The sequence below is a fragment of the Phyllostomus hastatus genome, unplaced genomic scaffold, assembly GCF_019186645.2.
Source record: "Phyllostomus hastatus isolate PE091 unplaced genomic scaffold, TTU_PhHast_1.1 phas_scaffold_39, whole genome shotgun sequence".
Taxonomy (NCBI): Eukaryota; Metazoa; Chordata; class Mammalia; order Chiroptera; family Phyllostomidae; genus Phyllostomus; species Phyllostomus hastatus.
In genome coordinates this window covers 26,950,469-27,170,153 of record NW_025334028.1, presented here as the reverse complement: position 1 = coordinate 27,170,153, position 219,685 = coordinate 26,950,469, and the positions used below count along the sequence as shown (strand labels likewise).

General features: G+C 37.4%; 1 protein-coding gene and 1 pseudogene across 2 annotated transcripts; both read right to left on the bottom strand.

Moving 5' to 3' along the window:
- Window positions 1-56,070: 56,070 nt before the first annotated feature.
- Window positions 56,071-182,374, bottom strand: TET2 (tet methylcytosine dioxygenase 2). 2 transcript variants are annotated; one of them, XM_045820029.1, is made up of 11 exons: window positions 182,097-182,374; window positions 146,339-146,484; window positions 105,079-108,539; window positions 103,362-103,452; window positions 101,935-102,028; window positions 101,128-101,336; window positions 78,408-78,558; window positions 76,458-76,547; window positions 67,180-67,317; window positions 62,896-63,250; window positions 56,071-60,973 (listed from the first exon to the last, which is right to left on the bottom strand). In XM_045820029.1, exons 3-11 carry the CDS (start codon window positions 108,491-108,493, stop codon window positions 59,352-59,354), a joined length of 6,165 nt encoding a protein of 2,054 aa, XP_045675985.1. In that variant the 5' UTR covers window positions 108,494-108,539; window positions 146,339-146,484; window positions 182,097-182,374; the 3' UTR covers window positions 56,071-59,351. The 2 variants fall into 2 exon arrangements, with proteins under 2 accessions (XP_045675985.1, XP_045675987.1); XM_045820031.1 differs by lacking the exons at window positions 56,071-60,973; window positions 62,896-63,250; window positions 67,180-67,317; ... (1 more) ...; window positions 78,408-78,558; window positions 103,362-103,452 and having other exon boundaries at window positions 101,133-101,336.
- On the bottom strand, window positions 65,536-66,672 carry LOC123806702 (annotated as a pseudogene).
- Window positions 182,375-219,685: the final 37,311 nt, after the last annotated feature.

Below are 219,685 nucleotides of genomic sequence, written 5' to 3'. Positions count from 1 at the left end.
GGGTTGAATAACAGAAATATCAGGGGAATTTGATAACATTAGTCTATAATACATCTCATCGTAATGACTTTAATTAGCCAACTCTTTGTGTAGACATGCTTTCTCATTAATGCTATTTTTAAATGCGTCCATCCAACAATTACTTATTGACTGTCTATATATACACTAGCCCTCACTTAACATCACCAATAGGTTCTGCAACTTCAAGTGAAATGCTGTATTGGGTTGATCAAAAAGTCTGTTTAGTTTTTTTCATAAAATAAAACACAGTTTTCATTTTCACCAATAACTATTGATTTGGACGTTTGAATATGTCAGCTACCTCTCACTTGGTAGAACATTGATTGTTCTTAGTTAATGTCTCAATTTGATCGCTATCGACTTCTACTGGTCTACCTGACTGGAGCATCATCCAGCAAGAAATCTCAGCACAAAACTTTGCAAACCACTTTTGACACATTCAGTCAGTCACAGCGCCTTCTCCAAAAATGGCACAAATAGTTTTTTTGCATTTTAGTTGTGTTTTTACATTTCTTGAAGTAATAATGCATAATATGCTAAAACTATTGCTTGGTCCATCTTTAGTGTTAAAATTACTACACAAAAAAATCAGTTTTGATGTTTTTTTTAAATGCACACTGATATGACAGCTGTCACAATACAGTCAAACAAAATGGTTTTGAGTGAAGTTAAAGATAGCTAAGTGCTACTAGAGCCATATTATGGAAAAAAACAAATGATATTTTTGGCCAACCCAAGATAATAAAACCAGTTTCACTACAGGCGAATAGGTTTATAATTTATATAAACCAGAGTTCCTGCAGCATCTCTTCAGTGCTGCAACAAAACAATGCTGAACGAAACATTAATGAGGACCTGCTGTATGTACCAGGTGTCATTCCAAGTGTTTAGGATACATCACTGCAAAACAAAAATCCCTCCCTCTATGGACCTTGCTTTTTGTGTGGTGAAGACAAATCATAAACATAACAAGTAATTTACGTGCAGTACATAGAAGAGAAAACAGGATAAGGGGGATCAACAATCCAGCTTGTGCTCAGGGGTAGGAGTGTGAGTTAAAGTCAAATTGACTAGGTCAGGGCAGGCCTAGCTGGGAAGATGACAGCAAGTAAAGGTTGAAGAGAAGCAGGAGTGGGCCCGGGTGGGTCTGGGAAAGAACTAAGGCAGGTGCAACTCCAAGGAGCAAAGGCCCTAAGGTGAAGTGTGACCCACTTGTTAGGGGAGGCCCCTGGCTAGAGGGAAAGGAGTGGGGTGAGGAGTGACAGACGGGATCCCAGAGGTGACATGGAGATCACATAAGGGCCTTGTAGGCCAGCCTAAGGACTTGAAGTCCTTTTATCCTGATAAGTGAGTCATCAGAGGGTCCTGAGCAGAAAAGTGGGTCATTCCATCTGTTTTGTTGAAAATAGTTCATGCTGCCTAGGCTGGGTGGCTCCGTTCGTTGGAGCATCCTCCCATACACAAGAAGGTTGTGAGTTCAATCCCCAGTCAGGACACATACAAGAGGCCAAGGATTGAAGTTTCTTACATTCTCATTCATTTTCTCTCCTCCACCCCTCCCGCTGCCCCCTCACCCTCCTCCTCGCTCTCTAAAATCAATTAACATATCCTCAGGTGAAGATTTAAAAAATAAAAATAGATTGTGCTGGAGTGGGGAGTGGGGGACTGTAAGTCAGGTGTGGAAACAGGAAAATTACTTATGAGGTTTCTACAATAATTCAATACATTTGATGTTTTTCTTTCTTTGAGGTAATTTTCTAAACATAAATTCCCTAAGGTGGAGTCAAAGAATAAGAACATTCTATGACCAAATACATTTTTATAAGGGTCATTCCAAGTTACATTGTCACCAGCAATAGGTAAGATTTATAGTTTCTTCTTTCCTACCCTTCCTGGGATAGGATATTTTATTGTTGTCACTGTTATTGTTATTAATAGGTTTCAATTTTCCCTACATATTTACTTACTGTCTTTTATGAGTGTTCTATTTATTTGCCTATTTTTCTACTACATTTTAATGTTTTTATTAATTTGCATTATGTCCTTAGTTTTAGGTGCAAAATTTGGATTCTTTTGCCCATATTCAAATAAAAAATTTAGACCTGGGCCTTGGAAATATTTATAGTAAGATAACTGGGAATTTGGGGTGAAATCTACAAACTTTCCTTTACACAGGATTAGCTACAGTAATATGTTACTGCTTCTTGTTCTCTGTTAAAAATTAGAAAAGGATAAATTTTTAATGCTAATACTCTAAATTTAAAATGGGTAAAATGCTAAAACCAGTACAGTTTTCAAAAAAATCATGGAAAAAATGTCAAACAACAACTTTCATCTAATTAAAGCAGCTGAAACTGTGGGCAGATGTGCATCTGTACTCCTCAACAAGGAGAATTTGGCAGTGGGCAGGGCAGGGCATTAGTGTCCTAAACCAAAGTTTCTCCCAGCTTGGGGAGTAGAACATGGATCCTCGGATTCAGACCAGAATACAGACAAAAAGAGCTGAGTGTACAGTGCAATGGGCTACTAGACTTGGCTGTTCCTTCCTGTCTGAACAAGCAGCAACACAGGCAAGGACAGAAGCCCAGGCCCTCTGCGTGCAGAAGATCCCTGCAAACTGCCTGTGGGTGGTGCAGACCGAAGTGGAACAGAACTCAGGCTGTTGACTCTAAAATCACCTGTTGCCCTTTTCACATGCTGCTTCTTGAGCTCTTTCTTATCCTCAAAGCTCATCTCAAGTGGTCCCTTTTCTGTGAAACCTTCCCCAGTCCTTCATGTTGAAATCAAGCATTTTCCTGTGTGAGAGAATAGCACTATTCGTTTTTAGCACTATTATAGTATTTAGGCCGTCCTGGCTTATATTCCTTTAGACTTGCTCAGTGTCTCTACTACTGGATTAGAAACTCACTGAGCTCAGTGACTGCGTCATGAAAATTTGGTATTGTTTTACACATTAACAATTTGTTGTATGAAATTGATACAACATCCTATGAGGAAGACAGATATTCTATTTTACTTAGTCTATTAAGTTTAAAGAGGTTGAGTAGAGTCCAGAAATCACAGACCTTCTCCATATGAAGTTCTATTACTGCCGTCAAATGAATGCACTTTGAGGGACATCACTCGAGTCTGTTCCAAAAGGCCAGGTAAGGTCTTTGAAATACAAGAATCTATTCCTTTTAGGGATCTCCAAAAGGGAGGAGGTTTAGTATCTAAACTGGATACTTTTTAATTTATTTTATTTTGTTTTTAATGTATTCTCAAAGAACTCAGATAAATATAAGAATTTTTTCTAAGTTGAATAAATTCTTGCCTCCTAAAAGTGTACTCATCATTGAGATTTTTCCTAAAGTCCTTTCTAAATTATCTTCTTTGCTATGGAGTTCCCAGATGAATAAACATTTGCCTAGTGAAAAAAATACTTCATTTGTTATGCATCCATACACCTAGAATTTTTTTTTGCCTTCTGAAACAATTAGTAATACCCAATCCCAAACGAATAAATGCTACCCAGAAAGTAAGATTCTCTGAAAAAGATCTTATTTATTACTAGTATTTGAGACATATTGAGAGTTCTGACACAGGAATCTTCTGATGCCCCAAGAGAAAAGTTTTACTTGTGGAAAAACAATACCTAATTATGAAAATACTAAGACCGATCAACACATGTTTACTGCTACTTTTTGGTGAAATAGGAGGCAAACATGAGCATGAAATACTTAAACATAAAAATAGGCTCAGGACTCAAAACTCAAAATTATTTTTTAAAAATGTATGTTGGTCTAATTTTCTTTTTCCACACATTTGCACAGTATGAGTGCCCGCCATGTGATTAATACTGTCCTATATTTAGGAAATGTATTCCTTGAAAACAGTGACAGCTGCAGTATTTAGATAATGGGTTTCTGTGTGGAAAAATGCATGTCACCCTGAGCTGTTTCTATAGTTTTTAAACATTTCATGTTGCAATGAGTCTTCTACACATACTCAGAAAATGAAGAGGATCCAATGAAATCTTACATTGTTGAGCTCTGAAAGAAATAGTCTTAGAGTACAAAGCTTCACATGTGATACCCATCAACATTATGTAGTTTTAGCTTAGTATTGATTTTTTTATGTCTTTCTAATTTTTTTTAATTGTACTCCCACCCCCTACCCACCCCACTCTTCTTTGGGAACCACCAGCTCATTCTCTGTGTCTGTGTATCTGTTTTTGTTTGATTTTGCTTAATCATTTACTTTGTTTTTTCAGATTCCATGTATTAGGGAAATCACATGGCAGTTGTCTTTGTCTGACTTAATACCCTCTAGATCCATCCATGTTGTCACAAATGGCAAGATGTTATTTTTTTATTGCTGAATAATATAATACCACATCTTATTCATCTATTGATGGACATGTAGGTTGCTTTCATATTTTGGCTATTGTAAATAATGCTGCAGTGAGCATGGGGTGCATATATCTTTTTGAGTAAGTGTTTTTGTTTTTTTCAGATAAATACCCAGAAGTGGAATTGCTGGATCAGATAGCAGCTCTATTTTTACTTTTTTGAGAGATATCCATACTGTTTGTCTGAGTGGCTGCACCAATATACACACCCACCAATATATTGCACAAGGGTTTTTCTCTTCCCCACACCCTCACCAACCCTTGCTGTTTGTTGAGAATTATTAATGATAGGCATTCTGGCAGGTGTGAGGTGATAGCTCATAGTTTTAATTTGCGTTTCCTTGATGATCTTGAACATCTTTTCTTATGTCTTTTGGCCATCTGTATATCCTATTTGGAGAAGTGTCTGTTAAAACTTATGAAAGCTATTAGTTTGTCTTCTATTACCAGAATAATTTATTTGACTTAATACTATATGTAGTGCTAATACAATGAGTATGAAACCTCAATGAGAACCTCAATTATATAACTCTTAAGACCTCACTCATTCCAAGGGGGTGTGTGTGTCCAGAGTTGTTTTTTACATGGATTTTGATGTAATTATTGATAATAATTTTCATGTTTGAAATTTGACCTCCCAAATTTGAAAGTAAAATAACATGTTTTGATTTCCATATTAGAAATATCATGAGAAGCACTGTGATAGACCTGAATAATCTTAAGAGAGTGGTAGAACAAATAAGAATAATATGTTTATACTGAGGTAAATTTAATCCATGTGAATCTAATATAAATAGTTCAGATAATAAACTCTCATGCAAAATAGCTTTAAAGGTCATCCGTCATACCTAAAACTCTCTAAACTACTGTACTTGTGGGAACCTTTTTTTTTCCACAAATACTAGTTTTTCCTTTTCTTCCCACAATATCAAATGTCTCTTCTTTAGTTTTTAAGAATAATTTAAAACTAAATTATTCATGAAAGTTTTAGATGTTCTTAGTAGGCTCTCTCTCAAACCATAATTTGATTTTCACCAATATCCACCTCAGCTTCTATTCTCCTGCCCCTCAGAACAAACACTATAAATGTAATTTATAGTAGTATTAGTACTATCTCCAGAATATGCTCACCTACTTACAAATAGATTTTATGTAATTTGGGAACTGCTGAAGACACAGTAGCACAGACTGTAGGTTGTTTTTCTGATTCTGAAGAAGGATTTAGAACGTGGAACATTTTGAACCGTGAAGGATCTCGCGCTAGAGATGGAGCAAGTGCACTCTAGAGAGGTGAATGCCTGACGCCACCAGCTAACAAACGACGAGGGGAGACTGACCTCAGACCAGGTCTTCTGAATCCAAGTCTGCTGTTTTGTTTCTGCTTTAAAAAAAAAATCATGCCTTTCCTTGTAGTTTGACACCTTAACGCAGAGAGGTGTTCATTTGCCCCTTTGTGGGGTATGCATTTAAAAATAACTGTGCTGTCATGACTGTGGGAATGAAGATGTGCATCATTTTGCCATTCTTTGCTGCACAGTTTCCCCAACTAACAGGTATTTAAAATGTCTGTGGTTTTAAAACAAGACAGTATTCTCTATATAGAGATTTCTTTTTTTTAAATAAGAACTTGTGCTCTAAAAACATTTGACTTTTACCACCACCCAACCTCATAATATCTCTTGTATATGTGACTATGAATTAACAATCACATGTAAGTGCAGGAGTACAATGTATGGCTTAACACTTTAAATCATAAAATAGTATTTGTGCTTGACTTACAGCGACTTTTTTGCAACACTACATTCCATTTTTGTGTATGATTCCAACAATAAGCCCTTTGCTTATGTCCAGCATGTTTCCAGTCAGCAGCTCCCAGTGTCCCTGCTGGGACCAGGAAGGCACTGGATGTGATCTGTGGCTGCCTTCCCCGACACTTACCAACAAGGAAAGCGTGGATCAATCTTAGGTTTTCCATGAAGTAGTACTTCGAGCACATGAGAGGAACATAAACCAACTGTGCTATTAAAAATACTGTCTTCATCTAGCATCTGTTTGGGGATGTTTTCCCATGGTATAAGACAAAAACTGCAACAAATCGGGTTTGCTCCTCCTTCATGCTCTTTTCCAATGTGCATTGAATGGAAGATTTAAGAGAGACAGAATTCCAGAGAAAACAGGTGGCATGGGAGCTGGAATTGACCTTGGCCAAATACTCGATGGCACGGTTCATCCTCTTTAACCAATTGTCTGTTCCACGAAAGCTTTCTGCAATTTATTATAAGGAACATATGTGAGAAATATTAAGAGTTGGCCTCAGGGTTGGACACTTGAGGGACTGTGACAAAGAACTACTTGCTGGTACCTACATGCACTAAAACAGTATACAAAATGCAATTTCAACTGAGGTTGGTACTTATTTCTTAGAGAGAGGAGGTACTATTTTTACAAGCAGATGGCACTTGGCTTCTTACCCTGATTCTGTCCCCTGAGAAGGATCATCTCAGTGACAATTATACTTGACTATTTTAACACGTACACCCATATGTATTGGTTTGAGGTGATGGGTGCCTCTTGGAGAGAAAAGAGAAAAAGAATGAGTCTTCATGTTCTCCACAAACAGAAGTTTGGCACTTGCTTTAGTAGCATGTAAACCACTGATGACAGGATCCGTGTAAAAATGTTGTTCCCAAGGCAGTAACTCAAAAAATAATCATCTTCCTATAACCTGTGAAAATAGCAGTAAAAGTTCACATATAAGGAAACACAATATCAGGTAGTGGGTGCCCCTTCTGCTCTTCCCTGTCACAGAGAACATGGTCATTAATGCCAAAGTTGTGACAACATCATAAGAAGAGGTTGATAATTTTAATTTCTTCACTACAACTGATAATCATCTACTGGCCTGATTTGCATTCACTTTGGCATTAATGTTGGAGCCATTTTAGATCATAAAGAGACTTTCCCTACTATTCTCATTATCTTCTAATGTGCTTTATTTTTACATTTTGAAGTTTAAATTATTATTGTGAAGTATTTTAGTAAAGGATATTATGTAAAGAAATTGGTGGTAGAAAGAACATTAACTGAGTGACCTTGGCAAGAAGTTACATTGAAAGTCACATGAGAAAATGACCATGAAGTGATCGTTAAATTGAGGTGTCCTGTAATTACATTGGGAATGTATGTGATCTCCCTTGCCACATACCATAACATGGAATGTTAGTGTGTTAAAGGAAAAACAGCCTCAGATTTGCATTTGTTTCTTTCTCTGTTCCTAACATAGTATACGGGAAGTTATTGACAAGAAACACTCTAAATATGAACAAAAATAGCCTATTGTGTACCTCACATAAAACTTAAACAGTTATTAAGAAAATTTCTTCCAAAAAATCAAATGCAAATGTTATATTAGTATGATAGGAGAAAATTTGATTTTTAGATATTAGTTATTTTATTAATCTATTTCTGCATAACAGACTATCACAAATTAAGCAGATTAACACATCATTTCTTAGTTTCTGTGGGTCAAGAATCTAGACTGGGCTTCACAGGGCCCTCTACTTAGGGTCATTCGAGGCTTCACTAGGGAGGGACTTGCTTCCAAGCGCGCATGGTTGTTAGAAGGGTTAACTTTTTTGCTGGCTGTTGGCTAGAGGCCACCTCCACCCTTCCCACCACGGGGGCCTCTCCAACATGGCAGCTTACTTCGCCAAAGTGTACAAGCCAAGAAGGAAATAAAGTCTTGCAGAAAGACAGCAGTCATGTGGGATAACACCATATCACCGTGGCATATCCTACTGCTTAGAAGCAAGTCACCAGGTTCAGCCTCTACTCAAGGGAAGGGATTAAACACAGGAGTTGGTGCAGGGAAGCAAGGATCATTGGACGCCATTTTATTTTTATTTATTTCTTTTTTAAGATTAAAAACCAAAATAATACCATTTATTTTTGTAAGTTTCGAAGACACACTCAAGTTCTGAAATCAAACAGGCTTGCCACTACTTAGTAGCTGCATGTGTTGGGCAAGTTAGTTAATATTTTTGAGCTTCTCTCTCCTTTATCTGTAAAATGACTTGTCAGTAGTATCTACTTCAATGGTCTGTTTTGAGAATCAACTACAGTAATGTATATACCATTTAGTGCCATACAGTAAATGTCCACTAAATGTTAACTATTACTGTTATACAAACTGCGAACATAGCAGAAAGAGATGAAACAGGCTGATTTAAGATTTTGGCCAAGGTTTCTGGGAGAATGCTGGCACCATTCATTCACAAAGAGTAAATGTGGGCAAGGGGGCGTATTGTTTAGGTGGGACATGATGAGGTCAGTTTCAGGCTTGTTACATTTGGGGTGGCAGCATGTGATCATATCCAGCAATTCTTTATACGCTCGGGTGGAAGTTTAAGTCTGGAGTTGATGATTAGAGATACCATGTTCCTGTGACCACTTACCCATAGTTGTTCAATCCCCGGTGAGCACCTGGCCCTTTTCCTCGACTGGACCTCCTAGTTAAAATTGATTTATTCAAGACCTAGACCTAAACCCAGGCAACCAAAATCCTTGGAGATCTGGAATTGAGACCAAGTCTCTACAGCCCAGTCTTCCTGCTCTCAGTAACAAAAGAGAAGTTAGATGGGCACACAGAAAAAGAAAACAAAAGATCCACTCATCTTACACTTTGCAACAGCATGGATGGACCTGGAGAACATTATGCTAAGTGAAATAAGCCAGTCAGAGAAAGACAAATGCCTTATGATTTCACTCATATGTGGAATCTAATGAACTAACTGAACTAACGAGGGAAATGGGGACAGATTCATAGATGGAGAACAGGCTGACGGCTAATGGGGGGGAGGTTCTTTAGGGGGTGGAGTGATTGAGCAAAAAGGAAAAAGGACTCATGGACATGAACAACAGTGTGGTGATTGCTGGGGGTGGGGATATAAGGGGACTAAATGGTAATGGAAAAAAATACAATTAAGATTAAAAAGAGAAAACAAAATAGATTAAAAGGCCATAATTTTACATCCCTGATCCCAGGTGTCCCTAAAGATCAGTTTCATTGTTGCCTTGAATCTTTAAAGTAAATATCTTTTCAACTCTCACACTGATTCAAGCAATGTTTTTATTACTTGCAACTCCCAACTAATACCCAAAAGCCACATGTAGGTGATAACTGCAGGTGTTAGGAGTGAATGAACCCTCTAAGCAAATGAAGAAACCATCAAAGGAACAGTGAATGTACAGTAGAAGGAATGAGAGCAAAACTAACCCAGTAATGTGGGTGACATGGAGGGACAGATGGACAGCTGTGTCAAATGTCACACCATGGTCAAGGAAAATGAGGTTGGAGGAAAGCTCCCTGCATGTAGTTTTTCATTTTAACTAGAGTATTTCATTAAAATTTCATTTTTTGGAGTTATCATTTGTAACATTACCACTCTCAACAGACTACCTATAATAAAATTTCTTAATTAAAAAATTTTAAGCCTGGCAAATAGTATTCCCTCCTTTGTATATCTTCTTAGCACTCATGTTGAATATGTCTGTTTTCATTTCCAATTGTTAGTTAAATAGGCTGCATGAAATCTACATTGATTAATGTCACGTTTACTTATTTGAGCTGAGTTTTCTAGTCTTGAGTTTAGGAACCAGCTCAGAAACAGCAGACAGTGGCACTGTGTCCAGTATAAGAGACAGGAGAAGAGGGGCATGCCAGGTTGCTTCAGGAAGATGAGAACAAGGGCTGCTCTGTGGGAAACAGCCACAGGGCAGGATGAAGTGTGACGCAGGAGAACAGAGCGGATCAGAGGCAGGTATCTCTGAGAATCAAGAATGATTCAGTACAGGTGAATTGAGTACACTGTATCTTTTGGCTACTGAGTAAAAAACTAGAAAATTGTTAACGCTTTAAACACTGAGAATTGACTTAAGATACCTCATACCTCTTATTTTTCCTTCTTTGGTTTTCCTTGTTATTGTGTGGTTCGTGTATTTGTGTTTCACAAGGAATGCACCAATTGCTTTTGAAATGTGTGTGTGTGTTAGGGTAAACGGGCAGTTTTAGCTAGACCAGATTCACACTTCTGTTGGCCTAAGTCACTGTGACTCTGTCACTAGCCAAAAGAGGCACACAAGTCTCCTAGAAGCACTGATGGAGGGAATAGACGAAAAAAATCAAAGATGTCTACTAACTACCTACCAAGGCATCTCAAGTCCCGCTGAGGCTCTGCTGCGGTGAGCAGGAAGAAAACACCATTCCAGATTTCTCTGTGACACATCTGGGACCTATCTGGGCAGAAGACAGAAGCACACAGCTTTAAGTCCTTGCAGAAAACACAAGTTTTGATCAGTGCTGTCTGTCACTACTGACCCATACTGCCCTCAGGACAAAAGGTATCATCTCCATGATCCCCAGCTTCTTTTTCTGCTGCTTTTAAAGTAAGTGTGAAGAAATATTCCAAAACCTCCTGCCTAGATTACTGGGTAGTAAATAATGTTACTCCCCACCAGGCCAATGAAAAACTGATAAAACCAGTTTGATTTTTGTTCACATGTGGCCAGTACTTGTCAGCACTCTGGGTAAGGGGGATGATGGTGAACTTTTCCCCTAAAAGACTAGTTAGTGACCAGATTTAGAACCCAGAACCATTTAAAGAAGTAACTGAAAGAGTTAAAAGTTTAACATCTGCTGTGGGTGGATGTGGCCGCTCAAGTGATAATTTAAAATATTAGCAGCACAGAAAAAGTGCTTCCTGAAAAGTTAGGTGAAGGAAAGCTAAATACAAAGCAGCATCTGTTATGATTAAAACTAGGCAAAAAAATGTGCATGTACATAAATAAAATGTAAAAGACCATGGGAAAACTAAAGAAGGTGATTTATTAGAGCCATAGGCATCCAGGTGATTTTTTAAAATTCTTGTTGCTGTTATAATGTTATGAGTGTAACAAATTTAAAGTAACCAAAATTGATGTATTTATAGTGAGTGATGGTTTTTTGGTTGAACTTCAATAAAAACATCTTAACCTAAACCATGCACATAATCACCAAATCAAAGAGTGGCCCGAGTCCAGGGTCTAGAGATCCAAGTGGTTCTATGGGGCGACAGAGTGGTGAGGCCTCACACCCCAGGACCAGCGCCAAGAGAGTGCAGGAAGGGCAACAGGATCACTCAAGCAAGCTGCTTTCTCTGCAGAGGGGGGATAATAGTTAAACTCTAAAGCTGGACTGTTCAGAAGTTATATGAGTAACTCCAGGTTCATGACTAGTTAGAAAGAGAGAAAATATATGTCAATTTCTTCTGGGAAATCATCCATGAAGATAAACAATAAGGATGGTCTAGTGATGATAAATTGTACATAGAAAACTGACCAGAAGAAAATGTAATTTTTCCTTGGGAGGAGATGGGTCTAACTTCCTGGAGATATACGTGTTCTGCAAAAGCAATTAGACTTGGCTCCTCGAAAGAAGGCCAACTCAGCTAGAAAGCAGGAAGTTTCACTTCCCTTGACTTAATGATGTGGATGAAAATATGGACACTATGCCTGTCTGTTTTCAATGAGCATTTGTTTTGCATGTTAAACTCGAAGAAGACACAGCAATAACTTCTACAAATCACAAAGGCTGTAGCTTAGTAGATTTAGATGTCTTTAGCAGTTTGCAATGTGTTGAAATTTTTTGATCTAAATTAATCTAGTGATGAAAGCACAGACCTTGGAGTCACACAAACTTGGGCTTGAATTCTACTTTTTACTGTCTGCATGACATTGAGCAATGCACTTAACTTCTGTGAGTCTGTTTCCTCATCAACAAAATGGGGATAAGAATACTCTTTTAGAGGCCAGTGTGTTGTACTGAGTATAATGTACTCAAAGTAATTTAAGAAGAAAAGAGAAATATTTAGAAAGAGACAGGATGCCTTATGAACTCCCTGAGGACAAGAAGTGTGGAATGCCTCTTAAGCAAGTGAATAGAGGAACTGAAATATAGTTGGGTACCAATGTGACTACTGGTTCAGTTCACCTCTCTTAAGGCCGAATGGTCTACGTACTATTCTTTACCCTTTCTGAAGACCTGCAAATGGATCCAACGTGGCTTCTCCATTAGAACATTTATTCTAATCTTCATCAGAGATCAACTTGGTTTCTCTATATCCAACTGCAAATTCCTATAAATTTAAGATTGATTAGAACAGTTTACCTGGTGTCAGGTGCCCATCTCTGGTTTAGTCAACAGTGACCTGGTGGGTCAGGCACTTCTGATAGGAATGTCATCCTTTCCTGAAATGTAATAAGGATGTGGGAGTAAAGAGCAAGTGATAACCATCTCTTTAACTGAAACTTGACTTCCCAGGGACAATATGAGGATCAAATTAGACAATGGCTGTGAAGTATCTAGAATAGCGCCTGACATGTACTCAATAAATGGAATCTAGGAAACAACACAGCCAATAGGCAAGGGCCATAGGCATCTCATTAGCTCAGTCTTTGAAATCATATTTTGCTGCACCTGTCATCAGGGGAGGAAGCTCACAAAAATATTAGTCATGTGATATCTATGACAGATTTCTTTCTTCACCAAAGTGGTCACTCTGAGAAAGAGCCACCTCAACGACTGATGTTTACTGGGACCATGTTCCTCCAATCTGGCGAATGCTCACACCACAATTCCAACCTTTGTGGTCAGTCTCATTTGAGCATCCCATATGCGTTTACTGACTCAAGGTACATAAGTAGATGACTATTGAGAAGCTACGTAGCAGAAAGACTGAATTATTCAGATACTTTCCTTGAGTTTATGTAAAAGACATGTGACTATTGACCGATTTTTTTCCTAAATTACTAAAAAAAATAAAAGCCCTGGCTGGTGTGGCTCAGTGTATCGAGCATGGGCCTGTGAACCAAAGGACTGCTGGTTCGATTCCCAGTCAGGGCACATGCCTGGGTTGCAGGCCACAGCCCCCAGCAACCACACATTGATGTTCCTCTCCCTCTCTTTCTCCCTCCCTTCCCCTCTCTAAAAGTAAATAAATAAAATATTTTAAAAATAATAAAAAATTGTTTTCTCCTCCTGCATTGATTTTGATGAGATGATAGAGTATCAGAGTCCAGACATTGGGCCCTAATGAATGCTCCTTGTTTAAACATTGAAGTAGTAATTACTTTTCTGAGGTACCTCTCCTCTGGCTATCAGAAAGTACCCCTGAAGCAGAAAGAAGCAGTCATTCCCCCAAATAGCCAAGCTCAGCCAAAACACAAGCTACTTCCCAACCTGATGTTTCATTCCTGCTTAAATCAGGTTGTCTATTTTTAGGATTCAATGAAACATTGAAAGAAACATAATGTTCCTTTAATGAAAGAAACATTATGGAATGGGTATGAGGGCACTTTTTCTTCTGCACCTGTAGCACTTGTGGGGTCTAGAGCTGCTGTTGTCCAGAAAGGAAAAAAAAATATCCAAACTCGAGTTCTATAATTGATATTGTATACCAGGTAAGTTTTTGAAAATTCAAAGCCCCAAACACACTGTATGGTTTCTCTTTGCAATGATTTGGATTTATTATTATACCAAATTAATGAAATGCCTTTACTTGCTGAACTGTCAGATTTTAAACAAAAAAAAAAGTATATAAATAAAGGCAGAACGTTAACTTCTCTTTGAAAGATTTTTTAATGATTTCATACTCATGGGAGACATTACCTAATACGTTTCCTTCTTTTCTTCCTGGCAGCTTTCCAGACTTTACCCTTCAGGGCTGAGTTCTACTCTTGCCTCAGGTCGATATTTATTTTAGAGGCAAAAGTACTGGTGCAGTTGTCATTGCGGGTGGCCAGTGCAGGAGATGCTTCACAGAAAATCATGACATACAAGTTATGAGAAGCAACATGCATTTTGTAGATGTCAGCAGATTGGCTATGGCAACTTCTGGTTTTAGGCTGGAGAATTTGGGGGAGAAGAAGTTCAGTCTTCCACCTAGCTTCGGTTAACAGCAGGAATGTATATTTGTCCTACCTGAGTCCAGCCACTGTGGGGCAGACTTTCTGAAATGGCCTCAGATGGCCTTGATAGGTGGACCTTGAGGGCCCTCCATGGCTGGGGAGTAAAAATAATATGGTTTATTCCCAGCCAGGGTACATGCCTGGGTTGCAGGCCATGACCCCCAGCAGCCGCACATTGATGTTTCTCTCTCTCTCTCTCTCTCTCTCTCTCTCTCTCTCTCCCTCCCTTCCGTCTCTAAAAATAAATAAATAAAATCTTTAAAAATAATAATACGGTTTGATGGTGGATGCACATGCTTAGCTGACACGTTGAAGATCACACATAGACATTGTGAAGGATATCAGAGCTGCCCTGGTTGTTCAATGGCTCCAGTTAGGCAGACATAGAGTGAAGGTACTAGCCCTTGACCCTGATGCTGCAGGAGCTTTGCATAAGTGACCAGCACCATCTCATCAACTCAAACTCTTCCTCTGAGCCTGACCTGTATATCCAGCTAGAAAATCCACAAGCATCAGCATGGCCAAATGTTAAACTCTTGGTTCTTTCTTCCAAAAGCACACATCTTGCTCTGGTGAGTGGGTTCCAGCCTCCATCCACTTGTCTAAGCCAGAAATCCAAGAGCAACTCTTAATTCTTCTTCCATTTGTCTCTGTATCCAGTTTCACTCAGTCATGTCAGTTCTGCCTCTTAGTAAATCTGTGCCTTTGTGGTTTGCACTATTCTTGGGCTACTCTTAAAGTGCTTCACTTAGAGTATTTTTCTCTTTCAGTTTAAGTGATGGTTAGTTTCCTAAAAATGGGGCATTTAAAAAATACAAAGAAATGGATTTTCCAAAAGAAAACAGCAGCATTTAAGGTATATATTTAAGTAGCAAAAAATAGAATAGCCATATTATAGTACCATGAATAGTAAAAAACGGTTTATAGAAAAATGAATATATAAAGTGTTTTTTCCTGAAAAAAATGTGTAATGACAGTGCCCAAAGAAGTCACTGATTTACAGCTCAGTCCTCCTCAAACTTTAATGTACTTACAGATCACCTGGTGATCTTGTTAAAATGTAGACTCTGGTTCAGTTGGTATGGGATGAGGCCTGAGACTGTATTTCTAGCAAGCTGTCAGGAGCTGCTGCTGCTGCTGGTGATTAGAAAACCACACCTTAAGCAGCAAGACCTTAGCCTTACATCTCTCAGTTACGTACAGTTATATCTCAAGGAATTCTTGTGCCCAAATTCTCTCTGTCTTACTGGGTGGGGTGGGGTTTCATAACTGGGACTTAATTACTGGCAGCATTTTTCTGATGTTTTTACTCTGGTGAGGCAGCACCTCAGGGAGATGACCTGTTCACATTTTTCATTGTAGGTGATAATATACACTAGAAAAAATAGGTGTATTTTTATATCAGAGGAACAAGTGTCAATTTGCACGAATCCCAGTGGGACTGAATGATACTTTACAGACATGGGAACTCTTCAAGGATTAAAAATTAAAACAAAATGTTCTAAGAGTACCCATATTTATAAGAGTCTGAACTTTAAAGCACTTCAACAATCACTGAGAAATGACTTTGCAAGATCCTTAGCCAGTCTCAGCACGAAAACTTCTGTGGCCAGCAAAGGACGCCAAAGGTGTTGCCAGGCCCCATACACCATGTTATCCTGGAAATGGCACACGGATGTCTTCCCTAAAACAGTAGTGAAATTTTTTGTCACTTTATTTAAAAAATATGAGATACTTTGAGTTGTAAAGTTTGATATATTCCTGAGACAAAAATTTTAAAGTTTTGTACACAAATAAGATCATGCTACCTGCATGTCTTCAACTCGCTCTATTTCCACTTAACAATGACGTTGGGCATCCTTATGTACTAGTATATATAGTTTTTGGCATATGCTTTTGATACCTGTGTAGCCCCCTTTTTTTGTGCATTTGTATCTATTCTAAGTGTATTTAAAATCCTTTTGGCCTGAGGTAGAAGGTTCGTATTCATTAACTGGAAAAAAAAAATAGTTACCTGATTTCAAATTATATTGCGTTGCTAACATTTTCTGAATGCTTCCTCTATACCAGATACTGTACCAATTGCTTTACAAACATAACTGCATCACATCCTGAGGCAAAATTTAAGGTGGGGTGTTGTACAGTGAAATGCAAAAATAAATCACCACGCCTAGCTCCCTCCAAAACCCATCCTGCCTTCACACTCAGCCTGGTGGTTCCTTACCTGGCCTAGCATTTGCAGTGACAAAGATAAAACTTTATATCTAATGAAATATGATTCTGTAAAGAACTGAATACTTACTATTCGTTGGTAATGGCAGAGATGACGAGAAAGAAAACAGCCTAAGAAAATCATTTGGTTGAAGAGTGCAGTGTCACATGTGTCAGCGGTTCAGACCAGCGCTGAAACCAGTTAGATCGTTGTGAAGGGGATTTTGATGGGCATTCCAGTTTGAGTGCAAAAACTGCTCCAACGGAAGAGAAAGATTTAATGAAAAATTAAGAGTTATTTAACTCGTGGTTTTTAGACAGACACAGGATAGGAATCTCTAAATGGAAATGAAAAGTTAGGTGGGAGAAAGCTAGGCACCTCTGTCAGAACGGCCATACTCATCAGATCGGGGACCGCAAGGACAAACCCCTTGTGAGCGGCGGCGACCTGCTGCACCAGGCCTTTTGAATTGGTCGTCTTCTCTCTGCCACTAACCTCATTCAAGCTTTTGGGATTTTTCAGCTGGACTAGTGCCGTAGACTCCCACCTGGTCTCACTATCTCCAATCTCGCTGCTCATCCTGCCCCAGCCCACTTTACAGTGATGGCAAATCCCCTTTGCAGAATGCAGATCTGAGTCTGTCATTGCTCTGCAAATCCTCAGCGATGGCATCAAGCACAGGGTGAGGCCCCAGCGTGCGCGTTCCCTGCAGCCTGGTGGCGTGAGCACAGGAACCCTGCCTTGCTTACCTCTCAGAGCCTAGCACACTTACAAAAGGTGTGGAATGAATGCCCCTTTATTTCTTCTGTGTCTCCTCTGTTACTACTGTACCTAGCATATATTTCAGGTGATGTGTTTTTTTAATCATATTGCAATTATTTATGTCCCTGTCTTCCCCAGCTTCACAGAGAAGGAGTTGACTATTGTACCCCAAGATAATTTTTTATTCATCTTTGTGGGGTAAGCATTCAGCATGGGTCCTGACAGGGCTCAGTAATTTTTTTTACATAATTTTCAGTATATGACTTATTATATTTATTTATTTATTTTCAGATAAATTACTTGAGGGGGATTCCTCATTCAAAAGGTATACGCAAAGTTTTGGTTCTTAATATATATTTTACCAGGTTGCTCTTAGGGTTTCATCAAATGCTCTTAACTGTTTCATTGCTATAGAAAGCCAATGGTATCATATGAATGCATTCAGGTTTACTACAACTTTACTTACCTTGATTTAATATTTACTATTATTTTTTAATGAATCCAGTGGGATTATGTGTGTAGCAGATGGTTTTAGATATATCTCTTCAGCTTTCCTACGCTGCTTACTTTGAAGAGAAGAAGGAAGAATATGGGGAAGTGCAGAGATGGGAACCCCTAGGTCCACTGGGATGGTGTCCAGTACCCTCTCCACTCCCCCGCCTCCACTGTGGTGACTTATTTTAACCGTTAACAGTCAAGCCCTACACATGCATAGAACAGGTCACTATTCCAAAAGGAGTTGAAGGTTTGAGATTAATTTAGAGAATAAGTTATTCTTTATTAAGATGAGTAAAAGAGGCAAAAATTCTTCTTGACTTTTCCAGATCTCATCAAGGAGTTGGCCAATGTTTTCTCATGTTCATGGATGATTTCTGACCTGAAGACCTTTTAGGTTGCTTAGCTGATATTTATTTAGTAATATTTTAGTCCTCGGGGTCTATTTTCCTCATTGTCCTGTGCTTCGTGAGCCATGTGGGGAAGGAAATGCATCTGAGTTACTTCATCACGCACACACTTAAAACGTAGTTTGTAAGTGATTGAGGTTTGAGTCTTTATGTGCAGAACCTGCAGTGGGGCCTCTTGCTGTTTATTTCTGTGTGCATCCTGTGATGGTAATAAAGCGGATAGGAGCTGGGTGGAAAGAGAGAAGCTCAGAGAAGGGGAAAAGGAAGCGCATGTGTCAGCTATTTCAGTTCTCATCATACTTTCTATTTGGATAGCACATCACATTTGGCTGCAGCTGAAAAGCAAAATCCTATATTTAATGAGCCAATAAAATGCCTGGAGCACCAGTGCGCTCGGGGAGGCTTGACTTTCCACTAAGCTAAAAGCCGATAATTGAGCCTGTGTGCCAGCTGAGACCTGGAGATTTCTACTGAAAGAGCTCTGGCTTGAACATTTTTTTCTTCCCCTCTCATATGCAGCCAGCTTCTGATGAGGACCCCAATCCTCCCGAGAATTAACTGCTATCACCTACATTATTTTGATTAACCTTAACTCTGAGATTCTCAATTTATTGACATGCCACATTAACGCAATACTCCTGTGTAAATGCCTGTGGGAGGAAATGATAAACCAGGTCTAATGCCAGGGGGATGAGGTTGAGGCTTTTTTTTTTTAAGCCTGAAATAGAATTGTAACTGTTTCTGCTTCAGAAACACACAAGGAGAAGAAAAGATTAGCAGGAAAGACAATTTTATGTATTTTTTTGCTAATTTCCCCTATAAAGTGACAAGTTTAGCTGCAAGTTTGCTTTAGTGGAGTATTTTCTTTAAAAAAAACATATTGAAAGGACCCCACTCCATCAGGTCTTTCAACAATTTCCCTAACATATCTGGCCCTTCATCTCCATAGTCTTCACTCTCCCTGAGAGCCGATTCTGCTGGCAGTTTGACACAAACACTTCTTTGAGCTTTTTGCACTGGTGGTGGAGAGTTGTTTGGACATTTTAGAAACTTAAACAATAACAAAAAAACAAAACAAAACATTACAGGCATACCTTGTTTTATGGTGCTTTGCTTTATTGCACTACACAGATGCTGCTTTTTTACAAATTAAAGGCAAGATCCACTACTAACAACAAGATTACAAGCTTTATTGCAGTGGTCTGGAACCAAACCTGCAGCATCGTCCAGGTGTGCCTGCACCGTTTCAGTCCATCCGGGCTGCTACAACAGAATACCTCCGACTGGGCGGCTTATAAACAAGACATTTATTTTAGAGTTCTGCAGCCTGGGAAGGTGGAGATCAAGGCACCAGCAGATTCGGTGTCTAATGAGAGCCCTATTCCTGGTTCATGGATGACTATCTTCTAAATGCCCTCACATTTGGGGTCTCTTTTATAGGACACTAATCCCATTGATGAGGCCTTCACACTCATGACCTAATCACTTCGTAAAGGCTCCGCCTCCTGCTTTCATCACGTCTGGGAGCAGCCTGGGGTCTGGCCACCTGCCACTGTGCACAAGCATAACATGAGGACTGGTGGAGGAGGGAAAAGGTCTTTATTAACAGGGTACCCAATGTGGGGGGGAGGGGGAGCAGGGTACCCTGCTCCAAGCCAACCCTTTCAGCAAAACACAGAAATTCCCTTGTTCCCAGAAAAACAGAAATCTAAACTCATGCCCAGAAGTTTCCTGTCATGCTTACTGGTCCTTTTGGAGTCCAAGGCGGCTACACAAATGGTTCTCCATCTCTCCAGTTTTCAGGCTGTCTCTCTCTGGGGTGCACATTTGTGGGTTCCAGCATCACCATTGATTCAAGCAGCTTCCTCTTTCTCCTGGAGTCTGGAGTGTGTTGCTAGGTTGCTCCAGCCAGTGGTGCAGGGGAAGCTCCATCTGTGGAGCTCTGGGGTCCAAGGTTATTCTCTCCATGGCCAGTGAGTGTTCCCTGCCTATGCCTCTCTGTGCCACCCTTAGCACAAGAGCAGGGGCACAGTCCCAGACCCCTGTGGTGGGAAGAGGCCCAGCCTGGGCCCATATCATGCAGTGCAGAGCAGCTGAATCTCAAGAGGCACACGGCAAGACTTGTCCCAGAGGGGACTCCACATCCGTGTGCTGGCTCCTGCCCATGTGAGGCAAACAGCCCCAAGTGGGCTGAATGTCTGTGGGTCCCATGATTGCTCCTGTGCCCCATTCCAATCGGGGGCAAGAGGCAAAGAAGAAAGGAAGCCCTTCTTCGTGCAATTGTTTTAAAGTCTTGGCCCACAAACCTCTGTGATGCAGAGCATCGGCTTTTCAATTAATGTGTGCTAACGTCTGTTATGTCTGTCAGCCCCCAAGTGCCTTTGCCTCTCTTCTGGCTGCCACTCCCTGGAAGGGGTCAGAGTCTTTAGCACAGGGCTGCCTCCTGCAGCACAGTTGGCTTTGTTTAGAGTTGCCTTAGGCAGCCTTCCCTGCGGCAGCCCCTCCCTTCTCCTGGAGGCCAGGCTCTCCAGCTGCCTTGGGGTTTCTCCCCTGCTCCCCAGCGATCTGGCCAGATTCACCCTGCTACAATCACATTGACCATTAGGGATTAATATAGTTTTCTTTTGGGGGGGCACAAACCTCCAATCTCTAGCAATTATGATAGATTAATTCAACTATATCTGTGGGCCTAGTCTCTAGTCATGATCACATTACTTTTAGATTGATTCAGAACCTGGATCCTCCAGTGTAAGATACGACAAAAGAAATCAATTATATGCCTGAAGTCCCCTGAGGTTTTGGCAGAGGTTTCAATGTGTATAAATTGAGATTCCAGGAAGCATTCTATAATTACTCATGTGTCAAGATTAATCTAGCTATGATTGCACACCTTCAAATTTTACAGACAATAGGCAAATTTAAGTGAAGATGGGTCATCACAATTTAGGTAAGTGCATTATTATATTTTAGGCTAGGGCAACTATGTCAATCTTTTGCCATTTCCTTTGCAGAGAGGTTTTATGTCACGTTATTCTTTCATTTAAAAATGTCTTTAGAGAATTGAATATAGTTACATAGGATAAAATGATTTCTTTAGCACGTTTTGGTAAGGAACTAATTCCCTTCTGGCCTACATTTGCAAACTTCATGTACACACAATCTGGCCAGTTGGGAAACCAACTGGAAGACTCATTTTCTAGAGCCAGCTTTTGGCTTGCCTCCTTCTCTTTCCCCTTGTACCCAATTTCTTCTGCGTCAATCCAATTTCATTTGAAAGTTGTAATTGAGACTTCAGAAGCAGTCAGAAAAAAATGAGGAAAAAATTTGCAAATCAAGGGGGCACCTGGGAAGTTTGTCTCAATTCCCCTAACTACCAACAGATAAAGGGGTTTCTAGTCTCCTGCATGGAGTACCTCGTGTGTCCTTACACATTATCCTCCCTGATTAAGGATTTTTCCCCTTAAACATGACTCTTTTCAAAAAGTTATATACAAAGAACTCTTTTGGTTAGGGAAACAAAAATTCCATTTGTATCCATTAAAACTTAAGTTGAGAACCGTCACCATTGAATAATACTGGCATCAATAAGATTGATATAATGTAAGTAACATAGTCATGTATTATTAAAAAAGAATTTGTTTAAGTAAGTTTCTTCCAGAAAATCACTTTAAAATTGAGAGCAGATGTTCTTGGCTTAACTTTAAGTTTTGAAATCAAACCTTATGTTTTAACCCTTCCACTGATTTCATTGTTCTCAAACCTTACTGTGCTTGAATTGCAATCAGTTGCAGGGCTTGTTAAACCACAGATTGCTGGACACCCCCGCCCTGACAGTCTTATAAATCTGGGATGGGGCCTGAGAATTTTAACTTCTAAAAGTTCCCAGGTGTCATAGGCAGAATTCTAAAGGTATGCCAGCAGGATTCCCATCCTCAGGTTATTCAGTCAAACACCAGTCTAAGAATTCAGGTTACTAATCAGCTGACTTGTAAAACAGGAGATGACCCTGGATTATTTCAGTGGGCCCAGTGCAGTCACTTAAGCCCTGCAAAGCAGGAGAGGTCAGAGAGAGTTGAACTTGGAGAAACATTCACTCCACCCTTGCTCGCTTTGAAGTTGGAGGTAAGGACTGCAATCCAAGGTTGTGTTTGGCCTCTGGAAACTGAGAACAGTCCCACATAATTCAAAGAAACAGGGCCCTCACTCCCCCAGGAAATGAATTCTGAAAACCTGAATGAGCTTGAAGGTGGATTCACTTTCAGAGCTTCTAGAAGGAAGTTCAGCCCTGATGGTACATTGATTCTGGCCTGTGAGACTCTCTAAGCTGAGAACAACTTGAGCCCCACTGTGCACAGCCAGCTGACCTCCAGAAACTGTGAGATGACACATTTGTGTCATTTTAATCATTAATTTTGTGGTGATTTGTTATAGCAGCAATAGCAAATTAATACACGATCATACTGATGCTGCTGGTCCCAAAACACAATTGGAGAATCACTGGCTCATCTCTTGTAAGTCTTCTGTTATTACTAATTTACAGACTTTTGGGAAATTCCTTTATCTTTGTTTCTCTTACTTAAGAAAATAGATACCAAGGTGAAGCTTACTACTTTTATTACTTAAAATAAAATAATGTATGTACACTGTTTAGAAGAGTGCTTAGGCCCTTGCTATGAAACTAACTTCTATTAGTAGATAGTACTTATTAAAGTGCTCAGTGACTGGCACCGTGCTAATCATTTACCATAATTTTTGCCTGGTTTATCCTTATGTTAACTCTGCGGGTTAGCTGCTATCATTGCTCCCATTTTATAGACGTGTAAACTGAGACTCAGAGCAAATGTGCCCAGAGTCAGAAGTCGGTAAAAAGCAGAGGTGAGGTGCGAACCTGGGCAGCATGACTCGAGGACCAAACTCTTAACTGCTGTGGCTCGGGTTATTCCACGTCTGATTCGGGGTTCCCATCTTGTTTGCCACTTGAGTGAAACATCCCAACATAGTTTTACAAAATAATAAAGCTTCAGCTATAAAATTTTGTCTTTACTAAAGGATGCTAACATAATAAAGGATATCTATTATTTACTTAGCTGGAATCTATTGAACACATGCTGCATGCCAGGCACTGTGCTGGAATCGAGCTCACAAATCCATGAGTGGTTCCTACCCCTGTTAAATTTATAATATTGAAATCAGCAGTCTTTAAAGTGCTTAGAGAAACACTGTAGTCGTTCCAAGTGAAATCAGCAATAGTGCAGTAATACTCTAATCACAATTTTTGGCATGATCCTTGTAATGCTAGCAATGCAAGTAGACACTCCAGATTTAGCAAATAAAAACATAGAACACCCAGTTGAATAACTGTGAATTTCATAAAAACAAAAATATTTTTAGTATTAATATATCTAAAATATTATGTAGGAAATACTTGTGTTATATGTTTAACTGAACACATAATTTTTGACCCCTTATTTTATCTGTCTGTTCTAAATGCTGCTAAATAGAAAAACTAAAGATTTATGACTGTTACTTATAAGTAATCAACTGAAAAACTAGTAATACTAATAAAAGATCAATTAAAAGGCTGGGTATAAAATATATAAAAATCAATGGCTTTTGCATATGCTAACCATAATTAGAAAATATAGAGGACAATAATACTTACTAAACTTATTTTAAAATTGAGATATAATTGACTTGACAGTGTATTAGTTTTAGGTGTACAAAATAATGATTTGACATATATAATGATATGATTACCACAATAACTTTAATAAACATCTATTATCGCAGTTACCATTTTTTCCTTGTGATGAGAACTGTTACTATCTATTCTCTTGGGAACTTTCAAATAGGCAATACAGTATTATTAGATATAGTCACCATGTGGCATACTATATGTCACTTTTAGTACTTACCTAGTACTTTTAATCTTATAATTGGAAGTTTGTACCTTTTGACTATCTTCACCCATCTCCCAACCCCCAGCCTCTGCCTCTGGCAGCTACCAATTCATTCTGTATTTGTGAGTTTGGTGTTTTTTTAGATTCCACATATAAGTGAAATCACACAATATTTGTCTGCCTTGTCTGACTTTTTTCACTTAGCATAATGTCTTCAAAATCCATCCGAGTTGTCACAAATGGCAGGATTCCTTTTTTTATGCCTGAATAGTATTCATATATACAGGTCTCTCTCTCTATATATAAATACACACACATATATATACACATAGCTGCTACATATATACATATATCACATACATATAGCTATCTAGTTACATATGTAAATAAAATGGTCTGTCTGGAAAAAGTCCAGCCATTGTTAATGTAACAAGAATGGTTTCCATGTAGCCTGGACTGGAATGCACACACGTGAAAAATGACCCTATGCACAATGACTTTCTTTGTCTCTTGTAACAGTTTGTCTTAAAGTCCATTTGGCTGATATAAGCATAGGTGTTGCTGCTTTCTTTTGACTTTTCATTTTCATGGAGTATCTTTTCCATATCTCCTCTTCCAGTCTGTGAGTGTCCTTAAAGCTAAGTTGAGTCTCTCATAGGCAGTGTGTAGTTGACTCTTGTTTTTTAATCCATTCAGCAATTCTAGGTTTTGATTGTAGAATCTAGTCAATTTACATTTAAAGTAATTATTAGTAGGAATGTGGTTATTGCCATTTTGTTCATTGTTTTCTGGCTGTCTTATAATACCTTTGTTACTTTCTTCTCTCCCTCTCTTTCTCTACCCCCTTCCCCTCTTTCTAAAAATAAATAAATAAATAAAAGCTCAAAAAGCATAGCAGCACCTTTGGTGCCATTATCCAATAGCCTCACTTTCTACAAGGTGACCTTTTACCTGGAATTTATTCTAAGGTGATTTTTGAAAAAGGGTGCAAACATACACACACATACACCTACAAGTATTTTCGTTGCTGCATTTTTTCAGAGTATCAGAAAAATTTGAAACAACACAAGTGTGTGATGATTTAAATGATAGTGTATCCATACAAGGGAACATTAGGAAACCATTAAAATGATCATATGTATTGACTTGAATTTAAACATTCTAAAACTTTTATGAGGGTTGTTATGGGCTGAGTTGTGACTTCCCAAAATTTGTATGTTGAAACCCCAACTCTCAATGTGCCTGTATTTGGAGATTGGACCTTTAAGGGGGTAGTTATGATTAAGTGAAATCATTAGAATGTGGCATTTTGTTATAGCAGCTTAAGCAGATCAACACTGGAGACCAGCAGCTAGCATAAATTATGAACTTATTTATATATAATTTTACAATTATGTTTTTACATAAAAAAGATGCCTATAAAGATGTTTGTCAATTATGCTAACACTGGTTATCTCTGGTAGATGTTGGGTGGCATTTCCTACTTATTCTATTCTACATTGCTTAACTTCCTGCAGTAAACATGTATTATCTTTTACATTAAAATAATACATTTTGCACTTTGGGGAGGAGTCCATTTTGAAGCTCACCTTGGCATAACTCCATTTTATTTAATTTTCTTTCTTGTCACATCCCAGACTCACATATGATTGTGGGTCACATGATTTTTCCCTTTCAAGGAATGATTTCACTCGTGAGTCAAGTATATCCTGAGATGAATAATCTTAGGTGTTACGGTAAGTGGCTCCTGATGAAAGAATGGTTGGAGACTTAGAAGACAGAACTAATACCACTTGTAATATATTAGATTTTGCTCTGAGTGTGAGCTTGAACAGGGTGAAAACTGCCCAGTAATTAGTTAGATAGGTGACCATCTTTTATTACAGTCTCTCTATTCCTCAATATAATGCTGACCTGTTGTTGATGGTTTCCTTTTACTGACAGTTTTGGTTTAGATATTATTGGTATGGTAAATATTTACAAGGCAGAGAGCAGAGATAATTTCTTTTTAATTTTACTTAATATTTTTGGGTACATATAAAAGCAAATGCACTCTCACTTAAGCTAAGGAAGGTTGTTAGTCAATATATAAAAGAAGCTCGTTTTCATGAGCTATGTCATTAGGAATTCTATGTATTCAAAGGAAATATTTTCCTTATGATTGGTGCTGCCCTAATTATAGCATTCTGACATTTGTATGTGATTTTAAAATATTAACTCCTTGTAATTCATTACATTTATTTTATAGTAGACCAGCAATGCATTGGTGGTCTGTTATTGATAAAGAAATAAATGTGTGACCCAGATGTCAGTTGCAGCTTCTGTTTCTTGAAGGTTCACGTGACTTTGGTTCAAATCCTCAATATCCCAGTTTTTACACATACAGAATTCTTCACAGAATTTTTGTGACTACCCACACTCATTTTCTACTGGTCACTCCTGCTCATCATCCATCCTAGCATATCCCTGACATTATAACCCAACCTACACCACGCAATATGAAGGATTTAGCCAGTTCACTTTATTTTCTATGAAAAAATCCAGTCATGATTCTGTGGATTAATGTCATTATTGAAGACTCGAAGGGCTGAAAGGAGCAATCACATTCCACTGTCCCCCACCAGTCTGCTTGTCTCATTCTAATGCTTGTGCCTTTGACGAAAGACCCTTCTCATGATTTGCAGATACCTGAAAATTGCAGTCTAGTTGTATCAGTTTGTATCAGTTTGACTCCTTTTGTGAGGAATGTTCTTTTCAGGTTATTTTGCCTACCTCTGACACCAGGAGAATATGCATGTTCCCATTTCACTGCACTGACACATGGAAATGGAACATTACAGACACTCATGCCACAACTCAGTGGGAGGGGTGATAGCCCCATGCAATAGACATTTACTAGGCTCCGGCCAACTACCTCAAATTGTGCTAAGCACTGATGATACAAAGATATAATAATGAAATGTTTTTAGAGCCTTTTCCATTAAAGAAAACTTACAAAGTTACAGAACTTTACAACTAGAAAGGCTCTTGGAAATCATCTGTTTGAACTCCATAATTACACAGATGAAAAACTGAAAGGATAAAATTGTTCAAGTGACAGTGGCAGAACTTGAACTGGTGCCTGTGTCTTCAATTTCTTTGTCTGGTTCTTTTTTCTGGACTTCTTGGAATACGGAGGAAGTTGATTGGGCGGGAATACACGTGTGAGCTGTGATGAAGGAACACCCAGGGGTGAGATGTAGGAGGTGCCCAGGAGCTTGGAAGAGATGGAACAAGCAGAGCCTCATGATGAGAGAAAGTGAAAGAGGATACGCCCAGCCACGAGGCGGAGGGGCTCGTCCAGGCAGGAGTAGCTCCCCCGCACACGGAGGTGTGATACGGAGCAAATGAACATAGGTGCGTGCACTGGTGGGTGGGAAAAGGAGAATAAAATGTAAAACCAGTACTTCCGGAAGCTTGATAACGTTTCATCTTGTTGTTTTCAAACTGACTGCCCCTAAAATTTCCTCTGATGTCACTTTTCTTAATATGGGCCATGAGAGTAAGAGCTGGTAAATTTTTGAGAAATCAGGCCATCTTTCTGGGATTCCCAAGGGTTGAGAAAATGAAGCGAGTATTGTGAAAGAAAAGAAACACTCTTCTTTTTCTCAAAGGATTTCTTGGAACCATTGGAGTAAACAAAATAGATCTGTATAGTAAAAATTAGTATGAGTGTTAACCAAAGGACCATAATCAATGATGCAATATATGATGCCCATGGTCTGCAGGCTACACAACGCCTGACTGCTTGAAAGTGGACACAGCGAGAGGGTGGAAATACCGCTGAAGACGTTGGTTCCCTGCTACATTCAACATAGGAGCAATCACTATGCTCAGGAATACTTTTCCTTTACCTCTCGTGTACAGTATTTTCATGCTCAATCGGTACACAGTTTGATCTAACATGTGAACTGGCAACCTGGGCCAGTTATAACCATATTTTTTAAGGCTTATTGCTTTTAAGAAATAAAAATACAGCGCTAGTGTAGAACATGAATATTTCAGAATAGAAAACAAAGTAGAGCCAGCCATGTGAGGCAGAAACCAGAACTGGGAAAGACGCAAGGTGCCTCCTGCCATTGAAGTCCGCTTGTCCTTTTCATTTCAGATTTCGAACCTTGCTTCCCAGACTCAAATGGCTTCATTGGCACAAAGCCCAGTACGGTGGCTTCAGCATATTCTACGTGATCCTTCTCATAATTCGTGCACATGTGATCATATTATTGATTCAGTTCTTGTGTCTCGGCTCAGGTTCTGGAAAGGAAACCCAGCTCACTGTGCTCGGCTTGCGTTGCGGCTCCCTCTGGAGAGGTGTCTGCCGTTGGTCTTCGATAGGCTGGGCTGTGGCTGGAGAGGAGGGACGGGGTGATGAAAGCCCCGTTCTCCACCAGGGGAATATGGTTGGCTGTTTCCAGAGGAAGTCCATATGCTTGGCTTTATGATCTAAATTATTTTTTCAAGTTAGTTTTAAGGAACAAATAAATCACACTTTCCAACTCATTAAGCATTTCCCAGTGGTGTCTTGGTCTGGGGTTAGGGTTTTCTTCATGAACACTTAAGAAATTCAGAATTAGTATTTGGTATCTCATTGGAGAAGGAGAGAAAAAGTTAAAAGCAGGAGAATGAGGGCTTTTGCTTGTCTCCTTAATTGTGAATGTCAGTAGCCGTAATTTTCTTTACGTTCCTGATTCTTTCAAAGGGCCTAAATTTAGAAGAAAATCAGAGTAGGTTTCTAAAGAAATATATATTTGACATGGTGGTACAACATGACTCCAAAAATAAAAGCCAATTTGAGAGATTAAGCAATATTGGACTGTAATGTGAGGATATGCTGATTGGGCAGTGGGATGGTGGGTTTTTTTTTTCATTCTTTTCTTTTTTCTTTTTTTTGTCTGTAAATTTTGATAAGTGGTGCAATCAATCAATTCCATTTGTCCTTTTGTGGAGACTTAAGACCCTAATGCATAGCACAATTCATAGCTCCTAGTAATGTCTGCAGGATTTAGTGGGTCATAATAATGCATTTATTGATTACATTATGAGAAATCAATTCAAAAGTCACCCAGACCTTTACTCCAGGATGCCTTCTGTACGTGCAATGGCAGGGTGGCTGTTCACTGCTGTGGCTAACAGTGACTACCATACGTGCCCAATTGCAGCCCTGCTGAGAGGATCTTCAGGGGAGTAATTTTGGAAGTAATTTTCCCTCATTGCCTTCATGTGGCCTCAGAGTGCAAAGCCTTGTGGTTCAGTTCTTTTCCTTTCCTGGGACAGCGAGAGCACTGATGGAGCTCTCTGTATTTTTGACTTCCCTGCCCACTGGATTGAGTCAGCGCTTCCCCGTTCCTTTAATGAAAGTCTTCCCCACAGATGCTGAGCAGCTGTCATTTTTTGAAGGTGCTCCAGGAAAGAGAAGCAGGGGCTAGAAATCCTCCATTTCCTTTGTTTGTAGCAGGCAGACTTGTTCATTGAAAACTAAACTTTCCCCTAGAAAGGAGGAGAGCAGGAAAATACTGGGTTAAGGGGGGAGCCAGAGAGGTGGAGGGGTGCAGTGGAGGAGCTTTGTCAGAAGCCCTCCTACGAAGGCTACGTCCTTATGGGCGTCTGGCTCCCTTGTGCTAGAACTGAAATGGTTGATAAAGTGCTTTGGACCGAATAGGTTTCTTAAAGTGAACATATCGGGCATATGTATCAAGGCTATTATAGAGAATTTAACCCATATGCCAAAAAAGAAAACAATATCTGACCAGATTCTAATGTGTCTTAACAATTGTATTTTTAAAAGATTTAATTTATTTATTTTTAGAGAGAGGAGAGGGAAGGAGAGAGAGAGGGAGAGAAATATCAATGTGTGGTTGCCTATCATGCGCCCTCTATTGGAGACCTGGCCTGCAACCCAGTCATATGCCCTGATTGGGAATTGAACTGGAAACACTTTGGTTCGCAGCCCAAGCCCAGTCCACTGAGCCATAGCAGCCAGGGCTTAACCATTGTATATTAACTTATTTTGATCTGCTAATATTCTTCTGGTGTCATTGTAGAGCTTCATGTTTAGAGAATGAGGTAGAAAGAGCATGGCTGTATGATCAAAGGGAACCATGTTATTCTTTCTATTAAAAAAAGATTTAATTCTCCCCCTGTTCCCTCAGTCTTCTCCCTTAGTCTGGGAGTGAATTGGGCTCAGGTGGGGATGATTGGAGATGCAGAGTCAGATATGGGCAGCTCAGAGTTCCAATGTCCTGAACTAGAGAGGACTGGCTGGTCCGTGACTTTGGAGATTTGATAGGCAAAATCTAATATAGGCATATCTCAGAGGGATTGTGGGTTTGCTTCCAGACTATTGCAGTTAAGCAAGTATTGCAATAAAGCGAGTCGTAATCTTTTTGCTGATGGAGAGTCTTGCCTTCAATCTGTTTTTGAAAAAATGCCTCTGTGAAGCACAATACAGTGAAGCACAATAAGTGAGGTATGCCTGTAGTGTACATGACTGGATTTCTATTACATTTTTTCCAGTTGTAACTAATCTTCTAGATTTTGAGTTTCCACAGGAAAAGAAATAGCCTCAATACCTAAGCCTCGACTGTGTTTATCCCACTGGAAAGGAATAGCTTAGGCTTTCCTGGTGATTGTGTCAGAGAATATGGGAATCATTCCTATAATGTGATCAATCAACGTGGAATTTGCATTAAAATAAACCACCATCCATGTAAGTTCCTTATAGTGGGAAAAAGGAACAGCTGCTGAGTGCAAGGTGGTATGCACAAGCAAGCTATGAGGAATTGTTGGTTTCTGTTGTCAAAAGCAAACTTTTCTGATCTCATTTTTCTTTTGTTGAAATATAGCAAAATATACAGTTTGGGGGAAAGACTGCTACCTTAAAAGTAGGAAAATATTTAAGCTACATTAACTCAACTCTGATGAGTTTTGGTGGTGACTGCGTACGATACTGTGAGTTTCGTATCTTCAGGAACAAATTGTCAATCTAAACTGTGGAAGACAAAATTGTCAGCTATGTTTCTGGATGAGCAAAATTATTGATTGCATCTCAAGAAGGTAATGTCCTTGGGAGTGAGAGAAAATTGTCAGATGCATATTTTCAAGACAGACTCATTGGCCATGTCAGTTAAATAACAGGTTACTATTATTTTACTGCTGAACTGTGAAATTTACCATTTTTATCCCCTTTACCATTTGAATTGACAGAGTGAACTCCACTCAAATTGTCATGTGCATTGGTACTTAGCAAGGACAGATGTGCCACATGTGTTTTTGTGTTATGACGGGAAAGATAGATACATATGGGAAACCAACCAGACAGCATAAGATAAAATGCTATGCATGTGTTCATGGAGAAAGAGCCATTCCAGATTCCTTGAGTGGTGCTTCAATCCAAAATAAAAGGCAGTTAGGTCAGCGGGAGGTGGGGCAAAGGCAGGGGGATAGGGGCAGTCATTACTAGAGCACTATATTTAATAACATGGCTGGTGACAGGTTTGTGCTGAGTCAGTAATTCCCTTCTGAGTCACATTGTTTGACTCCTGAGTGTGTTTGTGTGGGTGTGTATGTATGACAGAGAGAGAGACAGAGAGAAAGAGACACAGACAGACTGGCAAAACTCGTGACAGAGGAAGTTAGCCTTAAGAGTAAGGAGCAAATAGATAAGAACATCTTGTGCTCACCTATATAACAAGGGTTTTCAAATTCGTATCTGAGAAACTGGCCTGAATAACACTGCCGAAGTGAGGTGGATTCTCCATCAGTGAAAGGATTTGAATTCCCTTCCCAGTCACTACAGAGCTAACACTAGGGGCGTTTTTGAGACCAAGATGATATGCTGCAACTTCCAAGGAATCTCTGGGTTATCCCCAGAAATTTAGTTATATATTTGTGGGAGAAATCTTTTAAGATTCTCCCTGTTTTTAACTGGGTAAATTTCTATTCCATATGCCAGAATAGAAAGAAATAGAGAAAGCTTATAATATCTAAATTTAGTGATACATTCAAAAAGATCATAAATATAGTCAAGTTTCTAGACAAATTTATTTTGTAAAAATCTGTATCAAAGAAAGACACTCTGAAGAGTAGCAAAAACACAGTATCTGTGAAAAATATGTGAGCTGAAATACTTCCAATTTCAATATGTAAAATTTGATTTTGGCCCAGGCTTATCAGGAACCATAAACGGTGCTCTTAATAAGAAAAACAAGAACTCCAGGAAAGAGTCAGTCAAAGGTGTGAAAACTTCATGGTATGCAACTTTAAATATTTCAGATAATTTTATGAAAAAATACTTATTTGACAAATATATATAATGCTAAAGTAATATGACTGAGAAGGAAATATAACACTTAAATATGTATCCAGAATAATTCTACTAATGAGATTTTCAGTTTCAGATAATCCACATAGATTATTTTTTGCTTTAATATATACAGAAATATGTTATTTTTAGAAATAGCTTTATTTAATGTGGTAAAAAAATGACAAAATTTGCCATTTTAACTGTTGTCAATACAGTGGCATTAATTACGTTAACAATGTTATGTAACTGTAGCCACTATCTTTACACAGAATATTTTGACAGCTGAAACAGAAACTGTGCACCCAGAGCGAGAGCCCCCCTGCCCCTGGTCTCCCCCCTGGTCCCCTCTCATCTACTTTCTGTACATATCACTTTCTCTGTTCGTAGTTTTATGTAAGTGGAATCCTACAAGATTTGTCCTTTCATGTCTGGTTACTTTCACATGGCACAGTGTTTTAGAGGTTCATATAATACCTTGTCTCATATAAGGCTGAAGAATATTCCATTGTATGTATATGCCACATTTGTTTATCCATTCATCTTGTTTTTTTTAAATATTTATTTATTTTATTTTTAGAGAGGGAAGGGAGGAAGATAGAGATAGAGATAGATAGATAGATAGATAGAGAGAGAGAGAGAGAGAGAGATCAATGTGAGGTTGCTAGGGGTTATGTCCTGTAACCCAGGCATGTACCCTGGCTGGGAATAGAACCTGGGACACTTTGGTTCCCAGCCCGTGCTCAGTCCACTGAGCTACACCAGCCAGGGCTCATTCATATTGTTGATGGACAACTTTTGGCTACTGTAATGTCACGATGAATATGGGTGCCTTAATATTTAAGCTTCTATTTTCATTTCTTCTAGGTACATACCTAAGAGTAAAATTGCTAAGGCATATGATAATTCCATGAGGTTTTTTTTTAAGGTTTTACTTTTTTATTTATTTTTGACAGAGGGGAAGGGAGGGAAAAAGAGAGGGAGAGAAACATCCATGTGTAGTTGTGTCTCGTGTGCCCCCTACTGGGGACCTGGCCTGCAACCCAGGCATGTGCCCTGACTGGGAATCGAACCTCGAACCAGCAACGCTTTGGTTCACAAGCCAGCACTCTATCCACTGAGCCACACCAAATAGGGCATTCCATGTTTAGTTTTTCCAGGAACAGCCAAACTGTTTTCCATAGTGGCTGTGCCATTTTACATTCCTACCAGGAATGCATAAAGGTTTCAGTTCCTCCAAACCCCCACACTTACTATTTTTGTTTTCTAAATTTGTTTTTGTATTTTGATAGCCATCCTAATAGGTATGAAGTAAGATCTCATGGCAGTTTTGAGGGATGTTACTTAGCAAAAAGAATCTTGAATGAAACTCTTTTATCAGCTAACCAATATATTGAAATCAACTTGTCAGTCAAGATATCAATATGGGAGGGGCAAAAAGTAAAAGTGGGGGACTGAATGGCAATTGTTGTAGTCCAAGCAGTAGATGACGCTGTCCTGAGCATGGGTAATCGTAATGTGAAGGAAATAAAGAGATTTAAGAAGTAAATATCCAGAGATAGTTAGCAGGTAAAGTCAATGGACTTACAGACTGATTGATATGGGGGTAGGGAGAGGAGAGAGTTAAGCATACTGCTCACATCTGTGACTTGAGCTACATTTTGGGTGGTGAAGCCACTTTCTATGATGTAAACCCTAGGAGGAGAAAGAGCAGGTGTTGAGGTGAAGGTGGATAAAGATGATAAGCGGGACAGGTTGAATTTGAGATGTGCACAGAGCATTGGTATGGTGATGTTGACCCAGGGAGTGGGTGGAGCTGTGGGGTTGAAGCTCAGGAGAGAAACCTGGGCTGGTAATGGAAGGTTTGGAAGACCTTTGTTTTCTGTGTTCTTATTTTCATAACAAGATGATAAGCTTCTTGAGGGCACTTCAAATATTTCCTTGTATCTCTGTTTTTCAGCCATATAGCAAATTTTAATTGAGTGACTTCAATGCTTGAAACATTGTACTAGATTTTAGAAAAATTAAATAAAAGGTGAATATGGTCCAGTCTTGTCCTTAGGTAACTTACAACCTAGTAAGGACAAGTAACATTTTAAATATATAAGTAAATACAAAGATTGAGTGAGGTACTTAGAGGCATGGACAAATGTATCATTCATGCTGACTAAGGAGATATTAGAATGAATGATACACTTCAAAGGACTTCAGTACATCTCTGCTGATTGTATGATCTGATCCTGGTGGCTACATAATTTTGTAGGGTCCAGTGGAACATGGAAGTCTGGAGTCTTTGGTTCAAAAAGCAGGAAAAATTGCTCATTTATATGTACAGAGGAATGAATTGACAGTTGTTTGCTGTTTAATGCTGGTCTCAGCTCAGAAAAATTAAAATCTTGAATTATTAGTACGAATTTTACCATTTACATTGCAAAAAGTTAGTTTAAAATGCAAACATCACAGCATCTAATTCAATATGAAGAATCACTGAAATTATACAATTTGAACCTTGTGGCTCATCTCCTATCAGAGTGCCTAAAACTGTCTAGAACATGTAAGCACAACGAAGGAAGAGAGGATCCCCACTGGGCACGGGGATATTTGAGGGGGCAATTGCGGGTCCTCTCTAGCACGGAGGGCCACACGCTGCCACGTAGGCCAGCTCCACTTCCCTCTGAAAGCCAGACCATCTGTGCAGTGTGGTGACAGGGGCTGGGTCCGGGAAGTGAAGCCAGGAACAACTGCTTCCTAAGGACCTGCACCCCGACTGACAAAGCCTACGAGGACCCCCAAGGTTCTTTACGCCTCTGCACCTGAACAGGCTCCATATCAGGGATGAATGGGTGAGGGACTTCCCTGCTAAGATGCCCACTCCAGCTAGCTGTTCACATGACACGCCACGGTGCTGCCAGCCTGGGGTGGAACCAGCTGCCACCATGTCCTTCCCAGAGAGTCTGCCCGGCCCTTGCCTGACCTCAGCCCTCTGCCACAGCCTGCAGGAGATGGAGGCCAGCTGCAGTCTCAGGGCAGGGCAGGGAGGAGGCTGGTCAGGGCTAGTGCACCAGAATCATCCTTGGCAGGTGGTGTGAGGCAGCCTACAGGTTCCCAGTAAGTGTTCCATGGTCCCATGAGCCTTCATTTACATACACACACACACACACACACCCAAAATATTCAAAGTATTTTAAGAATTTCAAGAAAATGACAGCAACAGCACTAAACCCTAAGGATGGGGCCCTTTGAACATTGGGGCCCGTGTGACTGTACTGGTTGCATGCCCATGCAGCTGGCCCTAGATGCAATCGGCTCATCAGAAGGAGGAAACAGGTTGGTGGGTTTCTGGCTCTGTGCATGCCAGGCCCTGGACTCCATGCTCCTCTTTCAGAGAAGCAGGCACATGATCTCCCCCACCTTGGAAGTGAGCGTGAAGATACCATTTGGGAAAAGTCAAGTTAAAGTGGGAAGGGGTTACACCAAACTGAAAAGGAATGTCCCTTCCTGTGCCACCTGTCCTGCCCACTTACTGAGAGGACAGCTCTGGCAAAACCTGAGGCTGCGTGCGGAACACCCCAGAAGAACTGAACCTGCATATTGGAATTGTGTGTGTTCACACTCCCTGTCTCTTTTCCCCTTTACAACTTGTTTCTCTCTTGTGGGGGAAAAAATAGAGACAAACAAGAAATACACAAAATGTGAACATATTCAGTCTAGACTAAGCCTTTTATTTGGTTCTGATTGGTCTTTGGTGGGGTGTAATGCAGGGTAGGAGAAGGAAGCCAAAGGGGGCTTTATCTGGCCTTGGAAAAGAAACTTCTTGAACAAGAATTGCTTTACCTATGTGTTGCATTTCACATCATCATCTTGCTTAATTCTGGTAACTCTGCAAGACAGCCGTCATTATCCCTGTTTCTACAGCTGAGGACAATAAGCCTCAGAAAGGTTGAGTAATCTGTTCATGACCCAACATACAGAAGCAGAGTTTGAGCCCAGATCGAAAAGGAAAAGCTAATGTCTTTCTTTTGAGACTAGGTTCTTGTCCTCAGGCACAGACTAGTCTCTGCCCTGGGTCTCAAGAAGACCATACGTGACACATTTTTCAGGGGCCCTAATCAGTGCCAGAGAGATTGTTTCCCCAGCAACTTTTTACAAGCCCAGGCAGACTTTGAAAAATTTTCCAACAGAGTAGCAAGTGTGAGATATTGCTACAAGTATGAGAGAGAGGAAGAAGAATTGAGAATAGCTCCCTTTCCCCACTAGGAAGTCTTTAATGTCTTGTCTTTCTACTGGGGAAAGAAAGCCATTAATCTTCTCTCCTCCCCCACTTCTCCTCAGGCCCCTCACGAAGTCCGTTGCCATAATTGGTATGTTGCGTCCATGTATATAAGGGAGAAGAGAAAGCACGGGGATAACTTTTCCTGCCGAGCCCAGTTAACTTTCCTGTCTCTGCGATTTCCAGCATCGATGCTGTGCACACTGGACTGTGAGGTCAAGTTCTTTCGTATGTGGACTCGGTCTCTCTGAAGCTGAAGCAGAGGGACTGGGCCACTTGTGAGTCTTCACCTTCTGAGATGTCATCATTAAAAACTTGAGAAGAGCATCAACCCTGAGGAAATGCTTCTGAGTCTCTTCTGCCCTCCCTCAGCCTCACCCCCCCCCCCCCAACTCGCCCCCCTCCACTCTCTGACTCCATTTCCAGGACAGGTAGTGCTCTCTTGAGTCATTCTTTCTGTTTCCAGATGGCTCACATTAACATTGACTCAGAAGCGGAACAGCCTCTTTTCTCTGAAAAATCTCATGGTTAGATTTAGCGAGTGGTTTCTGGGTGTCTTTCTGTCCTTGGGTTGCAGAGTGTCAGCCTGTGCAGCCCTGGGGGTTTTCCCTCCTCAGTTCTCGTTATGAATGGTGACCCTGACAGTGAATGAGTCACCACTGTGTAACGGCCAAGGAGTAGGCGAGGCTCTGTGACGTCGGCTGCTGGCCTGTGCTTGCGCGGAACCAGGCACACGCCCACCCACTCCCACGCCCGTTTTGCTGCTGTCATTCCGAGCCGGAAGCCCCGAGTGGAGCAGGATCCCAGGTATTGTCACATCAGCTGTGCTGTAATGTTTTCCATTGACGCTCTTCAGAGGGAGAACTGTATGGCCCAGCTAGGGGGGTGCAACGTGTGCGTGCTGTATGCTCACCATCCTGAGCCACGTTGTTAAATCTGAGGTCGTTGTTGTCTTTTCCTTTCACTCGCCCTTTCTCACTGACACACACCGCTTTGCCAGGGAGCAAAGAAATAACGAGCAGTGCATCTTAGCCAGTTCCTTAACGGGGCCAGACACAATCCACAGGGCTCTGCTGACAGGCTCCAGCCGGCTCACAGACATGCGGTCCCCTGGGAGCTGGATTAAAACCTGGACAGCTGGGCAGAGGGCTGAGCTGCGGAGCTTCTGACTGTCCTGATTGGTCAGCCAAAGATCTTGATGCCCAGATAAAACATAATTCTTCACATCTGCCTTACTCTCTGCCAGGACCTAGAGGCACTTACCAGTTCTGTGATGCTGAGAAAATTATTTCAATTCTGAATCTCAGTTTTTTCAATGATAAAAACGGAGATAATAGCAGAACTTCTCTTAAATGGTGGTCAACGAGGACTGAGGATTAATCCATGTAAGGTACGTACATCAGTGCTTAGCCCACAGTAAAACTTTAAAAACATATTAATGATTATTAATATCCTTACTAAGCCCCCAGCTTGAGAACTTCCTTAGCTGCAAATATACATGGTTCAGCACAATAACACCCCCTTTTATTACAAAGTCTTTTATGACAAAATCATCAGCGTGTAATTCTGTAACATAACAATATCAGACTCAAGCACACCTATGACATTTTAGGTGAAATGTGAAAATTAAAACTATAAATAATTATACCCATATTGTTACCCTGCCAACCACATCCAAGTAGGCTTTATTTTGCCTGACCCCGTATAAGTGATATCACAGCCTACCTAGGAGATGAGAACATAGGTTTTTGATGGTTCTGCACCTTGACATGCAAATGCTATGACTGACGCCGAGTCATCCGATCCAGAAGCACCTGCGTACTCTTCAATACGGTGCTCTCTACTTGCAGTAATACCTAAAAGGAAACCTGTAGGGGCCGGAACAGAGTCATATTTATCCTATTTTCATACCTTTTTGTGGTTCTTCCATAAAGCCTGGCATATGGTAGATGTTCATTTGAACTGCTGTTGAGGGCCATGATGTTGAATGTTTACTGCAGAAATGCTCCTCCTGCCTGGCTGTGCAGAGGCGATTGCTCCACAGCACAGTGGAGGCTGGCTTTGGGCACTGGTGGCTCCACAGTTCCTGTCTACTCTTCTGTAAGTGTCCCAAAAACACAGGGATTTTTTTTTAACTGTTGTATTTTCAGTGTCTGGGACAGTGCCTGGCCCATGGTCGATGGTCAATAAATATCTAGTAAAGGTATATTAAAAGAAAAACATTGGAAGAATTTGGGAGATGATGTGTTTGGGAAAAGCACAAAGGGACTGACTTTAAGTCTGTGGTTGCATAACATTAAAATTTGCCATTTTAACAACTTTTAGGTGTATGGTTCGGGGGCATTAATTAAATTCACACTGTCATGTAACCTTCTCCACCATCCATCTCCAGAAATTTTTCACCTTCCCAAATTGAAATTGTGTGCCCTTCCAGACTAGCTCCCTGTTGCCCCTACTCCCAACCCTGGCAATGGCTGTCCTTCCTTTCTCTGTGAATCAGACTTCTCTGGGTGCCTCACATAGGTAAAATCATATGGTATTTGTTCTTTTGTGTCTGGCTTATTTCACTTAGCACAGTGTCCTCCAGGTTCATCTATGCTGTGGCATGAATCAGCATTTCATTCCTTTTTGTGGCTGAATAATATTCTATTGCATGTATATGTTCCATTTTGTCTATCCATTTTTTTAGTCAGTTGGCACTGCTGTAATAAATCACCACAGACTAGGGGGCTAAACAGTAAACATTTTTCTCATAATGGGATGAGTCTGTTGAGTCAAGTATCAAAGTGTCAGCAAATGGCCTTGGTCTCATTGTGTCCTCATTTAGTGGAGTGCAGAGAGAGGGGGAAAGCTTTGGGGTCTCTTCCAGTAAGGGCACTAATTTCACTCCTGAGGGCTCTACCATCCTGACCAAATCAGCTCCCATGGTCCATTTGGAGGCTAGGATGGCAACACATGAATTGGGTAGGCAATGCAAATATTCTATGTAGAATACTATTCATCTATCCAATACTATTCAATACTATTTGGCGGGAGTATTGATGGAAATTGATACTCTTTGAATGCCCTCTCCACTGAAGGTACTCTTAGGCACTATCCCAGATTACTGGATTTTGAAGCCATGACTGTAACTAGAGACTCTCATTAGAAGGCAAAGGAGAGAGCCTATGAAGAGCCATATTTGGAGTCGGGAGAAAGCCCTCCTAACCTCAGGTATGGGGATATCAGTGACGGCATTTCTTAGTCAACATGTGTTATTTATGGAATCCCAAGAGAGAAGTCATTGTCTTTACTTGATAAGGTTTAAAATACCTAACTGCTCTTGAAGAGTAGATAAGACAGTTAATCATGCCCATTTGCCTCATGAGGAAAGTGAAAATTCTCATGAGTTTTAGCCAAGACTATTCTTCTCATGGTACTATGCTGCCCCTCCTGCCCTCTCTGAATATGGAAGATTTATTTGTAGCTGAAAGCAGGATCTCTGTCTTGCTTGCTGATGCATCCCATGCATCTAGAATGGTGCCTGGAACATAATAGGTGTTCAATACATGTCTGTGGCATTAATGAATAAATGGGAGGATCTAGTTTTCTATAGTATATGAAAGGAACAATGAGGACTTTCTTATCTTTTTTAAAACGTTGGTGAATTTTATAATGAAGTGGAACATATATACAGAAAAGGGCGCCTGTCCTAAGTATATAGGTCTGTGGTTTTCTATGTGAACACATCCATGTGGCTGGCTCCCAGACACAGAAACACGTGACCCTCTGCCAGTCAATACCACCACCAACCCTCATCTTGTCTCTGAAGTGTAAAAACTACCCTGACTCCCTAACTACATGATTTGTCTTGCTTGTTTTTGAATTTTCTGTAGATTAAATAATGTAATAGGTATTCTTTTTTCTTCTGTGTTTTGCTCTTTTTTTGTTTTTGTTCAACATTTTGTGAGATTCCTCCATGTTGTTGAATGAAGGTGTCGTTGAACTTTGACCTTCTGAAACTTTAAAAACATTTAAATTGAAATTAACCAATGCCAGGGGAAATCCCTGATTTATAGGAGATTACCCATCAATAGCCACCATTTTTTAAGCACAGGGTGACAAACTCTATGTTGAGAAGTGATATTCATGAATGATCTTACTTAACCCTCTCAACTGTTTCCTGAGGTGTAGCTATTATTCTCCCTACTCTCTTGATAGAGAATCTTAAATACAGGGAAGTCAACTAGCTTGCTAGTAAAGTGAAACAATAACAAACAAACAAAAAACAACAGACTTGTAAATGATGAAACACTCTGTGGAACCCGGGCCCTGAGTCAACCATGCCCATGGTTTTGTTAACCGCTGCTCCCACTGGCCTCATTTGCTATCCCCAGATAGGACTTCTTTGAGAACCTGTTTTAAATGAATATGCATTTAGGTGAAACTAGGGGGGAAAATGGGGCTGGTACTAATTTGGAGATAGCTGTGTGTTAGCATCTGTACTGAATGACAGGACAGTTTCCCAGGGCCTCTTTGCTGACCCTTTGGGTCCTTTGCCCTCTGATCACCATGGCTGGCTCAGGGACCCAGAGCCCAGGAGAAGAGGAAGAGTGGTCCTGGCCCCCAGTCTGGGTATCACAGATTTGGGTCTCAGGATCAAGTCAAGAAGGACAATCCCCTGCCATGGCCATTCCTTCAGGCCCCAAAAGTCATGGGTCACAAACCAGCTGGAGAGGTCAGCCTCACGCCAGCTGTTCTCAATTTCTGGGTGGGAGGTGGTGACCTTGGTTGAATCAGCCCCAGTTGAGAACTGGATTCCTCTGTCAAGTGGTGAGCATCTGTGGAACGCTTCTCCAGAGGCAACTCTCAGCCCAGGATTTACTGTGTTTACTTCCCAGCTGTGTTTGAGACACCATTCAGAATGCTGCAAGATTTTCTCTTGTTGGATTTTGCCTCGGCCCACACTTGGCCTTCTCCATTTTTGTTGCCCTTAAAAACTGCAGGCTCGCATGACACTTGATTTTGCATTCTCTTGTAGGAGACATCAGTGTTTAAGGACAGACATCCATTTGGCACCACCAAAAGCCATCCTTACGTTATGTTGTCTCACCAACTGGCCTGTTCTTTGTGATGCAGGACACACCCTAATTTTCTATTCTCCTTGAACCTTCAACTTTTTATTAAAAAAGAAAAAGCCTTTTTTTTTTTTGCTGAGCTTACAGATTCGGCCACCATTTAACTATCAGTGTAGAGTTTTCACTTCCCGAGTTTGGGGGAAATGCACATCCTCTGTCTCTTCGCATCCTTTTCCCGAATTCTCTTATTTCAGGCCTTGACCTTTTGGGATGAGCTCTCTTGGTGTCATCAGCCTCCTTTGTCCATGTAATACTTTCTTTTATGTCTCTGTTGCTTTTAAAGGTATATAGTCTCTGTGCTCTTATGACTGTGGCCTTTGTTAATTTCTTCTGCGATCTAACTCTCTTTAAAAGGCACCTTTCTCCTGGCTCTCCCTTTCTTGTTCTATTTCCTCTCGCCTCTGAGAATGGTTTTAAGGTGGTAAGTACAAATTCCCACTCTCCACAGCCTCTCTGAATTGCCTAGGAGAGCCCAGCAGCTTATTTTGCAGCAGACTTTCTGTTGGCCACCCTCTCGAGCCTGGTGCACGCCCCCTCACTGACGCCTCTGTGAGGGAGATGCTGCTCTTGCCATTCAATCAAGATGAGGAACTTGTGCTAAAACACAAAGAGCCAGGAGCGAACTCAGGTTATTAAAGATGAAATTTTGTCTTTTTACCCCACTGCCTCCAAGCTTTTTTACCTTTGGTACTTATAAAAGAATGCTGTGGAGAGGAGAAGGATCTCGTCCTATAATTTGTGGAGGGAACTTCTTGAAATGGAGAGCCCTCAGGGCAGCGTTCCTCTCTTTGCCTAACCAAACTCCCATCCTTCATCGCCCAGCTCGGATCTCTCCTCTTCTGTGAGGCCTGGCCTGGGAACAGCCCTGCCCGGGCTCTGTTGTGCCTGTGAGCAACCCCAAGGCCTGTGTGATTGTGTATCTGGCACCTACTTATTCACACTTTCATTTCATTCTTTACACTGTGCACATCGCACCTTCCATCATCAGTGTCTTACGGGTGGCAGTACATTCATGTGCTTTATCTTCCAAACTGCCCTGAGCATAGTTTGCACCCTAAGAATATATTTTGGTGAACTGAGTAGACCACATCTCTGGATTATTAGGTAGGTTCTGGCTATTCTCTTTCATTTTGGATTTTTTTCTCTCTCTCTTTTTAATTTCTCAAGTCCAGATACACTCTCAAGTGTCTCTCCTTCCTTTCTACTCAAAAGCCCTGAGATGTTTCCAGGTTGCTTAAATGTTACCTTCCTAAGCTCCTGCTGCGTGTATCTCCCTCCCTTGAGCTCCCACATGTCTTAATAGCAACAGCCTTCATAGTGCTCCAAGCCTATGTAAACTTGCATTAATAGACATTCATAATAAATTATTTCAGGGAACAATTAGTTAATCTAATTTGAAGTCTTCTTACATTCCAGGCACTTGATTGGGTGGGGGGTCAGGAGTGGGAGTAAAACGAGGGCCCATAGGGACCCCAGTTGCTGTGTTCCAGGGTCTGAGCCAGCCATTGTAGCCTGGTGAGTGGGGCAGAGGGTGGACAGATCTGCTGGGAGAGGGGGGCACTAATCAACTGGAGCAGTTGAGGACTGTTCCAATGAAGAGTCCACTGTGGGAGAACTAAAACATGTTTAATATGACTAGAGTATAAAATGAACTGAAGATAGAGGCACAGGAGTGGCAAGAGATGTTATAATAGCAAGTAGCTGGGAATAGCCCAAATGTCCATCAGTAGAGAAGTGGATAAAAAAGCTGTGGTACATTTACACAACAGAATACTACTCAGCTGTAGAAAAAAGAAAAGAAAAGAAAAAAGAGAAGGGAAGGGAAGGGAAGGGAAGGGAAGGGAAGGGAAGGGAAGGGAAGGGAAGGGAAGGGAAGGGAAGGGAAGGGAAGGGAAGGGAAGGGAAGGGAAGGGAAGGGAAGGGAAGGGAAGGGAAGGGAAGGGAAGGGAAGGGAAGGGAAGGGAAGGGAAGGGAAATGTTATCTTTTGGTACAGCATGGATAGACCTGGAGAACATTATGCTAAGTGAAATAAGCCAGTCAGAGAAAGACAAATACCATATGATCTCACTCATATGTGGAATCTAATGAACAAAATACACTGACAAACAGAATAGAGACAGGCATGGGTACATGGAACAGACTGACAGCTGTCAGACAGGAGGGGGGAGGGGGAACTGGAACAAAGGAGGGGAAGGGAGCAGCCAAAGAACATGTATGCATAACCTGTAGACACAGATAACGGTGTGGTGCTGGCCTGAGGGAAAGGTCAGGGACTGGGTAGAGGTGAGCAAAAGGGGGAAACATGGGGACCTCTGTAATAACATCAACAATAAAAATAAAGAAAAAAAAAAGATGTGACAGAATCAAAAGCGATGACCCATCTTGTAGGACCCGGTGAGCCCTGCTTAGGAGGTTGGTGCCGACAGCAGTGAGGAGCCCCCGAAGGGAGCTGGTCAGGGGTGAGAGTCATTCTGAAATCCTGTCACCCTGACTTGGTGCTAAGGTCTTTGACAGCGGAAGCATGTGTGGCTTTTCGGTAACCCTATGGTGCTTTGCACATAATTGCTTACTATGTCAACAGTGACAAAATATAGGGCCAGAATTTTGGCTTTCCTCCTCTCCACCCATTGCCTGTAAGGAGGTGAGGGACAGTGGGCTCATGCTACATTTGAGAGCTCGCTCTGTGGGGAAATTGGGAAAATGTGGAGGTACTGGTCAAAGGGTGTAAACTTCCAGTTACAAGATTTAGAAGTTTGGGGATCTAATGTACAACATAGTTATTTTGTTTTGTTTTTGTTTTTATTTATTTAGGAAATCTTTATTGAGCACCTAGTTTAGGGATGTCAAACTCATTTTCACTGGGGTCCACATCAGCCTTGTGGTTGCTTTCAAAGGGCCGAATGTAATTTCAGCTCCTTAACAGTTAAGGAATAGTTACATTTATACAGCCCTAAAATTATTTCAGCCCTTTGAAGGCAACCTCGAGGCTGATGTGGTCCCTGGTGAAAATGAGTTTGCACCACTGACCTAATTAATGCTGGAAACTCTACTAATAGTGAATGAAAGCCCCGATGGTTACTGAGGAAGATAAATACACTTGGTTTTTAAAAAAATAATGTACAAAATAGTGATTTTGGCTAGTAATACTGTATCATATACTTGAATGTTGCTAAGAGAGAGGATTCTAAGGATTCTTACCACACATATTAAAATGGTAACTATATGCTAGCAGGTGTTATCTGATGCTATGCTAGCAATCATTTTGCAATATATAAATGTACCAAATCAACACATTATACTCCTTAAACATATAAAATGTTATGTGTCAATTATATCTTAATAAAAGTAGATTTAAAATTAAAATTTGGAAAACGCAAAGATGCAAACAAGGAAGCCAGATAGGAGGTTACTGTAACAGGCCAATTAAGACACCAGGATGATAGAGGTGACAAGACATGGTTGAACCAAGGAAGGGAGTGTGAAAGAAAGTCAGAATGATTTCAAAGTTTTTGATTTGAGCAATTAGAAGATTGCAATTGCTGTTTACTCAGGAGGAAAAAATGAAATTCAAATAGGAAGACTAAAAAGAAAAGGTTGGGGGTTAGGGAGGAAAGAGTTAGGAGTTTAGTTTCAGAGAGTTTGACTTTTTTAGATTCCACATAATAGTGTGAACGTAGAGTAGTTGTCTTTCTGTCTGACTTATTTCACTTTAGCATCAGGACCTCAAGTATCTTCTGAGTTGTTGCAGATGGAAGGGTTTCCTTCTTTTCTGTGATTCAATAATATTCATTGTATTTGGTCCTTATACATGGTTTCACTTTCCTTAGTTTCACTTACCTAGAGGAAACCATAATCTGAAAATACCAAGTGGAAAATTCTAGAAATACAAAAATTCATAAGTTTTAAATTGCCTGCCATGTTAAGTAGGGAGATGAACTTTCATTCTGTTTTTGCTCAGTCCTCTCTGGGATGTGCATTATCCCTTCGTCCAGAGTCTTACAGCGATCTGTCTGTTTTTATGCCAATACCATACTGTTTTGATTACTATAGCTTTGTTGTATATCTTAAAATCAATGTGTCCAACTTTGATCTTCTTTGTCAAGATTGTTTTGGCTCTTTAGGGTCTTTTGTGATTTTGTATGATTTCTTCTATATCTGAGAAAAATACCATTGGGATTTTAACAGAGTGCATTGAATTTGTAGAATGATTTTGGAAGTGTGGAAATTTTTACAATATTTTTTCAACCTATAGCATGTATATTTTTATTTATTTGTGTCTTCTTTAATTTTTTTCATCGATGTTTTATAGTTTTTAATGTACATGTCTTTTGCCTCCTTGGTTAAATTTATTCCCAGCTATTTTATCCTTCTTGATGCAATTGTAGGTGGGATTGTTTTTTTAATTTCTTTTTCTTAAATTTTATTATTGAGTACTTCAATGCAAATTATATTTCTATATTGATTTTTTGTATCTTTTAAAAATATTTTTATTTTTGTTTAAATATATTTTATTGACTATCCTATTACAGTTGTCCAATTTTTTTCTCCCCTTTATTCCCTTCTTCCCTGTAATGCCCTTTGCCACCATCATTCCCCCACCTGAGTTTATGTCCATGGGTCATACATATAAGTTCTTGGGCTTCTCCATTTCCCATACTATTCTTAACTTCCCCCTGTCTATTTTGTACCTACCATTTATGCTTCTTATTCCCTGTTCCTTTTCCCCCATCATCAGCCTGCCCTACTGATAACCCTCTATGTGATCTTCATTTCTGTGAATCTGTTCCTGTTCTAGTTGTTTGCTTATTTTTTTTTTTAGTTCATTTGTTGATAGTTGTGAGCTTGTCTTCATTTTACTGTTCGTATTTTTTATCATCTTCTTTTTCTTAGATAAGACCCTTTAACATTTCATATAATAAGGGCTTGGGGATAATAAATTCCTTTAACTTTACCTTATCTGGGAAGCACTTTACCTGCACTTCATTCTAAGTGATAGCTTTGCTGGATAGAGTAATCTTGGATGGAGGTCCTTGCCTTTCATCACTTTGAATACTTCTTTCTAGCTCTTTCTTGCCTGCAAGGTTTCTTTTGAGAAATCAGCTAATAGTCTTATGGGAACTCCTTTATAGGTAACTGTCTCCTTTACTCTTGCTGCTTTTAAGATTCTCTCCTAATCTTCAATTATGAGGTGCCTTGGTATGTTCCTCCTTGGGTCCAACTTTTTGGGGACTCTCTGAGCTTCCTGGACTTCCTGGAAGTCTATTTCCTTTGCCAGATTAGGGAAGTTTTCCTTCATTATGTTTTCAATCTTCTTGATTTCTTGCTCTTCCTCTTCTCCTACTGGCACTCCTATAATTTGGATGTTAGAACGTTTAAAGTTGTCCTGAGGTTCCTAAACCTCTCTGCATTTTTTTTTTAATTCTTGGTTTTTCATTCTGTTCTGGTTGAATGTTTATTTCTTCCTTCTGCTCCAAACCATTGATATGAGTCCCGGTTTCCTTCCCATCACTGTTGGTTCCCTGTACATTTTCCTTCATTTCACTTTCCATAGCCTTCACTTTGTCCCCTGTTTTGTGACCATAATCAACCAATTCTGTGAGCATCCTGATTAACCAGTGTTTTGAACTCTGCATCTGATAGGTTGGCTATCTCTTCATCACTTAGTTCTATTTTCTCTGGAGCTTTGATCTATTCTTTCATTTGGACCTTATTTATTTTTCTTGGCACATCTGTTACATAGTACATGGCAGAGCCTTAGGTATTTGCCAGGGCTGGGCAGCCCATGTAGCTGGGTTGTGGCTCTGTAAGTGAGGTTGGGTCAGAGAGGAAATAGTGCTGCTTGCTCTGCTCTCTGCTAGCTTTCAGTCACTTCCCCTGCTACCCACAGCAAATAGGACCCTTATGGTGCTGATTCCTGGGTGGGTGATCTTATGTACATTCTAGGACCCCATGGGTCTCTCTAATGAACTCTCCTGTGAAGCTGGGAGTTTCTCCTGCTGCTGCCTCAACCCCCACAGGTTTTTTTTTTGGTCAAAAGTTTTGAGGCTTTATTTCCCTGCACTGGAACCCTAGGTTTCATGGTCTGTCTTGCTCCCTGTTTGTTCCTCCCAGTTTATCTGCACACACATGTGGGACCACCTGCTCTACCAGCTGCCACCTTGCCCTGAGTCCTCTCTCCTCCATCTGCCTGTCTCTGCCCCTCCTACTTGTCTGGATGAATGTTTCTTCTTTAACTCCTTGGTTGTTGGACTTCCATACAGTTCCATTTTCTGGCAGTTTTGGTTGTTTTGAAATTTTTTGTTGTCCTTCTTTTGGTTGTGTGAGGAGGCAAAATATATCTACCTATGCCTCCATTTTGACTGGAAGTCCTGTATCTTTCAACTTTACTAAAGTTACTAGTTCCAAACTTTTTTTCATGTACTTTTGAGGGTTTTTACCTACAATATCATGATATCTGCAAACAGTGACTTTCACTTCTTTTTTTCCAACTTGAATGCCTTTTATTTATTTTTCTTCCCTAATTGTTCTGGCTAGGACTTACAATATTTTGTTGAATAAAAGTGGTGAGAATGGGTATCCTTGTCCTTTTCTTGATCTAGAGGAAGAACTTTGAGCTTTTACCCATTGAGTATGATGTTAGTTGTGAGCATGTCATACATGGTTTTTATTATGCTGAGGTACATCTCCTCCTTACCACTATGAGAGTTTTTACTACAAATGAATGTGGATTTTGTCAAATACTTTTTCTGTATCGATTGAGATTATATGATCTTTACCCTTCACTTTGTTAATGTTGTGTAACATGTTTTTGACTAGCAAATATTGAACCATGCTTGCATCCCTGGAATAAATCCCACTTGATCATGGTGGATGATCCTTTCATTGTACTGTTGGCTTCAGTTTGCTTATATTTGTTGAGGATTTTTGAAGGTTTGTTCAGCCAGTATACTGGACAGTGATTTTCTATTCTTCTAGTGTTCTTATCTTGTTTGGTATCAGGACAATGGTGGCCTTGTGAAATAAATTTGAGAGTGTTCTTTATTCTTTTTTTTGGAAGAGTTTGAGACTGTTGTTAATTATTTTTAAAATATTTGGTAGAATTTGCCAGTGAGGCTGTTTCATCGGGACTTTTGTTTGTTGGGAGGTTTTTGTCACTAATTTAATTTCCTTCTTTGTTATTGGTCTGTTAGGTTTTTCTGTTTATGAGTTAGTCTTGGTAGATTATGTGTTTCTAGGAATTCATCCATTTCTTTTAGATTACCCAGGTTTTGTGTGTGTGTGTGTGTGTATACTTGTTTTTTGCTAGTATCTCATGATACTCTGTATTTTTGTGGTATCAGTTGTAATGTCTTCTCTTTCATTTCTGATTTTGAATTGTCAGTTCTCTTTTTCTGAGCAATCTAGCTAACAGTTTGTTGACTTTATCTTTTCAAAAGCTAGCTTGATTCCACTGATCTTTTTATTGTTTTTCTGGTCTCAATTTTGTTTATTTTTGCTCTAATCTTTGTCATTGTCTTCCATCTGATAACTTTGCACATAGTTTGTTCTTCTTTTCTAGTTTCTTCAGATTTAAACTTAGATTGTTTCTTTGGGATCCTTCTATTGTCTTAATACATGCATTCATCTACAAACTGCCCTCTCAGAGCTGCTCTTGCAGTGTCCCATAGGTTTTGATATGTTAGTACCTCCACTTTTATTATGTTTCAAGATATTTCTTGATTTCCCTTTAGAGTTTTTTCTTCCAGTTTTTGGATGTTTAGGAGCATTTTGTTTAATATGCACCTATTTGTGTATTTTCCAGCCTTCCTCTTGTTACTGATTTCTAGTTTCATACCATTGTGTCTGGAACAAAATACTTATTATGATTTCAGTCTTCTCAACTGTGCTAAGGCTTATTTTGTGACCTGTCACATGATCTATCTTGAAGAAAGTTCAGTGTGCATTTGAATTCAATGTGTATTCTGTTGAGTCAATGTTCTGTATATGTCTGTTAGGTTTATTTGCTCTAACACTTGGTTCAAGTCTAACGTTTCCTTGTTGATTTCTTGTCTGGAGGAGTTATCTATTGTTGAAACTGGAGTGTTGAAGGCCCCTACTATTATTGTATGTTATCTCTTATTCCCTTACAGTATGTCAGTATTTGCTTAATATATTTAGATGCTCTGATGTTGGGTGCATATATATATATATACTTGTGATAGTTTTATCATTTCAATGAATTTATCCTTTTATTATTATATAATGTTTGTCCTTCATTCTGATTATCATTATTGGCTTCAAGTTTATTTTTTTCTGATATAAGAAGGTTACCTCTGCTCTCTTTTGGTTTCCACTAGCATGGACTACCCGCCCCCCTCTTTTTTTGAGTCTATGTGTATCCTTAAAGCTGAAGTGAGTCTCTTCAAGATAGCATATAGTTTGGTCTTTTTTTATTCCATTTAGTCACTTATTGGGAATTTAATTCATTAATATTTAAAGTAATTATTGATATGTGAAAATTTACTAATGCCATCTTATTTATTGTTTTCTGGCTGTTTTAAATTTTATTTTTCTTCCTTTCTTGTTGCCTTCTTTTGTAAATTAATTATTTTCCATAGTCAAATGCTCTGCTTCTTTTCTCTTTAGCTTTGTGTTAACTATGTGGATTTTAGTTTTGTAGTTACCATGAGATTCACATAAAATATATGTATGTACATATATTTATATGTTATAGTCTATTCTATGCTGATAACAGTTTAACTTTAATTGCATACAAAAACTATACTTTTATGTCTGTTTCGTAGGTCATCATTTACTATATTTTTATTGTGTGTTCATTAACAAACTATTGGAGCTATAGCTATTTTTATGCTTTTGTGCTTCCACCTTTATTGTAAAGTACTTAGTACATCACCGTATTACAATATTAATGTATTCTGAATTTTACTGTATGCTTACCTCTGTCAGTTATATATTTTTATATGTCTACATGTTATTAATTGGTATTCTTTTGTTTCAACTTGAAGAACTCAAGTTCTTATTCTTGTAAGTTTGGTTTAGTGGTGGTAAATGTCTTCAGTTTCTGTTTGTTAAGGAAAGTCTTTATTTTACTTTCAGTTCTGAAAACAACTTTACTAAGTAAAGTATTCTTGGTTGACAGTTCTTTTCTTTCAGCATTTTGAATTTATTATCCCATTCTCTCCTGGCCTGTAAGGTCACTGCTGAGAAATCCACTGAAAGTTATAGGCATTCCTTTGTATGAAAGAATGATTTTCCTGTTGCTTTTTTAAAACTTATCTCTTTGTCTTTGGTTTTAGACACCTTTATTATTATGCCTTAGAAAAGAATATTTTGAATCAAAATTTTGAAGTGACCTTTTAAAATGTTTTCCTAACATAGAATTATTCTTTTTTTTAAAAGATTTTATTTATTTATTTTTAGAGAAGGAAGGGAGGGGGAAAGAGAGAGAGAGAAACATCAATGTGTGGTTGCTGGGGGCCGAGGCCTGCAACCCAGGCATGTGCTCTGACTGGGAATCGAACCTGTGATGTTTTGGTTCGCAGCCCGCGCTCAATCCACCGAGCTACACCAGCCAGGACAAATTATTCTTTAAAACAAAAATCAGCTCATGTTTCTCTTTTTTTCTGAGAACCCTTTAACACCATAATCTTACTTAAAGACCAAAGGACTAAAATGCTCTGTAACTGGGCCCTTGGTCATTTGACCTTACCCTCTACCACTCTTCTCATCCCTCCTTCTGTCCACCCTCAGTCTTCCTGTGCTCATGTGCTTACTTCAATGCTTTTCACTTGAAGTTCCCCATTTAATATAGTCTTTCTCAAATATTCACATGGCTTGCTTCTTGATTGCTTTAAAATGTTAGCTTATCAGTGAGATTTCCTTGACAAACCTAAATTTTAAAAATCCTCCATCCCTCCCAACAGCCAGCAGTCCTTCCCCTGTACCCTGACTTACTTTTCCCCATGACGCTTATCTCCAGTTTTTCTTTATTCTGTGCCTATTTCTCCCAACTAGAATACAAATTCCGAGAGGATAGGGCCTTACTGTTTTTCTTTACATTGCTCTATGCCTAACTCCTAGAAATGTACCGGACGCCATTTTTAAGAGTGGGTGCTTAAACATATTTGTGAGTATATGACTGAAGGAAGGATCACATAAAACCAGGGTGTTAGTTAAGGTGTGCCATCCCTGAGGTCTCACTCAAATCTGCTTCTCCATGATTTTGCAGTTAGTAAGTACTGTCTCTTCTGCACTTATGACTTGAAAATGCACACAGAACCACTATGGTAAGAAAGAACAGCCTCAGCTGAATTAAGAAACATAATTATAATAGCTTTTTAAATAAATTCTTTCTATATGTTTCAAATAAACTCATTTCTTCTTTACAACAACCTTGTGAGACAGGTATTATTACTTGCATTTTTATGTGCAGTAACTGAGGAGAAGAAAGGATTAGTACTAGCCTAAGGTTACACAGCTACTAACTGGCAGACCAAAGACTTGAACAAAGAGCTATAGCTCTTCACTGTATACCACCTCCTATGGAATACAAAAATAAATTTTTTAAACTCAATGATACATAGCCTTAAAAACATAAGTAGTGTCTGCCTTCCATTGTAACATAGTCTGCCTTAAAGAATTTCATTATAATGCACGTGAAACATGGATATTATAAACATTTATTTCACAAAATAAACCTATTAATAGGTGACATTGTAAGTAATGGAAATAAAGATATAATTTCCTCAATCATCTATTTTTTTTTCTCTTTGGTTGATTTTTTTTCTGCTTTTAACTCTTAAATTGAGCTTTTCATTAGTCTTTGTGTTTTTGGTATGTTAGAAACTGCAACATCATTCCAACTACTGGAACTGTCACATAATGGCAAGGGGATTCTTAACGCATCTGAAAATCAGTCTGAGGATTCATGAAATTACAGGACAGGGGGTTATTCCCCTTTTTTGTCATCATCTTCTCTTTAGCTTTGAGGTCCTCATGACGCTTTAGGATCAGGAGCTTTGCAGTTACGTAAACCCATTCCATCATGTAAGGGCCTCAGGGGCCCTGCCCATGGGGAGAAGGCAGGGGGAGCTGCGGGAGTCGGCTAAACAGGCACCAAGGTATAGTCTGTGGAATGACCCTCCTAGCATGAAACACGGAGAGATGAAAACCTTTGTGAGCATAACAGTTTATTCTAGTCTGTGGTTAAAGTTTTACATTCCCATTAACCTTCAGCACATCCCTATTTTACTGAGTTCTACAGATGAGGTTTCATGGCACAGGACTAGCACACTGCAAGGCAGAATTAAATGCCAGGTACTTCCCATCACAGTGTTACTTGCACATCATCCTATTCCTCAGAGCTAAAACAAGAGCTGCCCATGAGAGGACTGAGGGCACCAAAAGCATACCAAGTTTCACGCAACGACACTCACATTTTTTTTTTTAAAGATTTTATTTATTTATTTTTAGAGAGGGAAGGGAGGGAGAGAGAGAGAGAGAGAGAGAGAGAGAGAGAGAAACACCAATGTGCGGTTGCTGGGGGTTATGGCCTGCAACCCAGGCATGTACCCTGGCTGGGAATCGAACCTGGGACACTTTGGTTCCCAGCCCGCACTCCATCCACTGAGCTACGCCAGCCAGGGCTTGACACTCACATTTCTATTCACACAACTATTCGCTGTAAGGAATAAAAGCAAGTGGTAGGTGATTATGCCTGTAAATCTTTAATTCTGTGAATTTCAATGGTCTGAATTCATTTTTGTGGGGGTAGGGAAGAAGTGGAGTATCTTTATGTAACTGCCATTTTACTCAACACCTAAGTAGAAATCTCATTTCAGTTTGAATTAAGAATTGATTAGAGGGTAAAATGTCAAACTGAGTACAGGAATTCCTTTTGAGACAGCATAAAAGAAATCTCCCAAAGAAAGCATATTTGTCAAATGTAGATGCAAGGAAAAGACTGGACCCTTTCAAGAATGAATGTTGGCTAGACAAGCACAAAGATTTGTGAGATATTGCCTGGTAAGAGAAGGAAATGTAGGCAGGTGGCCTTGAGTATATGGGAACAACAGTATCTTTGTTCTTTGAAACTGAAGAGTGCTGGTAAAACTGAAATAATCTATAATTGCAGTTACTTCTCATCTCGGTATCTTTTATGAAAGCTTTCTAACCCCTCTACCAGTGGGAGAGTGTGTTTCTGGGTGAGGTGGGGTGTGGCGCAGGCAGGGAGAAAGAGTCCCAACCCCTTATTGGTGAGCCAATAGCTGGAGTTAATGATCGAGAGTCTCCCTGCAGCAAGCACTCTCAATACTTTGGAAAAGAAAAGCTGCTTTCCCATCCTTCCTTTTCTGCTGGTGCTCACTCACCTCCCATGGCCTTTCAACCAACAAAACCAAGGTCTTTTCTCACTGAATCTAGTTCTCACACAGTGAGCAAGTACAAAGCAGTAGAACCAGGCAGGAAGTCAAAGCTAAGCTAGAATTACTCAAAACAGGAGGACTTTTATGATAAATCAACTGGTTTACCCTGTGACAGACTGAAGGAGCAGTGGCAGTGTGCGTGACAGGGCAACTGTGTGCCCACCTGCCTATGTGAAAAGGTTCATCCTTGGCAATTATTTGCAGAGAAGGCAAGGGGCCAGGAAAGCTTTGTGACTGCTGGCTCATCTGTCACTTTCAGCTGTGTCGACCATTCAAGTCCACCTGCAGGCTCAGAGCAGCAGGCCGGCCTGCACCTTCAGGTACAAGGCACTAGCATCACCTGCCTCAGCCAGTTGGGATGCGGATTGGGCCCTGGCAGGAGAAGCTCTTGAGCTTATGGAATCTTAAGTTCCCTTTACCCCAGGCATGGGAGACTAGCCAATGAGAAGAGTTGGAGGTTCCTAAAGTTCAGCCAGAGGATAGATGACGAAATGAGATTGGCAATGTTCCTAAAGGGCTGACATTTAAAAAGATAAATCATTAGATCACTGCTTTTAAGTGACAGTGCTGCTTCTTTTACTGTGCTGTCTTTGTGTAGAGTGCTGGAGGAATCACCCAGTGAAGCTCAAAGGTTACTAAGTGGCAATCATTTCCGGGGCTCAGGAATGACTATTTAAATCAAATTTGGCTCAGGATGAACAGACAGGGGACTATGGGAAAGGGATTCCCTTAATGTATGATGAAAATAATTTCTCTGTCAATCTGGCAAGGGGTGGGCGTTGGTTGGGAGGAGGGCTGAAAGACACGTAAGTACACCTAATTTCTGTGATTAATACCTTGTGTTACTAGGAAGTGTTTCAGCAGGAGTGCACTGGTGCTGTGTGAGGGGCAATTCACATTACAGAGAAGGGACAGAAAGGACGACAACCTAGCCTCTGGCTCCCTGAGGCCATGTGGGATGTATGAGGATGCACGTGCATGTCTACCTGGTGCCTCCCAGGCCACTTCTCCCCTCTCCTCTTCCCTAACATGACCTGCGTTTTGGATGAGTAGGAAGAAGAATTTTTCTTGAGAAGAGTGGACATGAAGAGGAAGATGTCAATCTAATATCATGCTGGTCTTAGACCAGAGCGATGTGAACTCAACTTCAGTGTATCTGCGGTCGGCAATGGCCCTCAGATAGTGCACACCAGAAGGGATGGCCAGTTTAAGGTCAGCAAAGGTACTTACTGCTCTGTTCCTGACTTACACAGGCTACACATGTAAGGTGAATAGAATAAACAGAAAACTGAGGGAAAAAAAGTTGAATATGTAGACTATTCAACCAGAAAAATATTTTGGCCATAATTATATGGATATTATCACTTTAGTTGTGGTTTAGCGTTAAGAATAACCATCTAAAAATATCTTTAATTATTTAATTAATTAATTAATTTATTTATTTTTATAGAGAAGGGAAGGGAGGGAGAAAGAGAGGGAGAGAAACATCGATGTGTGGTTGCCTCTTGCACATCCCCTACTGGGGACCTGGCCTGCAACCCAGGCATGCGCTCTGACTGGGAATTGAACAGATGACCCTTTGGTTCTCAGGCCAGCACTCAATCCACTGAGCCACACTAGCCGGGGCTAAAAATATCTTCAAAGAACAAATTCTTTTCATTTTCTTTGCTTCATCAAGATGGCAATAATTTTGGCAGTAAACAGAAACTTCAACAAGACAGTACTTAGAGTGCATTAAATAAATATAAATTTTATTAAAAACACTCACATAGCGTTATCAGGAATGATATAATAATAAACACTTTGAAATAACTTGCATTCATAACATTACAATACTTACAGTATTTATAACCATCCTCAGATTTTATAGACAAACCAACATCTCATGAAAATGAAATGAAACTAAGTTTTTAAAAAAGCATAGAAAAATGCACATAGAATTCATTATCTTAGTGTCAAACTGCAAAAGTTTCCTACACGAGTTGGCCACTAGCTTTAGAAGTGAACTGTACATCACTGTGCATCAATCAAGATGAAAAAATCATTCAAGTAAAGTTGACACCACTCAGAAGCATTTTCAAGTATGGCTACATAGTCAACCTGATATTCCTATATAAGCAAATTGGAGATCCGCTTTCCATTCATTCTGAGTCAGGTTTTATATTTACAATTGTAGATCTGATATTTACAATATGCCACTTAACTTCCTCTTCTCCCTACGTAACCTCTCCTCAGTCCCCCTAACTATACTTCTTGCTCTTGCTGGCCAGCAGTTTGACAAGTGACAGTGGATGACATAAAAAACAAATATTCATATAGGGATGGCTGATTCAAAACAAACACATGTGCATATAGTAACCAAATATTTGCTGTTAGAGATATGGTATATGCAAAATACTAAAATCACGTGGTTTAACATATGCAAAGCCAATATTTTTGAAATGATTGTAAATTGGTCACAGACAGGAACTACAGAAAGTTTTTAAAGAGATAGAAGCCATGTTATAAAGAAAGATTTGACCAATAAAACCCAAAGGCTTTATTTGATTGAGAAATTATTTGAAATATTAGTAAGCAAAAATGTACTTAGACCAGAATGTAATTTGTACAGTCGATGATAGCACACCACACCCCTATGTGTTCTCCCTTTTTGGGAAAGTCCTTATGGATCTGTACCTACCCTGATTACAGGGTCAAAGCATCTTTATTTAGAGAGTTGAAAGACTCTAGCCAGCAGCCACTTGCCAAACTCCTGCCTTACAATTGTCCCTTTATCAACTCAGTGCATTCTATTTTCATGTAATTTTTTTCTGCTTGAAACAATCAAAATATTCCCCCAAACTTTTAAAATGTTTTCCTTTATAATAAAAAGAGTCAACAGATTTATAAAATTAGATTTAGTTACATTAGGACATTTACAAGCAAAATAGGAGGGATTCAAAATAAAAAGGTTAAATCCCTGAAAAAGAATATATTTATTAACCTACAACAATTTTACATAAACACAGGTGACATGTTGGCAGAAGGAGAACATGAGCAGAAATATCCCTGATTTTTAGAACAAAAAGGTTGACGTTCAAGTTATACTTGCTAAGAAATCAAGTATTGAAAAAAAGGTATGCTTTTCAATAATAAAAAAGTAAGTCTTGGAAAAAAATGATGGTACACAATGCTATAAGCTTTCACTCTCAGTTCAATATCCTACTGCCAAACTAGTGTTGAGGTATATGACAAGTAGGAACATCACTCAAACCTTTAATGAATTCTTAGCTCACATTATAATATATTTGTAGCAGGCTGAGTAGCACCATCGTGATGTAAATTCTGCTTCAAATCCATATATATATATATCTATATGTATATATTTAATTTTTTACAGTACTAAAATACTAAAGCATTGTGTTAAAAAAGTTTTGTTTACAATTAATTTACTTACTATACATCTCTTTGACTTCTTTATACAAATTAATGATTTAAAACAACTACAGCAAACTAGCTGCCTGTTTTTTTTTTTCCTTTTAATTAACAGATTCACACGGAACTAACCCTGTTTATTCATCTTATGCAGGCATCAGTCTGCTCGGTCTTCCTGGTAAAGAGGACACTTAAGCTAAGAAATGACAACATCACAATGTACAATTATCAACAGAAAGGCAGACTGACATTCAGCTCGCTGAAGAGCACACAGATCCATAAAGTCGCTTTGCGTCATTGAACAGCTTGGTTGAGTCTGTGGCATGCAGTTAATTATTACTGCAGTTGACAGAAAATTCTTAAAACTCCATATTTGAGCAATGAACTTCTCATACAATTTTGTATAAAACTGTTACAGTATAGCATGTGAGATGAGCACCAGAAAACACGTTTAATAGACTAATGTACTCACTTACACCCAGTAAGCCCCCTTTTGGATGTAACCGGCTGTATGAAAAAAAAAAATGGACACATTGCTCATCAGCAGAGGCATGGATAAAAGCAAAAACATTTTAAAAACTTTCCTTTCCTTAAAAAAGATCAACTTTGCATTTTAAAAGGAAAGTAAACTTTTTCAAAAACGTCTCAGTACCTTAGCATTGTTCAAGTTGTCAAAGCTTAGGTAGGCAAAGTGCTTCTAAGACACCATTTAAAATATTTATACATATACATGTGTGTGCACATATACATATGTGTGTGTGTATATATGTACATATGTATGTTTATTGTCCTGCAAGGACTTCACTGGAACAAAATCCAGGGGCCTTTAAAATGTCCACATTTTAAAAACAGCTTGTGTAGGAATAGGTAATTATGATAAAAATTTGAGTGAAAAGGTACCCCTAATATTGAAGGGTATTGGAGTACACTGATAATAGCATCTGGATGATATAAAGGCATTAAATTTTTAAATGTTAAAGACACCATTTTCTTAGCACCATTTCTTAGAACATCCAAACAAATTCAGTGTTTTGCTGTCTATTCATTTGTTTCCTGGAACTATTCTGATAAATAAAAGTTAATATTAAGATTACAGTAAAAACTGCATGTTAAAAAGCCGTAATTCCAGTATTTCAGTACATCGTATGTTCAGCACCAGATGGTATTTGAGAGTCCTGCCACTGCACTGCTACAGTACTTGTTTGATCGGTGTCGTGACCACACAAACTGGGTATTATTAAAAGTGGTCACAGATGTGTAAAGTTGTAAGGGGGAAGAAAGTGACATTTACATGTCATCTTGTCCAACAATAGAACCAGTGTTTAAAAATGTAAATTGTGGACCACTTTCTTCCCCACCTTCTTTTTGCATAGAATGCTTTGGTCTTTTGCCCAGATGCCATCTGTGACCACTCAGGAGTCAGTGGAAATTAAGTGCTATGGTGAGATGACCTCTCTGTCTGCTGGTGAGCTGAGGTTCTTCCCACCACATTTGTCATCAATACTGTATCCTTTCCCCACTGCCCATGTCATGAGGACTACACTATGGACAGGCTGGCTGTGGTCTTGTCAAATGAGGTAACCGCGCACGGGCGGCATCATATGTATCTGTTGTAAGGCCCTGTGACCCGAGTGAAGGCGTATGGAGATGTAGTCACTGTGGAGTCTGTGGTCACGGACATGGTCCTTTCGGCAAGGGACTTGATGAAGCGCAGGTAAGTGGGCTCGGAAGGTTCGTGCGGCTCATGGGGCTCTCGTTTCACTTTCTTGCCATGAGTTTTCTGAGGCACATAGTCCGGGCCGTACTTTTCACACTCTTCTTCTTTCTCACGGGCTTTCTCGGCCATTTTGGCTTCCCAGAGCGCCAAGCCATGTTTCGGCTCATTCATGCTCTTGTGCTGGTAGAAGACCAGAGATATCCTGGTGGGGTGGTTCCTGTTGGGGTTCTTTAAAGGGGTCGTGGCATGAAGCTCACGCTTTGCACATTCGATGAGAATGGACCCGTGAGTTGGAGCCACAGCCACGCCCCCGATGTCCGGGTCCAGAAAGCTCTGCTCGCTGTCTGACCAGACCTCCTCGTTTTCCTCTGCGGCAGAAGGCTGCTTTTCCTGACTGCCCGCCTCGTGGAATTTGTACAAGCCTTCTTGGACAGAAGCAGTTCTGTTATGGTTAAGACCGGGAAGCATCCTAGATAAGCCATTGGCTGTGTGGGCAAGCACATCGTTCTCCTTGTTTTGGAGATGCAGGGCATGGAGAGAGCTGCCAAACATGCCCGGAGATGCACCGTAGTTATGCATGATGCGAGAAGATGGGTGATGTTCACCATTTTTATAGTCTATGTTTGGATTGCTCATATGGGGTGGTAATCTAGTGGCAGCTTCCATGAAGTGACCATCCATCTCCCGCGTGGAATAAGGAGGAAATGTCCCCACGTGGTGTATATTTGGCCTAATTGTACAACTGCTGAAGGTATCTCCCTGCATATTTTGGTTTCCATAACCTAAGTACTTAGAAGTAAAACTCTGGCTATTTCCAAACCTTGGCTGGTAAAGTGTATGTATGGATGGTAGATTTAGTTTAGAGAGAGGGTCGTGGTTTGGGTACCTATAGAGATCCATGGGCTGAGCCTGGGGAGAGTAAGAGCCCAGATACCGGGAGCAGTTGTCCACTGATACATTTCCATTGCACTGGTATGACGGATATTGGTTATTCTGATTTAAGAGCCCGGGGTAGGGGTTCATGGGGTTAGACGGATTCAAATATGATCCCGCAGTTTGGGATGAGGTGGAATAGAAGTTCATACAGTTGGTGCTTCCATATGTATCAGAAGTGTGTGAAGAGCTTGGATAAGGATTAACTGGATTGGGCCGTCTCATATATACATTGGTGGATCCAGAAGAAGAGTAAGAGTTGACAGCCTCTGACTGAGGGTTAATAGTCAAGGGGTGATGTGGCGGTGGTGGTGGTGGCGGCGGCGGTGGTGGTGGCGGCGGTGGTGGCTGGGGCGGTGGTGGCTGCTGGGCTTGCTGCACCTGCGGCTGAGGTTGTGGCTGAGGCTGCGGCTGAGGCTGCGACTGTGGCTGCAACTGTGGCAGTGGCTGCGGCTGTGGCTGTGGCTGTGGCTGTGGCGGCTGCTTTTGTAGCTGTGGAGATTGCTTCTGTAGTTGTTGGGGTTGAGGCTGGTGCTGCTGGTGCTGCTGGGGCTGCTGCATGACTGGTCCTGAAAGTCCCGAAAGTTTTGTGGACAGGATAAGAAAGGGCAGGGCAAGCATGCTCGATTATTATTTTATAAAAGCTAGTGAGGATGCTTTAATGTATGTAAGAACTACCACCAGGACTATGCAACACCCAACAAACAAAGGTAAGAGTGAAGTCAGGGTTCTGACCATTGTCTGGCATAGTTTTTTTTGTGTCTGGTATCAGAAATAAAATGGCAGTTCTCTTAACAGTACAATCTGGTAAGTGAAGATAAAGGTAATAAACATCCAAAAGCTGCTCCACTGAGGGCATCACATTCTCTGGCACGCTGTGCTCCAACCACGCCACACTCTCTGCATGGAGTGCCCTCCTCCCTCCAGCCCATCTCCCTGCCCTTCCTTGGCACAGTCTTCCCTACCTTAAGAAAGCCACTAGGACCTCCTCTTCCAGTGCTTTGCAGTACTCACTGCAAACACAGGTCCCATGAAGCACCAGTCACAATGGATTATAATTATGCATTTTTAGTCCCCTCTTTACCCTCCTGAAAAGGATTTCCTTGAGGGAAGGGACCATGCCTTATTTTACTTTATTTCTCCATTGCCTGACATGTAGTAAAACTGGTTAAATAGTTAAAATAAAGTAGTAGAAAATTTGTTATGAAAGATTCAGGAATGCTATGAGGAAAAGAATGACATTTACTTAAACACCGAAAGCATCTTCTATAATAGATGAACCCATTTCATTAGCATGCTTTTGAGAAAGGAAATTTACACAGTTGTAGATAAAACTTTAATGAAACTTTAAGCTCTGCAAGTGACACTTTAAAAAGTCATACTTCTTATGACCTCACTTAAGAAAGTAATCTGAGATAAGAACAAATGGTGTTTCAATGGCAGCCCTGACAACTGAAACAGTTATTACAGAAACCGGTTGGAAGGGACTAGAGACCAAGTTCTGTGTGCTTACACTTGACAGCCAACTTACAGGAGAGGTCAGGGGCTGAAGAGGCTTCACTTCTCTTAGTGTGAGTCAGCCAATCAACAAATATTTAGTAAGCATCTTTTGCATTTTATTCTAAATGTCTTCAAAATAAATCAGCAGGGAAATTTAAGTTTGTGATGCAATGATGGTTGGCTATAAACAAACTGTACACTAAACTTAAAAGATAGGTATTTCCTTTTGTTAATGGCCAGGCTAATACCATCTCTAAAATTTGGATTTTTTACACTATTAACTGCAGAGATAAAGCAAGGACCTTTGGCAAGAAAATATCAACTTAGTACTGATAAAACATGATCTATTGAGATGGGTAAAAACTTTATGAGACCTACATGTGGACCCACCTACTGAACCTTAGACTCAATGTGGCTAAGGAAGGGTATCTTATTTTCTTGCCACTACCCCCATTAACCTTGTTCCTAAACTTATTCAAATCACAGTACTATTTTAGTTATCTAGACTTAAAATTTTGGAGTCATCCTTAAATTTTTCTTTTCATTACAATGCGTCATCACCAGTGTATTGATACTCATTTTAGAAGAGTTCACTCCCATCATTTTTGGTACAGCTCATTGCTACCACTAAGATTTACAGTCTTGTTACCTCAGTCTTGGTTTATTGTATCCATCTCCAAACTATTTATTCCTTTATGTCTGAGGTGGCCTACCTGTCACTGTTAGATTCATACAACTTTCACTATATCACTTACCTATCAGAAAACTCTGCCATTTATTATAGAATAAAATCCAAAGTTTCCCCAACAAGCATGGGTTGATGGTGCAGTATCTCAGTACCATTCCCAAGAGCAAAGCTGGCCCTTGCTACTGTACAGATGATTCTGGTACAGAACCAGGACCGTGATTAAATGTAACCTTCCAAAATTGACAATATTCATTTTTAATATCATATAATACATATTTCTATAATGCTTCACATAAAAATTACCTGCCAACTGTTTAGCCTGGGTTGTATTTTCGGTCTGTTTTATCCGAGGTGGGACAGACTTGTCCTTTTCATTCTTATTTGCGCTGTTCTCCAGAGACAGAAGCTTTTCAGCCGCAGCTTTCTTGGCTTCTAGTTTCCTTTGTCGGCACGTCTTCACCGGCTCTGCTAACATCCTGACTTTGCGCCGAAAGGAACTCAGTACCTGAATAGCACCATTTCGTTTTTTCTCCTCCTGAGCTTCCACACTCCCGAACTCATCCACATCAGACACTTTGTAGAGCGGCAGAACGTGCAGCTGCTCATCCTCAGGGTTTCCTCCAATTTCTCGATTGTCTTCTCTAGTGAGGGTGCACACCTGGTGGGAAAATAAGACAGAGCATCCTCAGCTTCAGTCCAAAAGAAAAGTGTGCATGTGTATATGTGTGTCTTTCTTGCTTTCAGTATTTATATTTGTGGTGTTGGCCTACTGGACCAGAGCAGTGACCACAAACCCGTGTCTGTCTGTTATTATGAAGATCAGATCAAAACGGTACAAGGAGACAGACAACTTCACATCGACCTTTTGTGTTTGTGCCTATCAGGAACTATATCTCGGGTGATTCTGTTCTTCACATATATTTCTGACTCGAAGGGAAGAAGCAACAATCCTATGAAAATGAATCAGTCTCCCACTTTTCACACTTCAAAAATAGATGTGATAAATGTACAGCCTCTTCAGAAAAAGGCCAAAAGCTTGTTTTACCAAATGGCTTTCTCTGTTGTTGGTCATATTACATTTGCCTCATCTCACATTTTTGTGCACAAAGAAATTTCACATCTTTCCTCACACCTGACTCCTAACTCTCCTTCAGTGTGTCTGAGAAATTTTTACAAGATACCAAAGTGTAATCTAAAAGTAAAACTGAAGATTTGGTTGATACAGATCACATATAACTTAACACTGTTCCTACCTGCCTTTTCTCTCCTCTGAACTCTGTTAAACCTAACTCATTGTTTCTCTTCTCATTTCTTTTCTGAGACATCACCACAGACAAAGAGTACTCCAACAGGGGGGAAAAGGCTACTTTTGTTGACTTAATACTTTTTTCTTTTGGTACACACTATCCTTGTTTTACTGAAGCATTATTGTTTGGTTTTTAAATCCTAGCTTTTAGTATTCAGTGTTTTTTGATGAGTGGAGACAATGTAACCATGATTATTTAAAACCCAAGGAAATATAAAATCATTGGAAAATACTCTTGAAAGAATGTGATCGTTACTAGAGCAGACTTATTTTTATTAAAAAAGGTTATCATGAGATTGCATTAAAACGAGTCTGCCACTTCCACACAATAAAGCCTTCCAAACCCATGTCTCTGGATACTCGTCCCCTTCCCCACAGACGTTTGTCCCTGCTCAGTTCCTATCTAGTGTGTCTTTCCAATTCACTGCACAGAGCCTGTGACCTGGCAGAGGCGAAGTTCCCTTCATTCGAAACACATTCCTCATCCTCTGCTGGAATGGAATGCCTTGTCTTCAGGACCTACTACAGCTCCAGCTATCAGTTTTTCTTCTCTCCCCAGAAACTAGCATAGCCCCCGAGTACTGAGCAGGTGCTCAGTACACGATTAGTGGTGACTTTAGGTACTGCAGATGAGCCCAATCCTTGCTCTCCTGGATCAGACCTCTGCAGAGGAGGGCCCGTGGCTCAGTGGCTCATCTACATCACTGCCTGTTCTTATAGGACCAGAGAACGAAGAATGCTTTTTGCATTTTTAAAGGATTTTTACATTACAAAGCTCCAAAGAATGTGCCCTATATAAACCATACGTAGTCTATAAAGCCTAAAATATTTACTGTCTTGACTTTAGTAGAAAAGTTTTCCAACCCCTGCTCTAGACCAGTGATTTTCAACCTTTTTCATCTCATGGCACGTATAAACTAATTACTAAGATTTTGTAGCACTCCAAAATGTTTTATATTTTTTGCCAATCTGACAGAAAAAAAATAGCTATAATTTGATTCACTGACACCAGATGGCTGGTGTTGTGTTGGCTGTTGTCATTTTTAATTTGACAATCTAAAGAAAAAGAGTTTCATGCCCCTGAGTAAATAGTCAGTCAGGTATTACATTTAAAAAATTATTTTTTCCATGGACATGAGCTTTATTTGGGGACTGTTGGAGAAGAGAGGGAGGAGCTAAGACTTGTGGATATATGGGGTGAGGGGCTCAACTTGCTTTTTAATGCAGTGCATGCTGCCTGGAAGTTAGGGGGAGTGAGAACAGCTATGGGAGTGAGAGGAGAGGAAAAGGGAAGGTCATGGGAGGAAGCCAGGACCACAAGAGGACTGGGGGTGGGGAGGGACGGCATCTTTCATATACTGAGACTCAGCCAAGGTCACTCCTTAATGCCAGCTTCCCCAGCCTGCCTGCTGCATCCCAGCTCCTGGCCCACATGCTGCCCTACTTCCTGTGGAGAGGAAGGGGATGAAGGTGTGGGAATGGTGGCACACTCTGTCTCCGGGTCTCTTGCCCAGGAGAATTGGTCACTCAGTCTGCCCTGAAGTCCCAGCCAGAGTCCAGTGGTCAGGAAGCCAGGGCGCAGGCAGGGAACAATTGTGCCCTTCCCCACCTCCTCACATGAGGATGCACCAAGAGGTTCAATCCCTGTGTATCTTGTCTTTGTTCCTGTTTCCCCAGTCTGGCCAGCCTGACAGCTGAGTGGATCACTGCAGTCCCCAGATCAGTACAGTGCAGTTTCCTATGAACCAGGAAGGCCACTGTGGCCTTGTGGAAGACATCCCTGATGCTGCACTTATAGGACACAGCCCCCACCTGCTGGGCCAGCACGGTGCCCTGCTCATGTGTAACAAGGAGAAGCCACTGCTTGGAGAGCCCCCTCAGTACAATCAGGTCGGTCCGCATGTCCAGTTTATAGCCAACCAGCACAACCTTGGCCTTGGAGAAAACTCGAGTCTCTCCATGCTACTTCTTGAGGACCCTGACCAGAGTTTCTGGTTGGCTAATGTGGAAGACAAGCACCGTATGTGAATCAGGACAGGCCAGGAGCCGGATGTTATCATAGTAAGGGGAACCGGAAGTGTCCCATGTGTTGAGCTCAATGCAGTGCTGGTGTCTCAAAGCTTGGGGTGTAGTTCTCCAATATGCTGGGGGCATAACTCCTGGGTTCGGCTTCCTGGGCAACACCTGCAGCAGTGCTGTCTCATCTTGCCTCATTCCGTGTCCCCTGCCAGCATAATCTTGCAGGATCCACTCTACCCTCCATGGTCCGGGCTATGCACCACCCCCGTCCCTGGCCTCACTGTGATACCAGCATTTGGCAGGTGCCCCAAGCTCCCACCCAGGAGCCCTGGCACCCACTGCTCCTCCCTCAGTCCCTTAAAAATCCTTGCAGTACACTGATTGAAAATCAGTGCTCTAGACCATTAAATCAATTCTTTTTCTGCTTCTCAACAAAAACTGCACCAGCTTCCTCAAGTTACTTTCCACTATTGCCTACTACCTCCATGAATTTTTTTCTACCTTAGAATATAAATTTAGCACCTGTCTTCTGGTTTTCATTTCAAGTCTCAGTGGTCATTGTTCTGAACTATATAACTGTATCCATGGTGATGATTCATTCAACAGTTGATTAGTGTATAGTTTCTTCACCAGAACTGTCTCATTCTTTGTCTCCACTCTGGATCTTCTCTCTACAGGCAAGGCCCCACCCTGGACTTTGTCAGTATACAATGTTGCCTTACCCTAAGTCTGTATCCATTTTCTCCCCATGGCATAGCCTCCAATTATGAGGTCCAATGTGTTTCACCCATTGGAATAGGTAGTTCTCATGGGCTGTTTTTCACTTTGAATTTCCTACGGTAGTTACCGTGGCAATGATGATGCATTTTTCATTTGTACTTCTCTGCAAGGTGAACTGGTACCTTGGTTTGTTGCTGGCTTTCTGCTTAACTGATTATAACCTACCAGATATCTGACACTTAATTTTTAAAGATTTTTTGGCAGTCAACTGTAGCTGGCAATGCATAGTCACCGGTTTAGATTAGCACCAAGAATTTCCATGATTTTCATCTGCTTGTCAACACAGTTTTCCACCAGTGTGCCAATCTGCTATGAGAGTACAAGTTATGCCAAACAATTATGCAATAGCAGGTCATTCATGAAAACACTGCTACGCAGGGTGACACTTGCAGAGGACATGCCACTCTACCCAAACACTGGGGACTTTCTGCCCTCTGCTCATCCACAGGGCACGCTGCTGGCCTGTCCTCAGCCCCACTTACCAACGTGCTGCCGTTCTGCATGTTGTGCAGGTCTCTGTGGGCATGAGCACAGAAGTCCAAACACGCAGTGACCCCTGAGAATGGGCGGCCTTCCTTCAGACCCAGGCGGCACTCTGGTGCTCTGTGTTCATATTCAATCTGAAAAACAGAAGTGAGCATGTGAGTGGGGAGGCACTCAGGCATACAATTACAAAAAGGTACAAGACCTGTGCACTAAATAGGCCAACAAAGACACATTGATATTAAGAATTTTTAGAAGTGTTGCATACTTTATACCCCCAAAACACAATAGAAGGACACAAAATAAAGCAAAAACCTTGACATTGTAAAGTTGTTTGACAGGGTTACTGAGGTTTAACTGACAAACATTAAACAGGATACATTTAAAGTGTAATGTTTGATAAGTTCTGACAGATGTGCATGTGAAACCATTGCCACAATCAAAATAATGCACATATCTGTTCCTCCCAAAAGTTTCCTCATACCCCTTTGTAATTCATGTCTCCTCTTTGTTCCCAGGCAACTACTGATCTACTTTCTGTCACTATTGATTAGTTTGCATTTTCTAGAACTTTATATAAATAGATCCATTTTGAGTTAATTTTATATACAGTATAAGGTTAAGAGTCAGTGGTAATTTAATCCCATGTGGCTATCCAGCTGTTCAAACACCAGGGAATAAGAAGATTATTTCTTTCCCACTGAATTGTTTTTGTTGATAATTGGCCATACATGTTGGGTCTGTTTCTAGACTCTGACCTTTTGGCATATAATGGCGTGTGTGCATGCACCTATATCAACTGTCTTGATTACTAATAAATGTAGAATTCTAGTAAATCTTGAAATCAGAGTGTAAATCTTCAAGTTCTATTCTTTTTTAAAATGGATTAGTCAGAGAATATATATGCATAACCCACAGACACAGACAACAGTGCAGTGATGGCCAGAGGGACGGAGGAGTGCAGGCTGGGGGGAGGCGGGCAATGGCAGGGAGGGGGTGGTAATAGGAACATCTGTAATAGTGTTAACAATAAAAATGAAGTAAACAAGTAAAAATGTAGGTTTTTTTTAAGTAAATCTTGAAATCAGAGTATAAGTCTTCAGATTCTGGTCTTCTTTTAAAAATTTATTCGACCATTCCATGTCCTTTGCATTTCTCTCTAAATATTTTAGAATCACCTTGTCAATATCTCAAAACACCTGGTGAGATTTTGCTATGTTCATGTATTGAAACACTGATTAATCTGGGGACAACTGACGTCTTCACAACACTGTCTTTGTGATCATAAACATGGCCTGTCTCTCCAGTTACTCAGGTCTTCTGGAATTCCTCTTAGCAGTGTTTCGTGGTCTCAGTGTGCAGGTCTCACACTCCTTTGGAAGAGGTATGCCTAGGAATTTCATGTTTTTGATACTATTTTAATTGCTATTGGTTTTCACTTCAATTCTTAATGGTTTATTGCTTGTATTAGAAATACAATTGTTTGTGTTTTGCAACTTTGCTAATCCATTTATGAGCTCTAGGAGTTTGGGTTTTTTTTTTTTTTTGGTAGATTCTTTGGGACTTTCTATGTAGACAAGCTACTGTCTGCAAATAAGAACAGTTGTATTTCTTCCTATCCAATCTGCATTATTTTTTCCACTGTCTAAAATTTTTAGTTAGATGTTAAATAGAAGTGGTAAGAATGAAAAATAAAATACTTATAAGGATTCCTGTAAAGATTTCTATCTTACAGGTAATAAGCTTTGTCTACCATTAAATATGATGTTAGCTTTAGGTTTTTGAACTATGCCTTTTATTTGGCTGAGAAAGTTCCCTTCTATGGATGATGCTAAATGTTGTCAAATGTTCCTTATTTTTCTATCTATTGAGACAGTCATATTTTTTCCAATTACATTTATTAATATGGTGAATCACACTGACTGATTTTAATGTTAAGTGAATTAATAAGATAAACTCCATTTGGGTATGATGTACTATTCCTTTACACATTGTCAAATCTAATTTCCTGTAATTTAGTTAAGAATTTTCACATTAGTATTTATGAGGAACATTTGACTATAGTTTTCTTTTTCTTTAATGCTTTTGTCTGATTCTAGTATCAGAATATTTCCAGCCTCACAGAGTGAGTTGGGAAGTGTTTACTCCTTTTCTATTTTCTAGAAGCACTTCCATTGAATTGTTACTATTTATTCCTTAAATAATTGATCAAATTTGGAAGGAAAGTCACCTGGACCTGGAGTTTTCAAAAAGTTTTTAACTACAAATTGAATTTCTTAATTTAATTTAATGAATAGTCTTAATTGACTAAGACTATTCATGAAATCTAGTTTTTCATTAGTAAGCTTTGATAATTTATGTTTTCAAGGACTTTGCCAATTTCACCTAAGTTACTGAAACTATTGGCATAATGTTTAATAACATGTCTTTATTATTCTTTTAATTGCTATAGGATCTGTAGTGATGTGTTATTTCTAATTCTTGATATTGGCAATTTCTACCTTCCCTTTTTTTAACTGATTGAATTGACTTAAAGGACCAACTTTTGGTTTTCCTGATTTATTCTCTTGTTCTCTATATTTTATTTAATTTCTGTTCTTCGGTTTTTCCTTCCTTTTGCTTTTTAGGACAAAATTGCTCTGTTTCTTAGGGTAAAACATAGTTAATTTAAAACATCATATTTTTCTAATACAAGTGTTTGGTGCTATAAATGTCTGTCTAAGCAAGGATTTATAGCTGCATTCCACAAATTTCAATGCCATGTTTTAAGTTTCATTTACCTTGAAATACTTTCTAATTTTCTTTATAATCCGTTCTTCAATCCATATGTCATTTAGAAATGTATTGCTCCATTTATGGATGTTTAGGGATTTTTAGTTATCTTTCTAGTACAGTTTTTAATTTAATTTAATTGGTTTAATTTAGTGGGTGCTTACTTTAAGGTTTACAGTGTACTCTTTAACGTACTATAGTTTACATTGTAACATTTTACCACTTTATATATAATATAAGAACCTTATATAAGAACTATATCCTCTTATTTGCAGTTTGCTATCCACGGTTTCAGTTACCTATGGTCAACCATGGTCTGAAATATTAAGTGGAAAATTCCAGAAATAACCCATTTATAAGTTTTAAATTGTACACCACTCTGAGTAGTGTGATGAAATGTGACACCAACCTGCTCAGTCCCACCTGAGTCATGAATCACCCTTTGTCCAGCATCTCCATCTGTATGTGCCGCCCTACCCACCTGTTAGTGACTTGGAGTCATCTTGCTGGCAGATGCACTGTTGTGGTGTCCCAGTGCTTGTGCATGAGTAGTGATGCTGGTAATTCAGATATGCTAAACAGAAGCCATAAACGGCTCCCTTTAAGTGACAAGTGAGTACAGTAAAATAAGATATCTTGAAAGACTGACAGGCTGACAGTGATCAGAAGGAAGAGGTGAGGGGATAAAGAGAGAAAAGGGTGAAGGGTTTATAGGAACAATTATAAAGGACATATGGACAACAACAAAGGGGGGTGGAAATGGGGGAGGGCTGGGATGGGGGGGTAGGGTGAGGGGAAAAGGCAGAAAACTACTTGAAAAACAATAAAAAAGAAAAAAAATAATAAAAAATAAAAAGTATTTTTATTATAATTTTATAATTGTTTTATTTTATTATTAGTTATTGTTACTCTCCTGTGTCTACTTTATAAATTAAATTTCATCATAGGTATGTTTGTGTAGGGAAAAACCATGGCATATATAGGGTTTGGTACTATCCACAGTTTCAGGCATCTGCTGGAGTTATCAGGATGGATTGCCTGTAGAGGAGGTGGGGTGGGAAGGTGGTGGGGGGTGTGAGGAACTACTGTAGTTCCATTCCCAGGCCTCTGTGCTACTTCTGTATGTTACAAACCTTAAAGTACATTGTTAATATAATTTTAATTGATAATTTTTAATTATCAATGTATCTTTTAAAGAAAATTTTAAAATAAGAAAAATCTTTTTACTCACATACATACAATTTGTGGTATTTTTCATTCCTTTTTGTCAATCCATATTTCTATCTGGTATCATTTTCTTTTTACCAGAGGGCTTCCTTTAACATTTTGAAGTGTTTTCAGCTATTGGTAAATTATTTCAGTTTTTATCTGAAAAAAATCTTTACTTTGCCCTTACTTTTAAGAGTTGTTTTCACTTATTTTCTAAGTTGACAGTTTTTTCTTTCAGTACTTTAAATATATTTCTCCTCTATCTTCTTTTATTCATTTTTTTCTGACATGAAGTCTCTGTGTTTATTATTATTTTCCTCATTAGATGTAGTATGTCTTTTTTTCTCCATCTGCTTTTCACATTTTTCTCTTCATCACCGACTTTAAGCAAATTGATTTTCATGTAACTCCTATGTCGTGTACCTCATGCATTTTTTCCACCTCTTTTGGGACTTGCTGAGCTTATGGAATCAATGGTCTTATAGTTTTGAACAAAACTGAAAAAAATTAGCTATTATTTCTTTAATTATTTTTCTGTACCTACCGCCTCCCAGGATTACATATATATTAGTATAGTAATTAGTTTAATAAGTAATAGGTCATTGATCTATATGATTTTTTTCAGTTTCATTTTTTCTCTTCATTTCATACTGGAATTTTTCTATTACTGTGTATTCTAGTCCACTAATCTGCTATTGATTCTATCTAGTGTATTTTTCTTAATATAGACATCATATATTTTTTATTTCCAGAAGTTTAATGTGGGTCTTTTTGATATCTTCTTAGCTTTCTTTATCATGCTCATACTCTCCTCTGTTGTCTTAAAGAAACAGACTAAATATATGATTGTCATTTTAATGTTCTTCTGTACATATTTTTATCATGTCATTTCTGTAACTATTTCTATTGATTGCTTTCCCTCCATCCTCATTATGCGTCATATTTTCTTGTTCCTTTTTATAATGAGGAATTTTTAATAGCATGCTAGATATTATAAAGTTTACCTGTTTAGAGATTTTTTAAGCCTTTCTTTTGGAATGCTGTTATGTTAATTGGAATCAGTTTGATGCCTTCAAGTCTTGATTTTAAACATCTTTATGTGGGAGCAGAATAGCCTACTCTACTTCTATTTCCAAGGTCATAAGATTCTGAATATGCTATTTTCCATTTTGTATGTTAATAGGCCTTTTCCTTTTGAATGTTATTTAAAAAATTCCCAGGTCCTGTAAGAAACCAAAGGATTGTTCTGTCTGCTCCTTTTGAGGGTTCTTTCTATAGCCTCAGTATTCTCTTCACATGCATGCACTGTTCGGTATTCAGCTGAAGACTCAGGCAGAACTATGTACAGGTATTGAGGGCTCTTCTCAATGATGTCCTCTCTCCCCCGGTACTCTGAGTTGTGTGTGCTGTGACCTTACTTCCCCAAATCCTGAGCTTTGTCTCCTTAATGCATAGAAAACTCTGGGGTCTGTTTAGGACCCTTCTCCTGGCCCTGCAGCCTAATGTGCTCTTCAGGAAATAAGGCAATCATAGATTCACTTTTTAATTTCCCCTTTTTTCCTGGCATTACTATCTTATGCTTTTTATTCTCCTACGTATAAAAAATTGTTTCATATATATATATGTGTGTGTGTATGTATATATTTATATATTTTTTCTTTTTACTTTGTAAAAACACAACCAGTCTTTGTAAATTCATCATGACTAGATGCTGAATTCAGAGCATGATGTTTTTGATGGCTTGAATATTTGCTACTGGGTTAATATAACATATTTGTGTATTGAAACTCATGACTGTGGCCAAAGGAAAGTGAAGGTGTTTACCACTTTATATCATAGTTGTGTGGTTTGTGACTATTTAGTCCATGTTGTGGTATGGTCAGCATCATGCTGTTCCTTGAATAAAAATGTACAGAAAATCTAGTTGGTTATCAGACAGACTTATGTCATCTCGTAAGAAATACTGTGCTGGGGGTTTGTGCATGAATTACTGAAAATTCATCTCTAAGTCTGGAAGACAATTCCAAGTGTATGGCTTTCTGATGATGTAAGATTTACTATTCAATATGGTAGCCACCAGGTAAATGTGGCTATTTAAATTTAATTAAATAAATTTGATTAAAATAAAAATAAAAATTCATTAACCCCTTTGCACTAGCTACATATTAAGCATTCAATAACCACAAGAAGCTGGCAGCTATTGAATTGAATAGTGTAGACAGAATATTTCCATTTCCATAGCAAGTTTTCTTGGACAGCTCTGGTCTAAAATGTTATTTCTACATATGAAAGCATATGATTTTGAGATTTGAACCTGCTATTTCAGGCCTCAAGTTTAATGTTACAAAAATCATAGAAGAGACTGAGAAATGTAAGTCTACTGGGTAGGTAAAACGAAATATTATTTAAATTGAGAGTAACCCCATGGAGTTCACAGAAGAAATGCTCTGAAGACCCAATAAAGTTTAACTTTAGTGATAAGATTTTAACAATGAAAACAGGGAATGAGACAAGGAAGCACATTAAGATATGAGAAATAAAGGTAACATATTCTGTTGGGGGAAGCAAGCAAAGATCAAATGGTAGGTTTTGACAGTATCCATAACCTCAAAACATCTTCCCATTTCCTATGTGGAAAGATCACATGGCTATTTTTAAAAACTCTTTAAACCATGTTAACACATATAGATGAACATTACCAATAGTCCCTACCATGCAATATAAAAAACAACTTATCCATTCATAGCCATTAATTGATTTAATTTAGAGAGATATTGCATCTACTTTTTATGTATGAATGTATGTAGTATTTAAATTTTATTTTATTGTGGTAAAAACACAACATGAGATCTACCCTTCCACCAAAATTTTCAGTGTACAGTGCATTATTGTTGACTATAGGTATGAATGTTGTACAGCAGATCTCTACAGCTTATTCATTTTGCTTAACTGAAACTTTAGGCCCATTGCTTAATACATCTATGCACTTATTAATATATAAATATTTAAAAACATCTCATGAGTTACATATAATCTCATATATAATCCTGTTATAGCTTAAAATTTTTGAGTACCTTCATATTTTATGTACTCAAGGTTCAGGAAATACATAAAATACTCCAAATAAAATGTAACAGGGTAGAATATAAATGCTTAGAAAATCAAGTGAATCTTATTCTACAGTGAAAATCAAAGGAGTAAACATTAATGCTTTGTTCATCTGTCCCTCTTCCCAGCTAAAATCATTTGATTAATAGCACCTATAAAAAATTCATTTAACAGAAAGCAGTCAAACTTGAAATTTAGCAGCATAGACAATTCATTGTCTTCTTTTCATGCTGATTTATTGTGTTTCTCATCCAGAATTATTTTTCAACAGCACCAAAGCATCATTGACTAAATTAGGTAAGGTGGTAAAATAATAACTTTAATACCACTATTAAAAATAGCATTTAAAATAATTTTCATAGACATTTGTATACATTTCTAAAATCCTAAATTGTGACATAAAACAACTTATAAACAGACCACCATTATTAAATTTGCTTCCTTTGCTCCCACTAAAAACAAAAGAGTTGAGGTTTAGGAAACGTGTTAAGGTCCACACTGGAAACCAGTAGCTAAAATCATTCATTAGAATTGGTCTGTCTGCTATTAAACTAATATAATCCCATTAGCCTTCAAAGTTAGGTAAGTGTTTGCCAATGTATTGCTGCCCTTCACACTTCCCGGTATCCCTTTCTGCTATGTACTCTGCTCCATGCCTTCTCATCACCTTCAGCTTTCCTCCATCTGTCAGTCTGCCTCTTGCCCTTAAATCTTTAACTTCTCCCAGTCATTGCTCTTACCCCTAGCACTTTCTTTACTGGCTTCTCTTCCTGCACTCGCTCATAAAATGTTGATGTGCTCCAGAATCCTACCTTACCATTAGCCCCCTCTCCTCTCTATAATCTCCACTCTGAAAAATAGGCATTCACACCTATGTATTCAACTTCAGCTACTTCCTACATTTTTCGTAACTTCCAAATCTACAGTGCTAGCCAGGGTTCTCCTTCGGATTTTCCAGTAATCATCCCAGAAATATACAAAGCCTAGCATCTCCAAAATAAAATTTATCCTCTTCCCTTTCTCTCCCCCAAATGTAATTACTTTTCTTCCCTGATTCCTGATAATAGTTAACAGAACTACCTGTTCAAGTCAGATTCTTTTTGGCTCATCCTCAAATACAATTAGTCACTAAATTTTATAAGTTCCACCTCAAATGTTTCACATCTTTATTTCCTTTAATATATCATTGCTGTTTCTTTTGCCCAATGATGGCAATAGCTTACTTCTTTTACTATTTAGTCTTACTCTAATCTAAATTATGTTTCATTTATTTGGGTGGTTGAGTGACTTTTCTAAAATTAAATCACTTCACCCTCCCCAACCCCAACACACACTTAACATGCCCAAATGTTAACTTCCTTACTTACGTGATGAAATTCAAATATCTTTTTGTGGCCTGCAAGGATTTGTGACCTTACACCTGTACTCTGCTTTTAGGGAGAACCTTTTTGTGTCTTCAGAAATGGGTGCATACTTCCATCTCAGCTGCTACTGTGTTACTCTGTAATGGCTATTTCACATATCTATATCTCTTCTAGGGAAAACAATACCTTAAAGACAGAAAAACTACATGCTCATGTTCACAGTGACTAAACAGTGTCTGGTTTATAACAGGTTTTCATTTAATGCTTTTTTTGTTGATATTATTGAAACAGAAAAGACATATTTTTTGCCACTTCCCTGAGCATTTCTGAACAAGGATTTTAGAAAACCTAGCTTTCTAAATAGGTACATTGTAGAATATACTTATAAAATAGAAATTTTTTTTTGCTTGGTTCATGAAACCAAGGCCAAAATAAGGAGGATCTAGCAGAATCTGGCATATGTGGGCACTTACAAAATAGTATATCCACAGCTTTATGTGAAGACAGTTAGGAAGTGGTTAGAGCCTATAGTTTGGATCATATAATTTTAATCACCAAAAACTTCTTACAGAGACAAAATTATTCATATGAGAACAAGATTAGTAGATATTGTGATCCTCAGAAACTCATATTTACTGATTAAAAGACCAAAATAGTGCCATTTTTGTCTAGCGGAAACAGAACATTGCAGCAACTTTAACAATTAGAAAAATAATTAGAAAAATAAAGAAAAATCAGTTCCTCAAAAATACTTTTAGCAATAGGTAGGTAGGTCATCAATAATAAGTAAATGGTTCAAGTTATTGTCAATTATTTATACTTACCTGATTATTATATGCATCGGGTGCAAGTTTCTTGTACGTCGGTGCCATGAGAGTGGAAAGGTTTTGTAAATGAGACTCCAGTTTTTCTTCCTGTATAAAATGAGTAATTCTACATTAAATTCTATATCCATTTTCTCTGTATACAAGAGAGAATATCAGTTAGATTACCCCTTATATCTTAGATCCAAATTACTACATACTGTTCTCCTTACTAAATAACTAAAGGACTTTAACATGGCTATTTTTAGATGAGAGTACGGGCCACACATTATCTAGTTTTGTACATACTATTAAATATCTAGTTCTTCAGCATTTTCATAAGATTAATTAACTTTCCACTTTGCCTGCATTTTATAAACAGAAGCCCAGGCTAGCAGTAGGGTTGGGAGCATGAGAGTACATGGTCTGAAAGAGGCCACATCTCTACTCCCTCTCCAATTAGCTGCCAAGGATGATGAGCTATTAAAAGGATTTGTTTGGTTTAATTTACCTGTTTCTAATCTATATACTTTGATATGTCTATTAAGACAGCATTTCAAAATTTGTAATGATATTTTCATATAACTCAAAATTACTAGGTGCTTCAAATGTGAATAAAACTTTCAGAACTAGAATGTGGTTTTTCTGAAGAACTTTATAAGGTTTACTTGAAAGGAGAAATGTTCAGTTATATCCCCCACAAAGAACAGTTTTCAAAGTCATATGTTTTTTTAAGACTTAAGGTGATAATACTCAGTTGCTCTATTCATACTTAGAAGTTCTCATTTCATATTGATGTTTCTCTAAAAATTCTGGGAGATGTAACTACCAGGCAGAAATGTATTTATTCACATTTTGAGAAGGTGAGGAGGCTTCTGGGAAGTGCTCTCCTGCCTCACTAAGGGAGGAGGTTGCTAGCCATTTCCTGGATTTGGTTCACATGGACCCTGGCTGGAGCAATGAACATTTATGAGATCAGGTTGAACTGGCTCTCCAGTGTGGGAAATTCAAGTGGCTGACAGCATGCGAAATTCCCACTCTTCATTAGGCTTATGAAATATTGGATTTTTCTTATGAAAAGAAGACATCTAGCACATTTAAATTATTTGTTTATTAAAAATATGATCCTATGAAAATATTATGTCATAATTTCAAGAGTTTTGCACTTCTTACTATCATAGTCATAAATAAAAAAGTTAACAAATTTTTCATTTAGGACATGTCAATATTATAGTATCCATAGTATAACTATCTTTCAATTGCATTTAAAATTTGAAAGATAATTATAAGGTGCACAGAATAACTAAAAATTTGGTCATATCTAAATGATAAATACACTTAGGTTTTCCGATTATTCAATTAGCATACTCTAGAATGCATGCTACCCAAATGTTGTTAAATTTGATACAAACCTGAAAGTTATATTTTGGGAAATATATATTGTTGAGAAAAAACAAAAACCAGTGACTTCAATAAGAAATCAGTGTTCACTTATTTCAATTGTACTTTTATATTAAAATCTAAATATGTTTTAGGTACTTAAATGCATTCATTATAGTAGCTAAATGGCCATATTTCATGGTGTGAAAATGTAACTAGAAATGGTCTTTTCTGAATGTGGCAGTTTTATTCAGATTCAAAAGACGATAGTTTTAACACTGAAATGTTAATGTTTAGTTTTAATACTGAACTGGTAGCTATTCAAAGTCTAGAATTAATGTAAAAGATAGAGAATAAATATAAAAGGCAATAGGTATGAAGTGTTTATGTTGCTCAAGTTTTGTTACTTTGGTATAACACAGTTATTGCGCTAACTTAATAAATTATAATGTGTTTACAGTTTACAAAAATTTTGTTGATTCATCTCTGAGATGAAATTCTTTGTTAGAGTTTAATGGAGTGTGTCATATTGTTCATCTGTGCTCATCAATTCTCCATGAAAAATAAAGGTATTTCAGGAAGTAAACAAACCTCTTTTGGGTCATCCCCAAGCAGCTTAAATTTTCTTGGTATCTTGCTTCTGGCAAACTTACATCCATTGTAGTACATGCTCCATGAACAACCAAAAGAAAAGGAGGCACCACAGGTCTCTGGGTCCAGCCCTTGACAGGCACAGGTTCTCCTGAGAAATCAAAGGATCAAGTTCATGGCTATGGATAGCATTGTCTAGGCTGCCAATCTCAAATTCTGGATATCTGCACACAAATATGAGTGCAAGTTAGTTTTTGAACAACATCTAATCTAATTCTATATTAAGCTGTGACACCCATATCAGAAAAAAAAAACTATTTCAGTTGACTTTAAACATAAACAAACTTTTTATTGCAGTATAATACACACACAGAAAACCACACATCATTTTATAGCTTGCAAATGCTCACAAATGAAATACTCAAGACAGTAGCATCCAAATGAAGAAATAAAACATATTCTTGTACCCCATAATCTCCTTTTAGTTGTTCCTCCCAGGCATTGTTCCACTAGCAATAACTTCTATCAGAAGAGATTAGCTTTGCTTATTTTTATTATATATAAATGTTACATATATATCTATATAACATATATACAAACACATAGTTTTGCCTGTTTTATAATGTATATTGGATATTATATACCTACTGTACATAGTGTATCTACATATACACACATATGTGTGATACAGTTTTGCCTCAGTATAAAATACGATATTAAAATATTGGTATTAAATATATTGTATACAGAGTATAAAATAGGCAAAACTATACCTATACACACGCACACATGGAATTATATAGTATAAGCTGATTTGTGTTTTGCTCTTGTTCATTATGTTCAGAATAAACACCCATGTTAATGCATGTGTTGTGCTTTATTCACGTGTTTATTTGTTGGGCTGTTTTTCATCCTATGCTACAAATTAACTCTTCTACTATTCATGGACATTTTAGTGCTTTCTAGTTTTTGGCTAAAACACACTAATGTGCCTTCACAGCCCAAGTTAAGTATATCCTAAGAGCAATAAACAATAAGCTAAGAAGCCAAAAAACATGATGAAACAACCTCCAAGGAAAACTATATTCACTAGGTATGCTTTCAGCTTCACTGAGGAATAACTGGCAAACAAAACTGTAAGGTATCTGAAGAGTACAATGTGATGGTTTGATATGTATGCATTGTGAAAGGTTTCCTCTACAGAGTTCATTCACACATCCATCACCTTGCATATTCATCTTTTTTTTTTTTTGGTGTGGAACAAATATTTAAGTTCTACTTTCTTAGAAAATTTTAAATATATAATATAGTATTATTAACTCTAGTCACCATGTCACACACTAGATCCTCAGACATCATTCATTTTATAACTGAAATTTTGTATCTTTTTAAAAATTCATCCCATTTCCCCTGCTCCCAAGCCTCTTATAAACATTTTTTGGCGCTGCTTCTATGAATGTGACTTTCTTTTGCATTTGTTTTTCATTCCATGTATAAGTGATTCTATGCAGTATTCGTGTGGCTTATTTCACTTAGCATAATGCCCTCCAGGTTTCCATGTTGTCACAAATGTCAGGATTTCCTTCTAAAGCCTAAATAGGTATTCCTGTGTGCACGTTGTATGCCCAAGACACATCTTCTATACCCACTATCTGTTGTGGACACTCAGGTTGTGTCCACACCTTGGTTACTGTGAATAATGCTCTAATAAACACTGAAGTACAGATAGCTCTTTGAGATAATAATTTCATATTCTTTGGATATGTTGCCAGAAGTGGTATTCCTGGATCATATGGTAGTTCTGTTTTTAAGTTTTTGAGGAATCTCTATAAGGTTTTCCATGGTGGCTGTACCAGTTTGTTTCCAACAACAGTGTATACTGTTCCCTTCTCTGCATATCCTTGCCAGCATTTGTTCTATCTTGTTTTTTTGATAATAGCACCCTAACAAGTGTGAAGTGGTATCTCACTGTGGTTCTGATTGACATTTCCCTGATGATTAGTGATGAGAAACAACTTTTATGCACCTGTTGGCCACTTGTATGTCTTTTATATAAAAATGTCTATTCAGGTCATTTGCCCAAATTATGTTGTTCCCTCCCTCCCTCCCTCCCTCCCTATTGAGTTCTGTGAGTTCCTTTTATATTTTAGATACTAACCTCTTACTGGAAATGTGGTTTGCAAATACTTTCTACGATTCCATAGGATGCCTTTCATTTTGTTGATGATTTCCCCACTGTGCAAAAGCTTTTTAATTTGATGTGGTCACACTTAATTTATTTTGCTTTTGTCACCTTAGCTTTTGGTGTCAAATCCAAAAATCACCGTCAAGTGCAATGTCAAGAAGTTTACCCCTGAAGGGGTTAAAATCAGGCCTCCCCAAATGAGCCACTTTGGCATGTGAATTATTTTGAAAGGCAACAGAGATCCTGTGGACTCACAAGAAACTTTTACCTCTCCTTTAAATAATTTACTTTAGGGGACTTGCCTATAACAAGAGTTATCAGCAGAAATAATTTTTATCCGACTTATCTACAGGGCAAGGCAAACTCCTAAATACTGAACATGTGCTCTTCCTAGCATCCATCCTGCAAATTACCTTCCTCCCTTCTGAAGACCCAGGGTGCCCTAACTCAGAATATTATATATATGTCATTTTCCCTTTCTGTCTCTGAACCTCTCATGTATATGAGGTCTCTGACTCTCTCATATATGTGGTTTTCCCATATATATACATGTAATTAAACTTGCTTATTTTCTCTTGTTAATCTGTCTCATGTTGGTTTAATTATTAGACCAGCTGTAAGAACCAAAAGAGTAAAGTTTCTTCTCCATACCTCCTATGCTTTTTTCTGAGTTTTATAGTTTCAGATCATATGTTTAAGATTATAATCCATTTTGAGTTGATTTTTGTGCATGGTATAAGAGAGGAGTTCAGTTTCATTCTCTCACATGTGATAATCAGTTTTCCCATCATCATTTACTTATTTACTTTTTTAAATTGTTGTTCAAGTACAGTTGTCTCCCCATCATCATTTATTGAAGAGAGTACTCTTCTCCCATTGTATAGCCTTGGCTCCTTTGTCAAAATTAATTGAGCATATTTGCATGGGTTTATTTCTGGGCTCTGTATTCTGTTCATCAATCTAGGTGTCTGTTTTGATGCTGGCACCATACTGTTTTGATTGCTAGAGCCTTTTAATATACTTTAAATTCAAGAAATATGATGACTTCAGCTTCATTCTTCATCTCAAGATTGCTTTGAATATTGGGAACTGTTTATTGGCTCTATACAAATTTAAGGATTTTTTTTCCTATTACTGTAAAAAAATCACCATTGAAATTTTGACAGGGATTTCACTGAATCTGAATATTTTTAAAAAATAGTACAGGTGCTACAAACAATATTATTTTTCCAATCCATTGGCTAAGAATATATTTCCATTTATTTGTGTCTTTTTCTATATCTTTTCATCAATATCTTATGGTTTTCAGTATACAGATCTTTCTCTTCCTTGGTTAAATTTATTCCTAGGTATTTTATTCTTCTTTGTGCCATCATGAATGGGATTGCTTTCTTAAATATTCTTTCAGTTAGTTCATTGTTAGTATACAGAAATACAATGGATTTTTATATATCGATGTTGCATCTTGATATTTTACTAAATTTATTATAAGAGTTTCTGGTATAATTTTAAGAGTTTTCTACACATGGTATTTTTCTACATATATGTTATCTGCCAATACTGATGAATTTACTTCTTTCTTTCTAATTTGGATGTCTCTTATTTCCTTTCTTGCTTGACTTCTTTCACTAGGATTATCAGTAGTATATTAAATAAAAATTGTGAAAGTGGGCATTTTTGTCTTATTCCTTATCTCAGGGGAAAAGCTTTTGGCTTTTGAGCACTGAGTATGATGTTAGCTGTGACCTTTCACATACGATTTTGATTATGTTGAGATACATTCCTTTTCATCAGTTTGTTGAGTTTTTACCTTAAAGGGATGTTGAACTTTGTTAAATGCTTTTCCTGTGCCTCCTTAGATAATCATTTGATTTTTATCCTTCATTTTGTTAATGTAGAGTATTGCATTAATTGATTGGGTATGGTGAACCATTCTTACACCCTTGGAATACAGCCCCTTTGATCATGGTGTATGATCCTTTGAATGTACTATACCAGTTGGTTTGCTAATATTTTGTTGAGGAATTTTACATTTTATGTCCATCAGGGATATTGACTGGTAGTTTTCTTTTCTTATAGGGTCTACTGTTTTGGTATCAGAGTAATAATGGCCTTGTAAAATAAATTTGGAAGTGATCCCTTTCAATTTTTTGGAAGACATTGAGGTGAATTCAAACTCAGATAAAATGAAGATGCCTTACTAGTGAGGTCTTCTACAGAATTACCAAATAAGTAAAATGATGACACTTCCCTGGGAATGGGGCTTTGGGTGATATCCAATCTAATACTCCTACATCCAGGGGTTGCCAGGACAATTTTCACCATAATAAGGCCTCTTGGTTCCTGGGGCTGTTGTGGAGTTCAGGGTACAATGGGAATAAGGCAAGCTGAAACACTGCAAAAATTCTTCTCACCAAAATCCCATTGCTTTTCTTGAATAAATGTTCCTGGAAAGATGTAGGGCTTTAGTAAATTCATAGATTTCTCAGAAGCTGATTCTGATAATATTTACCAGTATTATTATTGCTTTTATGGTAGAAAGAATTTTCAAGGATTCTTATTCTGCCATCTTTGCTGACATCTATAAAATTATAATTTCTAATTGTAACATTTCTTTTGCATTATTTAGCTTAAATTCTTTAAATACACTTTTTTTATCAGCTATTTGGTCACCATGAAATATATTTGTAAACAAATGACAGAATAAATTCATGGTAAGTTGTGAAATTTTTGAACAGTAATTTAGTGCCTTGGTAATCATCCAAAATGATCAATTAGTTTGTTCTTTGTTTTAGTATCATTATTAACTCATGGATTTTAACCTATGTTCAGTAACAAGATCTCCTCATGTCACAATATAGAGAAGCGATTTCCAAATAATATCATTACTACTAATAAACTACTGATGTGCAATGAGGTCAGAAGAACAATAACTCAATTGAAAATTTCACTAAAAGGGTTCCACAGTAGATTACATCAAGGAAAAAAAGATCAATGAAATCAAAGGCAGGGAAGAGAGCAGTGGAATTCATCCAATTAGAGTAGCAAAAATTGAAAAGGAGGAATAGAAGTAAAGGCAGCTTAAGGATTTATAGAATATCATTAGGACCAATATATACATTATAGGGGTCCTAGGGGAGAAGAGATCACTTTCAAATTTATTTTACAAGGCTATTATTACCCTGATACTAAAACAACTGACACTACAAGAAAAGAAAATTACTAGTCGATATCCCTGATGAACATACAATGTAAAATTCTTCAAAAAATATTAGCAAACCAAGTTTTGTAGTACAAAGGATTATACACCATGATCAAGGGGGCTATATCCTATGGATGTAAGACAGGTTTACCATACCCAATGTATGCAATGCTCCATATTAATAAAATGAAAGCACTGGGATAGCATATTAAAGTGCTGTTAAGAAAAAGATAGTCAACTATGAAATTCCGTATCTAGCAAAATTATCCTTCAATAATGAATAATAAATTAAGACATTCCCCTGGCTGGCGTAGCTCAGTGGATTAAGCTCGGGCTGGGAACCACAGTGTCCTAGGTTCGATTCCCAGCCAGGGTACATGCCTGGGTTGCAGGCCATAACCCCCAGCAACCGCACATTGAAGATTCTCTGTCTCTCTCTCTCTCTATCTCCCTCCCTTCCCTCTCTAAAAATAAATAAATCTTTTAAAAAAAAAGACATTCCCTGATAAATAATCTGAGAGCATCTATTGCCATTAGGACAGCTCTAAAAGAACTATTAAATGGAGTCCTTCACTTTAAAAGGAAAGGACAGTAACTAGAGTGTACATGAAAACCTAAAGAGAACCAGTAAAAGTTAGTACTTAGGTAAATAGAAAAGATATTATATATATATATATATTTTTTGTTTTAAACATTTTTCTCCTATCTGATTTAAAGGGAACTGTATAAAGCAATAATTACAAATGTATGTTAATAGGTTACAATGTATAAAGTATAACTTGTACCAGTGTATAAAAAAGGAGTATAAAGAAAAAGGAGGGAATAGAGAGCTACATAGAAACAAAGCTTCTATACACTACTGTAATTAAACTGGTACTTCTCCAATTATGTTGTTATAATTTAAGATGTTAAAGTCTCCAGGGTGCAGCCAAAAAAAAATGTAACTTCAAATGATATAATAAAAGAAATGATGAGGGAGTTATAATGGTACACTAGAAAATACCAATTGAATACAAAATAAGGTAGTAATCAAAGAACTGAGAAACAAAAAACAAAGACATACAGAAGTCAAGAGTAAATTGGCAGACATAAATCCAAGTTCATCAGAAATTAGATTTGATGTATATGGATTAAATAATACAATTAAAGGGCAAAGACAGAAAAAAAATGGATTAGAAACACAATCCAGCTGCCTCCAAGAGACCCATCTTATTAAAAGGTATACACCGACTAAAAGTAAAAGGTTTGAAAAAGATATTTCACACAAATAGAAAAGAAAAAAAAAGCTGAGATAGCAGTACTTATATTAAAAAAACAGACTTTACAACCAAGGCTATACAGTAAGAGACAAAGAAGGACACTACACAATGATAAAGGGAACAATCCAAGCAGAGGATATAACCCTAGTAAACATTTATGCACCCAATATAGGAGTACCTAAACAGTAAAGCAAATCTTGGTGGACATAAAAGGAGAGATCAACAGAAATAGTTGCAGTCGGGGATTTTAATACCCCATTGCCTTCAATGGATGGATCTTCCAGGCAGGAAATCAGCAAGGACATAGTGGCCTTAAATGACACACTAGATCAAATGGATTTCATTGATATCTTCAGAGCATTTCACACTAAAGAATGTAAATACTTTTAAAGTGCACATGGAACATTTTTAAGGACAGACCACATGCTGGGACACAAAACAAGTATCAGTAAATTTAAGATGACTGAAATCATATAGAGCATCTTTTATAGCCACAATGCTATGAAACTAGAAATCAATCACAAGAAGAAAACTGAAAAACACACAAGAACATGAAAGCTAAATAGTAGGTTATTAAACAACAAATGGGCCAACAACAAGATCAAAGAAGAAATCAAAAGATACCCTGAAACAAGTAAAAAGGAGGACACAAAAATCCAAAATCTCTGGGACACTCGGAAGGCAATCCTAAGAAGGAAATTCATAGCAGTACGTGCCTATCTCAAAAAATAAGAAAAGGCTCAAATAATCAATCTAACTTCATACTTAAAGGAACTTGAAAAAGAACAACAAACAAAGCCCAAAGTCAGTAGAAGGGAGGAAATAATAAAAATCAGAGCAGAAATAAATGAAATAGAGTCTAAAATAGTGATATAAAAGATCAATGAATCCAAGAGTTGGTCCTTTGTAAACATAAACAAGATTGACAGACCTTTAACCACACTCATCAAGAAAAAAAGAGAGAGGACCCAAATAAATAAAATCGGAAATGAAAGAGGAGAAATAACAACTGACACCAAAGAAATACAAAGGATTGTAAAAAAAAAACATGAACAATTACATGACAACAAAATGGACAACTTGGACAAAATGGATAAATTCCTAGAAACATACAATCTTACAAAAATAAATCAGGAAGAATCAGAGAATCCGAATAGACAGATTACACCTAATGAAACTGAAGCAGTGGTCAAAAAACTTCCAACAAACAAATGCCATGGACCAGATATTTCCACAGGTAAATTTTACCAAGGATTCTGGGAAGAACCAACAGCTCTCCTTTTCAAACTATTTCATAAAATTCAAGGGGAGGGAAGGCTCCCAAACTCATTTTATGAGGTCAGAATTATCCTAATTTCAAAACCAGATAAAGACACTACAAAAAAGAAAATTATAGGCCAGTATCATTGATGAACATAGATGCTAAAATCCTCAACAAAATATTAGCAAATCAAATACAGCAATGTGTCAAAAAGACCACATACCATGATCAAGTGGGATTTATTCCAGGAATGCAAGGTTGGTATAACATTTGCAAATCAATAAATGTGATATACCACATAAACAAAATGAAGAACAAAAACCACATGATCATATCAACAGATGCAGAAAAAGCTTTTGATAAAATCCAGTGCCCATTTATGATCAAAACTCTTAGCAAAGTGGGAATAGAGGGAACATTCTTCAACATAGTAGAGGCCATACATGACAAACGCATTGCCAGGATCGTACTCATGGACAAAAACTACAAGCGTTCCCCTTAAGATCAGAAACAAGACAGGGATGTCTGCTTTTACCTCTCTTACTCAACATTGTACTGGAAGTCCTAGCCACAGCAATCAGAAAAGAAGAAGAAATAAAAGTCATCCAAATTTGAAAGGAAGAAGTAAAACTGTCTTTATTTGCAGATGATATGATACTGTACATAGAGAACCCCAAAGATTCCACCAAAAACTACTAGAATTCATAAAGGAATTTAGTGAAGTAGCAGGATACACAAATTAATATCCAGAATCAGCTGCATTTTTATATGCCAATAACAAACCAAGAGAAAGGGAAATTAAGAAAACAATCCCATTCACAATTGCTTCAAAAAGAATGAAATACCTAGGAATAAACCTAACCAAGGACATAAAAGACCTGTACGTAGAGAATTGTAAGACCCTGAACAAAGAAATTGAAGAAACAAATAAATGGAAGTACTTACCATTTTCATGGATAGGGAAAAATTAACATCATTAAAATGTCCATACTACCCAAAGCAATCATTAGATTCAATGTAATTCCTATCAAGATTCCAATGATGTATTTCACAGAACTAAAATAAATATTTCAAAAATTTATATGGAACCAGAAAAGGCCCTGCATGGCAACAGCAATCCTGAGAAAGAAGCACAAAGTTGGAGGAATCACGCTACCTAATATCATACTACGCTACAAGACCATAGAAATCAAAAAAGCCTGGGACTGGTGTGAAAACAGGCACATAGATCAATGTAACAGAGTAGAGAACCCAGTAATAAACCCACACCCTTATAGTCAATTAACATTCAACAGAGGAAGCAAACATACACAATGGGCTAAAGACAGTTTATGCAATAAAGAGTGTTGGAAAAACTGGACAGATACATGCAGAAAAATGAAACTAAACTGACCACCTTCATATACCACACACAAGAATAAATTCAAAATGGATCAAAGACTTAAATGTTAGACCCGAAATCATAAAAATCCAAGAAGAAAATGTAGGCAGCAAAATCTCGGACATTGCTTTAGAAATTTTTTATCGACTATATTCCCCAGGCAAAGAAAACAAAAGAAAAAATAAACAAATAGAACTACATCAAATTAAAAGTTTTTGCATAGCAAAGGAAAACAACAACAAAATAAAAAGACACACCTTAAAATGGGAGAACGTATTTGCTGAATACATCTGATAAGGAGTTAATATCCAAAATTTATTAAGACCTTACAAACTCAACACCAAACAATCCAATTTAAAAATGGGCAAAGGACCTGAACAGGTACTTCTCCAAAGAGGAGATACAGATGGTTAATATACATATGAAAAGATGCTTAACATCACTAATCGTCAGAGAAATGCAAATTAAAACCACAATGAGATATCATCTGACACCTGTCAGAATGCACAGCATCAATAAATCAACACACAAGCGCTAGCAAGTATGTGGAGAGAGGGGAACCCTATTGCACTGTTGGTAGAAATACAGACTGGTGCAGCCACTATGGAAAGCAATGTGGAGATACCTTAAAAAAATTGAAAATGTACCTGCCTTTTGACCCAGTGATCCCACTTCTGGGAATGTATTGGAAGGAACCCAAAACACTAATTAGGAAGAACATAAACACCCCTATGTTCATTGCAGTGTTACTTAAAATTGCTGAGATATGGAAGCAGCCCAAATGTCTGTCCATCATCAATAGATGAGTGGATAAAACAACTATGGGGCATTTTACACAATGGAGTTCTACTTGGCCATAAAAAAGGAGAAAACTAGACTTAAGATGGCGGCTTTACTTTAGGCAGCGTTTTTCTCGGCTTCTGTGAAAGGGGGGAAATTCACGGATCGGTGGAGAGACAGAGCAAGTGGGCTGGGTTGCTGAATCACTTTTGAAAGCAGGACATCAGAAATTATTGCACTCACTGGAAAACCAGACGGTAAGCAGTCTGATACAGGACAAAAGGGGCCCGGGGATCAGCGCAGGGTCTGGGGGAGTGTAGACCCCAGGCCTGCCAGTGCTCCGGCTCTGCCACAGAGCTTCCGGGAGAAAGGGAAGCTGCTGCTCCCTCCCTCCCCCAAATACGGGGGTGAGAAACTCCAGGGGAGAACCGGTGGCTAGAAGGAACAGATTGGCCAGCTGGACTGAGAAAAAATCGCACAGGGAATTGTGAACAGCGGCCCAGAGACCTAGGAGAAGTGAGAGTTTCTAGCCAACAGGACCAGGGGCATCCCTAGCCCGGCGGAAGTGCAGATCAGTGGAGAGCACAAGCCGGCCGCGCTCGGCTCGCGCCCCATAGGGAGGCCGGAATCGCGCGCTGCGATCCCAGAATCTCGAGCTGCGCTACCGGGACAGACGTGGTGCTGGGTTAGTAACTGCAGTGGTGGCTCTGAGATTTCCAGCCAGCCTGACCGGGGGAGCCAGGAAAGGCGCCAACATCCAGTCGGAGCACGGGACGGCGAGAACACGGAGCTGGAAACGGCCGGGCTCGCGCACTGTAGTCGGAAAGACTGACTCTTGTGCGCCAGTGTGTAGGGGCGCATAAGGTACCTGGCGGACTTGCTGAGATCGGGTGGTGAGAGAGAGAAGCATTTCAAAGGCCCCTCAGCCAGCAGAAGCCAGCAAGAGCAGAAAAACTGGTCTGGCCAGTTAGAAACCAACAAGAGGTTTTTCTGTTTGTTTGTTTGTTTGGTGGGTTGGTTCGTATTTGTGTGTGTGTGTGTGTGTGTGTTTTGTTTTGGGTTTTTTTGTTGTTGGTTTTGTTTGGTTTCTCTGGCTGTGGTTGGTTGATTGACTTTATCTTGTTTTTACGTGACTTTTTTTTCAATTCTTATTATTTTTTATCTTGCAATCCCTTATATTCCTCTTCCTTTCAACCTAATATTATTCTTTCCACTCCAAATTTATCTCTCCTGCACTACATCTTCTGCTTTTCTTTCCTTTCCTTTTTTTTTAATCTTGCAAATTAATGTAAATTTGTATTATCTTTTTCTCACTTTTCCGACTTTTTATTTTAATAGTATTTTGGTATTCTTTTTCTTTCTGTATAGTCTTCTTTGCTTGGCTGGTTATACTATCATTTGATAGGTTCCCCCTGGTATCTCAGTTACAAGGTGTTGATAAGTTACTATCCTTCATCTGTGTTCCATTAACACACCCCTCAAGGTTCTATACCCTTTATTCTTGTTATCTAGACCTCATCGATTCTGCCAAAAGACTGTCACTTTACTATTACTGCTAGTAAGACCTAGTCTATACAATTGTTAATGCTTCTCAATGCCCCTACCTGATCTCAGCCCACTTTGCAATTTTCTGAACTATACTACTGTGGGGGATGTCTCTATTTTTGAACTCACTACTCCTATATATTAATCTTTAGTCCAACCCGACCTTAGAAGCTGACCTCCCACAGCTTCACAGCTTTCTAGATCCAACTAACAATCCTCTCGGCCCTAATAAGAGTCTTACCTTCTTTCCATCCTTTCTAAAACGTGGATAGTGGGGTGGAGGATCACGGTTAACACTATAAGGAGCCAAAGGATAACACATCTCTTCTCTACTGGCTGCTAAGTAAATATCATAGTATACTGTCTTGCTGTTTTAAACCATTTTGCCTTACTCCTCCAACTGATCCCAAAAAAAGAGTAGGGGGAAGCTGTGAACACCAGGATACACGAAGGAGATTGCACTGCTGAAACACACAAATATTCTACCAAAGAAGTTCACACCATAAGTACAGGGAATCAGAACAGTACAAATTAACAATCAAGAAGAAAAAAGAAGAAACCCATGAACAATGAGAAAACAAAGAAACAACCCCCAATTGAAGGGAAACGAGGAAGCCTCAGGAAAAATGCTAAATGAAATAGAGGCAACTCAACTATCAGATAGTGAGTTCAAAACAATGATTACCAGGAAGTTCAATGAACTCACAATGAGCTTTCAGAAATTAGAGGGAAACTACATCAATCTCACTGCAAACTATATAAACATGAAAAAGGAAATAGAAACTCTCAATAAAGGTCAAGAGGAAATGAAGAATACAATTTCTGAACTGAAGAACACAGTGGAAGGAATGAAAAGCAGAATTGATGAAGCAGAAGATCAGATTAGTGAGCTGGAGGACAAAGTAGAAAACAGCATCCAGAAAGAGCAAGAAAAGGAAAAGAGGCTCAGAAAGAATGAAGAGGGATTAAGAGAAATGCAAGACAATATGAAACGTAATAACATCCATATAATAGGGATACCAGAAGGAGAAGAAGAAGAGCAAGGGATCGAAAACCTAGTTGAACAAGTAATGAAGGAGAACTTCCCTAATTTGATGAGAGAAAAAAGTCACACAAATCCAGGAAACACAGAGAGTCCCAATCAAGAGGAACCCAAAGAGACCCACCCCTAGGCACATCATAATTAAAATGACAAAATTTCAAGACAAAGAGAGAATCTTAAAGGCAGCAAGGGAGAAGAAGGAAGTAACATACAAGGGAGCCCTAATAAGGCTGACAGCAGACTTCTCAATGGAAACACTTCAAGCCAGAAGAGAATGGCAAGAAATACTCCAGGTAATGAGAACTAGAGGTCTGCAACCAAGGCTACTATATCCAGCAAGGCTCTCAATCAAGATAGAAGGCCAAATAAGAAGCTTCCCAGACAAAAGAAGTCTAAAAGAATACACCTCGATCAAACCAGCCCTGCAAGAGATTCTAAAAGGACTGATTTAAGGAGGAGGAGAGAAGAAAGAGAGAGAGAGAGAGAGAGAGAGAGGAACACACGTACATAAAAGACAATGAATAAGTACCTATCAATAATAACCTTAAACGTAAACGGATTAAATGCTCCAATCAAAAGACATAGAATAGCTGATTGGATAAGAAAAAATGACCCACATATCTGCTGTCTACAAGAGACCCACCTCAGGATAAAAAGACCTACACAGGCTGAAAGTGAAGGGCTGGAAACAAATCTTCCAAGCAAATGGACAGGAAAAAAAAGCCGGGGTAGCAATACTCATACCAGACAAAATAGACTTCCAAAGAAGGTCCATAAAGAGAGATCCAGAAGGTCACTTCATAATTCTCAAGGGAAGAATCCATCAAGAAGACATAAATATTGTAAATATATATGCACCTAATATTGGAGCACCGAAATACATAAAGAAAATCTTAGAGGACTTCAAGAAAGATATGGACAGCAACACAATTATAGTGGGAGATTTTAACACCCCACTATCAAAAATGGACAGATCTTCTAAACAAAATATCAACAAAGATATTGTGGCATTGAACAATACCCTTGATGAAATGGACTTTACTGATATATACAGGACCCTCCATCCAAAAGAAGCTAAATTTAAATATACATTTTTTTCAAATGTACACGGAACATTCTCAAAGACAGACCACATGATAGGACACAAAGCAAGCCTCAAGAATTTCAAGAAAATTGAAATCATACCAAGCATTTTCTCAGACCACAAGGGACTGAAGCTAGAAACCAACCCCAAGGAAAAAAAACCAAAAACACTCAAAATCATGGCGATTAAATAGCATGCTATTAAACAATGAATGGGTCAAGAATGATATTAGGGAAGAAATCAAAAGGTTTCTGGAAACGAAAACGAACTCACAACAACCCAAAACTTATGGGACACAGCCAAGGCAGTCCTGAGAGGGAAGTTCATAGTGATACAGGCCCACCTAAAAAGGTTAGAAACATTCCAAACAAACAACCTAACCCTACGTCTACAAGAACTCGAGGAACAACAACAAAGGCAGCCCAGAGCAAGCAGAAGGAAGGAAATAACCAAGATCAGAGCAGAATTAAATGACATAGAGACTAAAAGCACAATTCTAAGGATCAGTGAATCCAAGAGCTGCTTCTTTGAAAAGATAAACAAAATTGACAAGCCTTTAAGCAGACTCATCAAGAAAAAAAGAGAGAAGACCCAAATAAACACAATCAGAAATGAAAGAGGAGAGATTACAACAGATACCACAGAAATACAAAGGATTGTAAGAAATTACTACAAAGAGCTGTATGCCAAGAAATTTGAAAACCTAGGTGAAATGGACAACTTTCTAGAAAAAATATAATCTTCCAAAACTCAATGAAAAAGAAGCAGAAAGTCTGAACAGAGCAATAACAACAAAAGAAATTGAAGCAGTAATCAAAAAACTCCCAACACACAAAAGCCCGGGACCTGATGGTTTCACAGGAGAATTCTACAAAGCATTTAAGGAAGAGCTAACCCCCATCCTTCACAGACTATTCCAAAAAATCCAAAAAGATGGGAGTCTCCCAAACTCTTTTTATGAGGCCAACATCATCCTAATTCCAAAACCAAATAAAGACACAACAAAGAAAGAAAACTTCAGGCCAATATCACTGATGAACATTGACGCTAAAATCCTCAACAAAATACTGGCAAACCGCATCCAACAATACATTAAAAAGATCATACACCATGACCAAGTGGGATTCATTCCAGGGATGCAAGGATGGTTCAATATTCGCAAGTCAGTAAATGTAATACATCACATAAACAAAAGCAAAGACAAAAACCACATGATCATATCAATTGATGCAGAAAAAGCATTTGATAAGGTACAGCACCCATTCATGATAAAAACACTCAGCAAAGTGGGAATAGAGGGAGCATTCCTCAACATAATATAGGCCATATATGAGAGACCTTCAGCCAACATAATTCTCAATGGACAAAAATTAAAACCTTTTCCATTAAGATCAGAAACAAGACAAGGCTGTTCACTTTCACCACTTCTATTCAATATAGTACTGGAAGTTTTAGCCACAGCAATCAGACAAGAAAAAGAAATAAAAGGCATTCAGATCGGAAAGGAGGAAACAAAACTGTCACTGTTTGCAGATGACATGATAGTATACATAGAAAATCCTATAGACTCTACCAAAAAACTGCTTGACCTAATAAATGAATTTGGCAAAACAGCGGGATACAAAGTCAATATCCAGAAATCAAAGGCATTTCTATACACCAACAATGAAACAGCAGAAGCAGAGATCAAGGAAAAAATCCCATTTGAAATAGCAAAAAGAAAAATAAAATACCTAGGAATAAACCTAACCAAAGAAGTAAAAGACCTGTATTCAGAAAACTACACAACACTGAAGAAAGAAATCAAGGAAGACACAAACAAATGGAAACATATACCATGTTCATGGATTGGAAGAATTAATATCTTCAAAATGTCCATACTACCCAAAGCAATTTACACATTCAATGCAATTCCTATTAAAGTACCAATGGCATACTTCACAGACATAGAACAAACACTCCAAAAATTTATATGGAATTATAAACGAACCCTGAATAGCTGCTGCAATTTTGAGAAAGAAGAGTAAAGTAGGAGGGATCACAATACCCGACACTAAACTATACTACAAGGCTACTGTAATCAAAACAGCCTGGTACTGGCATAAAAACAGGCACATAGACCAATGGAACAGAACAGAGAGCCCAGAAATAAGCCCAAGTCTCTATGGTCAATTAATATTTGACAAAGGAGGCAGCAACCTAAAATGGAATAAAAATAGCCTCTTCAACAAATGGTGTTGGGAGAACTGGACAGCCACGTGCAAAAAAAATGAAACTTGAGCACCAACTTACACCACATACAAAAAATAAATTCAAGGTGGATAAAAGACTTAAATATAAAATGTGACACCATTAAAGTCCTAGAGGAGAACATAGGTAGGAAAATCTCAGATATTTCACGAAGAAACTTTTTTACTGACGTGTCCCCTAGAGCAAGGGACATAAAGGAAAGAATAAACAAATGGGACCTCATCAAAATTAAAAGCTTCTGCACAGCTAAAGAAAACAGTACCAAAATTAAAAGAGAACCAACTGTATGGGAAAACATATTTGCCAATGATACCTCAGACAAGGGTTTAATCTCCAAAATATATAGAGAACTTACACGACTGCACTCTAAGAAGACAAGGAATCCAATTAAAAAAGTGGGCAAAGGATTTGAACAGACACTTCTCCAAGGAGGACATACAGAAAATCCAAAGACACATGAAACGATGTTCAATATCGCTAGCTATCAGAGAGATGCAAATTAAAACCACAATGAGATACCACTTCACACTAGACAGAATGGCCATCATAAACAAAGCAACAAACAACAAGTGTTGGAGAGGTTGTGGAGAAAAGGGGACCCTAGTGCACTGCTGGTGGGACTGCAGACTGGTACAACCACTATGGAAAGCAGTATGGAACTTCCTCAGAAAACTAAAAATGGATCTGCCTTTTGACCCTGCAGTTCCACTGCTGGGACTCTATCCTAAGAATACTAAAACACCAATTCAAAAGAACCTATGCATCCCAATGTTCATAGCAGCACAATTTACAATAGCTAGATGCTGGAAGCAACTAAGATGCCCATCAGTAAATGAATGGATCCAAAAACTATGGTACATTTACACCATGGAATTCTATGCAGCAGAAAGAAAGAAGGAGCTCCTACCCTTTGCAACAGCATGGATGGAGCTGGAAAACATTATGCTAAGCGAAACAAGCCAGGCAGTGAAAGACAAATACCATATGATCTCACCTTTAACAGGAACCTAAATAACAAAACAAAGAAACAAGCCAAATATAACCAAAGACACTGAAATAGAGGACAGGCTGATGGTGACCGGAGGGGAGAGAAGAGGGAATTTAAGGGGTCAGTGGGAAGGGTTCACAGGAACAAACTTAAAGGGCACATGGTCATAGACTAAGGGGAGGGTGGTAATGGGAGGGAAGTGGGGAGGGTGGGAGGGGGGACTGGATTGGGAGTAAAAAGGAGAAAACTGTATTTGAACAATGATTAAAATAAAATAAAAAAAAAGGAGAAAACTTTGCCCTTGCAACAATATGGATGGGCATGGAGGACATTATGCTAAGTGAAATAAGCCAGTCAGAGAAAGACAAATACCATATTATTTCACTCATATCTGGAATCTAATGAACAAACTAAACTAACAAGCAAAATAGAGACAGACTCACAGATAGCAGATGGGGGGTTTGGAGGGTGGAGGGACTGAGCAAAAGGAAAAAGGACTCATGGACATGGACAACAGTATGGTGATTGCTGGGATGAGGGGTGTATCAGGGGTTGAGTGGTAATGGGAAAAAACAATAAAATATAGATTAAATTTTAAAAAGCACAATCCAATTATATGTTGCCTATAAAAGACATGCTTTTAGTTTTCAGCAAATAGGCTGAAAATAGAACGATGGAAGAGGATAGTATGCAAATAGTGATCAAAAGCTAAATGAAATGGCTGCACTAACATCAAAATAAAATTTAAGACAATATTTTTGTCTTACTAAGTAATAAGTATGACAAAGAAGTACATTCTATAATAATAATAATAAAGGGGACAATTCATTAAGTAGATGTAAAATATATATAAACCTAAGAAGAGAGCACCAAAATATATGAAGTAAAAAATAAAAGAATTAAAGGATAAAATAGATAATTTAATACTACACTTTTAATCATGGATAGAACAACTACACAGAAAATCAAGGAGAAAATAAAGAGAAGAAAAAACATTATAAATCAACTAAAGGCAGCAGACATCTACTTTAGAGAGCATGGCAACAAACAGAATACTCCTTATTCTCAAGTGCTCATGAAGCATTGTCCAGAATAGATTATGTCAGATTATAAGACAAGTCTAATTAATTTAATATAATCAATATAATACAAAGTATAATCTCTTATCAATGGAATGAAATTATGAATGAATAAGAAGCAGAGTTGGGTAATTAATAAATATGTAGAAATAAAACAATATGGTCCTAAATAATCAGTGAGTCGAAGATAAAATAATAAGGTAAATTAGAAAATACTTTGTAAAAAAAATGAAAATATAAAGTCAGTATACTGAAACTTTATGTGATGCAGCTAAAGCAGGCTTAGAGAGAAGTTTATAGTTTAAAATGCCTATGGTAAAAAATGAAAAATTTCTCAAATCTATAAACTAATCTTCTACCTTGAAAAACTAGACACAGAAGAGCAAACTAAATCCAAAGCAAGAAGAATGAAGAAAATACTAAAAATTTGAGTAGAAATGAACAAAATAGAGAATAAGCTACAGGGAAAATCAAAGAAATCACAAGTTGTTTGAAAAAAAACAACAAAATTGACAAAACTAGCTAGAATGACCAATAAACAAGAGAGGAGACCAAATAATTAAAACAACAGTGAGAAAGGACATTGTTACTAATCTTATTAAAAACATTATAAGTGAATACTATACCAATAATATACCAACAAATTAGATAACCTACATGAAATGGACAAATTTCTACAAAGTTGTAAAGTACTGAAAGCGACTCAAGATGAAATAGGTAAACTGAATAGACTTAGAACAAATGAAAAATTGAATTAGTAATCAAATGGTTAAAGAAATAGCCTCAGTCCTTTACAAATTCTTCCAAAAAATAAAAGAGGGAACAATTCTCAATGCACTCTATGGAGCCAGCATTCTGGCAATACCAACATTAAAAGCTATCACAAGAATATATGGACCAGTATCCCTTATCAAGAAAGAGATAAAAATCCTCAATAAAATACTAGCAAACAGAACCCAGCAACATATAAAACATTATACATTATTCATTATCCCATAAATGCAATGTTTCTCCACTGCACAAAAATCAATACAATGTACCACTTTAACAAAATAAAGAGTAAGAACAACATGATTATCTTATCAGATACAGAAAAAACACTTGAGAAAGTCTAACACCCATTAATGATAAAAATATTCAACAAACTAGGAACAAAAAGATACTTCTTCCACCTGATAAAGAGCATCTACTAAAACAAAAAGGGAGTAATGAGATAGCTGGATAGCCAATGCAAAAGAATGAATTTGGACTCTTACATAATAAAATAAAATTAACTCAACAGTGACCAAAGACTTACATATAAGAACGAAAACTAAAATACTTGGAAGAAAACACTGATGTAAATCTTTAAGACCTTGGGCTAGGCAATAGTTTCTCAGATGTGCACTAAAAGTACAAAAAATTAATTCAAAAATAGATGAATTTGATGTAATTAACATTAAAAGTCTTTGTGCTTCAAGGAAACAACCTACAGAATAAGAGAAAATGTCTGTAAACCATATATCTGATAAAGTTCCAAAATTATAACTCCTACAATTCAGAAAATAATTTAAAAATGAGCAAAGATTTAAGTAGGCATTTCTCAAAAAAAAAAAAAAAAGATTCCACAATGGCTAAAAGCACATGAAATAATGCCTGACATTATTAGTCATGAGGAAACATACATCCAATCCTTGAGATACAGTCCATACTCACTGGGAGGGCTGTAATAAAAAAAGGCAGACAATAACGGGTTTGGTGAGGGTGTGGAGACATTGGAACTTCCATATGTTGCTAGTTGGAATACAAAATGGTGCAGCTGCTTTAGAGAACAGTTTTTCCCCCCTCAAAAAGTTAAACATTATAACTACCATATGACCAACAATGTCACTTTTAAGTCTATACTCATGAGGACTGAAAATATGTGTCTATAAAAAAACTTATACACAGCCCTGGCTGGTGTGGCTCAGTGGATTGAGTGCTGGCCTGTGAACCAAAGGGTCACCAGTTCTATTCCCAGTCAGGACACATGCCTGGGTTGCAGGCCACGTGCGCAGTAGGGGGCACACCAGAGGCAACCACACATTGATGTTTCTCTCCCTCTCTTTCTCCCTCCCTTCCCCTCTCTAAAAATAAATAAATACAGCCTTTAAAAAATTCTAATAGCCTTTAAAAAAAGTGCTGGTGGGAGAAATATATGAAACAGTATTGATAAAATGTTGATAAATATGAAGCTAAGTAATAGGCCCACAGAGATTATACTACATACCTCCATTTAATGAACATTTGAACACTTGTATAAAATACAGCGTCTTTAAAAGTTTAACATCACCCAGAGTGGCAGAAGGCATTTCTGGCTTTGCCTTTCTTATAATGAAAGATACACTCCCACAACGCTTAACTTGCCAAAAAATTATTGGTTAGGCTTAGTCATAAAATGGAACTATCAAAGGGAAATCTTTAAAGGAGAAACAGCTGGTTTGGCTCAAAGGAAATGTGAAAATCCGTTTTTGACCATCCCCCTGAAAGCTGCTCTCAGAGTTCTTTCCTGGACTTACAGTGGGTGGTTCTGGTGCATGTGGGCACTGGGACTTTAAGAACTCAGTGATGAGTCTCACACAGCCTTGTACATTAAACTGAGTCAGCAGCTCCAGTTTGATATTGTCTTATATTCTTGGTAAAAAGTCATAATTGTAACTTCTGTCAGACATAAAATGTATTTTATGGGGTAGAAGGAACTTCAAACTTATATCAAGTAAAGACTGTTGCCACTGGTGAAGTGTCTCTTTTAACCATGTTTCTCAGGTACATTTTTTGAAGAATTGCTGTTTGGAGAATAGCCCAGAATTAAAGTTTCATCTAAGTAATTACACATCTTCACCTTGAAATTCTAGACAGAGATAAGCAAAAGTTACAGACTGGCCTTTTAAAAGTCTTAATATTTGAAGTACGTCTTTTCATTATAATTTTTTAGACCCTGGCTCAATTATCGTTCTGGTTTCCATATGCAAAATAGCACACTTTAGGAGAGTTCTTACATAGAATTTCCTTCTATGTGTCAGATTCCATTCCAGGCAATGACGTTTATAGGAATTAAAGAAAAGCCTTAAGAGGAAAAATACCAGAGATAAAATAATAATGAAAATTAAATCAATTATGAAGAATATGAAATGTAGTTTGCATAAAACTTTAAGAAATTTAGATACAACAACTGTCATTTTTCACAAGTTCTTCAGTGCTGTAGAAGTTTAAGCCCTCATGTCTAAGAGGAAAAGTCTGCTTTAAAAATGTAAGGCAGTGTTATTGAATTCCTGAGGAAAATGCTATCACCAATAATTAACTCAAGATGTCTCAGCTTTCATTTTCTTTTTGATTCAAAGCACCTAACTACATTTTCAAATAAGAAATAAGGACAGTTTCCCCTGAAGAGTATTTTGCACCTAAAGCAGTTCATCACAAGCCTGAGTTGTATTATGAATCAGCAACTTCTGCTTCCCTTCTTATCATTCCTAAAATGAAAGCATGGCAGTGAGGGACCCACCATGACGCTTTTGGATTATAACTTCTATAGAAAGCCACATAACAATTTCTTGTAGAAAAAGTAACTTTATGAAACAGATTATTTATAGTTGATTTGCAGTCCTTCATGTCCCAGAGAGAGGACCTATTTTATGATAAAGTTAGTAACAGGCCACCCGTTAGAGCAACAGCAAAAGAACCAATCTGGTTAGCAACAGGGTTGCTGTAGTGAGCAGCATTGCATTTCCATGGGCTCGGAAAACTATTGTGCAACTTGGTGTATACAGAGCAAAGGAGACTAAAGAAAGAAGTACAAAATTAAAACTATTTTAGAACCAATTGTGAGTAAAAATGAGTACTGTTAGATTTCAGTGAATTATCCTATAATCTTTGAATGTTAATACAGGAATAGCATAGTAGAGGAATAATACAAAACGGAGCTTTCTTCAAGTGATGATTTAAACTTCCTCCAAGTGGAGAGGTTAAAAACAAACAACAAACAGAAACATACTAATACTTGGATGCACAAATATATTTAACTACAAAACCCTGCTCTTCTATTCCAAATATTTACATTCCTGAAAAATGCATATCCATAGCCACTAAATTCTCGATTATTTAGTTACAGTAAAAATGGAAGCAATTTTGGTTATTCTGTGGAAATAATGAACTAAACTAAATGGAAGTCAAAATTTGTTTCTCTACAACTTCTAGAGACCTCATATTTTGTTTGCTACATATACAGTTACGGTTCTTGACCTGGGTGTCCTACAATTTCTTACCAAACTTACTTTCTGTTTCAAATTCTGCCACTTAGTAGGGCTGTCAATACTTAACTAATGTGATGGCCAGGCACACAAAACAGTTGTAACTTGTAGAAAGTGGACACACAAGTATTTTCCAGTTTATGGTCTGATTGAGTTCAGGTAGGTAACAGACACTCAGGCCAGTCCGTCCTAACTAATGGCTGTTGTCTGAAGGTACGAAACGTGAATGAAATCATCTCGAGCTGTCCATGTGAGCGAGCACAACCTCCCACTGCATGACTGTGAAGCAGCATCACGATCCCCATTTTATCAATGTAAAAATGTAGGTTCTCTTCCCTCCAACCAACCATCAGGCTTTCCTACCAGTGGAAGGAGAGGAGAGGCCCTGGCTTCACTTACTCTTCATTCAGGGCACACCGACGGTTGGTGAGCGCGCCGTATTTCCTCAGCGTCTCGGTGAGTTCCGAGTAGAGTTTGTCAGCCAGAGACAGGGGTATTCCTTCCCACACCAGGATGAGAATCACAATCACTGCAGCCTCACAGGTGTGTCCGGCTCGCTCCCGCACCAAGCACAGTAGCTTCTCCTCACTGCAGCTTCTGCGCACCACCTGTGCGGGTCACCATTCCACCCCAACACCCCACCCCAACCAAAACAAAACAAGGGTCACTTGCAGCAGATGTCAGCACTGACTTACGTATGCATATTTTCTCACGTCTGGGACACAGGGCAACATTTCCCCTGCCTGCAACTTGTTTTTGCTGCCCATATACAAAGTGAGGGTTTCCCCTGGGGTCAGAACTGCTCAATGGTTAGTGTACTAACTAAACATTGGTGAATAGCACAGCATGTTGTGTTGGCAACCCTAGAATAGCTAAGCCAGAGCTAGTCGGAAGACATGCAGATCTTTTTCATGAAGTTCAAAGTTTTCATAAATGCAATATAAAGATTAACTGAAGATATGTACTTAAAGGAACAATTATACTTGTAGCAGGTACTTGAATGGACCTCCTCCTCACCATTCAATTCTTTCAATTAAATATGGCTAATACATAATTATAGAGATAACACATGATAAAATAAATATAAGCAATATTCTCTTTAACTGTCTTAGATGACTCTAACCTGGGTAACTCAATTCTTAGGATTAGATAAATGAATCAAAATGCTAAGATTGAAGACCAAAAGCCTCGCCAAGTCACACTTACCCATTTGGCAATAGGACATCCCTGAGAACTTTTGCCTTCTTTACCAGTATAGATGACTCTTTCAATCCTAATAGCTTTACCCTTCTGTCCAAACCTTAAAGAAATCCACAGAAACACACACACATAAAATTAGCAAATGAATCTAAGAGGCGTCCAGAATACTGAACATTTGAGCATAATCTTATTCTATTACCACATCCTGAGAAATAAATGGTTTACTTTATTTAAAAAAAGAAACAGGTCTAAGCCAAGCAAACTGGACAACAGACGTTAAGCCTTGTTTTTCTTCAGTATCAAAATACACGGGTAATTGTAATGAACTATTTTGAAATTATATGTTGGGTGAAAATAATGGGAAAGCTTAGTTTTACACATAATTTCACAAAACACAAGACTTTTTTGAAGTTTGCTAAATTCAGTCTTCTAAGATACATCCTATTTGGTTTTTGCTCTTTACTAAATTTAGCTATTTTAAAATTTAGGGAATCATAATAGATTTTAGTTAAAACTTTTTCTCAAAGAATCTCTCACATTTTTAAGAAGGAAGTTGGCAAATATCTAGTATCCAGCAATTCTGGAATAGACTATATTTTCCCTTATGATCAAGGTACTACTTACTACTTGTTAATAAAAAAAGTGCTAAATGATTATTTAGTGAATTTCTACACACAAATTTAGAAATAAATCATCTGGAAATGGGGCAAAAATAATGTGGAATATATCCTTGGTGCCCAGAATGTCTTCTACCCCTTAAAGAAAAGACACCCTAGCATAGTAACAGCTCAAGAGCTGTGGATTCCTATACAAAAGTCTCTCTGCATTGATTATCTTGCTCTTAAGAGTCTTCTACACACAGGAGTAACTGTGTAGATTCAGGTAAATACTTGCATACCTGTGACTGACAGTAAAAAAAGAAAATGCAGCTATAAATAGAATGTCTCTATTTCTACTCAGTCTATCACACATGCCCTTTGCTCACACTAAGGGACAACTTCCTTAGAGATAACTACATCTTTACAGCTCTAGGTGAATTGAACTCAATGGTTCCTATCTTACACCACACCTCCCCCTTGTTTTCTTTGACACTTTATCACCAACAGGAGAGCCAGAGTGGGCTTCCCTCCACAGCCTGTGCCAGCACCCTTGTGCCTGGCAGGCAGGCCGGCTGGGCCTCGCTCATGCCGGGGTTTTCTGGCACCCATGTGAAGTGGGCAGCCTGTGCCAGCTTGCAGGCTATTAGTCCTGTCAAATATTGTGACTCTCTGGTGAATAGCACAGCATGTTGTGTTGGCAACCCTGGAATAGCTAAGGCTACTAATAATCACTCAATTTACAGTTGTTTACTGCTTTTTCTGTGAAAGCTGGAAAAATTCTGACATATACAAAAGGATAAACGTTAATCTGCCCTGTGCCTTTGTGTTAATTACCTTTCTTCCATGATTTCTCTAATAGCTGCCACATTAGGACCTGCTCCTAGATGGGTATAAAAAGGACCTTCATCTTTTTCAATAATTTGCTCTGTTGAGATAATAGAAGATTATTATTTTAGACCTCAATTATACTAAATATAAAGGCTACATCCACAAAACTTATCCCCCAACTGCACATTAAGGGCCTTAAATGTGACTTTACACATTTTTTTCTTTTGGATGAGTAAATTGATGGAATAATCTATTAGAAAATGTGCAAAATAATTAAGTATAGGTACATGTTGGCTGTTGGATAAAAATATATTAAATTACATTTCAGATATGGGATAAGAAATTATTTTATACCAAACATGTGGAACTAAACAAAGAAAACAGTGTGGGAATTATAGTATATTATATGTAATATCAACTACAATTCAATTTTTTAAATTGAAACAGTTTTTTACAGCTAACTAAAATACTGCCTGCTACCTAAATGTTAGATGATTAAAACTGAAATTTCCTGTCTCATCCCGCCCCCAGGAGATTGCTCAGTTTATTGTGAAGACACCTTTTTCTCCTCTTGTCTCCCCACAGCATTACACTGTTCTTTCTGAAAGTAAGAGCACTGAATCCAGACCCATATTTGTATGTACTTTAGAACAATTTACAAAGAGAAAGTATACTGGAGAAAGGGTCAGGTAAAAGGAAGAGGTTCCTGCAAACTACGAAAAGATGAAAGGGGGAGAGGGTCAGAGTGACGGGAGAAGGGAGTGAAGGCGAATATAACTTACCTAATATTATCTATGACGCGCGGCACTCTAGCCCCGTGAGCCAACAACCTAATACCACAAACAAAGGGCCAGTAGGCATCCTCCCTGCATTCATCTATAAAATGAGGGGTGTCCCATTGTAAGAGGAATAACATGGGGTGTGTGGGCCATTAGCCACATTAGTTTAACATTTGTTTTTTCAAATGTCTTCTAGTGCATCTAAGCTGAGTAGCTATAATTAAGATTTCCACGTATATATGTATAAAATCTCCATTCATCTGCAAACTTTCCCTACACTAACAGACTTGTCACATATCTTGAATTTTAACAAAAATGTGTTTGTTTCAAAAAATTACATATTTTCTATCAAAAGATAAAACTTTAAAGAGAAAACAGAATCAAAATGAATATAAATCACACAATATTTCAAGTGTATAAATGGAGAAAGGGCAACTTCATGAATATTCAGAATTTCAGCACTACAATTTCTCCCAAATCACAAAGACTGGAGATAATTTCTCCCTTATGTAGAAATTAACCTTGTAAAACTATTAATACATTCAACCTTGAATTAAAAACTATGAAAAGCTTCTACATTAGTTTACATATGGCAGTTACTTCTCTCATTTTAATAGATGTTTCTACTGCCTGGCTGTCTCTCCAGAAGGTGATATATAGAGTTAAAAGTTGATTAATATAAAACAAATACCTTTGTATTTTAAAGGGTTTGAATACAAGGAAAAATGAGCATGCACAATTGTTTTAAAATTTTAGAAAAACTGAATGTAAGTGAAGTTCTTTCTTGCACAGCACAGGCATTTGTAATTTCAAGAAATGTAAGCTTCAGATTTTTATGAGCCTTTACAAATTGCTGCCAGACTAAAAAAAAAGACCCATCTCTAAAGATAAATTTGCTAATTCTGGATAAACACCAGGTGTCTCAGGACATTTTTGGCACTTACCTACACATCTGCATGATGGGAAATCATATTGAGTCTTGACAGGTGTATCCAATAAATTTTTTATAGGAGTATCTAGTAATTTGGAAGGTGACTCTAAAAAATTATTGAGAACAGAACCAGCTGTTCTTTTGGTTGGTGTCTTTTCTGAAGAAGGAGTTGCCCGCTGCTCTGCAGCTGGGGTGTGGCTATCGAGGTCTGCAGCAGTGGTCTGTCTAGTTAAAACCGTGACTGGCCCTGACATTTCAACTTTTATTTGCTTCTGTGATTTGAGAGTAAGAGCCTTATGGTCAAATAATGATTTGACCTGAAACTGCTTCAGATGTTGCTCCATGGTCTCAAGAATGCTCCTTTGCTGCACATTATCGCAGCTCGGAGGTAGAATCTCTGGCTTACTTATCTTTTTCCATGTTTTGTTTTCTGGCGGTGCTGACTTGGGGTGCATACAGGCATGGGGCCTGGATCCCGGTTCAACTTTAATTGGCCTGTGTGCCTGATTATGACAAGACTCAGTTTGGGATTGCTGGGCTTGCTGCTGTTCTTGCCTCTGTAAGAGGTGCCACCTTAGAGCAGCGTGCTTTTGAATGTCCTTTTGGGGAGGGGTCTGAATGTGACTTCCTCTTTGGTCAGGCACCGGGAAAACATTCGGTTGGTTGTGCATCAGGTACCTTTGCTGAGCAATCTGTGCAGCTTGTTGACCAGACATGTCTTGGTTTTTATTTCTGTATCCCTGTAGAACTGAAGCTTGTTGAGGCTTCTGTTCCTGTTCTTGAAAGCACCTGTGAAGAGCATCTTGCTTCAGGGTCACATTATTTGGAAAAAATTGCATATGATGCAAGTTTGGGGTCTTGTTTCCTGCAAAAAGTTCAGAATTTCTAGTCTGTTCTGTATTCTGTGAACCTAAGTGAGTACTGTTTGAACAAGAAATCTGTACTTTGCTTGCATTTGATTTCAAGATCTGACCATAGGGGGAGTTTCTACCATTCATGTTCTGTATGTGCTCCAACCCCATTTGAATATCATGAGTCTGAAACTCACTTGATTCTGGATACTGATTTTCACCATGAAAGCGTTCTTCCACTTTAATCTGGCTAAAGATTGATCCTTCTCTTTGCCGATCACTGTTGCCTTGGGGATGGGAAAAAGTATGGGGCATTTGTTCTTTATTCTTCATGTGTAATTTTTGCTGCTGCTGCTGCTGCTGGATTTGAGGGAGACGTGAATTTTGGGATGCTTGTGTTTGTGCTGCCTGCTTATGAGGTTTATGTTGCAAAAGGTGTGGATTTGAGAATGGCTCAGTCTCTGAAGCCTGTTGATTCAAGTGCTGCTTTAATGACGAGGGCAGGAGTTTCTCAGTTTGGGAATCTGGTCTTTGTTGAAAATGAAATCTAGGGGTGCACAGTGACTGCATGTGAGTTTCAGGTGAAGGGTTTGTCTTGGAGAAGTGCACCTGGAGTGAGGGTTTTTGGAATTGGAGATGCTGGTCCACCATACCTTGAGACTGCCCTTGATTCATCTCAACGTGGTACCTTTGTGGCCTCTGCTCTGGCTGCATCATTTTCTGGATGTAAGCTTGCCCTGGGAGCCCCCCAGGCACGTTGGAACTTCCAGTGTATTGTTTGGAGGTCATTTGATTGGAGGAGTTGGACTGATACTGAAGAATTGACCGCAGTGATGCTTTATTATATTTTAGATGGGATTCTGCTTGATGGAAGTGAGGGGCCTTCAATTCAATCCATCCTGGTTTCAGGTAGGGCTGTGTTGGGAGCACAAGGTCTTGTGTTTGTTCCTTGTCTTGGCCCTTTAGACTCTCTTGCTCTTTGTGTCCCATCAACTGCTGGCAGTGGTCCTGTAGAACTCCACTGTGACCAAGAAACAGTGGGTTAGGCTTGAGATGTTCTGATATATGCCTTGTTTTCTCAGAACACAGTGGAACAGTTGTTGTCCCTGGAGTCCGTATGTCATCCTTGTTAACACAACTATTCTGAACCCTTTCTGGAAGTGTCAGAGAGGGGTTGGACACATGTGTAGATGGATTAGGACTCTGTGGTGGTGGTGCCTTGGGTTGACCCTCTATTTTCACTTCCCTTAAAAGAGCTGTACTACTTTGGTTGGGGTAGTGATGGTGTTCTTCCAAAACACCATCATTCAGAGTGCTTTTTCCTTCTGAAGGAAGCTGAGGAACCTCTGGGAGAGGAGGTGGTGGAGAAAGAAGCAATTGTGATGGTGGTGGTGTTACAGCGGCAGGAAAGGAATCCTTAGTGAACACTGAGGTTTGCTTGTAGTAAGCACCATTCATTTCATTTTGCTTGAAATACCGTTCAGAGCTGCCACCAAGAGCCTGCAAATTGCTGATGGAACCTGAACAGAATTCTTCACCAGATACTAGCTTTGTGGTTCCTTGGATATTACTGTTTTCTGCAGGAGATGGGCTTATCTCAAAAACTGATTTTTGTTGTTCTGGTTTCTGAAAGGAACAGGTACCTAGCATTGCAGCTGGTTTGCTGACATTATCAGTGTCACAGGCCTCAGTCACCACTGCAGCTGGCTCTGGAGGCAGCTCAGAGTTCGAGGTCTGTGGCAAATTGATCTGCCCTGAGGTATGCAATGGGTGAGTGATCTCACAGGACAACTCATTAGTAGCCTGACTGTTAATGGCATGTATGTGAGATGTGGTTTTCTGCACCGCAATGGAAACACAACCTGGATAATATTGAAACAGTGTCTGTTCCAGGAGTTCACCATGTGCGTTTTCCATGGAAGAGGCAGAAACTGTAGCACCATTAGGCATTAGCACTGACTTGTTTTCAAGAAGTAATACAATATTCTTGTCATGGTAGTTAGCATTTTTCCCCTCCTGCTCATTCAGAATCTGATGCTCTGGATTTTCAGACCCACTAGAGTTATGTGTTGAAAAACTTGTGAAATCTTTAACTGCATTTTCTGGGGCCACAGAGCTCACAGATTCTCTCTTATCATTCACATCGGAGACATCTGGTTGACTGCTGCCTTTGTCTTGATTTCTTTCTTGGCTTTCCCCGAAGTTCTTTCGTTCTCCATTGGCCTTTTGGTCTTGTTTCAATTTCTTGTTCTGATGGAGCCCAGAGAGAGAAGGTTCACTAACTGTGCGCTTTATTCCTCCATTTTGCAAACACTTGGAATACCCTCTGCCTTCTTGTATAAAGTCTGGACTCACACGGCTATTCTGGCGTCCCTTCATGTGGGGTATTCCATAGTAACTTTTGAAAGACTGCCACTTGGTGTCTCCATTTACTTCTGGATATGGCCTCTCTGTTAAAGGGCTTCCATTCTGGAGCTTTACAGCCAGAGGTTCTGGCTGGCAAATGGGAGAAGGAGATGGTGTCAGGAATGGACTTAGTCTGTTGCCCTCCACATGGTTGGTTCTATCCTGTTCCATCAGGCTTGCTTCGGGGCCATCCACAAGGCTGCCCTCCAAGTGAATTCTAAAGAGCATGGAAACAAAAGTTAAAGTTCATTAATACACATCTAACACTAATAATGCCTCTTAGACAATAATCATGTCATTAATAATATTGGAATTCCTAGACATAGCAAATTGTGATACTCATCTTCATGTTTCAGAGTGAGAACTGGTAGTGACTCAAGAAATGATTATTCTTGTCTTCTCAGCAAATGTGAAATATTTATGGTCACAGAGAACAAGGATGATCAAAATCACCAGCTAATGTGGGAAGTTCACACTGCATTAGTAAACAACATTCTTCCTTCCCAAATAATTCTTTATGTCAAAAGTACTAAGAATGACATAGAAAGACGACTTCCTTTCTGTCCTCTAGCACCTTACATAGCCAGTCACTTGCTACATGGCCAATTTCATTTCCTATGTATTTTTTGAAGTTTCATCACTGCCACTTGGTAGCCAGATTTACATTATCTTGCATCATTATCAATTGCAGTAGCTTTTTAAAGAGTTTCCCCCTAGCCCAGCCTGTCCTCTCCCCAGTTCCCAAGGATCCTTCAATTTGTTACCAAAGGGAAAGTTCTAAAATGTGAATATGATGTCATACCCCTTCTAACACACTTTACTGGCTTTATATTGTCTGCACTAGTAGTTCTCCAACTCTTTTACCCAAACACACCTGAAGGATAAGGTACATTCCCTTTAGTGTTAATGTCCAAAGTGATAGGCCAGTGATGAGAAGTGAAGCTTATAAAATGCCCTTTCTAGGTGAATCTATATGTTCTTCTCCAGGGCCTGGTCATCCACTTCTACTGAGAATCCTAATATAAATGGTTTTCACAGGCAGAATTCTACTGTTCTCTCCTCCGACTTCCTCTCACAGTTTAGACTATGACTACAAGAACAGCTTATTAATATACACAGTAAGCTGTTTCAGACCTCTGTGATGGTTGTCTTGCCTGCCCAGAATGCCTTCTTAGTCCCTTTATCTGCCCAGTGAACCACCTCTATGCATCCCTCTAAAACTGTCTCAGACATCACATCCCCTGGGCTTCCTCCTTTGATTTTCCAAGAGAATTAATCATTCCCATTTCTATGCTGTTTCTGTATCTTTTATATGGTCTACTACTAAACATATCATACTCAATTATACTTTATTTACTCCCTTTCTGGACTATAAACTTAAGAATATTCTACTCTGTTCATGTTTGTCTTTAGGATAACGTAAGCATCCAGTCAGATTCACTACATTGATATAAATGTGCTCATCTTATGATCATTTCTTCATTCATTCATTTATTCAAACATTTTTGAGACCAATATTGATGGAGACTTCAAATGCCAAATGATAGAAAAAGCAGAAAGAAATGGGCACCTAAAAACACAAATGACCCATTAGTGAATGCTGCCCCATTCATAATATGGACATGCTTTATTTTCTCACAGTTTTTCCCAATACGTTTATTTTAAGAATGTAAATAGAAAAAAAAACAAGACTACTTTGCCTTTGGGCTATTAAAGAAGTTCTATTAATGTACCCATTGCTTACCAACCAAGATAAAACAGAGGAAAAAATAAGGTATTAACACTGGAAAGCAACACTAAAGTTATCATTATTTGCAGATAATAAGATTGCACACTGATCAACCATGAGAATTAACTACAAAACTGTTAGAACTGATGAGAATTCAGTAAAGTAGCTGAAGGAAAAAAAATCAATAGTCTTAGTGTATAAAAGCAACAACCAGCCAGAAACTTTAATGGAAAAAAAATGCAGTGAAAAAAATTATAAAACACTGAATACCCTTAAAAAGAAATATAGAATACCTATTTGAATATAAGTTTAAAACAAGTAGAAAGGTATATGTTCTTTTATAGTTGTCAATTTAATCTCTTCATTTAATGCACTCTCAGTAAAAATGCTGGCAGACTGCTTTGAGGAATTAAAGACGGTGACTCTAAAGTTCATGGGGAGAAACAAATTGGGTGGCCAGGAATAACCTGAAAAAGAATCATAATGGGGCCCGCACAGGGCAGTAGCCAATTTAAAAGAAACTTAAAAGAAACTAGTGCTAGCATACTTCAAACAGTTTGTACTTGTGCACTGACAGGTAAGAGAGTGTTAATAAGACTGACAGAATTGAACAGAATGTCCAGAAATAGATACAAACAGAAATATGGGTTGAGGTAATGATGACACTTCAAATAAATGTGATATTGAAACAATTGGATAGTTTTCTGGAAAAAACAACCCAATAAAGTTGAATTTATCACTTACATCCCATACCAAAGTAAATTCTAGATGGTTTTAAAACTTGAATATGAAAAACACCTCCCCTGCCCAATTAATAGTACTCCAAGAAACATTAAAAAAATAACCTAATGACTGGCTAAGTCCTTTGAGGCACAAACCTCAAAGACAGAAAACAGTAGAAAGTTCAGTAAAATTTATGCATGCAAAAAGTAACCCATAAGTAAAGCTAAAAGTCGCATAAAACTTTTCTTAATATATAAAACTCATACAAATTGACAAGGAAAAATCTAGTCATCCAATAAAAAAATGAGCAAAGACATGAACAGTTTACAGAAATGAGATGCAAATAGCTCTTAAACATTAAAAAAATATACCCAGTATCACTCATAAAAATGCAAATTAAAACTGCAACAAGATACCATTTTTCTCAAATTGGCAAAGATCTAAGCTTGACAATACACAATGTTGGCCAGCACACAGGGAAACATATTCCCTTACCCATGGTTTCTGGGAGTCAAAATTAATACTAATATCAGAAAGGGCAATTCAACAGTATCTACAGAATTTCAAAGAAACTTTTAAAAAGTTATTTATTTTTACTAAATTTACAGGGGTGACATTGGTTAATAGGATCATATAGATTTCATGTGTACCTATGTATGATACATGACCTGTATATTGCATTGTGTGTCCATCACCCAAAATCAAATCATCCTCTGTCACCAAATATTTAGCTCCCTTACCACATGAGCCTCACCCCACCACCCTCATCCCTCTGGTAACCACTATACCGTTGTCTGTGTCTATGAGTTTCAGTTTTATATCCCACACATGTGTGAAACCATATGGTTCTTAGCTTTTCCTGACTAAGCTTATTTTGCTTAGTATAATATTCTCAAGGTACATCCATGTTGTAGCAAACAGCAGTATTTCATCTTTTCTTACAGCTGAGTAGTATTCCATTGTATGTATGTGCCACATCTTCTTTATCCAGTCCTCTGTCAAAGGACACTTAGATTGTCTCTATGTCTTGGCCATCATGAATAATGCTGCAATGAACACAGGGGTGCCTATATTTTTGCAAACAAATGTTTCTGAATAGAGACACTTTTTGACACTTTAGCTTTAATGACTTATCTAACAAGTATGCTCATATATGTGTTAAATGATGTATGCACAATCTTTTTCAATAGCAAAAAGAAATAATCTATGCTTTTAGATAGAAGTATTTCCAAGTAATTAAATGAAATGAAGCAAGCTGCAGAACAGTATAAGAATGCCACACCGGTACATTTACAAAAATAAACATAAAGTCAGTCCTGGGAGAATATACAGCAAGCTGGTAACAACGCTTTGCCTCCAAGAAAAGGACTGGGGAGGCTGGAGAGGAGCACTTGGAGGGAGCCTGCTCTGAACTGCTTGTTGTTTCTGTACCTTTAACGTATGTATATTAATTTGTAAATAAGACAAATTAAAAAGTCACAATTCCTATGGAAAAAAAGAAAGAAACAGAGCCAAGTGATGTATTTATTTCTGTGAGAACTCCTTGCTTCCAAATATTAATATTAAGAGATGGGCCGGATATGCACAGCTACCAGTCACACTGGCTGGTGGGCCCTTGACATGTGGTAAGTGCACCCAGAGATGTGTGGCAGGTGTGAATGCACGCTGGGGTTTAGAGACCTTAGTGAGGGCAAAAAAAGAAAAGAAAACTCAATTTTAAAAACGATTACATGTTGAAATACAGTATACTTTTTGAATTTATTATTGCATATCATTGAAGTAATTTAATATGGTTTTTTTTTTTACTTGTTTTTATGTGAGTACTGAATAACTTAACATTCCATACTGTGGCTTATGTTGTAGTTGATTGGACATCTCTAAGCTAGACTAACACTTTTAATCATCAATAACTCTTAAAAATTCTAGGTTCTACAATCATAAAAATTAATTTGTAGGCTTTGATGTAAGACGATTCTCCAAAATCAAAAATTAAGCATAGAAATAAGCCTAGATTATATCAATTAGATTTCCAAATACTACAGCAAAAAGTTTTCTTTTGGCAACTGTAAAATCAATTCACAAACATACCAATCAACACATATTTAATATGTACACACCTGTACATTTATGTCATATATTATATAAAATGTGCATGCTCTGTATACAATGCATAATGTCCTACTGAATTTCCTAGATATGAAGCATCTTCAGCACTTTTACTCCTTTATGATCCACCCCACAGGACTTGGACATCCTTGAAACTGTCAGAGGCGCAGTTATAATAGGTGGAGTTTGCGGATCTTTTATGGGCATAATAATAGCTCCTAAGAAGAAATGAAAGCAACTTAAAATGAAATTTGTTTTACTATGGAGTTTTAAATGCAATGCCCATGTTCAAACACTAATTTACATCAATCATCAGAACTGTTCTGTCTGTGACAGCAATTCCTTTACTGAGGACAACTATGAGATCTGGAAAGTTAAATGTTTAATTTTTTTCAGGGAAAGCAGGAAAATTCTCTATCTTTCCATTTTAGGATGAGAATGATTTGTTATTTGAGGAATACCTGTTATTAACCTATGGATCTGATTCTGAAAATTTAAACCAATAAAGTGTCATCTTAGAGGGAGAAAAAAATCTTTCTTTGACTTTAATATGTCCTAAACCGCACTTTATGTGTATATATCCCAGAGTATTACATGGTCCAGTGACCCATTCACACAGCATTCTTTCAATCACCTAGTCCTTTCATGCTGACATTGGCAAGCATTATTTTTAATAAAAAAGAGAAATGAGACCTGTTCATTTTGTTCCTCATAGAAATACTGAGAAAGCTTTCATGCTATAATTTTTACAGTGTTATTTATACCTAGTTTTTTCAAGCTTACATAAAAGTCAATGATTTGTGTGTAAGACAAAAAAAAAAATCTTCCAAGACAATTCTTATAGATATCCACCTGCAAATCACTGAAATAGAGTTGATAGGTTATTTGTACAAATTTAGGGAAAAAAGAAAATTTTCCCAAATTTAAACTGCTTTTCAAATGGATGTGATTTTTGCTATAAAGATATATTTGCGTAACATTGTTTTTGCTTCTCAGAGACCAAGAACTAAGATAGAGAGTTGTTATTCATTCACATCTGCTCTTATAAAGTGACTGGTATCAGAAATAATTTGAATTCTCGTAATTTATTTTTTTCAGATTGATATTAAATACACTTTATTTTTTCTATACCAGGGAATGTTTAGTATAATTTATAGTACCAATCCAGATACTATTCCCTTATGCAACTGAATATTCAGTTGCTTGGACGTTTGTATATGATAATTTATGCCAAATAAAAATGTAAGTATAAAAATCAGGAGAAAGAATTTTCATTTTAGAATGATATTCAGTTTTATAATAGGGACAATGATTCACCTAAGAAGACATTAGTTAATCAAAATTAAGGCACTAATTTTTTCTTAAAAGTGTTACAAAGTCGATATGCAAAAACCTAAGCAGAAGAGTCTTTGGCAAACCTGAGTGACTGGTTGTTTCCCAGGGATGTTTTCTCATGGTGTCAATATAACTTCATGGTATAGCCTTAAGTTACATTTTCAAAATGAACAATGGAGTAAAGACAGTTTTAGAAAAATTGGACAGGTACATGCAAGAAAAAGAAACTAGATCACTAACTTACATAATACATAAGAATACAGTCAAAATTGATAAAAAAACTTAAATGTAAGTCATGAAACCATAGAAGTCCTAGAAGAAAACAAAGGAAGTAAAATCTCAGGCATTTCTCATAGCAATGTTTTTGCCAATATGTCTTTGAGGGCAAGGGAAACAAAGGAAAAAATAAACAGGACTACATCAAACTAAAAAGCTTCTTCACAGCAAAAGAAACCTTCAACAAAATGAAAAAGGAACCCACTGTATGAGAGAACATATTCACCAATGATAGATTTGGAAAGGAATTAATTTCCAAAATATATAAAGAACTTATATATATAACTCAACACCAGGAAGACAAAAAATCCAATTTAACAATAGGCAAAAGACCTGAATAGACACTTCTCCAAAGAGGATGTGAAAAATGTTCAATGTCACTAATCATCAGAGGGATATAAATTAAAACCACAATGAGATATCACCTCACACCTACCAGAATTTCTATCATCAATAAATCAGCACCTGCCAGAATTGCTATGATCAATAAATCAACAAACAAGTGCTGGCGAGAATGTGGAGAAGGGAGAACCCTTTTGCACTGTTGGTGGGAATGCAGATTGGTGCAGCCACTGTGGAAAGCAGTATGGAGTTATCTCAAAAAACTAAAAATGGAACTGCCCTTTGACCTAGCGATTCCACTCCTGTGAATATATTGTAATAATCCAGAACACCAATTCGAAAGAATATATGCACCCCTATGCTCATTACAGCATTATTTACAATAGCCAAGATCTGGAAACAGCCCAAGTGCCCATCAATAGATGAGTGGATAAAAAAACTGTGATACATTTACAAAATGAAGTACTACAGGGCTGTAAAAAAATAAGGAAATCTTACCTTTTGTGACAGCATGGATAGACCTAGAGATTATTATGCTAGTGAAATTAGACTGTCAGAAAAAGACAAATACTAAATGATCTCATTTATATGTGGAATCTAATTTTAAAAAACCTGAAAAGCAAAATGGAAACAGAGGCATGGACACATGGAACAGACTGACAGATGTCAAAGGGGGGTGGGGAGAGGGGAATGGCTGAGAGAAGATGAAGGGATTAGCCAAAGAACATACATGCATAACCCGCAGACACAGACAACAGTGTGGTGATGGCCAGAGGGAAGGAGGAGCAGGGGGTGGATGGAAATGGGCTAAGGCAGGAGCAGGGATGGGGGTATGGGGACATCTGTAATAGTGTCAACAATAACATTTTTTAAAAAAAATAAATAGCAAGTGTTAACATATTTCTTAAGTGATGCTCTTAAGGGACATGGCTGATACCAAACTAATCAACTTCCAGTCACAAATTCCTGAAACCTTCACAATCTGCTCTTGCAAAGTGCTGTGAGCTGGTTCTGAGCACACTACTGTTAGAACTACCAAAATATTGATCATACTATTTTTCTTTTTTGCCAAGAAAATGAAAGTTTCCTAGGATCAAGTGCATGCCACATTATTTCGGTAGTTTTCCTGACGATTTCCTGAACAGTACTGGACAAGGAGCTCTTGCTCATAGAATTACTAAATAGTATTTTAAACTTCTGGAAGAATAAGAAATTTTAAAATAACATATTCAAAATAAGTGATAATATGTGATGATGATGTACCTAGCAATGTATAAAATATTCATAGTATAATAAAATATCTAGTTCCATTCTCTCATTTTATAGATGTAAACACCAAGCAATTTGCTCAAGGTTAGGCAACAAAATAATTACTCTCACAGGGGCTAGACTGGTAATTTCATAGACGCACTTCCTGCCACATCATATTTTTAAAAAGGTACAATTCAGGGATTTGGTTTTATTTTGTTAATAAGTCAAACTTAGCCAACATTTGAGTTTTCTCAGGCTTAGGATGGAAAAATAAAATATTCTGGTTACATGTTTGTGGGCCTGTAATAATCATTATGTTTAAGGGTATTCGGCATGTTATTTCATCAAGGTATCATTTCTTTGTGTGCACTAGGATTAAAAAGAAAATGTTACATGTAGTAAATGGAATTTGACATAGCCACAAAGTTACTCTGATCCCTTCATTGCCCCTTTTCTAGAGTACTCTTTAATGAAAACTGGGTTGCTTATGATTTTTCTCTAAAATATTTGGGGACAACTTATAAATCTCTATGGATAATGTCATTGAGAGAGTTGGAGCTCAATGTGCATTAGTTCATTTGTGAAGTTCATAGTCGTAGCTCATCAGTCAAGCTTGCACTAGCTGAATCCCCACTGCCTGCAAGTGCTATGCAGTGCAGCACACACAGAGACAGAGAGGTCTGCACCACCCTTGACTGTGAATACAGGAAGGTTGTGGCTGTTCCAGTGCCACTGGAGCAGAGGAAAGGGGAAAAGCACTTCCAGGTGTCAGGTCTGCATGCCATCAACCCAAATCTCTCTCTCGTGAAATTCATTCCTTACATGACCCACTAAGTTAAAGTTAGTTTTAAAAGGATGACAATGAACGTACATCAAACATATCCATCAACGTCACTGAGGCAGAAGAACTAGTGCCCTGAGTCAAATGTGTATCAGTTGTTACCTAGTCCAGAGCAGACTATGTAAAAAACTCCTTGCGGTACATTTTAAAAACTAAGACTATTCAACAAATGACAATTATTGAACTCTTAACCTAGGAAAAGTTATGGCATATGTTTATATGCTTTACTGTAACAGTCATCACTGCTAACCAAAATGTAGTAAGTAGCTTATTGTTGTATACACACAATAATATTGTATACATACACACATAGGGTTTTTGATTAAATGGTACAACATAAGGTTTCTTAATAGGTTTATCAAAAAGGCAACAAAGTGACAAACTTTAAGAATGAAAAAATAACAGCAAATTCTAAAACCAGCTTCAGCTTTTTTTAAAGCCTAAAGAGGCAGTTTTAGAAATAATTTACCTAATGACACATGTTAATTAAATCACAATTTAAAATATCATAATTTAGATCCTACTAAGTAATATTATTCATGTTTATCCTTTTATTCTAATATTTCCATAAACTATGGCCTTCTAAGGAACCCAACCCAAAAGAGTAATTCTGTCAGCTATAAATACCACAATATTTTGGAAATTCCAAAGGTCAAATTATAACCAGGTAATATAATATAAATAGAATTGTGTGCAATAATATATTATGGTCACTCCATGATTTCAGTTAATGCTCCAGAATAATTTTTCATAAGGCATGAGAAAGAGAGACTGAGGCAGAGATTGAAAACTTTAAATATGCCAAGCATGTCAACCTTCATCCTCCATGTCAGAGGAATGCTTTTATGAAGCATGTTTACCTAAGTGGAAAATACTGGCCTTTTAATGTTTATGTTTCCTAAGACCAAAGCAGGTTTTAGCCATTGCAGTTTTCCTTTGGTATTTGATTTTGCTCCTTTCCCCACCTCTCTGACAGTAATATATTATGAATTCAAGTCACATCGGCAGCATCTGTGAAACAATTACTGCATCTAGGACTGACTCTGCAGTCTAATCCATCATAATTATGACAGGCCTCTTTGAAGATGCTATGATGCATGACTTAAAAATAGCACATTAGTGTGCAAATGGATCAGCATCTCATTTCACCAATATGCATTTAGGGCTGTAATTTAGCTTAGAACCATTTGAATCTTTGAATCGCTCAAGAATAGAGATTGTATCTTTCTCCACATAAAGCTGTAGATGATGCTCAAAATTTGTGAAGAGGGCTTTTGTTTGGGGTTTTTTTTGATTTTGTTGGTGGTGTGTCTTTCACTGCTATAAGCGAAAAAAATACACATCATTTAAATCTCATGTCAGCTTTTTTTCAAGGAGACAAAAGTCAATTTACAGATCTGTATAGTTGACATACCATAAAGCAGTACATTTTTTCCTGTAAAACCCTTTGACTTCATGTTCTAATATTAGAAGCACATAAAATAGTCTGCCATCATCAATTGAACTCTGTTTATTGATACATGCAAATTATCGAGGGGATTCTTAAGACTAATGATTTGTAGGGAATGTATCTCCTAAAACCACGTGTTCCAGCATCAACCTTAGGAAATTACTGTGTAAGTCTCTCATCCCCACTGACAGGTATTGCCCCATCAGTAATTTGGGCATTAGGAATTAACTTGTTTTTGGCATGGAAAATGTTAAATAAAGATGATATTTGACAACACGTCCTACAAAGATGGCACTATTCTCTAAAACTATTTTAGATTCTTCCTGCCAAAATGCAGCACAATTTGTCAATTATACATTTATTTCAAAATATGTACAGCACAGTGGGCTTGAGCATGGTCATCTAAATGTCTCTAAGAGAGTGCTGTTCTGAAATGTTGGTTTCCATTTCTATCTTCTGCAGCTGTCAAATTCCCTGTACTTAGTTTGACTTTCTTTCTTAATTAATATATAATATTACTATGGTTGTTAAGTCCCACTCTGGTGGCAAGCAAACTTTTTTATAGGATATTATATATAAAAATTAAAAACATCTTTATTAACAAAGCTAAATTTTTAGAGGAAAAAATAATCAACCCAAAACACATATTTTCAACCGCAAAATTAATGTATCTGAGCTACATGGTAAATATGAAATATAATGCTTCATATATGTATTAAGTATGCAAAATATGAGGTGAATAAATTTTTTTGTGTCAAAACTGACTTTTATGTTTCTCATCTGATAAGAAATTTCAATCTCAACATTAAAAATTCTGTGAAGATGGATTTTACATCTCTGGAAAAAAGAGCCAGTGAACACACAACCACATCAGAGTCTCAGAGGAAGTTCTTGCACTTCCAGAAACGTGTTGGCAGAACAGGCATCTGCACACACACCCCACGCACGTGCACTGTGAGTGCCGTGGTGTCGCTGAAGGTGCCTGGGGTGCCTGGTCAGGGTTTTCATCATCCTCACTGTTTAATTCCAACATGTGATGTTTTGAAATTTGTTCTTATCTTAAAACAACAGTGTAGACAAGATTTAATAATGTATAGATTATTTGAGGGAGGAGAGTCAGGAGGAATGTCACTGGAGTTTAGAGATGATGCTACCACAGAATCTGAGTTTAAGATGTGCAGACGACTGACCATTTAGAAGTAAATCTGCTTTCAGTTTACAGCTCTGGTCAACCAGTTTCCCAGCAGATAAGATGGGCAAGATTTTTTTTTATCAGTTCTCAATTATCCATGTATCTGTTAAGCCTGGGATTGTTTTTCAAATTTGGGCTTGTTCCTGGTCTCTCTAATTTCATTGAACTAATATGTGTCAAGGGAAAAGATCATCAAACATAATTAGAGATGTGATTTCACACAAACAGTATTTGTTTATCATGAATTGTAAAAATTATCTGAATATTTTTTCAGTTTCAGTCTACTCCATCATTACAATGGCTAAGTGTGAGCTGGTTGGTCTTACTAGATATCCTCTGAGTCTAGGACATAGGGGACACTATCAAAAGTCTGACATTATCAATTTTCTTAAATGTACTGCAGCAACTATAGTTATTCAGTCTTGATCTCACTGATACCCTACCCAGAATCTGTCCAGTGGGCAAGCAGATGGCAGCAGAAAGGTGGACTCTTTGCAGGCAACAGGAAACAACTCCCCATGGCAGGGAGCTATGCAGTAAGAGCCCCCACAGGCCCCTCTGCATAGTCCACATGTGCCAAGGGAGAGCTAGTGTTTGGTTGCCTGCCCCACAAAGGGCACTGGACGGCTAGCAATGTCAGCTATGGAAACAGAAACACCCAAAATCCTATAGCCTCGCTTAGGAGAATATGGGGCCTTAATAAGCTTTGTCAGTCTTCCTCAGACCTGCCCAATCTCCTAGTGTCTGTTGTTTAAAAGAAAGGGGTAAGGTGAGGGGAGATATTCAGAGTGAAACTCTCCTGCTCTCAAAGCCAAGTGTTGCAGCCAGAGTTAAGCCTGTGCTGGGGGAAGGAGAAGAGTATTGAATCAGGCTTGACTTGGAAGTTTTAAGATAAATAGAACTGAGTTTCAAAAACTGGAATTAAATAATTCTAATAACCAGATGATGCTGTAAAAATTATGAAATCTAGTCAAGAAGACATCATAGGGACAGTGGCTGGAGAAAGATACCACAGTATATTCAAGGGGCAATTATAGGAAAAGATGTTTTTATTTTTATATTTTGAGGTATAATTTTTCCAACAAATTCAATACAATGGTTTCTTGTAATATAGAAGAACTTCACGGAATTTATGATGGGGTTTATAATCATTCAATGTTTTTATATAATGACAGTGGTAGTCATAAAAATAATCTGTCAATGTATTTATTCTTTTATTCAACAAATAGCATTGAATATAGCCCATGTGCTAGGCACTGTTATAGCAACAGCGTTATACCACTGGACAAAAGACACAAACACCCCTGCCCTCTTGGACTGACATGTTAGTTGGGAGAAAAACAATAAGCATCACAAGGAGTAAATTGTATGGTATAGTAAGAAGATGTTGAGTGCTAAGGGAAATATGAAAAAATAACAGGACAGATAATCGGGGATCACAAGCACCAGGAAGAAGCTGCAGGCTGCAGTGTTAAGTACTGTAATCAGAGGAAGTCTCACTGAGATAGTGGGATCTGAACAAAGTCTTAGAGCCAAATTATATGATAAATATCTAGTTCACCAAGATGATCTTAATTGATCAACATGTTACTTTTATTTTATTGGATACATTGTTCCATATCTTCAGCCCTAAAATCAAGAATGGAAAAAGAAATAAAACTATCAAGATGTAGAAACTATACTAGTGTCAACTAAATTGTTACAGCTCCAAGAGCCCCTAAAGTATTAATGTGAAAAAAACTAATAAAATACCTACCATTTTACCTAAAAAATCTGTACCAGAGATCTTTGCAAAACAGGCATTTTGGCAGGTACGCACTGTACTGTATTCACGAAATCTGTTCCTTATCAAAGTATTCTGTTCTTTACCACTGTCTCAAAAATACCATCTGTGTTTCTTCCGTACAACCTTGAATAGCTCTGCCTTCATTCCGATCACATTCTAATATACTACAGTTACTATGATAACCTAGTCACTTTCTTCTTCCTATTTTGGAACAATTAGTGATTACTGTGTTTCAGTTCATTGTATGGTGCTACAAAGTTATTCTTGAGGGTAAAAGAAATATTTCACTTAGAGATGGAGATGTCATTAAACTAGTCACCCACCAAAGGGCTAACAACAGTTAAAGGTACTTTAATATGTATCAGTCCTAAGGAAAACTGCCAACATTATTTCATAATAGAAAGTAAATAATTTTAGTCCATCCAGAAGAAAAAAATAAAAGCATTTCTCTAGTGGGTAAAACATTAGGAAAATAAGAAACATCGATTACAGAGATGTTTTAAAGGCACTTCACATAACCACAAATTCATCAGAAACATGTTCTCCCATACATTATGAAGATTACTGTCATCTTTATGATCTGTGTTCTGTTAAAACAACTGATAAACACTTCAGATCATCCAAAATTATACAGCATATTTTAAACAGCATCAAAAGGAAAATAGAAAAACTATATATTTTTTTTGCACAGAAAACATTCTTTTTCTGGGAATACAATTTATGGGATCCAGAAGTAATTTCAAATATAGTCTTTATCTTTACAGACTTTTAAGTATTTAATTGGTAGGATAAGACATATACGTATGAGAACAGTTATTCAGAACAAGAAACTTAGTTTCTAGTTCTCAACAGAATAATATCTGAGCAAGTCACAACCTCCACAAGTCACAATTTAAAAAAATAAAAGGTTGTTTAATTCACATGAGGGAGATGAAAAATAATACATCTAAGGTCTTTATGAGTTCTAAAATGCTACAACTCTCTAAATTGGCAATGAAAAATATCTACTGGGATGTCACTGAAATGTCATCAGAGACTACTTTTGGTCTGGGGGGGTGTAATTTTCACCTCATTTACATATAAGTAATCAGAAGCTAAAAGAGTAAAGTAGCTTGGCATAGCTGACCCGAGGCAGAGGTAGATGTGAAGTGCGGGCCTGTGCAGTCTCTGAGTCAGAGTGTGAATAGACTGGGGCTGCTGCGCCCAAAGCGGAGAAGTAGATCCTCATCAACACTGTCCTGGGAAGGGAAACACTGGACTGGCCAATGTGGATACATTTATTAGGCAAGCAAATTCTTCCATGTGAAATGGATGACAGAGAAGCTTCCTTCACTGAGGTCTAGATAACAAAATGTTACTTAAGACTCTCTGCCTCCAAGAAACATGGTGTATGTACCCTTAATGCAAGTTCTTTGGACAATGGACATACGTTACATTTTGATCACTGGATCTGTGAGTTTCTGATTATGACTTTGTAAATTATATATCTGTTTCAACAGTAACCTCTTAAAAATTTTAATTAAAACATCGGTTTTTGAGGGAAAGATAAAGTTGGGTTTCTGGTTTTTTAAGTTAAGGAGCAGATCCTGGGCAGTGGTGTCTACCCAAAGTGATATCTTTTTTATATCTCTAGCAAGTTTCTTTCTAAGTGCATTGCTAATCATCTCAAGATGAATATGCATGCACAGCTGTGTGCATGCAAACACACATCCGCACTATTGGACTGGTTACATCATATGGGATCTTTGAAACACTGGTTCTATGAGATATTAACACATTTCTTTAAAAGGGGTCAGGCTGAGGGAGAATAAGTAATGAAAACTGGGTTAAAAACCAACTTAAAACTTTTTTCAGTGAAAGGCCTCAAAGCAAATAAGATGATGAAGGGATCTCTAAAAAGTCGCTGCGATATGTGGTGTTTCACACGTGTAGCCTGGGTACAGACACGTTGTTTACAGAGTATCCTGCACAACCAAACATCCCATGGAATAGCACACACAGGAAAACCCCAAGTCAGATGTGCCCCATATGATAATTTTATGAAGTTTTAATACATATATGGATCTTGATGCATTAATGAGAACTTGTGGACTAGGAGAATATAAATTCATTTCACAACCAATAAATTAGGTATAAAGAGCTCTGTGTTCATCTTCAAGAGCCAAGGACATGTATATATGCAAGTCTTGCTTTACCTTCAAATTAAACATGTAAACACTGAAATGTTTTCTTTGTCTTATTTCTTCCAGTTATGTAACTGTTCTGATTATTCAAACTCTACCTTAGAAAATGCTCTTGCCTTTAGCTCAAAATCTCCTCTGTTCTGGTGAAAATATTCAGAAACAGGGAATAAATTTCAAACTGAAATAAAAGTTTTGAGACAGTAACTCATAACTCTGTAAATAATAGTAATGTTTTTCTCAATAACTTTAAAAGTCACAGTCATTTAATTAATGCTCAAAGTGATTTTCATCATACATACATCCAATAAGACCACAAATAATATAATTTTGCTCAATGTCTTTCATTATAACCTAGATGAGATGCTATAGGAACTTAATTTTTGTTTACACTAACTGGCCTATGGTAAAATTAGTTTCTTTATATGTCTTTTCATTTAAAGTTGCAGAACCTAGCCCTGGCTGGTGTAGCTCAATGGACTGAGTGCGGGCCTCTGAATCAAATGGTCACTGGTTCAATTCCCAGTCAGGGCACATGCCTGGGTTGCAGGCCAGATCCCCAGGGGGGGTACATGAGAGGCAACCACACATTGATGTTTCTCTCTTCTTTCCTTCCCCTCTCTGTAAAAATAAATAAAATATTTAAATAAAAAAAACTGTTTAAAAGTTGCAGAATCTATTTTCAACATTAAGTAAGAGCTTACTGTATTTTGAGAGACAAATACTGAGTTTTATTTATTTTTAATATATTTTTATTGAATTTATTTGGGTTCCATTGGTTAATAAAAGTATATAAGTATCAAGTAGACAGTTCTACAATATATCACCTATGTATTGTTTTGAGTGTTCACTGCCCAAAGTCTAGTCTCCTTCTATCACCATTTATCCCCCTTTATGCTCTGCTACCTTCTCCCACCCCCTTCCCTCTGATAATCACCATCCTATGATTTTTTTTTGCTTAATTCCTTCACCTATTCACCCAACCCCCAACAGCCTTCCCTATGCATATTTAGTTTTAAAATTAAATCTTATAAACTATCCTTTGAGATCTCTGCATTTCTACTTGCCACATCAACAAATCCATTCCTAATTGTCCAATACCAGATTATGTAAAAATGCTATAGAAGCAGGAGGATTGGCATAAGGTAATTTTTTATATATTAAATGATAGAAATAAAATCAGATTAGGATTGAGGAACTATAGTAATATAAGAATCCAATTAAGGATAATATTAAATAAAATAGGAATAAAAACCTTAGTTTTTTATAATTATTTTCTAAATATCAAAAATGCTATTATGTTCATATATCAAAAGTCTCATTGGCTTTGAAGTGAACAATTAAAGTTTTGATAACATGACCACCAAAATCCCTGTTCACTTCTAAATTCTTCCAAATATGCCACGTATTAGATAGAACAGAGTCTTCAGCACTAGTGCAGAATGTATTATAAAACAACCCTGAAGCATAATTCTATTTGTTAATTTTTTAAAAAAGATTTTTTATTTATTTTTAGAGAGTGGAGAAGGGAGGGAGAAAGAGAGAGAGAGAAATATCAATGTGTGGTTACCTCTCACACGCCCCCCACTGAACACCTGGCCTGCAACCCAGGCATGTGCCCTAACTGGGAATTGAACCAGTGACCCTTTGGTTCACAGCCTGTGCTCAATCCACTGAGTTATACCAGCCAGGGCCCCTGAACCATAATTTTAAAAATAAAACAAGACACATGTGAAAATTCAGATTTTCAGCAGAAATTTTATTTACATTAAATTATCCTGTGTAACTCTGTACTTTCCCCAAATTCACAGAAAATCATTAATTTTTTAATAGGCCGTTTAAGTTATATCTTTAAAGTTACGAGAAAAGTGTGCTCTCAGGGTGTAATCTGGGTGATTTTCCTTTAATGTAGCATTGTGCTAATGTATATTTTCACAAGGCATTCTGGGAAGAACAAGAAGAAGAAAAAAATTCTTTTTAAAAAAGGACTGTAACTCACTAAATCTAAACATTGAGAAAAAACTAAAAGTATACTTCCACATGTCTGCATCAAAAATATCATTTGAATTCAAAATAAGACCTAATTACCTGCAAAATAATTTGCATATAACCACTGTGTTATTTAGATATCACAAATTCACATGTCACAGCAAATGGTGCATTTAAAATTAATTTGGACACTGAAATTCCCTCCCCTCTGTCCTCTGGTCATTGTCGGCAGGAACAAGTATAAAGGATACATGGACAATAACAAGGTGGGTGGTGGAAATGGGAGAGAGGTCAGGAGGGCTGGGAGGGTTGGCTGGGATGGGGGTAAAAGGCAGAAAACTGTACTTGAACAACAATTAAAGTAAAATTAAAAAAAATTAATTTGGCCAATGGTTTGCCAACACAAATAGCTATATATCTGTTTTCATGACTTTTTATCTGTAAAAGATGAATTAGCTCTTTGAAAATAGTTTCAAAGTTATAGAACAGTGGGTGATCCAAGTTTATGGCATTTTTCATAAACAATATAATTTTCTAGATTAAAAAATCTAATAGAAAATGACACAAATTTTCTGCTTAAATTTATCACATAAATTTTCTTATGTCAAATCATTACTTTTAACTCTGGCCAGGTGGCCCAGTTGGTTGGAGCATCATCCTGTACACCAAAAGTTTGTGAGTAGGATCCCTGGTCAGGGTACATCACTAGGTTGTGGGTTCAATCCCCAGTCCGGACCCAGACAAAATGCAACCAATGAATGCATCTCTCTCACACTGATGTCTCTGTGTCTGTCTCTTTCTTTCTGTCTCTCTTCAATCAGTAACTATATTCTCAGGTGAAGATTAAAGCAAGTCATTACTTTTACAGTTCAATTGTATTTGAATATAGTATATAAAATATAAATCTGAAACAATGTACACTAAAATGTCACTAACCTCCTAAAAATAGCTTCCCCTTGTTTCCTTCTCTTTTGCATCTTGCAGTAGGTATAAGAACTCTGATTTTAATTTCCACCTTGCAAATGTGGCATCATAAGTCCACCAGTTAAAAGAGGCACTAAATTAGGATGAAGAAAAATAACCTCTCAGATGAACTCTTAAAGGTTCCTGAGCTGTAGTAACCAGAAGCACCAACATTTCCTTGAAAGGTCTTTGTTAAAACTCAGAACAGTTATTTCCTCTGAACTCCCCTCCCTCTCCCCTCTTTCAAAGAACTACAGTGAAATAAACACAACTGAACATTAACTTGTTTTAGTCTTTGGCTTTAAAAATATTAATTTTTATTCCATTTGTCATCTTCCATCTTGCCCAGAAGTTCTAAATAAATTCCAAGCCCACTAACTCCAATATTCACAGTGTAGAAGTGTTTTACACTGCCTTCCAAACCCACAGTTAGCAATAAGGGCCATAAAATACTCTAAAGCTAAATTAATTTTATTTGAGAAAAGAACAAAGGGTAGAAGAAAATGGTGGTTAGTGTCCTAATGGGAAAATTGCATTAAGCACATATGAAGAAACTGAACTCTGAATTGTCAGATATTTTGATTGGAAGGTATTGACTTGCAGTTGCAATATTCCTCAGGCCACCCATTTAGGATAGTTCATAAAAATTCAACACTGCTCTGCTGAAAGAGGTTATGGGTTAGAATCCCAGAACGGAGTTGGCATTCTGCCCCCCTGTCAGTTTCCTACAATTCAAGGTGAACTCTTTCCCACATTTAAATATTCTCTTAATGGCAACGTGCAGCATAAAGAGATGGTGAAATCCCTGGAGGCACACATGCACACACACACACATGCACATGGATACAACTGGCTGATCTCACCTTAACTGCAGTTAATGCGTGGAGGTGATGTTTAAAATGGCATTATTGAAGCAATGCTGGGAAATGTATTTCTTTCTGTTTCTCTATCTGAATTACTTTAGAAACTCTCAATCTTTCCTCAGAACCCACTTTGGCACTTCTAACTTTGGAAGACAGCCACAGACCCACAATTCCTATAAAGATTTACAGTACTCCGTAACTAGTTTAAGTTTTACATAGTTGAAATTATAATGTGCTGAGTAAGAATTCAGGCTTTTTGGTAATAAATATAACTCAAATGTCACAAAGTTTTAAAGGCCCTTTCATTGATTTTTTGAACATATATGTCATGCTCTGGCAATTGATCATATTACTATAAACACTGAAATACCCATTCCTTTCTATTTATTTTTTTAAATTTTATTTATTTTATTTTTAGAGAGGAAAGGGAGGGAGAAAGGGAGAGAGAGAGAAACATCAATGTGTGGTTGCTGGGGGTCATGGCCTGCAACCCAGGCATGTACCCTGACTGGGAATCGAACCTGCGACACTTTGGTTTGCAGCCTGAGCTCAATCCACTGAGCTACGCCAGCCAGGGCTCTATTTAATTTTTATTATTTATTTATTTATTTATTTAGTTTTAGACAGAGGGGAAAGGAGAGAGGAAGAGGAGAGAAACACCAATGTCTGGTTGCCTCCTGCACGGGGGCCCAACCTGGTCCACAACTCAGGCATGTGCCCTGACTGGGAATCGAACTGGTGACTCTTTGTTCTCAGGCTGGTGCTCAATCCACTGAGCCACACGAGCCAGGGCTAATAACACTAATTCTATTTCTAATGTATTTAGGCTGAAAAAAATGCACTAAAAATATAGAGAGCCTTCACAATTCTGACTTCTAAACTTATGACTATCCTGACTTTGATTTAGTGTGCACAAATGAGTAATTTTACTCTAGTTTAAAATATAAATGTGCAAACTAAACTCAAAGCAGAAGGAAGGAAATAATAAACATTAGAGCAGAAATAAATGAAACAGAGAACCAGAAAATAATAGAAAAGATGAACAGAACTAAGAGTTGGTTTGTTGAAAAGATAAACAAAATTGACAAACTTTTAGTTAGACTGACAGAAAAGAAGAGAAAGGACTCAAATCAATAAAAATATAAATGAAAGAGGAGATATTACAACTGATACCACAGAAATATAAAGGATCATCAGAGACTACTATGACCAACTATACACAAACAGACTGAACACCATAGACGAAATGGATAATTCTTAGAAACATAAAGGCTACCAGACTAAATCATGAAGAAATAGAAAATCTGAATAGAGCCATAACGAGTAAAGAGATTGAATTAGTAATCAAAAACTTTCCAACAAAGAAAGGCCCAAATGGCTTCACTGGTGTATTTTACTAAGTATGTAAAGAATTAACACCAGTCCTCAAACTCTTCCAAAAATTCAAGAGGAGGAAATACTCCCAAACTCATTTTATGAGGCCAGCATTACCATTATACCAAAGTCAGATAAGGACACCACAAGAAAAAAACAACAACTATAGGTCAATATCCTTAACAAATATAGATGCCAACTGTCACAACAAAATACTGACAAACTGAATCCAGCAGCACATTGAAAGGATCATACTGCATAATCAAGTGAGATTCATCTCTGGGATGCTGGACTGGTTCAACATATATAAGTCAATAAATGAGATGTGTCACATTAATAGAAGACACATAAAAATCCTATGATCATCTCAATAGATGCAGAAAAAGCATTTGACAAAATTCAATATCCACTCATGATTAAAAAAATAACTCTCAACAAAGCAGGTAAATATGGAATGTACTTCAACATAATAAAGATCATATATAGCAAGTTCACAGCTGATATCATATAATCAGGGATGTCAAATTCATTTTCATCAGGGGCCACATCAGCCTCGAGGTTGCCTTCAAAGGGCTGAATGTAATTTTAGGACTGTGTAAATGTAACTACTCCTTGCCCCCGCAAGGAGCTCAGCACAGCCACCAGGTAGAAACAAGGTGCTGGGCCAGATAAAACAAGGTGGAGGGCTGAATTTGGTCCACAGAACTTGGTTTGCCACCTTTGATATAAGTGGTGAAAGGTTGAAACTTTCCCTTTAACATAAGAATAAGATGAGGGTACACACGCTCACCACTCCTATGCAACATAGTACTGGAAGTCCTAGCCAAAGCAATCAGTCAAGAAAAAAGAAATAAAAGGAATCAAAATCAAAAAGGAATAAATAAAGTTATCTTTATTTGCAATGATATAGTTTATGTATACAAAATCCTAAAGACTCCATCATGAAAATGTTAGATCCAATCAACACATACAGTCGTTTCAGGATGAAAAGTTAACAAATAAATATCAGTAGTGTTTCATAAATTAGCTAAGAAAATAATTAAAGAAAATTATTCCATTTACAAGAGCATGAAGAAAAATAAAATACTTAGGAATAAATTTAACCAAGAAGGTGAAAGATCTCTACATTGAAAACTATAAACCATTGATGAAAGAAATCAAAGAAGGAAAAAATAAGTGGAAAGCTATCCTATGTTCATGGACTAGAAGAATTAATATTGTGAAAATACCCACACAACCCAAAGCCATCTGCAAATTCAATGCAATTACTATCAAGCTTCCAATGAAATTTTTTACAAAAGAAAAAATACTAAAATTTATATGGAACCACAAAAGACCCTGAATAGCAAAAGAAATCCTGAGACAAAAGAACAAAGCAGGAGGCATTACACTTCCTGATTTCAAGCAATATTATAAAGCAACAGTAATCAAAACTATGGTGCTGGCACAGAAGTAGACACATAAACCAATGAAACAGAATCAAGAGCCCAGAAATAAAGTGATGAATATACAGCCAACTAATATTTGACAAGGGAGCCAAGAATACTCAATGGAGAAAATATATTTTCTTCAATAAACAGTACTGGGAAAATTGGATAGTCATACGCAAAAAATGAGAGGAGATGCCTTACCTTACACCATTCAAAAAATTAACTCAAAATAGATTTCTACTTCCAGTCCCCAGCAGAGTTCCCAATTTAAATTTGCAACTGTCCCCCAGTCATCTGTTTATCTAAAACTGAATTCTTTATCTTTGATTTCAAACTTGTCCTCCCTTGCCTATTCTCTATTGGAGTGAGGAGTAATATAATCTATCCAGTTACTTAAGAAGAAATCTTGGATGTTTTATTCCTTCTTCCCTCTTATAAACATCCCATCAAATATCAGGTATTTTTAGTTCTACCTTCTATTGTCTCTGGAATCCATAAGTTGTCTACATCCTTGCTTTTAGTACCATAGTTCTTGCTGCCACTATCTAGGTCCAGGATTACTACAACAATCCATTAAATGGACCTCTTGCCCCTAGTCTTGTTCATCTTTTAACTCCTCTCTATACTCAAGTCCACTGGTGAACACCATTACTTCCCTACTTACTTTCCACCCTTCAGTAGATCCTCTTAGCCTCCCATACCCCTTAATATGACCCTAAGACCTTCTCTCTAACCTTTTATCTCATGTCTATTTGCCCCGACCACTTACTGATACATTTATAATTTATAGTTTCTTTAACACACCACATTCTCTCTTACTTCTGTGCCTTTGCAATGTGGTTTCTCTCATTGTGATAAATCTTAACTATCTCTTTCTTCTTCACTATTCCCATTCTGGAAAAAATTAACTTACTTATTCCACTCAGGTTTTAGTACACATAATACTTCCTCTAGAAAACCTTGAATGAAGTCATTAAAGAGGGTGTTACGTGCTCTCTAAGATGTTCCAAGAACACCTTCTGGACTTCCTCACCTTATAGCATTTACACTATGAGCTATCTGCCTATACCCTAATCTGCACCCTCCACCAGGCTTAAAGTTCTTGCCCAGTCAGAGGTGTGCCTATTGGTTTCATAGTTATAAACATAATATCAAACTCAATACCTGGCAGAAAGTATTTGGTGAATAAATGATTATGTGTATACATATATTCTCTCTTCTATTGGTTTACAGAAATCTTAAGATCCATATTTGGCCCTGGCTGGCATAGCTCAGTGGATTGAGCGCGGGCTGTGAACCAAAGTGTCGCAGGTTTGATTCTCAGTCAGGGTACATGCCTGGATTGCAGGCCATGACCCCCAGCAACCGCACATTGATGTTTCTCTCTCTCTTTCTCCCTCCCTCCCTTCCCTCTCTATAAATAAATAAAAATCTTAAATAAATAAATAAATAAAATGGGAAATTAAAAAAGATCCACATTTGGCAATTCTGCCTTTTAACACAGATCTTTATTTTAGTGATTAAGTGCATTAAAAATTGAAACAAAAATTCTATGAGGAGTAAAGGTACATACTATCAGGTATAGCTAATACATAGGAAAAAATAACTATTTAAAACAAATAACACCTAGTCATTGAATTAGCAATTAAGAAAAATAAAATTTAAAGTCTCCTCCCATACAAGTTTATTTTCAACCCACGTCCCAATACACAAAAAAATAAATCCACAAAAAACTACTTTGACTACAATATAAATGACTCAGTTCTTTTTAAAGCACATTGTCTAAATGTACAAAGACTTTACAAAGGAATTTGGAGCCCTAAATTCTGCTAGTGATTTCCTTTGTTATCATTAACAAGGTCTGTCCTTTGACTCAGTTACTTCTGAACTACGTACAGGCAAATCCACATCTTACCTACCTCCCCTCTTCAACTTAATGGCTAGCATGGGTATGTAGCAAGTCCTCAAAAATTTTCTGTCGACTGAATACAAATAGGATAGGTGTGATTATTCTTGATAGGCTTCACTGTAAACAAACAAACCTAAAATGTCAGCAAAACACCTAAACTAAGTATTTTATGTCAACCATAGGGGGATATTTTTAGCATTGGCGTTCCCAGATAAACAGAAATAAATTCTGAGTTTTCCGTTTTTGTTTAAAATTGTTATTTCAGTGTTGGCTACAAGATTCAGATTTCTGAATTTTCTTAAAGACATCTACTAAAAATAAAATATCTTCATGGTGAGAGGATAAAATCACATACTTAATTGTATGAAGAAGCATACACAAAAAAAGAAAGAAACCTGCTGTCAGATATCTGTTCTATTCCCCTCGTGACAAACCAACCTGACACATGTACTATCTGAAGTAAAAGAAAGTTGTTGGAGGCACATCATGTTAGCCAGGGACCTCAATCAATGGGCACTGAGTATTTAGACCTCTAACTCTGGAAGTCAGTGCAGCTGACTATTTGATGTAAAGATGCAAAGTCAGTGGGTCCTGACTTTGCATCTCAATCAGAGTAACAGAAATTTCAAATTTCCTACAAGATAAGGTTGAAGAGTTATTTTGGCCCAGAAATCTGTTATTGCACTTTACTCATCCTAGAACAAATTCAACCTTCAAATACTGTTAATCAAATGTAAACCTCAAATTATATTGTCATAAATTCAATCACCCCGGTTGAGTAACTCACAACTGGAATGAACACCAAAGGTGAATGTATAAATGATATTCACGTAGACATTCATTCCAGTGTATTCAGTTTGGCTGGATGCAGTCTTCACTCATACATATACACCATGCATGAGGCATCTATTTGTGTTTCTGCTATGCTCACTGTATTTATTAAATTCCAAACTTAATTAAACTGGCATGCGTTTTAATCATTTTCCAGCAGATGTTGAAATTTAATAGCTCTGTCCCTTTATTCCTGTTTATTTCTAAAACACTTATCACTATTTGAATTTGAGATTACATTTGCTGACAGTTTAATTCTTTGGTGGAAGGAGACTGGTTTTAATTGGTACCAAGTTTCCTGCTGTTTCCTCTTTGTTATGGCAGGTCACCATGTCAAAAAAACAGGAAGACATCAAAGAATAGAATTAATACTAAATTAATCCCAAACTCTGAGATTAATTGGAAACACTATCTTCTCACCACTGTGCCTTTATGCACTCCTATTTTACTCTTCTTTATCCTATAAGCTAGTAAACAAAATTGGACACCCTCAGCAACTTTTCTATGATTAGAAAAGATTTAAGAAATGTAAAAGGGTTAAGTGGTAAAATAAAGATGCCCTAATTAGGTTTTTAAACTTGTTGCACACAAAAATAAATTATCTCTCTATGTCACTTACACTTCAGTTAATGGCAAGAAACATAATTAGATGATAAAAGTAAATGAGAAAACTAGAGTTTACCAGTTGGAAAGCTGCTTCTACTGCAAACTACAAATGTAATGAGGAGGAATATGTTGGAAAATCCTGCTTGGTGCTGGGCAGTTGGATTGTTTACAAATCAAAAAATTGATGTTTTCAGTTTTTGTAGAAATTTGTTCTATCTGTTTCCTCCAAAATAAAAGAATGTTTGAAACTCTTCTGATACATCCAAAGAGTGAGTTTTATTTATTCTGCTAATACCTATCTGTAGAACAAAGGTATTTATCATGATTTCTACAACTGAAAAGGTTGTGTTAAGAGCCCAGCTCTTTCCTTCCTCTGAAAACACAGAAGTTGCCAGAGTTGCCATCATGCCCAATCATTTAAATTCCTTCTCATGTTCCCTGAATACAGACACTAAAACTGAAGTCATGGTCAAAGCCAAGTGAACATGCTTACCACTTGTCTCTTCAAACTTCCTCCTCCTTCCTCCCGCAGCATACCAGAGGAGCTATGCAATGCAAGATCTTGCTTAAAATCTGTTGGTTATTCTGGATAAACTTCAAATCACAAATCCAGTTTTCTGCACTACAGCTTCAGTCTTTACTCTCCTTTTAAGGAGAATTTCCATGCTTAATGTTTCTGTGCTTGTGTTAAAGCAATCTCTTGTGCAATTAAGTTTATCATCCTCACTGGACACTCATAATATAGTAGTTTTTGCTTTATCTTATACATTTACAGCATTAGTTCCTTAACTTTGAGATCCTGCTGAGAATTTTATGAAGTCACCTGGTCCCCTCTTCCTCATGAAATTTGTGTAAAATTTCCAGTGGGCTTACGGAGCCCCCCAAAATTAATGCTTAGAATCTTTTTTAAAAGATTTTATTTATTTATTTTTAGAGAGGGAAGGGAGGGAAATAGAGAGAAAGAGAGAAACATCAATGTGCGGTTGCTGGGGGTCATGACCTGCAACCCAGGCATGTGCCCTGACTGGGAATCGAACCTGTGACACTTTGGTTGGCATCCCGAGCTCAATCCACTGAACTACGCCAGCCAGGAATGCTTAGAATCTTTATCAGCTAAAGACTTTGGCTCTTCAATTTCATTTGAAAATTTCACCTTGATTTGCAAATGTAAAAAAAAATTACTCCAAAACCTTTCATAAGATTTGGCTTATTTCTGTCTTTGTGAGACTGCTTGACAATTTATTCTCTCTTCTTAAAAGTTCTCTATTTTGAATTTCTTTGAATGTAGCATCCAATATTAAATCCATTCAAGGAGCTAATTTTTATCATGTTCATGAACAAAATTAGCCTGGAGGACTTATAGAAAAGTGGTAACGTAAGAGCAGACATCCAAGCCCTCTTTCCAGTAAATAATTGGAATAATTTTTTAAAATTAGAAAATATCTTGTATCAGTACCAAAATGCCAGGGAACAGTGCCACCCAAGAGGCAGAAAGCTTGAGGAATTTCTGGATAACATGTAGATGAATCCAAGTTAAGGGACATCACTACAAGTCTAGCCACAACCCCTATTCCTAAGTCAGTTGTGGAAAGCTGCAGAAAATTTAAAAAAAACAATGTGACTGCCTAGTGCTCCTTATTTCAGGCATGGGCTGGGGTAGACATGGCTAACAGAATAGGGAGGGACTTTACAATAGAAGCTCTTCACCCCTGTCCCATAGCTGAGAGGAAGCCAGAAACCCAACAGTGCTGTGGGTTCTCTCTGAGCTACGTACTCTTTTGCCCAGTTTACCCTGACAAAGGAAAACTGTCTTCCCAAACCAAAAGATGCCCACCTAATACAGAATAGCTAAAGCTAAATGGGACCTGGCTGGCGTAGCTCAGTGGATTGAGCTCAGGCTGCGAACCAAAGTGTCGCAGGTTCGATTCCCAGTCAGGGTACCTGCCTGGGTTGCAGGCCATGACCCCCAGCAACCGCACATTGATGTTTCTCTCTATCTCCCGCTCTTCCCTCTCTAAAAAATAAATAAATAAAATCTTAAAAAAAAAAAAGAAGCTAAATGGGAGGGAGCCTTTAGAGAAAAGGGCATTTTTTTTTCTGCTTAACCATGAGGTAGCCAAGGGAAGCAGTGTTGGGAAAATAAAATATGCATGAACTCTCTTAAATGAACACCCAGAGGTGGCAGGACACTTTGTTAACCGGGCTTCCCATTTATAGTGGGCTCACCTCGACAAGAATGCTCGATTTCCTCACCTGGTTGGGCTCACTGTGGGAGGGGGCCCCAAGGGGACTGAGGTCTTCCCCGCTAAGGGGGCAAAAGCACCAAAACAAAAAATCAGACAAAATCAAATTATAGACCTAGACTAAAGGCTTCAATATGTGAAAGAGATGGTGGTAGATGGGGGGAATGCCATTGCAGGGATCTGAGCTCTGAAGCAATATTTTCAATAAACAGGAAAAAACTTATAGTGGTAATGTTCCAAAAGTACCATGAAAGGAATGTTTTGAACAATCTAAGACGATTCTATCACACTCTTATGGTAGCAGGTAAGTCAGCCCTCCTTAAAGGATGTGTGAGTAGGGGACAAAAACAGAATGACACCGATGGGTGGGGACAGCACAACTCCAACTCAAAGAGAGAAGTAAACAGTCAACTGTAGAAGAGAAGCGTGCCTTCAGAAATGATTTACTAATTTACTGACTGTTCTGGAAATAAATCTTAGGCCTCTTGTGCTTTGTCCTGCCAAAGAAAGTTTTCACAGGTACTCTTGGAAACAATGGATGAATGATTAAATTAGAAAACAGACTGCAATTAAGAAGGAAGTTAAGAACAGAGGTAACAATTTCATAGGGAAATATAAAACAGAGTTAAAAGAAGCAACCCTGCCCCTGCCACACAGAGAATTAACACTAAAATAATAAAATTACAAGCAAAGAATAAGCTGAGGAAAGATTTCTTTCTTTATTTTTCTAAATAACTTTTTGCTCAAAGAGGAAATAAAAACTTTAAAAGAAAGAATTTCTGACAAATGATAATGATAATGATAACAGCACATCTCAAAATGCATGGGCTGTAGCCAAATTATAATCAGAGGCTTCAAATCCTTTTAATGACAACATAAAACAGAATAAAAATAAATGACATAAGCATTCTAACCCAATAATTTAGGAAAACAAAACAAAATAAACTTAAAGGGAAAAGTAATAAATAATATAATAATTAACAATAAAAATGTGTAGTAGGCTTAGTAAATGAATCTAGGAATAGATATTTGAAAAGGAATAATACAAGGCCAAAAAAAATCAGTAAGTCAATTTTAAAAAACAAACAAAAAAACCCCCCACATAAATTAGTGTAGACAGAGGTGCTACATCTATAGAGACTATTAAAAGAATGATGAAATGTTATATACTTAATAAATTAGAAAACAAAGATAAACTGAATAGGGTTACAGAGAAATACTGCTAAAATTTGCTCAAAAGTATAAAAGGCCTAAATAAATTTATACTTCTGGAATACAATCTTTAAACTTTTCAAATTATTATACTGCAATTAGACCAGAGTTCAATGTTCCCACAGACATATTCTTACAATTTTCCAATAAGCATGTCACTCATGTTATTTAAACTTTACAAAGTACAGGAATGACTAAAGTTCCTCCATTAGGAAATTATTCTGCGTAACTGAGAGCATGCTTTTCCCTATTGACAGCACACCTGGTATTATGTGCTACCTACATCTGTAGCCCTGTATTCATTTGAATAATGAATGCTTAGTAGGTACTAAAGATTCAAGATGTTTGTTCAGGAGGAAGAGAGATACTTAAAATATCATAAGGAAACAATGTAATTAGCTTTCTAATAATTATTATAATATGTTTTAGAAACAGAAAAGAAGCTAAATTTTCCTCAAGGAATTGGGCATGACTTTACAAAGGTTGTGTATTTCTTATTAAATGAAAACTTCAATTTTGCCATCATAGTAATTTAAATTGATAAAATTTCTAAGAATTGACTCACTTTGAGAATGTAGAACATAAAAGAAGGAACTTAAACACAAATTATGCAAAGAAAACTATATCTTACCTTTAAAAAGTATGAAACTGAATGGAAAGATCTTTTTATTGTATTCTTTTCTATTACTGTTTATCCCCCTTATACTCCACTCCCCTCTGCAATCACCACACTGTTGTCCATGCCCATGAGTCCTTCCTTTTTGCTCACTACCTCCACCTCCATAGCTGTCAACCTGCTGAACTATCTGGTTATATATTTACATACTTTCAATAAATGTATAACAAAAGACTATATATTTTTGTCCTAAGTGCAATACATTATAAAATGCCCAAGTATTCAACTCATTCAACTCTATTCTGCATTTTATGTGGGGAGTTTATTTACCTTCCTCTAAAACTATGTTTTTCCCCTTTTTTAAGTACTTTTATTGATTATGCTACTATAGTTTTCCCAATTCCCCCCCCCGCCCCCGCCCCGCCCTGCCCCCATCAACCCTCCAGCATCCCCACCCTTAGTTCCCTGTCCATGGGCTGGACATATAAATTCTTTGATACTCTGCTTCCTATACCATTTTTTATCTCTCCCCATCTATTTTATGCCTACTAATTATGCTTCTTCTTCCTTGTACCTTCCTCCCTCATTCCTCCCTTCCCCCTCCCCACTAAAATCCCTCTGTGTGATGTCCATTTCTCTGATTCTGTTCCTGTTCTAGCTGTTTGCTTAGTTTTTGTTTTCATTGTCTGTCTTTTCTTTTAGGCTCATTGGTTGATAGTTATGAGTTTGTTGTCATTTTACTGTTCATATTTTTTATCTTCTTTTTCTTAGATAACTTCCTTTAACATTTTATAAAATAAGGGTTTGGTGATGATTAACCCCTTTAACTTGACCTTATCTGGGAAGCACTTTATCTGCCCTTCCATTCTAAATGAAAGCTTTGCTAGATAGAGTAATCTGGGATATAGGTCCTTGTCTTTCATGACTTGGAATACTTCTTTCCAACCCCTTCCTGACTGCTAGGTTTGTTTTGAGAAATCAGGTGACAGTCTTATGGGAACTCCTTTGTAGGTAACTGTCTCCTTACCCCTTGCTTCTTTTAGGATTTTCTCTTTATCTTTAATCTTGGGTAACTTAAAGATGATGTGGACCTCTTTGGGTCCAACTTCTTTGGGACTCTCTGGGATCCCTGGACTTCCTAGAAGTCTATTTCCTTTGCCAGATTGGGGAAGTTTTCCTTCATTATTTGTTCAAATAAGTTTTTAATTTCTTGCTGTTGTTCTTCTCCTTCTGGCACCCCTATGATTTGGATATTGGAATGTTTCAGGTTGTCCCAGAGGTAAGACTCTCTTCACTGTTTTGAATTTTTGTTTCTTCATTCTGCTCCAATTGGATGTTTATTTTTTCCTTTTGTTCCAAATTGTTGCCTTGAGTCCTGGTTTCCTTCCTGTCACTGTTGATTCCCTGAATATTTTGCTTCATTTTATTTTGGGCATGTTTCATTTGTGTTTTCATTTTTTGACCAAGCTCAATCAGATCTGTGAGCATTTTGATTACCAGGGCTTTTAATTCACCATCAGATCAGTTGGCTATCTCTTCAGCTCTTAGCTCTCTTTCTGAGGTTTTGCACTGTTCTTTCATTTTGACCATATTTATTTGCCCCAGGCCCCTGATAAGTTGTAAGGAAGTAGGGCCTTAGGTATTCACCCAGGCAAGGCAACCCTCCTTGCAGTGCTGCCTGTCGGGGAAGGGCCAGAGAGGGAGCAATGCCGCTCACCTGCACATCTCTAGCACTTTTCAGTAAACTCTCATGTAAGACTGGGAGTATCTCCCACCGGGGCAACCACTGTAGTCCACAGCCACCTCTGAGTCTCAGTTTCCCTTTAAGTCAGCCCCGCCCAAACAGCCCACCACTTCAGTACAGCCAGCCCCGGGTGCCCAGTGCGTGGAGTTGCAGCAGTTTTTCTGAGTCAGCCTGTGCTGTCTGCCACCTTACTGGTCTGGTTGTTCTGGTTGATTTTTTCTTTAATTCCTTGGTTGTTGGGAGTTCCACGCAGCTTGATTTTTTGGTGCTTCTGGTTGTTTATTGATTTTAGATTGGTTGTTATCCTCCTTTTGGTTGTTAAAGGAAGTGAAGAGTTTCTACCTACACCTCCATCTTGGTCAGGACTAAAAGCTATGGGTTTTAATACTCACTTTACTGGTTTGGTGAGGGAACCTGGAGCTCTGCAAGCTAGCATGCATTCTCAGCTATGTCCTTATAATATCATAAAGCACCTGGCTAAACATATTGTCTCTCACAAGACCTATATTCTTAAGTAAACTGGCCACTTTCCTCCTTTTACTTGAGAGTAAAAATCAGAACAAAAAGAACTGCTGAAAGTTGCATGCTTGTTATGCAAAAGGTTGATTAGTAAATTTTTTAAAAACGTGTTCTTTTTCAATAAATAGTTTAGAAAATCATCATCAACTAAACTTTCTGGAAATTTCAAATCATTTATTGAATTCATAACTCATTAAACAAGGTCTGAAGTGTGTTTATTCATCAAAATTGTCATCCAATAGATATCAAATACCTATGACAGCTTTCAAATTTCTTTTTCTACAGTAAAACATTTATGTTCACCCATAACACTGGAATTAGAATGCTAAATATATCCCTAAAGTCTCTGAAATAGTCAACACAAGCACAAATCTCAACTATAATAAATTTAATTTGGGAAGGGTACTTTAGGGAAAAAGAAAACAGTATCAAATAGTACTTAAAAATATTGTAACAACAACTGAGCATCTCTGAGGTTCAAGCTCTGAAATATTGTAACTTTGTATATCAGATTACCATGTGGAGACACTTGATGTTCCAACTATCCCCCCACTCCCCGTCTCCCCAACTTAATGGGCAGGTGCTGTATTAATTTTAAGAAGGGACCAGAGGGAACAAAGAAAAATAGAAGATAAAAAGATGACAAAGTGAATTCATTCTTTTGAAGAGTGTGTTTAAGTGTCTACTTCATAACCTAACATTGTGCACAGTGTTAGGCAGAGGAAGACACAGCCTTTGTCCTACAGATGTCTGAGTTTGTAGAGAAAGCAGGAGCACACGACTACAATGAGTGTGATGCTGAGAAACAATGGTGTCACAAATATGAGGCTTCACTGATGAGAAACCTGAGCTGGGTCTTTAAGGAAAAAGGGCAGCTAACCAGGGGAGGAATGACAAATGCAAAGGCCTAGGATGAGTGAAGTAAATTCTGTTCAAGACCTAGAGTTAGGAATAATTATATCCTATAATCTGAGGAACAATATAATGCCAAGGCGGTTGAGGAATAACCAGGAGCCAGGTGAGAATATCAAGCACAAAATTTGATCTACATCCTATGGGCCAGTGGTGCTTTAAACTGAGTCCTTTTTATACCATAGGTTCACAGAACTGTTCAGGGCCACACTGGCTGAAGACAGGTAAGGAGGTTGTCTAAGCACCCCCACATTGCATTGACCATCTCTACAATGACTACAGAAAAAATTCTAATTGAAATTTAATTCATTTTAATTGAAAAAATTCTGTGGGGTAGAGAGAAGGCATGTCTACCACTTTAACAAAGTTTGACAGTGGGTATCCATCAAAGGGTATTTAAGAAGTAGTGTGCATGGTTAGATTTGTATTAAGAATGAGCACACTGGAACACATTCAAATGAGCATTAGAAAAAAGGAAAAACAGAAGCAGAGAGAACAGTAAGGACCTCATTAATCCATGGAAAAAAGGAAATTCCAAAAAGTAGTATGAAGGATTATTGTGTGGATATGCTGGATTTGTGAGTATGGGTGGGAAAGAAAGGTAGAAGTTCTTGCCAAGTTCAACATTCTCAACAAAGAAAGAAACAAGCTGGCTTGGAGGACTTAAGGAAGGATGTTGTGTGCATGTGTGTGCACAGGTGTATACATGGAAGGACATTCAAGATCTTGAGAAAATGGTCAAGGTTTTTTTTTAAGTCCCTATAAGACCCCCTCTAAGATTCAAGAACTGTATGTGCCTTGGTTTGAGAATTACAAAATTGTGATACACACATACAATATTAGCTGTATAATCACAGATTCTCCCAGAAACCCATTACTTGTTCTTCTAATTTTCCCAGATTAAAAAAAAAGCCAAAATAGCACACTATTTTCACATTTTTAGGAAAAGATTAGGTCAGAGTTAACATCTGTCAAGATGGATAAACTTTTCTAGTACCTTCATTTACATTAAAACTTTCTTTCAGAATACAAAGTCTATTCACCCAGACTCTCATTTCTGTTTAAAATATCCTATGAGATCAGTGGAGGCAACTGATACTTCACCTTCTGATGGGGAAACTGAAACACAAGAACGGTAAAAATAACTTCCATAGGGTGTATTCTTTTAGCAAGGCTTACTTGTTCGAAACTCAAAGTACATGTCACATGCAGACAGGCATCAGTACCAAAAATGCTATAGAGCTATTTTTGAATTTAAGGATTGTCAGAGTTCTCAGGAGAATCCCATGAGAGTGTCAACAGTCATCTGAAATTCAGTCTCTTGGGACATTAAGACTATGAAACCAGTTTGGGACTGAAAATATACATAAGACAGCACATGTAATGGAGGTTTTGTTTTCACACGGTTGAGTCATGGCTGGTGCCATAATGTGGCAAATGAAATGGAGAGAGCGAGTACATGTATAAAACTTGTAAATAGAAAAATAAATATTTTCTATTTTAAATACACCTCTTCTTACTTGCTAGATAATTATAATTTATTAAAAATAAGAAGACATTAACAAACCAATGGGCCACACAATAGTTTGAAGAGTTCAGTTTAAATAGCACTGCATTAGATGATTTTTGTTTCAAGTCCTATGACTGAAAAGATAAATTTGATAAGGCTTGTTAGAACAATGACCACTGATCTCAGTTTATAAGATTGATCTTTAAGAAAGCAACATTCGATGTCTTAATTTTAAAGTCTAGGTAGTGACAATAAATTTGAGATAGCAGAAACCACTTTTCTTCTGAAAGATAAGCATTAAAAAAGTACAATGATAGAAATACTTATTCCACCTCAAAGTACTACAGAGAAAGAAAGATGGCTTATTTTAAATCAGGAAACATCAACAAAGACTAGATTGGAGACTCTAGGCACATGTAGTAATGACCCTCTTCTCCTCCTACCAATGCTTCTTTGACCCCGTCTACATAAGTTAGATCTGTTTCATAAAAGAGGGTAAAAAATGTCCCCATTAATTACAAGAACAGCTAAACACAGTGCTAATGGGCATTTCCAAACCTTCTGACTCTCTTCTCCACAAGCAAGCTCGCAAAATACAAATCACTAACACTTTTTACAGCCAGCATGGAGAGTGTGGGGAGGAGGCTCTCAAAGTGGAAACCTGAGGCCCGTGAGGGTTTTGCATTAGCTCATGAGGTGACCTCAGTCATGTCATGTTCCACCTCTGGGCACCCTGACTTCCCTATTTCTTTTAGCGCCAACACTTCACTGGTCATTTTAAAACTTGAAGAGAAACTCTGACTCCTCCTGTATCTCCCGTATGCAAAACATCGATAAAATCCTAATGATTTTTCCTTAAAAGATATCAAATCTATCTTCCTCTTTCAGTCTCATTTTTTATTATAATAATCCTCCTAAATCACAACCTAACCATTTCCCCCATCTCCCTGCTCTTCCAAACTTGACAAAATAATATTGTTAAAGACTTGAAATACCTTGTTACTTACTGCTTCAATTGTTCCTCAATATTTGTTAGACAGCAAGTGATAATCTTAGGTCTGGCCTCAGGATTTTATAAAATTTGTCTTCACCTGCTTTGCCATCTTCTCTTCCACTCACTATTTACCCACTCTGCACAAGATTGCATGCCTCTGCCTAACCCCCTGCCCTAAGCCCAGCAGACCCCTGCCCTCAAAGCCAACATCCTTATTTCACTTCACCTCAGGGTCTCCTCCACCTGCCTCTACTGGCATATAGTGTGTGTGTTGTTTGAAAAAATAACTTGAATTAGAACTTTTTCCTTGGAGTTTCTTTTTGAGCATCACTGAGATACAAATGACAAATTGTAAGATCAGTGTATATAAGGGACAATAATTTGATATATACATTGTAAAAAAACATCCCCCATGAAGTTAATTAATGCATTCATCATTTCACATATTTAAACTTTTTTTTTTTGGTGAGAACATTTAAGTTCTACTCTCTTAGCAAATTCCAATTATACAATACAGTGTTATAATCACATCCTCAGACTTTATTCATCTTATGACTGAAAGTTTGCACCCTTTTACCAATTACTCACATTCTTTTTATCCTTCAAGATCTAGGCCACAACCTGCCATGTATTTTTGTGGTCTCCTCTAATTGTTGTAGTCTACACGAACTGTGCTATTCCTTGAACTTCCAAAGCTCTTATCTGTATCACTTGGGTATATGGATACATGGTTACTGGTGGAATATGATTAAGTTGCATAAGATGCTCTGATTTTCTTTGACTCATCTGGAAAACTGTTTACTGTTCTAAGGCTTTGTGGCTTTTCTCTTTTACCTGGAATACTCTTTACCATGTAACTTTATGGTTATGTTTCTATTTCTTTTTCACATTTCTACTCAAAAAAATATCATGAGGTCTTTCTTGACTACTTCATCTTTAATCACTACCTCAATATGCCCCCAATTGCTTTTTTCTACTTTAAATTTTTATACTTAGAACTTCTTGATATTTAACATACTATACATTTTTATTTATTTATCTTGTTTTTGTCTGTCTCCTGCTCTAGAGTCTAAGCTAAACAATGAAAAGAAAACATTTATATATTTTGCTCATTAATGCATTCTAGTTCCTAAAGAGTGTCTGGTATTTGTTAAATTACTCAAGAAATACTTTTTAGCTAAATTCACTATTAAAAAAATGAAAGCAGCATTAATAATAGTAATAACAAAGGCTAGTATAAAATTGAGAACTTACTATGTGCCAGGCCCTGTACATATCATGCACATAATATTGTATGATCTCATTACATTAACTGTCACCTATTTGCTAAGTAAAACAAGGCTTAAAGAGGTTAAATAATTTTCCAAAGAACATATAGCTAATAAATGTTACTAAAATATAAGCTCTAGGCTTATTTGCTACTGAAAATAAGTCTTAGACTGAGCTTATCCAACTACAAGAAAGTAAATGCAAACTAAGATATTTTTTGCACATAAGGGTTGCTTGTAAAATCTTATTTTCTTTTTTAACATACAGATAATACTTTAATTTCCTGATCTCATTTCTTGTTGGTAATTTATCTTACACTTTTCTGTAAACTTCTGCACTTTCCTACTTACCCACCCTCATCTCCAAGAAGAGAAAATCTTAGCACTTTACTAAAGAGATAAAAGTTTCACTTTAAAAATTTCTTTCAGTTCTTAAGGTCAAGTACAGAGCGAGCAGTCACAGTCCTCACAGTGAGAGGCAAAGCATCCTCTAAGGGAGGAGGGGAAAAGCAAAGAATGCTTTATTCATAATTACCTAAGATTTTCCAGCATGAGAGGGGAAAGAGGAAGTCTATTTTCAGTGACAATGATTACTCTAAAAACATTAGCATGCAAGGGGAAAATTTTCATTCTGAGAGTTACTACAGTGCTGAGTTCTCTTTCCCTTACTTAAAATTCCCAGGGCAGAGAGGTAATCTAGGCAGAGGCACTTGCCCTGTGTCTCGAAAATGGCAACATCCAGGAATCATGGGAGTTTAACTGGGGACACCCTGGAAAGGATTTCTCAGCACCAGGTCCATCTCTGAAAAGTATCAAGTGGCAGAGTGCATACTTACATCCTCAGAAATCTGGAGTGAGGGCATGGATTATAGCTACCTGGGCTTTCTGGGAAACCAAAGCTGAATTACCTGCTAACGCAGTTACAGAAGGAAAAAAAAAAAGCATCATTCTACCTTTTCTCTATCTAACCTCCATTTTCTCGCCTACAAGATCCTCATAATTTTAACTGGATTATAGCAAAGACAAAGCTACATATAGTAGAATTCATTCTACTGTCCATCTTAAATATTTTGGAATAAAAGTACACCCATTACCTATTTTTACTCATCCACATAAGTGATACTGATCTGATAAATAACCCTTATTTAGGACCTTCATTAGCAGGTCAGTGGCATTCAGAACAAAATTGATCTCTATTAAGATCAACTATAAGAACATGATGTAAAAAGTATTTTGTGTCTCTCTGTGTGAGTCTTCTATGTTTTTTTAAATCATGTTAAAAAGATCATGTGAAATATGACATTATTTTTCCTAAGTTCTGTCACTTTATACTTTAGTTCTTCACCAGTTCTCTGGAGCCACACTTCCATGAAGCCCAGCTGCCTGGGCTCAGCTGGTGCTCACTTTTCAGTCCAGCAAATGACCACAAATATCATTTTTTGGTCCTTAACAGATTGAGACAAAGTGGCCACAGTGATGTAAAAATGGATGGGAGAAATACGGGGGCAAGCAGTTATAGATATCACATTTCTCCACGCTTATTGTTATATTTGAATGGTTGTTATCATTTTAAAAGTCACAGACATTGAGAATCTGATGAAAGTCTTTTCTCCAGAAAAATAAAGTATATACACAAAACTCAGCACATGACTTTGGGGAATTCATAGATTTTAACATCTAAGCCATGTGTCTAGATCATAGATAATAAAGGTCATTGAGAGAGTACAGAGTACTTAGAGTTCAGCTTGGAAAAGACGTTTACCACTAAATTGGGGATAAACTTCTCACACACCAAGCACAAAGACTGTCCCCACTGTCTTACCAGCAGCTCTGTCTCTCACTGCTCCTCCTGGATCATGGCCTGTTGGCTGCTGCTGAGCCCATCTCCTGCTTCCAAGCGTGGTAACTCAACAGGAACAAGGGCAAGTAAACAATCTTAAGAGGGTCTGCTACTGAATGTTGGCCAGCCTGGGAAAGACACAGAGTGAATATTTTTAAGTTAGCAAAAAGAAACAAGGCATGCACATCTGGTATGAAAGCTATTACATAGAGTTTAAAAGGTTTAAGATGCCCATAATTGGATATTTCCACTTCACCGTTAGCTGTTAAAAAAAATTAGGGTTGGAGGATCTTTCTCGAAGCGGTGAAACTCCCAAATATACCACAATAACATTGTCTAATATTTGTAAAGCCCTTTGCAAGGCCCAAAGCAACCTCTGCCTACTCCTTACATCTTGATTGTGACAATCAGTCAGGCCTGGGACCCACTGGCTCAGAGTCCTTCATCCGTTTAATCACATGGCTCTCAGCCTTGGTTGCAATGGTATCACATGCATGTGAAGCTGAGGCCTCTTCTCAGAGATTGTTATTTGTTGGACTAAAATGAAGCTTTATTCCCCAGGTTATTCTAAGGTGTAGTCAGGATTGAAAATCATTAGTTTAAACCCCTGTACTTGCTGAGATGTAGCACTAACTTAACCAGTAAATAGCAAATGTTTATTCAGAATATTATATCAAGGCAATGTTCTAAGTGAATGGAGAAGGTAAAGCATCATAACATGTGACCCCTTCAATTTAGCTAGACAGACTGGACATGTACTTTGAAAATATCACCTACTAAAGTACATAACCAAATATATATAACCAAAATGCACTGGTCAGAGATGTAGTAAAAATCTTGTAGTTAAAATATCTACCTGCTACAAAAAGTGGAGATTATCATCCATAAAATAAAGGAGGAAATTGAATGCATGGTTTCAGAAAGTCTTCCGAATTCTAAGGGCAGGGTGAAATTCAGAGAAAGACAGAGAGGAACAGGAAGAGAACTCTTTTTGGTCAGAAAGCTGTAAGAATATGTACAGAACATTGAGGGAGAATAAAAAGCCCATTCTGACTAATGGATTTCTATAAGGGGATATTAGAAGAATTTGGACAGGCAGATTTGAGTCAGGACATAAAGAATATTGGTAAAATGGCTACGGAAGTTGGGCCATTTCTCCAAATATCTGAAAATAGTATCTGGAATAATACTGGAAGCTGCTGAAAGCTGGTGCCCCAGGGGTCTTAGTAAATTTACTGAGTTCTTAGTAAATGTTAGACAAAGTGCTGGATGTATTACATGTGTTACCTCATTTAACACAAACAGCTGGTGAGGCAGTTATTATTGTCCCTATTGTACTGAGAAGAGAGGCCACTTAATGTTCTCAAAGTCACAAAGCTAGAAATAATAAGCTGAGATTGGAGCATACTGTTCCTTTAGAAATAAGGCATCATGTAGGTTTTTAACAATTGAGATATAATTCACATATCATAAAATGCATCCCTTTAAAATATACAATTCAGTATTTTTAATATAGTCAACAAGTTGTGCCATTATTGCCACTATCTAAAATCCAGAACAATTTGATCACTCCTCAGATAAATCCAGTACCCATTTGGAGTCAGTTCTCATTCATCCCTCCTCTAGTTAATTGAATTTCTCTCTCTATGGATTTGCCTATTTTGGATATTTCAAATAAATACAATGCCATAAAATTTGCCTCTCTGTGTCTGGTTTCTTTTACTTAGCATAACGTTTCCAAGGTTCATCTACATGTTAGTGGGTTTACTACTTCCTTTCTTTTTATCGGTGAGTAACATTCCACTGTATAGGTGTATCACATTGTATTATTCATTATGGACATTTGAGGTATTTCTACTTGTTCCTATTATACGTAATGCTGCTATGAACATTTATTTACATACAAGTATTTTTTTATTGTGGTAAAATGTATGTAATATAAATCGTCTTAACCTTATTTTAAGTGTACAGTTCTATGGCATCCATCTATGACAAGTTATTCATCACCCATCTCAAGAACTTCTTCATCTTCTCAAACTGAAACTCTGTACCCATTAAACACTAACTTCCCATTTCCCCTCCCCAAAGCTCCTGACAGACACGATTATACTTTTTGTCTCTATGAGTTTGATTATTCTATATACCTCGTATAAGCAGACTCATACAATATTTGTCCTTTTGTGACTAGCTACTTCATTTAGCACATGTCTTTAATACTCTTCCATGTTGTAGCATGTCATAATTTCCTTCCTTTTACTTGTATTAGCATTTATTTTATGCTGAATTTACTCCTGCAGCATAACTGTTTGTTTCTTCAGTTTCTTCTGGGATATTATTTTCTTCTGTGCAACCTCTCCTTCCAGTTCAGAAACAATCTGCTCTCTTTCAGTAGGATTATGTCAGTGTGGCAGGGAGAGCCCGTGTAGAGGTTAATCTGCCCACGAGCTCTGTAAGTGCTGTGCCGCATCTTGGGAGCTTTGTTCACCTGGATGTGCTCAATAACCAGAGAATTTATATCTGAACCTTTAAGTTCAGCATTACTTTCTGCATTTTTAAGCATGTGCAACAAAAATTCAGCAATCTTTTTAGGCCACCAACTCTGTGTCCAGCCCCACAGTTTGGCCTGGGGACACCTACCAACTCCACCACTCTAAGGACAGAATGGCACACACTGCTTTTGTAAAGTGACATCCTGAAGATACTGGTGGCTTTTCAAGTATGCATGACTTTGATGACCTGGGCAGTTGCATGCATATTCTGAAAGTGAACATGATGATTTGAATCTCTTGATTTGCATGACTTTGTGGGATTTTCTTGGTCAACCATTATAAGAAGTCACCTCTGGACACTTGTGGGAAGAGCTCCTTCCTTTTTTAAGGCTGAACAGTATTCCATTATACATTACATTTTGTTTATCCATTCATTTGTTGATGGACACTTGGGTTACTTCCACCTTTAAGTTACTGTGAGCTTATAATACCACTTTAAACATGAGCGTTCATAATTACTCTATGCTTTGTGTGGACACATGTTTTTAATTTTCTTGGGAATAGGAGTCTTAGTAGAATTGCTGAGAAATATGGTAATTCTGTTTAACTTTTGAGAAACTGTCAGACTGTTTTTGCAAAGTGGCTGTACTATTTTACATTTCTATCAGCAACAGATTAGTGTTTCAATTCTCCCATATCCTCACCAACAGTTGTTATTGTCTGTCTTTTTTATTATAACCATCCTAGTGGGTGTGAAGTAGAAGATTTAGTGTTAACATAATATAAGCAAGATATTAACTTCCTGTATTGGTTCAGATATAAACTGGTAAGAGAATGAGAAGGCTCCAGAGGAAATGAAACACAATGATCAAGTGGAAAAATACTACTGATTGAGAAATGAGTGGACTTTAGTAACATTCTAGATGTAGAAAGAAAAAAAGATTCAATTAGAGTAATAAAGTTTTGAGTTTGCTATCTTGAAAGAATGATGGTATTAATCAGAGAAATGGAAAATTCTAGAAAGGAATCTGAAATGAAAAAATAAATTCCTGACATGATATATTTGAGGAAGCTATATAATCTAAGTAAATATAATAATTATCAGTCAGGTGAAGTTCAGGAGGTCGGGGTTGGAGACAATGAAATATGTACTTGCTTTTAGAAAGGATTAAAGCAGCATTGGTACCACTAGAAAAGAGTCATTGTCTGTACTTGCTTAGATTCCTAAGGCTGGGTTTAGAAGCTTATGGACCAAACATTCAGGAAGGTGAAGCAACAGAACTACATACTTGCCTTCCTATTTTCTGTTTAAAACTGTAGAACAAAACTTAAACATTAAAAATTACATATTCTTTACCCTCAGAGTTTTATTGGAACGTTAGCTGTCTTTTGAATTGGTGTTAGGCTTCCACCTATACATTGGGGCCTTCAGGACAGCAGTACCCTTGGTACCCTTGGTCAGGATGGTGTGAACAGCTTAGTGGGATGGCCCTCCGAAGGCTGGCACAGGATTGGGAGTCCTAGGGGAAGGAGTGTCACTACAAGCAGCTATCTGGTTGGCTGGGAACCAAGCTGGCAAACTATCAAGGAGAAATGTGAAGTTCCAGTTTTCTATGCCTCAAACAACCCCGTTGTAAAAAGAGGCCATCTGAATAAATAGAATGTACACCTGTAAGAGACCACAGGTCTCTTGTTAGAACACAGTTCCTCAATGGTCACAATCCTGGCTTTGTTCAGTTTTGGAATGTCTCCAATATGATAATATTCAGAAATCAATACTGTGATGACTTGTGAGCTTGAGTACCTGTTTTGAAAGAGAAGTTCAGTGAGACTATTTAGGGTGCCTATGGTGAATATTCTCAAAGAAGCTGTAGAATATTGACAGTTAGCTTATGCATTGAGTTTTCCCTCTGACCTGGAAAACTGAGATTATAAGAAAAAAAACACTTAGAATGCAAACCAGAATAAACATGGAGGGTAACTGTTGCTGAAGACAAACTAAGATAAGAGGGGGAGAGGGAGGGGGCGGGGAGGGGAAGGGGGAGAGAGACAGACAGACAGATCGATCTAAGAATGAAAGCCTGTAAGTTCATTTGAAATCTTCAATGCTCTTACTCCCACACACATATCCACATTTTTAATTAAATGAAATAAACCTCGCAGTCAAAGTTGCAATCTTACTAAGGCTATGCGGTTTCAAGACAGATTTTTCTTTGTTCTCCTAAATTGAAACCTATTCTGGTATATTTTATCTTCATCAACTCTTCACTGTGTTTTAGAAGGTAATATGTACTTTCTACAATATTTTTCAGAATGTAGATGAAAAACTAAACATAGCTAAGACTTATTGAACATCCTAGTCATTTAAGCCTCACAACACTACCAGCCATGTCCCTCAGTGCACACTCTGTGGGTGGCAGGCCTCTCAGCTTCCACTGGCTGAGATTCAATAAAGAAAACATTTTATTTTGGTTACAGGTAAGTTATTCTATATTTCAAACCCTAGAATAGATACTTTCTCTCAAAAAGTAAACACAACTTTTCTTTGCAAACCAGTCATCCCACCTATCTAGGTGTATGTATCCATATGAGCTATATATACATCATGTATAGAAATCTTTCTTCAGGGCCTTCAATATATTGTCTGTTCAACAGATGAATCCATCAGTGATCAAAAGTCATTAAATGCCTCCGTTACAAACAGGGGACTGTTATCTTGCTAGATAGAACCCTTCCTTTCCCCTGTCTCTTCAAGCTTCAAAACTATAGGTGTTTCCTCCTGTTGTGATGCTGCCTCCGCTGCTCCCCAGCTGAGTGTGATCCTCCTCCAGGACCAAATGGGGTCAGACTAGAGACCACCGAACAGCAGGTTACTGACCTCGGCAGTATATGCCCATAAATGGTTTTCCTCCTCTTTCTCCTTCTCTCTCCTTGTGCATGTGCTCTCTCCTCTCTCTCTCACACACACAACCCCCACACATATACCCACACCCTCTTTCTGCTGGTAAATGACCCCAACCAACTGAATGGTGCTGCAGGAAAGAGCTGTTTCAGAATGTCAGCTACTTGGCAGCAATGGCTGCTCTATTAATGTTTTTTAAAAAATCACTACAGTAGTCAAAACTCTAAGAAGAAAACTAAAGGAAGTCCTTTTGCATATTTACTCCCTGTACTTTCTAACGCATTTTTCCTTGGTGACCTCAAGGGAAAAAAATTCAGTAAGTGTTTACAGAACAAATTCCACTAAGAAAAAAACAAATACACACAAAACAAGATTCTTTCTAATCAACAGCCCTTATAGAACTATAATTGCCAATGAAAGATGAAATATTAGGCAGCAGTTATAAAATGTTTGGCATAGTGTTTTTGTTGCATAAAGAAATTGTTTAAGAATCAAACATAGAAATGGAGGAGTACAGGTATGAATTCACTTGGCATTGCTTGTAGATTATAGATCAACGTCTATACCTTCCAGAAACTAACAAAAAAGGGGGAGGGGCATAGGAAATAAATATTTTTAAAAACCAAGATGGAAAACCCATATTAGAAGAAAATGTTGAGTAAAAATCACACAGAATAAGCATATATAAATACTTTTATGTACAACACAAACATCCTTATGACACTCGTACACTTGCTAATACATGACCTCTTTGGTCAGAGACAGGGCAATTACAAACCAGTTGAGATGTGCCCTCAACTGGTTTTTTTTTTCCAGAGTTTTAACTCTGAAAAGCCAATATAGGATATGGTTTATTTTTTATCCACTAAAATAGGAAACATAATACTCTAAAACAGAACTGGCATCCCTAATGTTCAAGGATTTGTGGGATCCCCTCTAGAAATTGCATGTAGTGAAGGAGAAGAAAAGGGTAAAAGAGAAAAAGAGGTAAGGAAAAGTGTGTGCATACTTTTCTGATTTTAATGGTTCATCTGCCATTTCCTTTTTTTCCACACAAGGAACTTCAGGGACTGGTGATTATATGATACACTGTAGGGCAATAATTCTACTTGGAACTAAGTTTTGAGATGAATCTCAGAAGCAACTTCTGTCCCATAACTCTAAGAAACCCTTAAGCAAACTAAGGAAGTAGGCAGGTAGAAGAGATATCCAAAATGTAAGTCCATCTCAGGCCCTACTGTTGACACTGTTACTCCATAACTTCATGGCTCTTAGACATGAGGACTGCAGATGCCTATAAAATGTTGAATTGCAGTATCTCTGTTCCAGACAAGGTTCAGTGCTTTATGAGCCTATGACTCAGAGATCTAATTTGATGCAGACAGAAAAAAATACATATATAAGAAAAAGAGGTATTGCACAAATGAATAAAATATAAAAACATGAGCAAAGTTATATTGAAAGAATTATCCCAATTTAAATTTCACTTAAATACTATTAAAAGTTTATAATGAATAATCCTTAAATTGTGATATATAACCATAACTGATAGTCATAATGCTAATTATTGATTCCCAAGAAATTTTTACAATGTATATTCTATTCCTTTAGATACGGTAATTTCATAAGTGATGTAATGGAATTTTCAGAGTAATGAGGTTGCTACCATGGCTCATTAGACTGAAAGGCTAATTATACCCATTCATAACAGGAATACATTGAGGATTGATAACTTGGCAGACTGTAAGTGCATTTCAAAAAACTGCTTCAAACTATAATATTACCTAGATATTTAAAAAATGAATTTATTTTCCCTATTCTTCAGGAAAATTACTAGGTATATAGTAACCCCACCTTGCCATTTCTATAAGACAGACAGGAAATAAAAGAATACATTTTTAAATTTATTAATTATGATATAAACCATTCAATAGCCCAGATAATATCTTCATGCAAGAGTGCTTTAAATCATATGAGGTATGTGAGTGAAGGTTTAAAGCTATTACATTAATAACATCAATACAAACATCAAAGGATCAATGAGAAAAATTCTGAGGCTTGATGAGATAGCAAATAGTATGTAAAATGAAATTTTATACTACATATAAGGCTGCCAATATTTGAGTTATTGCTATTTTTAAAAAGCAACATTATTTCAAATATAATACTGTGTACATTTTGCATTCTAAAAATTTAAACAAATCAAATCTTATTACCAATAAAAAGGCAAAGGAGAAAGAAAAACTCCAGAAATTTCCCAAAGATTCTAATTTTATCTTGTTCCTTAAAATGGAACATCATACTGAAAAGATTTCAAAACATACAGAAAAACTCCAGTGTTATGATTACCTGGATTGTTAAAAATAAACTATGCATTTTGCAAAATTGAGTCATTGAAATACTTCTATCATTCTAAAGTATTCTTAAAAACAATTTAGTAAACGTCAAGTTAAGACAAATGATGATCCTCTTTCATCCACAAAAACAGGATGTGATAATCAAAATATGAGTGATAATCAGGAGTGATAATAAAAATATTAACAGCTAGCATGTGAAAACATGGGTTACAGTGCTGCAGGCAGGTCCGAGAGGTCACCTCCAGGCTACATTATCATAGTTGGTGGATCATGGGGAGGGTCAGGGAGTCAGGAGGAGTGAGCCATGGTGGCTTAGGACAGCAGAATTCTCCAGCTGCCTCGGCAATGTTTCAGTAGCCATCAGGATAGCCACACTCACGTCCACCTGCTGCGTATCAGTTCTGGCTGTTTACATGACTCTTACAAGGGATAAAAAAAGGCATTAAGTAAATGTTAACATTTTTTGCAAATCCACCACTTCTTACTGGAGAAAATGTAGCTATTAACTTTGGCAATGGCTAGGAAACATCATGGGTAAATCTGATGGAAGGAATGAAAATTAAAGATGAAAGTTTTTTTTTATTTTTCAAGATTAACTATGAAAATTATATAAAATATTATTTTATGATAACATTTAAATTATTAAAATATAAAACTATGAAGTTAAACCTTCAAGTAATGACCACAATGGTAGAATTGAAATATATTTCTCCCTAAATAAAGACATTTAGTATAAAAAGCTGTAAATGCAATCATACTTAAGACAAAGAGTCATATAAATGAGAAATCCAAATAGATATTTTAATAACAAAACTTTGACACAATTATTCTTTCATAAAATTATCATTTTCATATTAAAGTGGATTTTCACATAGTAATTTCCTGGGTATGCTGTACAACTATTGCTACTTAGAAGATAAATGATTCCTTATTAACAAGCATATCATAATAATAAAGAAATGGAAGCATAATTTAAAAATATTTGATGCCATGTTAGAGCTGTAGGAGGTGGTGTGTATAGAAGCATGCTTTTGAAAAATGTTTTAAATCATTTTTTAACTACAGCTTCTAGGTAAACTATACAAATCTAAAGGGGACAGGAATTTGTTGTTGTCCTCTTGTTGAAAGGGATTAAAGTCACCTAGCAATCTCTGTGTTGTAGAAACCAAAATAAGAGTTGGTTGTCTACTACCAGTTCCTCTAATCAGAAGAGTACAAGCAAGTAGAGAAGCACTATTAGTCCAGTGGTGCTTTGACACACAGTTTTCATGATATGACAAAGTAAAAATCATCAAGAAATTTCCCAGGAAAAAGAAAGCCTCTAAAAGCATATTAATTGTAACCACAATGAGAGTTTACAGATCGCTCAGAGACACATGCACACTCCAAAAATGCAAATAACAAAAGACTCAACCAAAGAGCAAATACATTACAGCTTAGAGAGGGGGGCTGGAAACAAAAACTTTCTAAAGGTCTTTAAAATATTCTAGGTAAAAATATGAATGAGAATAATAATAATAATAATAATAATGTGTAGAACCGGAGACTATTTTTGGACTTACTTTTATAGAGACAAACAAGAAATTGAAATTTGAGTTATAAAGAATAATAAAAGGATAATACCAATTAGAATGTGAAATAGAGTTTGTGATAGTGGTAGATAATAAAGAATATATTTCAGAAAGCTTTATTTTGTATCATAATATTTCAGAGTGCAAGAAATAATCTCTGAAATAAACATAACTTTGCTCCCTAGTAAAACCCACTATATGTCTTAAAACAAAAGAACTCAATAATTATAGTACATGTGTGCTATATGTACTATGTGCTCACATATGCAAATATGAGAGCAGAAAAGAACAGGAATGTGAGAATTTGTTTTCCTCTACGTATTAATGACAGGGGTCTCAGAATGTGGGTCAGTATTTTTAGATAGTGAAAGAATAAATTCACCATCTTCAAATCTTCATTGAGCAAAGTGGAGTTTGGAAATAAAGGAGCCACTGACTCTGCCTTTAGAAAATGATGTCTAGGAAAAGCCCTTTATGTTAACTTGGGTTCACAGGCAATGAAAAACAATATTAAACATCTTGATTCTTCACTGACCCTGAGTGGATGAGAAACTAAATGAAAACTAGAGTGTCTACTCCTTATAGTTGGGAATGTGAAAGTGTCATTTCTAAGAAGATCAACTGTCAGCTGACTGAAAAACATACTTGCTCTAACCTCCAAGAATGAACCAAAAAAAACAGAGAATGGAAACAAACAAATGAACACCATTAGTAGATGCATTATTATTTTAGCTCAGTGGCCATTAAAAGCCAGATATTTTGCATGTTAGAAAAATCTCTTTCCTTTTGAGAAAAATGAATAAAACTAAAGAACCCAATAATTAGGCAAACTTAATTGGGTCCCACAAGAAATGCAGCTGCTTTAGAGAAACTTACTGTATGTAGACAGTCGTATAGTTTGAGGTCAGGCCTCCCCCCACAAATGCCTGCCAGATCAGTGCACAGAGGTCATCTCCAGGGCCACGAAGGAGGTCATGCTTTATCAGAGAGCACATCAGAGGTGGCATAAATCATCTAAGTGTAATGGCTAACTAAAAATAAGTTTCTACTACAAGTTGGCATTTTGTAAATGAAGATAATATATATCCTTCATTTTCTGAGCAGTGATGAGGGGGGAAATACATAAAACCAAGCAAGACTTTTCATCTTCAACACTGTAGGAAAAGGCACAGGCCTGTAGGTACAAGAATTTGGCTTATAGCTTTTGAGGTACCACGGGCACTGGCTCCCTTCTGCATGTGCCCCATCCCTTCCTCCACCAGCCTTTCTATGAATGACTGGTGCTAACTGTTCACTGCAAATAAAGTTGTGGGTCAATTATAGGTTATTTCCTTAACCTCAAGTTGGAAAATGAGTGACCAAAGAGGATTTGAATTGAAACATTACGGCCACCCATAAGGAAGAGAAGACATTCTTTTATTGTCTTGCTTATCATATTTCTCCCATTGTGTTTTTCCTGTTGTCTTATTTTTTCAATTAATGAACATTATTTTTACAAACAGATGTAGGTTCACTGTACAACTTAGCAAAGTATAGAGAGTGGTCATGTACTTCTGCCCACACATATGCACACCTTCTGCATTATCAACATCCCTGACCAGTGGAGCATTTGTTACAGCCAATGAACCTTCATGGATAAATCATTATCACCCAAAGTTTGTACATTCTATGAGTTTTCTTTAGCTTTGACATGTAAAATGACATGTACCCACCACTGTTGTATATTATAGAATAGTTTCACTGCCCTAAAAATCCTCTGTACTCTGCCTATTCAGTCCTTCCTAACCTTTAATCCCCGGAAACCACTAATCTTGTTACTATCTTCACAGTTTCACCTTTTCCAGAATGTCATGCAATTGGAATGAAGCTGTATGTAGCTTTTGCAGAATGGCTTACTTCACATAGTAATATCCATTTAAGGTTCCTCCATGTATTCTCATGTCTTGGTAGCTTATTTCTTTGTAGTGGTGAATAATACTGCATTGTCTGAATATCACAATTTATTTACTCATTCACCTACTGAAGGTCATCTTGGTTGCTACCAAGTTTTAGCAATTATGAAGGAAGTTGCTATACACATTGGTGTGCCTTTCTGTGTAGATATTCCTTGTCAACTCTTTTGTGTAACTACCAAGGAGCAAAATTGCTGGACTGCATAGTTAGAGTAAGTTTAGTTTTGTAAGAAACTGCCAAACTTTCTTCCAAAGTGGCTGTATCATTTTCCATCCCAACCAACAATGAATGAAGAGTTTCTGTTGCTCCACATCCTCACTAGCATTTGATATTGTTAGTGTTTTGGATTTTGACCATTCTAGTAGGTGCATACTGCAAACTCATTGTTATTTCAATTTGTGATTCATTAATGACATATGATGTTGAATATCTTTTCAAATGCTTAGTTTTCATCTGTACATTGTCTTTGGTGAGAAGTCTATTCATGTCTTTTGCCCGTTTTTAAAATCAGGTTGTTCATTTTTTATTGCTTTAACAGTTAAATGAGTTCTTTGTATATTATGAATAAAAGCCTTCATTATATCTGTCTTTTGCAAATATTTTCTTCCAGTTTGTAGCTTGCATTCTCATCTTGTTGACATTGACTTTAGCAGAGAAGTTTTTCATTTTAATGAACTCCAGCTTACATTACCACTTTCATGGATCATGTCTCTGGTGTTTCATCTAAAGAGTCATTGCCATACTGAAGGTCTTCTAGGTTTTCTCCTGTGTTATCTTCTAGGAGTCTCATAGTTTTGCATTTTACATTTAAGTTCATGGTCCATTTTGTATTTTTGTGGAGAATGAAAGATCTGCGTCTAGATCCACTTTGTTGCATGTGATGACCAGTTTTTTTAGCTCCATTTGTTGAAAAGATTTTGTTCCTAGTCCACGTTTGTCAAACAAAGATTGGTCAACTATATTTATGTGGGTCTACTTCTGGGCTCTCTATTCTGTTGCACTGATTTATTTCCCTACCCTTTCACTAATACCATACTGTATTGATTGTTGTAGCTTTATAGTAAGACTTCAAGGCAGGTTGTGTCAGTCCACCTTCTTCTCCTTCAATATTGTGTTTGAGTATTGGGTCTTCTGCTTCTCTACTTAAAACTTAGAATCCATGTATTGATACTTACAAAATAACTTGCTTGGATTTTGACTGAAATTGTGTTGGACCTATAAATCAAGCTGGGAAGAAGCGACATCTTAACAATATTAAGACCTCCTATCCATGAACATGGACTATCACTCCATCAGTTTAGTTCTTTTCAGTAGCTTTCACCAGCGTTTTGTATTTTCCTCAATGATCTTATACATACATTTTTAGATATACACCTAAATATCTCATTTTGGGGATACTAATATAAATGGTAATGTGTTTTCAATTTCAAATTCCACTAGTTCATTGCTGGTTCATAGGAAAGTAATTGACTTTTATATATTAACCTTGTACTCTGCAAGTTTCTATAATTGCTTCTTAGTTGCTGGAGTATTTTTGTTGACTATTTCATATTTTCTACATAGAATATCATGTCATCTGGGACAAAGAGTTTTATTTCTTCCTTCCCAATCTTTTATTTCCTCTTCTTGTCTTATTGCATTAGCTAGGACTTCCAGTACTATGCTGAAAAGCCATAGTGAGCGGGGATGTCCCTGTCTTGTTCCCAGTCTTACTGGAAACACTTTGAGTTTCTTATCATTAAATGTGATGGTAGCTGTAAGTTTTAAAAAATAGATGTTCTTTACCAAGTTGAGGAAGTTCCCCCTCTATCCCTAGTTTGCTGAGCTTTTATTTTATATATTGTTACATTTTGTTAAGTGTTTTTTCTGCATCTATCCTTCTTTAGCCTGTTTAATGTAATCAATTAATTGATTTTTTAAAAAAATTTAAATTTATTGTTGTTCAGTTACAGTTGTCCTGCTTTTTTCCCCATTGCTCACCCCTGCCCCATTCCCCACCTTTTGAATGTTGAAACAGCATTGCATAACTGGCATAAATCCTATTTGTCATAGTATATAATTCTTTTTCTATATTGTAGTATTTTATTGGCTAATATTTTGTTGAAGATCTTATATTTATGTTCATGAAAAATATTAATCTACAGTTTTCTTGTAATGCCTTTGTATAGCTTTGGTATTGGGTAATGGCCTCAAAGTTAGGAAGTATTCTTTCTGCTTCTATTCTCTGAAAGAGATTGTTTTAAATTAGAATATTAAGTGCAAGTTTATAGTAACTTTCTCAATGTGTATGTTGAGAAAGGCTTACATTTTTTTTTATCTTTAGACTTCAGTTTTATTTTAAGAGATCATGTTCATTTTCTTCTGTAATAAACTTAAAAGATATCCATCCACCCATTTGGTCAGATTTATTTATTCTTTAGCAATGGAAGCATTAAATGATGGCAGTGTTTAGGCTCAATCTTTAAAAACAATATATTCATTATACTTGGAATTGTTTAGCTTTCTCATGGGAAAAGACACCCAAACACAAACCTTTATACTATTCCCTAGTATTTCTGTAGCACAATTTTATTAAAAATTTTAGCTGATAATTGAACAATTTATATGTTGTAGGCAGGGGAGTATCAAGAATGATTAGTGGCCAGTCTGGTAAGTCAAGAGCTATGACTAAGACCTATGGTCTTTTCAAGTCATTGCTAGTTATTATTAAGTATATACTCTATTTTTATAGGCATCAGTAATGTGTTTATGTTTCCATGCATCTACCTTCAGTCAGTATTTTGTGAAATGAAGTCCTGAAGAAGTCTCAAGGTTTTCCTAACCAGTTTTAACCTCTGTTCAATTATAATTCTGTTTATATGCATCAGTTTGTTTAGAGAAGGTCTCCTAAGAATATCAGTCTGACTTCAAGAACATCTTAATTTATCACGTAATTGATGTCTGAATAAATGGACCTTTGCATTAACTGAGTAATAGAGAAAATATGCCAGCAAATTTCTTTGAATTTCCTAGTCTCATCAACTTTTGCATTCTTGTAGCAAATCTGTCATTTTCAAAACTATACTTTATTTCCTTTACCTACTAAACATAACTCATTATTTTAACTTTTTCAGTAGATTGAATTTTTCTTAAAAGATTAATCCAGAAAATTATCACTTTAGCAAATTGTACACAGTAAATAGCAACTTTATGTACATTTCCTCTAGGAATTAAAAACATGTAAACTTTCATTCTTTGTATTGGCATGCAGGAGTGAACTACCTCTTAAAAAACAAAATCTATATTATTAAGAGGATCTGAGAAGCAGGTTCTTTTTTTTTCTTCACATCATCTATTCTCTGAAGTGGTACTTAACGTTTGGCTCATGAAACAACAAGTGTTGGTGAGGATGTGGGGAAAAGGGGACCTCTGTGTACTGCTGGTGGAATTGTAAATTGGTACAGCCACTGTGGAAAACACTATGGAGCTTCCTCAAAAAATTAAAAATAAAATTATCACGTATGATCCAGCAATTTAATCTCTGTGTATTTATCCAAAGAAATCTGAAACACTAATTTGAAAGGACACAGGTATCCCTATGTTCACTGCAGCTTAATTTACAATAGTCAAGATGTGGAAGCAAGCTAAGTGTCCATCAGTAGGTAAATGGATAAAGAAGATGTGGTACATATATACAATGAGTTATTACTGAAGCATACAAAAATGAAATCTTGCCATTTGTGACAACATGGATGGTCCTAGAGGGTATTATGCTAAATGAAATAAATCAGAACAAGACAAATACCATATAATTTCACTTATTTGTGAAATCTAAAAAACAAAATAAATGAATAAACAAACTCATAGATACAGAGAGGAAACTGATAGTCAGAGGGGAAGACAGGTTGGGGGAGGGTGAAAAAGGATGCTTCTTCATCCCTGTGAAGTACAAACTGGAAATTACAACACAGTCACTGGGGCGTAAAGTACAGTCAGTATTATTTGAAAACTATGTGTGGTGTCAGGGGGTTACCAGATTTACCAGGGGATCAATTTATATGTTATTTAAGTATTTACCTACTATGCTGTATAGCTGAAACTGATATAATATTGTATGTCAACAGTTATTGAAAATTTTAATTAAAAAAATTAAAAAATTTTAAATTGGTTTGGTTTATAGAAAAAAGACCAAAGGAATTTCTCTCTTTGCACTGTCAGAGAAGCAATATAATTGTATAACAAGATAGTAGTAGCAGAGTCAACTTAGAAAAAAATCTATTAATTGCCCCATCAAGTACATTACCAAATATCTATCATCTATTAGAACACTTTTAATGAATACTTTTTCCTCACCAAAAGATTCCCTTTTTAAGTTAGGAGAAGAGTTAGTATGTTTCACCTCTTAAGGCCACTAATATTCTCACATTATGAGAAATACTGCAGAAAGTGTAAAGATAATCTATAAGAAACCCTGAATTAAAGCGTCATAGTTCTGAAGTGTTTATACAGGCATTTGAATGTAATACTATTTTTTTTTTACCTTGGAAGGAAATAAAAAGGTCACTTACCAAATGCAATGAAACAAATATTTACTTAACATTTGTACTATGCTGTACTTGAAGTTCAGTGAAATTTAAGAAATGTTATTTTGCCTAAGTCCTTCATTTAATGGATGAAGAAATCCATAGTAAGCATCCTGCCCAGCATCAATCATATCACAAGTCAAAGATTTCATTTAAAGACAAGAATTTCTTTTTGCAGTACCAAATGTGTGCTAATATGTTGGTCTGTCTGAGAAGTGCATGCTATGGACATGTGAAGGAGATAAGCCTTGGACGAAGATCAGAAAACAGACTCCAAAACAGGTAAAGACAAGCATGTGATGATAAATAATGCAATCTGGAGGAAAGATCTAGACTATTTCTATAGGTCTATTATCCGGTGTACATGCTGCAGCCTTACTTTTTAAAGATCCCAGGGACCACATTGTAGTTTCCACTCTAAATGGGCACATATAACTACTACTGGCAGCAAGGACAAACATTCTTTATCAAGAAGCAGTTGCAGCTCGAGAGTTGCACCTTGGTAGTGCCAGCATAGTTTAAGAATTTCAGAGGAAACCTCCATAAGTTCTGAGTTTATCTGAAGATTTTTTTGACTTTTGATTTTTAAAAAATTCTCATCTTTCTGCCACTTTTAAAAAAATAGAAAACCAATGAAGGACTCTGGTTTGCCACCCCCCCAATCTGGTTATGTAGTTATGTATTATTATGTCAGTACCATGTATTACAATGCCTAAATCAGTTCTCTGAATTTAGAAAATTCCTGTACTTGGAAAGAAGGAAAAAATAATCTATCTATTTGTACTTCATTTCACTAGCATCAAGTAAATACCATTTTGGATTTTCTATGCTACTAAATTTTTGGAATGAGAATTCTCTATAGTATCTGGTTACATCCAACCAATACCAATTGTAGACTTCCAGTGTCCCAGGCACTGTGCTAGATACTGGAGATAACACTCTAAACAAAAGAGAAATAGAGCTCCCAGCATGGAGCTTACCAATCAAACTCAAAGTCTGCTGGATTTTGAGCCTTTAAGAATATAAACAATAATAACAGTAAGAAAAATACATTCAAAACAAATAAAGAAGGCATTTCAAAGCCAGTAGATACTTACATAGCAAGAGTTATTACCTATAACTATTTTTTCACTATGAAATAAATGCCAAGGATATTCAGGCTCAGAACTAAGGAACTAGTGAATGATGTCTCATCATGACAGTAAACAGTAGGACAGATTGGGAATGGTGTTCCTTCTCCTAGCCTAGAAAGAAGCTGGTAGCCATACAACTGAATGAAAGAAAGCAAAATGAAGAACATAGGCAGTACTCATCTGCCTTAACTCCAAAAACCTATTTGTAAATCACTGTCTAAAAGTAGTAGTAGTTTTGCAAATCATGTTTACATTCTGAAGTAGCCACAAAGGTCCTTTGAACACACAATGTAACTAAACTATTATCCAATTATAATAACATCAGAAAGAGTATCACTGACAATATGTATAACATTTTAGCTACAAATGTTCCTGGGCTCCAGAAGCTCCCAGGATACTGTCTCAGCTATTGCATGGATATGAAAGTCCAACTTCACCTATGATGTGAGCTCAATGAATATTTTATCTGTATTTAATTTCAGATAGGGAGAAATAAGGAGAGGAAATACAACACTGGTAGCCTTAAAGAGAAAAGCAGTAAAGATAAAATGATATCACTGCCATTTACTTTTTATTTTTTACCATTTTCATTTACTCATACATTCAACAAATATTTATCGAGTGCATACCATGTGCAGCCACTGCCCTGTGTGCTGAGGCTGTATGCCAGTGACCCACAGGACACCCCTGTCCTCTGAGAACTCAGAGAACTAATGGGGGATCAGACAATAAAAGAATTTTTTAAAAAGCACAAAAAAACAAATACTGTGCCAAGTGATAATAAACTTCATAAGAAGTAATAAACCTTATGAAAGAAAAAACAATAAATCTGATAAAGAGTGACCATTCTGTTAGATTGAACAACCAGTCAGGTAATGTGTTCTTGAAAATGTAACTCTAAAGGAGAGATCAGAAGGAAGGGAAGAAGCAAGGCTCACTGCTGAATGCCTGAAGCAAAAGTGTTCCAGGGAGAGGAGCAGCAAGTGAGAAAAGCAGGAGGAAACTGCACTTGTCTCCAGATTGTAAAGGATTGTTCAATGCTGGAACGGATGCATTGGAAAAGATCTGTGCCTAGACACATATGGACTTAGATTTACCTGAGCTTTTTATTTTTGAGTGGAATTAGAGCTGAATAAAGATCTTAATAAACATTTAAATAAGAAAAAAGTTATCTAAAAAAATAAATCAAATTTGTATCAGATATCTCCTAAACAAACTGGGCAAAAGACAAGAATGTACCAATGTCTCCAGGTTCTGAGGGACAGTTACTTTGTACCAAGATCATATACATAATTACTTATCAATTAACTCTGAGAAATAATTTAAGGCATTCTGGAAATGCAAGGACTCAGTTTGCCTCCTACACAATGTTTCTGGGCAGGGAGAAACTGAGAATGTATACCAGTAAAAATAAATAAAAAGAATCAAATGCACAGAAAGTCATGGGACTAAAGTAATAGTGGACTTAACCAGGAGAATAATGAAAAGAAACTCTAATTCAGTATAGAAAAATCAGAGAGCACAGAGAATAATGATTTTAAGAAGAAAGTATTTCATTTACCAATATCATAATTAAGAAATTGGAAAAAATCATTGCAATATGATAAAAACATATGTTCCTTTTATCATTAAGAACAAAGGAGATTAGAATTTTCAAGAAAAATTAAAAGCTCATAAGGAAATTTAAGTCCAAAAGTGAAAGAAACTAAAATAGAACATGAATTTGAGGAGCTAAAAAAACTGAAGAAAATGGAATACCTTTTAACTTGAAGCTTAAAATATTACCTACCTTTGGAACCAACCAAGTTTTAGTGCGATGGAATCATTTTTTCCTTCTCTACATGTTCAAACATACCACGTGATATTACAGTGATCTCTATTTAATCACATCATTTTAAATGCTGGGGTTTTTTTTGATTAGCATGAAGCAACAAACAAAGCACAGGAGAAATAGCTACAGATGTAGAATAAAATATAAATATTATAAACCTAAAAAAAGAAAATAATGGTATAGAATCCAGAAGTAGTAATCAGAAGGCAGAGGAAGAAAAGTAGATAGAAATGAGGAATACTAACTTTTACAGCTTCCATGATGGGAAGTCAGAAGGCTACAGTCTAACATTAGTAATTTAAAAAATTAAATGTGCTACCACAGGAGAAAATAAAGGCATACTTCTGACTGTATGATTTAAAATTGTTTGGTTTTGCTGTTACCATATACTTGTAATGTTTGAAAAGTCACTGTAGAAAATAACCAATCAATCACACACCCCAGTTTTGTACTTATTTCCCAGAAATGACAGTTCAGCCTTAGAATGGTACTCAAGAGAATTTCTAAACTACACAAGACAACCAGTGTGTCAGGAAGTACGTGTGGTATGTGTGGTGAGGGTCTGCTGTGCGCTTGGTTACACACTAAGTATTGTGGGGGATTCAACAACACATGAAATGTGATCTTGGCTCTCATCAAAATTTCAGTCTTGATGAAAGAAGACAGTTGCTGACACATAAATAGTGAATACATTTTAAACTGTTAACAAATTAGGAGACACTCCAAAACATCTTTCACATGGGCCCCAAATCCCAGGATACCACTATGTAAAGAATTTTCATTCCCATGGGAAGCTCCTGGGAGCACAGAAGGACTATAGTCTGTCTTTAAGCAAGGTATGCCAAAGTAGCTGCTTCTGTCCCTAAAATGGGATATGAAACACTTAAGAAATAGTAATATCTATAATCCTTAGTAGTTTTTAAATTGTGCATGCTATTATTTTATATTTCTATGAACAAGCCTGCATCTTTTCACTTAGGTTACCTAATAAAGACAATAAACAATGACTGCGAACAGATGAAACTACAGGCTTACAGTTTCTATCTTGATTGAAACAATAAAAGGAATGGAAATAATCTTGACTCTCTTCCCTCTAGGGGCATTCTTCAGAGACCATGCTCTCAGACTTGTGTAATTTTTGTCAGGCTCCAAAGTTGGGAAAGCTATGTCAACTCTAGTACCTAGGGCCATTCAGGCATTTGAGGAATCAAACCTTTGATCAAAGGGCTGGAAGCATCCTGAGAAACTCCTCTCTTGACCAGTGTGGGCATCCTACAATTTCCATCTTGTTTGATTTTTAAAAAATTATAGTACTAATTCTTTCCTATGAGTCTATATACTCCCCAAGAATAAGGATGGTGGCTCTCTTCTTTCCTCATAAATTGATGCTCAACATATGCTTAAGGAATGAACAAATATTTATTCAATCACTGCAATTTTACCAAGATGTTAGATGTTTAATTTATATGAACTCATCTGACTGTCTCAACAACACATGAGATATGTTTTACTAGCTGTTCCAATTTTATAGATGCAGAACCAAATTCTGAGATGTTAAAGCTACTATGTTGAGTAAAGATACACACAGCTTATAAGAAGAAAATTTGGGGTTTAAAACTAGATCTTCTAGCTGTCTAGGAGTTGATTTTGATCCTCTAGAAATAAGGAGGCAACATAGATTCCTGTGGGGGGAGGAAATACAGTAAAAAGCAGAAATAACTGAAAAGAGGATGAAAAAAGGTCATACAGGTGAGTACACTAAGGAGGAAGAAATTACAGCCCCAATAGAATGAAGTGAAAAAAAGAATGAATGAGGGAAGTAGAAATGGAAAGGGGCCGGGAAAGTTAACGCAGTAAAATATTTATAGAGTTTAGTAATAAATTTGCAAGAAGGGAGATGGCAAAAATAATTCAAAATGAATAGGAAAGTTATTTACTCCTGTCTTAGTTTCTTCCTCAGTACTATGGGAATACTAACAGCACCAACAAAAATAAAGGTGATGTGAGAATTAATATGATAATCTCTGGAAAGTACATGGCACTTAGCACAATGTAAAAACATATGCAATATTGACTGTTATTAGAATAAGTATCCTATTATACCTTGAGACATCTCCTTCTCAAGCCTCCATTTTTCTTATATGTAAATACAACAGATAAGTTAGAGAGTCTCTGAAGTCCTTTTCAGCCATTAACAACCCATGATTTTATTTTTGAAAATGTACTACATTTTTGCAAATCTGATGAATGATGTATTAAAATATTAAAAGGTGGTGGAAATCCAGGTAGCAATTAATATTTTATAAGTAGTTGGGAACATCTCTAATTTGCATAGCAAATCTAAAATACAAAAGCAAATTCAAACACAAACATACAGACACACAGAATTAAACATGCAGTCTAAAAAAAAAACCCTGCTAAAAGTTCAAAGGAAGATGAATGAAAGTTTCAGATAATTTGCAACAAGTACACAAGGGAACTTGAACATATATGTATTGAAAACACTTTATAGTCTCCACATGTGTGTGCATGTGTATATATATACATATATATATATATATATATATACATATATATATATATGTTTTAATGTTTTCCCCTTACTGTTTTAGGCACTTTTCCATGTTAAACACAGTTGCTGGTATAGTTGAATGAATACCACCATTTTATTATTATATATTTTCCAAAATTATCACCTACTTGTTTTTTCCCTTTCTCATGATTCTACCAAATAAGAAGGGGTTCCCCTCCCCCATGTTGTTGTAGCTATAGGCTGTTAAACAGATTGTAATGTTAAGCAAAGTAGTTCTATACAAACATTCAGTGATTGTGCATATCATTTCTATATGCAGTAGGAATGACATACTTTCAAAAACAAAACAAATAATGGGTGAGAAACAATTTTAAAACAAGAGAAAATGGTAGTTCTAACTCCAATTATCTGTTTTCATGCAGGTATGTGGTAACATTATTAGGGATGGTTAAGTTGCCATAACTTCTAAAAGAGCCTGAGTCAGCTTGGTTATGAAAGAGAGTGATACTCTTGAGAGCTTCATCACCTCCAGTCCTTGGATTCTAAAGCACTTACTCACTTGTCCCAGTTAAATGCTATTTTAAGTTCAAAGTAGAAAGCTTCTTTCGGGTGGTAATGATAGTTTAAAATAAACAATGTGGGGTGTTTGGGGAAAGCCTCCTTTAAACATGTACCATATTTCCCCCTTACATCCCCAGTCAAGTTTTACTACCATCAGTGCTTCCTTATTCTATATCAGTCAGTATCCATGATCCAGTTCATTAAACAACTTATGAGTTACAGACCACTCTTTCCCCCCACCCCCCATTTTTACATCACTGGTGTTCAGAATTCTGGAACAGTGTGTATAAACAGTAAACTGTGCTTGACCACATGGGAAGGCATAAGGGTGACCTGGAACTCCCGTGCAAGAGGGAATAATACCCTAGTGCCAATCTTGGCAGCACCAAGCCAGCTATTTGTTCTTATGTGTGAGCTCCTATTTGATTCTTCAGCTATTTCCTAAAAGAACCATATATATAAATGCAATGTATACAAAAGATCCAGAGGTTTTTGTACAATATCATAATATTTTTAAAATGCATGACGTCAGTACTTTTTTCATTTTATATTTATGGAGATTTTAATGATGATCTGTTTAATTAACCATTTCTACCAAGGGGACTTAACTCATGTACCAAAAGTCCAAAACACAGTGTATGCTCATGAGTAATTGCAAAGGGATAAACAGCCTAAAATTCTCGTATTGTTTCTTTGTTTATATTTCACTCTCAATCTACACTTTTGATATTTTATAATAGAATCACCACTGTCTCGTTTTTATGAAGATAGTTCATCCATTAATTTTTATTGCTTGCTTGCTAATTCAAGTGAAACTATACTCAAATGAAAGTTATGTTTAATCCATTTCTTTTTTAATTTAATCTTTATTTCATTTTTGTCCCATTACCATTTAGTCCCCTTATACCCTCCTGTCCCCAGAAATCACTGCACTGTCCCATTTCCTAGCAGAAATGCATTAATAGCCTTTATCAAATTATGACTACTTTCAGTATATAACCACACATGATTTACTATCCAATAAAGGTATAAGAAGAAGAGAAAAATATAATGTTCCAATATAGAATAAGATGGTTCTTGTGAAAGCCTAAGAGTACTCAGAGTGGTACTGCTCTTAGTAGGAAAGTATACTCACAAGTAATTTCACACAAACTTTGACTATTTGGGCCTAGGGTGATTAAGATAAATATGTCATCTTCAGACCAAAGCAAGGAAATGCAAGCAAATAAAACAGGCAAATAAAAAGAATATTTTTAAGCCTATAATCTATTTCTACCATATCTTAATTCAATGTTTTAGTATCTTATAGTATCTCACTTATAGTATCTTATAAGTGATAAACACTAAATAAGTTTCAACTTTACAACTCCAGAAGAAACTTTTACTCAGCAACAGAGATGAGATTTCATTGTGTTAGTTAAGTGAGTGACTCTCTTCGTAATTTCTTCCAAATGAGAACAAACTTAGATGTAAAAGAGCAAAATTTATTTAAATAAATTTAATAATTAAAATCGATTTCTAAGCTTTATATTTAAATAATAGATTTGGACAGATAATCTCTAAGTTGTTCCATATCTACATTTCTGACAGCTCCGGAGGGGAAGGAGGGTGGAGGGATCAAGCAAAAAAAGAAAAAAAAGCAGAGAAAGAACTCCTGACACAGACAACAGTAGGTGATTGTGGCGGGAAGGGAGTGGATGGAGGAGGAAGAGGGCATAGGGGAGATAAATGGCAGTGGATCAAATACAATGAAATTTTTAAAATAGAAAAGCAAAACAAAAAAACACACAAATTTGGTGCTTAGTTTATCTCTTGGAAAAAGAACTTTTATTTTTAAAAGTTTAACACATATATTTCCTTTATGGTATCACTTTTCAAAGATTCTGATCTTTTCTCTTTTTAGAAAGGTGGTATTTTATACACATATTTTCTTTTCTATGAAAGCAGAGTTCACATCTGATCTTAGCTAAAAGGCCGAGAAGTGATGAAAGCAGAGTTCAAATAAACCAACTATTTAATTAACTACAAGTTTATTTTTCAATGATCCTATTTCAATTCTTTATGAGGCAAGAAGGGTTCTATTTTTGGATAATCTATTATAATACCCATCTAAAATGCAATATGAAAAGAACTCAAAATTTACTCATATTTTAAATATTCCAACCAGTCATCTCACAATTTACAATGAAAAGCACCAGGAAACATAAAACAGATACATGGAATTAGACATTTAAATTCTTGCTGCTTTATTTTTTAACTCAAACTTTATTGATGACTATACATGAAAAATTCTTCATTTATATCAATCTGGGAAATCAATCTGGGAAAAGGAAAACAATTCCCTAAGCATAGAGAGCAGAAAAAAAATTAACCCCAAGTCTTGATGAGAAATTAAAAATGGAGGAGGGCTGAGGGAGGTGTGGTGACTGGGAATGGAAGGAGGACAAGGCAGGGAAAGGAGGCTGCAGGCTGGGAAGCAAAGGGTGATCAAATAATCGTTTTCTTGAGTGTTCTGTGGTCTGAGTGTCTAGCTCAGCAAGTCAGATTATGAATTCTCTTGCATCTCTAGGTGCTTACAGATGGGGAAATACACTTTTAAAAAAGGCGTTTGTAAGATTGGGCAGCCGGTATGTGCACTTCAGTCATAGTGGCACTGTAATTACAACCAGACCCAAGGCACAATCTGCGCACACTTTCCAAAATCACAAAAAAGTTTGGCATAGCTGGCTGCAGGAGTTAAAAAAAGATCAATCCTATATTAAGGCACAGCCTTTGAGGTTTTGGTAGAAAAATGCTCATTGAGTGGGTGAATCCTGACCTAGACACCTTGATCTTTGGTTCATGACCCTGTCAGAGCCAGACAAGGGCTCGCGGACTGTGAATTAAACTGTTTGATTTCTCCGCCCACAGACACACAAAGCCCTGTACGCGCTCAGCTGTTACATAAGAGTCTCTGGAATCCCAGGATGGTGTTTGTAAATAGCGCTGCCATGCTCAGGGCACCCACGTGTCAAATGTTGATGTGACCGCGTGTAATCGGAAGGCGAGAAAGTATCAGCGAGCTCCAAAGGGAAACCTTCCATTTCTTTGGCCCCCAAAAGGAACAGACATGTGTTAAGAAGTTATTCTAAGGGTGATTTACTTATTTTTCTTTTTTTCTTTCCTCCCCTCTTCTACTTGCCCCCCCCCCAAAAAAAAATTAGTGGGAGGAAGAACTGGATAAAGTAATTTATCTCCATTGTGTTTCTTTCCTTATTTAAGTAGTTCCCAACCTAAGGAAAGCATCCAAATTAACTTCTCTCCCTAATTAAATTTAGGGTAAATTTTTGTAATCTCATCAATGCATGCTGAATGAACTTTGTACCTCCTCTCATCCCAAGACTTCTTGTTTTCATTTGCTCATTTACTTCAGTGTAGACTGAAACATGATGAGAGAAGGGATTACATACCACTAGAGACACACTAAGTAAGCAAACTTTGCAAAGTGACAACTGACAGCCAAATACAATTACAATGTGACCTTTTCAGTAGTAAATATAGAATGGTTTTGTTTAGGTGAAAAGAAACAAAATTTAGTATTTTACCTGTCTTTTTATTTAAAATTTCACTCTACATTTATTTTATATTTTATAGTGAGTTTGTGAACAGTAAATAGACTCATTCCTTAAGGAGGCTGAATTCTTACCAATAACAGAGAATACTAACATGTGAATAACTAAGGTTTCCTTTCTTATAAATATGAAAAATTTCCCATAACCTTCAGAATTATTTAAAGCATGACAAATTATAACAATGCAAAAAAAAGTTAAAGAAAAATTGTCAACAGTGAATTAAACTTGTGTTTCTAAAAATACTCTGAATGAAACAATATCTCAAGCCTGGGTTTTAAGTAATTTTTAAAAATCCCTTGTCCAGTATATTTCATATGCTTATTAAAATTGTTTTAAAATTATATATTTATCTATAAAAATGTCTATAAAACTTCTTACTTAAAATAAGAATCACACTGAAGAGTAAATATGTTAAATTTCAAAGTATTGAAAATTCAGTTACCAAAGTTAATAACCAAAGGTCCTTTCCAATTTTGATTTTCAGGAGAAACATATAATCAAGTCATAGCCATTAAAGGTAAGTCATTAGAAAAATGCCTACCAGCTTTGTTTTCTGACAATATGTTTTTCCCCAAGCAACAATGTGGGAGACATTCCAAAATTAAACACAACTTTCTCATAATGTCAATTATAGATATTATACCTTCTTAAGAGGAAACGTAACCATTTAGGTGGCTGGATTTGTATAAAGATGGGTTAAATCTAGAGTACAAAGTTTAAAATATGTGATTTCTTGCTAAAATGTACCTGCTTCTCTTTTAACTAAGACAAATTAATTTACACAGTATTTTTAGTTTGGAAGATGTGTTCTTCTCTCATATTTGAAAAGTATTCATTTATGGTATTTGTCCTTTTACCAGTTATGTTTGGTACATTAAAATATGAATGTAACTGAATTACTGTTTTAATAAATAAATTCATTTCTCAAGATGTCCACTCTATGAACTATATTAGACACTTTATTTGCAGAAATAATTTCTTGTTCTGTTATGAAGTATGCAGTAAAACAAACAAAAAGCTAATAATTATCCAAACTAATTAGAGAGTATCTAAAAGCAATCCTTTTAATGCAAAAATCATGAAAGGTTATAGAAGAGCTGAGTGAGTTTTATAGCCAATGGCAAATATAGAAATTTTGTGACTTCAAAGTAAGAGACTTCAAACAAAAATGGAAAAAGTGCTGAAAGAACAAACAGATTTAAAAAATAAATTAATAGGAACAAGACAGTATATTAGGAATGGAATCTGGGTGTGCTATCATTGTATTATTTTCAGGTTCTGGTGCTTTCCTTTGGAAGCAGCACAACTAATAATTAAGGTAATTTTAATGGGTGTCCTGGTTTCTTAGTGCAGACAGGGAAGAAAAACATGAGGAATAACTCAGAGACAAACCATGTTATCTGCTCTGGGTTTCACTATCATTATTTAAGTCTGGTTTCTTCAGTATTACAAGACAAAAATATACTCATTTGAGGAAACTATAATAAAAATTCATAGTGATAGTTGGGTGAATAGTTCTCATTAAAGTATAATCTGGATACAGAAACTAGATTTGATATTCTGTTAAGAAAATAAGTGACTTGATAAGGCAGGTTATAGCAATAGCTCATGAGGCATGACAATAGTAATTAAAATTATCATTACTTTGCAGCATCCCCAGAACAAACTATGAAATTCTCTAAATAACATAAGCAGCAAATAAAAAATATCAACACTATCTATGGCATACAAAGCTAAATACACAAACAACAAATCAAAAGATCCTGGTGTCTAATCTAATTTGTTTGAAAGGATTATAATTTATAGAAATGCATTGGAAGAGCAAAGATAGAGTACTACATTCAAACCCAGTAAACACCTTATTTGATATTATGGAGATACTTGTATAAAAATCTGTTGTCAACCAAGGTTGTTCACCAAGTGTTAAGGGAAACAAAAAAGGGTAAATGCAAGTAAGCTATTCATTTCTCCCATAAGGAGGACCAGACCTATATTGTACCTATGGCTCTCAATAATAATCAGTATGTCAGCTTCTTGATGGGTTACAGGGCTGTCCAACCTTTTGGCATCCCTGGGCCACACTGGAAGAGAAGAATTGTCTTGGGCCACACATTAAGTACACAAAAACTAGTGAAACCCGATGAGCCATAAAAAAAAAGGCTTTAAGTAAATTTACAGTTTTGTGTTGGGCTGCATTCCTAGCCATCCTGGGCTGCATGCAGCCTATGGCCCCGGGTTAGACACCCCTGAAAGGTTCAAACATGAGTGTCTAACTTATGTCTGTCACAAATATGCAACAAACCTACAATTAAGTGCCATGATCATATTCCTAAAAAGTCAAATTCTGTCATTTCCACAGCTCTTCCTTGAAAAAGTAATGATCAAAGCAATTACATGAAGCCAAGACATGTTCTCATTGAGTAGCGTAACATGTATACTGCTATTAAAGCCGAATGCTTCCATATCATTGAATCTCTCCCACCCCAGTTATCAGTCATGGTCCCAAGCTATGGGATCCAATTGGCAGCCACCCAAAATTGTCATCAGAATAAGAAAGGAGATAAGCATTGCTCAACAAGAAGAATGTCTGGTATCTAGAATTACATAAAGTTAGAAATTCAAATAAACCGACCCCAAGCAATTTACCCTGTGTGTCCGAAACTGTAACTCCTAATTTCATAGGGACTAGCCCTAAATATTGGTACTCATTTGATCATGAATAAGTTTGTAAAAATTCTGTTGGTGTTTGTAAAAACTGTAGCCATGTCTAGCAAAACAGAGAGAGCCATCAACAATTCTGATCCTAACTTCTCACTTTGTCCGGGCATCACAAATACTGTTGCAGAGCGAGTTCTTTCTTAACCCGATTTCACATCTGTAATGCACTACAGTATCAGTGCACAGAAACAGACTTCTTTGCTTAAGCCCAATGAAATGTTTTATCATTTTAATTTTACAAGTGACAGATGATAATAAGTGAAGACATAAACAGTTAAAATCAAAATTTGGTAGGCTACCCTGTGTATCCTCCAGTGCCCTTCTGTTTACATACAGACAAGAAATGTTAATGCAGAAAATAAAATCATCTAGGATTTGTCCTTGTTTCTAGATTCAACTACATACCTGGCAACAGTTTAATGAAAAAAAAATGGTAACTTTTATATGCATTCCTTTTAACACTTGAGTAACATCTTCTGAATTAATTGGAGAATGGCTAAGTAATCAAATACATTTGAGAAAGTTTCTTGCAAGTATACATTAAATTCTGTTCACAAAGTCACCAAACCTATCACCTGTCAAATGAATTATCTCAGAGAATTCCTAAAGGCTCTTTTTCTTCACTAGTTGCAATGGTAAACTTCTGTGCCATTAAGTCTCCTTCTCCTCTATGTGAGAAATGCAACTATACAGAACTCACTGGCATCACATTTCTACAAAAATACAATGACATGCAAACAGTACCTACATTTCTTTGCATGAGACATGAGATACTTTCTGAAGGCCACGTATATTGTCAATGGTATGTGTTTTTTTAACAATTTCATTGACATCATTAGCATAAAATAGAATTTACTCTTTAAAGTATATAATTCAGTGTTTTTTAGAATTCTGCAGTCATTACTACTTACTTACAGAACATTTCACCACCCCTAAAAGAAATGCCATATTGACTAGTGGCCAGAGACCCTTCCCCTATCCCAAGCCCCTAGCAATGACAAATCTACCTTTGGTCTCTTTAAATTTGCCTATTTTGGACATTTCATATCAGTGGAATCATACTCTATGTGGCATTTTCTTACTTCTTTCAAGGTTCACCTATGTTGTAGCATGTATCAATAATCCATTCATTTTCATTACTGAATAATATTCCTTTGTATGAATATAACACAGCTTATGTATTTATGAGTTGATGGGCATTTGGGTCATTCCAATTTTTGATGATTATTAATGCTGTTATGAATATTCAAATGCAATTCTATGCAGTTTCTACATAGACAACTGTATGCATTTTAAGTCTTGTTTTATGAGTTCCCTTATGTAGCTGACATATAGCTACACTTTTATTAGTAGTAGTAATGTGGTGGTGCAGTACAGTGGCTAAAAGACTGAGATCTCTAGATAAGCTGCCTAAATTCAAACCTCAGCTAAGCCATGTCCTGGCTGCATGAACCTGGGCAGGTTTTGAACTCACTATGCTTCAATTTTCTCAGCTGAGATAGGGATAATAATAATACCTCTCTCTAGGCTTGTGGTGAGAATTAAATGACATAACTTATAATATCATAAATCATTAACACAATTTAAAATATTTTGAACACAAAGGCATTTTATGCAAAAAACATTTAAGCAAACAAACACATATTCTGAGGCACATTTTGATAAGGCATGGTGGCACAATCACATGATTGATAAAGTAGAACTATGTTGAACTTTTTTGTTTTCAGGAAAAAGTTTTAAAATATCTGATCATGTGATAAAATAGTACAGAATTAGTAAACATATACACATTTGACAAGTACAGGTCAAACTGGGGAAACCTGAATAAGATGGGAAGACTAAATCAATGTCAGCATCTTGGTTGTGATATTACACTACAGTTTTGCAAAATGTTACCACTAGGAGAAATCAGAATGTTGTGCATGCCCAGTTAGTATTATTTTATACAATTCCATATGAACCTACAAGTATCTCAATAAAAAAGCTGAAGAATATGTAATCTCAGTATGAATTTACTAAAAGTCATTAAACTATCTGCCAACAATGGATGACTTTTTTTTAATTCTCACCCAAGAATGTTTATTGATTTTAGACAGAGACAAAGAGGGGAGGGGAGGGAGAGAGAAAGAGAGGAAGAGAAACATTGATATGAGAGAGAAACATCAGTATATTGCCTCCTGTACATGCCCCAGCCAGGGACTGGACCCATAACCTAGGTATGTACCCTGACTGGGAATCAACCCCATAACCATTTGGTGTGTGGGAGGATGCTCCAATCCACTGAGCCACCTGGCTAGAACTACAATGGATGACTTTGATGAGCTAATCACACTAGGCTTTAGAAGGTACATTTAAGGAAAAGCACCATCATTACCATCATCACCACTGTCACCAAGACTTTTTATGTTAATTGTCTCTTAAGACTGGGAATATAGTACACATTTTCTAATTAAATAATATTATTTTTGTCCTATGTTACTTATTAAATATTTTTCCAGTTTTCATTGAGATGAAATTGACAATAAACATTGTGTAAATTTAAGGTATACAATGTAATGATTTGATACATGTATATATATTGGGAAATGATTACCACAATAAAGTTATTAAATAAATCTATCACTTCACATAGTTATAATTTTTGTGTGTATGTGTCTGGTGAGAACATTTAAAATCTACTCTTAGCAAGTTTTAAGTACATAATACTGTATTATTAAGTACATTGACCATGGTGTACATTACATCCCAGAACTTACTCATCTTACAGATGAAAGCTGGTACCCTTTGACCACATTTACTCCACCCCCACTCCCCACTCATTCATTAAATCTTGACTGAGTAGGAAAGCACCAGGTTGTATTAGGGAATAAAAAGACACAGGAATCAGAGTTAAAACTCTATCAATACACATAATCTAATTTAAAAGAAACTCTTACAGTATTTTCAGTGAAGCAATCGGTCCATTTTATGTCCTGCCAAGAGTGTCCAACCTGCAGCCTGCAGGCTGCATGCAGCCCAGAATGACTATGAATGTGGCCCAGCACAAAATCATAAATTTCCTTAAAACATAATGGGATTGTTTTTGTGATTATGTGTTGAAATGCATTTAATGTGTGGCCAAAGACAACTCTTCTTCCAGTGTGGCCCAGAGGTGCCAAAAGATAGGACACCCTTGTAAACTCTATTTCAAAAACACTTCACCCTAATTTATTCATCTTTTAATTTAATTCCCTGATTATTTGGAGATTGATTTCAAATCAGTTTGAGTAACAACACTTACTAAGCATAAAATAGTGAGTTCTAAATTCTTAAGACTACAGATAGGTTGGCATTACCACTGAATTTATTTTTAAATAAAATATTGAAAATCCACCTACTATCTATCTCTACCTCTTGAAGCCTAGCAGCTTTAACTGCATTTCATGACAAGTGGAGAAAGCATAAATCAAAACTGATGGAATTTTCTATTTTGGAATACACAACCATAATTTATTTTATTTAGAAAAGATTATATATCCATCATCAGTGTTTTCCTGCAATGTACAATGGAGGATCAGAATAATGCTGGAAAAAGTGGATAGACAAAATGATTTTGGGGTTGCAGTCACAATGTTTCAAGTGCTCACTTTATCCTCTCCCCTTCTGGAACTCTTCTCTCCTACTGTATACCAAGCCAGCAGATGCACTCGATAACATCCTAAAATAATGTCATGGTATTCACTGAGCTTTTGCAGTGAGTCAAAATAGAAACTGGAGATCTAGACCACGTAAAGACTGTATATTTGGCAAAATCATTTGTGGTTGTGTTCTTCAACGCAGTTTCCAAGATAACCACCAGCTCTACTTGGCAACCCGAGGCTCCCACAGTTAAGGCTCCACTTGTAAAGTTGGCTTGTGAGATATTTCCCTGCTGCTGGCTTTGGTGCCATTACTACTCTTAAGAACTACTATGCAATGGTGGAATAATAGTTGAGAAAAATGTTATTTTGGTGAACCAACCCTGTCCTCTGGTCTAGAGTTTTAACCTGTCCTCACAACAGGAAACATCTATAGTAAAACACTCAATAGGGTTTATAAAACAAAGAAAACTCCCTCTAGTAATTTGAGATGCTAGGTAAGACTATTAAATTCTATTAGCAGCAACAGTTGAACTTGGAGTAGAAGCAATTAGAGCATAAAAAAGCAGAACTAATATTTCTAAGTATTAGACAGTCTAAAATGTCAAATATCCATAGTTTTTGAAGATATTTTATTTCAAGGTAATTTCATAAGAACTCACAAGATTTACTTAATTTGGATTTGGGGCAGGAAGCAAAAGAGAGTTTCTGCCTAGGTGTGTCTGCGAATGAATCATAAGAAGGGCTTTTTAATGAGGTCAGCAAGTAAGGAAATACATTTCAATGGTGACATTTGGCTCACAACATCGTGTATGGGTGGAGCTTTGGAGAGACTGATAGAGAAATTCTAACTTCAGCAAGTGAAACCAAAAGATTAACTACAGTTTTTATTACCTAATACAAGTCCAGTGCCCAAATGGGACTCTAAAAGTCTGTCCTAACAAGTCCTCTGCAGGTGCACTACACTTGTTCTGGAAGTGCTGTTGACCTGCCAGAGTCTGGGCCCATGTGCCTCTGCACCAGAAGCACACCACTCCCTCTGGGCCCTGGCATGGACCAGCACAGTGCCCCATCTAATGAAGGCACTGAGAAAAGAAGAGTTTAGTAAGTGTGTGAATTTAAACAAAGCAAGAGACTTCCCTCATTCTGAGTTAATTCCTCATTAACCATTAGCTCAATAAGAAAATAAGTGAAGCAATATTGTAGTTTAAGAAAAAATACCTTGTGGTTTCTGCTATCAGTCTCCTAAAATTTAATTACCCCAGACAGTTCTTCCATGAAATTTTTGGATCATCCAGACAGTCCTAACCTTCACAAATATGGTAAATGAAGAGCTGATGTTATGTTTTTTTATTATAAACTATTTATTTCATACCAACTCAAGTAATTTGCTTTTTTTTTCTAATAAAAGAAATAGTGGTACTTTGTTCAGATTGGTGAATAATATGTTCATCTCTTTGTAATCATTGAAGCTCTCATAAAACATTAGCGGCTATTTTCATTATGCAAATATGATGCATAAAACAACAACAGAGTCTAAATTTGATCATAGAAAAGAACAAGCCTTCATAGTCACAATCAAAATTATTAACCAATGTAGATAGTTTTATTTATCAATGTGAGTAGAAAATACTATATCTAATTATTATTTGAATAACTTGAAGACAAGTATATACCACATTTAAAAAGTTCCCCAAAAGTAGTTAGATTCAACTGTTGTTAGCAAAGGAAATTATTTTTAATTTTGAATTGCTAAAATAATTAACCATAGTTTTCTCATCAACTAGTAAGCATTTATGCTAAATTCCTGTGTTTTTTCTTCAATGTTTTATGAGAAATAACCAAGTGAGCTGTTTCTATTTTACAGAGATGAGTAATACTTCTCCCTTCTCCCTGTTCATGTGAAATAACCTCTAGAATCAATGATTAAAGTAAACTTAACGGCTTTTTGAGAGATCAAAATAGAAAGAGTTACAAAGTGAAATACTGAGGACAGATGGTTTCAAAAATCTTATTTATGGAGTAATGTCTATTACTGTGTTTGTTTTTTTCTTGTCCTGTTTTTAATCATATATATGTCTTACTAACTTAAGTTTGACTTTCCAATCATTCACTAACACTTCTTTGCTTAATAACATTAAAAAATAAATATCTACTGTGTTGAAATTTATATTCTATTTCAAATCTATTATGAAACACATATGTAAACATATAAAAGAATATAACTCCCCTCCAGTATTTCAACTTCCCATTAAAGTGCAAAATAATTATTTCATTAGCAAGGCAACAATATTCACAACCTTCAACCACACAAAATCCATATCTTTTCCTTGAACATCTCAACTTCCCCCCTAAGATACAACCTTACTCTTACAATAGATCATTTGTTGGTGATCATTTTGGGGTTTGGAGTTGCCATTATTAACCCTGATTGGAGAGGGAAAATTACAATATCTAATATGAGATTTGAGATTTTAAATTCATATATGTATCCAACTTCCTAGACAAGCAAATATAAACATATTTCACCAAATTGTAAGCAAGTAACTGGAAAATAACCCTTCTTTCAGTTCCTAAACACTAGATGAACGAGGGGGAAATCACTCAGTGCAGCTAAAAGTATGTCACGAAGGCAGTGGCCAGCAAATGAGGTATTTCACAGCAGACCTTCTCGGGAGTCTACCCAGGCCACACTTTATTTTGCCATAGGTAGAAAACTCTCCATAGAAACTCTGTTAGCTTAATAACACCACACAAGCAGCCTCAGTGAAAAGATTCAGAAGGATTCGAGAGTGTGTGTGTGTGTGTGTGTGTGTGTGTGTGTGTGCAGGAGGAGGAGAAAGGCGGAGGAAAAGGAGAGACAGAGAACGGCAGAGATAAAAGAACCCAGAAAAGAGCGCAGCCAAGAGAGAACGAGAAATTTGGCCGGGACTGTTAAAAATCTGCCTCTCCACTTCTCCGTCTCTTCGCTGGGATTGGGTTTCATTTCTCTGGGCGCCCCTGACCTTGCAGTCTTCCAACTCTGCGCGCTCCCCCTCCCGCCGCCCCCTCCCCGGGCCTGCGCCCGCCTTTGTGTCTGCCTGTCACTTACCGGGAGCCCCACGGAGCGGACTCGGGAGCAGCACAAAGCCCGGACAGAGATTTGCCCACAGATTCTCTCACACACGCTCCGCAGGCTGCAGGGCACGGCCCGTCCAGGAGCTGATGTGCCTTGAGAAAGTGGGTCCTGCTCTCGTGCGGGGGGACTGGACAAACTATTCTTTCCTCTCCCATTCGGCGCCGCGCACAAAACGCGCGGACTTGGGGGAAAACAAAACCCCCTCGGTGCTCTCCGGTTTCACTCCCCGTGACACTCGCTCGCACGCCCCCCGAGAAGAGGACACGGGGGCGGGGAGGCGAGTGCACTCTCAGACCCCGAGCGACAGCAGATAAAAGGGGCGAAAAGCCCGGCGGCGTTCTGTCCGGGGCGGGCGAGGGCGGGCCCGGGGCTCGCGGGACCCCCACGGAGGAAGGGGTTGGGGGGGGCCGGAGGGGAACGCAGAGACCCCCAGACCCGAACTATTTGGGAAGGAAAGCAAAGAAAAACCACTTTCCTGGGGATAAAGGCCGGGAAACCGACCGGTCGGAGTGACAAAGGTAACTTTTCCGGGTTCGGCGCGGACGAGCCGGAGCAGGAGAGGGGAGCGAACGCAGAACCATAGGTTTAAAGGGGGGGGGGGGGGAATTAAAACTATATTTGTCAGCCATGTTGAAGAGGCTCCAGTAATTTGTGAAGCTTCCCTCTTCCCTCTCGGCATTTGCGGGTGACACTGCAGGGCTCGCTCCCCCGCCCCTGGAAGCCCGAGAGAACGCGACGGGGAGAGGACAGGGGGAGTTCCGCGGGGAAGGAGACGCGCTCTGACCTCGTTCTCGTCCCGCAGCCTTGCAGCAATGCAGCAGTCGCAGTCGTGTCTCCTTTCTAACAAATCCTAAAGGGCAGCCATCTTGCTTCCTTCTGCTTCTCTACGAAAGCAGCCTACCCTCCGCATCAATATTCATAAGGCAGTTTGACGTCTGTTCTCATCACTCGGCGGGGCCGGCGTCTCGGGGCGGCCGCGCCGAGGGGGCGGACGTGACTCGCATGCCAGCCGGGCCTGGGCGCGCGGCGCTCGCGGAGGCGGCTGTCGCCCGAGCTCTCCTCCTCCTCCTCCTCCTCCTCCTCCTCCTCCTCCTCCTCCTCCGTGCCTCGCCAACGCCGCCGCCCGGCCTCCTCCTCCTCCTCCTACTCCTCCTCCGTCCGGATTCCGCCTCCTCCGCCGGGCCTCCGTCGCCGCCCTGGGGCCCTCTGCCCCCGCTCCCGGGGAGTCACCCCCCAGCCGGGGCGCCCTGCACCAGGGCCACGGAGCTCGGGTGCCGGACACCGGGGCGCGCGCGGTCCTGGCCCGGTTGCCCTCGCGCGACGCGGCCAGCGGAGCGGGGTTGGGGCGGGGAGGGGGGCAGCGGTGCGCCCGCCTGTACGCGGGGCGAGGGCGGGCGCGGGGGAAGATCCAGCCCCCCCCCGGCGCCTCGGCTAGACCCGGGGCTCCCTGGGACCCTCGGACACGTCTCCACCCCGGGTGAGGGCGCGGGGCAGGCGCGCAGGGTCGGGTGGCGGCGGGGGGGGGGGGTGTCGTGGGTGCCTGGCACAAGGATGCCAGACCCCAGTTAACCTTTTAAACTTTTTGTTGGTACCTCACTCCACTACCCCTTTAATGGTATCTGAACTCCCCTCTCCCGCTCGCGCCCACCTCTGTCCGGTGTCCTTACCCTATCCCTTTCGCCCTCCTCCGTCGTGACATCCTGGCACACACTCGGCACGCACCCACCTCATCCCGCAAAAGCCCGCACCTCCGTCCCACGGTAGCTTCTCAGTCCAGCGCCTCTCCCGGGTTTTGGCATCCTCTTGACACCGTCACTTGAATCTTGCAGAGCAGAAGCACTTCCCAGGTTCTTCGAGGGCATGCCCTACGTGCACTAAGGGCCTGCCCTTTCAAAGAGTCTGACACTTTAGGAAACTGACCGAGTCCCGCTACTCCCCGGCCCAGCCCACCTTCTGTTTACTTTGCCACGTGGGCTGGGAAGGAGAGGGATTCTCGCAGATCCAAGAGGAATTTCTCAGTGACTACTTCTCGCTAGATTCGGCGGTGAGAAATAAGCCTGTACCTTAAATGCGTAGGTTTTCTCCCGTAAGAGCCTCTATTGTAATTTTTTCCCCCACTCGTATAGTTAAGTAACGAAGAAATCGACCCATAAGGGCAAAATTCCGAATGACTGACGCTCGATTTTCCCTGACGTCCCGGACTCGGACTTGATGACTACGCTTGTTTATTAACAATTTTTCTTTTCCGTTGCTGAATAGTTTTAATTCTCTGTACAATGCTCCTTTTCCTAATCATAACTATTTATTTAAAAATGAGGTGAAGAACAAAGCCCATGAGAATCATGATATCGAATAGTAGTTTCTGAGATCCGTCTTTTTTGTTTAAGCTGTCGCGTTACTGACATTCAAGTTTTAAATACATATTTTGCGCACACCTTTTATAGCATCGCTGCATTGTGATCCTTTTACGCCAACACGAGTTTTTTTGTGTATCCCAGTCTTTAGTGTCTGTAATGTCTTTACAGGTAAAGTCGTTCGTTAATTTTATGAAATCGGAATATTTCCTCTTTGAAAGTTTGAGAAGGGAACTCTTTGTATGTGTCACATTGTTACTGAGATGAATGTTTAAAGTGTATTTTAATGAAACATTGTTTATTACATTTTGAAACAAAGTTGACTCAGATTTCTGATTTTGCATAGGCTCAGAAAAACCATTTATTTTCCGTAAGCATTTCATTCTGTGAAGATGAATTTCCGTCTTTTCTGACTGTGCACTAGTGTGTCATCAAAGTCTAGGCAATTGCTCCTGGACTTGAAGTTGCTGGAAAAGTTCCTTGGATGTGTTTTTTAAGTCTCGAAAGTAAAGTTTTCCAAAAACTGTGGCGTACATTTATGTAGTGCTCAGGAAAGCAGAATTGTTAAGAGCTTGGGTTTGCGGTGTCCAACAGACCTAAGTGAATCTTGACTACCCTTTACTAAATGCATGACCTTGACCATGGTCTCCTTAACTCTGTGTATCAGTTTTCTCATATGCTACACACCCTCTAAAACAACAGGGTTGTTGTGAGGATCAGATAAGACACTAGCTAAGTGCCCAGGTAGTTATTCCAACTACCAATCACAAACCATCTACTTCTAGGACTGTTTCTTGATTGACTAGAACTATATAATGTCTTCTTACATTGAAAAACATGTGGCAAGTATTGTATTCACAGGTATCTCATGAACATCTGCACATTTCCTTAGTGACTTACATGATAATTGGAAAAATGATCTTTAAGGTCACTTCCTTCTCATTTGATCTTTTAAATCTTTCACCCGCTGTATGGTAACAGGTGGTTCTTATCTATCTGGAATCATACTTGGCTTGCAGTTGGTTTTGCAACAGGCCCTAAACCTTTTCTCACCAGCTACTTTCTCTGCATCCCCATGCCACCCTTAAACACATGGTGTTTTTTTCTTTTTTTAATTGAAAAGAAAATACATTACTCTTTTTGGCTACTGTGACTTTTTAATAGCAAAAAGGAAGTAAAATTCTGAGGATCCCGAAGTGTAAAATCATGAGATTTTTGTATCGTTGATTAAAAAAAAAACCCCTCATAGCTCTATTTCTGGGAAAGTAAAGATATAGTGCACATAATCAGTTATTTACTGGATATTAATGCACATTTGTATGGTTAACTCAGAGCCAGCTTTTATTAATTGTGTGCTTTCTTGAGATTCCTTTTATAAGTGTAGATGATCTATTTTTAAAAGTAATGTGCTGTTTTAACAAGTCAATTGTTATCAAATTCCTTCCCATTTCTTCCCTCAGACTAGAAATAGTAGCACTGCTTCCAGACAGAGAAATCATTGCTTCTTTAATGAAGAAAAAAGAAACAAGTTCCAGGACCTGCTAGTATGTGCTAGAAAATTGCCTTGATTGGCCTGAGCATCTGCTGTCTAACTCAGTTGCTCAGTCTCCCAGCCTCTTAGGGTGGAGGCAGCTTCCTGTCTGCTCTGTCCATTCAAGAGCTGACAACAGCAGCTTGCTTGACAATGCAAATTTCTTATACTAACAAAAACAAATAATAATAGGTGATTCTTAATTCCTCCTCACTTGCAGAATAGGAAAATTTCTTTAAGGAGCTGATTTTCCTCTTTAACAAAGAGAAATAGTTGTTATACATACTGCTTTGAAAGAATTACAGTGGTTTAACAAAAGCATTAAATCATTGCCTGTTGTTTCCCATTTATGAAAACATATTTCTGAAGTATGACATGATGAAGATTCTCTGCATGCTTAAAAAACCATTGACCTTCAAACAGCACAGCAGTCATTTCTGCAAAGGTGCTCTCTTGTTTCCTTTTGTCCAGTGACATTACTGCATGCCATACAAAAGTACATATTTAACATAGGTAGAATGCTAATTTTTTTAAAAAAAATCTCTGATGAAACATTTAGATGTAAAATTTTAACCTATTGATATAAATTAGTATTAATAAAACCATTGTTATCTGAAGCCAAGAGTCATAATATGACGACGGTCTTAATAGATTCTCTTTTATTAATATGATTTCTACTTACTTTTTCTATGATTTTTTTCATATTGTTAAATTTCTCATTCTATAATTTGGAAATTTTAAAGAAATAGATACAGCTCTGGCTGATGTGGTTCAGTGTATTGAGCACTGGCCTGCAAACCAAAGGGTCACTGGTTCAATTCCCAGTCAGGGTACATGCCTGGCTTTCGGGCCAGGTTCCCAGTAGGGGGCACATGAGAGGCAACTACACATTGATGTTTTTCTGTCTCTCCCCCCTTTCCCCTCTGTCTAAAAATGAATAAATACAATCTTAAAAAAGAAGAAATAGATACAAATGATATAATCCTAACTTATTTAAATCTGCCACTATCAATTATGTGTACTGATTTAATAGGGACAAAATACAATATCAGGTGAGGATCAAATGTTTAATCCTGTTAAAAATATTGCCAAAAGCATTATAAAAAGAATATTAGGATCATTTAAGGGACAAATGACATGGAAATGCCTCCAGGAATATTGTAAACATGTTGCTATTATCAATCTTTTTTCTTCTCACAAATTCTGACTTCACAATCCAATAACTACTCTTCTTATTCTCATCCAAATTTGGTAACTCACTTAATATCCCACTTTCTTTTGAGAGAATAATTTTTCAACTTTAATGATGAACTTCAATAAAGAATAAGTTTTAACTATTAGTGGTTACCTCAGTGCCATTTTATATTTATTTAGGGTTTTACAGTTTTTAAAACATTTTTATACACTATTATGTTTTCATGGTAAAGTGTACAGTATATGTTTAATATTCAATATCATGTGAATTTTCAAGATGGCATTTAATTCCCATCTTGTAAATATGGAAAGTGAGATTCAATGACCTTCTCAAGGTCATGTGGCCTGTGAATGGAGGCACACCTTTCAGGCCCAAGTTCTGTAAGTTCAAGATCAGGCCTTTTCATTATAACAGAACTATCCTCATGTTTTTTCCTGCTCATCTTCCTCTAAATTTTTCTATTGTTAGTATGGACAGATATAGGAATCTTCCCTTAAAAACTCCAAATAATTATCTATTATTCTTTGTTACAAAAACAACCTAAAAACACACACACACCCAACAACTCAGCTTTTACATTTCCTTATTCTTAGTACTTAAGCTGATCTAATACTAGTCATTAAATACTGGCTATGCTCCAAAGCATTGGGATAATTGTTTTACATGTTTTTTCCTTGAATGTAGTGCTTTTTACACCTAAATCAGGTAGGTAATATCTTGTTGAAAATTAAGGGTTGAGTAACTTGGTTGAAAATAAAGAGTTTGAACCAAGGACTAAATCTAGGTTTGTCTGACTTTAAAGCTCCTGTCCTTTGCAAGCTACACTGTGCTACCTCCCTCTTTTAGCAGATATCTTTATCTCTGTGGAGGCCATGATAAGTTTTGCACACATTACTATTATTTTTAAAGCAATAACGTCAGTGTTCCCCAACTCTTCCTCATATAAAACAAAAACCAAACAACCCTCTTCTGTCTAAATATCTATTTGGTTTTTCTTATCACCTGCTTTCTACCCATATTTTTTGTTTTGTTTTCCATATTATGGTAAAAGGCTGGTATGCAGGAACTATTGGGAACAATGATTACAGTCGTGTAATAAACAAGGGATAGCACTCCTCTGCCTACCCCTGCCCCCACTGCTCTACCTCACCAACATACTGTTTATGAAGATAAGTTCTGCCATCTGTTTTCAGTGTGGGTGTGGTGAAAGGGAACATCCTTGATCTGCTCAGGACTTCCTCCAATGACTTAGGGTTCATTCCTGCCAAAGGAGGAAACCGGCAGGTGGAATGAGCGCCACCTACTGAAAGCGTTAATAGCACATGGATCTTTGGGGATAAAATCCTCAGAATGGGATAGCAGGTAATCTTTCCATTGGAAAAACAAATCAGAAACACCTGTGGAGCTTTTGAAACTTGTACACAGCTAGATTCCAATCCTCTGCTCCTTCCAGACTCTTGGAGACTCGGATTAATGAGCTCTGGGATGGGGCAGGAGTCACAATATTTTTCAAAAGATTCAGGGCCAATCAGATGTAAACATCTGCTTAAAAATCGTTGGTATAGCTTAATGTGTACAAATACAATGAAAACAAATAATTTTTATACTTAAGAGCACACAAAGCTGTCATTCATGGGGCAAATGTGTATCCTTGTGGTCTGGGGGAGCCTCACACCTTTACAGAGCGCTGGCAGAGCTGTCTGTGACTCCCTTTCTGTCTTTCAGGTCAATTAAATCCATTTAAGTTATTTTGTGATGGGTAAAAAAATATTTTGGAGAAGGGATAATTAACTGACAAAGAATTACCAGATGAACAGTGGTGAAAGGAAAGATTAGGGGCAACACAAGTGACAGGATTGATACCCCAATGCACTGGGGGAGAAAGAAGTATTAGAAGTTGCACAAGTTCAATTTGTGAAGAATATTTTGGGATTTTTGTTCCCAAGGGAAAGTTCTATCAGTTGAGTTTTGTCACATTTTTCTAAAATTGTTAAAACCATTCTTTAGACAATTAGACAAATTGGTTCTGTTATTGTCCCCACCCCCACCCCAAATGATGATCATGCAATGGCATGTGAGTATATTTATAGCATCGTGTTAAATATTAATGCAAGAGCTATACACAATAAACCAATTTTAGACCCCCCACAAGTTAAATCAATTCATTTCTTATAAATAGTCTGTATGGAAAAGAAACAAAAATTTATAAGGTCATAGGGTAGTTATTATTTGCCCTCCAGAGTTCTTCACTTATTTTAAAGTATGTTTTCATACTGTCTAGATGTTTGTGAGAAAAACTAAAGGACCTGACTCAGTGCCAACCCAGAGTCTGTGGGAGCACGAGAGGCCAAGTAGTTTCCTGCAAAGCTTGGCACTACCAACCTCTGTTTAACTTGTTTTATTTTATATCTTAAAGAGCACAATATTATTACTATTTGCCAGAAAACCTCCTTGATCTGTCAATAATTGGGGGTGCCTCTACGTTGAACATATGTGATTGCCAAACAATTATTCTGCATTTCACAAAGACTTTTATCCTCAAGAGAATAAATTATATCTAAACAATGACCATAAAATAGAGGTTTCTGGAAGAAAGGTTGGAATAGAAGGTAAAAAGAAATATATAAATACATACACATATTAAATAAGAACATCCAAATCATATCCTAAGGGAGAATTTTGTTGGGGACCACCAACTTTTATTGCTTTGAAATCTTATGATATCTTGATCTTAGTTAGACTGGCTAGGGAGAGCTACAGAAGGAAGAAATATTGGCAAATGGTGTGTTTAGCTTAGCATGGTGGGGGAGGGGTGGGTTGTCAGGTGGGTGTGAGCCTAGTGATGATACTAATATATTTTAATGAAGGAAACTTTCCAGAATCTCCTTGAATCATAAAGCATCAATAGCCACTGTTTTCTACTGAACAAGAACTAAAAGAGTCTCTCTCTAAATTTAAAACCCAGGAAAGGATAAAATCATAATTTTGATGGATGAGGACTACTGTGAAAAGTTAAGATATTAAAAAATTTAGAAAGAGAAACTCAGTCTAATATAAATAAATAACACAGTCCAGAATTGTAGTCTAGACTCTGCTACTGAAAACTTGCCAAAAATAATAACTTTAATACACATTATCTCATTTAGTATATACAATAATCTTGAAAATAGTAAGGCAGTTATGACCCAATGTATTTTTATTTTTAAACATGAGAGAACATGTGTTTAACACATGAGGGAACATGTCAGAGAGATTAAGTAACTTGCCCAGGGTCACACAGCAGGTGATCCATTCTCAGATTTAAGCCTTCCTCAATATTCTTTCCACAGACTGAAACTAAAGGGAAACAAATAAACCAATTTCAATTCCTTCCTGGAGGCAGAAAAGAAGTTCTAATCAACTTGTGACATTGTATCTTTCGCTGATCACATTTTCACTTCTTGCCTGTGCTGACATAGAGGAGAATGCTGCAGTAACAGAAACATTTAGGAAAAGTGTGTTTAAGATATTCTTTTTTTATTGTTTAAGGCCATTCATCCACTGTGGTAGGAATTCTGTTCACTCCAAATGTGAAGTGAAAATTAATCTATTCCCTAAAAAATTCTTAGGGAAAGAATGACGAGTTACTCAGAGTCCTGCAATAAAATACTGACTTTTTTCTTGATTTCTCTCCTCTCAAATCATAGAAAAAGGTGTGTGTGTGTGTGCGCGCGTGCGCGCATGTGTGTGTATTTAAAGAAGCAAACTCATTGGACAAGAAGACAGACTTGAATTTTGACAGAAAATAATTTTTAAAAATATCTAGTTAATTGAAATAATTTTTATTTTATTGAGTAGGGCTGGAGAGAGTGAGGTTTGAGAGATTTAAGTCAGATTTCCACACTCACAAATTTTCTAATGAAACCAAAACTTAGAATGAAACTATGCATAAATATGGAATAAGTAAAATATTTTGCCCTAAACTACTTCAACGAAAAGACAAATCTAAGGGCACATGCCTGGGTTGCAGGCCATGACCCCCAGCAACCGCACATTGATGTTTCTCTCTCTCTCTCTTTCTCCCTCCCTTCCCTCTCTAGAAATAAATAAATAAAATCTTTTTAAAAAAAGAAAAGACAAGCTTCATACAGTTTTAGCAAATAACAATGCTTTCCAACAAGACTGCTTGTCAAGCAATAATACTTTATCATATATCTTTAGAAAGAAAGCTAAATAGAATAAATTTATCATACAGTTGTTAATTCTTGGTGATGATAATTGTTTTACTTTGTAGCTTGCATTTTTACTTTTAAACTTTTAGAGACTTCATGCATCAGCCTATGTGGGGGGTGTGGATATTGATCGTAATGCATAAAATTCAAGAGCATAATGTAGGTGACAAGAGAAAGAATAGTAGGCCCCACCCTTTAATTGGGACTTTTTGAATTGCTTTGTTTCTAAAAAGGCTGTACTATAAATTCAGAGGTTCACAAGAAGCTAACCAAAGGATCTGAGATAAATGAAAACTTAGTCACAACACCTTCTCAGAAATGTTTTCAAAGAACTATAACTTAAAAAAATTGTCAGTCTTACTTTCCATTGCATAAATGGTTGTTCAAGTCTGAATTTCTAATTTATAATACTTTATGGTAGTGCCTGTGAAACACAAATGTGTCCCTTATGATTCAGTGCTCACATTCTTGAAAGGCATTTGAATCACTGCATAACCAAAAACAAACCAAGTCAGCCTGTGTCACCATGACGGTCTGCTGAGGAAACCCTCAGAACACGGGGGGATCAGGGCCAGATGGAAATCTGTCATAGAACATCCCTCAGAGAGTTATAATAATGACATGTCTGTTTATTCTTGTTTCACATCAGTGGTGGCAGTTCCTGTGCTCTGCTTTCTCATCCTTATGCTATGTCAACATTAAACTTATGACGGATCATTGCTTTATTCTCACTTCAATAAACTGATTTATTCTCTTATTAAGTGATATAGTAGTGAACAAGATGTATCACCTGCCCTCACAGAGCTTATAGTCAGGTAGGAAATAGACACACAATTGGGCAATTATAAATAATTGTAGGATACATGAAGAAAAGTATGTCACATGCAATAGTAAGGGTACTGAGCTCATATTTGCAGCTTTGGAGAAAACTTCTCGTGAAAGTAACAGTTACGCTGCAATATAAAGGATGAATAAGAAGCATTTAGGCCAAGTAGAAAGTTGAAGCATACTTGGTGAAGATAAAAGAGTACATGAAGACTGGGGCACTACAGTGCATGGGATGCTTGAAGAAATAAAAGACATTCCAAATGAGTTGGATAAAAAATCAAGAGGGAACTTCCAGCCAAGATGGAAGCATAGGTAGATATGCTTTGCATCCTCACACAACCAAAAGAAGGACAGAAACCAATTTAAAAAGAAAAAAAAAACAACCAGAACCACCAGAAAATCAAACTGATTGGAAGTCTGACAACCAAGGAGTTGAAGAAGAAATATTTATCAAGACCAGTAGGAGGGGCAGAGATGGGCAGCTGGGCAGGCAGAGAGGCCTCACTGCAAGGCAGCAGACTAGGTGGGTGAACTGCAGGCTGGTGGATGGGGGTTCCCACATTTGTGTGCGGATAAGCTAGGAGGAAAAAATGGGTTGTGAGATAGACTGCACAACCCAGGGTTCTGATATGGGAAACTAAAGTCTCAAAACCTCTGACTGAAAAAACCTGTGGGGGTTGCAGCAGTGGGAGAAACAGCCAGCTTCACAGGTGAGTTCATTGGAGAGACCCACAGGATCCTAGAATATACAGAAACCCACCCACCTGGGAATCAGCACCAGAAGGGCCCAATTTGCTTGTAGATAGTGGGGGAAGTGACTGAAAGGGGAGAGCCAAATAACTATTGTTTTTCCTTTTTTGACCCCTCCCCCACATACAGTGCCACAATGCAACAGAGTGGGTTCCCCTGCCCTGGTGAATACTTAAGGCTCTGCCCCTTAGAACCTTACAGGTGCACAGAGACAAAGAAATACGGTCCAAATGAAAGAAGAGATCAAAACTGCAGAAAAAGAACTAGGCAATGAAGAGATAGCCAATCTATCTGATGCAGAGTTCAAAACACTGATGATCAGGATGCTCACAGAAATGATTGAGTATGGATGCAAAAGAGGAAGATGTGAAGACTACGCAAAGTGAAATAAAGAAAAATATACAGGGAAGCAACAGTGAAGGGAGGGAAACCAGGAATCAAATCAATGATTTGGAATAGAAGGAAGAAATAAACATTCAATTGGAACAGAATGAAGAAACAAGAATTCAAAAAAATGAGGAGAGGCTTAGGAACTTCCAGGACAACTTTAAATGTTCCAACATCCAAATCATGGGGGAGCCAGAAGGAGAAAAGGAAGAGCAAGAAACTAAAAATTTATTTGAAAAAATAATGAAGGAGAACTTCCCTACTCTGGCAAAGGAAGTAGACTTCTAGGAAGTCCAGGAAGCTCAGAAAATCCCAAAGAAATTGGATCCAAAGAGGAACACACCAAGACACCCCATAATTACATTACCCAAGATTAAAGATAGGGAAAGAATCTTAAAAGCAGCAAGAGAAAAGGAGACAGTTACCTACAAAGGTGTTCCCATAGGACTATCAACTGATTTCTCAAAAGAAACCATCCAGGCAAGAAGGGACTGGAAAAAATTATTCAAAGTCATGAAAGGCAAGGGCCTACATCCAAGATTGCTCTATCCAGCAAAGCTATCATTTAGAACGGAAGGGAAGATAAAGTGCTTCCTAGATAAGGTCAAATTAAAGGAGTTCACCATCACCAAGCCCTTGTTATATGAAATGTTAAAGGAACTTATCTAAGAAAAAGAAGATCAAAACTAGGGACAGTAAAATGGCAATAAACTCACAACTATTAACAACTGAACCTAAAAAACCAAAAACAAACTAAGCAAACAAGTAGAACAGGAACAGAATCAAGGAAACGGAGATCACATAGAGTGTTATCAGTGGCGAGGGAGTCGGGGGAGGATAGAGGAAAAGGTGCTGGGAATAAGAATCATTAATGGTAAGTACAAAGCAGACAGGGGAAGCTTAAAAATAGTACAGGAAATGGAGAAGCCAAAGAACTTATATGTAGGACCCATGGACATGAACTAAGGGGAGGAATGCAGGTGGGAGGGAAGGTGCAGGGTAGAAGGGGATAAATGGGAGGGAAAAAATGGCACAATTATAATAGTATAATCAATAAAATACACTTAAAAATAAAATGTGTGTCTGTTCAAGAATGAAAATGTCAAGAACAAGAGTGTGAACACTCAGGCTGCAGCAGGATGCAGCATTCAGATCTTGAGAGTAAGTGTAAATCATGGTGAAAGGTTTGCATTGTTACTTAAATGCAATGGGACACTATAATGGGTTTTGAATGAGAAGGAAATGATCAGATTTGGACTTCGGAAATATCTCTGTAGTTGTAATAGTGAAAATGGATTGAGAGAACACAATGGCAGAGGCTAGGACACCAGTGAGGAGATGGGGCAAGTTGCTTAAGAAAAAAACTGGAGTGTCTGGGTTAGCAACGAAGCCACAGGAAGAAGAGGATGGAAAGGTAGACAAATTCACAGAGGTGGAAGTGGGGCATAGCCTTTACTTTGAAGCAAGAGTGGGGCAGGCATAGGGCTTTGGGATGCCACCCAAGTCTGTGGCTTGACCAATGAGATGGTTGATGGTGACTTTCACTGGAGATGGAAATAACAGCAAAAGAAGAAGCCCTGGAAATATGATTTGGGAGTTGTGGGAGAAAAAAAAAGAATCAGTAATGAGAAAGTTTAGTTGGAGGCACCAGAGGGTCATCCATGTGGAGGTGAGTAGCAAGCAGCTGGATATCTGAGCTTAAAACCTAGAAAAGAGATTTAGAATGGATTATGAAAGTGTGAATCATCTGCATCAAGATGGCAGCTGGGAAAGATCACCCTGGGCTCTGAGCCCTGAGTGAGAAGAAAAATGGAGCCCCAGGAGAGAGACAGAGGAATACCACCCTTGAGGTCTGAGAACTAGCAGAGCAGCCCCCAAAGGAGGAAGCTTGAGGCGTGTGGTGCTGTGGGAGGCCACTGAGGACGAGCTTCATGAAGGAGGTCTGACCTGGTCAGTAGGACCACATACTATGGAGGTGTCCCCGGAGACATGTAGTGAGAAGTGTCCCTTGGATCTCCCTTCCAGTGGTGCATTCACCACAATCCTTGGCAAAGCGAGCTTCAGTACAAGAGGAGTGGTGACAGGCCGGATCACCTGAGGTTGAAGAATAAACAGGGAATGGGGGTGTGGAAACAGGGAGTGCAGAGGACTATTTAAAGAAGGTTAGCTAAAGAGAGGATGAAGAAGAAAACAAAGTAGCTACAGCGGGATGTGGAATGGTGGACATAATTTTTTAAGATGGGAGATACTTGAGCTTGTTTACTAATGGGAGACTGCAAACTGAGATGGGTGGCTAAAGACACAGAAAACAGAAGAAATTTTATGGAACAAGGTCCCTGAAAGGTGGGATCTTTTAAAAGATTACTCTGCTGACAAGCTGGCATAGAAGATAGGACTTATAAAGGAGCATGGCCAATTGTTCAATGTAAATGTATTTTTCCACTTTTTATGGCTCGGGTAGGGTACAGTTCATAGTGAGTGACACAGGCTAAAAGAAGTCATTTCATTGTGTCCCTTCCTCCATCTTTCCCTCTCTAGTGGGCCCTGTGGACTTTCTTCACAAGTTTTATCATTGCTTTGGGGAGAGAAAAATGGAGTCTGTGAAATGTATTATGAATTAAAAGTTGATGGTTTGGACGAGGCTGAGGTAATGTCTGTAATATAATATACAATTCTAGAAGTCAGAGCTTCCTTTACAACACAAGGGTGTATTATAAAACACCACAAGTGATAAATAAAATAAAGGTTTTCTACGGTGGCAGAGGCTCTCCATTTGGGTGCTGTGCAGTGATGGCTATAGTTTCTAATCCATGCTTCTTACTCCAGTGGCAGCTCTGTGAACCAAGAATAGATATAAGAATACACACCAACTATTGATTGCCTCCTGAGTGCTGGACGCAAAGTACATATTATTTTTATATTCTTACAAGAATCCTGTAAGTTAGATATTATGATTTTCAATTTACAGATCAGGAAAGGCTCAGAGAGAATGAATTTCTACAAAGAGCCAGTAACTGGCTAAACTAACATTAGAACTCTGGTTTGTCCATTTCAGAGTATGAACACTGTGCATTGAGCAACATGATGTATCTTTCAGAAACACCTAATTTAAAATTAATTCTACTCTACCCTGGCTGGTGTAGCTCAGTGGATTGAGTGCTGGCCTGTGAACTGAAAAGTTGCCAGTTTGATTCTTAGTCAGGATACATACCTGGGTTGCAGGCCAGGTCTCCAAGTGGGGGCATACAAGAGGCAACTGATGGACATTTCTCTCCCTCTCTTGTTCCCTCCCTTCCCCTTTCTATAAAAACTTAAAAAACTAAAATAAAGTAATACCACAGACTGAGTGGCTTAAACAGAAAAAATTATTGAAAAAATAATAAAAACATAAAATTAATTTTATTCCACATTTTCCTCATAGTCACATGTTATTATGCAACTGAAATATCTTCTCTTTAAGACAACAGTAAATGCAACATAGGGAAAAATTGGTGTAAAAGGAGAGAGTGTTGGAGGAAAACCAGATCCAGAAATACAAAGATTAATTGGAGGAGAAAAAAATACCTCCAGCTCCACATATTCCTACGGCTTGCCCATTTGTTCAAGCTGTTCATTTAATAAATGCTATTTTTAAATTTACAGATGGATTTTTTTTATTAAGATAGAGCTAAAAGTAATCACATAATTAAGTACTCAATTGCAATTATGACAAGCACTAGAAAGGAGAAGTTTGGAGACTGGGGACGGAAGACAATAAAAGGAAAGATAAAACTCAGTTTAGAAGTCAACTTAAGCCTTTTTTATGAAAAGCCTTTGGAAAATGAGTAGAAATGAATCGATCTCCTGGGGCATGAGGAGCAGTCTTGTTTCGGGCAGAGGGCAATGCAGCAAAGGGAAGGTCCAGAAGCAGAGAGAGAAGTGGCACAAGGCCCGTGTGGCTGGAGGATGACATCAGATGAGGCTGGTGAGGTGAGCAGGGGCCAGAACATACAGGGCCTTCTAGGTCACATTAAGTGTGGCATCACTTTTTGTCATTGTCTATTGATTTCACTTGCTCAGAATTCATTTTCCCTTTTGTTAGGTAGTAACACAATGGTTTATCCTTGGGGAGGCTCAGAGAGATCTGTCTAGTCTACCTTCAGCTTATGGGAGGACACATGTTAAATCTTGTCCAGTCAGAGAATAACCTCCGCCTCTCAATACAGGAATAATTAAGCAGAAACATACAGCCCAAGTCAGGCCAATCAGAACCAATAAGACCAACTTTCAGCCTTTTGCAGGTGATGCTAGGGAAAAGTATTTTCTTTCCACTGGGATTGTGGGTACTATGGGATGTAAACCTAAACCTTTGGGAACCACAAGGGAAAAGCTCACTTTTTTTCAAAGGAAATGTTTCTCCTGCAGTGTAGCCAGCATGGAGAGAAGAGAAGTGGACAAATGAAGAGGGAGTCCAGTTGACGTCATTGAACACATCTGTTCCATAGCTTTTCAGTTTTGTGAACCAGTAAATTCGTCTTATCAAGGCAAGCCTGTTTAAGATATATTTTAGCCATTTACATCTGGAAGGGCTTTGAATTACTTTTTTAAAAATACGGTACAAGTATGGAAATTACAGACGTTAAACTGTGGAATTAGTTGAATATAGGTAGGAAAGAGGCAATGAGGACCCCTCTTTTTTTAGCTGAGAAAGTTACACATCATTTGGTTAACTTGCTATTTGTAGTATCTCGGACCAGAGCATGGGCCTACTGACACAGGACATTAGAGGATACATTTGGGAAAACAAATCGGCAATGTGTCGGTTCCCTCTTGTGAGGTTTGATGAAGAACTTTATGAAAGAGACAAGCTGTAGTTAAAGCTGGTTTGTCAAAAGCAGTGAAAATACTCAGAATAACCCTTATCTAGACATTCCAAACAGCTGAGAGTCAGAAGCATTTTGCCTCTTTGGAGTTTGAAAACTCAGGCCTCTGCTCCAATCTAAATTCTGTGCTAGCAAACATGGGGAGGGTAGAATGAAATTGGAAAATAAGATTGAAATCAGGTGCACTACTCATCCCTGTTGACAGAACACCAAGGTCAAAACCCTCTGGCATCTAGACTCAAGGATTAGGCATCAACACTAACTCTGGCTTTTGTTGCTAACTCACTGAGTTTACTGGAAACAAATAGATTGTAGAGTTTACTAAGCTTTTAAGGAACTTGGGTTTCCAGAGAGACTCAAATACCCATAACCTCAGGGCTGTGATTGCTCAACCCCCAAGGCAATCCTCAGTCAGGATCCTAAAGCCACACTAACCGAAACAGCACTATTAGTGGGGTATGATAATTAGAAAGTAAATACTCCCCAGGGCCTTTCTAAGCTGGGGTCCTACAGGACAAACTACAAGGGAAATCATTCCAGAAGACTCTTGGAAGAGCAGACAGCAGGGCTTCCCAAGAACTTCACTCTGAAGCCAAGACAAGGTACCCCTCTGCTCCTGTTCAGCAGGATAATGTCTATGCAGATAGTATATTGCATATCACCCGCTTCCCATTTCCCCTTTTTAAGTAGAAGTTTTTATGGTAGTTATTTTTTCACCTCCTCATAAATGTATATATTATGCTTCTTGGGAACAGTTAAATGTATCATTTTTTTTTCAGTCAACTTCTGAACCATGAGGAAGGCACATTAACAAGTGTTCTGAACAAACTTGTTCTGACAAGTGAGTCTGAACTCACAGTAGATGCAGTAACTGGATAAAACTTGAGTGGTGCTGGTACATATGTTTTTGATTCCATATGATGGTATTGCTTAATGTAACCTGGGGAATTTTGAATTTTTAGGTATAAAAAAGATATGTGGATGTTGTGCAGGCAAACAGTGAACTGTAATAAACGTGTGTGTTTTGACCTACCCAGAGTCCATTTTTCCTGGGTTCGCTCCCTGATTTTCTTAGTGGAACTCCACTTTTCTCCACCCCCGCCCCGCCACACCCCACTTTTATTAGAGGTGATTAAGTACATCTGATTTCACTTTCAGCTTCAGAAGGTCGACATCCACACAGACCTGAACAATTAGGACATGGCCATTCCCTGGTTTTAGCTATTGATTCTGGACATCCTCAGCTACATGTCCATGTTATGGCTAGTTAAATCAAAAGCAATGAGGTAGTTCTGGGACTGAGGAAGAGGCATTTTATTTCTGTCGGGATTGCTGCAAATATAGAATAGAGGCCTGGAGTTTCTAGCATAGATGAAGTGCCCACCTGACAATAGAACTGAAATAGGTGACATGAGAGTAGAGCCATTATAGAGAGTAAGATTCAGTCTTGGTGATAGGGTTTGAACCACTTCATGTAGCTGAACCTAAAGATAATCAGTCTTGGAAGATAATCAGTCTTGGAAATATTTCATTATGTGAGTCAATACTCCCTCCATTTTGCTCCTGTATTTATTTGAGAGGGATGATCTTATTTATGTTGAATTTATTTCCTTCCCAGTTGAGAGTCTTCAACCCAAGAGCAATGGGAAGTCAGGAAATGGATTTAATCAGGGGGAGATATGATCAGATTTGAGAATTTTGAAGATTCTTCAAACTTCTTGATTTCTTCTTGAACACCACTGAAACCTCTCCCATTTCATTCCCAAGATGTAATATGGAAGAGTCAGTCAGGTGACTTGTACCCAGTGTTTGTAGTGAGACCGAATGTAACTGTGGTTAGGGGTCGTCCCCGGGAACAGGGAGGTGAATATTGTATATACATCATTTTATTTACTTTTTTAATGTCTAAACAAAGTTAGAGTCCCCTTTACTTTGCAAATTTTATCCATGTGTATATTTATACATTTGCCAAGCCAGTGAGCATTTCAAAGAAATGACTAAATTTCTGGCTCATTGTCTAGCTGTGGATTGAAAATTTGAGAAGACAGTTGGTAGAATTACTTTTTCATTTCCAAGACAGGAATATATTAAGTATTTTTTAATGAAAAGATGGAAGAAAATAGGCCCAGCAATTGCTATAACTGTCTATGTTAAGATTAAAAATAATTTATTAGCATTAGCATTGTGTAATATGTACACATATTAATTAAGATTAAAAAGAACTGTTGTGAATTTTCTAATGATGTTAGAAGTATTCTGGCTGTGTTCTGATATACTGTATAAGCTGAGCTGCTTTATGTTACTTTTAAAATTTTAGCCAGTGGGTAAAAGTAAAGTATACAACCGTTGATCACATTTTGAAGGAATTTTATTGCCCTTCACTTTACCTCTTTCCCCCACTGTGGGTGGGGTTGTGGACATGATGCTATGAGCCAGTGCTGACCATGGGCCATACCAATGAGGCTAACACTTTAGAGGAGACAGAACAACAAGGTAGAGGTAACTTGAATCCTTAAATAATCTCCTGGATTGGAGCCACAGTACCTACCTTGTACCACACATGAGATATAAATAAACTCTGTATTATCTAAAGCATTGTATGAGTATTTTGGTAGCTCTTTTTTACAACAGCTTAGCATGTTACCTAACTACATATCCATCAAATACAATGGATTATTATTTCCAAATAATCAGCCTGGTGCACGTGTGTGTGTATGTGTGTGTGCGTGCGCACATGTGTGGCAGATTAGGTCATCAAAAACTAAATGAAATCTAATTTTTAGTCTTATAATATGGAGGGAGAGCCCTTTATGGCAATGGTTTTCAGATGTTAGGATGCATCAGAATTTTCTGGGTAGTGTATTCAAAAAGACAATTTAATTCTATCTAGGTATATATAGAACTTGAAACATTTAATTCTGTGTGTTCTAAAAATGCTTGAATTATGCCAAAATTTATAAAAAATGATGAAATTACAGGGAGTGGCTGAGAATCTGTAATTTGTATCAGAAAGATATAAAACAAGAGAAAGAATTTTGGCTTCAACATTCAGTTGCATGTGAAAGAAATAGAAGTTCTAAACTTCAAAGTAAAAAAACATCCATTTAAAGATAGAATTGTAATTTTAGTGTTTGTTTCTTGGGTGTTTCCATTACTTTCTGAAGCAGTGAGAGGTAAGAAAACAGATATGAAAAAGGAAAGGAAATACTAAACTTGACCTCTCAGTTCAAATCCTCACATCTACAGATTTCAGAAAGAATTTTATCTGATAATGCCTTCGAGGAAAACAAGAGCCAGCCAACCTGGGGGGTGGGGAAGAAACCCTAAGCTGTACACATTTAAATTCCTTCCTTCATTTTTGTTTTGAATTATGTGCCTTCTACCTCTAATATATATTTGCTGTGAAGAAAAGGTGTCCTGTTTTTCAGCTGAAGACTTATTCCATTTTCTCAGAATGTGAGTAAAATATAAAATGAGGAAAATTAACACCAATTTTCCTTCAAGGTAGCTATGTTTCATGGCAGAAAGCAGGTGACTCATCTAGGCCTGAGCTGCCACAGAGAAGTATATTCCAGAAAAGCAGCTTTAAATGCTTCTCTCACTCAAAGGAGGAAAGAAGTTGGGCTTCATGTCTATTCAAATAAAAAAATAGAGAGGTGAAACTTTTCACGCACTGATTTTTTTTCAGTGGATTTTTTATATAGTTAAATGGTTTGCTTTAATGAAGATTTTACAATGCTCTCCCCTGATGCTTTCATTCAGAGGAAAGAATGCATTTTTTCTCATTAGCACTGAGTATAAACCAGTCTCCCCAAGAGACTCAGGAATTATTTTGTAGAAACAGATATTAGAACCTGAAATTTTATTTGGTATAAATTGAAAAAATTATCTACCAATTAACAATATAAAATTTCTCAACAACCTGTTCTGTATCTGGAGTTGGGTAAAATACTACTATTTATTTTCTATTTCACAGAGAAAGTTAAAAATTCAGTATTTATGCCAAGATACTCACAGTTTCATACTACTTTGAGGAATAATCATGTGACACAATGCCAATAATAGATTATGTTTCTTATTGAAGACTTTCAGGAAACATAATTTTGAGAAAAGTGAGCCAGGTTTTTAGTGGTTATTAGTGTGATTTTAAAAGAAATGCTATTGATATAATGTTTTACTTTCAAAGTAAGTAGCATATTTTTACATTAAATGTTGCCACCACATTACTACCTTCTAGTTGTGAGATCAAATTATCATTACAAAAATTTTAAAAGCTTAGGGGGTATAATGTCTTCCTTGGCTTCCTGTTGTAGTATTCCTGTGTCAAGGCACTAACCTATACATATATTATGGCCTGTTACTTACCTTTAATCCCAAAATTCTTCTGAGTCTTAAGATTTCCTTCTTTACAAGAATTATTTCCCTCTATAATTCTCCACATATTTTACTGAGGAAGAGTAACCTAAAATTTTAGATTACCGAATTTTGTAAGTGAAATTTTGCCCAATGATTGTCTGAAGGATATTTGCACAAACAGTGTTGAGGCTATCTTGGGTAATCATTGGACCTATTCCCAGAAGAGAAAATACTCTTCTGAGACTATTTATTCAACAAGTTCATCTCTTACTATTTAAATGAATGCTGTTTTGATCAGAAGCATGAAACCCAATTTACCAATTGCCAGTGTGTTATTCAAAACCAGGCTTCTGAGGCCAATTCTGAGTAGCGAGGTTTGGGGTAGCACTCCTGTGGTTTTACAAGTGATTGCCCTTAAAATATGAGTTTCTTCCATTGAATCCACATATATTTCAATGAGGGCACAGTTAAAGAGTGACCTTCCCACTCCCCATTCTATTTTAACCAATATCTAAGTGTAAGTTTAGCCACAAAATTAGCTGCACACATAATGTCCTGGTGCTGCCAGCTGTTTCCAAACATAGAGGGCATTGGCTGCCATCTGTGCGACCAACAGAGTTTAGCTTTTAAAACTGATTTTGTATTTTTGTTTTCACTATGCCTCCTGAAATCTCATTCAAATACGTTCTGCAACAGTGTGTTTACTACCATGTTGTTCTCTGTACAATAACACTTTACTTTTTAGAGGAGAGGAGAACATGTTTTCCTCACATTAGATTAAGGTCAATCACTGAAGACTAAGTACTTGCCATTTCAGCATAGATTGTTTCATCTGCCCCATGAACAATTTCTTTGGCCAAGAACATCTACAAAAACAAACATTTCATTGAAATGTCTAAATTTCTCTGGAGAAGAATACATAATTTTCTCAGAATTTTCTCTGTTTCATAAAAACTTAAAATTATGATCACAGTTTGTGATAAAAGAGACATCCACTTCAATAGGTCCAAAAGGGTATTCACAAATTCCCCAAAAAGCTCATGTGAGAGATTACGCTACAGTAGGATAAACTTCGTTTCTTTCATAAAGGGGCACAGAGTAAGTTTTCTTATTAAAAATTTGTGCCAAAGATTGTTTTCTTCAAATCTGTATATTCTGTACAAGTAAAACAAGATATTTATGTATAATTTCCTTCTTGAAACTTGTTAACGGTCTTCAATCAAGATAAACATTAGAAATCAATAATATAAAGCTAATCAAGTTAACATCTGTATTACATAAGTGGATCATTTTATTGATCCTCACATTGTTCTGAAAAAGGTTATTTTAATCCATAAAATGTAAGACCTGCCAGGACTTCCAAAATTTTTATTCTTGCTAGAATACTGTGGACAGAAGTCTTGGAACATGGGAAAATGTTGACATTTAAAGTTTTAAGATTTTTTCAACTTTAAAACAACAATTGTTCTGTCATGCTATTCTTTTTTATTGAACAATCATTATTGAACACAGAAGGTATACTCCCATCAGGCACCTTTATAATTACTTTAAGCAATTTTTAGATTCCAATGAATTCTTCTGCTTATTAGTGCACTTCTTAGATATACCACCTTATCATTTGATAAGTAGATATTCAGAATTGATGATTCCAAAAATAATACTTCCAGAATATGATCTTTAAACCTTTTAGAAGAATCCCAGTGAAAAAGCTGTGAGTCAGAAAGGGTCCCAAGCAGGAAACAGAGGGCATACTCAAATAAGGGTAATTTGAGGAGTGTTTAATAAAGAAATATTATAGATGTTTGGAAGAGGTCTCTGGAAATCACAAAGAACACTATTATCATCCCTGAGATTAAAGGACCAACATGAGAGAATGGTTACCAGAACCAGAGGGGAGCAATGCATAGAATCGGCCACCTTGAGAGGAGTTATAACGGTAGGGTAAAGGATAAAGCAAGTTTGAGGTGACTCCACAGAGAAGGAGTCAGGAAGTAAATATCCCAACATTGACTCTTTGCCCTCTGTGTTCCAGCCAGGCCTTCCAGCCGGCTAAAGTGCACTTTTACATGTGGTAGCCTAAGTCACATGTGGCTACTGAACACTTGAAATGTGGTTGTAAGTGTAAAACGCACAACAAATTATGCAACTTTAGTATGAAAAATAGGAAGCATAATATTTTAATGTACTATTGAAGGCACATATTAGATATTAACACATATTATTAATTATATATTTATCAATATATGTAACTGTTATATATAATATATAAGATATATTGTTAAATCTAATTCCCCTTTTTCTTCTTAATTTTTAAAATGTGCTACTAGAAAATTAAAAATGTTGATATAATTATTAAAATTTAAAAACATTTTTATAATATTTTATTCTATATGTCATTTCTCTTGGAAAACACTGAGAGAAACCCACCAGAACTTAGAGGATATAGAATTCTCTTGATGCAGTTAATTAAGGCCAGCCTTCTATGGGAGAAAGTGGGATAGAGAAGGAAGGCATGTGGACTTGGAGGAGCCAACAGAGATGTCTGGTTTAGGCTATTAATAAAGAAAGTTAACATTTAAAAAATTACCCTGAGTGGGTTTTTTGCTGGTGGTTTCTATTTTTGGCCTTTGGAATTACTTGTGAACAAACTTGCTAGGTCATTTGGACTTGCTAGGACAATGAAGACTGGCATTTTCTAACAACAGCATTGGGGTGAACCAAATCACCAGATGAGTTGTTTAGAATTGTGAGTATTTATGCAGGTTCTGTCTTGCTAAACCCTAACTATAAATTGAAATCTACATTATGGAAGTATCTTCTGGTCTTTACAGGACAGCACAGCAGTCCTGACAAGTACACACCATAATTAAAATGGTTTTTCAGGATGGTGTTTTTGACAAAAACACTTGATACAAACTTTAATTAAATTTTTTTATGAAAATCATTTGACAAAAGTATTTGATAAACAAGATCTTGTTGAAAAAAACTTCATTTAATTTTAGACATGTATCTATTTATTAAACAAACTTTAAGTCTGAGCAACTTTTATGTTTGCCCATCGAGCTCATAGTCTAATATTAGGAGAGAGATATTTAGCAAGTAAGCAAGCAAATAAATAACATTAATTCCATAAAGTCTCCTACATTATGAAGGAAGGAAAACTGGCTGTATATAAACAATGACTGCAGTGTGATATTTTTAGACTATGTTTTAGATTAGGATGGTGAATTAGTTTATTTGTTGTTGTTGTGTAACAAGTTGCCAAAAACTTAGCAGTGTGAACATCACCAGTTGATTATCTTACTGCTGCATGGGGTCTGAAGTCTGGCACTCGGGGCTTTGGTTCTCTCTTTAGGGACTCAAGGCTAAAATCAAGTTGTTGGCTGTGATTCATTGTTACCTGAAGGTTCTGTGAGAAAATATGTTTCTGTCAAAGAAAAAAAAACATCCAAACCTACAGAGAAATTTTATGAGTTTATTTCAGCCAAAAAAACAGGACATGCCTAGAAGCAAGATCTCAAAGACTAAGAAAATGCTCCAGGGACTGGCAGTTTTGCAGTTCTTTTTATACATTTAGAGTCAAAGGAGAAAAGCTTAAGGAAGGTTATAGAAATCCATTGGTGATAGATTAAGAAGGTGGAGAAAGCAAAGTGGGGAAATGGCTAGGATTGGATAAACAGCAAAATGGAGAGGCACATACTCCTTTTACATTGGCGGGTATGGGCCAGATACTATTTAATATTCACAGTAATAGAAATGATAGGAGGGCAGCAAGACAACAATGAGTTTAGTGGTGTCATGCTCTGGTGCCTGTGGTTATGCCTTCAATGGGCCTAGAAAAGAAAATTACTCTGACATTTCAAAGGCATGTTTTCCTCGATGCATAAGAGCAGTAGACAAGGCTCCCTTAAGGTAAAGACTGACCTTTGCTAAGGAAGCAATAGACTTGAGACGTGACTACCCACCATGACCTGCCCAGTTAGGAATTTACAATTAGATCACCCTGTGCGGTTCTGTTCAGTCACTGAGCCTGTCCGGACTCTGCTGTGTGGCCCACTTCTCATTCACACTTCCAAACTCATGGCTGCTATTAGCAGAATTCAGTTCCTTGAAGTTGTAGGACTGAGGTCCTTGTTTCCTTACAGGCTGTCAGCTGGGGCTACTCTCACCTCAGGCAGTTTGGCCCACGTTCTCTGACTCGCTCCACCTTTGGGTCAGCAACAGGATAATGTGCAATCCTTCTCATGCTTTGAATCTCGGATTTCTGCTGTCAGCCGGAGAAAATTATCTGCTTTTAAAAGGCTCATATGATTAGGTCAGATAGACCCTGTTAATGTCCCTGTTTTAAAGTCAACAGATTTGGGACTTTGATTCTATCTCCAAAGTCCCTTTACAGCAGGAGCTTTTAGCGTTTGATTAAACAGCTGGAGGAAGGCACACATGTACACCAGGGCAGGGCACACTGAGAGGTTATCTTAGAGTTCTGTCTACCATAGATGGTCAGGAAGGAAAAGCCTCTCTGGGAACTAAGGCCTGAATGATGAGAAAGAGCCAGCCATAAATAGATCTGGGAGAAAGCATCATAGCCAGAGAGAATAGCAAGAGCCAAAACCCGGAGGCCAGGAAGAGATTTACTTGTTCAAAAAACCAAAAGAGGCCAAAAGGGTCAGGGATTAAGAAGTACAAATTGGTAGTTACAGAATAGCCATGGGGATGTAAAGTACAGTACAAGGCATATAGTCAGTAATATTGTAATAACTCTGTATAGTGTCAGATGGGTACTGGATTTATTGGGATGATTCCTTCATAAGTTATATAAATATCTTATCATGGGTTTGTACACTTGAGACTAGTGTAATATTGTATATCAACTATAATTGAAAAATTAAAAAGTATATTAAAAATAAAAACAGAGAAAGGCCAGTAGGATTAGCTTGCTGGGTAGGAAAGCATATAGAAATGAGGTCAGAAAAGTAAACAGACTTGAGACCAAGAGAAAGAATTTAGAATTCATTATAATTGCAATGAAAATCTTCTATTGAAAGGTTCAAGAGAATGAGAGACATTTTCATGTGACTAAATATTTCTCCTGTAGTACCCTCACCAAGATATACACTTGCCCACATTCTGGGATATGCATTTTTTTCCTGGTGTTCCCATCCTTTTTTCTGGTGATTTATCATACAGAAATCAGATTCTTGTGTCCTTGTCTTAAGTGAAAGACATATTGAAATCAATTTCATTAAATTTGTCTTTATAATTTTGAGTGCTATGACACATGGCTGATTATAGTTTTATAAAGTGGATAAAAATAAATAAGTATTGTAGAGAAAACATGAAAAGTTAAAGTTCTTTATTTTCTAATTTTATAGTCCTCAATTAAAATGAATTTAGTTCAATTAATACTAGACAAATTGTTCTTTAAAATCTTTCATATTTTATAAGCTTAAGTGAACAAATGAAATTTTATCTTTGTGAGAAATGCATATGTTTTATCTAGATTTTGAAAGTCACTGATGCATGAGGCCACTTTATTTGACTTTTGGATAATCACTTGGGTAATTTTTTCTTTCTTTCCTGCACTCAGCATGTTGAATCATCTGCATAGTATAGAAAGAGCCCTGATATTTGAAATGATGTACATTTCAAATTGGAAATTCCTCAAAAAATTATAAAGGAAATACACCATTTCAAAACTCTGAAATCCCTGGAAGCATACAGACCATCAAATTCTAGAAGTCAATAAAGGCTGCATACACATGTCTATTGTGTGAATGCTGATTTTAAGTACTTGGTTTATCGGAGAGGCATAGAAGGTTCCTTTAGGGTCTTATGTTTCCTATGCTTCCCCACATTTCTACTCTCGTCCTCTATTTCTAGGCTCCAACCTCATGTTTACATTCCTCATGTATTTTCTCATTCCATCTTCCTCTTCATTTATTGTCACATGGTTTTAATCACTATGTTATCCTCTTTGTACCATCTTTTAAGTGATCCCCATCTAGAAAAAAAAACTTGTCTTTTATCGACATTCTACCACTAAAGCCAAGCTCTCGACAAAACTGGGAGAAATTATCCTCACAGTCCTTTGAGTCCTTGTTGACTCATTTTAGCTCCTCTATCAAATATCTGTAGATCTCAGGCCTCTTTCTTTTCCAGCATTAAAGCTCAGATTAAGCTAAATCATATTGGAAACTTCTCATATGTATTAAAGTTTAAACAATCAATGAATAGTTTCACATATGCAGGGAATGTCTGTATTTTTCAAAGGACTAAGAATGTAATCATGAAATGTTCAGAACAATGAGGTTAGGTGCCAGTCGTGCCCACTGTCCCTAGGAACTGCCCTGCCCGGGAAAGGAGCACCGGGTTCTTCAGGATTCTCTGTGCAGAGTCAGATACTAATCTGAGCAGAGTGGGCACTTGACTAATTAAGGCCCACCCATAAAAATACCAATAACCTATAAGGCTGATTGGTACAAAAGGTTCTGCCCAAGGTGGTGAGATACTTCAGTAAGCCAATTAGCCTAGCTCCTTCCAGAGTTTTATCTGGAGATTTCAAGAAAAATTTCTCAATAAAAGTGCAAAAGCAGAAGGAGCAGGTCAGCCATGAAAAACAAAGCTAGAAAAAGACCACAAGGGAATGAAAGAGAAAATGATTGGTCTCTAAGTATCTTGGTATCTATTGCTATATAACAAATTATACTGAAACTTAGTGCTCTCAATAACAATTTTATTTTCTTATGATTCTGTGGGTCAGAAATTAAGACAGAGTTTGCTTGGGTAATTTTTTCTGCTCTACCAGGACTTAGCTGTCCCATTCTTTCATTTGTATTCACCTGGTGGTTGAACAGAGCTGGAAGTTCCAAGCAAGTCTTACTAACATATGGCATTTCGGTACTCCTCTATGTGAACTCATTCCCTCCACATGGTTAGCTTGAAGTTCTGCAGCATGGTGGTCTCTCAGTGTTGTACTTCTCACGTGGTGACTAGCTTGTAAAAGGAAACATTTCAACAGGGGCAAAGCAGAGTATACAGATCTCTGAACACAGAGCCATGAAAGTAATATAGTCATTTTTGTTACATTCTGTTTGTCAAGTATGTGATAGGCTCAGTCTGAGTTCAAGGGGAGGGGAAATAGACTTCACCTCTTTGTGAGAGAAGTGTGGCATGAGTTTGATGATATCTTAAGTCACCATATGAGGTTTTTCTTAGAGCCATATGGCTCCCAGTTCTGAGTCTTTGTACTATGCAAATGGAAGTTCCCAATCGACAGAGTTTGGTGGTGTTTGTGAGACTGGGGTGTTGTTTAATGCCACTTAAGTCATGATTTGCTGATATTCACTGTATACTTATTAGTAATGTTTTGCTTAGATGATGTCCTATATATAATATCTCTTTAGTCTACAGTTATAAAGAAGGACTTGAGCTTTTTTTAAGTTCTGCTAGCAATTATTTTCTATGGAATTCCATTTAAATCTGCTAAAAAGTCTTAAGTTAATAGAATAATTGAAATATAAAACTAAAAAAAATACAAAACAGATCTTTATAAATGGTTTCCTTACAAATACTTACAGAGGATAAAAAACTACATCTGGCCTGATATATGAGGTGTGATGGGACTGAATATGTGTTGAAGAGCAGATATGACAAGGATTAGACATTTATTTGATTGTGCCCCATTAATCAAGTGACTGTACATGTAATACATATGAGTAAATTCTTTACTGATCCATCTTAAATGACAATGGCTTTTCAAGTAAAGGCTGTTTTGACAGTTCACGGGCCAGAGAAATATTCAGAATGCATATAGCATAAAGCAAGTCTCAGGCAATAACCAGAGTAGGGGTGAGTGGGAAGGGGACAAGAGGCACATGGAGTGGCCCAAATGGAATGACTTAAGGTGAAAGAGATGCTCCTGTTAATTTGTAGGAAATAAAACCCAAGGTACTTGAAGATAAGAGAAAAGTCACATTAAGGCTAGAAGACCTCTGTCTTGGCTTTATTGATTCATTTATTTGTTTGTTTGTTTGTTTATGTAAATAACTCCAAGGCAGGTTAAGAAACTTACCCAAACTTCAATGAGTACTTGGGTACAACCATTTGACTTCATGTAAGTACCACACCATACATGCAAGTAATATTTTGGACCTTCCAAAACTCACCTCTGGTTTTGTCACTATTTATAAGACCTACTTCCCTATGGTTGCTTTTAAGGCACACTTTGTTAATTTTAAAGCTATTTCACTTGTTTTGTGTCAGGTTTTATCAAATTTTAATCAAGATTATGACTTCTTAGGTCTGAGACTTTGTAGTTCACACAAGCTACTAGGTGGTGTTGATGATGCTTGTCTGTGGACCACACTTCGAATAGCAAAGAATTAGGTTATTAAGGCATCACACTGTGTCCCTACAATACCAGTGGGAATCAACTGGCAATTAATACTAGGTATAAATGCCAAATGAATTCTACTTTCCCAGGACAGCCAAAGACTTATTCATGTATTCAAGAAATACTTATCAAGAGCTTACAATATGTGAGGCATTGTTCTAGAAAAAGAAAAGATGACATTTTTTACTGTCATTTCTGCTATTATAATAAAATAAATCACCAAATTTGTGCTTACTCTGAAATCACTTTTGATATGCCCAAGCATCTTGCTTCCTAAGTCATGTAGGTATGACTTTTACTATGAATAGACTCTTTTACTGTGTCAATATATTGATCAAGTTCTCAGGATTTAGAAATATTTTTGGAGACTATGTTCAGTTAAATGTTGCTCCAAAATAAAATGTTTTGCCAATTAAGTGAAAAACATGTTGTACTTTTAGTCCACAGAGAAAACACAGCTTATATTGCATGGTACTTGAACTTGTTCAATGTACATGGAATGCTTTGTGCGACACATGTGGTCTTTTGAGACATAAGCCAGGTCGGGTTGATCTGCCAATTAACAGATATTGCTGAATGTCAACCAGGAAGATGAAGTGAAATATTTAGTACTGTCTTTCCTCACTGCAGGGGCAACAACCTCAGCATTTATCAATCCAATGAAATGCTCACTTGAAATTAACCTGGGAGTTACAGAGAACATCTAATTGTATCCCTGACAGCAAGAGGATGAACTCTGTTGAGCCTTGAAACTCTCTCAACCTATCTTGAGGAGGTACAGTTTTTTGGCTACCAGTTGGTGTCTGTGAGAACAACAGCAACAAAAAAAATAGCACTCACGCTATTGCAAAAGTGATTGCTCCAGCCTCCTCTTTCAGTTAATGAAATGTCAAAAGTTCAAGACCTAAGGGATTGGTAAAACTAACAAGATCCAAAAGAACACCATTTGTTGAAATAAAGCCTTTAGGATTTAAAGCTTACTTACAATCATGCTTTCAGGATCATATTTTGTATGCATTTACTAGTTCACCAGAATTTATTTATTTATGAATATCTTTTTATCACATAAAGTATAAGATACTTGTGAGCAAAAATAGTGCCACCTGTTTCCCCACTGTGCCCATACACACTCTTGTTCGTTACCAGTGCTCAGAGCTGCTTGGTGAATAATGATAGGACTCAGTCTGCGTACTTATTTTCTTTATTAGCATTACATTTTCTCTGCTTATGCCAAAGAGGTTTTCTTGACCCTCTTCTTGCCTTGCTGATAATGGCTGCATTAGAAAATTAGACACTCAGAAACTTTGGATAAATTCCCATTGTACACAGTTGACTTTTTTTAGAAAGACAAAGAATTACGTTTTTGCAGATTGTCAATCTACAGTGTAGATTACATAAACTGTCTGAATATCTTAGCTGTCGAAACCCTGACTGTTGGTATTAAAAATTCAAAAGGATGCATTTTAGAATTGAACTCCATCAACATTGGTTTCAGGATGATCAAAATTTACTCTTCAGTTTCTCCTGAATTGTTTATAGTCTATGAAACTGAAGAAGTAACACATCTGGATATAACTTTGCAGAGCTGTTTTTTTAAATCTCCCACACCCCTATGATTATATTACTTAATATAATTATCTTATATGGTATTAGACCTAGGGCATCAAAGATGTCTTCAAGAAATATTATCCATGAATACTCTGTCTATAAAGGAAATGATTCTAAACATAGAACCAAACCCTACAGTATTAAAAGATGCACCTTATTCTGACCACCTCTGGACACAACTACTCATTCTGTGAAAGTTGCAGATTGAAGAGCACCAAGAGCAATCTCTGTTGTTCACCAAGCCCCGCTACACACCAGGCACTATGCTAAGACCTTTGTGTGCATCAACTCATTTAACTTTCATGATAACCCTAACTAGTAGATTTAATTTTTGTACCAATTTACACATGGGGAAATACAGGTACAGACAGATGATAAGAGAGTTGCCCAAAGGAACTAAACTAGTACACACAAAAAGGATTCAAATTCAGGCTTAACTAATTCTAGAGTCTTCATCCTAACCATTACTACACTGTGTGACTCTTCTTTAAATAGCAAATAGATACAGAACTGTTGCCAATTCTAAAGCCACAGTGTAAAGGTAAAAATGTAAAATAAATGTGGTCATAAAATTGGCATAAACAGTTTTTCTAATCTTGTAAATATTGTTTTCATGTCTTGAAAAAACATTTTATAGCAGAATAGGCTGAGAAGCAATGGGGATTTAATATGGTTTCATATGGACAGCCTGCAGCAGAAGTGAATGTATAGATAGAATGTATATTTATGGACACCCCAAAAGATATATTCAATGTAGTAGATTATGCAATATGCAAGCCCTACTTTATTGAGAGAGCAGTTACCCTAAGTCCACTCTCATGACAATAGCAATGGGGGTTTTGAAAAGGAAAACTACTTCCCATCCTAATGTGAATCCAAAAGACCAACTTCTGCTTCATGCTTTTACATAGTTGAATCACGATGTGGGTACAATATTTAATCCTATATTCTTCACTTGGTTTTATATGGTAGTATTTTTTCTTCTTGTATAGTCTTATGGTTTGCAAAAGTTTTATCTATGTAATGTTGCACATTATACAAACATTTCAATATAGAATTTTCTTTCCTCCTTTATTCTTCCTTCTCTCTTTCCTTCCTTCCTTCCTTTCTTCCATCCTTTCTTCCTCCCCCTTCACTTGTCTCCCTTACTCCTGCTGTATCTCCCTCATTCTTTCTTTTAGGATAAACTGTGAGATGTGATCAAAGAAAAAATACTATTTTTGCAGCTCTTGAAACTTCTTGCTAAATTATCTACCAAAAATGCTCTACCAATTTATGCTGAAATCACCCATGTATAAACCATTTCACCCTTACAAGATTGTTTATTATAATTGTAAATAGTAGAATGCTCCAACATAGCGTGAATTCAGCCTTTTGGGGAGGTTCCTTTTAGAGCTTTTGATCCTTTAAACTGTTAGAGAAATTAACCATTTGATAATTAAAAAGTGCTCAATATACTTTTTTAAAAGGTAGACTAACAAAATTAGTTTATACTCCACCATCCATATCTGCTCAAGAGCTATGAGACATATGGCTATATCTGTGAAAATATCCCTTTTTTGTTTGTCCATTCAAGAATTTACACTGCTACTTAAGTCTAGGAAAAGAAATTCCCCAGGGTGAGGTTCTTTTTTTTATTATTATTATTTTTTACCACAGGCTGAATTTGCATTTAGAAGTTCCCATTTTCTTGCTCTCGAAGTTACCCAATAGATACCACAAAATAACTGGCAGTAGAAAAACTCTTGTGGTTCTAATTATAAGAGGAGCACTAACCTCTGAAGAACATGGTTTATTCTTACATGCAGAATAATCAGCAACTGCTGCTGATTCGGCTTCACACATTTCCCCTTTGATGAGGTACTAGGTGAAAAGGATGAACCTCCTTTTTTCACCTAGATGAGGGTGGAGCACAGCTGAAAACTCAGTTTTTGTAAACAGTATCACCAGTTATCTGGCCAAAAGTTATCTGTGAATAATGCTTTATTTGAAATTTTGAAAAACTTAGACTCTACAGTTAAATTATGAGAATAAGACAATGAAAACCTGCATTCTTTATTTACATTCACTAATTGTCAATACTTTGCCATATTTACACCATCTCCTTTTCTCTCTATTGTATTTTTTCTTGCACCAGTTGCAGTAATTTGCATCTTATCACTTCACTTACCCTAGATACTTCAGCATGCATCTCCTAATACTAAGACATTCTGTTACACAAGCACAATATAATGATCACTCTCAGAAGCGTCATCATTAACTCAGCACTATTGTCTAACTTAGGGTTCATACCCAAATTTCCCTGATTGTCCCAATGACTGTATAACTTTTTAAAATCTAGGGATCTATCAAGAATCATGTATTTTCTTTAGTCTGCTTTAATCTGGAACAGTTTTTCCGTCTTTTAAACAAATCTTTCATGACATTGACATACTTAAAGATTCTAGAACTCTTCTTACTCTACATTTTGGAATATGAAGGATAACTTTCTGACTGTCATAGCAATCTATTTTTGACATAATTTCTATGTGTCTTTATTATGTGTTTTTCCCCATGTCCCTGTACCATCCTTTATTGATCTAGAAAACCCTCTTTCACCTCTTTCATCAATTTCTGAGACACTTTTTTGTTTTACATTTATTTTTTCCCTGAACTAACTTTTCCATCCCTGGTATGCAGTGATCTGTTTCCTTCAGATAATGCTATTTTAAAAAACTGTAATTGGCCTGGTATTATGTCTTCTTTCAGACTCTTAGCACCTCTCCTCAAGACTACATGTGTTCTGCAAAGACAATTTTTTTACATATATTTTCTAAAGTGTAATTTAGATTTTCCTTTTAGAGTTATACTTGCTGTTACTCATCTTCCCAGCTCTCTTTCCTTTATGCAAGTCTCAAATGCAGTTTTTATTTTCCAAGTTGCTCTAAACTAGAAGTTTACTTTTATTAAAATTATGTTCATTTATGTTATTCTTGACTCTTTGGTAGAAAAATACATTTTATCATATTTCTGGTTCAACATACATAATATTCTATCTATTTTGGTCAATACAAACCTTAAATTTACCATAAGCTTAATATACCTAAGCAAATGTACCCATTGAAAAATGGCATTTGTGTTTATTTGATTATTTGAAGATAATGGCATTCTGATTATTTGAAGATAATACTATCAAATACAGTCTCATGGGAGAAAATGTAAGACCTGGAGGGATATTGCAGGTAATTAATTATTCTACCTAGTTTTCAAATGCAGAGCTCAAGAGCCTAAATAATTTAAGGTCACAGTTGGTTGGTGGCAGAGGCAGTCACCATATCCTGATTCTGAGTTGAGATTTATCTCTTTTGTTCTCATTGTGTTTCAATTTAATATTTTCTTAGAAATAATATTCAGATGCATAATAGGAATCATTGCAAAGTGCTTGGAAATGTGAGTCAAGGAAATTTTAAGAAGGCCAGTCACAACCTCATCAAGTGTGTCTTCTGATTACTTTAAAAGTATAGTCTTGCTTTTGTTAGCTATATCTACAGACATAACATTTATTGAATTATTGCTTTGGACTGGGCACTCTTCTTGGTATTTTGCATGTACTCATTTAATCTTCACAGTATTTCTTAAAGTTGGTATATTTTTATCATCCCTATTTTACAAATACAAAAATGGAGCCTAGCGAGCCTGAGTAACTTGTCTTATGTTATTTATTGGTTGCATCAAGACAAGCTGCAAACTCATTCAGTTTTCAGGGTTATGGTGCTCACATTGTGATATCTCTTGGTCTTCAAACAAAAATGCCATCCATCCTTTTTCACAGAAGTTTCAATAGGAATTGAGGCACTGATATGTTTGAATGATTAATTTATTGTTACCCAGTCACTGAGATGCCAATAGCCATCAAAACTACCTTTGCCTCAAATTGGGATTTTTTCCCAGTACCACAAATGTGCTATAATCTCCATTCTAAAAAGCTTGTTGGTGAGACTTCCAACAGGAATTTTGTTGAGTTATATTAACTTATCACATTGTTTCATTTGCCAATGTGAATTGGCAAGATGGTTGTCTAGTTTTATGTTCTATCATCTCTGATTTTGGAATTTCTTTTTTTCTATACAGAACAAAGTCACCTGTATCTGCTACATACCAGATATTAATAACTAATTAATATTCTTCTTTCAAAAATGGAAAACACTAAACTAAACTCTGCATTAATGATTAATCATTTTTATTTTATTAAGTGCTCATAATGTTAGTATAGCTACTACTACAAAATAATTCTCTAAAAGGTCATTAAGATTATAAATAATTTAATTATGTTCAACAACAAACTGGATAATAGAAAACAGAATTTTGGCCAAGGTAGAGGACAGGAACTAAATTGTCAATTAGAGCTCAGCTGATAATGGGATAAGTTTGGGGCTGGTGACCTAAGCCCTGGGTGTTTCAGAGATCTCTACAAACTATAGACAAACTACAGTTTGTTGTAGTTCATGAATAATATATGACACCATAGTAACCCTCCATTAAATTTTAGGCAAGTAGGAAACAATACTTAAAAAGTTGTAAAAATGGATCTGATTTCACAAGGCTGTTCCTCTCTCTGTCTCCTTCTCAGCCCTGTGTTGGCTAATAGGAGAATACCTTATGATGAGAAGAGAGCGAGGGGCTCTTGAGACTCTCTGAGGACTGAGGACTTAAAGTAGCTTTGATATCAACACATAATTTTCCCTGACAATCTGGGAAATTAGAATAATCACTAACATATTGGGATGACTACTTATATAAAGACCACTGGTGTCTTCAGTAAAATACCCTCTGTTTTTATTTGGGGGGGGAGGGCAGCCTACACATCAGGTAATTATAGTTAGGTCACTATGTAAGTTTGGTAAGCCCTTATTTCAATAGCATGTCTTGCTTGAAAAATGGAGTACAAGAGTCTAACCCAGGGAGAGTGTGAGGCTGAGCATCTTTCTGTGGAAAAAGGCTTGAATGGAGCAAGGAAGAGAGTAATAGGAAAGATAAATGCCAAATACAACCTTTTTGATCTTCTAAATGCTACATAAAATTCCAGAATCTTATACCCCATGTCTATCGTAAAACAAAATCTATAGGAAATCTCTATGAGTCTAAACATGGAAGGTGATGCCACATTTCTGTTGAGGGGATTTATTGTTGGAGGGCATCAAAGTGTAAGTTGCTATTTGTGGCAGAGACTGGAGCTATACCCTAACACAAACATTAAGGAGTTCACCACATTAGAGTAAGCAGTGCTTTCAAGTTGACAGGTACTGTTTCTCAAGGGAAAGATTTTAAAGAAGACAACAGTAAGAACCTGCATTAGGACAAAGGCTAATGGTTTCTTAGAGTGACAAGTTGTCTTACAGGTCTTATCAGTGGGGACCCTGGAACCCCAGGGAAAACTACTACTAGATTAAAAGTTTTATGTTTTAGTATCAGAAAGGAAAATAGGGTTGAGGTAGAACAAGTGAATGAAAACTCTGCCCATGAGTCAGTTTTATTTAAAATAGCATTGTTCTTTTCATTTATAAATGGAATTGCATGAACTTAAGTTGATATATGCCAGTTTGGGATTTGGAGAACATACACACTCTGCTCTATATTTTCATGATTCTTGACTTATGAATGGCACATTCATGCATATGTTTGTTGTACTGAACCATCTTCCTAGGCAACTATAAAATTTGCTCTTTTTCTGGTCCCCACCTTTACAGTTCACAGTGGCTTAGGATTCAAAGACCTAGGGATGTAGCACTCAACATTGGGATGGTCCAGAATTTCAACTGCATAATTTGAAGTAGAATTTCTCAGATCCATCTGAAGTATGGATTTACTAAAAAAAAGAAAAAAGTTCTAATTCTAATCAACTAATTTACAAATGCATTTTGGAACACATTCAGTTTTTTAACTTTCAATTTTCTTTCATTTTTATTCATTGATTTTAGAGAGAGAGTAAGGGAGGAGGGCAGACAGAGAGAGACATAGATTTGTTGTTCCACTTACTTATTCTTGCATGTGTCCTGATCCAGGGGATTGAACCCACAACCTTGGCATACGGGGACAACACTCTAACCAATTGAGCCACTGGCCAGGGCAAACACATTCTATTTTAATCTGAGTGTTTGTAAAACTCTCCACTGTGTGTTTATGAAAGACAAATAATATGCTGTTCTCTCTCATGTACAGTTATTTTTTGGGGACTGTAGATGTTGTACTTGTTTGGGCCTGTGAAGGGTGTTTATTTAAAAGCAAGGCTTTCTCTCCTTACTCCTGGCTAACACTGAAGTAATTATATATCTCACTCCTATCATTTGACTTAATCTCTCCCTTTGGATCAAGTGAGATAATTTTCATATTTATGAATTTTCCAAAAGCAAATATTTCAACTACTTATAATTTAATGAGGAGATGATTACTTTAATTAGTAAAAAATACCCAGAGAAAAATCCAAAAGCTCTCTTAGTCATTCAGATCTCCCCAGACACACCTTCACCTGTCACTACCCTGCCCTACAGAACTGGAGGGGCCAGCCCTGATTCCCCACTGAGCCCCGAGGAATGGAGGGGGAGGGGGCGGGAGTCAATGCTCCTCTGGCACCCTGCAGGTGCAGTGGCATTGGTGACTTCAGTGAATTTCCTGCTGTACCTCAATTCTTTTAGATTTTGGAAGTTTATGTCTTCATTTCTCTTTCCTTGTATCCATTAGCTACTTACAACCAGGTACTTTATCATTTTTTCTTCTTTTTTTATTGTTGTTCATTTATAGTTGTCCTGCCTCTTTCCCTATTGCTCTCCCCTGTCCCATCCCCCCACCACTCCCACAGTCAATCCCTCTCCATTGCCCATGCCTGTGAGTCCTCTATTCATCTTCCTTTGCTTGCCCCTTCCCCTTCACTCCTTGCAATCCCCTTCCCCCCTCTCCTCTGGTCACTGTCAGTTTGATCTTTATTGGATAGCAGATGAAGATAAGGAGGTGGAGTCAGCCTTTGGCTGAGTTTCAGGCAATATCAAGCAGTTCATATTCAGCATCATTCATTATTACCTTATCTGGTTTCTCAAGTGGGAAAAGGGATTAGAAACAGATTACATATATTAGCCAGTAGAACAGGGGTCTAACACAGAAGATAAGTCCTTATTTCCTATATTCCATAAGAAGCCTTTGCAAAATTTGTGAAGCAGCAACTAGTGCCAATTCCCTGATGACATGAGCTCAGCCCCTAGGGCAAATGAAGGGAAGATGTGCCCATTCAGGTAGTGAGAAAAGAAATTCCAGCTTGCACTTGAAACATGCTTCCTGCACATGATATACAGATTACTGTTGTGAGAACCACCTTCCTAGGCTACTAACAAAGCTGCTTTTCCCCTGGTTTTCTACTTTTGGAGTTCTCAGGAACTTGAGATTCAGACATACTTGGCACTTTAACTCGGGTCTTTTCTATCTTACATGTGCTTTTGCAGTATACTTTTGCTACACATCTAACAAAATGTAGTTTTTTGTCTCTTCCCCTTGAATTTTGGTTGTCCTGTGGAAATTATGTTCAACAATTAGTAGGTTTTTAGCTACATCATGGGATGATTAGATTTTCTTTGATTCACAGAACCTAACCATAGACATAGTGAAGATATATTTGCCAAATTCCAAATAGTTTTTTGCACAGATATGGCCAGAGCAGTTGGGCCTGGTTTGGTTCATCCAGGGCAAGTGATGGTTCATGTAATTGCGAATCCTTCTGAATCAAAGACATTGAGAACAGAGTGTTTCTTATTGTGATTAAGTGTTGGTTTATGAGTTAGAACTAAGAGAAACAAAAGGAATCAAAGGATCAAGGTTGAAGCTGGCATGGTAGAAAAGAGTATGTAAAAATGCAAGCAGGATAATTTGTAAAGA

What these genes read in the sequence shown, in the direction of transcription:
- TET2 (XM_045820029.1), bottom strand. Translation starts at nt 108,493, where the DNA reads ATGGAACAGGATAGAACCAACCATGTGGAGGGCAACAGACTAAGTCCA. An exon ending in AGAGAAATCATGGAAGAAAG is followed by an intron (nt 102,029 to 103,361) that starts GTAATTAACACA and finishes GATTTCTTTAAG; the next exon opens with GTTTGGACAGAAGGGTAAAG. An exon ending in TGCAGAACGGCAGCACGTTG is followed by an intron (nt 63,251 to 67,179) that starts GTAAGTGGGGCT and finishes TTTTCCCACCAG; the next exon opens with GTGTGCACCCTCACTAGAGA.